This window comes from Phalacrocorax aristotelis, chromosome 8 (genome assembly GCF_949628215.1).
Source record: "Phalacrocorax aristotelis chromosome 8, bGulAri2.1, whole genome shotgun sequence".
Lineage (NCBI taxonomy): Eukaryota > Metazoa > Chordata > Aves > Suliformes > Phalacrocoracidae > Phalacrocorax > Phalacrocorax aristotelis.
Genome location: NC_134283.1, coordinates 32859487 through 33089717, shown reverse-complemented (window position 1 = coordinate 33089717; position 230231 = coordinate 32859487). Strand labels below are relative to the sequence as shown.

At 54.9% G+C, this 230231-nt stretch overlaps 17 protein-coding genes, 1 long non-coding RNA gene and 2 pseudogenes across 28 annotated transcripts; 19 read left to right on the top strand and 1 right to left on the bottom strand.

The window, feature by feature from the left end:
• The first annotated feature begins 1180 nt into the window (after positions 1–1180).
• On the top strand, positions 1181–3574 carry LOC142061295 (protocadherin beta-16-like; annotated as a pseudogene).
• Positions 3575–4046: 472 nt separating this feature from the next.
• Positions 4047–9017, top strand: LOC142061294 (protocadherin beta-8-like; annotated as a pseudogene).
• A 454-nt stretch (positions 9018–9471) lies between these two features.
• On the top strand, positions 9472–13368 carry LOC142061369 (protocadherin beta-15-like). The gene has a single exon (XM_075102314.1). It carries the CDS (start codon positions 9656–9658, stop codon positions 12092–12094), a length of 2439 nt encoding a protein of 812 aa, XP_074958415.1. The 5' UTR covers positions 9472–9655; the 3' UTR covers positions 12095–13368.
• Positions 13369–15585: 2217 nt separating this feature from the next.
• Positions 15586–18278, top strand: LOC142061368 (protocadherin beta-15-like). The gene has a single exon (XM_075102313.1). The coding sequence runs from the start codon at positions 15770–15772 to the stop codon at positions 18206–18208; it is 2439 nt and encodes an 812-aa protein (XP_074958414.1). The 5' UTR covers positions 15586–15769; the 3' UTR covers positions 18209–18278.
• A 3418-nt stretch (positions 18279–21696) lies between these two features.
• Positions 21697–25589, top strand: LOC142061367 (protocadherin beta-15-like). Its single transcript, XM_075102312.1, has one exon. It carries the CDS (start codon positions 21881–21883, stop codon positions 24317–24319), a length of 2439 nt encoding a protein of 812 aa, XP_074958413.1. The 5' UTR covers positions 21697–21880; the 3' UTR covers positions 24320–25589.
• A 2221-nt stretch (positions 25590–27810) lies between these two features.
• LOC142061366 (protocadherin beta-15-like) lies at positions 27811–31707 on the top strand. The gene has a single exon (XM_075102311.1). The coding sequence runs from the start codon at positions 27995–27997 to the stop codon at positions 30431–30433; it is 2439 nt and encodes an 812-aa protein (XP_074958412.1). The 5' UTR covers positions 27811–27994; the 3' UTR covers positions 30434–31707.
• Positions 31708–33826: 2119 nt separating this feature from the next.
• LOC142061365 (protocadherin beta-15-like) lies at positions 33827–37817 on the top strand. The gene has a single exon (XM_075102310.1). The coding sequence runs from the start codon at positions 34104–34106 to the stop codon at positions 36540–36542; it is 2439 nt and encodes an 812-aa protein (XP_074958411.1). The 5' UTR covers positions 33827–34103; the 3' UTR covers positions 36543–37817.
• A 2143-nt stretch (positions 37818–39960) lies between these two features.
• Positions 39961–43932, top strand: LOC142061364 (protocadherin beta-15-like). The gene has a single exon (XM_075102309.1). It carries the CDS (start codon positions 40219–40221, stop codon positions 42655–42657), a length of 2439 nt encoding a protein of 812 aa, XP_074958410.1. The 5' UTR covers positions 39961–40218; the 3' UTR covers positions 42658–43932.
• Positions 43933–48768: 4836 nt separating this feature from the next.
• On the top strand, positions 48769–57707 carry LOC142061293 (uncharacterized). The gene is made up of 3 exons (XM_075102127.1): positions 48769–51457; positions 54314–54369; positions 54775–57707. The coding sequence occupies exons 1-3, from the start codon at positions 49016–49018 to the stop codon at positions 57527–57529; spliced, it is 5253 nt and encodes a 1750-aa protein (XP_074958228.1). The 5' UTR covers positions 48769–49015; the 3' UTR covers positions 57530–57707.
• A 1881-nt stretch (positions 57708–59588) lies between these two features.
• On the top strand, positions 59589–64545 carry LOC142061363 (protocadherin gamma-A12-like). The gene has a single exon (XM_075102308.1). It carries the CDS (start codon positions 59661–59663, stop codon positions 62139–62141), a length of 2481 nt encoding a protein of 826 aa, XP_074958409.1. The 5' UTR covers positions 59589–59660; the 3' UTR covers positions 62142–64545.
• Positions 64546–69519: 4974 nt separating this feature from the next.
• On the top strand, positions 69520–75340 carry LOC142061362 (protocadherin gamma-B5-like). The gene has a single exon (XM_075102306.1). It carries the CDS (start codon positions 70949–70951, stop codon positions 73493–73495), a length of 2547 nt encoding a protein of 848 aa, XP_074958407.1. The 5' UTR covers positions 69520–70948; the 3' UTR covers positions 73496–75340.
• A 385-nt stretch (positions 75341–75725) lies between these two features.
• LOC142061355 (protocadherin gamma-A12-like) lies at positions 75726–78372 on the top strand. Its single transcript, XM_075102288.1, has one exon. The coding sequence runs from the start codon at positions 75865–75867 to the stop codon at positions 78355–78357; it is 2493 nt and encodes an 830-aa protein (XP_074958389.1). The 5' UTR covers positions 75726–75864; the 3' UTR covers positions 78358–78372.
• Positions 78373–86412: 8040 nt separating this feature from the next.
• Positions 86413–89478, top strand: LOC142061292 (protocadherin gamma-B5-like). Its single transcript, XM_075102126.1, has one exon. It carries the CDS (start codon positions 86932–86934, stop codon positions 89476–89478), a length of 2547 nt encoding a protein of 848 aa, XP_074958227.1. The 5' UTR covers positions 86413–86931.
• A 2241-nt stretch (positions 89479–91719) lies between these two features.
• LOC142061361 (protocadherin gamma-A2-like) lies at positions 91720–94687 on the top strand. Its single transcript, XM_075102305.1, has one exon. It carries the CDS (start codon positions 91877–91879, stop codon positions 94541–94543), a length of 2667 nt encoding a protein of 888 aa, XP_074958406.1. The 5' UTR covers positions 91720–91876; the 3' UTR covers positions 94544–94687.
• A 7285-nt stretch (positions 94688–101972) lies between these two features.
• LOC142061354 (protocadherin gamma-B5-like) lies at positions 101973–105490 on the top strand. Its single transcript, XM_075102287.1, has one exon. It carries the CDS (start codon positions 102500–102502, stop codon positions 105056–105058), a length of 2559 nt encoding a protein of 852 aa, XP_074958388.1. The 5' UTR covers positions 101973–102499; the 3' UTR covers positions 105059–105490.
• A 39-nt stretch (positions 105491–105529) lies between these two features.
• Positions 105530–110467, top strand: LOC142061360 (protocadherin gamma-A12-like). The gene has a single exon (XM_075102304.1). The coding sequence runs from the start codon at positions 107210–107212 to the stop codon at positions 109874–109876; it is 2667 nt and encodes an 888-aa protein (XP_074958405.1). The 5' UTR covers positions 105530–107209; the 3' UTR covers positions 109877–110467.
• Positions 110468–116734: 6267 nt separating this feature from the next.
• On the top strand, positions 116735–120400 carry LOC142061359 (protocadherin gamma-B5-like). The gene has a single exon (XM_075102303.1). It carries the CDS (start codon positions 117221–117223, stop codon positions 119777–119779), a length of 2559 nt encoding a protein of 852 aa, XP_074958404.1. The 5' UTR covers positions 116735–117220; the 3' UTR covers positions 119780–120400.
• Positions 120401–120480: 80 nt separating this feature from the next.
• Positions 120481–124651, top strand: LOC142061358 (protocadherin gamma-A12-like). Its single transcript, XM_075102302.1, has one exon. The coding sequence runs from the start codon at positions 121086–121088 to the stop codon at positions 124056–124058; it is 2973 nt and encodes a 990-aa protein (XP_074958403.1). The 5' UTR covers positions 120481–121085; the 3' UTR covers positions 124059–124651.
• A 3824-nt stretch (positions 124652–128475) lies between these two features.
• LOC142061356 (protocadherin gamma-C5-like) lies at positions 128476–185558 on the top strand. Of its 11 annotated transcripts, XM_075102289.1 has the most exons (5): positions 148517–151084; positions 154901–157396; positions 165247–165305; positions 178137–178225; positions 183080–185558. In XM_075102289.1, the coding sequence occupies exons 1-5, from the start codon at positions 148655–148657 to the stop codon at positions 183304–183306; spliced, it is 5301 nt and encodes a 1766-aa protein (XP_074958390.1). In that variant the 5' UTR covers positions 148517–148654; the 3' UTR covers positions 183307–185558. The 11 variants fall into 11 exon arrangements, with proteins under 11 accessions (XP_074958392.1, XP_074958397.1, XP_074958401.1 ...); XM_075102291.1 differs by lacking the exons at positions 148517–151084; positions 154901–157396 and adding an exon at positions 128476–133902; XM_075102296.1 differs by lacking the exons at positions 148517–151084; positions 154901–157396 and adding an exon at positions 136505–138725.
• Positions 185559–194120: 8562 nt separating this feature from the next.
• Positions 194121–215167, bottom strand: LOC142061353 (uncharacterized). The gene is made up of 3 exons (XR_012662121.1): positions 213451–215167; positions 206275–206435; positions 194121–202050 (listed from the first exon to the last, which is right to left on the bottom strand). It is a non-coding gene; the product is annotated as an uncharacterized LOC142061353 (long non-coding RNA).
• Between the last annotated feature and the right edge of the window lie 15064 nt (positions 215168–230231).

Sequence of the window (230231 nt, the reverse complement as noted above, 5' to 3'; positions counted from 1 at the left end):
TTGGAGTTTACACTTGAATGGTTCCTTTAATGGCCCATCGATCTATGGCGTTAGATCCTTGATCTTCGCGATTGTCTCCCTTAGCTCCTGCTTGTTGGCGTTTGTGGATCTGGGGGTTTAATTTATGAGCCCTCCTGTTTGTTCCCTTGCCTTTGTATTACATAGCTGTTGGCCGTGTATACTTACACAGGTACAGGGGTTCAGGTTTGACCCCTGAGTACAGGGACCTTTGAAGTGTTTCTAAGCCTGTGTGGTAACATTAGAGGAGAAAAGACTGTATACCTCCAAAACATGAAAACAGGTTGCAGCATTTCAATGTTTGTGTACGGCTGGGGACATTTTTTCACGAATGTGTTGTACAGTTACTTTATCATGGGTTCAAGGGTCAGCAGGCGGCAGGATAGACGCTCCTGTCAAAGTTGTGTGTCCTTTGGTCGAGGTGTGATATACAATGTGAAGAAAACAGCATCAGGATGCTGTGTCCTAGAACAGCATTATCTTTCTAATGTGATGGTGAGCTAGGGTGACGGTGAAGCATTTGCTTCAGGACCTTCCCCTGGCACCAGCTAATATTCAATAGCGGTGCTTCTCTGAGCCTCCCCACTTGCTCACTGTCCTGTGCTGATTAACAAGTGGAGAACAGAAGGTTTCCTTCCATCCCGCAATGCATCCTATAGAAGTGGCAAATCCGAGAGCTCTGTATGAAAAGTTCGCGGTTGTGAGCTGGGAAGTAATACCCAGAGCGGTTCTCTGTATGCGGGGAGGGAACCTGCTTCTGAGGAGAGAATTTACATTGCGCCTTTTGGCTTCGGTTTGGCACAGAGAGTGCAGATTCAAGCAGCAGACTCCAAACCAGCAGTTCTGCCCGGAACGAGAAGGCAGAGGAAATATTTCCCCCTTGCGACGCTGGGTGGGGATGTTGGCCACGGACCGGCAGGTTCTCTGCCGACACTGGTTTTACAGGCGCAGGGAGAAAAAAAATAAAATAAAATTTAAAAAAACCGTAAACCACAAAACCTGCGTGAGCTGCTCAGGAAGGGCAGTGGGGCACGGAGTCAGTGTGCTCGGGGGCTTTCAAACCCTCTTAACCCGGGATTCCTGACAAACACCGCTCTGCCTCGGACGCTGCTTAGAAATCTCAGGAACCCCAGAGGTCAGTGGATGGCTTTTCTGGCGAGTAATGGCGTGTGGGAGACAGAGCGGAGGCAGCAAGAGGCAAGTGATCTTGTTTATTCTGTGCGTTTGCGTGTGACAGAGCGAGGCCGAAACCCTCTGCTATTCTCTGCTGGAGGATATGAAGAGGGACTCCTTTGTCGCCAATATTGCAAGGGACCTGGGGGTTGCTCTGAGCCAGCTCGTGGCTCGCAAGGCCCGCATTGTGTCCAAGGGGAACGACCAGCTTTTCCACCTCAATCAAAACACCGGAGACCTGACGGCAAAGGAGTCGCTGGACCGAGAGGAGACCTGTCCACAGAGCGATGTTTGCACGCTTTTCTTTAAGATATTCTTTGAAAATCCGTTGCAGCTGATCCGAGGAGAGGTGGAGGTTCATGACATAAATGACAACTCCCCCGTGTTCCCGGAGAAGGAGGTGGTTTTAGAGATTCCTGAAACTACTTCTCCCAGGTCCCGTTTCCCTCTGGAAAGCGCCTGTGACAAGGACGTGGGCAGCAACGGCTTACAGAACTACAGCCTTGAGTCCAATTCATATTTCTTCCTCGCTCTTGGAACAGGGAAAGGAGGAGCAAAATATGCGGAGCTCGTCCTAGAGCGGCAGCTGGACCGCGAAGAGCAGGGAGAGCTGAATTTACTCCTCACCGCCACTGATGGGGGCTTGCCACCCAGGTCGGGCACGGCTCAGGTCCGGATCGTGGTGCTGGATGCCAATGATAACATCCCAGTCTTCAGTTGGGAAGTCTACAAGGTGCACCTGGCTGAAAACAGCCCCCCAGAGCAGCTGGTGATCAGAGTCTCCACTACGGGTCCCGACAAAGGGTCCTACAGGAAAGTGCGGTATGCCTTCACCCAGACATCGGAGCAGTCCCGGCAGCTCTTCGAGCTGAACCCTGCCACTGGGGAGATACGGGTTGCGGGCAACCTGGACTTTGAGGAATTGGAAAACCACGAGATGATGGTGAGAGCCACTGACGGCGGGGGACTGTCTGTGCATTGCAAAGTGCAGGTGGAGGTCCTGGACATGAATGACAATGCCCTGGAGATAGTACTTACCTCCCTCACCGCCTCCATTCCCGAGGACGCCCCGCCCCAGACCGTGGTGGCCCTGTTCAGTGTGTGGGACCGGGACTCTGGGGACAACGGCAGGACAGAGTGCTCGATCCACGGGGACTTGCCCTTCAGTCTCACCCCCATTTTCGATAATTACTACGAGCTGAGGACAAACGCGGTGCTGGGCAGGGAGAGGACGGCAGAATATAACATCACTATCACAGTCATGGGCTGGGGCATGACGCGGCTGAGCTCTTGGGAAAGCGTCTTTGTACAGATATCGGATGTGAACAACAATCCCCCAGAGTTCACTCAAGCAATTTACACCATGTCGGTCATGGAGAACAACAGTGCGATGCTGCGGATCGGCAGCGTGAACGCCACGGACGCTGGCACGGGAACAAACGCCCACGTAATATACACACTGGTGCAGCAGGAGGCCAAGGAGCAGCCCAACGTGACCATCAACTCTGAAAATGGGGACGTTTACATCCTCTGCCCTCTGGACTATGAAGAGGTGCACACCTTCTAGGTGGTGGTGTGTGCTACCAACGGAGGCTTGCCACCACTCATCACCCAGGCTGTGCTGCACATGGTGGTGCAGGACGAGAATGACAATGCACCTGTCGTGCTGCACCCGCCGCCCGAGGGCAGCGTGGTGGTGGGTGAGCTGGTGCCACGCTCGGTGCGGGTGGGCTACCTGGTGGCCAAGGTGGTGGCGCTGGATGCGGACACGGGGCAGAACGCATGGCTGTCATACGAGCTGGCCAAGGTGACGGAGCCGGGGCTGTTCCGCGTGGGGCGGCACAGCGGCACGGTGCGGACAGCATGGGCCATGTCAGAGAGGGACGCACCCCAGCAGAGGCTCATAGTACTGGTGCGAGACTGTGGGCAGCCGCCACGCTCCGCCACCGCCACCCTCGGCATTGCCCTAGTAGATGGCTTTTCTGACGCCCATTTGCAAGTGAGCAAGGAGGTGTCAGCCATTGAGCCTGATGGGCCGCTGACCCTGTACCTCATTATCTGCCTGGCCTGCGTGTCGGTGCTGTTCCTGGCCACTGCAGTGGCCACCATGATGGTGAAGGTGTGGCAGGCCAGGCGGAGACAGGCAGAGGCCTTGCCCATGGTCCCAAAGGCTGCCATGGAGAGCAACGTGGGCTCCCTGCCCCGCAGCTACGTGTACGACGTCTGCTTCGCTGCTGGGACTGTCAACATCGAGTTTCGATTCCTCAGCTTCCTCCTTGTTTCCCCACCGGGCTGCCTCCCGGCCTGGGCAAACAGCAGAGTTCGGTGTGCTTGCAAGAGCTGGCCAGCCTTGGGGAAGAAGGTGACTGGGCTGCACAGGTGAGGGACCTGGCCGGGCCTAGGGGATGGGAGGAGTGGGGAGGGAGCAGCACTGTGGGGAGCAGTGCTCACCCTGGCAGTAGGACTATTGAAGTTGCAGAGTTGGTGGTGGAGGAGCCACGGGGGCACGAGGAGAGGGTAGAGAGGGTCTCAGAGATGTTGGCGGGGGCCTCCGAGGAGGATTTAGTATGGTTCAGCTGCTCCTCAAGTGCTGACTAACTGCGCCTCTCTGAATCCAGCTCTCTGCTCTGAGTATTAGCATAGACCAAGTATTTGGTGTCACTACAAAGGGTGGCAGCTGGACCATGAGAAGATGAGAAGTAGAGGTATAGATGTGTGAGCCTGTCTATGCACTGTGTAGAGCCCCTAGGAACCGAGAGCAGGAATGACACTGCTCTTAGTGACATGTCCTCCTGGACGTCGCAACACCGGGAATATAGTGGTCCTGTCCAGTGTTAACCGGGACAGCAGGGACAATGGTGCAAAGGGGGTATCACATCACTGACGGCGTCCTCTGCACTGCTGTTAGGAGCTGGTGCTTGGTGCTGCCAAGTGCCATTCACCAGGGTGGTGGCAGTGCTGAACTGAAGTTGTCTTACAAGCTGCTGGAAGCCACAGAGGTGAGAACCTCTGCCATTAAATGCCCTTATACTTTTGTGGCTTGGTTGAACAGTATTGGGCAGAAAAAGTTGATACCGGGGCTTTACAATGCACTCTCCCTGACCCAGCCAGGTGATCCCAGACAGTACCAGCACCTCTCTTCCCAGTGCTGCTGTGAATTTAGAGTGAGTCATGTTCGAGATGCCCTCTAAAATTTGGCTGTTTAAAGAGCATGGGGGAGACAAGAGGTGGTCATTGAAACAGTTCCTTCTCTCCTCATTGGGTTACTAGGTTCTGGGGATCCATCTAGCACTTTCACAAGAGTCTGGACAATGAACATATATGAGGCTGAAGACCCACAAATACCATCTTATGGTCACCCCACAACATTTTCGTACTTCATAACCACTGATGACTTGGACTCACTTTACTGCAGGTTCTCAGAACCACCATTGTAGTAGCCTCAGGGGAGACAAGGATGCATCTTGATACATCAACATTAAACCACATTTACTGTTTGTAAGCAAGTGGTTTTATTTTGGGCTCTTACCATCTTAAATGACTCCCTCAGACTCATAAAAGCTTTGCAGTAGTGCCTTTGTGATGTCCACCATGGAGGATGGTTTCTGGCTCTAGATTTTCCCTGTTCAGGTCAGAAACCCACTGCCTGGTCCAACCTCCTTTTTGGCTCTGGGCAGAGAAGAGTGGTTTCACCCGTGCAGTGGTGTAAGACATGCCCTCTAAGCTTCTCACTGATGCCTGCTTACCTTCAATGTCCAAATGACAACCTCCACTCTCTGTTCTTTGCAGGGCAGAGCATCCCTCTCCGAAGATACAGGTCCCAGACCTGCAGAAGCAGCTTGCACTGCAAACAGGGGGACGGAGCTAAATGTCAATTCTGATCAAAACCCTTGGCTCACCCATCAGTAGGTGAGGAGAAAGACAAGCATGTCTGTCCTCACTGACTAACATCCTTACAAGGAAAGAGAATGAACAGACCAAACACCCACCAAAAATGTACCAGGGAATCACAAGGCTTCTCTGTGAGAGAGCAAAACCACCCTGCTCTTGAGGAGTACTTTATTCATGTAGGTATTTTGTAATTGTTGTATGGATGGAGGAGGAGGGATGTGTTGCATGTTGATTACACTAAGACTTGATGTATGATTGTGAGCGTCCTACTGCTTCTAAATATTAAGGAAGTACTGAAAACTGGAAGCAGATTTTCAAGATATCTTTTTCCTACATCACCTTTTCCTGTGTTTTGGTGTTTTGTTGTTGTTGTTGTTGTTTTTTCTTATGAAGAGGGCTCTGTAATAATGTCTTAATTTTCTGCAGTCCGTTCAATACAAGCCAAACAGGCACTAAGCAAAATTAAGTGATGCTTGCAAAGGAATTCCTCAATAACAAGCAGAAGCCGGTTACATTCGAAATGGCTGACATTGGCACACTTCGCATATTTGATCAGGAGCCTACAGGTTCTCCATAGTGCAAAGAGTGGGCTTTGAGCAATGTTTGTTTTTTTTTCTCATAACATAAAGTTGAAATGAACATTTCAGGATTTTTAAGGTAGTAGAGAATTAAAAGTACTGTTTGTGGGTTTACGGTAATATAGGCTAAAAAGTTTACAATAAACTTAAGGCACTGTAGAATACAGAGTGTCAGGAAGCTTTCTGATTTCTTTTCCTTTCATTAACCATTATTGATCTATAAAGTAATGTGATGTTTCCTGTCGCTTACCCATTTTTAAGAGTCAAATGCCTGATGACAGGAAACAATAAAAACTACTTGGAACTCCCTCGGGTGAGTGTGCTGTCTCAAAGATCACTTGTCACAGTCATCGCTGACACTTCTTACTGCCATAGCCGTCCCAAGAGCAGCATTTTGGGAATCAACCCCATGCCCTTCGAGTGGATTTTATGCGGGGGAAATCGGAGCGACCTGGAAGTAGGCTGCTCTCAGAAGCCAGAGCAAGGTGGAGGTGGCTTGTCTGAGCCAAGCTGAGGTCTGAGAGACGTTGCGATCTGCCCCTTTGCGAGGGGTCCCAGCCTGAGAGGTCGTGAATCAGTCCATTCCAGACACCTGCCCGATAATTACGACAGGGAACTACACGGAGATCGCTGCCATAGTTCATGGACCAGCTCACTCGGGATGCTGGACACCTGTAACAATGCACAGCGTTTTTAGCTGAACAGCCTAAAAGTAATTGCTTCACTGTGCATAAGCAGTTCAAACCGTTGCAGGGAGGCACATTAGAAAAAACAGCTTTAAATAATTCTTTTTCAAATAAAAGGCAAACAGAAGCATTGCTCATTCAAGTGGTGGCCATGCTTTGAACAGAGCTGTACGGGCAGTTAAATCTGTATGCCCTGACCTCGGAACAAAGACAGCGGTTTCTCTCTGTTCCGCAGTCTTTGCGATGGGAAATCTCCGCGCCCTTCTGCAGGTCGGCCGCCTGGTGCCGCTGCTGACCGCGGAGGCGCGGAGGTTCCGCGCAGCTCCCAGATCCACCGCCCCAGGGGCTCTGCCGGGCGGGGCGGGGCCGTTGGTGGGGCTGCACCATCCCGGGCTGCTCCGAGCTGCTCGGGGATCGGCAGGCTGGATCAGCAGCTCCATCCAGGTCACAGGGGGAGGAAATCGGTTCACTAAGAGGGAATGGAGCTGATGAAGAGCGAGGAACAGCTTCCAGGGCGAGCGGTGGCTCTGAGCCTGCTCCTCTGCCTGTCGGGGGTGAGAGCACAAACCGCCCGGTAGCCTCTACCCGAAGAGGGGGAGACAGGCTCCTTTGTGACGAATATCGCTATGGATTTGGGTGAGGAATTATCTGCTCGTCAGGCTTGGCTCGTTCCTGAAGGAGAAAAGCAGCATTTGCAGCTGAACCAACACACCAGAGATTTGGTGGTGCGAGAGCAGTTGGACCAAGAGGTGCTGTGCGGGCAGAGCGAGCCCTGCCTGGTGCATTTCGAGGTGCTGCTGGAGAGCCCACTGCAGTCTTTCCGAGCTGAGGTAAGCCTCACCGACATAAACGATCATGCTCCCGTGTTCTTAAATAAAGTTGATAGTTTTAAAGATCCTGGAAACTGCAATGCCGGAAGCTCGATTTTTGTTGGAGCGCGCTCAGGATCCAGATGTGGGGAACAACGGTCTTCAGCATTACAGTATCAGCTCGAACGACTATTTCCATATCTACACACGGAGGCGGAGTGATGGCAGGAGGTACACCAAGCTGGTGTTGAACCGAGCCCTAGACCGGGAGCAGCAGGCAGAAGTGGCTTTCACTGTCACAGCTGTGGATGGTGGTTCTCCACTGTGCTCTAGTACAGCCTTAATCCGCATAGTAGTCCTGGATACAAGTGACAATATCCCGGTATTTACCCGGAGCCTGTATAAAGTCCGGGTATTAGAAAATAGGTCCAAGGATACCTTAGTGGTGGCGGTGTCTGCTAGCGATTTAGATTCAGGAACGAACAGGGAAATAGCCTATTCCATAGTTCAAAATTCAGAAGAAAATCACCTGACGTTTAAAATAAATTCAGAGACAGGAGAGATCCCACTCAAAGACGGTAGATTGTGAAGAAACGAAGACCTATGAGATAGACGTTCAGGCCCGAGACGAAGGGGGCCTGTCCATGCACTGCAAGGTGAAGGTGCAGGTGGAAGACTTGAACAACAACGCCCCCGAGCTGATCATCACGTCCCTCACCAACACCCTCATGGAAGCTGCGCCACTGAACACTGTGGTGGCCCTCTTCAACATATGGGACCAGGACTCGGGAGACAACAGCAGGACGAGCTGCGAGCTCCCGGGCCAGCAGCCATTCAGCATCACACCACTGATGGCTGACGTGTATGCGCTGCTGACATCAGCGGCCCTGGACCGGGAGTAGGTGGCAGAGTACATTGTGACAGTGGGGGCTGGCGACGAGGGCTCCCCTGCGCTTTCGGGGTCCAAGACGCTGCTTGTGCAAATCTTGGCCATGAAGGACAACGCGCCCACCTTCACCCAAGCAATTTACACTATGGCGCTGAGCGAAAACGAGCCCCAGGGGACAAACCGGGGCTGCTTAAGCGCCACAGACGCCAATGTGGGAAAAAACGCCCACGTAATATACACGCTGGGGCCCCGTAGCGGACTTTTACGTATCCGTGGACGCGGAGAGTGGAATCGCGCGTGCCCTGCGCCCACTGGACTATGAAGAGGTGCACACCTTCTAGGTGGTGGTGCGTGCTACCGACGGAGGCTCGCCACCGCTCATCACCCAGGCTGTGCTGCACATGGTGGTGCAGGACGAGAATGACAATGCACCCGTTGTGTTGCACCCGCCGCCCGAGGGCAGCGCGGCGGCGGGTGAGCTGGTGCCGCGCTCGGTGCGGGTGGGCTACCTGGTGGCCAAGGTGGTGGCGCTGGATGCGGACATGGGGCAGAACGCGTGGCTGTCATACGAGCTGGCCAAGGTGACGGAGCCGGGGCTGTTCCGCGTGGGGCTGCACTGCGGCACGGTGCAGACAGCGTGGGCCGTGTCGGAGAGGGACGTGCCCCGGCAGAGGCTCATAGTACTGGTGCGAGACTGTGGGCGGCCGACACGCTCCGCCACAGCCACCCTGTTAGATGGCTTCTCCGGTACCTTCATCCAACTCAACCACGGTCCGGCGGGCGGACAGCAGCATCATCCGCAGGGAGCCGAAGAGGAGCTTGCTGCGAGCCTCCTCCGTTCCCCGTCCTCAGCCTGCGATTCCCGAGCAGGCGGAGTGCCGAGCCGTGCCGTTCGTTACCTGCGTGCTGCCCCCGCAGAGGCTCCTGCCCGTCTGCTCAGGCCGGGGAAGGCGGCGCAGTCCCTCCGGGCTGAGCCTCCGCCCCACGCTGCCGTGGCAAACGCCTTGTGCTTGCCTCGCCGCCGTGCTTCTCGAAGGGCACGGACCGGCCTCCCGGGAGCCAAGCGCGCACGCCTGCCCGCGGGCTGCGGGCGGCGGGGAGCGGTGGAAGATGCGGGGCAGCTGCCGGCGCTGCCCGGGCTCTCGGACTCAAGCGGCGGCCCCGCAGGGCTCTCGGCGCCCCTTCCCTGCGCTTCCCTCCCCGGCGCGGTGTGCGCGCGTCCTGCCGCGGGCCCCCCACGCGGGCGAGCGGCCGGCAGCCGCGCGTGTGCGCGCGGGTCCGTGTGCCGGGGCGAGCCGGCCGCGCGGGCAGCGGGCGGCGGGCGGGCGCAGTCCCTCCGCGGGCCGCAGGGTGGTGCTCCCGGCCAAGGCGGCGCCGAGCGGCTGCGGGCGGGGAGGCGCCCGAGCCCAGCCCAGCCCGGCCCTGCCCAGCCGAGCCCAGCCCAGCCGAGCGGAGCGGAGCGGAGCTCGGAGCTGTGCGGGACGCCAGCCGGACTCGGCGAGAGGGAGGGCGCCCGCCCGCCCGCCGCCCCGCCGCGCTGCTGCCGGGCGCCGCTTTCCGCGGAGGACTGCGCGGCCGATCCGCGAGACGGAGGCTGTCCGCCGCCCCGACATGGCGACCGCAAGGCAAGTGCTTTGTCTCTCTGCTTTCCTCTCCCTGCCGCACGCTCGCTCGCAGCCCATCCGCTACTCCGTAGCCGAGGAGGCGGAGAGCGGCTCCGTGGTAGCCAACGTGGCGGCGGACGCGGGGCTGACCCCGGCGCAGCTCGCGGATCGCCGCGCCCGCCTGGCCTCGGAGGACGGCCGGCAGCACTTTCGCTTAGACCGCGGCACCGGCCGCCTCGTAGTGGCGGACAGGCTGGACCGGGAGGAGCTGTGCGGACAGTCCCGTACCTGCACGCTCCCCTTCGAGCTCCTGCTCGCAAACCCCCTGCAGTTCTTTCGGGTCGAGGTGGCGGTGGAGGACATCAATGACCATTCGCCCGTTTTCCCGGAGGAACGAGTCACTTTTAAGATCCCGGAAACGAGCGACCCGGGCTCGCGTTTCCCGCTGGAGGGAGCTTGGGACCTCGATGTTGGCAGCAACAGCGTCCAGGCTTACAGTATCGCTCCCGAGAACGAATACTTTAGTGTCTCTTTTGGGAGTCGAGTTAAGGGTAAGAAGTATGTTGAGTTGGTCTTGGAAAAGCCCCTAGACAGAGAGGAGCAGGCGGAGGTGTATTTCAGTGTCATCGCCATAGACGGCGGCTCTCCGCCCAGGACTGGGACCACCCAAATCCACATTATCGTTCTAGATGTGAATGACAACGCTCCCGTCTTCACAGAGGAGGTATACATTGGTCAGGTTTTGGAAAATGCCCCAGAGGGCTCTGTGGTTCTCAGCGTGGTGGCAACCGATCAGGATGAGGGAGTTAATGGGGACATCTCCTATCAGTTCAGCCAAGCGGTGGGCCAGAGCGACTCAGCGTTCACAATTGACCCCACAAGTGGTGAAATTAAACTGAGAAAGGCTCTGGACTTTGAGGCAGCAGAGAATCACGAGCTCAGCGTGCGGGCCACAGACGGCGGGGGCCTCTCGGCAATCTGCAAGGTGTTGGTGGAGGTGGTGGATGTGAACGACAACGCACCGGAGCTGGTGGTCAGTTCCTTCAGCAGCCCCCTCCCTGAGGATGCATTACCCGGGACAGTGGTCGCCCTCTTTGCTGTCAGGGACCGGGACGCTGGTGCCAATGGGAAGATCACGTGTGCCCTTGAAGACCAGCTGTCGTTCTCCTTGCGGCCAGCCTATAAGAATTACTACGAGCTGGTGACTGTGAGCACGCTGGACCGGGAGGAGACGGCTCGGTACATCCTCACCGTCACAGCAGCAGATGCGGGGTCACCTCCTCTCACGACCACCCAGACCTTCACGGTGGACATCTCCGACGTCAACGACAACGCCCCTGTCTTCAACCAGACATCGTACACCATGTTTGTGCGTGAGAACAATGTCCCCACAGTGCTCGTTGGAGCCGTCAGTGCCGCCGATGCCGACGTGGGGCCCAATGCCAAGGTGACCTACTCCCTGGCACCAGCCCACCCTGCAGAGCAGGCTCCCTGCTCCTGCATCTCTGTGAACTCTGAGAACGGGCACGTGTTTGTGCTGCAGCCTCTGGACTATGAGCAGGTGAGGCAGATCAAGGTCTTGGTGAGCGCCTCCGATGCGGGGTCTCCTCCTCTCAGTGCCAACGTCACCGTCCGCCTTGTTGTGGTGGATGAGAATGACAACGCGCCGCTGGTGCTGCACCCAGCCCAGGGCAGCAGCCCGCCATCCAGTGAGCTGGTGCCCATGTCGGCCGAGGCGGGGTACCTCATCACCAAAGTGGTGGCCGTCGATGCCGACTCAGGGCAGAACTCGTGGCTCTCGTACCACCTGCTGAGGGCCTCCGACCCCGGGCTCTTTGCAGTGGGCGCCCAAAGCGGGGAGGTGCGGCTGAGGAGGCCGGTGACAGAGAGGGACGCCGTGAAGCAGAAGCTCGTTGTACTCGTGCGCGACAACGGGCAGCCACCTCTGTCGGCCACTGCGGCGCTGAGCGCACTCCTGCTCAAGGACTTCTCTGACATGCGCCTACCACACAGCAGCCTGGCCACAGAGGACGAGAGTGGCTCCCTGACAACCTATCTAATCATTTCATTGGTCTTCGTCTCACTCCTCTTCCTCGCATCCACGGCAGCCTTTGTCGCTCGCAAGCTGTGCAAGAGAAAGGAGCTGAAGGGTGGGCACGTGCTTTATGGTGCCGGCAACTTGCAGAGCAGCCTGGCTGATGCAGCTGCTGCAGGGACCCTGCCCCACGCCTACTGCTATGAGATCAGCCTCACCACGGGCTCGGGCAACAGCGAGTTCAAGTTCCTGAAGCCCGTCCTCCCCAGCCTGCCACCACAGCACTGTGGCATGGGCGGGGGCACTGACGATGAACAGGATTTCCCCCATGGCCCTCTCGCTGTCGACATGGCGCCAGACAACCCCGGAACGCTCTCTGCCGAACAGTTCAACAGTCTTTCCTTTAACTAGCATGAAGTCAGCACAGCCAGAGGCTTCATGCCTCGCGATGGGAAGGGATCCGGGCTACAGCGTGTGGCAACACTTCCTCTACACTAACTCTGCAGTTGCAATTGGTACCACCGATTCCCCTCAAATTCTAAGTCAGAAGAAAGGTTGTCTTCCCCTCCAAAGAAACAAGCCAACAAAAGACACTAAAGGCTCCCTCGCTCAGGCAATAACAGGTTTCAGCTCCGTTACAGCCACTTCTGAAATGCTTTGAGAGTGGGGTTAGTTCCAGGGGCCCCAGCTAAGGTCTTGCCTCACTTGCTGCCAGGCAAGACCGTGGACGGCTTATTCTGTGCTCTAATGCAATGACAAGGTTGGGCTGAAACGCACGCAGCCCTCCTCCCGGAGGAGCAGAAAAAGCAAAGGCAGTTGTGAGTACTGTATTGCAGTGGGGTGCCAGCACAGGGCTCGCTCTTCTCTGGGTTCTGGATGTCTCTGCCTGAGACGTTTGACCTCTGTGTGTTTTGCCTTCTGGTCACTACGTCTGTCCGGGCAGCCGTTGTGTGTCTGCACAGGCCACCACAAAGGCTGCCCACAGAAGCAGGGAGTTGCTCACACCCAGCCGCTGTGATGCACGCAGTTCCAGCTCATCAGGCAAGAAGGCTATTTTGAACCTTGGAGTGAGTACAGAAGTCTCACCTTCTCCAGGGGAGAGCAGCAAAACGCACAACAAGGTCTTCCTTTGGTCTGTAAGGGGCGGGGTGGGGGCTGGGCAGGCTGTCTCCTTGGGATTGCCTTGCAGCTGTGGCAGCGCTAACGATGTTGGGATAGTTGTAACTGTACAGAGTGGTGAAAACATGCCCATCGGCTTTGGGTGCATTGTATGAAAACTCCACGAGTCTCCTCAAAGTGCATTTTCTGAAGTGGAATAGAGATGAACTTGGAAAATGGCCATTGAGTTTGGTCTCATCCTTGTTGTTGCTGAATTGAGAGGCGGCTTCTTGGGGAGAGGGAAGCTGTCGCAATACGGTTTTCTGGGCTTGTGCTAGAGCATTGGCATTCTCCTTTTTGCCCTTTCTCCTTCTACTTTGCAAACTGTCTTTGAGCACTGTCTTACCTATTCCTCTGAAGAAGGACTGTCACCCCGTGTATAAGAATGGATTGTTTGAATGCAGGCAGTGTGGCACGGGATGTTCGGGAACCCTCGCGCTGTGTTGTGCTGCAGTTATAAACTGTACCGTTGTAAACCGGGATACCCTTGTGTGTAAAAGTGAAATAAAGAGAATGCATTGTGTGGAGGCAGTCTTTGTAGAGGCGTTCTTTCTGGGAAGGCTCTGTGAAATTTTTGAAACGACTGGGAGATTTTTTCTTGTTTTGTCCCTTGGCTGAAGGTGAAGTGGAGTGGGTTTAACAGAATGGTATCACAGAATGGTAGGGTTTGGAAGGGACCTCTAGAGATCATCTTGCCCGGCCCCGCTGCTTGAGGAGGTACACCTAGAGCAGGGTGCACATGAGTGCTTCCAGGTGGGTTTTGAATATTTCCAGAGGAGGACACTCCACAACCTTTCTGGGCAGCCTGTTCCACTGTTCTTTCACCCTCCCAGTAAAGAAGTTTTTTCTCATGTTTAGGTGGAACTTCCTGTGTTCCAACTTGTGCCCATTGCCCCTTGGCCTGTCATCAGGCACTATTGGAAAGAGCCTAGTCTCATCGTCCTGACACCTACCCTTTAGACATTTGTAAGTACGGACTAGATCCCCCCTCAGTCTTCTCTTCTCCAGGCTGAACAAACCCAAGTCTTTCAGCCTTTCCTCATAAGGGAGACACTCCAGTCTCCTGATCATCTTTGTAGCGCTCTGCTTGACTTGCTTGCGTAGTTGCCTGTCCTTCTTGAACTGGGGGGCCCAAAACCGGACACAGTACTCCACATGTGGTCTCACTAGGGCAGAGAAGAGGAGGAGGATAACCTCCCTCAACCTGCTGGCCACACTCCTTTTTATGCAACCCAGGATACTGTTGGCCGCCTCAGCCCCAAGGGCACGGTGCTGCCTCATGGTCAGCTTGCTGTCCACCAGCACTGCTAGCTCCTTCTCAACACAGCGGCTTTCCAGCAGGTCAGCCCCCCACTTGTACTGGTGCATGGGGTTGTTCCTCTCCAGGTGCAGGACCTTGCACTTGCTTTTGTTGAACTTCATGGGGTTCCCCTTGGCCCACCTCTCCAGCCTGTCCAGGTCTTGTTGGATGGCAGCACAGCCTTCCGGCATATCAGCCACTCCTCCCAGCTAGGTATCATCAGCAAACTTGCTGAAGGTACACTCTATTGCATCGTCCAGGTCACTGATGAATATATTAAACAGGACTGGACCCAGCACAGACCCCTGGGGAACACCGCTAGTAACTGGCCTCCATCCAGACTCTGCTCCATTGATTACGACCCTCTGAGTTCTGTTGTTGAGCCAGTTCTCTACCCACCTTAGTGTCCACTCATCCAACCCACACTTCCTTAGCTTGTCTATGAAGGTGCTATTGGTAGCTTCCTTGTGCCTGGAGGCGCGGCCGAGAGAGCATTCAGGCAAATTGTGGGGAGCGGGGATTTGCTGGCAGGCCTATATGGGTCTTCTGAGCCCTGAGCTTGTGGCTGCGACAGGGCCCAGTTAGATCGAGCTCAGGGGAAACTGGCCCCTACCCTAACAGGGGCCCTGGGGGTGCAAAGGCCTCTGCAGAGCAGTGCGGTGGGGGGAGTGACGGTTCCAGCTCCCCCTGCAGCTCTAGCTGCGGGGGCGGGCAAGGACGAAGGACCGCTGTGCGGCTCGCAGCCCCCTGGCGAGAGGGAAGCCAAGCCGGGGGGCGCCGCCGCTGCTGCCGCTCAGCCGTTGGAGTGGCCGGCCGGCAGGCGCGCCCACGCCTGAGCCTTGCTGCGAGCCTCCTCCGTCCGTCCTCAGCCTGCGATTCCCGAGCAGGCGGAGTGCCGAGCCGTGCCGTTCGTTACCTGCGTGCTGCCCCCGCAGAGGCTCCTGCCCGTCTGCTCAGGCCGGGGAAGGCGGCGCAGTCCCTCCGGGCTGAGCCTCCGCCCCACGCTGCCGTGGCAAACGCCTTGTGCTTGCCTCGCCGCCGTGCTTCTCGAAGGGCACGGACCGGCCTCCCCGGAGCCAAGCGCGCACGCCTGCCCGCGGGCTGCGGGCGGCGGGGAGCGGTGGAAGATGCGGGGCAGCTGCCGGCGCTGCCCGGGCTCTCGGACTCAAGCGGCGGCCCCGCAGGGCTCTCGGCGCCCCTTCCCTGCGCTTCCCTCCCCGGCGCGGTGTGCGCGCGTCCTGCCGCGGGCCCCCCACGCGGGCGAGCGGCCGGCAGCCGCGCGTGTGCGCGCGGGTCCGTGTGCCGGGGCGAGCCGGCCGCGCGGGCAGCGGGCGGCGGGCGGGCGCAGTCCCTCCGCGGGCCGCAGGGTGGTGCTCCCGGCCAAGGCGGCGCCGAGCGGCTGCGGGCGGGGAGGCGCCCGAGCCCAGCCCAGCCCGGCCCTGCCCAGCCGAGCCCAGCCCAGCCGAGCGGAGCGGAGCGGAGCTCGGAGCTGTGCGGGACGCCAGCCGGACTCGGCGAGAGGGAGGGCGCCCGCCCGCCCGCCGCCCCGCCGCGCTGCTGCCGGGCGCCGCTTTCCGCGGAGGACTGCGCGGCCGATCCGCGAGACGGAGGCTGTCCGCCGCCCCGACATGGCGACCGCAAGGCAAGTGCTTTGTCTCTCTGCTTTCCTCTCCCTGCCGCACGCTCGCTCGCAGCCCATCCGCTACTCCGTAGCCGAGGAGGCGGAGAGCGGCTCCGTGGTAGCCAACGTGGCGGCGGACGCGGGGCTGACCCCGGCGCAGCTCGCGGATCGCCGCGCCCGCCTGGCCTCGGAGGACGGCCGGCAGCACTTTCGCTTAGACCGCGGCACCGGCCGCCTCGTAGTGGCGGACAGGCTGGACCGGGAGGAGCTGTGCGGACAGTCCCGTACCTGCACGCTCCCCTTCGAGCTCCTGCTCGCAAACCCCCTGCAGTTCTTTCGGGTCGAGGTGGCGGTGGAGGACATCAATGACCATTCGCCCGTTTTCCCGGAGGAACGAGTCACTTTTAAGATCCTGGAAACGAGCGACCCGGGCTCGCGTTTCCCGCTGGAGGGAGCTTGGGACCTCGATGTTGGCAGCAACAGCGTCCAGGCTTACAGTATCGCTCCCGAGAACGAATACTTTAGTGTCTCTTTTGGGAGTCGAGTTAAGGGTGACAAATATGTTGAGTTGGTCTTGGAAAAGCCCCTAGACAGAGAGGAGCAGGCGGAGGTGTATTTCAGTGTCATCGCCATAGACGGCGGCTCTCCGCCCAGGACTGGGACCACCCAAATCCACATTATCGTTCTAGATGTAAATGACAACGCTCCCGTCTTCACAGAGGAGCGGTATGTGGGGCAGGTGTTGGAAAATGCCCCAGAGGGCTCTGTGGTTCTCAGCGTGGTGGCAACCGATCAGGACGAGGGAGTTAACGGGGACATCTCCTATCAGTTCAGCCAAGCGGTGGGCCAGAGCGACTCAGCGTTCACAATTGACCCCACAAGTGGTGAAATTAAACTGAGAAAGGCTCTGGACTTTGAGGCAGCAGAGAATCACGAGCTCAGCGTGCGGGCCACAGACGGCGGGGGCCTCTCGGCAATCTGCAAGGTGTTGGTGGAGGTGGTGGATGTGAACGACAACGCACCGGAGCTGGTGGTCAGTTCCTTCAGCAGCCCCCTCCCTGAGGATGCATTACCGGGGACAGTGGTCGCCCTCTTTGCTGTCAGGGACCGGGACGCTGGTGCCAATGGGAAGACCACGTGTGCCCTTGAAGACCAGCTGTCGTTCTCCTTGCGGCCAGCCTATAAGAATTACTACGAGCTGGTGACTGTGAGCACGCTGGACCGGGAGGAGACGGCTCGGTACATCCTCACCGTCACAGCAGCAGATGCGGGGTCACCTCCTCTCACGACCACCCAGACCTTCACGGTGGACATCTCCGACGTCAACGACAACGCCCCTGTCTTCAACCAGACATCGTACACCATGTTTGTGCGTGAGAACAATGTCCCCACAGTGCTCGTTGGAGCCGTCAGTGCCGCCGATGCCGACGTGGGGCCCAATGCCAAGGTGACCTACTCCCTGGCACCAGCCCACCCTGCAGAGCAGGCTCCCTGCTCCTGCATCTCTGTGAACTCTGAGAACGGGCACGTGTTTGTGCTGCAGCCTCTGGACTATGAGCAGGTGAGGCAGATCAAGGTCTTGGTGAGCGCCTCCGATGCGGGGTCTCCTCCTCTCAGTGCCAACGTCACCGTCCGCCTTGTTGTGGTGGATGAGAATGACAACGCGCCGCTGGTGCTGCATCCAGCCCAGGGCAGCAGCCCGCCATCCAGTGAGCTGGTGCCCATGTCGGCCGAGGCGGGGTACCTCATCACCAAAGTGGTGGCCGTCGATGCCGACTCAGGGCAGAACTCGTGGCTCTCGTACCACCTGCTGAGGGCCTCCGACCCCGGGCTCTTTGCAGTGGGCGCCCAAAGCGGGGAGGTGCGGCTGAGGAGGCCGGTGACAGAGAGGGACGCCGTGAAGCAGAAGCTCGTTGTACTCGTGCGCGACAACGGGCAGCCACCTCTGTCGGCCACTGCGGCGCTGAGCGCACTCCTGCTCAAGGACTTCTCTGACATGCGCCTACCACACAGCAGCCTGGCCACAGAGGACGAGAGTGGCTCCCTGACAACCTATCTAATCATTTCATTGGTCTTCGTCTCACTCCTCTTCCTCGCATCCACGGCAGCCTTTGTCGCTCGCAAGCTGTGCAAGAGAAAGGAGCTGAAGGGTGGGCACGTGCTTTATGGTGCCGGCAACTTGCAGAGCAGCCTGGCTGATGCAGCTGCTGCAGGGACCCTGCCCCACGCCTACTGCTATGAGATCAGCCTCACCACGGGCTCGGGCAACAGCGAGTTCAAGTTCCTGAAGCCCGTCCTCCCCAGCCTGCCACCACAGCACTGTGGCATGGGCGGGGGCACTGACGATGAACAGGATTTCCCCCATGGCCCTCTCGCCGTCGACATGGCGCCAGACAACCCCGGAACGCTCTCTGCCGAACAGTTCAACAGTCTTTCCTTTAACTAGCATGAAGTCAGCACAGCCAGAGGCTTCATGCCTCGCGATGGGAAGGGATCCGGGCTACAGCGTGTGGCAACACTTCCTCTACACTAACTCTGCAGTTGCAATTGGTACCACCGATTCCCCTCAAATTCTAAGTCAGAAGAAAGGTTGTCTTCCCCTCCAAAGAAACAAGCCAACAAAAGACACTAAAGGCTCCCTCGCTCAGGCAATAACAGGTTTCAGCTCCGTTACAGCCACTTCTGAAATGCTTTGAGAGTGGGGTTAGTTCCAGGGGCCCCAGCTAAGGTCTTGCCTCACTTGCTGCCAGGCAAGACCGTGGACGGCTTATTCTGTGCTCTAATGCAATGACAAGGTTGGGCTGAAACGCACGCAGCCCTCCTCCCGGAGGAGCAGAAAAAGCAAAGGCAGTTGTGAGTACTGTATTGCAGTGGGGTGCCAGCACAGGGCTCGCTCTTCTCTGGGTTCTGGATGTCTCTGCCTGAGACGTTTGACCTCTGTGTGTTTTGCCTTCTGGTCACTACGTCTGTCCGGGCAGCCGTTGTGTGTCTGCACAGGCCACCACAAAGGCTGCCCACAGAAGCAGGGAGTTGCTCACACCCAGCCGCTGTGATGCACGCAGTTCCAGCTCATCAGGCAAGAAGGCTATTTTGAACCTTGGAGTGAGTACAGAAGTCTCACCTTCTCCAGGGGAGAGCAGCAAAACGCACAACAAGGTCTTCCTTTGGTCTGTAAGGGGGGGGTGGGGGCTGGGCAGGCTGTCTCCTTGGGATTGCCTTGCAGCTGTGGCAGCGCTAACGATGTTGGGATAGTTGTAACTGTACAGAGTGGTGAAAACATGCCCATCGGCTTTGGGTGCATTGTACGAAAACTCCACGAGTCTCCTCAAAGTGCATTTTCTGAAGTGGAATAGAGATGAACTTGGAAAATGGCCATTGAGTTTGGTCTCATCCTTGTTGTTGCTGAATTGAGAGGCGGCTTCTTGGGGAGAGGGAAGCTGTCGCAATACGATTTTCTGGGCTTGTGCTAGAGCATTGGCATTCTCCTTTTTGCCCTTTCTCCTTCTACTTTGCAAACTGTCTTTGAGCACTGTCTTACCTATTCCTCTGAAGAAGGACTGTCACCCCGTGTATAAGAATGGATTGTTTGAATGCAGGCAGTGTGGCACGGGATGTTCGGGAACCCTCGCGCTGTGTTGTGCTGCAGTTATAAACTGTACCGTTGTAAACCGATACCCTTGTGTGTAAAAGTGAAATAAAGAGAATGCATTGTGTGGAGGCAGTCTTTGTAGAGGCGTTCTTTCTGGGAAAGCTCTGTGAAATTTTTGAAACGACTGGGAGATTTTTTCTTGTTTTGTCCCTTGGCTGAAGGTGAAGTGGAGTGGGTTTAACAGAATGGTATCACAGAATGGTAGGGTTTGGAAGGGACCTCTAGAGATCATCTTGCCCGGCCCCGCTGCTTGAGGAGGTACACCTAGAGCAGGGTGCACATGAGTGCTTCCAGGTGGGTTTTGAATATTTCCAGAGGAGGACACTCCACAACCTTTCTGGGCAGCCTGTTCCACTGTTCTTTCACCCTCCCAGTAAAGAAGTTTTTTCTCATGTTTAGGTGGAACTTCCTGTGTTCCAACTTGTGCCCATTGCCCCTTGGCCTGTCATCAGGCACTATTGGAAAGAGCCTAGTCTCATCGTCCTGACACCCACCCTTTAGACATTTGTAAGTACGGACGAGATCCCCCCTCAGTCTTCTCTTCTCCAGGCTGAACAAACCCAAGTCTTTCAGCCTTTCCTCATAAGGGAGACACTCCAGTCTCCTGATCATCTTTGTAGCGCTCTGCTTGACTTGCTTGCGTAGTTGCCTGTCCTTCTTGAACTGGGGGGCCCAAAACCGGACACGGTACTCCACATGTGGTCTCACTAGGGCAGAGAAGAGGAGGAGGATAACCTCCCTCAACCTGCTGGCCACACTCCTTTTTATGCAACCCAGGATACTGTTGGCCGCCTCAGCCCCAACGGCACGGTGCTGCCTCATGGTCAGCTTGCTGTCCACCAGCACTGCTAGCTCCTTCTCAACACAGTGGCTTTCCAGCAGGTCAGCCCCCCACTTGTACTGGTGCATGGGGTTGTTCCTCTCCAGGTGCAGGACCTTGCACTTGCTTTTGTTGAACTTCATGGGGTTCCCCTTGGCCCACCTCTCCAGCCTGTCCAGGTCTTGTTGGATGGCAGCACAGCCTTCCGGCATATCAGCCACTCCTCCCAGCTAGGTATCATCAGCAAACTTGCTGAAGGTACACTCTGTTGCATCGTCCAGGTCACTGATGAATATATTAAACAGGACTGGACCCAGCACAGACCCCTGGGGAACACCGCTAGTAACTGGCCTCCATCCAGACTCTGCTCCATTGATCACGACCCTCTGAGTTCTGTTGTTGAGCCAGTTCTCTACCCACCTTAGTGTCCACTCATCCAACCCACATTTCCTTAGCTTGTCTATGAAGGTGCTATTGGTAGCTTCCTTGTGCCTGGAGGCGCGGCCGAGAGAGCATTCAGGCAAATTGTGGGGAGCGGGGATTTGCTGGCAGGCCTATATGGGTCTTCTGAGCCCTGAGCTTGTGGCTGCGACAGGGCCCAGTTAGATCGAGCTCAGGGGAAACTGGCCCCTACCCTAACAGGGGCCCTGGGGGTGCAAAGGCCTCTGCAGAGCAGTGCGGTGGGGGGAGTGACGGTTCCAGCTCCCCCTGCAGCTCTAGCTGCGGGGGCGGGCAAGGACGAAGGACCGCTGTGCGGCTCGCAGCCCCCTGGCGAGAGGGAAGCCAAGCCGGGGGGCGCCGCCGCTGCTGCCGCTCAGCCGTTGGAGTGGCCGGCCGGCAGGCGCGCCCACGCCTGAGCCTTGCTGCGAGCCTCCTCCGTCCGTCCTCAGCCTGCGATTCCCGAGCAGGCGGAGTGCCGAGCCGTGCCGTTCGTTACCTGCGTGCTGCCCCCGCAGAGGCTCCTGCCCGTCTGCTCAGGCCGGGGAAGGCGGCGCAGTCCCTCCGGGCTGAGCCTCCGCCCCACGCTGCCGTGGCAAACGCCTTGTGCTTGCCTCGCCGCCGTGCTTCTCGAAGGGCACGGACCGGCCTCCCGGGAGCCAAGCGCGCACGCCTGCCCGCGGGCTGCGGGCGGCGGGGAGCGGTGGAAGATGCGGGGCAGCTGCCGGCGCTGCCCGGGCTCTCGGACTCAAGCGGCGGCCCCGCAGGGCTCTCGGCGCCCCTTCCCTGCGCTTCCCTCCCCGGCGCGGTGTGCGCGCGTCCTGCCGCGGGCCCCCCACGCGGGCGAGCGGCCGGCAGCCGCGCGTGTGCGCGCGGGTCCGTGTGCCGGGGCGAGCCGGCCGCGCGGGCAGCGGGCGGCGGGCGGGCGCAGTCCCTCCGCGGGCCGCAGGGTGGTGCTCCCGGCCAAGGCGGCGCCGAGCGGCTGCGGGCGGGGAGGCGCCCGAGCCCAGCCCAGCCCGGCCCTGCCCAGCCGAGCCCAGCCCAGCCGAGCGGAGCGGAGCGGAGCTCGGAGCTGTGCGGGACGCCAGCCGGACTCGGCGAGAGGGAGGGCGCCCGCCCGCCCGCCGCCCCGCCGCGCTGCTGCCGGGCGCCGCTTTCCGCGGAGGACTGCGCGGCCGATCCGCGAGACGGAGGCTGTCCGCCGCCCCGACATGGCGACCGCAAGGCAAGTGCTTTGTCTCTCTGCTTTCCTCTCCCTGCCGCACGCTCGCTCGCAGCCCATCCGCTACTCCGTAGCCGAGGAGGCGGAGAGCGGCTCCGTGGTAGCCAACGTGGCGGCGGACGCGGGGCTGACCCCGGCGCAGCTCGCGGATCGCCGCGCCCGCCTGGCCTCGGAGGACGGCCGGCAGCACTTTCGCTTAGACCGCGGCACCGGCCGCCTCGTAGTGGCGGACAGGCTGGACCGGGAGGAGCTGTGCGGACAGTCCCGTACCTGCACGCTCCCCTTCGAGCTCCTGCTCGCAAACCCCCTGCAGTTCTTTCGGGTCGAGGTGGCGGTGGAGGACATCAATGACCATTCGCCCGTTTTCCCGGAGGAACGAGTCACTTTTAAAATCCCGGAAAGGAGCGACCCGGGCTCACGTTTCCCGCTGGAGGGAGCTTGGGACCTCGATGTTGGCAGCAACAGCGTCCAGGCTTACAGTATCGCTCCCGAGAACGAATACTTTAGTGTCTCTTTTGGGAGTCGAGTTAAGGGTGACAAATATGTTGAGTTGGTCTTGGAAAAGCCCCTAGACAGAGAGGAGCAGGCGGAGGTGTATTTCAGTGTCATCGCCATAGACGGCGGCTCTCCGCCCAGGACTGGGACCACCCAAATCCACATTATCGTTCTAGATGTAAATGACAACGCTCCCATCTTCACAGAGGAGCAGTATGTGGGGCAGGTTTTGGAAAATGCCCCAGAGGGCTCTGTGGTTCTCAGCGTGGTGGCAACCGATCAGGACGAGGGAGTTAACGGGGACATCTCCTATCAGTTCAGCCAAGCGGTGGGCCAGAGCGACTCAGCGTTCACAATTGACCCCACAAGTGGTGAAATTAAACTGAGAAAGGCTCTGGACTTTGAGGCGGCAGAGAATCACGAGCTCAGCGTGCGGGCCACAGACGGCGGGGGCCTCTCGGCAATCTGCAAGGTGTTGGTGGAGGTGGTGGATGTGAACGACAACGCACCGGAGCTGGTGGTCAGTTCCTTCAGCAGCCCCCTCCCTGAGGATGCATTACCCGGGACAGTGGTCGCCCTCTTTGCCGTCAGGGACCGGGACGCTGGTGCCAATGGGAAGATCACGTGTGCCCTTGAAGACCAGCTGTCGTTCTCCTTGCGGCCAGCCTATAAGAATTACTACGAGCTGGTGACTGTGAGCACGCTGGACCGGGAGGAGACGGCTCGGTACATCCTCACCGTCACAGCAGCAGATGCGGGGTCACCTCCTCTCACGACCACCCAGACCTTCACGGTGGACATCTCCGACGTCAACGACAACGCCCCTGTCTTCAACCAGACATCGTACACCATGTTTGTGCGTGAGAACAATGTCCCCACAGTGCTCGTTGGAGCCGTCAGTGCCGCCGATGCCGACGTGGGGCCCAATGCCAAGGTGACCTACTCCCTGGCACCAGCCCACCCTGCAGAGCAGGCTCCCTGCTCCTGCATCTCTGTGAACTCTGAGAACGGGCACGTGTTTGTGCTGCAGCCTCTGGACTATGAGCAGGTGAGGCAGATCAAGGTCTTGGTGAGCGCCTCCGATGCGGGGTCTCCTCCTCTCAGTGCCAATGTCACCGTCCGCCTTGTTGTGGTGGATGAGAATGACAACGCGCCGCTGGTGCTGCACCCAGCCCAGGGCAGCAGCCCGCCATCCAGTGAGCTGGTGCCCATGTCGGCCGAGGCGGGGTACCTCATCACCAAAGTGGTGGCCGTCGATGCCGACTCAGGGCAGAACTCGTGGCTCTCGTACCACCTGCTGAGGGCCTCCGACCCCGGGCTCTTTGCAGTGGGTGCCCAAAGTGGGGAGGTGCGGCTGAGGAGGCCGGTGACAGAGAGGGACGCCGTGAAGCAGAAGCTTGTTGTGCTCGTGCGCGACAACGGGCAGCCACCTCTGTCGGCCACTGCGGCGCTGAGCGCACTCCTGCTCAAGGACTTCTCTGACATGCGCCTGCCACACAGCAGCCTGGCCACAGAGGACGAGAGTGGCTCCCTGACAACCTATCTAATCATTTCATTGGTCTTTGTCTCACTCCTCTTCCTCGCATCCACGGCAGCCTTTGTCGCTCGCAAGCTGTGCAAGAGAAAGGAGCTGAAGGGTGGGCACGTGCTTTATGGTGCCGGCAACTTGCAGAGCAGCCTGGCTGATGCAGCTGCTGCAGGGACCCTGCCCCACGCCTACTGCTATGAGATCAGCCTCACCACGGGCTCGGGCAACAGCGAGTTCAAGTTCCTGAAGCCCGTCCTCCCCAGCCTGCCACCACAGCACTGTGGCATGGGCGGGGGCACTGACGATGAACAGGATTTCCCCCGTGGCCCTCTCGCCGTCGACATGGCGCCAGACAACCCCGGAACGCTCTCTGCCGAACAGTTCAACAGTCTTTCCTTTAACTAGCATGAAGTCAGCACAGCCAGAGGCTTCATGCCTCGCGATGGGAAGGGATCCGGGCTACAGCGTGTGGCAACACTTCCTCTACACTAACTCTGCAGTTGCAATTGGTACCACCGATTCCCCTCAAATTCTAAGTCAGAAGAAAGGTTGTCTTCCCCTCCAAAGAAACAAGCCAACAAAAGACACTAAAGGCTCCCTCGCTCAGGCAATAACAGGTTTCAGCTCCGTTACAGCCACTTCTGAAATGCTTTGAGAGTGGGGTTAGTTCCAGGGGCCCCAGCTAAGGTCTTGCCTCACTTGCTGCCAGGCAAGACCGTGGACGGCTTATTCTGTGCTCTAATGCAATGACAAGGTTGGGCTGAAACGCACGCAGCCCTCCTCCCGGAGGAGCAGAAAAAGCAAAGGCAGTTGTGAGTACTGTATTGCAGTGGGGTGCCAGCACAGGGCTCGCTCTTCTCTGGGTTCTGGATGTCTCTGCCTGAGACGTTTGACCTCTGTGTGTTTTGCCTTCTGGTCACTACGTCTGTCCGGGCAGCCGTTGTGTGTCTGCACAGGCCACCACAAAGGCTGCCCACAGAAGCAGGGAGTTGCTCACACCCAGCCGCTGTGATGCACGCAGTTCCAGCTCATCAGGCAAGAAGGCTATTTTGAACCTTGGAGTGAGTACAGAAGTCTCACCTTCTCCAGGGGAGAGCAGCAAAACGCACAACAAGGTCTTCCTTTGGTCTGTAAGGGGCGGGGTGGGGGCTGGGCAGGCTGTCTCCTTGGGATTGCCTTGCAGCTGTGGCAGCGCTAACGATGTTGGGATAGTTGTAACTGTACAGAGTGGTGAAAACATGCCCATCGGCTTTGGGTGCATTGTACGAAAACTCCACGAGTCTCCTCAAAGTGCATTTTCTGAAGTGGAATAGAGATGAACTTGGAAAATGGCCATTGAGTTTGGTCTCATCCTTGTTGTTGCTGAATTGAGAGGCGGCTTCTTGGGGAGAGGGAAGCTGTCGCAATACGATTTTCTGGGCTTGTGCTAGAGCATTGGCATTCTCCTTTTTGCCCTTTCTCCTTCTACTTTGCAAACTGTCTTTGAGCACTGTCTTACCTATTCCTCTGAAGAAGGACTGTCACCCCGTGTATAAGAATGGATTGTTTGAATGCAGGCAGTGTGGCACGGGATGTTTGGGAACCCTCGCGCTGTGTTGTGCTGCAGTTATAAACTGTACCGTTGTAAACCGGGATACCCTTGTGTGTAAAAGTGAAATAAAGAGAATGCATTGTGTGGAGGCAGTCTTTGTAGAGGCGTTCTTTCTGGGAAGGCTCTGTGAAATTTTTGAAACGACTGGGAGATTTTTTCTTGTTTGTCCCTTGGCTGAAGGTGAAGTGGAGTGGGTTTAACAGAATGGTATCACAGAATGGTAGGGTTTGGAAGGGACCTCTAGAGATCATCTTGCCCGGCCCCGCTGCTTGAGGAGGTACACCTAGAGCAGGGTGCACATGAGTGCTTCCAGGTGGGTTTTGAATATTTCCAGAGGAGGACACTCCACAACCTTTCTGGGCAGCCTGTTCCACTGTTCTTTCACCCTCCCAGTAAAGAAGTTTTTTCTCATGTTTAGGTGGAACTTCCTGTGTTCCAACTTGTGCCCATTGCCCCTTGGCCTGTCATCAGGCACTATTGGAAAGAGCCTAGTCTCATCGTCCTGACACCCACCCTTTAGACATTTGTAAGTACGGACGAGATCCCCCCTCAGTCTTCTCTTCTCCAGGCTGAACAAACCCAAGTCTTTCAGCCTTTCCTCATAAGGGAGACACTCCAGTCTCCTGATCATCTTTGTAGCGCTCTGCTTGACTTGCTTGCGTAGTTGCCTGTCCTTCTTGAACTGGGGGGCCCAAAACCGGACACAGTACTCCACATGTGGTCTCACTAGGGCAGAGAAGAGGAGGAGGATAACCTCCCTCAACCTGCTGGCCACACTCCTTTTTATGCAACCCAGGATACTGTTGGCCGCCTCGGCCCCAACGGCACGGTGCTGCCTCATGGTCAGCTTGCTGTCCACCAGCACTGCTAGCTCCTTCTCAACACAGTGGCTTTCCAGCAGGTCAGCCCCCCACTTGTACTGGTGCATGGGGTTGTTCCTCTCCAGGTGCAGGACCTTGCACTTGCTTTTGTTGAACTTCATGGGGTTCCCCTTGGCCCACCTCTCCAGCCTGTCCAGGTCTTGTTGGATGGCAGCACAGCCTTCCGGCATATCAGCCACTCCTCCCAGCTAGGTATCATCAGCAAACTTGCTGAAGGTACACTCTGTTGCATCGTCCAGGTCACTGATGAATATATTAAACAGGACTGGACCCAGCACAGACCCCTGGGGAACACCGCTAGTAACTGGCCTCCATCCAGACTCTGCTCCATTGATCACGACCCTCTGAGTTCTGTTGTTGAGCCAGTTCTCTACCCACCTTAGTGTCCACTCATCCAACCCACACTTCCTTAGCTTGTCTATGAAGGTGCTATTGGTAGCTTCCTTGTGCCTGGAGGCGCGGCCGAGAGAGCATTCAGGCAAATTGTGGGGAGCGGGGATTTGCTGGCAGGCCTATATGGGTCTTCTGAGCCCTGAGCTTGTGGCTGCGACAGGGCCCAGTTAGATCGAGCTCAGGGGAAACTGGCCCCTACCCTAACAGGGGCCCTGGGGGTGCAAAGGCCTCTGCAGAGCAGTGCGGTGGGGGGGAGTGACGGTTCCAGCTCCCCCTGCAGCTCTAGCTGCGGGGGCGGGCAAGGACGAAGGACCGCTGTGCGGCTCGCAGCCCCCTGGCGAGAGGGAAGCCAAGCCGGGGGGCGCCGCCGCTGCTGCCGCTCAGCCGTTGGAGTGGCCGGCCGGCAGGCGCGCCCACGCCTGAGCCTTGCTGCGAGCCTCCTCCGTCCGTCCTCAGCCTGCGATTCCCGAGCAGGCGGAGTGCCGAGCCGTGCCGTTCGTTACCTGCGTGCTGCCCCCGCAGAGGCTCCTGCCCGTCTGCTCAGGCCGGGGAAGGCGGCGCAGTCCCTCCGGGCTGAGCCTCCGCCCCACGCTGCCGTGGCAAACGCCTTGTGCTTGCCTCGCCGCCGTGCTTCTCGAAGGGCACGGACCGGCCTCCCGGGAGCCAAGCGCGCACGCCTGCCCGCGGGCTGCGGGCGGCGGGGAGCGGTGGAAGATGCGGGGCAGCTGCCGGCGCTGCCCGGGCTCTCGGACTCAAGCGGCGGCCCCGCAGGGCTCTCGGCGCCCCTTCCCTGCGCTTCCCTCCCCGGCGCGGTGTGCGCGCGTCCTGCCGCGGGCCCCCCACGCGGGCGAGCGGCCGGCAGCCGCGCGTGTGCGCGCGGGTCCGTGTGCCGGGGCGAGCCGGCCGCGCGGGCAGCGGGCGGCGGGCGGGCGCAGTCCCTCCGCGGGCCGCAGGGTGGTGCTCCCGGCCAAGGCGGCGCCGAGCGGCTGCGGGCGGGGAGGTGCCCGAGCCCAGCCCAGCCCGGCCCTGCCCAGCCGAGCCCAGCCCAGCCGAGCGGAGCGGAGCGGAGCTCGGAGCTGTGCGGGACGCCAGCCGGACTCGGCGAGAGGGAGGGCGCCCGCCCGCCCGCCGCCCCGCCGCGCTGCTGCCGGGCGCCGCTTTCCGCGGAGGACTGCGCGGCCGATCCGCGAGACGGAGGCTGTCCGCCGCCCCGACATGGCGACCGCAAGGCAAGTGCTTTGTCTCTCTGCTTTCCTCTCCCTGCCGCACGCTCGCTCGCAGCCCATCCGCTACTCCGTAGCCGAGGAGGCGGAGAGCGGCTCCGTGGTAGCCAACGTGGCGGCGGACGCGGGGCTGACCCCGGCGCAGCTCGCGGATCGCCGCGCCCGCCTGGCCTCGGAGGACGGCCGGCAGCACTTTCGCTTAGACCGCGGCACCGGCCGCCTCGTAGTGGCGGACAGGCTGGACCGGGAGGAGCTGTGCGGACAGTCCCGTACCTGCACGCTCCCCTTCGAGCTCCTGCTCGCAAACCCCCTGCAGTTCTTTCGGGTCGAGGTGGCGGTGGAGGACATCAATGACCATTCGCCCGTTTTCCCGGAGGAGCGAGTCACTTTTAAGATCCTGGAAAGGAGCGACCCGGGCTCGCGTTTCCCGCTGGAGGGAGCTTGGGACCTCGATGTTGGCAGCAACAGCGTCCAGGCTTACAGTATCGCTCCCGAGAACGAATACTTTAGTGTCTCTTTTGGGATTCGAGTTAAGGGTGACAAATATGTTGAGTTGGTCTTGGAAAAGCCCCTAGACAGAGAGGAGCAGGCGGAGGTGTATTTCAGTGTCATCGCCATAGACGGCGGCTCTCCGCCCAGGACTGGGACCACCCAAATCCACATTATCGTTCTAGATGTAAATGACAACGCTCCCGTCTTCACAGAGGAGCGGTATGTGGGGCAGGTTTTGGAAAATGCCCCAGAGGGCTCTGTGGTTCTCAGCGTGGTGGCAACCGATCAGGACGAGGGAGTTAACGGGGACATCTCCTATCAGTTCAGCCAAGCGGTGGGCCAGAGCGACTCAGCGTTCACAATTGACCCCACAAGTGGTGAAATTAAACTGAGAAAGGCTCTGGACTTTGAGGCAGCAGAGAATCACGAGCTCAGCGTGCGGGCCACAGACGGCGGGGGCCTCTCGGCAATCTGCAAGGTGTTGGTGGAGGTGGTGGATGTGAACGACAACGCACCGGAGCTGGTGGTCAGTTCCTTCAGCAGCCCCCTCCCTGAGGATGCATTACCCGGGACAGTGGTCGCCCTCTTTGCTGTCAGGGACCGGGACGCTGGTGCCAATGGGAAGATCACGTGTGCCCTTGAAGACCAGCTGTCGTTCTCCTTGCGGCCAGCCTATAAGAATTACTACGAGCTGGTGACTGTGAGCACGCTGGACCGGGAGGAGACGGCTCGGTACATCCTCACCGTCACAGCAGCAGATGCGGGGTCACCTCCTCTCACGACCACCCAGACCTTCACGGTGGACATCTCCGACGTCAACGACAACGCCCCTGTCTTCAACCAGACATCGTACACCATGTTTGTGCGTGAGAACAATGTCCCCACAGTGCTCGTTGGAGCCGTCAGTGCCGCCGATGCCGACGTGGGGCCCAATGCCAAGGTGACCTACTCCCTGGCACCAGCCCACCCTGCAGAGCAGGCTCCCTGCTCCTGCATCTCTGTGAACTCTGAGAACGGGCACGTGTTTGTGCTGCAGCCTCTGGACTATGAGCAGGTGAGGCAGATCAAGGTCTTGGTGAGCGCCTCCGATGCGGGGTCTCCTCCTCTCAGTGCCAACGTCACCGTCCGCCTTGTTGTGGTGGATGAGAATGACAACGCGCCGCTGGTGCTGCACCCAGCCCAGGGCAGCAGCCCGCCATCCAGTGAGCTGGTGCCCATGTCGGCCGAGGCGGGGTACCTCATCACCAAAGTGGTGGCCGTTGATGCCGACTCAGGGCAGAACTCGTGGCTCTCGTACCACCTGCTGAGGGCCTCCGACCCCGGGCTCTTTGCAGTGGGCGCCCAAAGCGGGGAGGTGCGGCTGAGGAGGCCGGTGACAGAGAGGGACGCCGTGAAGCAGAAGCTCGTTGTGCTCGTGCGCGACAACGGGCAGCCACCTCTGTCGGCCACTGCGGCGCTGAGCGCACTCCTGCTCAAGGACTTCTCTGACATGCGCCTACCACACAGCAGCCTGGCCACAGAGGACGAGAGTGGCTCCCTGACAACCTATCTAATCATTTCATTGGTCTTCGTCTCACTCCTCTTCCTTGCATCCACGGCAGCCTTTGTCGCTCGCAAGCTGTGCAAGAGAAAGGAGCTGAAGGGTGGGCACGTGCTTTATGGTGCCGGCAACTTGCAGAGCAGCCTGGCTGATGCAGCTGCTGCAGGGACCCTGCCCCACGCCTACTGCTATGAGATCAGCCTCACCACGGGCTCGGGCAACAGCGAGTTCAAGTTCCTGAAGCCCGTCCTCCCCAGCCTGCCACCACAGCACTGTGGCATGGGCGGGGGCACTGACGATGAACAGGATTTCCCCCGTGGCCCTCTCGCCGTCGACATGGCGCCAGACAACCCCGGAACGCTCTCTGCCGAACAGTTCAACAGTCTTTCCTTTAACTAGCATGAAGTCAGCACAGCCAGAGGCTTCATGCCTCGCGATGGGAAGGGATCCGGGCTACAGCGTGTGGCAACAGTTCCTCTACACTAACTCTGCAGTTGCAATTGGTACCACCGATTCCCCTCAAATTCTAAGTCAGAAGAAAGGTTGTCTTCCCCTCCAAAGAAACAAGCCAACAAAAGACACTAAAGGCTCCCTCGCTCAGGCAATAACAGGTTTCAGCTCCGTTACAGCCACTTCTGAAATGCTTTGAGAGTGGGGTTAGTTCCAGGGGCCCCAGCTAAGGTCTTGCCTCACTTGCTGCCAGGCAAGACCGTGGATGGCTTATTCTGTGCTCTAATGCAATGACAAGGTTGGGCTGAAACGCACGCAGCCCTCCTCCCGGAGGAGCAGAAAAAGCAAAGGCAGTTGTGAGTACTGTATTGCAGTGGGGTGCCAGCACAGGGCTTGCTCTTCTCTGGGTTCTGGATGTCTCTGCCTGAGACGTTTGACCTCTGTGTGTTTTGCCTTCTGGTCACTACGTCTGTCCGGGCAGCCGTTGTGTGTCTGCACAGGCCACCACAAAGGCTGCCCACAGAAGCAGGGAGTTGCTCACACCCAGCCGCTGTGATGCACGCAGTTCCAGCTCATCAGGCAAGAAGGCTATTTTGAACCTTGGAGTGAGTACAGAAGTCTCACCTTCTCCAGGGGAGAGCAGCAAAACGCACAACAAGGTCTTCCTTTGGTCTGTAAGGGGGGGGGTGGGGGCTGGGCAGGCTGTCTCCTTGGGATTGCCTTGCAGCTGTGGCAGCGCTAACGATGTTGGGATAGTTGTAACTGTACAGAGTGGTGAAAACATGCCCATCGGCTTTGGGTGCATTGTACGAAAACTCCACGAGTCTCCTCAAAGTGCATTTTCTGAAGTGGAATAGAGATGAACTTGGAAAATGGCCATTGAGTTTGGTCTCATCCTTGTTGTTGCTGAATTGAGAGGCGGCTTCTTGGGGAGAGGGAAGCTGTCGCAATACGGTTTTCTGGGCTTGTGCTAGAGCATTGGCATTCTCCTTTTTGCCCTTTCTCCTTCTACTTTGCAAACTGTCTTTGAGCACTGTCTTACCTATTCCTCTGAAGAAGGACTGTCACCCCGTGTATAAGAATGGATTGTTTGAATGCAGGCAGTGTGGCACGGGATGTTCGGGAACCCTCGCGCTGTGTTGTGCTGCAGTTATAAACTGTACCGTTGTAAACCGGGATACCCTTGTGTGTAAAAGTGAAATAAAGAGAATGCATTGTGTGGAGGCAGTCTTTGTAGAGGCGTTCTTTCTGGGAAGGCTCTGTGAAATTTTTGAAACGACTGGGAGATTTTTTCTTGTTTTGTCCCTTGGCTGAAGGTGAAGTGGAGTGGGTTTAACAGAATGGTATCACAGAATGGTAGGGTTTGGAAGGGACCTCTAGAGATCATCTTGCCCGGCCCCGCTGCTTGAGGAGGTACACCTAGAGCAGGGTGCACATGAGTGCTTCCAGGTGGGTTTTGAATATTTCCAGAGGAGGACACTCCACAACCTTTCTGGGCAGCCTGTTCCACTGTTCTTTCACCCTCCCAGTAAAGAAGTTTTTTCTCATGTTTAGGTGGAACTTCCTGTGTTCCAACTTGTGCCCATTGCCCCTTGGCCTGTCATCAGGCACTATTGGAAAGAGCCTAGTCTCATCGTCCTGACACCCACCCTTTAGACATTTGTAAGTACGGACGAGATCCCCCCTCAGTCTTCTCTTCTCCAGGCTGAACAAACCCAAGTCTTTCAGCCTTTCCTCATAAGGGAGACACTCCAGTCTCCTGATCATCTTTGTAGCGCTCTGCTTGACTTGCTTGCGTAGTTGCCTGTCCTTCTTGAACTGGGGGGCCCAAAACCGGACACAGTACTCCACATGTGGTCTCACTAGGGCAGAGAAGAGGAGGAGGATAACCTCCCTCAACCTGCTGGCCACACTCCTTTTTATGCAACCCAGGATACTGTTGGCCGCCTCGGCCCCAACGGCACGGTGCTGCCTCATGGTCAGCTTGCTGTCCACCAGCACTGCTAGCTCCTTCTCAACACAGCGGCTTTCCAGCAGGTCAGCCCCCCACTTGTACTGGTGCATGGGGTTGTTCCTCTCCAGGTGCAGGACCTTGCACTTGCTTTTGTTGAACTTCATGGGGTTCCCCTTGGCCCACCTCTCCAGCCTGTCCAGGTCTTGTTGGATGGCAGCACAGCCTTCCGGCATATCAGCCACTCCTCCCAGCTAGGTATCATCAGCAAACTTGCTGAAGGTACACTCTGTTGCATCGTCCAGGTCACTGATGAATATATTAAACAGGACTGGACCCAGCACAGACCCCTGGGGAACACCGCTAGTAACTGGCCTCCATCCAGACTCTGCTCCATTGATCACGACCCTCTGAGTTCTGTTGTTGAGCCAGTTCTCTACCCACCTTAGTGTCCACTCATCCAACCCACACTTCCTTAGCTTGTCTATGAAGGTGCTATTGGTAGCTTCCTTGTGCCTGGAGGCGCGGCCGAGAGAGCATTCAGGCAAATTGTGGGGAGCGGGGATTTGCTGGCAGGCCTATATGGGTCTTCTGAGCCCTGAGCTTGTGGCTGCGACAGGGCCCAGTTAGATCGAGCTCAGGGGAAACTGGCCCCTACCCTAACAGGGGCCCTGGGGGTGCAAAGGCCTCTGCAGAGCAGTGCGGTGGGGGGAGTGACGGTTCCAGCTCCCCCTGCAGCTCTAGCTGCGGGGGCGGGCAAGGACGAAGGACCGCTGTGCGGCTCGCAGCCCCCTGGCGAGAGGGAAGCCAAGCCGGGGGGCGCCGCCGCTGCTGCCGCTCAGCCGTTGGAGTGGCCGGCCGGCAGGCGCGCCCACGCCTGAGCCTTGCTGCGAGCCTCCTCCGTCCGTCCTCAGCCTGCGATTCCCGAGCAGGCGGAGTGCCGAGCCGTGCCGTTCGGTACCTGCGTGCTGCCCCCGCAGAGGCTCCTGCCCGTCTGCTCAGGCCGGGGAAGGCGGCGCAGTCCCTCCGGGCTGAGCCTCCGCCCCACGCTGCCGTGGCAAACGCCTTGTGCTTGCCTCGCCGCCGTGCTTCTCGAAGGGCACGGACCGGCCTCCCGGGAGCCAAGCGCGCACGCCTGCCCGCGGGCTGCGGGCGGCGGGGAGCGGTGGAAGATGCGGGGCAGCTGCCGGCGCTGCCCGGGCTCTCGGACTCAAGCGGCGGCCCCGCAGGGCTCTCGGCGCCCCTTCCCTGCGCTTCCCTCCCCGGCGCGGTGTGCGCGCGTCCTGCCGCGGGCCCCCCACGCGGGCGAGCGGCCGGCAGCCGCGCGTGTGCGCGCGGGTCCGTGTGCCGGGGCGAGCCGGCCGCGCGGGCAGCGGGCGGCGGGCGGGCGCAGTCCCTCCGCGGGCCGCAGGGTGGTGCTCCCGGCCAAGGCGGCGCCGAGCGGCTGCGGGCGGGGAGGCGCCCGAGCCCAGCCCGGCCCTGCCCAGCCGAGCCCAGCCCAGCCGAGCGGAGCGGAGCGGAGCTCGGAGCTGTGCGGGACGCCAGCCGGACTCGGCGAGAGGGAGGGCGCCCGCCCGCCCGCCGCCCCGCCGCGCTGCTGCCGGGCGCCGCTTTCCGCGGAGGACTGCGCGGCCGATCCGCGAGACGGAGGCTGTCCGCCGCCCCGACATGGCGACCGCAAGGCAAGTGCTTTGTCTCTCTGCTTTCCTCTCCCTGCCGCACGCTCGCTCGCAGCCCATCCGCTACTCCGTAGCCGAGGAGGCGGAGAGCGGCTCCGTGGTAGCCAACGTGGCGGCGGACGCGGGGCTGACCCCGGCGCAGCTCGCGGATCGCCGCGCCCGCCTGGCCTCGGAGGACGGCCGGCAGCACTTTCGCTTAGACCGCGGCACCGGCCGCCTCGTAGTGGCGGACAGGCTGGACCGGGAGGAGCTGTGCGGACAGTCCCGTACCTGCACGCTCCCCTTCGAGCTCCTGCTCGCAAACCCCCTGCAGTTCTTTCGGGTCGAGGTGGCGGTGGAGGACATCAATGACCATTCGCCCGTTTTCCCGGAGGAACGAGTCACTTTTAAGATCCTGGAAACGAGCGACCCGGGCTCGCGTTTCCCGCTGGAGGGAGCTTGGGACCTCGATGTTGGCAGCAACAGCGTCCAGGCTTACAGTATCGCTCCCGAGAACGAATACTTTAGTGTCTCTTTTGGGAGTCGAGTTAAGGGTAAGAAGTATGTTGAGTTGGTCTTGGAAAAGCCCCTAGACAGAGAGGAGCAGGCGGAGGTGTATTTCAGTGTCATCGCCATAGACGGCGGCTCTCCGCCCAGGACTGGGACCACCCAAATCCACATTATTGTTCTAGATGTAAATGACAACGCTCCCGTCTTCACAGAGGAGGTGTACATTGGTCAGGTTTTGGAAAATGCCCCAGAGGGCTCTGTGGTTCTCAGCGTGGTGGCAACCGATCAGGATGAGGGAGTTAACGGGGACATCTCCTATCAGTTCAGCCAAGCGGTGGGCCAGAGCGACTCAGCGTTCACAATTGACCCCACAAGTGGTGAAATTAAACTGAGAAAGGCTCTGGACTTTGAGGCGGCAGAGAATCACGAGCTCAGCGTGCGGGCCACAGACGGCGGGGGCCTCTCGGCAATCTGCAAGGTGTTGGTGGAGGTGGTGGATGTGAACGACAACGCACCGGAGCTGGTGGTCAGTTCCTTCAGCAGCCCCCTCCCTGAGGATGCATTACCCGGGACAGTGGTCGCCCTCTTTGCTGTCAGGGACCGGGACGCTGGTGCCAATGGGAGGATCACGTGTGCCCTTGAAGACCAGCTGTCGTTCTCCTTGCGGCCAGCCTATAAGAATTACTACGAGCTGGTGACTGTGAGCACGCTGGACCGGGAGGAGACGGCTCGGTACATCCTCACCGTCACAGCAGCAGATGCGGGGTCACCTCCTCTCACGACCACCCAGACCTTCACGGTGGACATCTCCGACGTCAACGACAACGCCCCTGTCTTCAACCAGACATCGTACACCATGTTTGTGCGTGAGAACAATGTCCCCACAGTGCTCGTTGGAGCCGTCAGTGCTGCCGATGCCGACGTGGGGCCCAATGCCAAGGTGACCTACTCCCTGGCACCAGCCCACCCTGCAGAGCAGGCTCCCTGCTCCTGCATCTCTGTGAACTCTGAGAACGGGCACGTGTTTGTGCTGCAGCCTCTGGACTATGAGCAGGTGAGGCAGATCAAGGTCTTGGTGAGCGCCTCCGATGCGGGGTCTCCTCCTCTCAGTGCCAACGTCACCGTCCGCCTTGTTGTGGTGGATGAGAATGACAACGCGCCGCTGGTGCTGCACCCAGCCCAGGGCAGCAGCCCGCCATCCAGTGAGCTGGTGCCCATGTCGGCCGAGGCGGGGTACCTCATCACCAAAGTGGTGGCCGTCGATGCCGACTCAGGGCAGAACTCGTGGCTCTCGTACCACCTGCTGAGGGCCTCCGATCCCGGGCTCTTTGCAGTGGGCGCCCAAAGCGGGGAGGTGCGGCTGAGGAGGCCGGTGACAGAGAGGGACGCCATGAAGCAGAAGCTTGTTGTGCTCGTGCGCGACAACGGGCAGCCACCTCTGTCGGCCACTGCGGCGCTGAGCGCACTCCTGCTCAAGGACTTCTCTGACATGCGCCTACCACACAGCAGCCTGGCCACAGAGGACGAGAGTGGCTCCCTGACAACCTATCTAATCATTTCATTGGTCTTCGTCTCACTCCTCTTCCTCGCATCCACGGCAGCCTTTGTCGCTCGCAAGCTGTGCAAGAGAAAGGAGCTGAAGGGTGGGCACGTGCTTTATGGTGCCGGCAACTTGCAGAGCAGCCTGGCTGATGCAGCTGCTGCAGGGACCCTGCCCCACGCCTACTGCTATGAGATCAGCCTCACCACGGGCTCGGGCAACAGCGAGTTCAAGTTCCTGAAGCCCGTCCTCCCCAGCCTGCCACCACAGCACTGTGGCATGGGCGGGGGCACTGACGATGAACAGGATTTCCCCCGTGGCCCTCTCGCCGTCGACATGGCGCCAGACAACCCCGGAACGCTCTCTGCCGAACAGTTCAACAGTCTTTCCTTTAACTAGCATGAAGTCAGCACAGCCAGAGGCTTCATGCCTCACGATGGGAAGGGATCCGGGCTACAACGTGTGGCAACACTTCCTCTAGACTAACTCTGCAGTTGCAATTGGTACCACCGATTCCCCTCAAATTCTAAGTCAGAAGAAAGGTTGTCTTCCCCTCCAAAGAAACAAGCCAACAGAAGACACTAAAGGCTCCCTCGCTCAGGCAATAACAGGTTTCAGCTCCGTTACAGCCACTTCTGAAATGCTTTGAGAGTGGGGTTAGTTCCAGGGGCCCCAGCTAAGGTCTTGCCTCACTTGCTGCCAGGCAAGACCGTGGACGGCTTATTCTGTGCTCTAATGCAATGACAAGGTTGGGCTGAAACGCACGCAGCCCTCCTCCCGGAGGAGCAGAAAAAGCAAAGGCAGTTGTGAGTACTGTATTGCAGTGGGGTGCCAGCACAGGGCTCGCTCTTCTCTGGGTTCTGGATGTCTCTGCCTGAGACGTTTGACCTCTGTGTGTTTTGCCTTCTGGTCACTACGTCTGTCCGGGCAGCCGTTGTGTGTCTGCACAGGCCACCACAAAGGCTGCCCACAGAAGCAGGGAGTTGCTCACACCCAGCTGCTGTGATGCACGCAGTTCCAGCTCATCAGGCAAGAAGGCTATTTTGAACCTTGGAGTGAGTACAGAAGTCTCACCTTCTCCAGGGGAGAGCAGCAAAACGCACAACAAGGTCTTCCTTTGGTCTGTAAGGGGGGGGGGGGGGGGCTGGGCAGGCTGTCTCCTTGGGATTGCCTTGCAGCTGTGGCAGCGCTAACGATGTTGGGATAGTTGTAACTGTACAGAGTGGTGAAAACATGCCCATCGGCTTTGGGTGCATTGTACGAAAACTCCACGAGTCTCCTCAAAGTGCATTTTCTGAAGTGGAATAGAGATGAACTTGGAAAATGGCCATTGAGTTTGGTCTCATCCTTGTTGTTGCTGAATTGAGAGGCGGCTTCTTGGGGAGAGGGAAGCTGTCGCAATACGGTTTTCTGGGCTTGTGCTAGAGCATTGGCATTCTCCTTTTTGCCCTTTCTCCTTCTACTTTGCAAACTGTCTTTGAGCACTGTCTTACCTATTCCTCTGAAGAAGGACTGTCACCCCGTGTATAAGAATGGATTGTTTGAATGCAGGCAGTGTGGCACGGGATGTTCGGGAACCCTCGCGCTGTGTTGTGCTGCAGTTATAAACTGTACCGTTGTAAACCGGGATACCCTTGTGTGTAAAAGTGAAATAAAGAGAATGCATTGTGTGGAGGCAGTCTTTGTAGAGGCGTTCTTTCTGGGAAGGCTCTGTGAAATTTTTGAAACGACTGGGAGATTTTTTCTTGTTTTGTCCCTTGGCTGAAGGTGAAGTGGAGTGGGTTTAACAGAATGGTATCACAGAATGGTAGGGTTTGGAAGGGACCTCTAGAGATCATCTTGCCCGGCCCCGCTGCTTGAGGAGGTACACCTAGAGCAGGGTGCACATGAGTGCTTCCAGGTGGGTTTTGAATATTTCCAGAGGAGGACACTCCACAACCTTTCTGGGCAGCCTGTTCCACTGTTCTTTCACCCTCCCAGTAAAGAAGTTTTTTCTCATGTTTAGGTGGAACTTCCTGTGTTCCAACTTGTGCCCATTGCCCCTTGGCCTGTCGTCAGGCACTATTGAAAAGAGCCTAGTCTCATCGTCCTGACACCCACCCTTTAGACATTTGTAAGTACGGACGAGATCCCCCCTCAGTCTTCTCTTCTCCAGGCTGAACAAACCCAAGTCTTTCAGCCTTTCCTCATAAGGGAGACACTCCAGTCTCCTGATCATCTTTGTAGCGCTCTGCTTGACTTGCTTGCGTAGTTGCCTGTCCTTCTTGAACTGGGGGGGCCCAAAACCGGACACAGTACTCCACATGTGGTCTCACTAGGGCAGAGAAGAGGAGGAGGATAACCTCCCTCAACCTGCTGGCCACACCTCCTTTTTATGCAACCCAGGATACTGTTGGCCGCCTCAGCCCCAAGGGCACGGTGCTGCCTCATGGTCAGCTTGCTGTCCACCAGCACTGCTAGCTCCTTCTCACAACAGCGGCTTTCCAGCAGGTCAGCCCCCCCACTTGTACTGGTGCATGGGGGTTGTTCCTCTCCAGGTGCAGGACCTTGCACTTGCTTTTGTTGAACTTCATGGGGTTCCCCTTGGCCCACCTCTCCAGCCTGTCCAGGTCTTGTTGGATGGCAGCACAGCCTTCCGGTATATCAGCCACTCCTCCCAGCTAGGTATCATCAGCAAACTTGCTGAAGGTACACTCTGTTGCATCGTCCAGGTCACTGATGAATATATTAAACAGGACTGGACCCAGCACAGACCCCTGGGGAACACCGCTAGTAACTGGCCTCCATCCAGACTCTGCTCCATTGATCACGACCCTCTGAGTTCTGTTGTTGAGCCAGTTCTCTACCCACCTTAGTGTCCACTCATCCAACCCACACTTCCTTAGCTTGTCTATGAAGGTGCTATTGGTAGCTTCCTTGTGCCTGGAGGCGCGGCCGAGAGAGCATTCAGGCAAATTGTGGGGAGCGGGGATTTGCTGGCAGGCCTATATGGGTCTTCTGAGCCCTGAGCTTGTGGCTGCGACAGGGCCCAGTTAGATCGAGCTCAGGGGAAACTGGCCCCTACCCTAATAGGGGCCCTGGGGGTGCAAAGGCCTCTGCAGAGCAGTGCGGTGGGGGGAGTGACGGTTCCAGCTCCCCCTGCAGCTCTAGCTGCGGGGGCGGGCAAGGACGAAGGACCGCTGTGCGGCTCGCAGCCCCCTGGCGAGAGGGAAGCCAAGCCGGGGGGCGCCGCCGCTGCTGCCGCTCAGCCGTTGGAGTGGCCGGCCGGCAGGCGCGCCCACGCCTGAGCCTTGCTGCGAGCCTCCTCCGTCCGTCCTCAGCCTGCGATTCCCGAGCAGGCGGAGTGCCGAGCCGTACCGTTCGTTACCTGCGTGCTGCCCCCGCAGAGGCTCCTGCCCGTCTGCTCAGGCCGGGGAAGGCGGCGCAGTCCCTCCGGGCTGAGCCTCCGCCCCACGCTGCCGTGGCAAACGCCTTGTGCTTGCCTCGCCGCCGTGCTTCTCGAAGGGCACGGACCGGCCTCCCGGGAGCCAAGCGCGCACGCCTGCCCGCGGGCTGCGGGCGGCGGGGAGCGGTGGAAGATGCGGGGCAGCTGCCGGCGCTGCCCGGGCTCTCGGACTCAAGCGGCGGCCCCGCAGGGCTCTCGGCGCCCCTTCCCTGCGCTTCCCTCCCCGGCGCGGTGTGCGCGCGTCCTGCCGCGGGCCCCCCCACGCGGGCGAGCGGCCGGCAGCCGCGCGTGTGCGCGCGGGTCCGTGTGCCGGGGCGAGCCGGCCGCGCGGGCAGCGGGCGGCGGGCGGGCGCAGTCCCTCCGCGGGCCGCAGGGTGGTGCTCCCGGCCAAGGCGGCGCCGAGCGGCTGCGGGCGGGGAGGCGCCCGAGCCCAGCCCGGCCCTGCCCAGCCGAGCCCAGCCCAGCCGAGCGGAGCGGAGCGGAGCTCGGAGCTGTGCGGGACGCCAGCCGGACTCGGCGAGAGGGAGGGCGCCCGCCCGCCCGCCGCCCCGCCGCGCTGCTGCCGGGCGCCGCTTTCCGCGGAGGACTGCGCGGCCGATCCGCGAGACGGAGGCTGTCCGCCGCCCCGACATGGCGACCGCAAGGCAAGTGCTTTGTCTCTCTGCTTTCCTCTCCCTGCCGCACGCTCGCTCGCAGCCCATCCGCTACTCCGTAGCCGAGGAGGCGGAGAGCGGCTCCGTGGTAGCCAACGTGGCGGCGGACGCGGGGCTGACCCCGGCGCAGCTCGCGGATCGCCGCGCCCGCCTGGCCTCGGAGGACGGCCGGCAGCACTTTCGCTTAGACCGCGGCACCGGCCGCCTCGTAGTGGCGGACAGGCTGGACCGGGAGGAGCTGTGCGGACAGTCCCGTACCTGCACGCTCCCCTTCGAGCTCCTGCTCGCAAACCCCCTGCAGTTCTTTCGGGTCGAGGTGGCGGTGGAGGACATCAATGACCATTCGCCCGTTTTCCCGGAGGAACGAGTCACTTTTAAGATCCTGGAAACGAGCGACCCGGGCTCGCGTTTCCCGCTGGAGGGAGCTTGGGACCTCGATGTTGGCAGCAACAGCGTCCAGGCTTACAGTATCGCTCCCGAGAACGAATACTTTAGTGTCTCTTTTGGCAATGAGAGTGAGGATGCCAAACAATTTGAATTGGTCTTGGAAAAGCCCCTAGACAGAGAGGAGCAGGCGGAGGTGTATTTCAGTGTCATCGCCATAGACGGCGGCTCTCCGCCCAGGACTGGGACCACCCAAATCCACATTATCGTTCTAGATGTAAATGACAACGCTCCCGTCTTCAACCGGAAATTATACATTGGTCAGGTTTTGGAAAATGCCCCAGAGGGCTCTGTGGTTCTCAGCGTGGTGGCAACCGATCAGGATGAGGGAGTTAACGGGGACATCTCCTATCAGTTCAGCCAAGCGGTGGGCCAGAGCGACTCAGCGTTCACAATTGACCCCACAAGTGGTGAAATTAAACTGAGAAAGGCTCTGGACTTTGAGGCGGCAGAGAATCACGAGCTCAGCGTGCGGGCCACAGACGGCGGGGGCCTCTCGGCAATCTGCAAGGTGTTGGTGGAGGTGGTGGATGTGAACGACAACGCACCGGAGCTGGTGGTCAGTTCCTTCAGCAGCCCCCTCCCTGAGGATGCATTACCCGGGACAGTGGTCGCCCTCTTTGCTGTCAGGGACCGGGACGCTGGTGCCAATGGGAAGATCACGTGTGCCCTTGAAGACCAGCTGTCGTTCTCCTTGCGGCCAGCCTATAAGAATTACTACGAGCTGGTGACTGTGAGCACGCTGGACCGGGAGGAGACGGCTCGGTACATCCTCACCGTCACAGCAGCAGATGCGGGGTCACCTCCTCTCACGACCACCCAGACCTTCACGGTGGACATCTCCGACGTCAACGACAACGCCCCTGTCTTCAACCAGACATCGTACACCATGTTTGTGCGTGAGAACAATGTCCCCACAGTGCTCGTTGGAGCCGTCAGTGCCGCCGATGCCGACGTGGGGCCCAATGCCAAGGTGACCTACTCCCTGGCACCAGCCCACCCTGCAGAGCAGGCTCCCTGCTCCTGCATCTCTGTGAACTCTGAGAACGGGCACGTGTTTGTGCTGCAGCCTCTGGACTATGAGCAGGTGAGGCAGATCAAGGTCTTGGTGAGCGCCTCCGATGCGGGGTCTCCTCCTCTCAGTGCCAACGTCACCGTCCGCCTTGTTGTGGTGGATGAGAATGACAACGCGCCGCTGGTGCTGCACCCAGCCCAGGGCAGCAGCCCGCCATCCAGTGAGCTGGTGCCCATGTCGGCCGAGGCGGGGTACCTCATCACCAAAGTGGTGGCCGTCGATGCCGACTCAGGGCAGAACTCGTGGCTCTCGTACCACCTGCTGAGGGCCTCCGACCCCGGGCTCTTTGCAGTGGGCGCCCAAAGCGGGGAGGTGCGGCTGAGGAGGCCGGTGACAGAGAGGGACGCCGTGAAGCAGAAGCTCGTTGTGCTCGTGCGCGACAACGGGCAGCCACCTCTGTCGGCCACTGCGGCGCTGAGCGCACTCCTGCTCAAGGACTTCTCTGACATGCGCCTACCACACAGCAGCCTGGCCACAGAGGACGAGAGTGGCTCCCTGACAACCTATCTAATCATTTCATTGGTCTTCGTCTCACTCCTCTTCCTCGCATCCACGGCAGCCTTTGTCGCTCGCAAGCTGTGCAAGAGAAAGGAGCTGAAGGGTGGGCACGTGCTTTATGGTGCCGGCAACTTGCAGAGCAGCCTGGCTGATGCAGCTGCTGCAGGGACCCTGCCCCACGCCTACTGCTATGAGATCAGCCTCACCACGGGCTCGGGCAACAGCGAGTTCAAGTTCCTGAAGCCCGTCCTCCCCAGCCTGCCACCACAGCACTGTGGCATGGGCGGGGGCACTGACGATGAACAGGATTTCCCCCGTGGCCCTCTCGCCGTCGACATGGCGCCAGACAACCCCGGAACGCTCTCTGCCGAACAGTTCAACAGTCTTTCCTTTAACTAGCATGAAGTCAGCACAGCCAGAGGCTTCATGCCTCACGATGGGAAGGGATCCGGGCTACAACGTGTGGCAACAGTTCCTCTAGACTAACTCTGCAGTTGCAATTGGTACCACCGATTCCCCTCAAATTCTAAGTCAGAAGAAAGGTTGTCTTCCCCTCCAAAGAAACAAGCCAACAAAAGACACTAAAGGCTCCCTCGCTCAGGCAATAACAGGTTTCAGCTCCGTTACAGCCACTTCTGAAATGCTTTGAGAGTGGGGTTAGTTCCAGGGGCCCCAGCTAAGGTCTTGCCTCACTTGCTGCCAGGCAAGACCGTGGACGGCTTATTCTGTGCTCTAATGCAATGACAAGGTTGGGCTGAAACGCACGCAGCCCTCCTCCCGGAGGAGCAGAAAAAGCAAAGGCAGTTGTGAGTACTGTATTGCAGTGGGGTGCCAGCACAGGGCTTGCTCTTCTCTGGGTTCTGGATGTCTCTGCCTGAGACGTTTGACCTCTGTGTGTTTTGCCTTCTGGTCACTACGTCTGTCCGGGCAGCCGTTGTGTGTCTGCACAGGCCACCACAAAGGCTGCCCACAGAAGCAGGGAGTTGCTCACACCCAGCCGCTGTGATGCACGCAGTTCCAGCTCATCAGGCAAGAAGGCTATTTTGAACCTTGGAGTGAGTACAGAAGTCTCACCTTCTCCAGGGGAGAGCAGCAAAACGCACAACAAGGTCTTCCTTTGGTCTGTAAGGGGGGGGGGGGGGGGCTGGGCAGGCTGTCTCCTTGGGATTGCCTTGCAGCTGTGGCAGCGCTAACGATGTTGGGATAGTTGTAACTGTACAGAGTGGTGAAAACATGCCCATCGGCTTTGGGTGCATTGTACGAAAACTCCACGAGTCTCCTCAAAGTGCATTTTCTGAAGTGGAATAGAGATGAACTTGGAAAATGGCCATTGAGTTTGGTCTCATCCTTGTTGTTGCTGAATTGAGAGGCGGCTTCTTGGGGAGAGGGAAGCTGTCGCAATACGGTTTTCTGGGCTTGTGCTAGAGCATTGGCATTCTCCTTTTTGCCCTTTCTCCTTCTACTTTGCAAACTGTCTTTGAGCACTGTCTTACCTATTCCTCTGAAGAAGGACTGTCACCCCGTGTATAAGAATGGATTGTTTGAATGCAGGCAGTGTGGCACGGGATGTTCGGGAACCCTCGCGCTGTGTTGTGCTGCAGTTATAAACTGTACCGTTGTAAACCGGGATACCCTTGTGTGTAAAAGTGAAATAAAGAGAATGCATTGTGTGGAGGCAGTCTTTGTAGAGGCGTTCTTTCTGGGAAAGCTCTGTGAAATTTTTGAAACGACTGGGAGATTTTTTCTTGTTTTGTCCCTTGGCTGAAGGTGAAGTGGAGTGGGTTTAACAGAATGGTATCACAGAATGGTAGGGTTTGGGAGGGACCTCTAGAGATCATCTTGCCCGGCCCCGCTGCTTGAGGAGGTACACCTAGAGCAGGGTGCACATGAGTGCTTCCAGGTGGGTTTTGAATATTTCCAGAGGAGGACACTCCACAACCTTTCTGGGCAGCCTGTTCCACTGTTCTTTCACCCTCCCAGTAAAGAAGTTTTTTCTCATGTTTAGGTGGAACTTCCTGTGTTCCAACTTGTGCCCATTGCCCCTTGGCCTGTCATCAGGCACTATTGGAAAGAGCCTAGTCTCATCGTCCTGACACCCACCCTTTAGACATTTGTAAGTACGGACGAGATCCCCCCTCAGTCTTCTCTTCTCCAGGCTGAACAAACCCAAGTCTTTCAGCCTTTCCTCATAAGGGAGACACTCCAGTCTCCTGATCATCTTTGTAGCGCTCTGCTTGACTTGCTTGCGTAGTTGCCTGTCCTTCTTGAACTGGGGGGCCCAAAACCGGACACAGTACTCCACATGTGGTCTCACTAGGGCAGAGAAGAGGAGGAGGATAACCTCCCTCAACCTGCTGGCCACACTCCTTTTTATGCAACCCAGGATACTGTTGGCCGCCTCAGCCCCAAGGGCACGGTGCTGCCTCATGGTCAGCTTGCTGTCCACCAGCACTGCTAGCTCCTTCTCAACACAGTGGCTTTCCAGCAGGTCAGCCCCCCACTTGTACTGGTGCATGGGGTTGTTCCTCTCCAGGTGCAGGACCTTGCACTTGCTTTTGTTGAACTTCATGGGGTTCCCCTTGGCCCACCTCTCCAGCCTGTCCAGGTCTTGTTGGATGGCAGCACAGCCTTCCGGCATATCAGCCACTCCTCCCAGCTAGGTATCATCAGCAAACTTGCTGAAGGTACACTCTATTGCATCGTCCAGGTCACTGATGAATATATTAAACAGGACTGGACCCAGCACAGACCCCTGGGGAACACCGCTAGTAACTGGCCTCCATCCAGACTCTGCTCCATTGATCACGACCCTCTGAGTTCTGTTGTTGAGCCAGTTCTCTACCCACCTTAGTGTCCACTCATCCAACCCACACTTCCTTAGCTTGTCTATGAAGGTGCTATTGGTAGCTTCCTTGTGCCTGGAGGCGCGGCCGAGAGAGCATTCAGGCAAATTGTGGGGAGCGGGGATTTGCTGGCAAGCCTATATGGGTCTTCTGAGCCCTGAGCTTGTGGCTGCGACAGGGCCCAGTTAGATCGAGCTCAGGGGAAACTGGCCCCTACCCTAACAGGGGCCCTGGGGGTGCAAAGGCCTCTGCAGAGCAGTGCGGTGGGGGGAGTGACGGTTCCAGCTCCCCCTGCAGCTCTAGCTGCGGGGGCGGGCAAGGACGAAGGACCGCTGTGCGGCTCGCAGCCCCCTGGCAAGAGGGAGACACAGGAGATGGGCAATTGGTGGGTGAAGACTACTGCCGGTGAGAGGATTCACTCTTGGGAAATGTAGTGGACTACATCTCTCCCTTCCGCAAAGGCTCCAGTAAAAGATAATTCCTGCGGAGAGGCTGGTTTAGGATTGCTCACCAGAAGACCCTTGTACATCAAGGAGTGAGTGATCCACAATGCAGTTGATCTGGGAAGGCACAGGCCTGTGCTCTGTTGTGCTGTGCTGCATAAGCCCCTGGACAGCAGGATAAACTCATCCACTTCATTGTAACTGAGCAGGTATCTCCCACTTGGGACTGGTGATAATCCGCCTACGAGCAAGAAGTCCGCATGTGAACTTTTACTCTGACACTAGGGATGATGAATAGACTTGCTTTTTTCACCAGAAAGTCCTATAATGGTTTGAATGACAAACTGGGGAACGCTTTATTTTCTTTGACTGGCATCTGCATTGCATGATGTGCACTCCTAGAGTCGTGTTTGAAGCTACTCTGGTCAGGGTTCTCCGTATCTAAAGGGATGTCAGATTATTTATGCTAATGTCTTCCTATAGCGTGAGCTATAAGAAACAGCTGTGAATGACATCTTAGAGAGTTGGCATGTCTCTCTTACTGAGATCACAAGGAACCAGCATCTCCTGGTGTAAGACAGCTGCCTCTTGGGTCATTCCTACTCAAGGGTCCTGGTGTCTGATGCAGTTCATAACTAGATGTTTTATTACAGTTTGTACCCTTATGAGAGGAAGAGGCTGTTTCATGTATTGGAGGGCCTGAACACACTGATAAGCTTTCCTGAGGTGCTAGTGGGAGGTGCCATTTAGTAAGGATAATTTCTTAGGCCAGGTAATAGGCAGCCCTAGCAGAGAGGATGTATTACTGGACTGATTGGTCAAAAACGCAAGTGAGCTAATCAAAGACATCAAGACTGGAGGCAGTCTGGGCTGCAGCAATCATGCAATGTGGAGTTCACAGTCCTGAGGGTTATGGGACAGGTGAAGAGTAAAGACAGACCCTGAATTTTAGGAAAGTGAACTTCCAGTTCTTTAAGGACTTAGTCAATGGGACCGCCTGGGAAACTGCTCTCAGGACAAGGGAGCAGAAGACAGCTGGCAGATCTTTAAGGAGGCCTTCCACAGAGCACAAGACCTCTCGATTCCCACGTGTAAGAAATCAAGAATGGAAGGCAAGAGACTGCCATGGCTGAGTAAAACCTGCTGGTCAAACTAAAGGGCAAGAAGGAAATGCACAGGCAGTGGAAGCAGGGACAGGTATCCTGAGAGGAGCAGAAGGATGTTGTGTGGTTGTGTAGGAATGAAGTCAGGAAGGCCAAGGCACAGCTGCAGCTGAACTTGTCAAGGGACGCAAAGAACAATAAGGTAGCCTTCTGTAGGTATGTCAGACAGAAAAGGAAGGTCAAAGAAAGTGTACCTCCCCTGATGAACCCAACTGGCAAACTGGTAAAAACAAGTGAGAAGGCTGAGGTACTCAACAACTTTTTTACCTCAGTCTTCACTGGCAACCTCTGTTCCCACACCTCTCAAGGCAGGGACTGGGGGAGAAAAGTCCATCCCACTGTAAGAGAAGATCAGGTTCAAGACCACCTGAGGAACCTGAACATACATAAGTCTATGGGAGCTGAGCAGATCCATCCCAGAGTCCTGAGGGAATTGGCTGATGCAGTTGTCAAGCATGGCAAGCTTGCCAAGGCAAGCACCATGTTATTTGAAAAGTCATGGCAGTCAGGTGAAGTCCCTGGTGACTGGGAAAAGGGAAACATTGCACAAATTTTTAAAAAATGGTGGAAAGGGGGACCCTGGGAACTACTGACTTGTCAGCCTCACGTCTGTGCCTGGGAACATCATGGAACAGATCCTCCTAGAACCTATGTTAAGGCTCATGGATGTGATTGGAAGCTTCACCAAGGCCAAGTCTTGCCCAACCAACCTAGTGACCTTCTAAGATGGAGTGACTACATCAGTGGGCAAGGGAAGAGTTACTGTCTTCATTTGTCTGTACTTCTGTAAGGCCTTTGACATGGGAGAGATTAGCGTTGATGGATGGACTATTTGGTGGATAAGGAATTGGCTGAATGGTCGCATGTAGAGAGTGGTGTCAACAGCTCAATGTCTGGATGGAGATCAGTGACAAGTGGTGTCCCTCAGTGGTCCATATGGGGACTAGTACCATGTAATATCTTCAGCAATGACATAGAGAGTGGGATCAAGTGCACCCCCAGTGCATTTGCAGATGACACCTAGCTGAGTGGTGGGGTTGTCATGTCTGAGGGATGGAATGCCATCAGAGGGACAAGCTCAATAACTGGGCCCATGAAAACTTCATGAGGTTCAAGAAGGCCAAGCACAAGGTCCTACACCTGTGTTGGGGCAAACAGGCTGGGGGATGAAGGGATTGAAAGCAACCCTGCAGAGAAAGACTTGGGAGTACCACTGGATAAAAAACTGGACATGAGCTGATAATCTGCACTCACAGCCCAGAAAGCCAATTGTATCCTGGGAGGCATCAAAAGAAGGGTTTCCAGCAGGTTGAGAGAGGTGATTCTGCCCCTCTACTCCATTCTGGTGAGAGCCCAGCTGGAGTTCTGCAGCCAGCTCTGGAACCCTTAGAAAGACATTTGCCTGTTGGACCTGTTGCAGAGGAGAGCCACAAAAATGATCAGAGGGATGGAACACCTCTCCAGTGAGGAAAGGCTGAGAGAGTTGGGGTTGTTTAGCCTGCAGAAGAGAAGGCTTTGGGGAGACCTTACTGTGGCCTTTCAGTACTTAAATGTGGCTTCTAAGAAAGATGGGAACAGACTTTTTAATAGGGCTTGTAGTGATAGGACAAGGGGTAATGGTTTTAATCTAAAAGAGGGTAGATTTAGACTAGACAGAAGGAAGATACGTTTTATGATGCAGGTGGTGAAACACTGGAACAGGTTGCCCAGAGAGGCTGCAGGTGCCTCAACCCTGGAAACGTCCAGGGTCAGGTTGGACGGGGCTCTCAGTCGCCTGATCTAGTTTATATGTCCCTGCTCATTACAGGGGAGCTGGACTAGAAGACCTTTGGAAGTCCTTTCCAACCCAAACCATTCGATGATTCTATGAAGCAATGCGGTGGGCAGGACTTGTCAGAGAGCCTATCCTGAATGCAGGCGTGTTCTGTGAATCTGTAAGCGCTGTTATCAGGGATGTTCGCAAGCGCGGGGCTGCAGCAGGCGCTGCTCGCCGAGCAGGAATGAGAGGCCGGCAAGGCGGAGGGCCGCTTCCCAGCGCTGGAGCGCTGCAGTTGCTGTCTGTGGCTGCGAGTGTCGCTGTTGGCTCACGATGGGCCGAAGGGTGGGCGGCGGCCGGCGGAGCAACGGCGAGCCGGCGAGCTAGCCGCGGGGCTGCAAGGTCCGAGCCCGAAGAGGCGCAGTGTGAGCAAGCCGAGTCGGGCCAGGGTGCTCGGTGGAAGGCTCGACGAGAGCAGCACGGCGGCAGCGGGTACCCATAGGCTGGCTCCAGTGGGCGGAGGGGCGAGCGGGCAGCTTGCCGGGCTTTGCAATGGCGGAGAGAAGAAGGCGGCGGGGCCGGCGGGAGCGAGCCCTGCTGTGGTGCGTGCTGGCGGCGGCGTGGGAGGCGGCGTGGGGGCAGCTGCGCTACTCGGTTCCCGAGGAGGTGCCGAAGGGCTCGTTCGTGGGCGACGTGGGCAAGGACCTGGGGCTGGAGCTGCCGGCGCTCCGACACCGCGGCGTCCGCGTCTTGGACACAGGTAGGACGCAGTACTTTTTTTTGGACTTGCAAAATGGCCACTTATCTACCAAGAAGCGGGTGGACAGAGAAGAGATATGCGCAGCTGTTAGTAAATGCACTTTAAATTTTGAGATTCTTGTAAGAAATCCGATGAAGCTTTACAGAGGGGAGGTAGAAATACTGGATATTAATGACAATTCGCCCACTTTCCCTGTAAGGAACAGCGTCTTAGAAATCAGCGAGTATACTGCACTAGGCACGCGTTTCCCGTTGGAGAAAGCTGAAGATCCCGATATAGGAATGAACTCTTTACAGAATTACGAGTGTAGTGAGAGCAGCTATTTCTCCTTGGACGTGAAAAACGGAGATGATGGTGTGATGTATCCGGAATTAATATTGGTGAAATCTTTAGATCGAGAACAGCAGGCTACTCATAATTTAATCCTGACAGCCACAGACAGAGGGAGTCCTGTAAAATCGGGGTCGACAACAATCCAAATAATTGTGTTAGATGGAAATGACAATGCTCCGGAATTTACTCAACCCGTTTATAGAGTGACTGTGAGAGAAGACTTGGTCGTGGGAAGCAGGGTGTTGCAGGTGACAGCGACTGACAAAGACGAGGGGCCTAACGCCGAGGTGAAGTACTCATTCTTTAAAATCCCGGAGAAATTCGAAAAGACTTTTAAACTGGATCCGGAAAATGGAGAAATTAGAATAACAGAGAAGCTGAATTTCGAGGAACAAGAGTTTTACGAATTGGACATACAAGCCCGGGACGCGGGCGGACTCTCGTCCCATGGCAAGGTTCTCATCAAGGTTTCTGATGTGAACAACCACGTCCCCGAGATTGTCATTATGTCTGTGTTCAGTCCGGTCCCAGAAGATACACCGCTGGGGACAGTCATTGCAATTTTCAACGTCCAAGACAGGGACTCCGGGGAGAACGGGGAGGTGCGGTGCTCGGTGGACGGGGGCGTCCCGTTCCGCCTGGAGAGATCGTTTGATAATTACTACAGCGTGGTGACGGCGAGAGAGCTGGACCGCGAGGAGGTGTCGGAGTACAACGTGACGGTGCGGGCGGCGGACGGCGGGTCGCCGGCGCTGTGGAGCAGCGCGGTGCTGGCGCTGCGGGTGCTGGACGTGAACGACAACGCGCCGGTGTTCGCGGAGGCGCGCTACAGCGCCCGTCTGCCCGAGAACAACGCGGCGGGCGCGCTGGTGCTGACGGTGCGGGCGGCGGACGCGGACTGGGGGCAGAACGCGCGCGTGCGGTACCGGCTGTCGGAGGGGCGGGTGCGGGGCGCGCCGCTCTCGTCGTACGTGTCGGTGCAGGCGGAGACGGGCGCGCTGTACGCGCTGCGCCCGTTCGACTACGAGGAGGTGCGCGAGGTGGGGCTGTGGGTGCGGGCGGAGGACGGCGGCGCGCCGCCGCTGAGCAGCAACGTGTCGGTGCGGCTCGTGATCGTGGACGAGAACGACAACGCGCCGCAGGTGCTGTACCCGCCGCCGGCGGCGGCGCCGGGCGCGGGCTGGGCGGGCGTGGAGCTGGCGCCGCGCTCGGCCGAGCCCGGGGCGCTGGTGGCCAAGGTGGTGGCGGTGGACGCGGACGCGGGGCAGAACGCGTGGCTGTCGTACGAGCTGGCCAAGGCGACGGAGCCGGGGCTGTTCCGCGTGGGGCTGCACAGCGGCGAGGTGCGGACGGCGCGCTTCCCGCTGGCCCGCGACGCGGCGCGGCAGAGCCTGGTGGTGGTGGTGAAGGACCACGGGCGGCCGGCGCTGTCGGCCACGGCCACGCTGACGGTGGTGCTGGCCGAGAGCGTGGCCGAGCTGCTGTCGGAGCTGGGCAGCGCGGCGGCGGCGGCGGCGGCGGCGGGGGAGCCGGCCGGCAGCCTGACGCGGTGGCTGGTGGTGGCCGTGGCGGCCGTGTCCTGCCTCTTCCTCGCCTTCCTGCTGCTGCTGCTGGCGCTGCGCCTGCGGCGCTGGCGCCGCTCGCAGCTGCTGGCGGCGGGCAGCGGCGCCTTGCGCGGCGTCCCGGCCTCGCACTTCGTGGGCATCGACGGCGTCCGCGCCTTCCTGCACTCCTACTCGCACGAGGTGTCGCTCACCGCCGACTCGCGCAAGAGCCAGCTCCGCTTGTCGGGCGGCAGCTGCTGCGACACCCTCCCGGCCCGGCCGCTGGCCGAGTCTTCAGGTGTTCTTGTCCCTGCAGAGGATCACATTGCCGAGAATAATGGCCAAATTTCCTTTCAGGTACGTTAACTTCTTTTAACTTTCCTTTACATACCTGGCACTTTAGGATTCTTGGATTAGCCATGGACATTTTAAAGTGCAGGGTTCGCAGTCTTGGAAGTCACTTTTTGCAACGGTAGCCAGCTCGTGAATGTCACCTCCTCAACGTCTGTTTTGTGTTTTATATGCCCCGTTCTGTACTGGCTGGGCAGAGCTCATCGTATATAGCTCTCTCTAAGGCTGGAAGGACCTGTTGCATGTGCAACCACACAAGGAAATTTTGATCCCTACGTCTCCCTCTGACACTTTCTTGAAATATCTTTAAGTACTGTCTAGCACCCGGTTCCCAGAATTGCATTGCCATCCCCTTATTAGCTTTCAAATGCTGGTAGAATTGGGCAACGTTATAGCCCGAAAGCCAACATCCCTAAAGTCCCAGGTTACTTAGAAATCCAGTTTTAGGAAACGAATTAGTCAATCCCACATAAGGACACTCAAGTTCTGTGAATGGATTCTTATTACATGGTGAAAGATTCCTCTGATATCCTATCGAGATTTTTCCCACTGCTGAGCTTACTCACTTCACTTTTGGATTCGATAATAATGTAATTGTCAAATAGTGTATAGGCATAGACATCGAAATAGAGTATATTTCGTAGAACACAGGTAGGAGATATTTTAAAATTAAGTACGAGTTATCACAGTCTCTTCATTGTGTGTCTAATTTCGGAATGCAAGTTAATCTGAGTATATAAAATATTTTACTCCTTGGTTTCCTTATTACATTAAAAGACTTTTTCCTGCCAAACACGCTATTCTGTTCTGAAAGTACATCTACCAAACAGGCAGTCTAGGAAGCGGCCTGCTTTATTTCCCCCTTTACCAGTCTTTCACCATGGTTTAACAGGGTTTTAGGACTTCAGAAATACAATTAATGAATAATATTACTTTGATCTATTGTTTGTTATTCTGCTATCTAAGCTGGTGATACATTGTATCGTTGCATTTTAAACAAAATAAACTTGTGGCACATAAAAATGGCTGCTTTCAAGTTGAGAGAAAATCATACTCTAAGGTTCATACTAAATGTGGATGAAGGACTGCACAGATTTTTTCTGTGCCAATCCTAGATCGTGCCAAAATCTTGTGACTTTGTACAGGTGCTTTTGTGCGTAGTGGGAATGTAAGCTGAGATACAACCTTATGCTTTACATTAACTAACCTTGTGGTCGTTACTCCTTTCTGCTGCCATCCATCATACCAAACTCACATGCGACATAGATGAGGAAAGAAAATGTTTCCCTCTCTGATGCAGGCTGGTTCTTGGCTGTGTCCTCCTAGGACTTAACTGTGCTGCGGCCCGCAGGCTCAGGTACAAGGGGGAAGAGAAAATCCTGGAACTAGGATTCATCAATATTTCCTTGCCAACAGGGATCTGTGCGTGAAAGCATGTGGGGGTTGCGATTGGCTATTCTCGCCATATAGGAGGCAGCGAATTGACCTCGACATGTTTCACAGAGTCTGCTCGTCCCTAGCTGAATATCCACATCCTTCTCTTGACCTCATATAGAGACGCCCACATGCTTGGTACACTACGAATTCCAACCAACTTCTCGTTCTGATAGGTTATTAATTTGTTACTGTGAGTTGTGTATAGGTGCAGCTGGATGAAAATAAATTGTCCTCCACTGGATGAATGGCCAGAGTTGGCAGGAAAACATATTTTCTAACGACACCTTACTGAGAAGGGGAGGAGGTTTTCACATTGGCATCTACAGTGACTCAGATTTGGTGTATATGCGAGACCAACTAGGTAGCGTGGAGGATTTTCTAGCCATTCTTGTAGTCTGCATAAGGGGCTGTGGTGATACAGCCCTCCTCCTTCGGGTTTTTTTTTTCTTCGCTGTAAGAAAGACGAGATTTTAAGGTATAGGTGAGACACAACTGCTTTTCAGAAGGGTAGGATCTGTCTGTTTCCTCGTGGCTTTGTTGCCCGAAAAGCGCCCGGTGTGCGATAAGCCAATAATCACGGACGCAGGAGAGACATTGCTCATTTATTTCAGGGTTGCGCAAGCCTAGGTGCTCGGTGGTTTCCCACAAATCAAGCACACCGGGTCAAAATAGTAGCAGTAGTAGTAGCAGTAGGTATTTATGCAGTGAAATGTGTTAGTAACATGTAATATCACGCCCCGCAGGTGATTTGTTGGTTTCTTTCTCACTTCATCTTAAAGGTACAGCTCCTTTTAAATTTATTACGCATGCTTAGAGAATAAGGGGCTCATTTGAGTAGCGGGCTTTCTCCTCAGTGGGCGTGATTTTTAGTATTATAATGAGGATGGTTCACCCAAAGGACACTTAGTTCTTACCAAGTTGGCAACATACATAAAACATCCTGATTAGTTATTCTTCTTAAGGTCTAATTGCCCCGGGATGTCCTTGGTTAAAGGATACTGACTTCGTACTTTATCACCCGGCTGAGGTGGGAGCTTTCCCTTTAATGAGTCTCTCAGTCCTTCTCCAAGGATACTGAATGTTTGGTTTTCTAATTAAAGATAGTTTAGTGTCCTTTAGTTTTAACACATATGAATAACATCTTGGCCTAATACAATGTTAGTTAAGTTTCTTCAACAGCTTGTTCAAGCAACAGTAACCGCCGTTGGAATTTACCAGAAAATATTCTTAAAGTTTGAGACCCGCTGCAGTAATGGCCGGCTTAGGAGATGAGGAAGTGATTTGTCAGAGACACAGACAAAAGAAATTCAGGGTTGGGTTGTATGGCACTGATACGGTGATGTCGAGAGATGGGATCCTGTAGGTTTGGTGTGACGGCTGTGGTTTTCTCAGTGCCCGGGATTCTCGGCTGTGCTCGTCCATCAGCGATCGCCGTTCAAAGTGGGAAAGCTGTGTGCTGGCTCGGGATCGCCCAACTATCGGTAAAAAACCCACTATCTACGAGCAGTGCTTCAGCATTCATCCATCCTTCCATTACTCTCACGACGGTGAGGTGATAACAGTGGGGACACGCCCGCTTCCTCACCCTAGAGACCAGCAAGGTCACTGTGGGGCAGAGATAGAGATCCTGCCCCACATCCTCCGAGCAATGGGGTAGGATTTGTCTTGCAGAATACTTGTAAGAAATTCAGAAAATGGGAATTCCTATATGCACCGTTTCAGCACAGATACAATTTTTTGTTTCGCACTACTGACAACGTCTGTAATTTCCCACCTGCGTGTGCGTGCGATTTAAGGACGTGTCCGGCAGGACCTTAGGGGTTGTTCTTTTCCTCTCGGACGCTGCGGTTCTCAGGCACGGACTCAGGGTGTCACTGTTGGCTAAGACGGAGAAGCGGCTCCACCGTCGGCTCCTCCCCGGCCCCGCCGACCGCGCAGTGCAGCTCCGCAAGGAGCAGAGCGAAGAGCAGGAATTGCCCGACACAGCCCGTCCTCCAATCGGCAACCGGGATTTCATATATTTATTTCTCTCCAGTACTCGAAAAGCCTTATTTAAGACGGTCTGCAGAACACGCTTCAGCAAAGCAGAGAATGGAGGTTCGACGGGCAGCGCGGGGCCGGGCAGCCGCCGGGAGGGTCGCGCTGTTGGCAGTGCTGCTGCTGGTGTGCTGCCGGGCGGCGGCGGAGCGGATCCGCTACGCCATCCCCGAGGAGCTGGGCAGAGGCTCGCTGGTGGGGCCGCTGGCGCGGGACCTGGGGCTGAGCCCGGCGGACCTGCCCGCACGCAAGCTGAGGATAGTCTCTGGTGACGAAAAGCAATACTTCTATCTCGGGGAAGATAATACAAATCTGCGGGTAAAGGAGAGGATTGACCGAGAGGGCATTTGCGGGGCCGTGTCGCCCTGTGTCCTCAGTTTGGAGGCAGTCGTGGAAAAGCCTTTCAATTTATTTCATGTAAGCGTTACTATCGAGGATATTAATGACAATTCGCCGCGGTTTGATAGAGATTTTGTTGCCATAGAAATGATCGAATCCACGCCTCCCGGGGCCCGGTTCCCACTGGGCAGTGGCAGAGACCCCGACGTCGGAGTGAACTCATTACAAAACTATCAACTTACCCCGCAACCGCTCTTCTCCCTTGTAGCGAGGGAGAGTCCTGATGGGACGAAACACGTGGAACTGGTACTGGAGAAAAGCTTAGATCGAGAAAAACAGACACAGCACTATTTGACACTGACGGCGGTGGATGGCGGGGATCCAGTCCGATCCGGGACCACCCAGATTAAGATTAACGTGACCGATGCAAATGACAACCCGCCGGTATTCACCAAAGAGGTCTACAAGGTTCGACTGCTGGAAAACCTTCCAGAGGGCTCCTTAGCTTTTCAGGTGAAAGCTACTGACGACGACGAAGGTACAAATGCAGAAATTATCTACTCTTTCAGTGATATAGCAAACAGTGCTCGCCAGCTCTTCACCCTGGACTCCGGGACAGGGGACGTAAAGGTTACAGGCCCCTTAGATTATGAAGAGGGTAAATATTACGAAGCGATTGTTGAAGGCAAGGACGGCGGCGGGCTAAGCACTCACGCCAAAGTGCACATAGACATTGTAGACGAGAACGACAATGCGCCAACACTTTCCCTACTGCCTATCGTGAACCCGATACCAGAAGACTCAGTCCCGAGCACAGCTGTAGCTGTAATCAATGTCCGTGACAGAGACTCAGGGAATAACGGAAAAGTGAGCTGCAACATCGATGGTGATTTGCCTTTCAGACTAGAACCGTCTTCAGAAAACACCTATAAACTAACAATATCTAGTGCCCTTGACAGAGAAAATATCTCCGCTTACAACATCACCATTACTGCCAGGGACCAGGGCAGCCCGGCGCTCTCCAGCCGCGCGGCGCTGGTGCTGGAGGTGTCGGACGTGAACGACAACGCGCCGGTGTTCGAGGAGGCCGCCTACAGCGCCTACGTGGCGGAGAACAACGCGGCGGGCGCGCCGGTGGTGCGGGTGCGCGCGCGGGACGCGGACGCGGGCGCCAACGGGCGCGTGAGCTACCGGCTGGCGGGCGGCAGCGCGGGCGCGTCGCCGTACGTGTCGGTGGAGGCGGAGACGGGCGCGCTGTTCGCGCAGCGCTCCTTCGACTACGAGCAGTGCCGCGAGTTCGCGGTGGCGGTGCGGGCGCAGGACGGCGGGTCGCCGGCGCGGAGCTCGACGGCGACGGTGCGCGTCTTCGTGCTGGACCGCAACGACAACGCGCCGCGGGTGCTGTGGCCGGCGGCGGGCGCGGGGGCGGGCGCGGGGGCGGGCGCGGGGGCGGTGCCGTTCGAGGTGGTGCCGCGGTCGGCCGAGGCCGGGTACCTGGTGGCCAAGGTGGTGGCGGTGGACGCAGACGCGGGGCGCAACGCGTGGCTGTCGTACGAGCTGGTGCAGGCGCCGGAGCCGGCGCTGTTCCGCGTGGGGCTGCACAGCGGCGAGGTGCGGACGGCGCGGGCCGTGTCGGAGAGGGACGCGGCGAAGCAGCGGCTGGTGGCGGTGGTGAAGGACCACGGGCAGCCGGCGCTGTCGGCCACGGCCACGCTGCACGTGGTGCTGGCCGAGAGCTTGCAGGAGGCGCTGCCGGAGCTGAGCGAGCGGGCGGCGGGCGCCGACTCGCCGGCGGAGCTGCAGTTCTACCTGGTGCTGGCGCTGGCGCTCCTCTCCGCCCTGTTCCTGCTGAGCGTGGCGCTGGCCGCCGTGGCGCGGGTGCGCCGGGCCGGGCCGCCCGCCGTCCTGCGCTGCCTGGGCGCGCAGCGCTTCTCCGTGGCCGGCGCCGCCGCCTTCCCTGCCGACTTCTGCGAGGGCACCTTGCCCTACTCCTACAACCTGTGCGTGGCGCCGGGACGCGCCGCCGCCGAGGGCCCTTGGCTGCCGCCGCCGCCGCCGCCGCCGCCGCTGCCCAGCCTGCCGGCGGAGGAGCTTCTCGGCGGGGAGCCCTGCGGGAAGCGGAGCCCGAGCAGCAGCGCCGGCGCGGGAGAGCCGCCCGCGGACCCCGGCGCAACGCAGGTCTGTAAGCCCGCGCTCTCTCGCTGTTCTCCTCGAGCCCCACTGAACCGTCGTTCCTTTCCCCCTGTCTTTCCCCGGGTGGCGTGACTGGGGAGTGCTGATCCGTGTCTCCGTGAAGGAGTGCAAGAAAGATCGGCCTAACTCCCTTCCCCTAAGAGCAGGCAGTTAGCTGCCGCACTCTTTGGTGATCACAGGTTCGGGTTCACCGGAGAGGGTTCTGTCTACAGCTCTCGCGTTGTCTAACCTCACATGCGTTAGTACTGCTGAAAACCATCCTTACTGTGTAGAGATCCGCTGGTGGTGCGTGAACAAATAATCGCGAGTAGTATTTTGGAGCCTGCTTTCTTTTCCTGTCCCCTTTTCCCAGAGAGTCACCTGCATGAGTATTACACAGTTAGAACGATACTTTCTAGCAGGCATGAAACCATCACAGTGATTTCTGGGAAAGGGAAAGTCACTTCCTGGGTCTACGGAATTACTTGATTCTATAAATGTGTATCGGGAAAATGAGCGCACTGTTCTCTGAAAAACAGCTTCATCGCCCGCTGTGCAATGTGTCAATGGTCACACACTCAGGAGAGACATTGCTCATTTATTTCAGGGTTGCACAAGTCTGGGTGCTCGGTGGTTTTCCACAAATCACCCACCCCGGAGCTAGCTCCTTCCTTATATTTATACAATAAATTCATACACTTTCTGCCTATTGATACGTTTTCTGCCTATATATTCATTATAATCTACGTAGGTTATAATCGACATACGTTGCGTAATGGCATTCAGTCACTACTCTTGGCTCTGCTTCAGATCCTTCTGCCCATGTCTTCCTCCCTTCGGGGGTCCTTGATGGTCTTTACAGATGAACTACCCTAACCCTTTTTGTCCATATATGGTCTCGTTTACACGCGCATTGTTGTAAGGACAATTCAAGGCTATTTTCTCTTGCCAACTCTCCTTTATTTTCTTCTAAAAGGAACGTTAGTGCTTGATTAAATGGCCAAGCTTTCCTTTCTCTCACCTTAGGTTAAACATGAAAACATCAAACAATGTTTGATCAAAAACCAAAAGAAAACAGGAATCTGGATTCACGCTAACTAAACATAGACAATACCTCTTCTTTCAAGGGGGTAGTTCTCTTACAGCACAAGAAAAACTTGGTTCAACCCCAGCATGTTGTGTGGTGCCGTCACCCCCATTGTGCTGTTGTGGGACACAGGCCGGGCACTGGAGCACAGGCGGATCTACCTGTTTTTCTTCTTGCTGTACTCGCAAAGGCATTTCCCCCGCAGTTGGCGGGAGCCGAGGAGATGATTCTGGGCAGGTTCACTGCGGGTGCTTCCTGCCTCCCGGGCAGTTGGAGTACAGTCAGTGCGAAGTGATCGAGTGAGCTACAGCATGAAAGCGGATTAAGCCGAGAAGATTTTCGAGTAACAGGGGTGTCTTCCCCACCTCTCCTGTACCGCGTGAGAACAGGAATGTCTCTTACGGAGAAATCCCCGAGCCCATGGTCGTGGTGTACTTAAATTGAGCGTATTCCGTATGGACTGAAGCACCGAGCTCCTTCTGTTAATGACTCTGATATCTTTGTTTTGCCGTGGGGCGGATTTGAATAACACTTTGTATTTCCGAAAGCGTTTTGGTATGCATTGAAGCTAGACAGGTCGTGATAGAGAGTGTGCTTTTGGACTAGGGCAAGACTGACAATATTCTGCACATCATAGTACGAAAAAATATTTTACTTCACATATATGGGCATTAGCAAGTCGTTTTCCCGTGAGATAGAAATACCACGCAAACGGGAGGCGTGTTACTTCTTTGTGGTTGCGATCGCCTCGAGGATCAAAGAAGAGATCGGCTCGAGAGAAGGCAAGGCAGGAGATCACCGATGCCTCCGTGTCCATGAGGGTCTCGCCCCCGCGAGTCGCCCGTGGGAAAGGCGGGGCGGGCGGCGCTGGGCAGCGGTGGGTGCCTGCAGTGCCGGGAGGAGGCTGCGGGCGCCGCTGTTGACCGAGGAGGAGCGAGAGGAAGGCCGGGGCGCTGCAGGCAGCCCCGCCCGCTGCGGCCCGGCTCGCTGGCTGGCTGGCTCGGCGGCCGGGCGGTCTGCGAGCGTCCCAGCGGCGCGGAGCCGTGCTGCAGCGGGGCGGAGGGGCCGGGAGCGGCGAACCGAAGCCGGAGCCGGAGCGGGATCGGCGGGCGGTGCGGCGGCAGTGCGGCGGCGGCGATGTGCGCGGCGGGGAGGCGGCGGGGCCGGCGGGAGCGAGCCCTGCTGTGGTGCGTGCTGGCGGCGGCGTGGGAGGCGGCGTGGGGGCAGCTGCGCTACTCGGTTCCCGAGGAGGTGCCGAAGGGCTCGTTCGTGGGCGACGTGGGCAAGGACCTGGGGCTGGAGCTGCCGGCGCTCCGACACCGCGGCGTCCGCGTCTTGGACAGAGGTAGGACGCAGTATTTCGCTCTGCACGGGAAGACGGGACATTTAGTGACGGCGGAGAGGATAGACAGAGAGCAGCTGTGCCGGCTGGTGGAGAAATGCATTCTGCGCTGTGAGGTGATAGCGGAGGGGGAAATGCAGGTGTATGAAATCGAAGTGGAGATCATGGACATAAACGACAACGCGCCCAGCTTCCGAGAGGCAGAAACGGATCTGCGACTGAGCGAGACGACAGCCCCGGGGTCGCGGTTTCCCCTGCGAGACGCGCAGGATCCGGACGCGGGACCGAATGGCGTGCAGAGGTACGAGCTGAGCGGCGACGAGCACTTCTCGCTGGCCGTGCAGGCGGGCGCCGGCGGGGATGAGCGTCCCGAGCTGGTGCTGGCGAAGGCGCTGGACCGGGAGGCGGCGGCGTTTCACGAGCTGGTGCTGAGGGCGAGCGACGGCGGAGAGCCGGCGCGGACGGGCACGGCGCGGATCCGCGTGGCGGTGCTGGACGCGAACGACAACGCGCCCGCCTTCAGCCAGGCGGAGTACACGGTGCGCGTGCCGGAAGACGTGCCCGTGGGCTCCGCCCTCGTCACCCTCACGGCCACCGATGCCGACGAGGGGACGAACGGGCACGTGAAATACAGTTTTCATAAAGCTTCAGACCAAGCACCCGAAATTTTTCACCTGGACTCTGAGACAGGAGAAATATCCGTTAAGGACAGTCTGGACTTTGAGGAAGGTGGTTCGTACGAAATGGAGGTGCAGGCACGAGACGGCGGGGGCCTTTCCGACACGGCAAAAGTCGTGATCACGGTGACAGACGTGAATGACAACGCGCCCGAACTGACAGTGTCGTCAGCGCTGCGCGAGATCTCTGAGGACGCGCCGTCGGGGACGGTGGTGGCCCTGGTGCACGTGCAGGACCGGGACTCGGGGCCGAACGGGGAGGTGCGGTGCTCGGTGGACGGGGGCGTGCCTTTCCAGCTGAGGAGCTCACGTGGCAGCTACTACAGCGTGGTGACGGCGAGAGAGCTGGACCGCGAGGAGGTGTCGGAGTACAACGTGACGGTGCGGGCGGCGGACGGCGGGTCGCCGGCGCTGTGGAGCAGCGCGGTGCTGGCGCTGCGGGTGCTGGACGTGAACGACAACGCGCCGGTGTTCGCGGAGGCGCGCTACAGCGCCCGTCTGCCCGAGAACAACGCGGCGGGCGCGCTGGTGCTGACGGTGCGGGCGGCGGACGCGGACTGGGGGCAGAACGCGCGCGTGCGGTACCGGCTGTCGGAGGGGCGGGTGCGGGGCGCGCCGCTCTCGTCGTACGTGTCGGTGCAGGCGGAGACGGGCGCGCTGTACGCGCTGCGCCCGTTCGACTACGAGGAGGTGCGCGAGGTGGGGCTGTGGGTGCGGGCGGAGGACGGCGGCGCGCCGCCGCTGAGCAGCAACGTGTCGGTGCGGCTCGTGATCGTGGACGAGAACGACAACGCGCCGCAGGTGCTGTACCCGCCGCCGGCGGCGGCGCCGGGCGCGGGCTGGGCGGGCGTGGAGCTGGCGCCGCGCTCGGCCGAGCCCGGGGCGCTGGTGGCCAAGGTGGTGGCGGTGGACGCGGACGCGGGGCAGAACGCGTGGCTGTCGTACGAGCTGGCCAAGGCGACGGAGCCGGGGCTGTTCCGCGTGGGGCTGCACAGCGGCGAGGTGCGGACGGCGCGCTTCCCGCTGGCCCGCGACGCGGCGCGGCAGAGCCTGGTGGTGGTGGTGAAGGACCACGGGCGGCCGGCGCTGTCGGCCACGGCCACGCTGACGGTGGTGCTGGCCGAGAGCGTGGCCGAGCTGCTGTCGGAGCTGGGCAGCGCGGCGGCGGCGGCGGCGGGGGAGCCGGCCGGCAGCCTGACCCGGTGGCTGGTGGTGGCCGTGGCGGCCGTGTCCTGCCTCTTCCTCGCCTTCCTGCTGCTGCTGCTGGCGCTGCGCCTGCGGCGCTGGCGCCGCTCGCAGCTGCGGGCGGCGGGCAGCGGCGCCTTGCGCGGCGTCCCGGCCTCGCACTTCGTGGGCATCGACGGCGTCCGCGCCTTCCTGCACTCCTACTCGCACGAGGTGTCGCTCACCGCCGACTCACGCAAGAGCCAGCTCCGCTTGTCGGGCGGCAGCTGCTGCGACACCCTCCCGGCCCGGCCGCCGCCCGACGAGCCCGCGCCGCTGCTCGGGGAGGACGCTGCCGGCGCCCGCCTCGCGGACCCCGCCCCTGCCCCGGTGAGTTCCTCTAGCGAGACTTTCCTGCCTTTCCTTTCTTGGTAGGCTGCATTTTTTCTCTTTCCGTTACCTTTTCTCTATGCGCGCAGGGCAGGCGAGGCGTAGCTAAGATGCTCTTTCAGATTGTGAGGGTGAAAGAACACCGGGCAGGTTGTGAAGTGTTGGAGAAGAGAACTGTGGAAGCTCTGCATGCAGAGCTGTTGAATTACAGAAGAGGTACGATTTGCTCCTTTCCCTGTCCAGTGCCCAGCTCTAGTTTCCTGCAATGTGAGTTTCCTTTTCCCAAGCAATCTTGGCCTGAGACACATTATTCTGGCTGTCATGGGAGCTCTGCGAGGTTCTTCCTGTGTGTTTGCGGGTTGATGTGTTGTTCTTAATTAACAGATGAACTATGTACTTATGAGAAGTGCCATAATGGGAGCTTTGGGAGGAGCCAACCGTGTTTTGGTTGCCTACTAAATACCTTAATTATGTGTCTACTCTGAATGCCATCATCTAGAAGAGGATGTTATGATCCTTTCAACTGTGCATGTTTTAACGTCTTGCCTTGCTCGTTTTCATGGGAAAAACATTGTTGGAGGTGTTTGCTTAAAACATCTTTTGTTTCGATGGCATCTACCTGCAACTGATGAAGATCACTGACAACCATGGGAGGTGTGAGGCTTTGAGGAGCGTCTGGTGGGTGCTGTGTGTGAAGTGATGCTGGTAGAGACATGTCATGTGTTTTTTTGGTTCCCGGGGTTTATTGCTGGCTATCTGAAAATTAGTCTGAAGGTGTCTTACTTTTGGATATCACCTTGCTTGGACTCAAACTGGCCAAGCTGTAGGTCCATCAGTTTTCTTTCATATTGCATGGTGTTCCCTGTGAATGATAGTTAAATTCTTGCCTTGCTTTTCCTGATGAGGTAAAGTGGGCCTCCGCGTCTGACCACATGCCTGAAAATGTCTCTGGAAGAAATGCTTTTTCTCGTCACGTACACCTGGCAAGCAGTCAGCGCAACATGGATGGGAGACTGGCCTTGAGGTAGGAGAAGAGCAGGTTGAATGCTCCCTCTGGCTGGCAGTGCTTTAACATCAGGCCTAGTGCCAAGGCCTCTGCCACTTACCTACATCCTGAAAGGGGCGGCAATCCTCTGAGGAGTTTGTCTGCAAGCAATAGCCATGGAAGTGCAAACGTGACACAGGGGTACCCCTCCTAGTATCTGCGGTGTGAAATGTCATTTTCCAGGGATATACCCTTGTAAGTCTGTGATGTAGAGTTTCATCGTGGTTGTAGAAAGCTTTTCCCAGCCTTGACCAACCTTCAGATGTTATTGTTGGCTCTTGCTCGTATGAGGTAACTGCTGATGTTTTGTTGGTATTACAACTGGTATAAATGCATGATGCGGGATGGTGTTTTTGCCAGGATTTTCTGGGTTTGGGGCTTGCTATTTGAGGCACGTGTGAGGAAGTTACCACTATCGTGTCCAATGTGGCTTTTCCTGCGAATGGGAGTTATTGGGCGTAGATGTAAACATTGGATTAACGGTTGCAGTCACAAATATTCCAAAGTGGCCATGAGCAAGATGCTGTCTTTGAGCTGATACTGATGACTGAGTCTTTCACCAAGATGCGTGTCACTTATGCTCTTTAGGACATTCTGTGTTTCTTCAGATGACTGTCATGAGCAGAGATATCTTTATATATGGATTTGTGTTGTGACCCTTGTTCTCCATAAGGAGAAGCTGTGTGCACATCATGTCTTTCAGTGACCCATATGGGTCCCGTAGTTGTGGTCCTGTGCAGTTTCCTTTTATTATTATCCAAAGAAATGACTTTGAGAACTGTGGCTACGGCCTTTGGTGTAAACTCCTGTGTGATCCTCCCCTGTACTTTTACCAACTAGATACTCCTCTTGTGTACATGCTACAACTGACATGATCTGAAATGTTAAGTTATGATTCCATCACTTCTGTGGGTTTCAAATTCCTTCTTTGTTTCTCTCATGTTCTAAGACTGGGCCTCCGTTTCTCTGACAGTCCTTAAAGGTAGAGATCTGTTAAAGTTATCAGGCAGATGGAGCAGTTTCTGTCGATACTTTGCAAGTGTACAGCTACCAAGACAAAGAATTTGATAGACTTCTGTTTCCCTAAAAGGTCTCTGAATTATATGCTCTTTTCCCTGTGGCTGATACATGGCCAAAAGTTGGGTGTTTTCCATGGTTCAACTCTTGGCTGTGAAGGCTGAGCAAGGAGGGTGCGAGGCTGGCTTCCACCCCATGATGATAGGTGGGTCAACGTGCTTTTGGCTGGGCAGTGGTTTGCTTTCATGCCTGGTGCCAAGACCTGTGCCATTTATGTTATGATCCTAGGTTCGCTATCCTGAAAGGCAATGGCAGTCCTTTGATAATAAAGTATTTGAGCGTTACTGTGTACCTGGAATGACGATTCATGTGCAAAATGGCTTATAATTCCTGTGTGAAACCTCCTTTATCCATCTGTATCTCCCTAGAACATTGTGACATAGCGTTTCTTCACCGTTTAAACTACACTTTCTTTTGGGCTTTTTTTCTTGGAAGGTGGCGGTTCCTTTCTCCCATTTCTGGACAGTGATTTTGCAGTTGAAACTGCAGCTGTTGGGTGTTTGTGTTTTTTTGTTTGTTTGTTTGTTTTCAGCAAATACTGCATTGCAGAGTGAGTCGGTATTTGTGATTTATGAAACACCAGGTGATGTCCCATTTTATCTCCTGACGTGTGTAATACTCCTTTCCAGTCAGTATTGGTTCCTTGACTAGATGTATGACGTTGTTAGCAAGTGGAAGTTTGCATTATTAGCAGGGTCTGATGTCTTCCTGATAGCAATTGTGTTTGAGTAGGATGAGAAAGACAATGTTCATGGCCCCGTGTATAACACAGCTGCTCATTGTTTCTACTCTTCTCAGCCTTTATGTTTCTCCATGATAACATGGTGAGCAATGAAATGTCTTTGCATTGGTCCATGCTGCCATCCCTGTGCACCAGGTGGAGGAATGGGCTGGGCAGCAACTGGTGGCTTGATGAAGTCTTTCTGCCTGTTATGAAGTCGAAAGAGAGTCATAAAAGTTGTGGCTCTTTGAGAAAGTCTCTGGGTGGCTGTGTGTGAAGGGCTACCGGAGGGAACAGGAGAGGTGTTTTGCTGATTCCCTGTCTTTAAGGTAGTTTTACTGGCAGAGGACCTCGATGTGCCTTGGCTTGAAAATACATGCTATGGCAATATCACCTCTCAAATGAGGGCAGACTGGGAGAGACTCAAGGTGTGGGGGGAGACGTAAGGACAAGGATATTCCCCCTCTGCAGTAGCTGTTCACTGACCCAGTCTCTCCTGGAGGACCGCTCGTCTCTTGCTTCTCTACCCTTGATGTTTCTTCCCAGAAGAGTAGCGAGCAGAGAAATGTATCTTCCTTCTTTGTATGGAGGTGTAGAGAAACCTCTGTGAAGTCCATGGTGTGATAGTGGTGCCTGTTGAAGAGGAATGGTGTGGGCGACTGGGTGTTTGATGACAACAGCTTGTGAAAAATGAGGGTCAAAGAATACTGTGCAAGTTGTGAAGGGCTGGAGATGCGAGTCATGGGAGCTGTTTGTGAGGGGCTGTTGAAGGACAGAAGAGAGATGATTTTCTCCTTTTCCTGCTCAGCGCCCAGCTGTAGCATTATCCAATGTGAGTTTCACCTTCCCAGAGACATTTGGCTAGAAGACATATTTTTTCACCTGCACTGAGAGCCCTGGGAGGATTTCCCTTGTGTTTGCAGGTTGTCATCAATTCTTAACTAATAGCGTAATTCTGTACTTAATCACAGGTGCCATAATGGGAACTTTGGGAAGAGCACATGTGTGGAAGAACACATCTGTTATGTTTGCCTGACCCTCCTCTGTGTACCCTTTATGTTTACAGCTGTGAAGAGCAAGACATTCATAGATGTTTTTCCTTAAAATGTCACTGGAAGAAATGCTCTTGCTTGTCACATACACATGCTGAGAAGTCAAGTGTTATCTATGGTAAGGAGAAGTTGTTTGTGCATCTTTTGTTTCAGTGGAGTATCTGCAAAGTATGATGATCACTGACAACCATGGGAGCTGTGAAGGGTATGAGAAGAGTCTTGGGCGTGCTGTGTGTGAGGAGGTGCTGGTGGAGACATGGCATGTGTTTTGAAAATTCTCAGCATTCATTGCTGGCCTTCTGAATATGAGCCTGGAGGTGTCCATGTTGCCCATGTGCTGAAGAAGGATGATGGTGTCTTTGACATGAAACTTTTATGACTAAATCTTTATCGGATCTGCATATCGCTTGTGCACTTGAGAACATTTTACGTTTCTTCAAAGTGATGTGAGGAGCACAGAAATCTCTTTGCATGCGTTCGTGTTGTGATCCTTGTTCTCAGTAAGGAGAAGTTGTGTGTGCAAGTTTACTTTCAGTGGTATGTGGCTGCAAAGGTAGCTTTCCTGTTGTGTGATGTTTAGGTGGGGTGAAAGCTTCTGTCTGTCCAGAGATAGGGCAGGTGAAAAAGTGTGCTGTGGTATACTTAGAAATCTCCAAAAGATGTAAAGATGGCGCAAAATTTCCGTTTCTGCTAGTTGTTCTCTGGGGCCCAAGTTGTGGTTCTGTGTATTTTCCTCTTTTCTATTGTCCATAGAATTTACTTTGAGGAACTGTGGCTACGGTCTTTCTTGTGAGCACCTCTGTGAGGCTCCTGTGGGCTTCTTACCACCTAGATACCCTTCCTGGGGACCTTCCTGTGTAACTACTTCCGTTGACATAATCTGAAAAGCTATGTTGCCTTCACTTCATGTTGCCCATTTTTGCCTTGGTTTGTTTTTTGTCCAGGTCTAAAGCTGGTCCTCGTTGTGGCTGGTAACCCTTAAAGCATTACAAGATCTCTTCTAATTGCTGGGCTGGAAACCAGTTTCCATCTGTAACCTGAGGTGCTCAGCTGCCAAGACAAAGACTTGGATATAGCTCTGTTCCCCTGAATGTCACTGAATGAAATGCTCTTTTGCCTGTGGTTGACATATGGCCAAAATATTGGATATTGTCCGTGGTGCAACTAAAGGCTGTGAATGCAGAGCAAGGAGGGTGAGAAGCTGGCTCCCAACCAGGAAAATACATGGACCAATGAGACCTTGGCTGAGCAAGGCTTGCACGTCTCGCCTGGTGCCAAGGCCTGTTGCCATTCATGCTGTGATTGTGGATTCCTTGTTCTACAAGGCAATGGTAGTTCTTCCGTCGTGAAGTATTTGCACAGTAAATGTGCATGTGGAACAATGATGAACGTGCAGAATGGCTCATAATTCCTGCGAGAATCCTCCTTTACCCATCTGTATCCCCCTGTATCATTGGATGTACACTTTCCTCATAGCTGTAATTGCAGGGTTTTTCCAGGCCTTTGTTTCCTGGAAGGTTGTGGTTCCTTTCTCCCATTTCTGGACAGTGCTCTTGCAGTTGAAACTCTGCATCGATTTTTTTTGCAGCAAATCCTTCCTTCAACTCGCTAAGACAGAATTTTAGGTGTGAGGTGAAGGAAGCAGAAGCTAATAGAGAATCTGTTTTAATATCTCAGAAGACTAAGCTTGAGAAAGAGGTCCATGATAAGGTGTTTATACTGATGACTTCCTATTGGTGGGACATGAGCTGATGACTATTTGTCGTGGTTCAGCCTCATTCAGCAACTCAACACCATGCAGCCGCTCACTGCCTCCCCCCCACCCCTGTGGGATGGGGGAGAGAATTGGAAGAACAAAAGCACAAAAAAATTTAAAACAAACCCACAAAAAAACTCCAACCTGTGGGTTGAGATTAGAACAGTTTAATAATTACAATAAAATAATCATCATACTAATAATGATTACGATAACAATAATGATAATATAATAAAAAGGAAAAGGGAAAAGGGGGAAAAAACCAGAAACATGAACGATACAACTGCTCACCACCCGCCGACCGAGTCTGCCCGTCCCCGAGCCACGATTGCTGCCTCCCTCACCCGGCCAGCTCCTCCCAGTTAATATACCGGGCATGACATTACATGATATGGAATATCCCTTTGGCCAGTTTGAATCCACTCTCTTAGCTGTGCCCCCTCCCCTCCCAGCTTCTTGTGCACCCAGCAGAGCACGGGAAGCTAGAAAAGTCATTGACTAGTACTAGTTTTCATATTACGTCCAAAGCACAGCACTATGCCAGGTAGAGTGAAGAAAATTAACTCTATCCCAGCTAAGACCATGACACTATTTAATAAACTGAAACCCCCCACTACCCAGTCCACAGTAAAAGTTTAAAGCTCCACTTGTAGTTCAGACCTCAGTGACTTCCACGTGCTTGTAAGATGTAAACACGATCTTAGTAGTAGTCACATCTCTGTGGAAGAGTGCCTGTGATAAAAGAGGGGAGGGGATTCCCCCTAAACCTGAAAGTTTGATGACTCATTCTCTGTTGGCTGACTACCCCTCTCTTATCCTAGCTGTTTATCCCTTGCGTGCTTTACAATCCTTAGTTTTTTTCTCAGAATGTTGGTGGGGAGACAATGTACCTCCCTTCTTGGTGTGACGCTGTGCATTATCCACTGATGATATGTATTGCCAATTATGAGAAGGTCAGTATCAAACCTGCAGCTTTTGTAGGGTTGGAGAGATGACAGGGAAGCCCTGAGGTGTTGGGGTATAGAAGAATGGACGGCCATTTCCTTGCTTGTCATACTTAATACTGCTGTGTGCCTAATGAAGTAATATGCAATTTGATTTGCTTCTGCTCAATACGTATGTGGAAGGTCACATCTCTTCCAGTTGTCTCAGTGCAGGTGCAGTTTTTGTACATACATTTGGTGTTTACAGCTGTAACGGGAAAGGCTTTCATAGACACGTGGGTGCTCACAATTGGAGAGCCATGGGCTTGACAGACGAACCGTTAGATGGATAAGGAACTGGCTAGATGGCAATCTCCAAAGAGTTCTAGTCAATGGATCAGTGGAAGCCAAGAACATGTGGTGCTCCTCAAGGGTATGTACTTGGACCAGTGTTGTTTAGTACCTTCTTCAGTGACATACACAGTGGGATTGAGCGCACCCTCAGCAAGCTTGCAGGCAACACCAAGCTGAGTGGTGCCTTTGATCTGGTAGAGAGAAGAGATGCCATCCAGGGCAACCTTGAAAGGCTGGAGAAGTGGGACCATGCAAAGCTCATGAAGGTCAACAAGGCCAAGTGCAAGGTCCTGCACCTGGTTTGGGGCAATCCCGAATTTCAACAGAGACTGTGGGATGAATGGATTGAGAGCAGCCTCGCTGAGAAGGACCTGTGTGTACCGGTGCGTGCCAAATGGGACATGAGCTGTCAATGTGCTCTTGCTGCCCAGAAATACAATGGTGTCTTCGGTTGCATCAAAAGGAGTGTGGCCAGCAGGTTGAGGGAGGGCATTTTCCCCCTCTACTCCATTTCATGAGACCCAACCGGGGGTACTGCTATGGGGCCTATACTACAAGAAGGACATGGAGCTGTTGAAGGAGGTCCAGAGGAGAGCCACAAAAATTGTCAAGGGGCTGGAAGACCTCTGCTATGAAGAAGGGCTGAGACAGTTGAGGGTCTTTGGTGTGGAGAAGAGGAGGGTCTGGGGAGACCTTGTTGCACCTTTTCAATATATAAGGGGAACCTATAAGGAAGATGGAGGGAGACTTTCCCAGGGCCTATTGTGACAGGACAAGGGTTAATGGCTTTAAACTGGATGAGGGGAGGTTTAGACCAAGATAAGGATGAAATATTTTATGATGAGACACTAGACCAGGTTGCCCAGAGAAGCTGTGCACGTGCCATCACTTATGGGGTTCAGAGTCAGTTGGGGGGGGGCATTGAGAAACAGGCTGTAGTGAAGGATGCCCCTGCCCGTGGCAGAGTGGTTCAACTAGGTAATCTTTAAAGGTCTGTTCCAACCCGATCCATTCTTTGAAAGACTCAGTGAGGCTTTCCCCCTCGAGTATGGAGACGTAAAAGAAGGAACTTCATCTGTGACTCGGAAACACAATGATGAAGTTATTCTGCTATCTTAGCACAGAGCTACACACAAAGAAACGCAGGTATGATGGAAACCCATTATAGAGACCCAGCATGACAGGATTGAATATCTTTTGCTTCATTCTGTTCCTCATGACGTACTGATTACCCCAAAAGGAATATTTCCTTCTTGGTATTTGTTCCCAGTAAGGAAAGCAGAATCGAAAATAACTGACAGAGTGCTAAAAAGCGCAAAAAGCCTTCCCTAGCTCTAATATAATTTCTTGCTCTTATACTTCTGTCTTGATTTTATTAAGGCCAGCTGAGTTCCTTTCTTTATTGCTCTGCCATGAAGATTTCCTTCTGACATTTGCGACTCAAGGAGATGACCTACCCGAGAGTGTACCTCAGCGTTAAACGCCTCTGGCGTTGCAGGAAGCAAGTGCTTCTGCGCTGCCTGCTTCCAGAGAAGAGAGACCCCCAAGGCTGGACGCAGCCGCTGACCGCCCGTGAAACGCCCGGCCCCCGGTGAGCGCGGCCATCAGCCGGCTGCAGTGGCGTCGCGGCGCCTCCGGGTGCCGCTGTTGGCCGACGCGGAGCGGCGCCGGAGCCGCCGGCGGGGCTGGAGCCGGAGCCGCCGCAGCGACCTGCCCCCGCAGGCTGGTCGCTCGCAGGGCGCCGGCCGTTCTCGGCATCGGCACGGGCAGCAGCGGCGAGCGGCGGCGCGGCGCGGGGAGCAGCGGCGTCCGAGGCGGCGCCGAGATCGCTGCCGTCCGGCGGCCCCTGCGCTCGCTGCGGAGAGTGGCCGGAAGGGCGGGAGGGCAGCGGCAGGAGGGAGGAGCGCGGCGAGCGCTGCCGAGAATGGCGGGCAGGCAGAGGCAGAGCCGGCGGCGAGCGGCCGGGCGAGTGCTGCTGCCCGCTTTGCTGCTGTGCTTGTGGTGCCGGGCGGCGGCGGAGCGGATCCGCTACGCCATCCCCGAGGAGCTGGGCAGAGGCTCGCTGGTGGGGCCGCTGGCGCGGGACCTGGGGCTGAGCCCGGCGGACCTGCCCGCACGCAAGCTGCGGCTCGGCGCCGAGAAGCAATACTTCTCGGTGAGCGGGGAGTCCGGGAACCTCTACGTGAGCGAGAGGCTGGACCGGGAGGAGATGTGCGGCGAGTCGGCGTCCTGCTCCGTCAGCTTCGAGGCGCTCGTGCAGAACCCGCTCAACGTTTTCCACGTCGAGGTGGCCATCCAGGACGTCAACGACAATTCCCCGGCCTTCAGCAAGGCTGCGCTGGACCTCGAGATCACTGAATGGACGCTTCCCGGGGCTCGTTTTCCGCTGGAGATGGCCCGAGACGCGGACGTGGGCAGCAACTCGCTGCTGACTTACCAGCTCACCAGCAACCCGTCCTTCGCTCTGGCCGTGAGGGAGAGCCCGGATGGAAGCAAGCAGCCGGAATTAGTGCTGGAGAGAGCACTGGACCGTGAGAAGCAGAGCTCCTTTGTGCTGGTGCTGACGGCGGTGGATGGGGGGGACCCCGTGAGGTCCGGGACCGTCCAGGTTCGCGTCAACGTGACGGACGCCAACGACAACGCGCCCGTGTTCGGTAAAAGCGTCTACGAGGCGCGAGTGCGGGAGAATCTGCCGGCGGGGTCGCTGGTGCTGCGGGTGCGAGCCACGGACGCGGACGCGGGCTCCAACGGGCGGGTCTCCTACTCCTTCGGCAACGTCGCGGACGGTGTCCGCGCGTTGTTCGCTGTCGACAGCAACAGCGGCGAGGTCAGGACGGCGGGGCCCCTCGATTTCGAGGAGAAGAGCAAATACAGCTTCAGCCTGGAGGCGAGGGACGGCGGCGGACTCACGGGTCACTGCAAGGTGCAGATCGATCTGTTGGACGAGAACGACAACGCACCCGAAATCACGGTGTTGTCGGTGTCGAGCCCGGTGCCCGAGGACGCGCCAACCGGCACGGTGGTGGCCCTGGTGAAAGTGCGCGACCCGGACTCCGGCGAGAACGGTCAGGTGTCGTGCGAGCTGTCGGGCGAGGCGCCCCTGTCGATCGTGGCATCGTCGGGAGGCTCGTATAAGGTGGTGACGGCGAGCGCGCTGGACCGGGAGCTGGCGGCCGAGCACCGCGTGACGGTGGTGGCCAGGGACCGGGGCAGCCCGGCGCTCTCCAGCCGCGCGGCGCTGGTGCTGGAGGTGTCGGACGTGAACGACAACGCGCCGGTGTTCGAGGAGGCCGCCTACAGCGCCTACGTGGCGGAGAACAACGCGGCGGGCGCGCCGGTGGTGCGGGTGCGCGCGCGGGACGCGGACGCGGGCGCCAACGGGCGCGTGAGCTACTGGCTGGCGGGCGGCAGCGCGGGCGCGTCGCCGTACGTGTCGGTGGAGGCGGAGACGGGCGCGCTGTTCGCGCAGCGCTCCTTCGACTACGAGCAGTGCCGCGAGTTCGCGGTGGCGGTGCGGGCGCAGGACGGCGGGTCGCCGGCGCGGAGCTCGACGGCAACGGTGCGCGTCTTCGTGCTGGACCGCAACGACAACGCGCCGCGGGTGCTGTGGCCGGCGGCGGGCGCGGGGGCGGGCGCGGGGGCGGGCGCGGGGGCGGCGCCGTTCGAGGTGGTGCCGCGGTCGGCCGAGGCCGGGTACCTGGTGGCCAAGGTGGTGGCGGTGGACGCGGACGCGGGGCGCAACGCGTGGCTGTCGTACGAGCTGGTGCAGGCGCCGGAGCCGGCGCTGTTCCGCGTGGGGCTGCACAGCGGCGAGGTGCGGACGGCGCGGGCCGTGTCGGAGAGGGACGCGGCGAAGCAGCGGCTGGTGGCGGTGGTGAAGGACCACGGGCAGCCGGCGCTGTCGGCCACGGCCACGCTGCACGTGGTGCTGGCCGAGAGCTTGCAGGAGGCGCTGCCGGAGCTGAGCGAGCGGGCGGCGGGCGCCGACTCGCCGGCGGAGCTGCAGTTCTACCTGGTGCTGGCGCTGGCGCTCCTCTCCGCCCTGTTCCTGCTGAGCGTGGCGCTGGCCGCCGTGGCGCGAGTGCGCCGGGCCGGGCCGCCCGCCGTCCTGCGCTGCCTGGGCGCGCAGCGCTTCTCCGTGGCCGGCGCCGCCGCCTTCCCTGCCGACTTCTGCGAGGGCACCTTGCCCTACTCCTACAACCTGTGCGTGGCGCCGGGACGCGCCGCCGCCGAGGGCCCTTGGCTGCCGCCGCCGCCGCCGCCGCCGCCGCCGCTGCCCAGCCTGCCGGCGGAGGAGCTTCTCGGCGGGGAGCCCTGCGGGAAGCGGAGCCCGAGCAGCAGCGCCGGCGCGGGAGAGCCGCCCGCGGACCCCGGCGCAACGCAGGTCTGTAAGCCCGCGCTCTCTCGCTGTTCTCCTCGAGCCCCACTGAACCGTCGTCCCTTTCCCCCTGTCTTTCCCCGGGTGGCGTGACTGGGGAGTGCTGATCCGTGTCTCCGTGAAGGAGTGCAAGAAAGATCGGCCTAACTCCCTTCCCCTAAGAGCAGGCAGTTAGCTGCCGCACTCTTTGGTGATCACAGGTTCGGGTTCACCGGAGAGGGTTCTGTCTACAGCTCTCGCGTTGTCTAACCTCACATGCGTTAGTACCGCTGAAAACGGATCCGCTGATGGTGCGTGGCGGAGTCTGGAAAATGGGGTTGACGCTTGGTGTTGGAGGTTTTTTCTTCCTTACCGCTTTTTCCCGGAAACGATGTACTTGGATCGGGTTGATAGCTGGGCATAAAGCCGTTGGTGAATGATTTTTGGGTGCTGGACTCCCAAAGGAAACGTGCGTGTGGCGCCATGAATGGAAAAGTGACAGAGGAATTACTTCTCTCAGCAATTTTTTGCAATAGTTGTTGCATCCGTCTGTTTAGAAGGGCAGGTGTCTAGGATCTAGAAAACATATATCAAACGTCAAGGAGATTCCCAAAATGGCAGTGTGGGCACTTGAGTAAAGTCCATTTGCATATTTATCGATGGTCCCCACAGTCTGGGGTGTGCAGCTGCACTTGTCTTCTCCGGCTGCCCTGCAGGATTTTGGTGAAAATATGTCATACCTCCGAGACTATTCCACACTTAGAACAATAATTTGCTAGGGAAAAAAAGGGAAAAAAAAGAAAAAAGTAAAAAAAAAAAGAAACCCCAAGCCTCTAGTATTGCAGTGAAATAGTATTTCAGAGTAAACTGGCTCTCTTTTCCTTTTGTGTCCCTCTTCACCCAAAGGGTTGTATTTTATTTTATTTTATTTTATTTTATTTTATTTTATTTTATTTTATTTTATTTTATTTTATTTTATTTTATTTTATTTTGTAATACCCCGAACAGCGAGTGCATGCGCATTGCTGCCTATTGCTGAGTTACTGTAGAATGGAGCACTAAGCCCTAAGTGTAAGCATGGCCTGTAGTGTAAGGTTGTAATCAAAAACTCCGAGCGGGTGGTTGGAGAAGGGGGAGAGGTGGAGGCTGATTCAGAGCAGCCTCTGATGCCGTGAAAATCCCAAATCAGGACTCAACAGTCTGAAGGACTATTAAGCAGGCATTCTTTATTGCAGCGATGGACTTACAGGGGATAACTCCTCCTACTGTGGGTTCCCGCACAAAGTTAGTTGAATAACTTCTACAAGCTTTACATACATATTCCTTAGTTTTCCGAGAAAAGATATACATAGTCTTTATTTTCTGAGAACTCCTTATCTTATGCAGATGTCCTTTGCGCATGCCTGTTGATGTCTCCGGGTGGTCGTCAGGGGTCTCTGGGTAAAGGATATACTTCTGCTCACTGTGTCCGCTAGTTAACTTTTCCTTTCGCGCAAACTCCGTTCTGAGATCACGTGTGTACTGTCCTTGAGGGATAGTCTGTTCTGGTGTAGTGCTTTGCTCTGCAGTTCCTTATCTTTATGGTTCTGTACATCTGCTTTTCTAAGGTCAAATGTTACCGTCGTAAATTTTTGTTTAGGCGCTTCTTGTCTGGAAGCCTTTCTGACTCCCCCAAAGCAACAAGTTTTAGTCACTGCAGTTCTAGCTCTATCGCCTCCGATGCGCAGGTGAAAAGCCACGAAGTCAAGACTGACGGGCAGTGCCGGTAGTGCGGGACGCGGGGACTGACAGTCCCGACCGTTCGTGAGTAGTTCCCCTACCTCATGACGGTGTTTTGATCTGCAGAAAGGGCGGGGAAAACGTCCCTCAAGCACGACTGCTACAAAAAGGTGTCCAATTCGTGGTGGGGATTGTGCTTTTGGACTAATGGAATACGAGTCATCCTACTCTGCACGGCGCATTAAGAAAAAGTATATCTATATGATACCACCATTGCAAAAGCCTGTTTCATTTGCGGTGGAAATATCACGCAAACGGGAGGCGTGTTACTTCTTTGTGGTTGCGATCGCCTCGAGGATCAAAGAAGAGATCGGCTCGAGAGAAGGCAAGGCAGGAGATCACCGATGCCTCCGTGTCCATGAGGGTCTCGCCCCCGCGAGTCGCCCGTGGGAAAGGCGGGGCGGGCGGCGCTGGGCAGCGGTGGGTGCCTGCAGTGCCGGGAGGAGGCTGCGGGCGCCGCTGTTGACCGAGGAGGAGCGAGAGGAAGGCCGGGGCGCTGCAGGCAGCCCCGCCCGCTGCGGCCCGGCTCGCTGGCTGGCTGGCTCGGCGGCCGGGCGGTCTGCGAGCGTCCCAGCGGCGCGGAGCCGTGCTGCAGCGGGGCGGAGGGGCCGGGAGCGGCGAACCGAAGCCGGAGCCGGAGCCGGAGCCGGAGCTGGAGCGGGATCGGCGGGCGGTGCGGCGGCAGTGCGGCGGCGGCGGCGGCGATGGCGATGTGCGCGGCGGGGAGGCGGCGGGGCCGGCGGGAGCGAGCCCTGCTGTGGTGCGTGCTGGCGGCGGCGTGGGAGGCGGCGTGGGGGCAGCTGCGCTACTCGGTTCCCGAGGAGGTGCCGAAGGGCTCGTTCGTGGGCGACGTGGGCAAGGACCTGGGGCTGGAGCTGCCGGCGCTCCGACACCGCGGCGTCCGCGTCTTGGACAGAGGTAGGACGCAGTATTTCGCTCTGCACGGGAAGACGGGACATTTAGTGACGGCGGAGAGGATAGACAGAGAGCAGCTGTGCCGGCTGGTGGAGAAATGCATTCTGCGCTGTGAGGTGATAGCGGAGGGGGAAATGCAAGTTTACGGAATCGAAGTGGAGATCATGGACATAAACGACAACGCGCCCAGCTTCCGAGAGGCAGAAACGGAGCTGCGAATGAGCGAGACGACAGCCCCGGGGTCGCGGTTTCCTGTTGCCGAGGCTCACGACCCCGACGCGGGACCGAATGGCGTGCAGAGGTACGAGCTGAGCGGTGACGAGCACTTCTCGCTGGCCGTGCAGGCGGGCGCCGGCGGGGATGAGCGTCCCGAGCTGGTGCTGGCGAAGGCGCTGGACCGGGAGGCGGCGGCGTTTCACGAGCTGGTGCTGAGGGCGAGCGACGGCGGAGAGCCGGCGCGGACGGGCACGGCGCGGATCCGCGTGGCGGTGCTGGACGCGAACGACAACGCGCCCGCCTTCAGCCAGGCGGAGTACACGGTGCGCGTGCCGGAAGACGTGCCCGTGGGCTCCGCCCTCGTCACCCTCACGGCCACCGATGCCGACGAGGGGACGAACGGGCACGTGAAATACTCGTTCAAGAGAATCACATACAAAGACTCGCATATTTTCGAGCTGAACAGTGCGACGGGAGCGATCACACCGGTGCGGAGCCTGGACTTTGAGGAAGGTGGTTCGTACGAAATGGAGGTGCAGGCACGAGACGGCGGGGGCCTTTCCGACACGGCGAAAGTCGTGATCACGGTGACAGACGTGAACGACAACGCGCCTGAACTGACAGTGTCGTCAGCGCTGCGCGAGATCTCTGAGGACGCGCCGTCGGGGACGGTGGTGGCCCTGGTGCACGTGCAGGACCGGGACTCGGGGCCGAACGGGGCGGTGCGGTGCTCGGTGGACGGGGGCGTCCCGTTCCGCCTGGAGAGGTCGTTTGATAATTACTACAGCGTGGTGACGGCGAGAGAGCTGGACCGCGAGGAGGTGTCGGAGTACAACGTGACGGTGCGGGCGGCGGACGGCGGGTCGCCGGCGCTGTGGAGCAGCGCGGTGCTGGCGCTGCGGGTGCTGGACGTGAACGACAACGCGCCGGTGTTCGCGGAGGCGCGCTACAGCGCCCGTCTGCCCGAGAACAACGCGGCGGGCGCGCTGGTGCTGACGGTGCGGGCGGCGGACGCGGACTGGGGGCAGAACGCGCGCGTGCGGTACCGGCTGTCGGAGGGGCGGGTGCGGGGCGCGCCGCTCTCGTCGTACGTGTCGGTGCAGGCGGAGACGGGCGCGCTGTACGCGCTGCGCCCGTTCGACTACGAGGAGGTGCGCGAGGTGGGGCTGTGGGTGCGGGCGGAGGACGGCGGCGCGCCGCCGCTGAGCAGCAACGTGTCGGTGCGGCTCGTGATCGTGGACGAGAACGACAACGCGCCGCAGGTGCTGTACCCGCCGCCGGCGGCGGCGCCGGGCGCGGGCTGGGCGGGCGTGGAGCTGGCGCCGCGCTCGGCCGAGCCCGGGGCGCTGGTGGCCAAGGTGGTGGCGGTGGACGCGGACGCGGGGCAGAACGCGTGGCTGTCGTACGAGCTGGCCAAGGCGACGGAGCCGGGGCTGTTCCGCGTGGGGCTGCACAGCGGCGAGGTGCGGACGGCGCGCTTCCCGCTGGCCCGCGACGCGGCGCGGCAGAGCCTGGTGGTGGTGGTGAAGGACCACGGGCGGCCGGCGCTGTCGGCCACGGCCACGCTGACGGTGGTGCTGGCCGAGAGCGTGGCCGAGCTGCTGTCGGAGCTGGGCAGCGCGGCGGCGGCGGCGGCGGCGGCGGGGGAGCCGGCCGGCAGCCTGACGCGGTGGCTGGTGGTGGCCGTGGCGGCCGTGTCCTGCCTCTTCCTCGCCTTCCTGCTGCTGCTGCTGGCGCTGCGCCTGCGGCGCTGGCGCCGCTCGCAGCTGCTGGCGGCGGGCAGCGGCGCCTTGCGCGGCGTCCCGGCCTCGCACTTCGTGGGCATCGACGGCGTCCGCGCCTTCCTGCACTCCTACTCGCACGAGGTGTCGCTCACCGCCGACTCGCGCAAGAGCCAGCTCCGCTTGTCGGGCGGCAGCTGCTGCGACACCCTCCCGGCCCGGCCGCCGCCCGACGAGCCCGCGCCGCTGCTCGGGGAGGACGCTGCCGGCGCCCGCCTCGCGGACCCCGCCCCTGCCCCGGTGAGTTCCTCTAGCGAGACTTTCCTGCCTTTCCTTTCTTGGTAGGCTGCATTTTTTCTCTTTCCGTTACCTTTTCTCTATGCGCGCGGGGCAGGCGAGGCGTAGCTAAGATGCTCTTTCAGATTGTGAGGGTGAAAGAACACCGGGCAGGTTGTGAAGTGTTGGAGAAGAGAACTGTGGAAGCTCTGCATGCAGAGCTGTTGAATTACAGAAGAGGTACGATTTGCTCCTTTCCCTGTCCAGTGCCCAGCTCTAGTTTCCTGCAATGTGAGTTTCCTTTTCCCAAGCAGTTTTGGCCTGAGACACATTATTCTGGCTGTCATGGGAGCCCTGCGAGGTTCTTCCTGTGTGTTTGCGGGTTGATGTGTTGTTCTTAATTAACAGATGAACTATGTACTTATGAGAAGTGCCATAATGGGAGCTTTGGGAGGAGCCAACCGTGTTTTGGTTGCCTACTAAATACCTTAATTATGTGTCTACTCTGAATGCCATCATCTAGAAGAGGATGTTATGATCCTTTCAACTGTGCATGTTTTAACGTCTTGCCTTGCTCGTTTTCATGGGAAAAACATTGTTGGAGGTGTTTGCTTAAAACATCTTTTGTTTCGATGGCATCTACCTGCAACTGATGAAGATCACTGACAACCATGGGAGGTGTGAGGCTTTGAGGAGCGTCTGGTGGGTGCTGTGTGTGAAGTGATGCTGGTAGAGACATGTCATGTGTTTTTTTGGTTCCCGGGGTTTATTGCTGGCTATCTGAAAATTAGTCTGAAGGTGTCTTACTTTTGGATATCACCTTGCTTGGACTCAAACTGGCCAAGCTGTAGGTCCATCAGTTTTCTTTCATATTGCATGGTGTTCCCTGTGAATGATAGTTAAATTCTTGCCTTGCTTTTCCTGATGAGGTAAAGTGGGCCTCCGCGTCTGACCACATGCCTGAAAATGTCTCTGGAAGAAATGCTTTTTCTCGTCACGTACACCTGGCAAGCAGTCAGCGCAACATGGATGGGAGACTGGCCTTGAGGTAGGAGAAGAGCAGGTTGAATGCTCCCTCTGGCTGGCAGTGCTTTAACATCAGGCCTAGTGCCAAGGCCTCTGCCACTTACCTACATCCTGAAAGGGGCGGCAATCCTCTGAGGAGTTTGTCTGCAAGCAATAGCCATGGAAGTGCAAACGTGACACAGGGGTACCCCTCCTAGTATCTGCGGTGTGAAATGTCATTTTCCAGGGATATACCCTTGTAAGTCTGTGATGTAGAGTTTCATCGTGGTTGTAGAAAGCTTTTCCCAGCCTTGACCAACCTTCAGATGTTATTGTTGGCTCTTGCTCGTATGAGGTAACTGCTGATGTTTTGTTGGTATTACAACTGGTATAAATGCATGATGCGGGATGGTGTTTTTGCCAGGATTTTCTGGGTTTGGGGCTTGCTATTTGAGGCACGTGTGAGGAAGTTACCACTATCGTGTCCAATGTGGCTTTTCCTGCGAATGGGAGTTATTGGGCGTAGATGTAAACATTGGATTAACGGTTGCAGTCACAAATATTCCAAAGTGGCCATGAGCAAGATGCTGTCTTTGAGCTGATACTGATGACTGAGTCTTTCACCAAGATGCGTGTCACTTATGCTCTTTAGGACATTCTGTGTTTCTTCAGATGACTGTCATGAGCAGAGATATCTTTATATATGGATTTGTGTTGTGACCCTTGTTCTCCATAAGGAGAAGCTGTGTGCACATCATGTCTTTCAGTGACCCATATGGGTCCCGTAGTTGTGGTCCTGTGCAGTTTCCTTTTATTATTATCCAAAGAAATGACTTTGAGAACTGTGGCTACGGCCTTTGGTGTAAACTCCTGTGTGATCCTCCCCTGTACTTTTACCAACTAGATACTCCTCTTGTGTACATGCTACAACTGACATGATCTGAAATGTTAAGTTATGATTCCATCACTTCTGTGGGTTTCAAATTCCTTCTTTGTTTCTCTCATGTTCTAAGACTGGGCCTCCGTTTCTCTGACAGTCCTTAAAGGTAGAGATCTGTTAAAGTTATCAGGCAGATGGAGCAGTTTCTGTCGATACTTTGCAAGTGTACAGCTACCAAGACAAAGAATTTGATAGACTTCTGTTTCCCTAAAAGGTCTCTGAATTATATGCTCTTTTCCCTGTGGCTGATACATGGCCAAAAGTTGGGTGTTTTCCATGGTTCAACTCTTGGCTGTGAAGGCTGAGCAAGGAGGGTGCGAGGCTGGCTTCCACCCCATGATGATAGGTGGGTCAACGTGCTTTTGGCTGGGCAGTGGTTTGCTTTCATGCCTGGTGCCAAGACCTGTGCCATTTATGTTATGATCCTAGGTTCGCTATCCTGAAAGGCAATGGCAGTCCTTTGATAATAAAGTATTTGAGCGTTACTGTGTACCTGGAATGACGATTCATGTGCAAAATGGCTTATAATTCCTGTGTGAAACCTCCTTTATCCATCTGTATCTCCCTGGAACATTGTGACATAGCGTTTCTTCACCGTTTAAACTACACTTTCTTTTGGGCTTTTTTTCTTGGAAGGTGGCGGTTCCTTTCTCCCATTTCTGGACAGTGATTTTGCAGTTGAAACTGCAACTGTTGGGTGTTTGTGTTTTTTTGTTTGTTTGTTTGTTTTCAGCAAATACTGCATTGCAGAGTGAGTCGGTATTTGTGATTTATGAAACACCAGGTGATGTCCCATTTTATCTCCTGACGTGTGTAATACTCCTTTCCAGTCAGTATTGGTTCCTTGACTAGATGTATGACGTTGTTAGCAAGTGGAAGTTTGCATTATTAGCAGGGTCTGATGTCTTCCTGATAGCAATTGTGTTTGAGTAGGATGAGAAAGACAATGTTCATGGCCCCGTGTATAACACAGCTGCTCATTGTTTCTACTCTTCTCAGCCTTTATGTTTCTCCATGATAACATGGTGAGCAATGAAATGTCTTTGCATTGGTCCATGCTGCCATCCCTGTGCACCAGGTGGAGGAATGGGCTGGGCAGCAACTGGTGGCTTGATGAAGTCTTTCTGCCTGTTATGAAGTCGAAAGAGAGTCATAAAAGTTGTGGCTCTTTGAGAAAGTCTCTGGGTGGCTGTGTGTGAAGGGCTACCGGAGGGAACAGGAGAGGTGTTTTGCTGATTCCCTGTCTTTAAGGTAGTTTTACTGGCAGAGGACCTCGATGTGCCTTGGCTTGAAAATACATGCTATGGCAATATCACCTCTCAAATGAGGGCAGACTGGGAGAGACTCAAGGTGTGGGGGGAGACGTAAGGACAAGGATATTCCCCCTCTGCAGTAGCTGTTCACTGACCCAGTCTCTCCTGGAGGACCGCTCGTCTCTTGCTTCTCTACCCTTGATGTTTCTTCCCAGAAGAGTAGCGAGCAGAGAAATGTATCTTCCTTCTTTGTATGGAGGTGTAGAGAAACCTCTGTGAAGTCCATGGTGTGATAGTGGTGCCTGTTGAAGAGGAATGGTGTGGGCGACTGGGTGTTTGATGACAACAGCTTGTGAAAAATGAGGGTCAAAGAATACTGTGCAAGTTGTGAAGGGCTGGAGATGCGAGTCATGGGAGCTGTTTGTGAGGGGCTGTTGAAGGACAGAAGAGAGATGATTTTCTCCTTTTCCTGCTCAGCGCCCAGCTGTAGCATTATCCAATGTGAGTTTCACCTTCCCAGAGACATTTGGCTAGAAGACATATTTTTTCACCTGCACTGAGAGCCCTGGGAGGATTTCCCTTGTGTTTGCAGGTTGTCATCAATTCTTAACTAATAGCGTAATTCTGTACTTAATCACAGGTGCCATAATGGGAACTTTGGGAAGAGCACATGTGTGGAAGAACACATCTGTTATGTTTGCCTGACCCTCCTCTGTGTACCCTTTATGTTTACAGCTGTGAAGAGCAAGACATTCATAGATGTTTTTCCTTAAAATGTCACTGGAAGAAATGCTCTTGCTTGTCACATACACATGCTGAGAAGTCAAGTGTTATCTATGGTAAGGAGAAGTTGTTTGTGCATCTTTTGTTTCAGTGGAGTATCTGCAAAGTATGATGATCACTGACAACCATGGGAGCTGTGAAGGGTATGAGAAGAGTCTTGGGCGTGCTGTGTGTGAGGAGGTGCTGGTGGAGACATGGCATGTGTTTTGAAAATTCTCAGCATTCATTGCTGGCCTTCTGAATATGAGCCTGGAGGTGTCCATGTTGCCCATGTGCTGAAGAAGGATGATGGTGTCTTTGACATGAAACTTTTATGACTAAATCTTTATCGGATCTGCATATCGCTTGTGCACTTGAGAACATTTTACGTTTCTTCAAAGTGATGTGAGGAGCACAGAAATCTCTTTGCATGCGTTCGTGTTGTGATCCTTGTTCTCAGTAAGGAGAAGTTGTGTGTGCAAGTTTACTTTCAGTGGTATGTGGCTGCAAAGGTAGCTTTCCTGTTGTGTGATGTTTAGGTGGGGTGAAAGCTTCTGTCTGTCCAGAGATAGGGCAGGTGAAAAAGTGTGCTGTGGTATACTTAGAAATCTCCAAAAGATGTAAAGATGGCGCAAAATTTCCGTTTCTGCTAGTTGTTCTCTGGGGCCCAAGTTGTGGTTCTGTGTATTTTCCTCTTTTCTATTGTCCGTAGAATTTACTTTGAGGAACTGTGGCTACGGTCTTTCTTGTGAGCACCTCTGTGAGGCTCCTGTGGGCTTCTTACCACCTAGATACCCTTCCTGGGGACCTTCCTGTGTAACTACTTCCGTTGACATAATCTGAAAAGCTATGTTGCCTTCACTTCATGTTGCCCATTTTTGCCTTGGTTTGTTTTTTGTCCAGGTCTAAAGCTGGTCCTCGTTGTGGCTGGTAACCCTTAAAGCATTACAAGATCTCTTCTAATTGCTGGGCTGGAAACCAGTTTCCATCTGTAACCTGAGGTGCTCAGCTGCCAAGACAAAGACTTGGATACAGCTCTGTTCCCCTGAATGTCACTGAATGAAATGCTCTTTTGCCTGTGGTTGACATATGGCCAAAATATTGGATATTGTCCGTGGTGCAACTAAAGGCTGTGAATGCAGAGCAAGGAGGGTGAGAGGCTGGCTCCCAACCAGGAAAATACATGGACCAATGAGACCTTGGCTGAGCAAGGCTTGCACGTCTCGCCTGGTGCCAAGGCCTGTTGCCATTCATGCTGTGATTGTGGATTCCTTGTTCTACAAGGCGATGGTAGTTCTTCCGTCGTGAAGTATTTGCACAGTAAATGTGCATGTGGAACAATGATGAACGTGCAGAATGGCTCATAATTCCTGCGAGAATCCTCCTTTACCCATCTGTATCCCCCTGTATCATTGGATGTACACCTTCCTCATAGCTGTAATTGCAGGGTTTTTCCAGGCCTTTGTTTCCTGGAAGGTTGTGGTTCCTTTCTCCCATTTCTGGACAGTGCTCTTGCAGTTGAAACTCTGCATCGATTTTTTTTGCAGCAAATCCTTCCTTCAACTCGCTAAGACAGAATTTAAGGTGTGAGGTGAAGGAAGCAGAAGCTAATAGAGAATCTGTTTTAATATCTCAGAAGACTAAGCTTGAGAAAGAGGTCCATGATAAGGTGTTTATACTGATGACTTCCTATTGGTGGGACATGAGCAGCTCACATGAGCTGGTGACTATTTCATAAACTGAAACCACCTACTATGTAGTTCTCAGTAACAGTTTAAAGCTACACTTGTGCTTGAGACGTCAGTGACTTCCAGGTGCTTTCAGGGATGAATTTCAATGCCTGCAGTAGAAGACCAAGATGTCCCTCCAATGAGGTTTTCTGACAACACTTTTCTTCTAATGCTTCCTGGACTCATATGTAGGTTACCTTGTTATTACCAAGATAGCTTTGTTTTGGAGTGTGCCATGAGTTAGTGCTTGGTCAAGCTACAGTGAGTGTGAAAGGCAAGAGGTGCGAGGGTATGACTGTACGCTGCTAATGTCGCGGGCGGGGCGGGGGAAGCATCTCAACAGGACCTTAGTAGTAGTCACATCTCTGTGGAAGAGTGCCTGTGATAAAAGAGGGGAGGGGATTCCCCCTAAACCTGAAAGTTTGATGACTCATTCTCTGTTGGCTGACTACCCCTCTCTTATCCTAGCTGTTTATCCCTTGCGTGCTTTACAATCCTTAGTTTTTTTCTCAGAATGTTGGTGGGGAGACAATGTACCTCCCTTCTTGGTGTGACGCTGTGCATTATCCACTGATGATATGTATTGCCAATTATGAGAAGGTCAGTATCAAACCTGCAGCTTTTGTAGGGTTGGAGAGATGACAGGGAAGCCCTGAGGTGTTGGGGTATAGAAGAATGGACGGCCATTTCCTTGCTTGTCATACTTAATACTGCTGTGTGCCTAATGAAGTAATATGCAATTTGATTTGCTTCTGCTCAATACGTATGTGGAAGGTCACATCTCTTCCAGTTGTCTCAGTGCAGGTGCAGTTTTTGTACATACATTTGATGTTTACAGCTGTAACGGGAAAGGCTTTCATAGACACGTGGGTGCTCACAATTGGAGAGCCATGGGCTTGACAGACGAACCGTTAGATGGATAAGGAACTGGCTAGATGGCAATCTCCAAAGAGTCCTAGTCAATGGATCAGTGGAAGCCAAGAACATGTGGTGCTCCTCAAGGGTATGTACTTGGACCAGTGTTGTTTAGTACCTTCTTCAGTGACATACACAGTGGGATTGAGCGCACCCTCAGCAAGCTTGCAGGCAACACCAAGCTGAGTGGTGCCTTTGATCTGGTAGAGAGAAGAGATGCCATCCAGGGCAACCTTGAAAGGCTGGAGAAGTGGGACCATGCAAAGCTCATGAAGGTCAACAAGGCCAAGTGCAAGGTCCTGCACCTGGTTTGGGGCAATCCCGAATTTCAACAGAGACTGTGGGATGAATGGATTGAGAGCAGCCTCGCTGAGAAGGACCTGTGTGTACCGGTGCGTGCCAAATGGGACATGAGCTGTCAATGTGCTCTTGCTGCCCAGAAATACAATGGTGTCTTCGGTTGCATCAAAAGGAGTGTGGCCAGCAGGTTGAGGGAGGGCATTCTCCCCCTCTACTCCATTTCATGAGACCCAACCGGGAATACTGCTATGGGGCCTATACTACAAGAAGGACATGGAGCTGTTGAAGGAGGTCCAGAGGAGAGCCACAAAAATTGTCAAGGGGCTGGAAGACCTCTGCTATGAAGAAGGGCTGAGACAGTTGAGGGTCTTTGGTGTGGAGAAGAGGAGGGTCTGGGGAGACCTTGTTGCACCTTTTCAATATATAAGGGGAACCTATAAGAAAGATGGAGAGAGACTTCTTCCCAGGGCCTATTGTGACAGGACAAGGGTTAATGGCTTTAAACTGGATGAGGGGAGGTTTAGACCAGAGATAAGGCAGAAGTGTTTTATGATGAGGGAGGTGAAACACTGGAGCACTCTGCCCAGAGAAGTTGTGGATGTGCTGCCGTCACTGGAAGAGTTCAAGGTCAGTTTGGGGGGGGGCATTGAGAAACAGGCTGTAGTGAAGGATGCCCCTGCCCGTGGCAAGTGGTTCAACTAGTTAATCTTTAAAGGTCTGTTCCAACCTGAGCCATTCTATGTTTCTATGTGAGATCTCACATGGCTTTCCCCCTCGAGTATGGAGATGTAAAGAAGGAACTTCATCTGTGACTCAGAAACACAATAACAAAGTTATTCTGCTGTCCTGGCATAGAGCTACACACCTCAACTTTTGGGTGAGGTATTCCTCACTGTAACTGTTCTTCTCCCTACAAGAAAAATAATCCATGGGAGAAACATCAGAGATGCACATGAGGAAAAGGAAGAAATGCAGGGAAGTTGGAAATCCTTTGCACAGACCCATCATGCTTTTCCTTTATTCTGTTTCTGATGACGTACTGAATACTCCAAAAGAGATATTTCCTTCTTGGTATTCGTTCCCGGTAAGGAAAGCAGAATTGAAAATAACTAACAGAGTGCTAAAAAGCGCAAAAAGCCTTCCCTAGCTCTAATATAATTTCTTGCTCTTATACTTCTGTCTTGATTTTATTAAGGCCAGCTGAGTTCCTTTCTTTACTGCTCTGCCATGAAGATTTCCTTCTGACATTTGCGACTCAAGGAGATGACCTACCCGAGAGTGTACCTCAGCGTTAAACGCCTCTGGCGTTGCAGGAAGCAAGTGCTTCTGCGCTGCCTGTTTCCAGAGAAGAGAGACCCCAAGGCTGGACGCAGCCGCTGACCGCCCGTGAAACGCCCGGCCCCCGGTGAGCGCGGCCATCAGCCGGCTGCAGTGGCGTCGCGGCGCCTCCGGGTGCCGCTGTTGGCCGACGCGGAGCGGCGCCGGAGCCGCCGGCGGGGCTGGAGCCGGAGCCGCCGCAGCGACCTGCCCCCGCAGGCTGGTCGCTCGCAGGGCGCCGGCCGTTCTCGGCATCGGCACGGGCAGCAGCGGCGAGCGGCGGCGCGGCGCGGGGAGCAGCGGCGTCCGAGGCGGCGCCGAGATCGCTGCCGTCCGGCGGCCCCTGCGCTCGCTGCGGAGAGTGGCCGGAAGGGCGGGAGGGCAGCGGCAGGAGGGAGGAGCGCGGCGAGCGCTGCCGAGAATGGCGGGCAGGCAGAGGCAGAGCCGGCGGCGAGCGGCCGGGCGAGTGCTGCTGCCCGCTTTGCTGCTGTGCTTGTGGTGCCGGGCGGCGGCGGAGCGGATCCGCTACGCCATCCCCGAGGAGCTGGGCAGAGGCTCGCTGGTGGGGCCGCTGGCGCGGGACCTGGGGCTGAGCCCGGCGGACCTGCCCGCACGCAAGCTGCGGATGGCGTCCGCCGCTAAACGGCAGCTGAAATACTTCTCGGTGAGCGGGGAGTCCGGGAACCTCTACGTGAGCGAGAGGCTGGACCGGGAGGAGATGTGCGGCGAGTCGGCGTCCTGCTCCGTCAGCTTCGAGGCGCTCGTGCAGAACCCGCTCAACGTTTTCCACGTCGAGGTGGCCATCCAGGACGTCAACGACAATTCCCCGGCCTTCAGCAAGGCTGCGCTGGACCTCGAGATCACTGAATGGACGCTTCCCGGGGCTCGTTTTCCGCTGGAGATGGCCCGAGACGCGGACGTGGGCAGCAACTCGCTGCTGACTTACCAGCTCACCAGCAACCCGTCCTTCGCTCTGGCCGTGAGGGAGAGCCCGGATGGAAGCAAGCAGCCGGAATTAGTGCTGGAGAGAGCACTGGACCGTGAGAAGCAGAGCTCCTTTGTGCTGGTGCTGACGGCGGTGGATGGGGGGGACCCCGTGAGGTCCGGGACCGTCCAGGTTCGCGTCAACGTGACGGACGCCAACGACAACGCGCCCGTGTTCGGTAAAAGCGTCTACGAGGCGCGAGTGCGGGAGAATCTGCCGGCGGGGTCGCTGGTGCTGCGGGTGCGAGCCACGGACGCGGACGCGGGCTCCAACGGGCGGGTCTCCTACTCCTTCGGCAACGTCGCGGATGGTGTCCGCGCGTTGTTCGCTGTCGACAGCAACAGCGGCGAGGTCAGGACGGCGGGGCCCCTCGATTTCGAGGAGAAGAGCAAATACAGCTTCAGCCTGGAGGCGAGGGACGGCGGCGGACTCACGGGTCACTGCAAGGTGCAGATCGATCTGTTGGACGAGAACGACAACGCACCCGAAATCACGGTGTTGTCGGTGTCGAGCCCGGTGCCCGAGGACGCGCCGACCGGCACGGTGGTGGCCCTGGTGAACGTAAACGACCCGGACTCCGGCGAGAACGGTCAGGTGTCGTGCGAGCTGTCGGGCGAGGCGCCCCTGTCGATCGTGGCATCGTCGGGAGGCTCGTATAAGGTGGTGACGGCGAGCGCGCTGGACCGGGAGCTGGCGGCCGAGCACCGCGTGACGGTGGTGGCCAGGGACCGGGGCAGCCCGGCGCTCTCCAGCCGCGCGGCGCTGGTGCTGGAGGTGTCGGACGTGAACGACAACGCGCCGGTGTTCGAGGAGGCCGCCTACAGCGCCTACGTGGCGGAGAACAACGCGGCGGGCGCGCCGGTGGCGCGGGTGCGCGCGCGGGACGCGGACGCGGGCGCCAACGGGCGCGTGAGCTACTGGCTGGCGGGCGGCAGCGCGGGCGCGTCGCCGTACGTGTCGGTGGAGGCGGAGACGGGCGCGCTGTTCGCGCAGCGCTCCTTCGACTACGAGCAGTGCCGCGAGTTCGCGGTGGCGGTGCGGGCGCAGGACGGCGGGTCGCCGGCGCGGAGCTCGACGGCAACGGTGCGCGTCTTCGTGCTGGACCGCAACGACAACGCGCCGCGGGTGCTGTGGCCGGCGGCGGGCGCGGGGGCGGGCGCGGGGGCGGCGCCGTTCGAGGTGGTGCCGCGGTCGGCCGAGGCCGGGTACCTGGTGGCCAAGGTGGTGGCGGTGGACGCGGACGCGGGGCGCAACGCGTGGCTGTCGTACGAGCTGGTGCAGGCGCCGGAGCCGGCGCTGTTCCGCGTGGGGCTGCACAGCGGCGAGGTGCGGACGGCGCGGGCCGTGTCGGAGAGGGACGCGGCGAAGCAGCGGCTGGTGGCGGTGGTGAAGGACCACGGGCAGCCGGCGCTGTCGGCCACGGCCACGCTGCACGTGGTGCTGGCCGAGAGCTTGCAGGAGGCGCTGCCGGAGCTGAGCGAGCGGGCGGCGGGCGCCGACTCGCCGGCGGAGCTGCAGTTCTACCTGGTGCTGGCGCTGGCGCTCCTCTCCGCCCTGTTCCTGCTGAGCGTGGCGCTGGCCGCCGTGGCGCGAGTGCGCCGGGCCGGGCCGCCCGCCGTCCTGCGCTGCCTGGGCGCGCAGCGCTTCTCCGTGGCCGGCGCCGCCGCCTTCCCTGCCGACTTCTGCGAGGGCACCTTGCCCTACTCCTACAACCTGTGCGTGGCGCCGGGACGCGCCGCCGCCGAGGGCCCTTGGCTGCCGCCGCCGCCGCCGCCGCCGCCGCCGCTGCCCAGCCTGCCGGCGGAGGAGCTTCTCGGCGGGGAGCCCTGCGGGAAGCGGAGCCCGAGCAGCAGCGCCGGCGCGGGAGAGCCGCCCGCGGACCCCGGCGCAACGCAGGTCTGTAAGCCCGCGCTCTCTCGCTGTTCTCCTCGAGCCCCACTGAACCGTCGTCCCTTTCCCCCTGTCTTTCCCCGGGTGGCGTGACTGGGGAGTGCTGATCCGTGTCTCCGTGAAGGAGTGCAAGAAAGATCGGCCTAACTCCCTTCCCCTAAGAGCAGGCAGTTAGCTGCCGCACTCTTTGGTGATCACAGGTTCGGGTTCACCGGAGAGGGTTCTGTCTACAGCTCTCGCGTTGTCTAACCTCACATGCGTTAGTACCGCTGAAAACGGATCCGCTGATGGTGCGTGGCGGAGTCTGGAAAATGGGGTTGACGCTTGGTGTTGGAGGTTTTTTCTTCCTTACCGCTTTTTCCCGGAAACGATGTACTTGGATCGGGTTGATAGCTGGGCATAAAGCCGTTGGTGAATGATTTTTGGGTGCTGGACTCCCAAAGGAAACGTGCGTGTGGCGCCATGAATGGAAAAGTGACAGAGGAATTACTTCTCTCAGCAATTTTTTGCAATAGTTGTTGCATTCGTCTGTTTAGAAGGGCAGGTGTCTAGGATCTAGAAAACATATATCAAACGTCAAGGAGATTCCCAAAATGGCAGTGTGGGCACTTGAGTAAAGTCCATTTGCATATTTATCGATGGTCCCCACAGTTTGGGGTGTGCAGCTGCACTTGTCTTCTCCGGCTGCCCTGCAGGATTTTGGTGAAAATATGTCATACCTCCGAGACTATTCCACACTTAGAACAATAATTTGCTAGGGAAAAAAAGGAAAAAAAAGAAAAAAGGAAAAAAAAAAGAAACCCCAAACCTCTAGTATTGCAGTGAAATAGTATTTCAGAGTAAACTGGCTCTCTTTTCCTTTTGTATCCCTCTTTACCCAAAGGATTGTATTTTATTTTATTTTATTTTATTTTATTTTATTTTATTTTATTTTATTTTATTTTATTTTATTTTATTTTATTTTATTTTATTTTATTTTATTTTATTTTATTTTATTTTGTAATACCCCGAACAGCGAGTGCATGTGCATTGCTGCCTATTGCTGAGTTACTCTAGAATGGAGCACTAAGCCCTAAGTGTAAGCATGGCCTGTAGTGTAAGGTTGTAATCAAAAACTCCGAGCGGGTGGTTGGAGAAGGGGGAGAGGTGGAGGCTGATTCAGAGCAGCCTCTGATGCCGTGAAAATCCCAAATCAGGACTCAACAGTCTGAAGGACTATTAAGCAGGCATTCTTTATTGCAGCGATGGACTTACAGGGGATAACTCCTCCTACTGTGGGTTCCCGCACAAAGTTAGTTGAATAACTTCTACAAGCTTTACATACATATTCCTTAGTTTTCCGAGAAAAGATATACATAGTCTTTATTTTCTGAGAACTCCTTATCTTATGCAGATGTCCTTTGCGCATGCCTGTTGATGTCTCCGGGTGGTCGTCAGGGGTCTCTGGGTAAAGGATATACTTCTGCTCACTGTGTCCGCTAGTTAACTTTTCCTTTCGCGCAAACTCCGTTCTGAGATCACGTGTGTACTGTCCTTGAGGGATAGTCTGTTCTGGTGTAGTGCTTTGCTCTGCAGTTCCTTATCTTTATGGTTCTGTACATCTGCTTTTCTAAGGTCAAATGTTACCGTCGTAAATTTTTGTTTAGGCGCTTCTTGTCTGGAAGCCTTTCTGACTCCCCCAAAGCAACAAGTTTTAGTCACTGCAGTTCTAGCTCTATCGCCTCCGATGCGCAGGTGAAAAGCCACGAAGTCAAGACTGACGGGCAGTGCCGGTAGTGCGGGACGCGGGGACTGACAGTCCCGACCGTTCGTGAGTAGTTCCCCTACCTCATGACGGTGTTTTGATCTGCAGAAAGGGCGGGGAAAACGTCCCTCAAGCACGACTGCTACAAAAAGGTGTCCAATTCGTGGTGGGGATTGTGCTTTTGGACTAATGGAATACGAGTCATCCTACTCTGCACGGCGCATTAAGAAAACGTATATCTATATGATACCACCATTGCAAAAGCCTGTTTCATTTGCGGTGGAAATACCACGCAAACGGGAGGCGTGTTACTTCTTTGTGGTTGCGATCGCCTCGAGGATCAAAGAAGAGATCGGCTCGAGAGAAGGCAAGGCAGGAGATCACCGATGCCTCCGTGTCCATGAGGGTCTCGCCCCCGCGAGTCGCCCGTGGGAAAGGCGGGGCGGGCGGCGCTGGGCAGCGGTGGGTGCCTGCAGTGCCGGGAGGAGGCTGCGGGCGCCGCTGTTGACCGAGGAGGAGAGAGAGGAAGGCCGGGGCGCTGCAGGCAGCCCCGCCCGCTGCGGCCCGGCTCGCTGGCTGGCTCGGCTCGGCGGCCGGGCGGTCTGCGAGCGTCCCCGCGGCGCGGAGCCGTGCTGCAGCGGGGCGGAGGGGCCGGGAGCGGCGAACCGAAGCCGGAGCCGGAGCCGGAGCCGGAGCTGGAGCGGGATCGGCGGGCGGTGCGGCGGCAGTGCGGCGGCGGCGGCGGCGATGGCGATGTGCGCGGCGGGGAGGCGGCGGGGCCGGCGGGAGCGAGCCCTGCTGTGGTGCGTGCTGGCGGCGGCGTGGGAGGCGGCGTGGGGGCAGCTGCGCTACTCGGTTCCCGAGGAGGTGCCGAAGGGCTCGTTCGTGGGCGACGTGGGCAAGGACCTGGGGCTGGAGCTGCCGGCGCTCCGACACCGCGGCGTCCGCGTCTTGGACAGAGGTAGGACGCAGTATTTCGCTCTGCACGGGAAGACGGGACATTTAGTGACGGCGGAGAGGCTAGACAGAGAGCAGCTGTGCCGGCTGGTGGAGAAATGCATTCTGCGCTGTGAGGTGATAGTGGAGGGGGAAATGCAAGTTTACGGAATCGAAGTGGAGATCACGGACATAAACGACAACGCGCCCAGCTTCCGAGAGGCAGAAACGGATCTGCGACTGAGCGAGACGACAGCCCCGGGGTCGCGGTTTCCCCTGCGAGACGCGCAGGATCCGGACGCGGGACCGAATGGCGTGCAGAGGTACGAGCTGAGCGGCGACGAGCGCTTCTCGCTGGCCGTGCAGGCGGGCGCCGGCGGGGATGAGCGTCCCGAGCTGGTGCTGGCGAAGGCGCTGGACCGGGAGGCGGCGGCGTTTCACGAGCTGGTGCTGAGGGCGAGCGACGGCGGAGAGCCGGCGCGGACGGGCACGGCGCGGATCCGCGTGGCGGTGCTGGACGCGAACGACAACGCGCCCGCCTTCAGCCAGGCGGAGTACACGGTGCGCGTGCCGGAAGACGTGCCCGTGGGCTCCGCCCTCGTCACCCTCACGGCCACCGATGCCGACGAGGGGACGAACGGGCACGTGAAATACAGTTTTCATAAAGCTTCAGACCAAGCATCCGAAATTTTTCACCTGGACTCTGAGACAGGAGAAATATCCGTTAAGGACAGTCTGGACTTTGAGGAAATCTCCTCACATGAATTGGAGGTTGAGGCACGGGACGGAGGAGAGCTTTCCGACACGGCGAAAGTCGTGATCACGGTGACAGACGTGAACGACAACGCGCCTGAACTGACAGTGTCGTCAGCGCTGCGCGAGATCTCTGAGGACGCGCCGTCGGGGACAGTGGTGGCCCTGGTGCACGTGCAGGACCGGGACTCGGGGCCGAACGGGGCGGTGCGGTGCTCGGTGGACGGGGGCGTCCCGTTCCGCCTGGAGAGATCGTTTGATAATTACTACAGCGTGGTGACGGCGAGAGAGCTGGACCGCGAGGAGGTGTCGGAGTACAACGTGACGGTGCGGGCGGCGGACGGCGGGTCGCCGGCGCTGTGGAGCAGCGCGGTGCTGGCGCTGCGGGTGCTGGACGTGAACGACAACGCGCCGGTGTTCGCGGAGGCGCGCTACAGCGCCCGTCTGCCCGAGAACAACGCGGCGGGCGCGCTGGTGCTGACGGTGCGGGCGGCGGACGCGGACTGGGGGCAGAACGCGCGCGTGCGGTACCGGCTGTCGGAGGGGCGGGTGCGGGGCGCGCCGCTCTCGTCGTACGTGTCGGTGCAGGCGGAGACGGGCGCGCTGTACGCGCTGCGCCCGTTCGACTACGAGGAGGTGCGCGAGGTGGGGCTGTGGGTGCGGGCGGAGGACGGCGGCGCGCCGCCGCTGAGCAGCAACGTGTCGGTGCGGCTCGTGATCGTGGACGAGAACGACAACGCGCCGCAGGTGCTGTACCCGCCGCCGGCGGCGGCGCCGGGCGCGGGCTGGGCGGGCGTGGAGCTGGCGCCGCGCTCGGCCGAGCCCGGGGCGCTGGTGGCCAAGGTGGTGGCGGTGGACGCGGACGCGGGGCAGAACGCGTGGCTGTCGTACGAGCTGGCCAAGGCGACGGAGCCGGGGCTGTTCCGCGTGGGGCTGCACAGCGGCGAGGTGCGGACGGCGCGCTTCCCGCTGGCCCGCGACGCGGCGCGGCAGAGCCTGGTGGTGGTGGTGAAGGACCACGGGCGGCCGGCGCTGTCGGCCACGGCCACGCTGACGGTGGTGCTGGCCGAGAGCGTGGCCGAGCTGCTGTCGGAGCTGGGCAGCGCGGCGGCGGCGGCGGCGGCGGCGGGGGAGCCGGCCGGCAGCCTGACGCGGTGGCTGGTGGTGGCCGTGGCGGCCGTGTCCTGCCTCTTCCTCGCCTTCCTGCTGCTGCTGCTGGCGCTGCGCCTGCGGCGCTGGCGCCGCTCGCAGCTGCTGGCGGCGGGCAGCGGCGCCTTGCGCGGCGTCCCGGCCTCGCACTTCGTGGGCATCGACGGCGTCCGCGCCTTCCTGCACTCCTACTCGCACGAGGTGTCGCTCACCGCCGACTCGCGCAAGAGCCAGCTCCGCTTGTCGGGCGGCAGCTGCTGCGACACCCTCCCGGCCCGGCCGCCGCCCGACGAGCCCGCGCCGCTGCTCGGGGAGGACGCTGCCGGCGCCCGCCTCGCGGACCCCGCCCCTGCCCCGGTGAGTTCCTCTGCCGAGACTTCCTCTGCCACGCTTCCCTCTGCTGCTTCTCTGCCCTATCCCCCCGTGCTCTGTGTCCTGCGTAGGGAGGCTTCCTTACAAGGAAGGCAGCGCTTCGGCCAGCGCCGCGCCGTGTGCTGGTGCCTCTTGCTGCCGGGAGGGAAACGCCGTGGGATTGTGGCTCAGCGTTGCCGTTGTTGTGGGAGGCAGGAGAATTGAGGCTCCTGTTGGCTGGCCTTGCGTTTAGAGCGGGTATTTGTGTCACGTCGTTACAGTGTCACACGGTGTTCCCTGACCCAGTCTGTCTTGGAGGACCGCTCCTCATTTACTTTTAGAGCCTTGCTGTTTCTCCTCTGAAGTGTAGTGAGCACGCAAGTGATTCTTCCTTCTCAGTACAGAGTGGTAAAGGTCACAGAATCACAGAACGTTAGGGGTTGGAGGTGAATTTGAGTGGATTTCACAGAATGGTATCGCAGAATGCTAGGGTTTGGAAGGGATCTCTGGAGATCATCTTGTCCATCGTCCCTGCTTGAGCAGGGACACCTCTGTGTGAAGTCCATGCTGTGATCCTGGTGCCTTGTATGGAGAAATGATCTGGGCCACTGAACCTTTGATGTCATGTTGTTGCAAATTATGAGGGTCAAAGAACACGGAGCAAGTTGTGTGAGGGTGGAGAGGAGAGTCGTGGGAACTTAAGACCATTAGTAGAATGCGCTGTTGAAGGACATGAGAGGGATGGTTTGCTCCTTTCCCTGTTCAGTGCCTAGCTGTAGGTTAATGCAATGTGAATTTCTTCTTCCCGAGTAAGTTTGGCCCTGGGAGCCCTGGGAGCCCTGGGAGGTGCTTCCCGTGTGCTTGCATGTTGTCATTGATTCTTAACTAACAGCTTAAATCTGTACTTATGATAAAAGCATAACTGGATCTTTGGAGGTGCCAACCGATTATTCATTCCCCACTAAGTTTCTTTGTTTTGTGCCTACTCTCTAAGTGCCCTAATCTAGAAGTGCATGTGTAAATTAGAAAGATGCAAGTTGTGAAGGGTTTGAGGAGAGTCTCAGGGATCCTGAGTGTGCGGATGTACCAGTCGAGGTAAGGCATGAGTTTTGTCAGGTCCCAGGGTGTGTTCCTGGGCTATGGAAACAGGGCTCGAAGTGTCTTATGTCTGGATACCACCTGGTTTGGACTCCTGACCAAGTTGTGGGTACTTCCATTTTCCTGTTGCTGGAGGTTTCCTGTGAATAGCAGTTTAATTCTTGCCTGGAGGAAATGTTTTTGCTTGTCACATAAGTGTGGTGAAACGTCTGTGCCGCATTGGTGAGAGACTGGCCTTGAAACAGGAGAAAAAGGAGGTTGTATGCCACCTCTGGCAGGGCTGTGGTTTAATTTCACGCCTAGTGCCAAAGCTTCTGCCATTTACACTAAGTCCGCCTTTGTCAATCTCCTAAAAGGGGATGACAGTCCTCTGATGACTTTGTCATTGTTTCTCTCATGTTCTAAAATTGGGGCTCTGTTTGGCTGATGAAAGTCCTTTAAAAGTAGAGATCTGTTAAAATTATCAGGCAGATGGAGCAGTTTCCATTCATACCTTGCAAGTGTACTGCTGCCAAGATAATGACTTTGATAGATATCTGTTTCCCTAAAATGTCTCTGAATCATATGCTCTTTTGGCTGTGGCAGATACATGGCCAAAAGTTGGCACTGTCCATGGTTGAATGAACAGCTGAGAATGCCGAGCAAGGAGGGTGAGAGGCTGGCTTCCACCCCATGAAAATAGGTGGGTCAACGTGCTTTTGGCTGGGCAGTGGTTTGATTTTATACCTGGTGCCAAGACCTGTGCCATTTATGTTATGGCCCTAGCTTCTCCGTACTGAAAGGCCATGGCAGTCCTTTGATAATAAGGTATTTGAGCGTACGTGTATATCTAGAATGATGATGCATGGGATTATAATTCCTGTGTGAAACCTCCATTATCCATCTGTATCTCCCTGGAATGTCGTGATGTAGAGTTTCTTTACGTGGAGGAGATTCCCCTTAAAGCATGAGTTTGATGACCCATTCTTTATTGGATAACTGCTCCTCTCTTATTTTGGATGTTTATCATTCATGTGCTTTAGAATCTTTCTTTATCATCTCAGAATGTTGGTGAGGAGTCAAATGTACCTCCTTTCTTGGTGTGATCGTAGTGCATTATCCTCTGATGATATGCTTTCGCCAATTATGAAAAGGTCACATGCAAACCAGCAGCTTGTGTAGGGTTGGAGAGAAGACAGGGGAGCTCTGTGGTGTTGGGGTATAGAAGAATAGATGGTCATTTCCTTGCTTGTCATTGTTACCACAACCATGTGCCTAATGGAGTACCATGCAATTTGCGTTACTCCTGCTCAACAAATTTGGCCTAAGAAAAATTACGTCACGTGATCCCTTCATTTCTGTGCTTCTAACTCTTGCCTTGTGGTGTTCCTCAAGGGTCCGTACTTGGACCAGTCTATTTAGTATCTTTTACTAAACTTACGTGTTTTCATCACAGGTGAGGTAATTTCTCATTTTGTCTCCTGACATGCGTAATACCGGTTTTCCTGTCAGTATTGGCTCCTCTGAACGGACGTATGACGTTGTTAGCAAGTGGAAGTTTGCATTATTAACAGGGTCTGATATCTTCCTGGTAGCAATTGTGTTTGAGTAGGATGAGAAAGACAATGTTCATGGCCCCGTGTGTAACACAGCTGCTCATTGTTTCTACTCTTCTCAGCCTTTATGTTTCTCCATGATAACATGGTGAGCAATGAAATGTCTTTGCATTGGTCCATGCTGCCATCCTTGTGCACCAAGTGGAGGAATGGGCTGGGCAACAACTGCTCCCTTGACAAAGTCTGTCTGCCTGTTATGAAGTCGAAAGAGAGTCATAAAAGTTGTGGCTTTTTGAGAAAGTCTCTGGGTGGCTGTGTGTGAAGGGCTACTGGAGGGAACGGGAGAGGTGTTTTGCTGATTCCCCAACTTTAAGGTGGACTTATTGGAAAAGGAACTGGATGTGTGAGGGACTGGCTGTTTGATGACAAGTGCTTGCAAATTATGAGGGTCAAAGAGCACCGTGCAAGTTGTGAAGGGCTGGAGATGCAAGTCGTGGGAGCTGTTTGTGAGGGGCTGTTGAAGGACAGAAGAGAGATGGTTTTCTCCTTTCCCTGCTCAGCGCCCAGCATTGTGAGTTTCATCATCCCATAAAGTTTGGCAGAAGACTTTTTTTTTCTGGCTAAGGCAGCTTTTTGGCTGTGAGCCCTGAGAGGTTTTTCCTGTGTGTTTGCAGGTTGTCATCAGCTCTTAACTACCAGCTTAATTCTGTACTTATGACAAATGCCATAATGGGAGCTTTGGGAAGAGCAAACTGTCTGCTCACTATCTACTAAATATCTTAATTATGTATCTTCTCTAAGTGCCATAACCTAGAAGTGTATGTGCTGTTCCCTTCCATTCTGCATGTGTTAATTTTGCCTTGCTCCTTGTGTTTCCTTAAAATGCCACTGGAAGAAATGTTCTTCCTTGTCACATACACATGGTGAGCAGTCAAACATTATCCATGGTAAGGGGAAGTTATCTGTGCATCTGTTGTTTCGATGGAGTCTATCTGCAGCTGATGATGATCATTGACAACCATGGGAGGTGTGAAGGGTTTGAGGAGAGTCTTGGGGGTGCTGCGTGTGAGGAGCTGCCGGTAGAGACATGGCATGTGTTTTGTTAATTCTCAGGGTTCGTTGCCAGCCTTCTGAAAAAGAGCCTGAAGGTGTCTTATTTTTGGGATCACCTTACTTGGACTCAAACTGGATGAGTTGTGGTTCCCTCAGTTTGCTTTTGTGTTGCATGGTGTTTCCCATGAATGGTATTTCTTGAGCATAGACGTTCATTTTAGGTTAAGATTTAAGCATCATGTATCTTCCATGTTGCCCATGTGCTGAAGAAGAATGATAGTGTTTGAGTTGATACCTCTATGGCTGAGTCTTTATTGGAGCGGCATATCGCTTAAGCACTTGGGAACATTTTACATTCCCTCAAATTGCTGTGAGGAGCAGAGAAATCTCTTTTTCTGGAAAAAAAAACCCTAATTTCAGAGCTGTTTCTCACACACGCATCCATGATGTGATCCTTGTTCTCAGTAAGGCCTGAGGCTAAGTTGTGTATGCAAGTTTTCTTTCCATGTTTTCTGGATGTAAAGATGGTATAAAAGTCCAGTTTCTGCTAGTTGTTCTATGGGGCCCACAGTTGTGGTTCCATGTATTTCCTTTGTTTATTGTCCAAAGAATTGAACTTGAGGAACTGTGGCTATGGTCCACCTATGCTGTGAGCACCTCTGTGGGCTTCCTGTGGACTTTTTAGCATCTAAATACCCTTCTTGTGTAAGTACTACAGCTGACTGAATGTTAAGCTATGATTTCTTCACTTCTGCAGTGTTTCCCATTTTGCCTTGGTTTGTTTTTTGTCCAGGTCTAAAGCTGGTCCTCATTGTGGCTGCTAAGACAAAGACTTTGATATAGCTCTGTTTCCCTAAAATGTCACTGAACGAAATGCTCTTTTGCCTGTGGTTGACATATGGCCAAAATATTGGATATTGTCCGTGGTGCAACTAAAGGCTGTGAATGCAGAGCAAGGAGGGTGAGAGGCTGGCTCCCAACCAGGAAAATACATGGACCAATGAGACCTTGGCTGAGCAAGGCTTGCACGTCTCGCCTGGTGCCAAGGCCTGTTGCCATTCATGCTGTGATTGTGGATTCCTTGTTCTACAAGGCGATGGTAGTTCTTCCGTCGTGAAGTATTTGCACAGTAAATGTGCATGTGGAACAATGATGAACGTGCAGAATGGCTCATAATTCCTGCGAGAATCCTCCTTTACCCATCTGTATCCCCCTGTATCATTGGATGTACACCTTCCTCATAGCTGTAATTGCAGGGTTTTTCCAGGCCTTTGTTTCCTGGAAGGTTGTGGTTCCTTTCTCCCATTTCTGGACAGTGCTCTTGCAGTTGAAACTCTGCATCGATTTTTTTTGCAGCAAATCCTTCCTTCAACTCGCTAAGACAGAATTTAAGGTGTGAGGTGAAGGAAGCAGAAGCTAATAGAGAATCTGTTTTAATATCTCAGAAGACTAAGCTTGAGAAAGAGGTCCATGATAAGGTGTTTATACTGATGACTTCCTATTGGTGGGACATGAGCAGCTCACATGAGCTGGTGACTATTTCATAAACTGAAACCACCTACTATGTAGTTCTCAGTAACAGTTTAAAGCTACACTTGTGCTTGAGACGTCAGTGACTTCCAGGTGCTTTCAGGGATGAATTTCAATGCCTGCAGTAGAAGACCAAGATGTCCCTCCAATGAGGTTTTCTGACAACACTTTTCTTCTAATGCTTCCTGGACTCATATGTAGGTTACCTTGTTATTACCAAGATAGCTTTGTTTTGGAGTGTGCCATGAGTTAGTGCTTGGTCAAGCTACAGTGAGTGTGAAAGGCAAGAGGTGCGAGGGTATGACTGTACGCTGCTAATGTCGCGGGCGGGGCGGGGGAAGCATCTCAACAGGACCTTAGTAGTAGTCACATCTCTGTGGAAGAGTGCCTGTGATAAAAGAGGGGAGGGGATTCCCCCTAAACCTGAAAGTTTGATGACTCATTCTCTGTTGGCTGACTACCCCTCTCTTATCCTAGCTGTTTATCCCTTGCGTGCTTTACAATCCTTAGTTTTTTTCTCAGAATGTTGGTGGGGAGACAATGTACCTCCCTTCTTGGTGTGACGCTGTGCATTATCCACTGATGATATGTATTGCCAATTATGAGAAGGTCAGTATCAAACCTGCAGCTTTTGTAGGGTTGGAGAGATGACAGGGAAGCCCTGAGGTGTTGGGGTATAGAAGAATGGACGGCCATTTCCTTGCTTGTCATACTTAATACTGCTGTGTGCCTAATGAAGTAATATGCAATTTGATTTGCTTCTGCTCAATACGTATGTGGAAGGTCACATCTCTTCCAGTTGTCTCAATGCAGGTGCAGTTTTTGTACATACATTTGGTGTTTACAGCTGTAACGGGAAAGGCTTTCATAGACACGTGGGTGCTCACAATTGGAGAGCCATGGGCTTGACAGACGAACCGTTAGATGGATAAGGAACTGGCTAGATGGCAATCTCCAAAGAGTTCTAGTCAATGGATCAGTGGAAGCCAAGAACATGTGGTGCTCCTCAAGGGTATGTACTTGGACCAGTGTTGTTTAGTACCTTCTTCAGTGACATACACAGTGGGATTGAGCGCACCCTCAGCAAGCTTGCAGGCAACACCAAGCTGAGTGGTGCCTTTGATCTGGTAGAGAGAAGAGATGCCATCCAGGGCAACCTTGAAAGGCTGGAGAAGTGGGACCATGCAAAGCTCATGAAGGTCAACAAGGCCAAGTGCAAGGTCCTGCACCTGGTTTGGGGCAATCCCGAATTTCAACAGAGACTGTGGGATGAATGGATTGAGAGCAGCCTCGCTGAGAAGGACCTGTGTGTACCGGTGCGTGCCAAATGGGACATGAGCTGTCAATGTGCTCTTGCTGCCCAGAAATACAATGGTGTCTTCGGTTGCATCAAAAGGAGTGTGGCCAGCAGGTTGAGGGAGGGCATTCTCCCCCTCTACTCCATTTCATGAGACCCAACCGGGAATACTGCTATGGGGCCTATACTACAAGAAGGACATGGAGCTGTTGAAGGAGGTCCAGAGGAGAGCCACAAAAATTGTCAAGGGGCTGGAAGACCTCTGCTATGAAGAAGGGCTGAGACAGTTGAGGGTCTTTGGTGTGGAGAAGAGGAGGGTCTGGGGAGACCTTGTTGCACCTTTTCAATATATAAGGGGAACCTATAAGAAAGATGGAGAGAGACTTCTTCCCAGGGCCTATTGTGACAGGACAAGGGTTAATGGCTTTAAACTGGATGAGGGGAGGTTTAGACCAGAGATAAGGCAGAAGTGTTTTATGATGAGGGAGGTGAAACACTGGAGCACTCTGCCCAGAGAAGTTGTGGATGTGCTGCCGTCACTGGAAGAGTTCAAGGTCAGTTTGGGGGGCGGGGCATTGAGAAACAGGCTGTAGTGAAGGATGCCCCTGCCCGTGGCAGAGTGGTTCAACTAGTTAATCTTTAAAGGTCTGTTCCAACCTGAGCCATTCTATGTTTCTATGTGAGATCTCACATGGCTTTCCCCCTCGAGTATGGAGATGTAAAGAAGGAACTTCATCTGTGACTCAGAAACACAATAACAAAGTTATTCTGCTGTCCTGGCATAGAGCTACACACCTCAACTTTTGGGTGAGGTATTCCTCACTGTAACTGTTCTTCTCCCTACAAGAAAAATAATCCATGGGAGAAACATCAGAGATGCACATGAGGAAAAGGAAGAAATGCAGGGAAGTTGGAAATCCTTTGCACAGACCCATCATGCTTTTCCTTTATTCTGTTTCTGATGACGTACTGATTACTCCAAAAGAGATATTTCCTTCTTGGTATTCGTTCCCGGTAAGGAAAGCAGAATTGAAAATAACTAACAGAGTGCTAAAAAGCGCAAAAAGCCTTCCCTAGCTCTAATATAATTTCTTGCTCTTATACTTCTGTCTTGATTTTATTAAGGCCAGCTGAGTTCCTTTCTTTACTGCTCTGCCATGAAGATTTCCTTCTGACATTTGCGACTCAAGGAGATGACCTACCCGAGAGTGTACCTCAGCGTTAAACGCCTCTGGCGTTGCAGGAAGCAAGTGCTTCTGCGCTGCCTGTTTCCAGAGAAGAGAGACCCCAAGGCTGGACGCAGCCGCTGACCGCCCGTGAAACGCCCGGCCCCCGGTGAGCGCGGCCATCAGCCGGCTGCAGTGGCGTCGCGGCGCCTCCGGGTGCCGCTGTTGGCCGACGCGGAGCGGCGCCGGAGCCGCCGGCGGGGCTGGAGCCGGAGCCGCCGCAGCGACCTGCCCCCGCAGGCTGGTCGCTCGCAGGGCGCCGGCCGTTCTCGGCATCGGCACGGGCAGCAGCGGCGAGCGGCGGCGCGGCGCGGGGAGCAGCGGCGTCCGAGGCGGCGCCGAGATCGCTGCCGTCCGGCGGCCCCTGCGCTCGCTGCGGAGAGTGGCCGGAAGGGCGGGAGGGCAGCGGCAGGAGGGAGGAGCGCGGCGAGCGCTGCCGAGAATGGCGGGCAGGCAGAGGCAGAGCCGGCGGCGAGCGGCCGGGCGAGTGCTGCTGCCCGCTTTGCTGCTGTGCTTGTGGTGCCGGGCGGCGGCGGAGCGGATCCGCTACGCCATCCCCGAGGAGCTGGGCAGAGGCTCGCTGGTGGGGCCGCTGGCGCGGGACCTGGGGCTGAGCCCGGCGGACCTGCCCGCACGCAAGCTGCGGCTCGGCGCCGAGAAGCAATACTTCTCGGTGAGCGGGGAGTCCGGGAACCTCTACGTGAGCGAGAGGCTGGACCGGGAGGAGATGTGCGGCGAGTCGGCGTCCTGCTCCGTCAGCTTCGAGGCGCTCGTGCAGAACCCGCTCAATGTTTTCCACGTCGAGGTGGCCATCCAGGACGTCAACGACAATTCCCCGGCCTTCAGCAAGGCTGCGCTGGACCTCGAGATCACTGAATGGACGCTTCCCGGGGCTCGTTTTCCGCTGGAGATGGCCCGAGACGCGGACGTGGGCAGCAACTCGCTGCTGACTTACCAGCTCACCAGCAACCCGTCCTTCGCTCTGGCCGTGAGGGAGAACCCGGGTGGAAGCAAGCAGCCGGAATTAGTGCTGGAGAGAGCACTGGACCGTGAGAAGCAGAGCTCCTTTGTGCTGGTGCTGACGGCGGTGGATGGGGGGGACCCCGTGAGGTCCGGGACCGTCCAGGTTCGCGTCAACGTGACAGACGCCAACGACAACGCGCCCGTGTTCGGTAAAAGCGTCTACGAGGCGCGAGTGCGGGAGAATCTGCCGGCGGGGTCGCTGGTGCTGCGGGTGCGAGCCACGGACGCGGACGCGGGCTCCAACGGGCGGGTCTCCTACTCCTTCGGCAACGTCGCGGATGGTGTCCGCGCGTTGTTCGCTGTCGACAGCAACAGCGGCGAGGTCAGGACGGCGGGGCCCCTCGATTTCGAGGAGAAGAGCAAATACAGCTTCAGCCTGGAGGCGAGGGACGGCGGCGGACTCACGGGTCACTGCGAAGTGCAGATCGACCTGTCGGACGAGAACGACAACGCACCCGAAATCACGGTGTTGTCGGTGTCGAGCCCGGTGCCTGAGGACGCGCCGACCGGCACGGTGGTGGCCCTGGTGAAAGTGCGCGACCCGGACTCCGGCGAGAACGGTCAGGTGTCGTGCGAGCTGTCGGGCGAGGCGCCCCTGTCGATCGTGGCATCGTCGGGAGGCTCGTATAAGGTGGTGACGGCGAGCGCGCTGGACCGGGAGCTGGCGGCCGAGCACCGCGTGACGGTGGTGGCCAGGGACCGGGGCAGCCCGGCGCTCTCCAGCCGCGCGGCGCTGGTGCTGGAGGTGTCGGACGTGAACGACAACGCGCCGGTGTTCGAGGAGGCCGCCTACAGCGCCTACGTGGCGGAGAACAACGCGGCGGGCGCGCCGGTGGTGCGGGTGCGCGCGCGGGACGCGGACGCGGGCGCCAACGGGCGCGTGAGCTACCGGCTGGCGGGCGGCAGCGCGGGCGCGTCGCCGTACGTGTCGGTGGAGGCGGAGACGGGCGCGCTGTTCGCGCAGCGCTCCTTCGACTACGAGCAGTGCCGCGAGTTCGCGGTGGCGGTGCGGGCGCAGGACGGCGGGTCGCCGGCGCGGAGCTCGACGGCAACAGTGCGCGTCTTCGTGCTGGACCGCAACGACAACGCGCCGCGGGTGCTGTGGCCGGTGGCGGGCGCGGGGGCGGGCGCGGGGGCGGGCGCGGGGGCGGGCGCGGGGGCGGTGCCGTTCGAGGTGGTGCCGCGGTCGGCCGAGGCCGGGTACCTGGTGGCCAAGGTGGTGGCGGTGGACGCGGACGCGGGGCGCAACGCGTGGCTGTCGTACGAGCTGGTGCAGGCGCCGGAGCCGGCGCTGTTCCGCGTGGGGCTGCACAGCGGCGAGGTGCGGACGGCGCGGGCCGTGTCGGAGAGGGACGCGGCGAAGCAGCGGCTGGTGGCGGTGGTGAAGGACCACGGGCAGCCGGCGCTGTCGGCCACGGCCACGCTGCACGTGGTGCTGGCCGAGAGCTTGCAGGAGGCGCTGCCGGAGCTGAGCGAGCGGGCGGCGGGCGCCGACTCGCCGGCGGAGCTGCAGTTCTACCTGGTGCTGGCGCTGGCGCTCCTCTCCGCCCTGTTCCTGCTGAGCGTGGCGCTGGCCGCCGTGGCGCGGGTGCGCCGGGCCGGGCCGCCCGCCGTCCTGCGCTGCCTGGGCGCGCAGCGCTTCTCCGTGGCCGGCGCCGCCGCCTTCCCTGCCGACTTCTGCGAGGGCACCTTGCCCTACTCCTACAACCTGTGCGTGGCGCCGGGACGCGCCGCCGCCGAGGGCCCTTGGCTGCCGCCGCCGCCGCCGCCGCCGCCGCCGCTGCCCAGCCTGCCGGCGGAGGAGCTTCTCGGCGGGGAGCCCTGCGGGAAGCGGAGCCCGAGCAGCAGCGCCGGCGCGGGAGAGCCGCCCGCGGACCCCGGCGCAACGCAGGTCTGTAAGCCCGCGCTCTCTCGCTGTTCTCCTCGAGCCCCACTGAACCGTCGTCCCTTTCCCCCTGTCTTTCCCCGGGTGGCGTGACTGGGGAGTGCTGATCCGTGTCTCCGTGAAGGAGTGCAAGAAAGATCGGCCTAACTCCCTTCCCCTAAGAGCAGGCAGTTAGCTGCCGCACTCCTTGGTGATCACAGGTTCGGGTTCACCGGAGAGGGTTCTGTCTACAGCTCTCGCGTTGTCCAACCTCACATGCGTTAGTACTGCTGAAAACGGATCCTTACTGTGTAGAATGAGATCCGCTGGTGGTGCGTGAACAAATAATCGCGAGTAGTATTTTGGAGCCTACTTTCTTTTCCTATCCCCTTTTCCCAGAGAGTCACCTGCATGAGTATTACACAGAACGATACTTTCTAGCAGGCATGAAACCATCACAGTGATTTCTGGGAAAGGGAAAGTCACTTCCTGGGTCTACGGAATTACTTGATTCTATAAATGTGTATCGGGAAAATGAGCGCACTGTTCTCTGAAAAACAGCTTCATTGCCCGCTGTGCAATGTGTCAATGGTCACACACTCAGGAGAGACATTGCTCATTTATTTCAGGGTTGCACAAGTCTGGGTGCTCGGTGGTTTTCCACAAATCACCCACCCCGGAGCTAGCTCCTTCCTTATATTTATACAATAAATTCATACACTTTCTGCCTATTGATACGTTTTCTGCCTATATATTCATTATAATCTACGTAGGTTATAATCGACATACGTTGCGTAATGGCATTCAGTCACTACTCTTGGCTCTGCTTCAGATCCTTCTGCCCACGTCTTCCTCCCTTCGGGGGTCCTTGATGGTCTTTACAGATGAACTACCCTAACCCTTTTTGTCCATATATGGTCTCGTTTACACGCGCATTGTTGTAAGGACAATTCAAGGCTATTTTCTCTTGCCAACTCTCCTTTATTTTCTTCTAAAAGGAACGTTAGTGCTTGATTAAATGGCCAAGCTTTCCTTTCTCTCACCTTAGGTTAAACATGAAAACATCAAACAATGTTTGATCAAAAACCAAAAGAAAACAGGAATCTGGATTCACGCTAACTAAACATAGACAATGCCTCTTCTTTCAAGGGGGTAGTTCTCTTACAGCACAAGAAAAACTTGGTTCAACGCCAGCATGTTGTGTGGTGCCGTCACCCCCATTGTGCTGTTGTGGGACACAGGCCGGGCACTGGAGCACAGGCAGATCTACCTGTTTTTCTTCTTGCTGTACTCGCAAAGGCATTTCCCCCGCAGTTGGCGGGAGCCGAGGAGATGATTCTGGGCAGGTTCACTGCGGGTGCTTCCTGCCTCCCGGGCAGTTGGAGTACAGTCAGTGCGAAGTGATCGAGTGAGCTACAGCATGAAAGCGGATTAAGCCGAGAAGATTTTCGAGTAACAGGGGTGTCTTCCCCACCTCTCCTGTACCGCGTGAGAACAGGAATGTCTCTTACGGAGAAATCCCCGAGCCCATGGTCGTGGTGTACTTAAATTGAGCGTATTCCGTATGGACTGAAGCACCGAGCTCCTTCTGTTAATGACTCTGATATCTTTGTTTTGCCGTGGGGCGGATTTGAATAACACTTTGTATTTCCGAAAGCGTTTTGGTATGCATTGAAGCTAGACAGGTCGTGATAGAGAGTGTGCTTTTGGACTAGGGGCAAGATTGACAATATTCTGCGCATCATAGTACGAAAAAATATTTTACTTCACATATATGGGCATTAGCAAGTCGTTTTCCCGTGAGATAGAAATACCACGCAAACGGGAGGCGTGTTACTTCTTTGTGGTTGCGATCGCCTCGAGGATCAAAGAAGAGATCGGCTCGAGAGAAGGCAAGGCAGGAGATCACCGATGCCTCCGTGTCCATGAGGGTCTCGCCCCCGCGAGTCGCCCGTGGGAAAGGCGGGGCGGGCGGCGCTGGGCAGCGGTGGGTGCCTGCAGTGCCGGGAGGAGGCTGCGGGCGCCGCTGTTGACCGAGGAGGAGCGAGAGGAAGGCCGGGGCGCTGCAGGCAGCCCCGCCCGCTGCGGCCCGGCTCGCTGGCTGGCTGGCTCGGCGGCCGGGCGGTCTGCGAGCGTCCCCGCGGCGCGGAGCCGTGCTGCAGCGGGGCGGAGGGGCCGGGAGCGGCGAACCGAAGCCGGAGCCGGAGCCGGATCGGGAGCGGGATCGGCGGGCGGTGCGGCGGCAGTGCGGCGGCGGCGGCGGCGATGGCGATGTGCGCGGCGGGGAGGCGGCGGGGCCGGCGGGAGCGAGCCCTGCTGTGGTGCGTGCTGGCGGCGGCGTGGGAGGCGGCGTGGGGGCAGCTGCGCTACTCGGTTCCCGAGGAGGTGCCGAAGGGCTCGTTCGTGGGCGACGTGGGCAAGGACCTGGGGCTGGAGCTGCCGGCGCTCCGACACCGCGGCGTCCGCGTCTTGGACAGAGGTAGGACACAGTATTTCGCTCTACACGGGAAGACGGGACATTTAGTGACGGCGGAGAGGCTAGACAGAGAGCAGCTGTGCCGGCTGGTGGAGAAATGCATTCTGCGCTGTGAGGTGATAGTGGAGGGGGAAATGCAAGTTTACGGAATCGAAGTGGAGATCACGGACATAAACGACAACGCGCCCAGCTTCCGAGAGGCAGAAACGGAGCTGCGAATGAGCGAGACGACAGCCCCGGGGTCGCGGTTTCCCCTGCGAGACGCGCAGGATCCGGACGCGGGACCGAATGGCGTGCAGAGGTACGAGCTGAGCGGCGACGAGCACTTCTCGCTGGCCGTGCAGGCGGGCGCCGGCGGGGATGAGCGTCCCGAGCTGGTGCTGGCGAAGGCGCTGGACCGGGAGGCGGCGGCGTTTCACGAGCTGGTGCTGAGGGCGAGCGACGGCGGAGAGCCGGCGCGGACGGGCACGGCGCGGATCCGCGTGGCGGTGCTGGACGCGAACGACAACGCGCCCGCCTTCAGCCAGGCGGAGTACACGGTGCGCGTGCCTGAAGACGTGCCCGTGGGCTCCGCCCTCGTCACCCTCACGGCCACCGATGCCGACGAGGGGACGAACGGGCACGTGAAATACAGTTTTCATAAAGCTTCAGACCAAGCATCCGAAATTTTTCACCTGGACTCTGAGACAGGAGAAATATCCGTTAAGGACAGTCTGGACTTTGAGGAAATCTCCTCACATGAATTGGAGGTTGAGGCTCGGGACGGCGGGGGCCTTTCCGACACGGCGAAAGTCGTGATCACGGTGACAGACGTGAACGACAACGCGCCTGAACTGACAGTGTCGTCAGCGCTGCGCGAGATCTCTGAGGACGCGCCGTCGGGGACAGTGGTGGCCCTGGTGCACGTGCAGGACCGGGACTCGGGGCCGAACGGGGAGGTGCGGTGCTCGGTGGACGGGGGCGTCCCGTTCCGCCTGGAGAGATCGTTTGATAATTACTACAGCGTGGTGACGGCGAGAGAGCTGGACCGCGAGGAGGTGTCGGAGTACAACGTGACGGTGCGGGCGGCGGACGGCGGGTCGCCGGCGCTGTGGAGCAGCGCGGTGCTGGCGCTGCGGGTGCTGGACGTGAACGACAACGCGCCGGTGTTCGCGGAGGCGCGCTACAGCGCCCGTCTGCCCGAGAACAACGCGGCGGGCGCGCTGGTGCTGACGGTGCGGGCGGCGGACGCGGACTGGGGGCAGAACGCGCGCGTGCGGTACCGGCTGTCGGAGGGGCGGGTGCGGGGCGCGCCGCTCTCGTCGTACGTGTCGGTGCAGGCGGAGACGGGCGCGCTGTACGCGCTGCGCCCGTTCGACTACGAGGAGGTGCGCGAGGTGGGGCTGTGGGTGCGGGCGGAGGACGGCGGCGCGCCGCCGCTGAGCAGCAACGTGTCGGTGCGGCTCGTGATCGTGGACGAGAACGACAACGCGCCGCAGGTGCTGTACCCGCCGCCGGCGGCGGCGCCGGGCGCGGGCTGGGCGGGCGTGGAGCTGGCGCCGCGCTCGGCCGAGCCCGGGGCGCTGGTGGCCAAGGTGGTGGCGGTGGACGCGGACGCGGGGCAGAACGCGTGGCTGTCGTACGAGCTGGCCAAGGCGACGGAGCCGGGGCTGTTCCGCGTGGGGCTGCACAGCGGCGAGGTGCGGACGGCGCGCTTCCCGCTGGCCCGCGACGCGGCGCGGCAGAGCCTGGTGGTGGTGGTGAAGGACCACGGGCGGCCGGCGCTGTCGGCCACGGCCACGCTGACGGTGGTGCTGGCCGAGAGCGTGGCCGAGCTGCTGTCGGAGCTGGGCAGCGCGGCGGCGGCGGCGGCGGCGGCGGGGGAGCCGGCCGGCAGCCTGACGCGGTGGCTGGTGGTGGCCGTGGCGGCCGTGTCCTGCCTCTTCCTCGCCTTCCTGCTGCTGCTGCTGGCGCTGCGCCTGCGGCGCTGGCGCCGCTCGCAGCTGCTGGCGGCGGGCAGCGGCGCCTTGCGCGGCGTCCCGGCCTCGCACTTCGTGGGCATCGACGGCGTCCGCGCCTTCCTGCACTCCTACTCGCACGAGGTGTCGCTCACCGCCGACTCGCGCAAGAGCCAGCTCCGCTTGTCGGGCGGCAGCTGCTGCGACACCCTCCCGGCCCGGCCGCCGCCCGACGAGCCCGCGCCGCTGCTCGGGGAGGACGCTGCCGGCGCCCGCCTCGCGGACCCCGCCCCTGCCCCGGTGAGTTCCTCTGCCGAGACTTCCTCTGCCACGCTTCCCTCTGCTGCTTCTCTGCCCTATCCCCCCGTGCTCTGTGTCCTGCGTAGGGAGGCTTCCTTACAAGGAAGGCAGCGCTTCGGCCAGCGCCGCGCCGTGTGCTGGTGCCTCTTGCTGCCGGGAGGGAAACGCCGTGGGATTGTGGCTCAGCGTTGCCGTTGTTGTGGGAGGCAGGAGAATTGAGGCTCCTGTTGGCTGGCCTTGCGTTTAGAGCGGGTATTTGTGTCACGTCGTTACAGTGTCACACGGTGTTCCCTGACCCAGTCTGTCTTGGAGGACCGCTCCTCATTTACTTTTAGAGCCTTGCTGTTTCTCCTCTGAAGTGTAGTGAGCACACAAGTGATTCTTCCTTCTCAGTACAGAGTGGTAAAGGTCACAGAATCACAGAACGTTAGGGGTTGGAGGTGAATTTGAGTGGATTTCACAGAATGGTATCGCAGAATGCTAGGGTTTGGAAGGGATCTCTGGAGATCATCTTGTCCATCGTCCCTGCTTGAGCAGGGACACCTCTGTGTGAAGTCCATGCTGTGATCCTGGTGCCTTGTATGGAGAAATGATCTGGGCCACTGAACCTTTGATGTCATGTTGTTGCAAATTATGAGGGTCAAAGAACACGGAGCAAGTTGTGTGAGGGTGGAGAGGAGAGTCGTGGGAACTTAAGACCATTAGTAGAATGCGCTGTTGAAGGACATGAGAGGGATGGTTTGCTCCTTTCCCTGTTCAGTGCCTAGCTGTAGGTTAATGCAATGTGAATTTCTTCTTCCCGAGTAAGTTTGGCCCTGGGAGCCCTGGGAGCCCTGGGAGGTGCTTCCCGTGTGCTTGCATGTTGTCATTGATTCTTAACTAACAGCTTAAATCTGTACTTATGATAAAAGCATAACTGGATCTTTGGAGGTGCCAACCGATTATTCATTCCCCACTAAGTTTCTTTGTTTTGTGCCTACTCTCTAAGTGCCCTAATCTAGAAGTGCATGTGTAAATTAGAAAGATGCAAGTTGTGAAGGGTTTGAGGAGAGTCTCAGGGATCCTGAGTGTGCGGATGTACCAGTCGAGGTAAGGCATGAGTTTTGTCAGGTCCCAGGGTGTGTTCCTGGGCTATGGAAACAGGGCTCGAAGTGTCTTATGTCTGGATACCACCTGGTTTGGACTCCTGACCAAGTTGTGGGTACTTCCATTTTCCTGTTGCTGGAGGTTTCCTGTGAATAGCAGTTTAATTCTTGCCTGGAGGAAATGTTTTTGCTTGTCACATAAGTGTGGTGAAACGTCTGTGCCGCATTGGTGAGAGACTGGCCTTGAAACAGGAGAAAAAGGAGGTTGTATGCCACCTCTGGCAGGGCTGTGGTTTAATTTCACGCCTAGTGCCAAAGCTTCTGCCATTTACACTAAGTCCGCCTTTGTCAATCTCCTAAAAGGGGATGACAGTCCTCTGATGACTTTGTCATTGTTTCTCTCATGTTCTAAAATTGGGGCTCTGTTTGGCTGATGAAAGTCCTTTAAAAGTAGAGATCTGTTAAAATTATCAGGCAGATGGAGCAGTTTCCATTCATACCTTGCAAGTGTACTGCTGCCAAGATAATGACTTTGATAGATATCTGTTTCCCTAAAATGTCTCTGAATCATATGCTCTTTTGGCTGTGGCAGATACATGGCCAAAAGTTGGCACTGTCCATGGTTGAATGAACAGCTGAGAATGCCGAGCAAGGAGGGTGAGAGGCTGGCTTCCACCCCATGAAAATAGGTGGGTCAACGTGCTTTTGGCTGGGCAGTGGTTTGATTTTATACCTGGTGCCAAGACCTGTGCCATTTATGTTATGGCCCTAGCTTCTCCGTACTGAAAGGCCATGGCAGTCCTTTGATAATAAGGTATTTGAGCGTACGTGTATATCTAGAATGATGATGCATGGGATTATAATTCCTGTGTGAAACCTCCATTATCCATCTGTATCTCCCTGGAATGTCGTGATGTAGAGTTTCTTTACGTGGAGGAGATTCCCCTTAAAGCATGAGTTTGATGACCCATTCTTTATTGGATAACTGCTCCTCTCTTATTTTGGATGTTTATCATTCATGTGCTTTAGAATCTTTCTTTATCATCTCAGAATGTTGGTGAGGAGTCAAATGTACCTCCTTTCTTGGTGTGATCGTAGTGCATTATCCTCTGATGATATGCTTTCGCCAATTATGAAAAGGTCACATGCAAACCAGCAGCTTGTGTAGGGTTGGAGAGAAGACAGGGGAGCTCTGTGGTGTTGGGGTATAGAAGAATAGATGGTCATTTCCTTGCTTGTCATTGTTACCACAACCATGTGCCTAATGGAGTACCATGCAATTTGCGTTACTCCTGCTCAACAAATTTGGCCTAAGAAAAATTATGTCACGTGATCCCTTCATTTCTGTGCTTCTAACTCTTGCCGTGCTTGTTGTCATGGGCTACAGCTTGACCTCCAGTTGTCTGACTGTATGTGGAAGGTCAATCTCTTCCTATTGTCTGAGTGCAGGTGTAGTTTTTGTACACATGTTTGCACCTGTAAAGGGGAAGGCTTTCATAGACCTACGAGTGCTCACAGAGGCACAGTTGTCTATAGCAATAGAAAGCAAAACCGTCTCTACTGCAGGCCTCAAAGTGCAGAGTGACAACCCAGCGCAGCCGAGGTTTCCATGAACAGACTGAGGGACAGTGGAAGAACGCGTGCAGGGTGTCCCCCATGTGGTCCCCCATAACAGGATGGCCACTCAGTTGGAGAGAAACTGGTTGGAGAGGTGGACAGTTAGATGGACAAGGAACTGGTCTAGATGATCACAAAGAGTTCTTATCAATGGCTCAGTGTCCAAGTGGAAACCAGAACCTTTGTGGTGTTCCTCAAGGGTCCGTACTTGGACCAGTCTATTTAGTATCTTTTACTAAACTTACGTGTTTTCATCACAGGTGAGGTAATTTCTCGTTTTGTCTCCTGACATGCGTAATACCGGTTTTCCTGTCAGTATTGGCTCCTCTGAACGGACGTATGACGTTGTTAGCAAGTGGAAGTTTGCATTATTAACAGGGTCTGATATCTTCCTGGTAGCAATTGTGTTTGAGTAGGATGAGAAAGACAATGTTCATGGCCCCGTGTGTAACACAGCTGCTCATTGTTTCTACTCTTCTCAGCCTTTATGTTTCTCCATGATAACATGGTGAGCAATGAAATGTCTTTGCATTGGTCCATGCTGCCATCCTTGTGCACCAAGTGGAGGAATGGGCTGGGCAACAACTGCTCCCTTGACAAAGTCTGTCTGCCTGTTATGAAGTCGAAAGAGAGTCATAGAAGTTGTGGCTTTTTGAGAAAGTCTCTGGGTGGCTGTGTGTGAAGGGCTACTGGAGGGAACGGGAGAGGTGTTTTGCTGATTCCCCAACTTTAAGGTGGGCTTATTGGAAAAGGAACTGGATGTGTGAGGGACTGGCTGTTTGATGACAAGTGCTTGCAAATTATGAGGGTCAAAGAGCACCGTGCAAGTTGTGAAGGGCTGGAGATGCGAGTCGTGGGAGCTGTTTGTGAGGGGCTGTTGAAGGACAGAAGAGAGATGGTTTTCTCCTTTCCCTGCTCAGCGCCCAGCAGTGTGAGTTTCATCATCCCATAAAGTTTGGCAGAAGACTTTTTTTTTCTGGCTAAGGCAGCTTTTTGGCTGTGAGCCCTGAGGGGTTTTTCCTGTGTGTTTGCAGGTTGTCATCAGCTCTTAACTACCAGCTTAATTCTGTACTTATGACAAATGCCTTAATGGGAGCTTTGGGAAGAGCAAACTGTCTGCTCACTATCTACTAAATATCTTAATTATGTATCTTCTCTAAGTGCCATAACCTAGAAGTGTATGTGCTGTTCCCTTCCATTCTGCATGTGTTAATTTTGCCTTGCTCCTTGTGTTTCCTTAAAATGCCACTGGAAGAAATGTTCTTCCTTGTCACATACACATGGTGAGCAGTCAAACATTATCCATGGTAAGGGGAAGTTATCTGTGCATCTGTTGTTTCGATGGAGTCTATCTGCAGCTGATGATGATCATTGACAACCATGGGAGGTGTGAAGGGTTTGAGGAGAGTCTTGGGGGTGCTGCGTGTGAGGAGCTGCCGGTAGAGACATGGCATGTGTTTTGTTAATTCTCAGGGTTCGTTGCCAGCCTTCTGAAAAAGAGCCTGAAGGTGTCTTATTTTTGGGATCACCTTACTTGGACTCAAACTGGATGAGTTGTGGTTCCCTCAGTTTGCTTTTGTGTTGCATGGTGTTTCCCATGAATGGTATTTCTTGAGCATAGACGTTCATTTTAGGTTAAGATTTAAGCATCATGTATCTTCCATGTTGCCCATGTGCTGAAGAAGAATGATAGTGTTTGAGTTGATACCTCTATGGCTGAGTCTTTATTGGAGCGGCATATCGCTTAAGCACTTGGGAACATTTTACATTCCCTCAAATTGCTGTGAGGAGCAGAGAAATCTCTTTTTCTGGAAAAAAAAAACCCTAATTTCAGAGCTGTTTCTCACACACGCATCCATGATGTGATCCTTGTTCTCAGTAAGGCCTGAGGCTAAGTTGTGTATGCAAGTTTTCTTTCCATGTTTTCTGGATGTAAAGATGGTATAAAAGTCCAGTTTCTGCTAGTTGTTCTATGGGGCCCACAGTTGTGGTTCCATGTATTTCCTTTGTTTATTGTCCAAAGAATTGAACTTGAGGAACTGTGGCTATGGTCCACCTATGCTGTGAGCACCTCTGTGGGCTTCCTGTGGACTTTTTAGCATCTAAATACCCTTCTTGTGTAAGTACTACAGCTGACTGAATGTTAAGCTATGATTTCTTCACTTCTGCAGTGTTTCCCATTTTGCCTTGGTTTGTTTTTTGTCCAGGTCTAAAGCTGGTCCTCATTGTGGCTGCTAAGACAAAGACTTTGATATAGCTCTGTTTCCCTAAAATGTCACTGAACGAAATGCTCTTTTGCCTGTGGTTGACATATGGCCAAAATATTGGATATTGTCCGTGGTGCAACTAAAGGCTGTGAATGCAGAGCAAGGAGGGTGAGAGGCTGGCTCCCAACCAGGAAAATACATGGACCAATGAGACCTTGGCTGAGCAAGGCTTGCACGTCTCGCCTGGTGCCAAGGCCTGTTGCCATTCATGCTGTGATTGTGGATTCCTTGTTCTACAAGGCGATGGTAGTTCTTCCGTCGTGAAGTATTTGCACAGTAAATGTGCATGTGGAACAATGATGAACGTGCAGAATGGCTCATAATTCCTGTGACAATCCTTCTTTACACGTCTGTATCCCCCTGTATCATTGGATGTACACTTTCTTCATACATTGCATACATTGCAGGTATTTTTCCTGGCCTTTTTCTCTTTGTATTGCCTGAGTGCAGGTGCACTTTTTTCACATACATTTGGTGTTGACAGCTGTAAAGGGAAGGCTTTCATGGGCATTTGTGTGCTCACAATTGGAGAGATATGGGCTTGAAAGATGGGCTGTTAGATGGATAGGGAACTGGCTGGATGGCCACATCCAAATAGTTCTATTCCATGGCTCAATGTCTAGGTGTAAACTAGTAACATGTGTTGTCCCACATGGCTCCGTTCTTGGACCAGTACTATGTAGTATCTTCATACACGGTGGGATTGAGCGCACCCTCAGCAAGCTTGCAGGCAACACCAAGCTGAGTGGTGCCTTTGATCTGGTAGAGAGAAGAGATGCCATCCAGGGCAACCTTGAAAGGCTGGAGAAGTGGGACCATGCAAAGCTCATGAAGGTCAACAAGGCCAAGTGCAAGGTCCTGCACCTGGTTTGGGGCAATCCCGAATTTCAACAGAGACTGTGGGATGAATGGATTGAGAGCAGCCTCGCTGAGAAGGACCTGTTGTGTACCAGTGCGTGCCAAATGGGACATGAGCTGTCAATGTGCTCTTGCTGCCCAGAAATACAATGGTGTCTTCGGTTGCATCAAAAGGAGTGTGGCCAGCAGGTTGAGGGAGGGCATTCTCCCCCTCTACTCCATTTCATGAGACCCAACCGGGAATACTGCTATGGGGCCTATACTACAAGAAGGACATGGAGCTGTTGAAGGAGGTCCAGAGGAGAGCCACAAAAATTGTCAAGGGGCTGGAAGACCTCTGCTATGAAGAAGGGCTGAGACAGTTGAGGGTCTTTGGTGTGGAGAAGAGGAGGGTCTGGGGAGACCTTGTTGCACCTTTTCAATATATAAGGGGAACCTATAAGAAAGATGGAGAGAGACTTCTTCCCAGGGCCTATTGTGACAGGACAAGGGTTAATGGCTTTAAACTGGATGAGGGGAGGTTTAGACCAGAGATAAGGCAGAAGTGTTTTATGATGAGGGAGGTGAAACACTGGAGCACTCTGCCCAGAGAAGTTGTGGATGTGCTGCCGTCACTGGAAGAGTTCAAGGTCAGTTTGGGGGGGGGCATTGAGAAACAGGCTGTAGTGAAGGATGCCCCTGCCCGTGGCAGAGTGGTTCAACTAGTTAATCTTTAAAGGTCTGTTCCAACCTGAGCCATTCTATGTTTCTATGTGAGATCTCACATGGCTTTCCCCCTCGAGTATGGAGATGTAAAGAAGGAACTTCATCTGTGACTCAGAAACACAATAACAAAGTTATTCTGCTGTCCTGGCATAGAGCTACACACCTCAACTTTTGGGTGAGGTATTCCTCACTGTAACTGTTCTTCTCCCTACAAGAAAAATAATCCATGGGAGAAACATCAGAGATGCACATGAGGAAAAGGAAGAAATGCAGGGAAGTTGGAAATCCTTTGCACAGACCCATCATGCTTTTCCTTTATTCTGTTTCTGATGACGTACTGAATACTCCAAAAGAGATATTTCCTTCTTGGTATTCGTTCCCGGTAAGCAGAATTGAAAATAACTAACAGAGTGCTAAAAAGTGCAAAAAGCCTTCCCTAGCTCTAATATAATTTCTTGCTCTTATACTTCTGTCTTGATTTTATTAAGGCCAGCTGAGTTCCTTTCTTTATTGCTCTGCCATGAAGATTTCCTTCTGACATTTGCGACTCGAGGAGATGACCTACCCGAGAGTGTACCTCAGCGTTAAACGCCTCTGGCGTTGCAGGAAGCAAGTGCTTCTGCGCTGCCTGTTTCCAGAGAAGAGAGACCCCAAGGCTGGACGCAGCCGCTGACCGCCCGTGAAACGCCCGGCCCCCGGTGAGCGCGGCCATCAGCCGGCTGCAGTGGCGTCGCGGCGCCTCCGGGTGCCGCTGTTGGCCGACGCGGAGCGGCGCCGGAGCCGCCGGCGGGGCTGGAGCCGGAGCCGCCGCAGCGACCTGCCCCCGCAGGCTGGTCGCTCGCAGGGCGCCGGCCGTTCTCGGCATCGGCACGGGCAGCAGCGGCGAGCGGCGGCGCGGCGCGGGGAGCAGCGGCGTCCGAGGCGGCGCCGAGATCGCTGCCGTCCGGCGGCCCCTGCGCTCGCTGCGGAGAGTGGCCGGAAGGGCGGGAGGGCAGCGGCAGGAGGGAGGAGCGCGGCGAGCGCTGCCGAGAATGGCGGGCAGGCAGAGGCAGAGCCGGCGGCGAGCGGCCGGGCGAGTGCTGCTGCCCGCTTTGCTGCTGTGCTTGTGGTGCCGGGCGGCGGCGGAGCGGATCCGCTACGCCATCCCCGAGGAGCTGGGCAGAGGCTCGCTGGTGGGGCCGCTGACGCGGGACCTGGGGCTGAGCCCGGCGGACCTGCCCGCACGCAAGCTGCGGCTCGGCGCCGAGAAGCAATACTTCTCGGTGAGCGGGGAGACCGGGAACCTCTACGTGAGCGGGAGGCTGGACAGGGAGGAGATGTGCGGCGAGTCGGCGTCCTGCTCCGTCAGCTTCGAGGCGCTCGTGCAGAACCCGCTCAACATTTTCCACGTCGAGGTGGCCATCCAGGACGTCAACGACAATTCCCCGGCCTTCAGCAAGGCTGCTCTGGACCTCGAGATCGGCGAATGGACGCTTCCCGGGGCTCGTTTTCCGCTGGAGATGGCCCGAGACGCGGACGTGGGCAGCAACTCGCTGCTGACTTACCAGCTCACCAGCAACCCGTCCTTCGCTCTGGCCGTGAGGGAGAGCCCGGATGGAAGCAAGCAGCCGGAATTAGTGCTGGAGAGAGCACTGGACCGTGAGAAGCAGAGCTCCTTTGTGCTGGTGCTGACGGCGGTGGATGGGGGGGACCCCGTGAGGTCCGGGACCGTCCAGGTTCGCGTCAACGTGACGGACGCCAACGACAACGCGCCCGTGTTCGGTAAAAGCGTCTACGAGGCGCGAGTGCGGGAGAATCTGCCGGCGGGGTCGCTGGTGCTGCGGGTGCGAGCCACGGACGCGGACGCGGGCTCCAACGGGCGGGTCTCCTACTCCTTCGGCAACGTCGCGGACGGTGTCCGCGCGTTGTTCGCTGTCGACAGCAACAGCGGCGAGGTCAGGACGGCGGGGCCCCTCGATTTCGAGGAGAAGAGCAAATACAGCTTCAGCCTGGAGGCGAGGGACGGCGGCGGACTCACGGGTCACTGCAAGGTGCAGATCGATCTGTTGGACGAGAACGACAACGCACCCGAAATCACGGTGTTGTCGGTGTCGAGCCCGGTGCCCGAGGACGCGCCGACCGGCACGGTGGTGGCCCTGGTGAAAGTGCGCGACCCAGACTCCGGCGAGAACGGTCAGGTGTCGTGCGAGCTGTCGGGCGAGGCGCCCCTGTCGATCGTGGCATCGTCGGGAGGCTCGTATAAGGTGGTGACGGCGAGCGCGCTGGACCGGGAGCTGGCGGCCGAGCACCGCGTGACGGTGGTGGCCAGGGACCGGGGCAGCCCGGCGCTCTCCAGCCGTGCGGCGCTGGTGCTGGAGGTGTCGGACGTGAACGACAACGCGCCGGTGTTCGAGGAGGCCGCCTACAGCGCCTACGTGGCGGAGAACAACGCGGCGGGCGCGCCGGTGGTGCGGGTGCGCGCGCGGGACGCGGACGCGGGCGCCAACGGGCGCGTGAGCTACCGGCTGGCGGGCGGCAGCGCGGGCGCGTCGCCGTACGTGTCGGTGGAGGCGGAGACGGGCGCGCTGTTCGCGCAGCGCTCCTTCGACTACGAGCAGTGCCGCGAGTTCGCGGTGGCGGTGCGGGCGCAGGACGGCGGGTCGCCGGCGCGGAGCTCGACGGCGACGGTGCGCGTCTTCGTGCTGGACCGCAACGACAACGCGCCGCGGGTGCTGTGGCCGGCGGCGGGCGCGGGGGCGGGCGCGGGGGCGGGCGCGGGGGCGGGCGCGGGGGCGGCGCCGTTCGAGGTGGTGCCGCGGTCGGCCGAGGCCGGGTACCTGGTGGCCAAGGTGGTGGCGGTGGACGCGGACGCGGGGCGCAACGCGTGGCTGTCGTACGAGCTGGTGCAGGCGCCGGAGCCGGCGCTGTTCCGCGTGGGGCTGCACAGCGGCGAGGTGCGGACGGCGCGGGCCGTGTCGGAGAGGGACGCGGCGAAGCAGCGGCTGGTGGCGGTGGTGAAGGACCACGGGCAGCCGGCGCTGTCGGCCACGGCCACGCTGCACGTGGTGCTGGCCGAGAGCTTGCAGGAGGCGCTGCCGGAGCTGAGCGAGCGGGCGGCGGGCGCCGACTCGCCGGCGGAGCTGCAGTTCTACCTGGTGCTGGCGCTGGCGCTCCTCTCCGCCCTGTTCCTGCTGAGCGTGGCGCTGGCCGCCGTGGCGCGGGTGCGCCGGGCCGGGCCGCCCGCCGTCCTGCGCTGCCTGGGCGCGCAGCGCTTCTCCGTGGCCGGCGCCGCCGCCTTCCCTGCCGACTTCTGCGAGGGCACCTTGCCCTACTCCTACAACCTGTGCGTGGCGCCGGGACGCGCCGCCGCCGAGGGCCCTTGGCTGCCGCCGCCGCCGCCGCCGCCGCCGCCGCTGCCCAGCCTGCCGGCGGAGGAGCTTCTCGGCGGGGAGCCCTGCGGGAAGCGGAGCCCGAGCAGCAGCGCCGGCGCGGGAGAGCCGCCCGCGGACCCCGGCGCAACGCAGGTCTGTAAGCCCGCGCTCTCTCGCTGTTCTCCTCGAGCCCCACTGAACCGTCGTCCCTTTCCCCCTGTCTTTCCCCGGGTGGCGTGACTGGGGAGTGCTGATCCGTGTCTCCGTGAAGGAGTGCAAGAAAGATCGGCCTAACTCCCTTCCCCTAAGAGCAGGCAGTTAGCTGCCGCACTCCTTGGTGATCACAGGTTCGGGTTCACCGGAGAGGGTTCTGTCTACAGCTCTCGCGTTGTCCAACCTCACATGCGTTAGTACTGCTGAAAACGGATCCTTACTGTGTAGAATGAGATCCGCTGGTGGTGCGTGAACAAATAATCGCGAGTAGTATTTTGGAGCCTACTTTCTTTTCCTATCCCCTTTTCCCAGAGAGTCACCTGCATGAGTATTACACAGAACGATACTTTCTAGCAGGCATGAAACCATCACAGTGATTTCTGGGAAAGGGAAAGTCACTTCCTGGGTCTACGGAATTACTTGATTCTATAAATGTGTATCGGGAAAATGAGCGCACTGTTCTCTGAAAAACAGCTTCATCGCCCGCTGTGCAATGTGTCAATGGTCACACACTCAGGAGAGACATTGCTCATTTATTTCAGGGTTGCACAAGTCTGGGTGCTCGGTGGTTTTCCACAAATCACCCACCCCGGAGCTAGCTCCTTCCTTATATTTATACAATAAATTCATACACTTTCTGCCTATTGATACGTTTTCTGCCTATATATTCATTATAATCTACGTAGGTTATAATCGACATACGTTGCGTAATGGCATTCAGTCACTACTCTTGGCTCTGCTTCAGATCCTTCTGCCCACGTCTTCCTCCCTTCGGGGGTCCTTGATGGTCTTTACAGATGAACTACCCTAACCCTTTTTGTCCATATATGGTCTCGTTTACACGCGCATTGTTGTAAGGACAATTCAAGGCTATTTTCTCTTGCCAACTCTCCTTTATTTTCTTCTAAAAGGAACGTTAGTGCTTGATTAAATGGCCAAGCTTTCCTTTCTCTCACCTTAGGTTAAACATGAAAACATCAAACAATGTTTGATCAAAAACCAAAAGAAAACAGGAATCTGGATTCACGCTAACTAAACATAGACAATGCCTCTTCTTTCAAGGGGGTAGTTCTCTTACAGCACAAGAAAAACTTGGTTCAACGCCAGCATGTTGTGTGGTGCCGTCACCCCCATTGTGCTGTTGTGGGACACAGGCCGGGCACTGGAGCACAGGCAGATCTACCTGTTTTTCTTCTTGCTGTACTCGCAAAGGCATTTCCCCCGCAGTTGGCGGGAGCCGAGGAGATGATTCTGGGCAGGTTCACTGCGGGTGCTTCCTGCCTCCCGGGCAGTTGGAGTACAGTCAGTGCGAAGTGATCGAGTGAGCTACAGCATGAAAGCGGCGCTGGGCAGCGGTGGGTGCCTGCAGTGCCGGGAGGAGGCTGCGGGCGCCGCTGTTGACCGAGGAGGAGCGAGAGGAAGGCCGGGGCGCTGCAGGCAGCCCCGCCCGCTGCGGCCCGGCTCGCTGGCTGGCTGGCTCGGCGGCCGGGCGGTCTGCGAGCGTCCCCGCGGCGCGGAGCCGTGCTGCAGCGGGGCGGAGGGGCCGGGAGCGGCGAACCGAAGCCGGAGCCGGAGCCGGAGCCGGAGCTGGAGCGGGATCGGCGGGCGGTGCGGCGGCAGTGCGGCGGCGGCGGCGGCGATGGCGATGTGCGCGGCGGGGAGGCGGCGGGGCCGGCGGGAGCGAGCCCTGCTGTGGTGCGTGCTGGCGGCGGCGTGGGAGGCGGCGTGGGGGCAGCTGCGCTACTCGGTTCCCGAGGAGGTGCCGAAGGGCTCGTTCGTGGGCGACGTGGGCAAGGACCTGGGGCTGGAGCTGCCGGCGCTCCGACACCGCGGCATCCAGGTTGTCTCCGAAGGTAGGACGCAGTATTTCGCTCTGCACGGGAAGACGGGACATTTAGTGACGGCGGAGAGGCTAGACAGAGAGCAGCTGTGCCGGCTGGTGGAGAAATGCATTCTGCGCTGTGAGGTGATAGTGGAGGGGGAAATGCAAGTTTACGAAATCGAAGTGCAGATCATGGACATAAACGACAACGCGCCCAGCTTCCGAGAGGCAGAAACGGATCTGCGAATGAGCGAGACGACAGCCCCGGGGTCGCGGTTTCCCCTGCGAGACGCGCAGGATCCGGACGCGGGACCGAATGGCGTGCAGAGGTACGAGCTGAGCGGCGACGAGCACTTCTCGCTGGCCGTGCAGGCGGGCGCCGGCGGGGATGAGCGTCCCGAGCTGGTGCTGGCGAAGGCGCTGGACCGGGAGGCGGCGGCGTTTCACGAGCTGGTGCTGAGGGCGAGCGACGGCGGAGAGCCGGCGCGGACGGGCACGGCGCGGATCCGCGTGGCGGTGCTGGACGCGAACGACAACGCGCCCGCCTTCAGCCAGGCGGAGTACACGGTGCGCGTGCCGGAAGACGTGCCCGTGGGCTCCGCCCTCGTCACCCTCACGGCCACCGATGCCGACGAGGGGACGAACGGGCACGTGAAATACAGTTTTCATAAAGCTTCAGACCAAGCACCCGAAATTTTTCACCTGGACTCTGAGACAGGAGAAATATCCGTTAAGGACAGTCTGGACTTTGAGGAAGGTGGTTCGTACGAAATGGAGGTGCAGGCACGAGACGGCGGGGGCCTTTCCGACACGGCGAAAGTCGTGATCACGGTGACAGACGTGAACGACAACGTGCCCCAGATTACGGTGCGGTCGGCACTGCGCGAGATCTCTGAGGACGCGCCGTCGGGGACGGTGGTGGCCCTGGTGCACGTGCAGGACCGGGACTCGGGGCCGAACGGGGAGGTGCGGTGCTCGGTGGACGGGGGCGTGCCTTTCCAGCTGAGGAGCTCACGTGGCAGCTACTACAGCGTGGTGACGGCGAGAGAGCTGGACCGCGAGGAGGTGTCGGAGTACAACGTGACGGTGCGGGCGGCGGACGGCGGGTCGCCGGCGCTGTGGAGCAGCGCGGTGCTGGCGCTGCGGGTGCTGGACGTGAACGACAACGCGCCGGTGTTCGCGGAGGCGCGCTACAGCGCCCGTCTGCCCGAGAACAACGCGGCGGGCGCGCTGGTGCTGACGGTGCGGGCGGCGGACGCGGACTGGGGGCAGAACGCGCGCGTGCGGTACCGGCTGTCGGAGGGGCGGGTGCGGGGCGCGCCGCTCTCGTCGTACGTGTCGGTGCAGGCGGAGACGGGCGCGCTGTACGCGCTGCGCCCGTTCGACTACGAGGAGGTGCGCGAGGTGGGGCTGTGGGTGCGGGCGGAGGACGGCGGCGCGCCGCCGCTGAGCAGCAACGTGTCGGTGCGGCTCGTGATCGTGGACGAGAACGACAACGCGCCGCAGGTGCTGTACCCGCCGCCGGCGGCGGCGCCGGGCGCGGGCTGGGCGGGCGTGGAGCTGGCGCCGCGCTCGGCCGAGCCCGGGGCGCTGGTGGCCAAGGTGGTGGCGGTGGACGCGGACGCGGGGCAGAACGCGTGGCTGTCGTACGAGCTGGCCAAGGCGACGGAGCCGGGGCTGTTCCGCGTGGGGCTGCACAGCGGCGAGGTGCGGACGGCGCGCTTCCCGCTGGCCCGCGACGCGGCGCGGCAGAGCCTGGTGGTGGTGGTGAAGGACCACGGGCGGCCGGCGCTGTCGGCCACGGCCACGCTGACGGTGGTGCTGGCCGAGAGCGTGGCCGAGCTGCTGTCGGAGCTGGGCAGCGCGGCGGCGGCGGCGGCGGCGGCGGGGGAGCCGGCCGGCAGCCTGACGCGGTGGCTGGTGGTGGCCGTGGCGGCCGTGTCCTGCCTCTTCCTCGCCTTCCTGCTGCTGCTGCTGGCGCTGCGCCTGCGGCGCTGGCGCCGCTCGCAGCTGCTGGCGGCGGGCAGCGGCGCCTTGCGCGGCGTCCCGGCCTCGCACTTCGTGGGCATCGACGGCGTCCGCGCCTTCCTGCACTCCTACTCGCACGAGGTGTCGCTCACCGCCGACTCGCGCAAGAGCCAGCTCCGCTTGTCGGGCGGCAGCTGCTGCGACACCCTCCCGGCCCGGCCGCCGCCCGACGAGCCCGCGCCGCTGCTCGGGGAGGACGCTGCCGGCGCCCGCCTCGCGGACCCCGCCCCTGCCCCGGTGAGTTCCTCTGCCGAGACTTCCTCTGCCACGCTTCCCTCTGCTGCTTCTCTGCCCTATCCCCCCGTGCTCTGTGTCCTGCGTAGGGAGGCTTCCTTACAAGGAAGGCAGCGCTTCGGCCAGCGCCGCGCCGTGTGCTGGTGCCTCTTGCTGCCGGGAGGGAAACGCCGTGGGATTGTGGCTCAGCGTTGCCGTTGTTGTGGGAGGCAGGAGAATTGAGGCTCCTGTTGGCTGGCCTTGCGTTTAGAGCGGGTATTTGTGTCACGTCGTTACAGTGTCACACGGTGTTCCCTGACCCAGTCTGTCTTGGAGGACCGCTCCTCATTTACTTTTAGAGCCTTGCTGTTTCTCCTCTGAAGTGTAGTGAGCACACAAGTGATTCTTCCTTCTCAGTACAGAGTGGTAAAGGTCACAGAATCACAGAACGTTAGGGGTTGGAGGTGAATTTGAGTGGATTTCACAGAATGGTATCGCAGAATGCTAGGGTTTGGAAGGGATCTCTGGAGATCATCTTGTCCATCGTCCCTGCTTGAGCAGGGACACCTCTGTGTGAAGTCCATGCTGTGATCCTGGTGCCTTGTATGGAGAAATGATCTGGGCCACTGAACCTTTGATGTCATGTTGTTGCAAATTATGAGGGTCAAAGAACACGGAGCAAGTTGTGTGAGGGTGGAGAGGAGAGTCGTGGGAACTTAAGACCATTAGTAGAATGCGCTGTTGAAGGACATGAGAGGGATGGTTTGCTCCTTTCCCTGTTCAGTGCCTAGCTGTAGGTTAATGCAATGTGAATTTCTTCTTCCCGAGTAAGTTTGGCCCTGGGAGCCCTGGGAGCCCTGGGAGGTGCTTCCCGTGTGCTTGCATGTTGTCATTGATTCTTAACTAACAGCTTAAATCTGTACTTATGATAAAAGCATAACTGGATCTTTGGAGGTGCCAACCGATTATTCATTCCCCACTAAGTTTCTTTGTTTTGTGCCTACTCTCTAAGTGCCCTAATCTAGAAGTGCATGTGTAAATTAGAAAGATGCAAGTTGTGAAGGGTTTGAGGAGAGTCTCAGGGATCCTGAGTGTGCGGATGTACCAGTCGAGGTAAGGCATGAGTTTTGTCAGGTCCCAGGGTGTGTTCCTGGGCTATGGAAACAGGGCTCGAAGTGTCTTATGTCTGGATACCACCTGGTTTGGACTCCTGACCAAGTTGTGGGTACTTCCATTTTCCTGTTGCTGGAGGTTTCCTGTGAATAGCAGTTTAATTCTTGCCTGGAGGAAATGTTTTTGCTTGTCACATAAGTGTGGTGAAACGTCTGTGCCGCATTGGTGAGAGACTGGCCTTGAAACAGGAGAAAAAGGAGGTTGTATGCCACCTCTGGCAGGGCTGTGGTTTAATTTCACGCCTAGTGCCAAAGCTTCTGCCATTTACACTAAGTCCGCCTTTGTCAATCTCCTAAAAGGGGATGACAGTCCTCTGATGACTTTGTCATTGTTTCTCTCATGTTCTAAAATTGGGGCTCTGTTTGGCTGATGAAAGTCCTTTAAAAGTAGAGATCTGTTAAAATTATCAGGCAGATGGAGCAGTTTCCATTCATACCTTGCAAGTGTACTGCTGCCAAGATAATGACTTTGATAGATATCTGTTTCCCTAAAATGTCTCTGAATCATATGCTCTTTTGGCTGTGGCAGATACATGGCCAAAAGTTGGCACTGTCCATGGTTGAATGAACAGCTGAGAATGCCGAGCAAGGAGGGTGAGAGGCTGGCTTCCACCCCATGAAAATAGGTGGGTCAACGTGCTTTTGGCTGGGCAGTGGTTTGATTTTATACCTGGTGCCAAGACCTGTGCCATTTATGTTATGGCCCTAGCTTCTCCGTACTGAAAGGCCATGGCAGTCCTTTGATAATAAGGTATTTGAGCGTACGTGTATATCTAGAATGATGATGCATGGGATTATAATTCCTGTGTGAAACCTCCATTATCCATCTGTATCTCCCTGGAATGTCGTGATGTAGAGTTTCTTTACGTGGAGGAGATTCCCCTTAAAGCATGAGTTTGATGACCCATTCTTTATTGGATAACTGCTCCTCTCTTATTTTGGATGTTTATCATTCATGTGCTTTAGAATCTTTCTTTATCATCTCAGAATGTTGGTGAGGAGTCAAATGTACCTCCTTTCTTGGTGTGATCGTAGTGCATTATCCTCTGATGATATGCTTTCGCCAATTATGAAAAGGTCACATGCAAACCAGCAGCTTGTGTAGGGTTGGAGAGAAGACAGGGGAGCTCTGTGGTGTTGGGGTATAGAAGAATAGATGGTCATTTCCTTGCTTGTCATTGTTACCACAACCATGTGCCTAATGGAGTACCATGCAATTTGCGTTACTCCTGCTCAACAAATTTGGCCTAAGAAAAATTATGTCACGTGATCCCTTCATTTCTGTGCTTCTAACTCTTGCCGTGCTTGTTGTCATGGGCTACAGCTTGACCTCCAGTTGTCTGACTGTATGTGGAAGGTCAATCTCTTCCTATTGTCTGAGTGCAGGTGTAGTTTTTGTACACATGTTTGCACCTGTAAAGGGGAAGGCTTTCATAGACCTACGAGTGCTCACAGAGGCACAGTTGTCTATAGCAATAGAAAGCAAAACCGTCTCTACTGCAGGCCTCAAAGTGCAGAGTGACAACCCAGCGCAGCCGAGGTTTCCATGAACAGACTGAGGGACAGTGGAAGAACGCGTGCAGGGTGTCCCCCATGTGGTCCCCCATAACAGGATGGCCACTCAGTTGGAGAGAAACTGGTTGGAGAGGTGGACAGTTAGATGGACAAGGAACTGGTCTAGATGATCACAAAGAGTTCTTATCAATGGCTCAGTGTCCAAGTGGAAACCAGAACCTTTGTGGTGTTCCTCAAGGGTCCGTACTTGGACCAGTCTATTTAGTATCTTTTACTAAACTTACGTGTTTTCATCACAGGTGAGGTAATTTCTCGTTTTGTCTCCTGACATGCGTAATACCGGTTTTCCTGTCAGTATTGGCTCCTCTGAACGGACGTATGACGTTGTTAGCAAGTGGAAGTTTGCATTATTAACAGGGTCTGATATCTTCCTGGTAGCAATTGTGTTTGAGTAGGATGAGAAAGACAATGTTCATGGCCCCGTGTGTAACACAGCTGCTCATTGTTTCTACTCTTCTCAGCCTTTATGTTTCTCCATGATAACATGGTGAGCAATGAAATGTCTTTGCATTGGTCCATGCTGCCATCCTTGTGCACCAAGTGGAGGAATGGGCTGGGCAACAACTGCTCCCTTGACAAAGTCTGTCTGCCTGTTATGAAGTCGAAAGAGAGTCATAGAAGTTGTGGCTTTTTGAGAAAGTCTCTGGGTGGCTGTGTGTGAAGGGCTACTGGAGGGAACGGGAGAGGTGTTTTGCTGATTCCCCAACTTTAAGGTGGGCTTATTGGAAAAGGAACTGGATGTGTGAGGGACTGGCTGTTTGATGACAAGTGCTTGCAAATTATGAGGGTCAAAGAGCACCGTGCAAGTTGTGAAGGGCTGGAGATGCGAGTCGTGGGAGCTGTTTGTGAGGGGCTGTTGAAGGACAGAAGAGAGATGGTTTTCTCCTTTCCCTGCTCAGCGCCCAGCATTGTGAGTTTCATCATCCCATAAAGTTTGGCAGAAGACTTTTTTTTTCTGGCTAAGGCAGCTTTTTGGCTGTGAGCCCTGAGGGGTTTTTCCTGTGTGTTTGCAGGTTGTCATCAGCTCTTAACTACCAGCTTAATTCTGTACTTATGACAAATGCCTTAATGGGAGCTTTGGGAAGAGCAAACTGTCTGCTCACTATCTACTAAATATCTTAATTATGTATCTTCTCTAAGTGCCATAACCTAGAAGTGTATGTGCTGTTCCCTTCCATTCTGCATGTGTTAATTTTGCCTTGCTCCTTGTGTTTCCTTAAAATGCCACTGGAAGAAATGTTCTTCCTTGTCACATACACATGGTGAGCAGTCAAACATTATCCATGGTAAGGGGAAGTTATCTGTGCATCTGTTGTTTCGATGGAGTCTATCTGCAGCTGATGATGATCATTGACAACCATGGGAGGTGTGAAGGGTTTGAGGAGAGTCTTGGGGGTGCTGCGTGTGAGGAGCTGCCGGTAGAGACATGGCATGTGTTTTGTTAATTCTCAGGGTTCGTTGCCAGCCTTCTGAAAAAGAGCCTGAAGGTGTCTTATTTTTGGGATCACCTTACTTGGACTCAAACTGGATGAGTTGTGGTTCCCTCAGTTTGCTTTTGTGTTGCATGGTGTTTCCCATGAATGGTATTTCTTGAGCATAGACGTTCATTTTAGGTTAAGATTTAAGCATCATGTATCTTCCATGTTGCCCATGTGCTGAAGAAGAATGATAGTGTTTGAGTTGATACCTCTATGGCTGAGTCTTTATTGGAGTGGCATATCGCTTAAGCACTTGGGAACATTTTACATTCCCTCAAATTGCTGTGAGGAGCAGAGAAATCTCTTTTTCTGGAAAAAAAAACCCCTAATTTCAGAGCTGTTTCTCACACACGCATCCATGATGTGATCCTTGTTCTCAGTAAGGCCTGAGGCTAAGTTGTGTATGCAAGTTTTCTTTCCATGTTTTCTGGATGTAAAGATGGTATAAAAGTCCAGTTTCTGCTAGTTGTTCTATGGGGCCCACAGTTGTGGTTCCATGTATTTCCTTTGTTTATTGTCCAAAGAATTGAACTTGAGGAACTGTGGCTATGGTCCACCTATGCTGTGAGCACCTCTGTGGGCTTCCTGTGGACTTTTTAGCATCTAAATACCCTTCTTGTGTAAGTACTACAGCTGACTGAATGTTAAGCTATGATTTCTTCACTTCTGCAGTGTTTCCCATTTTGCCTTGGTTTGTTTTTTGTCCAGGTCTAAAGCTGGTCCTCATTGTGGCTGCTAAGACAAAGACTTTGATATAGCTCTGTTTCCCTAAAATGTCACTGAACGAAATGCTCTTTTGCCTGTGGTTGACATATGGCCAAAATATTGGATATTGTCCGTGGTGCAACTAAAGGCTGTGAATGCAGAGCAAGGAGGGTGAGAGGCTGGCTCCCAACCAGGAAAATACATGGACCAATGAGACCTTGGCTGAGCAAGGCTTGCACGTCTCGCCTGGTGCCAAGGCCTGTTGCCATTCATGCTGTGATTGTGGATTCCTTGTTCTACAAGGCGATGGTAGTTCTTCCGTCGTGAAGTATTTGCACAGTAAATGTGCATGTGGAACAATGATGAACGTGCAGAATGGCTCATAATTCCTGTGACAATCCTTCTTTACACGTCTGTATCCCCCTGTATCATTGGATGTACACTTTCTTCATACATTGCATACATTGCAGGTATTTTTCCTGGCCTTTTTCTCTTTGTATTGCCTGAGTGCAGGTGCACTTTTTTCACATACATTTGGTGTTGACAGCTGTAAAGGGAAGGCTTTCATGGGCATTTGTGTGCTCACAATTGGAGAGATATGGGCTTGAAAGATGGGCTGTTAGATGGATAGGGAACTGGCTGGATGGCCACATCCAAATAGTTCTATTCCATGGCTCAATGTCTAGGTGTAAACTAGTAACATGTGTTGTCCCACATGGCTCCGTTCTTGGACCAGTACTATGTAGTATCTTCATACACGGTGGGATTGAGCGCACCCTCAGCAAGCTTGCAGGCAACACCAAGCTGAGTGGTGCCTTTGATCTGGTAGAGAGAAGAGATGCCATCCAGGGCAACCTTGAAAGGCTGGAGAAGTGGGACCATGCAAAGCTCATGAAGGTCAACAAGGCCAAGTGCAAGGTCCTGCACCTGGTTTGGGGCAATCCCGAATTTCAACAGAGACTGTGGGATGAATGGATTGAGAGCAGCCTCGCTGAGAAGGACCTGTTGTGTACCAGTGCGTGCCAAATGGGACATGAGCTGTCAATGTGCTCTTGCTGCCCAGAAATACAATGGTGTCTTCGGTTGCATCACAAGGAGTGTGGCCAGCAGGTTGAGGGAGGGCATTCTCCCCCTCTACTCCATTTCATGAGACCCAACCGGGAATACTGCTATGGGGCCTATACTACAAGAAGGACATGGAGCTGTTGAAGGAGGTCCAGAGGAGAGCCACAAAAATTGTCAAGGGGCTGGAAGACCTCTGCTATGAAGAAGGGCTGAGACAGTTGAGGGTCTTTGGTGTAGAGAAGAGGAGGGTCTGGGGAGACCTTGTTGCACCTTTTCAATATATAAGGGGAACCTATAAGAAAGATGGAGGGAGACTTTCCCAGGGCCTATTTTGACAGGACAAGGGTTAATGGCTTTAAACTGGATGAGGGGAGGTTTAGACCAGAGATAATGCAGAAGTGTTTTATGATGAGGGAGGTGAAACACTGGAGCACTCTGCCCAGAGAAGTTGTGGATGTGCTGCCGTCACTGGAAGAGTTCAAGGTCAGTTTGGGGGGGGGCATTGAGAAACAGGCTGTAGTGAAGGATGCCCCTGCCCGTGGCAGAGTGGTTCAACTAGTTAATCTTTAAAGGTCTGTTCCAACCTGAGCCATTCTATGTTTCTATGTGAGATCTCACACGGCTTTCCCCCTCGAGTATGGAGACGTAAAAGAAGGAACTTCATCTGTGACTCAGAAACACAATAACAAAGTTATTCTGCTGTCCTGGCATAGAGCTATACACTTCAACTTTTGGGTGAGATATTCCTCACTGTAACTGTTCTTCTCCCTACAAGAAAAATAATCCATGGGAGAAACATCAGAGATGCACATGAGGAAAAGGAAGAAATGCAGGGAAGTTGGAAATCCTTTGCACAGACCCATCATGCTTTTCCTTTATTCTGTTTCTGATGACATACTGATTACTCCAAAAGAGATATTTCCTTCTTGGTATTCGTTCCCGGTAAGGAAAGCAGAATTGAAAATAACTAACAGAGTGCTAAAAAGCGCAAAAAGCCTTCCCTAGCTCTAATATAATTTCTTGCTCTTATACTTCTGTCTTGATTTTATTAAGGCCAGCTGAGTTCCTTTCTTTATTGCTCTGCCATGAAGATTTCCTTCTGACATTTGCGACTCGAGGAGATGACCTACCCGAGAGTGTACCTCAGCGTTAAACGCCTCTGGCGTTGCAGGAAGCAAGTGCTCCTGCGCTGCCTGCTTCCAGAGAAGAGAGACCCCAAGGCTGGACGCAGCCGCTGACCGCCCGTGAAACGCCCGGCCCCCGGTGAGCGCGGCCATCAGCCGGCTGCAGTGGCGTCGCGGCGCCTCCGGGTGCCGCTGTTGGCCGACGCGGAGCGGCGCCGGAGCCGCCGGCGGGGCTGGAGCCGGAGCCGCCGCAGCGACCTGCCCCCGCAGGCTGGTCGCTCGCAGGGCGCCGGCCGTTCTCGGCATCGGCACGGGCAGCAGCGGCGAGCGGCGGCGCGGCGCGGGGAGCAGCGGCGTCCGAGGCGGCGCCGAGATCGCTGCCGTCCGGCGGCCCCTGCGCTCGCTGCGGAGAGTGGCCGGAAGGGCGGGAGGGCAGCGGCAGGAGGGAGGAGCGCGGCGAGCGCTGCCGAGAATGGCGGGCAGGCAGAGGCAGAGCCGGCGGCGAGCGGCCGGGCGAGTGCTGCTGCCCGCTTTGCTGCTGTGCTTGTGGTGCCGGGCGGCGGCGGAGCGGATCCGCTACGCCATCCCCGAGGAGCTGGGCAGAGGCTCGCTGGTGGGGCCGCTGGCGCGGGACCTGGGGCTGAGCCCGGCGGACCTGCCCGCACGCAAGCTGCGGCTCGGCGCCGAGAAGCAATACTTCTCGGTGAGCGGGGAGACCGGGAACCTCTATGTGAGCGAGAGGCTGGACCGGGAGGAGATGTGCGGCGAGTCGGCGTCCTGCTCCGTCAGCTTCGAGGCGCTCGTGCAGAACCCGCTCAACGTTTTCCACGTCGAGGTGGCCATCCAGGACGTCAACGACAATTCCCCGGCCTTCAGCAAGGCTGCTCTGGACCTCGAGATCACTGAATTGACGCTTCCCGGGGCTCGTTTTCCGCTGGAGATGGCCCGAGACGCGGACGTGGGCAGCAACTCGCTGCTGACTTACCAGCTCACCAGCAACCCGTCCTTCGCTCTGGCCGTGAGGGAGAGCCCGGATGGAAGCAAGCAGCCGGAATTAGTGCTGGAGAGAGCACTGGACCGTGAGAAGCAGAGCTCCTTTGTGCTGGTGCTGACGGCGGTGGATGGGGGGGACCCCGTGAGGTCCGGGACCGTCCAGGTTCGCGTCAACGTGACGGACGCCAACGACAACGCGCCCGTGTTCGGTAAAAGCGTCTACGAGGCGCGAGTGCGGGAGAATCTGCCGGCGGGGTCGCTGGTGCTGCGGGTGCGAGCCACGGACGCGGACGCGGGCTCCAACGGGCGGGTCTCCTACTCCTTCGGCAACGTCGCGGATGGTGTCCGCGCGTTGTTCGCTGTCGACAGCAACAGCGGCGAGGTCAGGACGGCGGGGCCCCTCGATTTTGAGGAGAAGAGCAAATACAGCTTCAGCCTGGAGGCGAGGGACGGCGGCGGACTCACGGGTCACTGCAAGGTGCAGATCGATCTGTTGGACGAGAACGACAACGCACCCGAAATCACGGTGTTGTCGGTGTCGAGCCCGGTGCCCGAGGACGCGCCGACCGGCACGGTGGTGGCCCTGGTGAAAGTGCGCGACCCGGACTCCGGCGAGAACGGTCAGGTGTCGTGCGAGCTGTCGGGCGAGGCGCCCCTGTCGATCGTGGCATCGTCGGGAGGCTCGTATAAGGTGGTGACGGCGAGCGCGCTGGACCGGGAGCTGGCGGCCGAGCACCGCGTGACGGTGGTGGCCAGGGACCGGGGCAGCCCGGCGCTCTCCAGCCGCGCGGCGCTGGTGCTGGAGGTGTCGGACGTGAACGACAACGCGCCGGTGTTCGAGGAGGCCGCCTACAGCGCCTACGTGGCGGAGAACAACGCGGCGGGCGCGCCGGTGGTGCGGGTGCGCGCGCGGGACGCGGACGCGGGCGCCAACGGGCGCGTGAGCTACCGGCTGGCGGGCGGCAGCGCGGGCGCGTCGCCGTACGTGTCGGTGGAGGCGGAGACGGGCGCGCTGTTCGCGCAGCGCTCCTTCGACTACGAGCAGTGCCGCGAGTTCGCGGTGGCGGTGCGGGCGCAGGACGGCGGGTCGCCGGCGCGGAGCTCGACGGCGACGGTGCGCGTCTTCGTGCTGGACCGCAACGACAACGCGCCGCGGGTGCTGTGGCCGGCGGCGGGCGCGGGGGCGGGCGCGGGGGCGGGCGCGGGGGCGGGCGCGGGGGCGGGCGCGGGGGCGGGCGCGGGGGCGGCGCCGTTCGAGGTGGTGCCGCGGTCGGCCGAGGCCGGGTACCTGGTGGCCAAGGTGGTGGCGGTGGACGCGGACGCGGGGCGCAACGCGTGGCTGTCGTACGAGCTGGTGCAGGCGCCGGAGCCGGCGCTGTTCCGCGTGGGGCTGCACAGCGGCGAGGTGCGGACGGCGCGGGCCGTGTCGGAGAGGGACGCGGCGAAGCAGCGGCTGGTGGCGGTGGTGAAGGACCACGGGCAGCCGGCGCTGTCGGCCACGGCCACGCTGCACGTGGTGCTGGCCGAGAGCTTGCAGGAGGCGCTGCCGGAGCTGAGCGAGCGGGCGGCGGGCGCCGACTCGCCGGCGGAGCTGCAGTTCTACCTGGTGCTGGCGCTGGCGCTCCTCTCCGCCCTGTTCCTGCTGAGCGTGGCGCTGGCCGCCGTGGCGCGAGTGCGCCGGGCCGGGCCGCCCGCCGTCCTGCGCTGCCTGGGCGCGCAGCGCTTCTCCGTGGCCGGCGCCGCCGCCTTCCCTGCCGACTTCTGCGAGGGCACCTTGCCCTACTCCTACAACCTGTGCGTGGCGCCGGGACGCGCCGCCGCCGAGGGCCCTTGGCTGCCGCCGCCGCCGCCGCCGCCGCCGCCGCTGCCCAGCCTGCCGGCGGAGGAGCTTCTCGGCGGGGAGCCCTGCGGGAAGCGGAGCCCGAGCAGCAGCGCCGGCGCGGGAGAGCCGCCCGCGGACCCCGGCGCAACGCAGGTCTGTAAGCCCGCGCTCTCTCGCTGTTCTCCTCGAGCCCCACTGAACCGTCGTTCCTTTCCCCCTGTCTTTCCCCGGGTGGCGTGACTGGGGAGTGCTGATCCGTGTCTCCGTGAAGGAGTGCAAGAAAGATCGGCCTAACTCCCTTCCCCTAAGAGCAGGCAGTTAGCTGCCGCACTCTTTGGTGATCACAGGTTCGGGTTCACCGGAGAGGGTTCTGTCTACAGCTCTCGCGTTGTCTAACCTCACATGCGTTAGTACCGCTGAAAACGGATCCGCTGATGGTGCGTGGCGGAGTCTGGAAAATGGGGTTGACGCTTGGTGTTGGAGGTTTTTTCTTCCTTACCGCTTTTTCCCGGAAACGATGTACTTGGATCGGGTTGATAGCTGGGCATAAAGCCGTTGGTGAATGATTTTTGGGTGCTGGACTCCCAAAGGAAACGTGCGTGTGGCGCCATGAATGGAAAAGTGACAGAGGAATTACTTCTCTCAGCAATTTTTTGCAATAGTTGTTGCATCCGTCTGTTTAGAAGGGCAGGTGTCTAGGATCTAGAAAACATATATCAAACGTCAAGGAGATTCCCAAAATGGCAGTGTGGGCACTTGAGTAAAGTCCATTTGCATATTTATCGATGGTCCCCACAGTCTGGGGTGTGCAGCTGCACTTGTCTTCTCCGGCTGCCCTGCAGGATTTTGGTGAAAATATGTCATACCTCCGAGACTATTCCACACTTAGAACAATAATTTGCTAGGGAAAAAAAGGAAAAAAAAGAAAAAAAGTAAAAAAAAAGAAACCCCAAACCTCTAGTATTGCAGTGAAATAGTATTTCAGAGTAAACTGGCTCTCTTTTCCTTTTGTATCCCTCTTTACCCAAAGGATTGTATTTTATTTTATTTTATTTTATTTGGTAATACCCCGAACAGCGAGTGCATGTGCATTGCTGCCTATTGCTGAGTTACTCTAGAATGGAGCACTAAGCCCTAAGTGTAAGCATGGCCTGTAGTGTAAGGTTGTAATCAAAAACTCCGAGCGGGTGGTTGGAGAAGGGGGAGAGGTGGAGGCTGATTCAGAGCAGCCTCTGATGCCGTGAAAATCCCAAATCAGGACTCAACAGTCTGAAGGACTATTAAGCAGGCATTCTTTATTGCAGCGATGGACTTACAGGGGATAACTCCTCCTACTGTGGGTTCCCGCACAAAGTTAGTTGAATAACTTCTACAAGCTTTACATACATATTCCTTAGTTTTCCGAGAAAAGATATACATAGTCTTTATTTTCTGAGAACTCCTTATCTTATGCAGATGTCCTTTGCGCATGCCTGTTGATGTCTCCGGGTGGTCGTCAGGGGTCTCTGGGTAAAGGATATACTTCTGCTCACTGTGTCCGCTAGTTAACTTTTCCTTTCGCGCAAACTCCGTTCTGAGATCACGTGTGTACTGTCCTTGAGGGATAGTCTGTTCTGGTGTAGTGCTTTGCTCTGCAGTTCCTTATCTTTATGGTTCTGTACATCTGCTTTTCTAAGGTCAAATGTTACCGTCGTAGATTTTTGTTTAGGCGCTTCTTGTCTGGAAGCCTTTCTGACTCCCCCAAAGCAACAAGTTTTAGTCACTGCAGTTCTAGCTCTATCGCCTCCGATGCGCAGGTGAAAAGCCACGAAGTCAAGACTGACGGGCAGTGCCGGTAGTGCGGGACGCGGGGACTGACAGTCCCGACCGTTCGTGAGTAGTTCCTCTACCTCATGACGGTGTTTTGATCTGCAGAAAGGGCGGGGAAAACGTCCCTCAAGCACGACTGCTACAAAAAGGTGTCCAATTCGTGGTGGGGATTGTGCTTTTGGACTAATGGAATACGAGTCATCCTACTCTGCACGGCGCATTAAGAAAATGTATATCTATATGATACCACCATTGCAAAAGCCTGTTTCATTTGCGGTGGAAATACCACGCAAACGGGAGGCGTGTTACTTCTTTGTGGTTGCGATCGCCTCGAGGATCAAAGAAGAGATCGGCTCGAGAGAAGGCAAGGCAGGAGATCACCGATGCCTCCGTGTCCATGAGGGTCTCGCCCCCGCGAGTTGCCCGTGGGAAAGGCGGGGCGGGCGGCGCTGGGCAGCGGTGGGTGCCTGCAGTGCCGGGAGGAGGCTGCGGGCGCCGCTGTTGACCGAGGAGGAGCGAGAGGAAGGCCGGGGCGCTGCAGGCAGCCCCGCCCGCTGCGGCCCGGCTCGCTGGCTGGCTGGCTCGGCGGCCGGGCGGTCTGCGAGCGTCCCCGCGGCGCGGAGCCGTGCTGCAGCGGGGCGGAGGGGCCGGGAGCGGCGAACCGAAGCCGGAGCCGGAGCCGGAGCGGGATCGGCGGGCGGTGCGGCGGCAGTGCGGCGGCGGCGATGTGCGCGGCGGGGAGGCGGCGGGGCCGGCGGGAGCGAGCCCTGCTGTGGTGCGTGCTGGCGGCGGCGTGGGAGGCGGCGTGGGGGCAGCTGCGCTACTCGGTTCCCGAGGAGGTGCCGAAGGGCTCGTTCGTGGGCGACGTGGGCAAGGACCTGGGGCTGGAGCTGCCGGCGCTCCGACACCGCGGCATCCAGGTTGTCTCCGAAGGTAGGACGCAGTATTTCGCTCTGCACGGGAAGACGGGACATTTAGTGACGGCGGAGAGGCTAGACAGAGAGCAGCTGTGCCGGCTGGTGGAGAAATGCATTTTGCGCTGTGAGGTGATAGCGGAGGGGGAAATGCAAGTTTACGGAATCGAAGTGGAGATCATGGACATAAACGACAACGCGCCCAGCTTCCGAGAGGCAGAAACGGATCTGCGAATGAGCGAGACGACAGCCCCGGGGTCGCGGTTTCCCCTGCGAGACGCGCAGGATCCGGACGCGGGACCGAATGGCGTGCAGAGGTACGAGCTGAGCGGCGACGAGCACTTCTCGCTGGCCGTGCAGGCGGGCGCCGGCGGGGATGAGCGTCCCGAGCTGGTGCTGGCGAAGGCGCTGGACCGGGAGGCGGCGGCGTTTCACGAGCTGGTGCTGAGGGCGAGCGACGGCGGAGAGCCGGCGCGGACGGGCACGGCGCGGATCCGCGTGGCGGTGCTGGACGCGAACGACAACGCGCCCGCCTTCAGCCAGGCGGAGTACACGGTGCGCGTGCCGGAAGACGTGCCCGTGGGCTCCGCCCTCGTCACCCTCACGGCCACCGATGCCGACGAGGGGACGAACGGGCACGTGAAATACAGTTTTCATAAAGCTTCAGACCAAGCATCCGAAATTTTTCACCTGGACTCTGAGACAGGAGAAATATCCGTTAAGGACAGTCTGGACTTTGAGGAAATCTCCTCACATGAATTGGAGGTTGAGGCTCGGGACGGCGGGGGCCTTTCCGACACGGCGAAAGTCGTGATCACGGTGACAGACGTGAATGACAACGTGCCCCAGATTACGGTGCGGTCGGCACTGCGCGAGATCTCTGAGGACGCGCCGTCGGGGACAGTGGTGGCCCTGGTGCACGTGCAGGACCGGGACTCGGGGCCGAACGGGGAGGTGCGGTGCTCGGTGGACGGGGGCGTCCCGTTCCGCCTGGAGAGGTCGTTTGATAATTACTACAGCGTGGTGACGGCGAGAGAGCTGGACCGCGAGGAGGTGTCGGAGTACAACGTGACGGTGCGGGCGGCGGACGGCGGGTCGCCGGCGCTGTGGAGCAGCGCGGTGCTGGCGCTGCGGGTGCTGGACGTGAACGACAACGCGCCGGTGTTCGCGGAGGCGCGCTACAGCGCCCGTCTGCCCGAGAACAACGCGGCGGGCGCGCTGGTGCTGACGGTGCGGGCGGCGGACGCGGACTGGGGGCAGAACGCGCGCGTGCGGTACCGGCTGTCGGAGGGGCGGGTGCGGGGCGCGCCGCTCTCGTCGTACGTGTCGGTGCAGGCGGAGACGGGCGCGCTGTACGCGCTGCGCCCGTTCGACTACGAGGAGGTGCGCGAGGTGGGGCTGTGGGTGCGGGCGGAGGACGGCGGCGCGCCGCCGCTGAGCAGCAACGTGTCGGTGCGGCTCGTGATCGTGGACGAGAACGACAACGCGCCGCAGGTGCTGTACCCGCCGCCGGCGGCGGCGCCGGGCGCGGGCTGGGCGGGCGTGGAGCTGGCGCCGCGCTCGGCCGAGCCCGGGGCGCTGGTGGCCAAGGTGGTGGCGGTGGACGCGGACGCGGGGCAGAACGCGTGGCTGTCGTACGAGCTGGCCAAGGCGACGGAGCCGGGGCTGTTCCGCGTGGGGCTGCACAGCGGCGAGGTGCGGACGGCGCGCTTCCCGCTGGCCCGCGACGCGGCGCGGCAGAGCCTGGTGGTGGTGGTGAAGGACCACGGGCGGCCGGCGCTGTCGGCCACGGCCACGCTGACGGTGGTGCTGGCCGAGAGCGTGGCCGAGCTGCTGTCGGAGCTGGGCAGCGCGGCGGCGGCGGCGGCGGCGGCGGGGGAGCCGGCCGGCAGCCTGACGCGGTGGCTGGTGGTGGCCGTGGCGGCCGTGTCCTGCCTCTTCCTCGCCTTCCTGCTGCTGCTGCTGGCGCTGCGCCTGCGGCGCTGGCGCCGCTCGCAGCTGCTGGCGGCGGGCAGCGGCGCCTTGCGCGGCGTCCCGGCCTCGCACTTCGTGGGCATCGACGGCGTCCGCGCCTTCCTGCACTCCTACTCGCACGAGGTGTCGCTCACCGCCGACTCGCGCAAGAGCCAGCTCCGCTTGTCGGGCGGCAGCTGCTGCGACACCCTCCCGGCCCGGCCGCCGCCCGACGAGCCCGCGCCGCTGCTCGGGGAGGACGCTGCCGGCGCCCGCCTCGCGGACCCCGCCCCTGCCCCGGTGAGTTCCTCTGCCGAGACTTCCTCTGCCACGCTTCCCTCTGCTGCTTCTCTGCCCTATCCCCCCGTGCTCTGTGTCCTGCGTAGGGAGGCTTCCTTACAAGGAAGGCAGCGCTTCGGCCAGCGCCGCGCCGTGTGCTGGTGCCTCTTGCTGCCGGGAGGGAAACGCCGTGGGATTGTGGCTCAGCGTTGCCGTTGTTGTGGGAGGCAGGAGAATTGAGGCTCCTGTTGGCTGGCCTTGCGTTTAGAGCGGGTATTTGTGTCACGTCGTTACAGTGTCACACGGTGTTCCCTGACCCAGTCTGTCTTGGAGGACCGCTCCTCATTTACTTTTAGAGCCTTGCTGTTTCTCCTCTGAAGTGTAGTGAGCACACAAGTGATTCTTCCTTCTCAGTACAGAGTGGTAAAGGTCACAGAATCACAGAACGTTAGGGGTTGGAGGTGAATTTGAGTGGATTTCACAGAATGGTATCGCAGAATGCTAGGGTTTGGAAGGGATCTCTGGAGATCATCTTGTCCATTGTCCCTGCTTGAGCAGGGACACCTAGAGCAGGGGGCATAGGTGACCTTGGGTTACAGAGGGCTTTTGTGTTTCAATCACACACCAGGTCGTTTCCAGTTTTGTCCCCTGTCGATGATACCGTTTTTCCTGTCAGTATTGGCTCCGCTTAATGGACTTGTTGCATTATTAGTAATCGGAAGTTTGCGTTATTAGCAGGGTCAGGTATCTTCCCGATATCAATGTGTGCTAGTAGGATGAGATTCACTTGAAACGGAATGTTAATGGCCCCGTGTATAGCTTGCCTTGACGGATTAATCATTTGTCCTTTTTATGCGGTCTTGTTGCTTGATTCGTATCAATGCCTGACTGAGCGCATAGGATCACTTTATCTTTTAATGTTCATCTCTTATTATCGTTTAAAGCTGTGTGTGAGGAACAGGGTACTATGTATTCTTAACAGCGGTACTTTTTAGTAAGTTTCTCTCCTCTTTCTGTACTCTTTACCAGCTAGTAAGCTATCACTTACCAGATGGGAATATTACAAATACGGAATTGGTTTTATCGTGACCGGCGTGTTAGTTGAGGAATTTTTCTCAAGGCCATCTTTGCTTCTGTTAATTGTCACTCTTCCATTGTAACAGAGCTTTTTCATTTAACAGTCCTTATTTAGGATGAACGTAAGCCACTGTTGGAAAAGAATGTGGAGCCGTCTGTGCCTGCGTTGGGGCAGGTCTTTTATTTGTCTCATGTGTGAAAATTTCTCACACAGTGTGTTTCTCAGCCTGTAGTGAAAAAGCAGCATCAATTTAGTGTACCAGCAGCAATGTGTGTTTTCCACACTGGAGGTACTTCTTCCTCAACTGGGAGACCGTTCCCAGGTGTTCCTGTGATTCCTTGTTGCATGCGGAATATTTCTTGGTTGTGTCAAAACAGAGCTCCACCCTCTGAATTGAGGAAGTGTATGGAAAAGGAGCAATACATGTGCATAGTACACAAGCACTGGTTGGTCACCTTGGTGGTGATCCACTGCTGTGCCCTCCCAAAGATGGAGTTGAAGAACTCGATGTTCCAAACTGAATGTTGTGCTTATAGACTCTATAAGCCTCTTCTTAGGCCTTCAAACTATGGATGAAATGCTAGACAGTAGAAGGTATTGTCGCAGTTACTGCTGGAGTGTGTTACAGACAGCATGGCACTTCAAGAAATGTCAAGATACTCTTGTTGTGAAGGGTTATTAATCTATGCTCTGTTTTTTGTCACCTTACAGCTTGTTTTGTGTCATTACCCCTTATGTAGCAGTGCTTGATCTTTCGATGCTAATTGTTTGAAGTTGATGCAAACGGTGTGTGAGGAAGAGAGTAAAATGCATTCTGAATAAAGTTACTGCTTAGAAAGATTTTTTTTTTCTCTTTCTGTGCCCCTTATCAGCCGGTGAGCACAGTCTTACTGCACATGGAATGATTTTGTGAGAATGACCTTCTTGTCCATGAGAAGCCAGTTCACACAGCAACCTTGTGGCTTCTTCTGTCAAATGTGGGCTAATCGAGGGATCATTACTGTCCTATGGGCACTTTTCATCTGCTTTACTGTTCGTCATCGTGTGTTTTACAGAAAGGTGTAGAGGTAGCGGTGTAGCTGAGGGTGTAGCAACAGCATGTCCTAATGTGCCTAATGCCAATACAATTTTCATTTCTTCCTTGGCATTGTTACTCATAGGATTGGACTATTAGACGTGCACAGGTATTTTCATAGTGAACAGCTTATTAGTTGAAGGCTTTTCTAAAAGTCTATCGTTTGTTGCTTTATTTATCAGTATTGTCTTACCACAGGGAGTTTTGATTTCATGTTGATTATTTTAAATGCAACCACAAACGTTGAGGAAGGATGAGATTCTGTGCAAAAAACTGCTCTGTATGGCTAGGTGACCTTCTCGTATGTGTCCCTCTATGTGAAGTAGAATGTGGTTACTTCTTTGTGAAATTGGTCTTGTTGGCGAGGAAGAGTCTGTTCTCACAGCAATATTGTGGCCGAGCAATTGTTTGCTAATGACTGCTACAGTGGAAGACGCTTGTGAAGGAGAAACTGAGTCCTGTAGTCTGCATTTTTGTATCTTTTAAGGGAGTGGCAAGAGTGGCATAACTGGGGACTGAGTTATCACCAGGATCCTGTGAACGGGCACAGCAGTGATCCATGGAAGCATCACTTGTTTGGAGCAATAGAAGATTTGTTGGTTGCAGAGAGCCTTGCATTCTGTGATTTCCTTTGATTGTTGCTGAGAGATGGCGTTATCACACAAACAGGCACTGAGGAGGATCAAGCATTTTTTCATAGGTGTTGTACTCAAGGTGATTTTATAATTTCCATTTTCAGACCACCCAATGACTGGAGTGTTCTGTGTATTATTGGTGCAAAATATATGTTGCTGTCTTTGTGCTGTGGGTAAATTGCCTTCTCTAGTATTGCCCTTCTGACTTTTCTTCTTGTGATTTCTTTTCCTGTCTTTTTTTCTACAAGTCTCTTGACTGTCCTGGGAGAAACAGCTGACATGTTGCACACACCTCGGGCATCATCACGGAGGAGTATAGCACTCCTTTTTACAATTATCAGAATAGCGCACTGGTAATTGAAGAATCCTGGGATCATGGGTACCTTTTTTGATGCCCATCCACGTTCTCCTATCTGCTTACTTACCCCGTTCACTGAAAGAAGCAATTTTTAAGAAATGTTTAACAGGTCTGGAGCTGGAAGTAGCGATGATCTCTATGATTTGTAAAACTAGGAGCATATATTGATACTGCTGTTGTAGAGAACAAGGCTTGCCATTTTCTCCCAGTCTCAGTCACTCAGAGAGGTATATAAAATAAAACATTATAATCAAGAATCTCCTCAAGGAAAATGGTGGGTCTGGTGCTTCGTTTCTATAATAGCATCTCCTCTGAAATGCTTTGTAGGCACTGCTTCTCAGGGCTCGTAGAAACGACATGAAAGAGTTGAGGAAAGACAACCTGCAACAATAGCAGAAGATGCTGGAATATGTCAGACATCTGTACTGTTTGTACTTACCTGTACTCACCTGTGCTCCCCTCTACGAAGTCTGCGTGCTCCACCACTCCTCGGCAACACGTTCCTCAGCCAGACTGTTCATATCCATTACTGAACAGAGCTGCTTGTTTGCCGTGGGGGGTGTGAGAAAACTCGCCGATCTGAAACGTGAATTGCGCTTTTAATCGCTGTTTACAGTAGCCGATGGCGCCGACTCCCGGCGGCTGCTGAAAGTGCGACTCGGAGCGGAGAGACAGAAACACCGCCCGCCATCAGCTGGCTGCAGTGGCGTCGCGGCGCCTCCGGGTGCCGCTGTTGGCCGACGCGGAGCGGCGCCGGAGCCGCCGGCGGGGCTGGAGCCGGAGCCGCCGCAGCGACCTGCCCCCGCAGGCTGGTCGCTCGCAGGGCGCCGGCCGTTCTCGGCATCGGCACGGGCAGCAGCGGCGAGCGGCGGCGCGGCGCGGGGAGCAGCGGCGTCCGAGGCGGCGCCGAGATCGCTGCCGTCCGGCGGCCCCTGCGCTCGCTGCGGAGAGTGGCCGGAAGGGCGGGAGGGCAGCGGCAGGAGGGAGGAGCGCGGCGAGCGCTGCCGAGAATGGCGGGCAGGCAGAGGCAGAGCCGGCGGCGAGCGGCCGGGCGAGTGCTGCTGCCCGCTTTGCTGCTGTGCTTGTGGTGCCGGGCGGCGGCGGAGCGGATCCGCTACGCCATCCCCGAGGAGCTGGGCAGAGGCTCGCTGGTGGGGCCGCTGGCGCGGGACCTGGGGCTGAGCCCGGCGGACCTGCCCGCACGCAAGCTGCGGCTCGGCGCCGAGAAGCAATACTTCTCGGTGAGCGGGGAGACCGGGAACCTCTATGTGAGCGAGAGGCTGGACCGGGAGGAGATGTGCGGCGAGTCGGCGTCCTGCTCCGTCAGCTTCGAGGCGCTCGTGCAGAACCCGCTCAACGTTTTCCACGTCGAGGTGGCCATCCAGGACGTCAACGACAATTCCCCGGCCTTCAGCAAGGCTGCTCTGGACCTCGAGATCACTGAATTGACGCTTCCCGGGGCTCGTTTTCCGCTGGAGATGGCCCGAGACGCGGACGTGGGCAGCAACTCGCTGCTGACTTACCAGCTCACCAGCAACCCGTCCTTCGCTCTGGCCGTGAGGGAGAACCCGGGTGGAAGCAAGCAGCCGGAATTAGTGCTGGAGAGAGCACTGGACCGTGAGAAGCAGAGCTCCTTTGTGCTGGTGCTGACGGCGGTGGATGGGGGGGACCCCGTGAGGTCCGGGACCGTCCGGGTTCGCGTCAACGTGACGGACGCCAACGACAACGCGCCCGTGTTCGGTAAAAGCGTCTACGAGGCGCGAGTGCGGGAGAATCTGCCGGCGGGGTCGCTGGTGCTGCGGGTGCGAGCCACGGACGCGGACGCGGGCTCCAACGGGCGGGTCTCCTACTCCTTCGGCAACGTCGCGGATGGTGTCCGCGCGTTGTTCGCTGTCGACAGCAACAGCGGCGAGGTCAGGACGGCGGGGCCCCTCGATTTTGAGGAGAAGAGCAAATACAGCTTCAGCCTGGAGGCGAGGGACGGCGGCGGACTCACGGGTCACTGCGAAGTGCAGATCGACCTGTCGGACGAGAACGACAACGCGCCCGAAATCACGGTGTTGTCGGTGTCGAGCCCGGTGCCCGAGGACGCGCCGACCGGCACGGTGGTGGCCCTGGTGAAAGTGCGCGACCCAGACTCCGGCGAGAACGGTCAGGTGTCGTGCGAGCTGTCGGGCGAGGCGCCCCTGTCGATCGTGGCATCGTCGGGAGGCTCGTATAAGGTGGTGACGGCGAGCGCGCTGGACCGGGAGCTGGCGGCCGAGCACCGCGTGACGGTGGTGGCCAGGGACCGGGGCAGCCCGGCGCTCTCCAGCCGTGCGGCGCTGGTGCTGGAGGTGTCGGACGTGAACGACAACGCGCCGGTGTTCGAGGAGGCCGCCTACAGCGCCTACGTGGCGGAGAACAACGCGGCGGGCGCGCCGGTGGTGCGGGTGCGCGCGCGGGACGCGGACGCGGGCGCCAACGGGCGCGTGAGCTACCGGCTGGCGGGCGGCAGCGCGGGCGCGTCGCCGTACGTGTCGGTGGAGGCGGAGACGGGCGCGCTGTTCGCGCAGCGCTCCTTCGACTACGAGCAGTGCCGCGAGTTCGCGGTGGCGGTGCGGGCGCAGGACGGCGGGTCGCCGGCGCGGAGCTCGACGGCGACGGTGCGCGTCTTCGTGCTGGACCGCAACGACAACGCGCCGCGGGTGCTGTGGCCGGTGGCGGGCGCGGGGGCGGGCGCGGGGGCGGCGCCGTTCGAGGTGGTGCCGCGGTCGGCCGAGGCCGGGTACCTGGTGGCCAAGGTGGTGGCGGTGGACGCGGACGCGGGGCGCAACGCGTGGCTGTCGTACGAGCTGGTGCAGGCGCCGGAGCCGGCGCTGTTCCGCGTGGGGCTGCACAGCGGCGAGGTGCGGACGGCGCGGGCCGTGTCGGAGAGGGACGCGGCGAAGCAGCGGCTGGTGGCGGTAGTGAAGGACCACGGGCAGCCGGCGCTGTCGGCCACGGCCACGCTGCACGTGGTGCTGGCCGAGAGCTTGCAGGAGGCGCTGCCGGAGCTGAGAGACAGAGAAGCTGTGTCTGAGCTGACGTCTGATCTAAACGTGATTCTTGTAGTGGCTCTCACTGTCGTGTCCTTGTTATTCGTTTTGACAGTCATTTTGATATTGTTCTTTAAGTGTCGACGGTCGAGGAGATCTCCCGTTTTTATAACTTCTGAGAAGGAACTGTATTCCAGCCTGGGCTCAAAAGCACCGTATCACTACTGCAGCAGCACGCTGCCCTTGCCCTATTCCTACGAGGTGTGTTTAGCCTCCGAGTCGGCCCATAAGGACTTCACATTTCTGAGACCAGGGGCGGCAGCGTTGTCTGACCGTCTCCTGGCCGGGGAACCCGGCTTAGGCATTGACTCCGGGAAGGACGCTCCCAGCACAGAGAGCTCGGCACAGGTGAGCCGCTGTCCTCGGGCTCCGCCTTGTGGACTTGCGTGAATTTTCTTCTTCCCCTGTTCTGCTGTCGGGAATCGTTGGGCACCTGGCAGAGCTCAACGTCGCCCACCGGCGCACTGCTCAGTAGCTCGAGGGTAGGGGTGCGTGAGGGTAGGGGTGCGTGTGTGTGATCTTGACTCTTCCTTTCTACTGCCCAGTCTCATCCGCGAATTGTCGGTTGTGCCCCGAGGAGCGACGCTGTGTTTTCCGTATTGACTGTCTGCCCTGCTCCAGCTGCGAGTTTCACCGAGCCAGGGTGGTAGTGTGGATATGGGTTGGAGCAGGGGCAAAAGTGTCGTGGGGTCTGCAGCTGAGACAATAATTTTGTCCTGGTTAATGACTGCATCATTCAGTGTTTCTGCCAGATTTAAGTGCTTTCCTATGGTAATAATATGTGATCTGTCCCGGCCTATTCACTCAGTGATGGCAGCGACTCTGTAGACCTCTGTTTTCCCTTCCAGCTCCATTCTTTTCATACTCTGAACCCCTCAAAAGGAAGATATTGCATACATCCATGACTTAACATATCTCCTCCGTGTGGGGAGCTGGGGCTGGTGCTTCATTTAGCTCCGAGCCTGGAGCCGAGCAGAGAGCGCACAGGGCCCACTGCTGCCACAGACTCCTCTGGAGCACCGGTGGAGCCGGGAATAGTGTCAGAGTGAGTGGCTCTGGCTGGGGTTTGGCTTGAACCCATCCCCGAAGGAATTCTCGGTGCAAGGGAAAGGCGCCTTTCCCCATTGCTGTTGCACATTTCTACTCTTCTCCCTGCAACTAATGCTTTCAGGAGTTCCGATGTGTCACCTTCAATATTCGGTCTTCCCACCAAAGTGAAGGAGACATAATGTCTCCAGATCAGTCAAAATATGGGAGATGGAAATGTTCGGTCTTCCATGCCTTTCCCAGGATCTCTTTGCTGTACTTGCCTTTCCTCTGCTTGTCAGTCCTAATACTGCTGGGATTAAGTGGACAAGGTACTCTGAATACGGGTTGCGTGTGTACTCATATGAAAAGAAACACCTTAAGAATTGCAATGTGCATGTTAGAGAAATTGTTCAGTAAACAGAGTTTAGGAAAGACACGAAATAGGCAGTGGCTGGGAAAAAGACACAGAGCTTATTTCAGAGAAAATAAGTGACTGAAGACTGTTTCAAGATTTATCTCCAAGAAAGCCATGGATATTTTTGTTTTTAAGATTATATGTAAGAAAGAAAGGTAATTGGGATTTGGTTGCATAAAGGCGTATGAGAAAATAAATCTGTTCCCAGAACTGTGAGCCTGTAGACACGGTCTGTTACAGAAATGCTCCACAATGGACACAGAGGCATAACATGTACTTACGTGCAGGATGCAGCTATGGTGGGTAAAGCATATCGTTTTCCTTCTCCAGTCTTTAAATTACTCCAGAATTAAATTCTATTAAAATACAAACAGATGACTAACATTGGATCTTATCGGTGTGAAGCCTATACTTTTATCACATTCTGTGGGCTTGTGATAATAATGGTAAGTAGTGCTGATACGGTTTATCTTTTGGCAACGATTATTCGGTAGGAAATAGCTGAGCATGTAGAGAGGAGAGACTGTGCCCGTCTGATATTGTTGACTCTCCATATAAACGCAGAAATACTGCTTCTCTGGGTGGATCCCTTGTGCTCACGGCAGTTAACAGGACTGTGCAGAGCGAGGACACTAGCCAGAGTCTGGGTCCCTGTCGCTCTGGGGGGTGTCGTGTGTCCCACGTTGGTGCGGGTGATTTGCAGCCCTTCCACAACGCCCTCACCCACCAAACGCAGCGGGATAACAGATAATCAGCCGCAACATTTCCGAGCCAGTTCTGCAGGGCATGTCGAGCCTTGTTTCTCTTGATAAGCGAATGAATGCTAATCCGGAATTTCCATTCCGGTTTCTTTCCCAGACATTGTGTCCCTTCGTTATCAGTCTCGGCTGTGGGAAGACACCTGGACGCTCTGTTTCTCCGCCACAGCCGGGTTTTAACAGGGCTCCTGGCGCTCAGTTCTCAAGCTTCCTTTGTCCTTTCCCGTTGCACCGTGAGAGCTGAGCAGTTGCGTAGGTGGCGGATAACGAATGCTGAATAAAATGCGGTAGTTTTATCCGTACGGGCACTCAAAACGTCGGAAACCGACGTATCACGAGTTGTTGACAGGAACAACCCCAAACGCAGGCAGGCAGTCCGGGAGCTGGTTCTTTCTCGCGCAGGCACTGCCGGTGCCGTCGTCTACGTGGTCCCGTGACCAGCCAGGCTGTTGCTGCACAAGAACGGGAGCCGCTCCTGCGCCCGGTGAACCAGCACATCACAGACCGTGATTTCCCTGCGTCTGGCTGGTGGAAACAGGTACTGGACAGCAAGCTGGGAGGTGGCAAGAGCAGGAGGAAGTATTAAAACAATATTTCTACGATTTGTCGGGGAAGATGCGTGTCGTGACAGCGGGGGCGGTGGGGATCAGGAGGGCCGATGCTCGTGGGAACCCTGCGGCAGGAGCTGCTCGGAACTCGGCAGCACGAAATCCGTGTGGTTTTGCCGACGACACTGCTCTGGTGGCACACAGAGGCACGACGTCGTGGGATGTCAGGAAGGGGCTGACCAAGCAGTTGGGTGGGAGGATCGGCATCCCGAAGGTTCCGAGGAAAAGTCAGAGCTGGTGCGTCGGGCCGGGGCTGGCTCTCCCCTCCACCCTGCGTGCCCAGCAGAACCTCCCTACCCCTCCTCCCGCCCGCTCCGCCTCCCCTTCTTGCTCCTGCTGCCTCTTCCGGACGAGGTTTTCCCGGGACCCCCGTTTCCCCATCGCCCCGTTGGACATCATCCTCTCCGCCAAGCCCTGCACCTTCCGGCCCGCACACGCAGTATCCGTGCTCGATCTACCCTGGCTCTTCCCGCGCTCTCCCAACCCGGCTGTCCCTGTTAGCTGGGTTTCTCACAGGGTTGTGCTCTCCCTTCGGGGTCAGCCGGCTTGAGCCCAGCTGCCCTCGGGCCAGGGCCCCCACGCTCCCTCCCGTCTGTGTTCGGCGGGCGGCTGCCCTGCGGCGGGGCTCCGGCAGCCCTGCTCTCCGTGCAGTTATTGACCGGGACTGTGTGTGCCGCTGTCGGCCAATGATGGAGCGGGGGGGAATCTGGCGGCCCGGCCCCGCTCGGAGCCGGAATGAGGCGCAGACGGGCTCAGAGGGAGCCTGGGAGTGAGTCACCGCGGAGCCCGCAGAGCAATGCCCGTCTCCCGGCCGGTCTCCGCTTTCCGGGCCACGCTGGGCAGCGGCATGACGGGGCGAGCTGAGGATTTCTAGCCGGGGCGGGGGGGCGAAGCGGAGAGCGCGGCCGTCCTGTGCGATGAACGGCGTTGCTGTAAGGAGCCGCGGGGTGACGACGGGGCAGATACTGAGCCTCCTGCTTTTGTTCGGCGTTTCCGACTGGGTTTCCGCCGCGATTCGCTATGCGATTCCCGAGGAGGCGCGGAGAGGCTCCGCGGTGGGGAACGTGGTAGCCGACCTGGCGCTGGACCTCGGGCGACTGCCGGAACGCCGGCTGCGGGTGGTGTCCGGCGGCAACAAGAAGTACTTCGGGGTGGATCTGAAGAGCGGCGCACTGCTGGTGAGCGAGCGGATAGATCGGGAGGAGCTCTGCGGCGCTCTCTCTCCCTGCTCCCTCAGCTTTGAGATCGTGGTGGAAAACCCGCTGGAGCTGTACAGCGGCGCCGTGGAGATCCAGGACATCAATGACAACGACCCGGTTTTTCCCAGCAGCCAGGCGAGGCTGGAAATCAGTGAGTCGGTGTCGGCCGGGGCGCGCTTCCCGCTAGAGAGCGCGCAAGACCCCGATGTGGGGATTAACTCTTTGCAGACCTACCAGCTCAGTGCCAACCCGCACTTTGCGCTCGATGTGCAGACGAGGGTGGATGGCAGCAAGTACGCGGAGCTGGTGCTAGAGAAGGAGCTGGACAGGGAGGAGCAACGGGAGCTGCACTTGGTCTTGACTGCGCTGGATGGAGGCAGCCCGCCACGGTCAGCACACGTGCAGATCCGCATTGACGTTGTGGATGCCAACGATAACGCCCCAGTCTTTAACCAATCCACCTACAAGGCAAGTGTGAGGGAGAACACACCCAGTGGTACCCTGGTCGCCAGGATCAGTGCATATGATCTGGATGAGGGGCCCAATGGAGACATCGTCTATTCCTTCAGCAGCCACACACCTGCCAAGGTACGAGAACTCTTTGCTCTGGATTCAGCCACGGGGGAGTTGAGGATCAAGGGGCGGTTGGACTATGAGGAAACAAAGCTGTATGAGATTTACTTACAGGCTAAAGACAAGGGTGCCGTTCCTGGTGTCGCTCATTGCAAAGTGCTGGTGGAAATTGTGGATGTGAATGACAATGCTCCAGAGGTGACAGTGACCTCTGTGTACAGCCCTGTGCCTGAAGATGCAGCCCCAGGGACAGTTGTAGCTCTGCTGAGTGTAACAGACTTGGACTCCCATGATAACGGTCTGGTGAACTGCTTCATTTCCCCTGGGATACCGTTCATGCTCAGTTCCTCCCTCAAAAGTTACTACACTTTGAAAACAAAAGCAGCTCTGGACCGGGAAAAAGCATCAGAATATAACATCACTATCACAGCCAGGGACTCGGGCTCACCACCCTTGTCTGCAGTAAAACAGATCCTGGTGCAGGTGTCAGATGTCAATGACAATGTGCCCAAGTCTTCCCAGGACTCCTACGATGTCTACGTGCTGGAGAACAACGTGCCTGGCATCCCCATCCTTAATGTGAGTGCCACAGACCCAGACCTTGGGCGCAACGCCCATCTCTCCTATACCATCTTGCAGGCTGACCCTATTGTAGGCCACCTCTTCTCCATCAACCGGGAGAATGGCACCCTCTACCTGCTCATCTCCCTGGACCATGAGGACCAGGTGGAGTTCAGGATGATGGTGCAGGTCCAGGACAGTGGCTCTCCGCCTTTGGCCACTAATGTCTCAGTCAGTGTGTTTGTCACTGACCTCAATGACAATGTCCCAACTGTGCTGTACCCTCACGCCAATACCACTGCCACCTATACTGATGTGGTGGCACCAGGCACTCCTGCGGGACACATGGTCACCAAGGTGGTGGCTGTAGATGCGGATGCAGGGTACAATGCCTGGATCTCCTATACCCTGTTGCAGGCCACTGACCCCAGCCTCTTCTCAGTTGGGCTGCACAGCGGGGAGATCTTCACAGCCCGCCAGCTCCGGGAGGATGATGCTCCCCAACACACACTAGTCATCCTGCTGAAAGACCATGGGGAGCCTGTACTGTCTGCCAGTGCCACTGTGTCCATCTCTGTGGCTGAGATGGTCAAGGAGATGCTCACTGACCTCTCTGATGTGGCACCCGCCAGTGATCCCACGAGGCATGTGACTTTCTATCTCATCCTGGCTGTGATTTTGGTGTCTGCAGCTTTCTTCATCACCATAGTGTCAGTGGGCGTATTCAAGTGTTACAAGTGGAAGCATTCAAAGGAGCTCTTCAACAGCTCCAGAAGCACCCTATACAGGGCACCAGGGCCATTCCACCACATTGATGCTGTGCGGGGCGGCTTCACACCACCCAACTTCTACCACCAGGTCTATCTCACCACGGACTCTCGCCAGAGTGATCTGTGTAAAAAGTCCTTCACTTCCAGCCCCCTGGGCAGCCGCCAGAGCACCATGAGGAATGGTGAACCAGGGCTGTACCACCAGATTGTGGGCATGGCTAGCCGGCTTCCCACCCCTGCTGAGGTAATGTAGCTCCTTCTTGGCATGTCCCAGTGCGGGACAGAGTCATGGTTCATTTGTGCCATATGCATATGGTAACGGATTGGGATTGGGGGGAATATCCAGTCATGCCATGCCTCTAAAGAATGGTCAGCTTTAGCTGAACAGGTCTTCTTCAGAGTCAAATATGCTATCCTGAATGTTGATGATGTTTGCACTGTGGTGAGCAGGATCAAGTGAGTCAGTTTGTCTGGTTAGCGAACACATGTCTTTTGGATGCAGTTTTGGATACACCTTGCATGAGTAACTGGCAGAGGCTGAGATGAGCTCACAGTTACTTGCAAATCTTTGGCAAAAAGTTTGCTGCTAATGGTATTTCCTTCCCTTTGCAAAATGAGAGCTGAGGGGAGCACTGGTGGGGGAACACAGCCTGTCTGCATCGTGCCCCAGTGTGGGCTGGGGAGGTAGTGGTGCAAGTGGGGCTGGGAGCTACCAGCTGCCAGTGGGGGATTGGGGCACTGCTTCCCACAGTGTAGTATGCAAAGCTGAAGGATGATGCTGGTTCCTCTGTTTGACAGACTGTGGCCACAGAGCAGTCCCTCCCATCCGTGTCTCACTTAATGTTTGACTCCTGATGGCTCTGGTTTTGTTTCCGTGGAAGTTTCGTGGTGATGTTTCTTTGGGGTGGGGGTGGGTTGGGATTGCAGTCTACCGCAGTTGCTTGCAGGGCTCTGCTGAGCTGGACCATGGCTCTGTGCAGGATGATGAATCCTCCACTCAGGTGTTGTTTTAACAACTCTATTACAAACCTTGCATGATTTGTAATGTGCTATCTCCAGGTGATGTCTAATGTCCTGATGGAACAAATTGCAGCCAGGGAGGCGTTTGTGCATGGCAGGCAGCTTCTGTGCTTCTTCCCTAGTGGGAATTGTGCAGCTTAATTTGAGAGCTTTCAATTACAGAAACGCTTCAATCCTCAGAGTTGAGGCTGGGTAGTGGATCCAGCAGAGGCAGTGTGGGAGGATCTGATGGGTTTCCAAGGTGATTGGTGCCACTAATGTGTCCCTTCCTGGGAGGCTGTGAGTAGGAGCAACTGGCAGGTTCCTTGGAGCAGAAGGAAGTGAGGTGCAGCGGAAGCTGCGCATGGGTGTGGGGCTGTGTGTACCGCCTGCTCACTGTGGCTGAATCACAGACAGAGGCGGAAACCTCTCAGAATTATTTTATGCATTTTTTTTTCCTTCTTGTGTCACTGCTCAGACTCAGCACTTCTGATTTGTGGCAGCTGGGAATGGCTGCAGCAGCTGCAGGAGCAAGTGTTCCTCTGCATTGTGTGTACTGTGCTACAGCTGGGGAACAAGGATGTCCCCTCCACCAAAGGGTCCTGGCAAGATGCCTCTGGGGGTGAGGGCAGTAAATGATTTGAGTGTGGGAATGGAAGGAGGTGATAACAGGCAGGCGGTAAGCCTGAGTCCTAGCCATGGCTCCCACCTACTCCCCAGTGCTACACTAGAAAGGAACTGGCAGTGATAAATCAGCTGGGCTGTCTCTGGGTCCTGGATTTTCAGTCTTTGTGGTCAAAGAAGATCCAGCCCAATGTCAAGGACTGTGCAAGCCTGCAAAGGCTTCACACCTCTTTGCTCTGCAGGGCAACAGCCAGAGCCCAAAACCAGTGTGGGGGGGTGATGCTGGCCCCACCTGTGGCAGGTGGCATGTCCTACCATGAGGGATCCTGCCCTGCAGGATCTCCAGTGATCCCTCAGCTACCTGGGTCATCTGGGTCAGAGCCTTACCACAGTGTGAGCTCTGGTCCTCTGGAACGGTGGAATATCCTTCCCTATCCTAGACACCTCGTACCCTTCCTGCCTTTCCACCATCCCCATCCTGGGTTTTGGCAGATCCAAACAACAGCAGGATCCCCCATGTGGAGCTTTGCTCCTGCCCCTTGGTGACTGAGCCACCCCAGGACACTGAAAGTATTCTCCCAGAATATGTGGTCTTCACAGGGGGCTTCTGCTGAGACAGCTCCAAACCCATTCCCAGGGGTGCAGCACCCCATGTTGCCAGCAGCAATGTATGTCACCCAGCTGTTCTGTCCAGGGCCCTGCCTAGGATGGGGACAGGGCACATCCCAGAGTCAAGGTTATTGCAACAGCTTCCTGCTGGTGGCACCGTCAGAAGCCCTCGGGGAATGACTACATCCAAGCAGGTATCCATCTCTGAATGCTGGGGAACCCACTTGTCCATTGTTTTGCTGCGTTAGCCCTTTAAGAATGCCTTCTCCCCTGCCCTAGAGCAGTCAGTAGGTGGGACCCAGGCGGTGTTCTCCACCAGTCGCGAGGTTTCTTGCTCCATCACTCCCTGGCTGGCAGCAGGGTGGTCCCACCCCGTGGCTCTTGGAATGAGCAGGCAGGGGCTGCAGAGGGGAGGGAGGACCCTCAACCGCAGCACCTCCACGGCCTCTGTCCTCACCCAGGAGGATGGTGTCCTTGTCACTGTCCACTGTGCCGGGTATGGGTGTCCCTCTTGCCTGTTCCCCCAGATCCCCTTGGTGCCCAGGTGGTGGGTATGGGTAGGGTCCCAGGCAGGAGCTGGCTCCCCTGCCTGCTGCACCGCTGTGGATCCCAGCCCCTCCCCAGGGTCTGTGTGCGCCCAAGGGAAGTCAGGGTGGCCTTGAGTGTGCCAAGGACAGAACTCCAGGGCATGACTGCACAAGGCTTCTGCAGGGATGTGAACTGAGCTAACACTCTGCAGCTTGCCACCATCCTCTGGGACAGGGAGAGGGATAAATTACTGCTCTGCTCCCCTCTGGGGAGGCTGAGTCCCCTGCTTTTGCCCTCTGGGAGATTGCTTGGCTGCAAAGCTGTGTCTGCCACAGAGTTTCGGTACGTGTGTCTGCCAGGTGGGAGGCTTGGGCCTCCTTCCCAGTCTGATGTCCTGACCTGATGTTGTGATCTGGTGGTGGTCTAGTGGGCTTGTTGGCTGGCTCCGTGCATTTTCAGTGACTCAGGTACTATGAAGGTTGACCCTTTCTTTGCCCCAGGGTGAGGAAGGGGCATCCAGCCGGGTGTACATGGGGAGGAACTGTGTTCTGGCTTTAGATGGCTCACCCATCTCTGCCTTCCCACCTTCTGCCTCCAACACCGAAGGGGGGCTGGCAGGGGTGGGCACCCCTGTCTCAGTGCGAGGTCTCCTGTCTGGTGGTGGTACTGGTGACAGTGATGCCTCACTAACAGAAGCAATCATGGGGTGTGGGCAGTGGCCAAAGCATTAGCTGGGGGGGGGGGGAGAAAAGGGGTGGGAGAAGAGCCCCTGGCACCTAAGGGCTCTAACAAGCACCTTTTCATTGGGCATGAAAAGTCCTTTGGCCTGCATTCATGACAGCTGCCCTTTGTCTGTGGGCGTGATGTAAAGCCACCCTTGTGGAAGGGGGAGCACACAGGGAGGACTTGTACCTAGCTTCCAGGCTGCCAGGACGTGCATTTTCCCTGTGAACGGGAAGGGAGCTGTTGGAACAAGTGACTCAGGCTGTTGGAGGGGAGGCCAGGAGTGGCAGCCCCACTGGTGCCGGCTCAGGGCCCCGCTTCCCGCACCTCCGGGGAGCCACGGCTGGCCGAGAGGGGATGGAACTCTCGGCCAATTGGGCGCTGATCTGAAGCGGGGGGGTAGAGGGGTGGAAACTGCTTCTCCCCCCTCTTCCACCTCCCCGCTGGGGCTGTGATTCAGTTCCCCTCCCCCAGCCCACCCCCTCTGCTCGGAGGCTGACAGCCGGAGCTGCAGCCTGCCGGAGCCCCGGAGCTGTTTTCCAAGCTGTGGAAGAAAGACCCAGGGATTTTTTCGCAGCTCCCGAGCGCCTGCTGTGTCCCGGGCCAGACGCATACGGACATGGAAAGCGTCAGCCTCCAGCGACCCGCCTGGAAATGGCAAGTACTGAGTTTGTTTTTGCTCTGCGGCTGGGGCTGGGTCTCCGGGCAGATCCGCTACTCAGTGGTTGAGGAGTCAGAGGTGGGAACTGTGGTGGGGAACGTGGCCCGGGACCTGGGCTTGAAGGTGGAGGAGCTGCCAGGTCGCAGGCTACGCCTGGGCTCAGAGGAGAGCCTGCGCCACTTTGCCGTGCACCTGGACAGTGGCGCACTGGTGGTGAGCCAGCAGCTGGACCGGGAACATCTGTGTGGAGCAGCTGCGAGCTGCCTGCTGTCTGTGCAGGTGGTGACAGAGAACCCCCTGCAGCTCTTCCGCCTGGAAGTAGAGATCCTGGACCTGAATGACAACTCCCCAAGCTTCCCCACCGCCCACCGCACCCTGCGTGTTGCTGAGTCTGCCTCAATGGCTGCGCGCTTCCCCCTGGAGAGCGCACAGGACCCTGATGTGGGCACCAATACTGTGGGCTCCTACTGGCTGAGCCCCAACTCCCACTTCTCCCTGGAGGTCAAGCAGCAGCAGGATGGCAAACTCTTCCCAGAGCTGGTGCTGGAGCATGCCCTGGACCGGGAAGAACAGCCAGAATTGCAGCTGGTACTAACAGCTGTGGATGGGGGAAGCCCAGCCCGCTCGGGTACGGCACAAATAACTGTCCTGGTCCTGGACGTCAATGACAATGCACCCACCTTTGACCGCACCACGTACAAGGTGCAAGTGCCAGAAAACATGCCTGTGGGTGCCCTGCTCCTCCAGCTCAATGCGTCTGACCCTGATGAGGGCCCCAATGGGGAGACGCAGTACTCCTTTGGGGTTCACACCTCTGACTCCGTTCAGAGGCTCTTCACCCTGGATCCCCACAGTGGTGAGGTCCGGGTGAGTGGGGCCCTGGACTTTGAGGAATCACCTTCCTATGAGATTTATGTGCGAGCCCATGATGGAGGGATCCCAGAGATGGAGGGCCACTGTGTACTGCAGGTGGAAGTGGAGGACGCCAATGACAACCCCCCAGAGGTGCTGCTCACCTCCCTGCTGAACCCGGTGCCAGAAGACACCCCACTGGAGACTGTTGTGGGGCTCTTCAATGTACGTGACCGAGACTCAGGAGCCAACGGGGATGTGAGCTTGGAGATCTCTCCTGATGTGCTGCCTTTCACCATCAGGTCCCTTCAGAACCACTTTTCCCTGGTCACCCGGGACACCCTGGACCGAGAGTCCATCTCACAGTATGTAGTGGAGCTGGTCGCCCAGGATGGTGGGTCGCCTGCCCTCACCACAATGCTCACACTGCTCCTCAACATATCTGACGTGAATGACAACCCCCCGCGCTTCTTGCAGCCCTCCTACAATGCCTTCCTCCCAGAGAACAACCCACCTGGCTCCCTGCTGTGCACTGTCTCTGCCTCGGACCCCGATGAAGGGGATAATTCCCGTCTTGTTTACTCTATAGAAAGTGGCCAAGTGCAGGGTGCCCCGACCTCTTCCTTCATCCACATCAACCCTGAGAATGGCAACCTCTACACTCAGCGCACCTTTGACTTTGAGCTGCTGCAGGTTCTGCCGGTCTCTGTGGCTGTGTGGGACTCAGGGTACCCCCCACTCCATGCCAATGTTACTGTCTACATCTTTGTGCTGGACCAGAATGACCATGCCCCTACCATCCTGCAACCTGCCAGTGATAGCAATGACCAGACACCCCAGAGGGTCCCACTGTCTGCCCCACCAGGCTACCTGGTCACCAAGGTGACAGCAGTGGACGCAGATGCCGGACACAATGCCTGGCTCTCATACCGACTGCTACCGCAGTCCACTGACCCCTCTTTGTTTCGTGTGTCTCTGTACACTGGGGAGGTGCGGACAGTGCGTGCCCTCCAGGACACTGATGCGGCAACACATCAACTCATTGTCCAGGTGACGGACAACGGTGACCCACCGCTCTCCACCACTGTCACCATCACCGTGGCCCTGGAGGAGGCAGCCCTGGAGGAGATTTACAAGCCTCGGGATTTCCTGGCTGGTGTCAGGGAGAAGCCGGACCTGACCCTCTACCTGATCATCGCCCTGGCAGCCATTAGCACTGTGGCGCTCGCCACTGTCACCCTCCTGGCCGCCCAGTGCCTTCGGCGCAGAGGCCGTGCCACCTCTTCGCACTGCAGCTGCTGCTGGCTCAGCGAGTCGCCCTCCCGGGACTTCAAACACTCCAGCCCCAAGCTCCAGCTCAGTTCCGACGGCACCCTTAAGTACATGGAGGTCACCTTGCGACCCACCGACTCCCAGTCCCAGTACTACAGCACCTGCTTCTCCCCCGGCTCCGACCGGAGCGACTTCACCTTCCTGCGGCCTTGCCCGCCCCCTGCAACCCCACCGAGGGAAACCGGAGCTTTCCTCTCCGCAACCGGTACGCTGCGGGACCGCGGCCAGGTGAGAGCCGAGGGGCAGGGGAAGGCGGCGCGGTGCCCCGGGGCCGCGCCGGCTCCCCCGCCCCGACGCGGGGGGCGCGGGGCCGCTGGCGCTCGGGGAAGTGCCGCAGGTTCACGCCGCGCGGCAACGGCCCGCGGGTTGCGATTGGCGCCGGTGTTGCTGTCCTGAGAAAGGAAAGAGGCGATTGGTGGAATGAGCGGCGCTCGGAGCCAATGGCGAGGCGGCTGCGCGGAGCCCCGGCGCCCCCCACTCGCGTCGAACGGCGCCCGCCCCAAACAATGAATGGGAGCGGCGAGCGCTGAGCGCGGCCCCGGAGCGCGGAGGGCACCGCTCCCCGGCCGCCCAACCGACAAGGATGCCGAGGGCAGGCAAGGTGGGCCGGTCCCTGGGACTGCCGCGCGTCTTCTCTTTCTGTTTGTTCTTGCACAGCTCCTCTGCTCAGATCCGGTACAGCATTCCCGAGGAGCTCACCCGGGGCGCCGTTGTGGGCAATATTGCGAAGGACCTGGGCACCGATGTGGCGAAACTGGCGGCAGCTAATCTGCAGGTACTGTCCGACTCGGATTCCCAGTACTTCTCGGTCAATGTGAACACTGGTGTTATAATGGTCAGTGAGCGGATAGACCGGGAGCAGCTCTGCGGCCAGAATCCCCGCTGCTTCCTCCACCTGAAGCTTGCCATCGAGAACCCAGTGGAGTTTTACCGCATCGAGGTGGAGATCCTGGATATCAATGACAACCCCCCGGAGTTCCCCAGTGATGAGGTTTACTTGCGCATCTACGAGCTGGCATCCCTGGGTGCCCGCTTCCCCATTCAGCCAGCCCAGGACCCCGACGTGGGTACCAACACCTTGCAGACCTATCACCTGAGTGCCAATGAGAACTTCAACCTCAATGTGAAGGCACGCACAGATGGTGGGAAGTTCCCTGAGCTGGTGCTGGAGAGGGCCCTGGATCGGGAACTCAGAGCTTTCCACCACCTGGTCCTGACTGCTGAAGATGGGGGCTCTCCCCCCAAGTCCAGCAAGACGCACATCACTATTCAGGTCCTGGATGCCAACGACAACCATCCTGTCTTTGACAGACCATTGTATGGAGCCCGCTTGGTGGAGAACTCACCACTGGGCACTCTAGTGGTGAAGTTAAATGCCACCGATGTAGATGAGGGGCCCAACGGAGACATCCGCTACTCCCTCAGCAGCCACAACTCTGCTGCCTTATGCCAGATCTTTGCCATCGATGAGCAAACTGGGGAGATTCGTGTCCAGGGCAACCTGGACTTTGAGGAAGCGACAGTGTATGAGATTGAAGTGGAGGCCAAGGACATGGGATCGCCCACGATGGAGGAGCACTGCAGCGTGGTGGTGGAAATCACTGATGTGAACGACAATGCCCCAGAGGTCATTGTTACCTCCTTCTCCAGCTCCCTGAGTGAGGACGCACCCCCGGGCACAGTCGTGGCTATGATACACATCAGAGACAGGGACTCTGGTGAGCAGGGCAAGGTCCAGTGTCACGTGTCTCCAGATCTTCCCTTCCATCTGCATAAGGACTATGAGCACCAGTACTCGCTGCTAACCAGCACCCGTTTGGACCGGGAGCATGTTGCCTACTACAATGTCACCGTCTCTGCCTCAGACCTGGGCAGTCCCCCACTCTCCTGCCACACCGTCTTGCCAATTGCCCTTGCAGATGTCAATGACAATGCACCCCAGTTTGAGCAAGCGTCCTACGAAGTGCTGGTGGCAGAAAACAACCCAGTGGGCAGTGTGCTGGTTACGGTCTCTGCTGCCGACCCTGACTCGGAGCAGAATTCCCACCTCTCCTACTCCATCCTGCGAGCAGGTGGGACAGATCCAGGCCTGGATCCAACTCGCTACCTCTCCATACATCCCACAAGTGGGCAGGTCTCTGCCAAACTCCCCTTTGACTATGAGCAAACCACCTATCTCCAGTTCCATGTGGAGGTCTCTGATGGTGGCTCCCCAGCCCTGAGGAATAGGACACTGGTTCACATTTTTATAGTGGACCAGAACGACAATGCCCCATGGGTGCATTTCCCCAGGGCTGGGGAGGACTCTGCTACCCAGTTCCGAATCTCCCCCTCCACCGCCCCTCCTGCTCTCATCACCAAGGTGGTGGCAATAGATGCGGACTCGGGGCGCAATGCCTGGCTCTCCTACCACCTTGTGGAAGCCACTGACCTGGGGCTTTTCAGCGTGGCCCTGCACTCTGGGGAGATCTGGATCACGCGGGCCCTGCAGGAGACAGATGCCTCTGCACACGAACTTCTGGTGGTGGTCCGGGACGCTGGGGAGCCCCCACTCTCCACAGCTGTCACGCTAGTGGTGTTGGTGGAGGATAAGGGCCCAGAGGCCTTGCAGGGCTCCGAGGATCGGGCCATCAATGGTGGGGGCTTACCCACGATTACACTTTATCTGATTGTGTCCCTAGTGCTCATCTCCACCGTCTCGCTGGTGGGACTGGCAGCATTGGGTGTGCGGTACCTCCGGCAGGGCTCTGCACCTGCCAACAAGGGCTGCTGTGTGGAAAGCGTGAACACACTTCAGCCCCCTCCCAGTCACATTTTTGGGCACTTGAACTACGAGCCTAAGCAAGGGGACATAGTGATGGGCGTCCAGGTGACAGCCACGGCACCCCCCGCCCCGCGTTACCGCTCCTGCTTTTCGCCGGTCTCAGACATCAGCGAGTTCATGTTTGTGAAACCCTCCGCGGGTCCAGCTGGTGCCAACCTGCCAGATCCTACCCTGTGCAGCGAGGTGAGCTCGGGAGCGTGTCCCCCAGCCTGACCGCAGCCCCGGCGTCTGCAGGGCTTGGGGGACAGGAGCGGCTCGGGACGCGCCACCTCCGGCCGGCTTTGGGGAGGGGGTGCCCGCTGGTGCCCGCTCCCAGCAGCCAGGCAGGGCGGAGCGGGGGTGCGCGCTGCCGGGAGTCCCCGGCGCTCTCCAGGCGCTGCGGAGGCGGAGTGCTGGGGGCGGGGCGGGGGGGAGCTACGCCGTGCGTAGTTTGGGAAAGGCGGTGGAGGAGGGAGAGGAAGAGGGAGAGAAAAAGAAGGAGGAGAAGGAGGAGGAGGAGGGGGAGGAGGGAGCTGTGGAGAGACGTAAAACTGTCATTCGGTCCATCCCCTCCGCTCGCCGACTTTCTGTGCCTTTGCGTGCCGAGGAGCGGCTCAGCCGGCCGGGCTGTGATCGCCCCCCGCCCCCGTCCCCTCCATCCCTCCCTGCCGGGCTCCGGCGGCTGCTTCCTCCCTGCACAACCCGCTCAGACCCTTCGGGGCGCGGGGCTTCCGGCGCGGCGGCGGCTCCCGGGGCCGGCAGCGGGAGCGGGGAGGCGGGGGAGGCTGCACAAAGCCGCCGCTCCGCTCCGCGCTGCTCCGCTCGCACACTCCGCACGGGATGCTCGGGGGACGGAGTTTGCCATGGCAGCTCCCGCTGCTGCTCGCAGCCCTCTCCTGCCTCCCGGCCCCCAGCAGCGCCCAGCTCCACTACTCTGTGCCCGAGGACCGAGAGCCAGGGTCCTCGGTGGGCGACCTGGCCAAGGACCTGGGGCTGGAGGTGTGGAGCCTGGCTGCCCGCAACCTGCGCTTGGTGAGCGAGGGTGGGCAGTGGCACTTCCAGGTGAACCTGGCATCGGGTGTGCTGCTCCTCGACAGCAGGCTGGACAGGGAGGCGCTGTGCAGGCAGAGCCCCACGTGCTCCCTGCACCTCCAACTCGTCATGGAGAATCCCCTCCAGCTCCACCGCATTGAGGTGGACATCCTCGACGTGAATGACAACGCACCCCAGTTCCCCAAGCTGGAGGTGGTCTTGGAGATCACCGAGGTAGCCAACCCTGGGACTCGGCTACCCTTGGAGGTAGCAGAAGACCCGGATATGGGCTCCAACTCCATCTCCACATATGAGCTCAGCCCCAGTGAGCATTTCGCCCTGAGTATCAATGTGAGAGGAGATGGTGTTAAAATGCCTGAGATTGTACTTGAAAAAGCACTGGATAGAGAGAAAGTGGCTGTTCATCACTTAACATTGACAGCCCTGGATGGAGGGAATCCGGTGAAATCTGGCACTGCCAAGGTTACTATCCATGTGCTGGATGCAAATGACAACCCTCCTGTCTGTGACCCACCCGTATCCACGGTACATCTGGAGGAGAACATGCCAGTGGGCACTCTGGTCACCAAGTTGAATGTCACTGACCTGGATGAAGGTCCTAATGGGATCGTGGAATATTCTTTCAAAACTAGCAATAATGCGCCCAGTAAATTCACCAACCTGTTCTCCTTAGACGCCCGGACAGGGGAGATCAGAACCAAAGGCCCACTGGATTATGAGGAATCCAGTGCTTATGAGATTGCAGTTCGAGCCAGGGACAAGGGATCTCCAGCCATGGAAGGACACTGTCACCTGCGAGTGGAAATAATCGATGTCAATGATAACAGCCCAGAGATTGTGCTGACATCTCTCTCCAGCCCAGTGCAGGAGGACGCAATCCCGGGCACTGTGATTGCCCTCATTGGTGTGAAGGACAGCGATTCTGATGACAATGGGCAGGTCCATTTGCAGATAGCGAAAGAACTCCCATTTAAACTGGTGTCATCTTTTAAAGAACATTTCTCGCTGGTCACAAATGGTCCCCTTGATCGGGAGAAGGACATTGGATACAACATCACGGTGAGAGCTGTGGATTCAGGGTCCCCACAGAGGGCCACGCAAAAAACCTTTTACCTCCAAATTGCTGATGTGAATGATAATGCACCAAATTTCTCCAGACCTTTTGATATAGCGCACGTTCAGGAAAACTCCCTTCCTGGAACTTCTGTTTTTCAAGTGTCAGCATCTGATCCTGATGAGGGTAGCAATGCCAAGCTGTCTTACTCCATCCTACACAATGGGATGCAGGATATACCCATCTCAACCTACTTTCGAATAGACCAGGACAATGGCACTATCTACACTGTGAGAGCTCTGGACTATGAGCAGGATAAGGTGTTCCAGGTGCCTGTGGAGGTGAAGGATGCTGGGTCTCCTGCGCTGAGTAGTACTGCTGTGGTCCATGTGTTCGTCCTCGATGAGAATGACAATGCCCCAACCATTGTCTATCCGTCTGTCCCCAAGGGCTCCGCCTTCCACCAAACCATCCCGGCCTTGGCAGAACCTGGCTATCTGGTCACCAAAATTGTAGCTGTTGATGCTGATAGTGGCCATAATGCCTGGCTGTCCTACCAGCTGCAGGAGACTGCAGAAAATTTGCCTTTCCAAGTGGAACGCCGCTCTGGAGAGCTAAGGGTTGCACAGGCTTTCAGGGAGTCAGAAGGTCCCCACAGGCTGGTGGTTGAAGTGAGGGACAATGGGACACCGTCCCTTTCAGCCTCCGTGGTAATAGTCATTTCTCTGGAGGAAAACAGTGTGCAGGACTTTGCCAAATCCTTGGACCTCCCCGAATCTTATCCCAAGGATACCAACCTAACCCTTTACCTCATCATCTCCTTGGTGTCCATTTCCCTTGTCTCCTGTGTGATGTTTGCTGTGGTGGCTGTCCGGTGTCTCAAAGCTGGCACTGCTAGCTGGACCTTCACATGTTGCTGCCGAGGGACTGGCCGCAAGCCCACCTCACATTTCCGTGGGCAAATGAAGCCAGATGGCTTCATCAAGTACCTGGATGTGGGAGGAGTGGGCTTGACCTCCCAGGCACAGAATTACACCTCTTGTTTCTCACCCATGTCTGATCAGAGCGATTTCCTCTTTGTAAAACCTTTCAGTCATTCTAGCACTGCGGAGACTGTGGCTGCCTACGAGCAGGTGACAAGCACCTTAGTGAGTCCCTGCGATGGGGTAAGAGATGGGTCTTTCTTACTGTCCTGTCTGCTAAATGCAATGATTCATAACATCCAAGCCAGTTGGCTGTTCTCTCTCTGTCCTTCTACCTAAGAAGGTGGCTGCAAGGAACATGTGTCACCATCACCTCCTGTGAGGTGGCAGGTGAAGTCTTTGGCTCGGCTTGATGGAATTGGGGGAAGGGGCTGGGTGGCACTATAAAATCAAAGACTGTGTGTTTGTAGAAGTAGAGGGTTTTCCCTTGGCCCCGTTCATACTCTTTTCTTTTTAAAATGATTCTTAGCATGGTCAGGAACATGGTTTTGGGGTGTTTAACTTATTGATTCTGTTTAATCCCTTTATTCTGAATGGCATACAAACTGCAACATAGGAGAAGGTTATCTGAAAGCAAAGTTTGTTGGTGTTTCTTCTGCTGTTTTAGAGGTGCATTGTAGAAATTTCTCATTCTTTAACTCCCAAGTGTTATTAATTACTGATTGTGCGCCAGCAAGGGATCATTTTCCAGCTTGGTGATTTTGAGTGAGGGACTGATTTTACTGTTCAGCACTGAACACAGTGACATTTTTCACAAAGATCCTAGTGACCTTATGTGCCCTTGGACTTGCAGAGACATAGGCATCGGTGAGCTTTGAAAAGTTTAGCCACTGGTATTCAGATGTCTAAATATGGATGTAGGTGACTGTGTTTAGCTGCAGCTTTCATAACTTTTGGTTACAAAAAGTAAAGTAATTTTGTGTCATAAATGCCTGCCCTAAATTTGAAAGTGGTAATTACAACAGGAATTCAAAATATAGATTGGGAAGGGCTTATCTAGTGCAGGATTGTGTATCAGCTTGTGCAAAAATGTGTATCTGAAATCTGCAGGGCAATTATTTAAACAGCTTAATTTGTATGCAGCATAGGTACCAGTGGGGCCTCTATTTTAGGGGAGTAATTTATTCTAATATAGTCTTTCATAAGAATCATCAAAGCTGTGGAGAAATTAGTGAAATCACATCTACTAAATAAAAATCTAGGTCAGCTGTACCCATCTTTACTTTTCCTTAGTAATTATACATACAAGCAGAATAATCCTATAATATTGATGTTCCACTGTATGGATTATGAACTGCACATTCCTAAGGGAACTGAGAGAAATGTTGTTCTTTCCAGGTAGCATGTTATCATTCTGGGGTTCATTAAGAAGATTACAATTTTTAGAAGTATGCGTCTTCCACACAGGAAACAGTCCTGCTGTTTAGTGTTCTTCCTCAAAGGCGTGATTCAAACAGGAGTATGCAAGCCTGCTTTGTGTCTTTCCGTATTTACAAAATGTCCATTGTCTGATGGTAAAATAGCACAGGCAGAAAGCAATATGGGGGCTTACTAATGAAGTTACAAAGTGTGCTGATCTGTCCAAAGTTTATTGTGTCTCCTTAAACAAATAATGCTTTTTTCTTTTCCTGTCAGAAGTTCATTCTTTTATCAGTGGACAGAAAAATATTGTAATGCTCTGAGGCAACAGCATCTAGGAAAAGTCATTCAAATATAATTTGTGAAATCAAGATCTCAGGCAGGCTTTTTTAAGGACAGAAGAAGGGCAGATTAGGAAGGTCAGTTACCATTTTACCTTCTGGCATTAAAAGCATCTTTGTCTGTATCAATTAACTCTGCCACCCCAACCCCCACAGTCCTCCAAGCTCATTACTTTGGTACTATTGCTCCTGCTGAACTGATGCCCTTATCAGTTTATTTCATGCTTCATTTCTTTCACAGCCTGGTTTCCTGAGTTGCTTTGGAAGATTATTTGCTGAATAGTGTTTGTCATGCTTTTTAGTATTCATACTGCTTCAGAAATACTCGGGAAGGGGGCTGGGAGGGGCTTTCTTTTTGTTCTAACTGATTTGCTTTACTTGGAAAGAACACGCTTATATTCCAGACTGAAATAACCCAGGATCAGTTCGCTTTCATTTTCAAAGGCAAGAATGGAGGTATTAAAACTCTTCTATTTTCTCTGCAGCAAGCTCAGCCTAACACAGACTGGCGCTTCTCTCAGACCCAGAGACCTGGAACAAGTGGGTAAGTGCCTCTTCATGTATGTGTCTGGTGAAGGTTTCTTTCCCCTGTGTGCCAGTTTCAGTGCTGGAAAGTCTTCGTCTGGCAGCTCTGAAGAAGAGCGTTCCCTGACATTGGTAGAATTTTCCAACCAAAGAGTCAGAAATAGGCCTGTTTCTGTGTCAGCTCTGTTTGATGGTGATATGACAGTTGTTGTTTACAACGGTGTGTGTGGTTTTGTTGTCCACAGCCTCTGTGCTTTGTCGTTCCTGGTAGCTACTCAGGCAGCTCCTGTGAAGGTTTAAACGGTGCCACAGGGAGCACTGGGTCCTGGATTTCAGTGTTGAAGCTTGCAGTTAAACATCTGCAGGAACTGGTGGTGTCTGAGTCTTTCCCTGGGTCTGGCTCGATAATTTAGCTTAACAGAAAATTAAAAGACTGCTATAGCTAAGTTGTTGCAGCAATTAAACTTTGCTACTAGGGTCTTCTAGCTGGAAAAGACAAAATGGAGTGAGGTTTTGATGTAAAGTGTATAAAGCATTCCCACTAGAAACCAGGCATGGACTTTAAAACACAGCTATCACTGGAACAGTTTTCTCAGAGTTCTGTTGAATTCCCCATCACTGACATTTTAATCAAGAAAAACCTTTCTAACCATTTATGCTCTAGTTCAAATGACAATTAACTGGAAAGCCCTGTTAAAACAGAAGTGTGCCAGAGCAGCTGTAATAGTTTTGCTACAAGAAGTGAGTAAATGAGCCCCATCAGAACAAGCTCTGTTGCTCCCTCTTCTAGCATCATGCTGGAGCTCTTCAAGGCACAGTGCTGATGCAGTGCAGACCTACTTAACTCATTGACGGGGACATTTTCTCAGGTCATGGGCCAGTGGCGCTCACCCCAGCCCCCAGGCTCTGCTTATAGCTCTTTACAAGCTCCAGTCCCTTCCCAGTGCCTAAGCTGGAGCAGCAGCACATGGAGTGGGAAGAGAGAGGGCAAGAGGAAAGGCAGCCTCAGACACTGTTCATGGGGATCTGAACTAGCATGACATGCTGGTTCTGGTGCATGGGCCAGGATGTTACCCCTGATGATCTGTGATCTGGGTGCCCACGGTAGTCCCTGAAACAGCCACCAGCAGCTCATGTCAGTGCTGGTTGTGGCATAAGTTCCCATAGGACAGGCTGCCCAGGCTGGCCCCCAGGTTTGAAGAGGGACTTTGCTCAAGCACAGGCTGGTACTGAAAAAACTCAGTGGATTTTAATTCCTGCTGGTTTTCCCCACCTGCTTGTGTGCAGATTCCACATTTGCAATGAAACAGCTCTTGCTGATGTTTTTTCTGTTTCTTTTATCCTGCTTTAAATTAAATCAAGGGAGATGTTTTTATTATAAACCTGTGTTACAATACTAAAGGATGGAAGTAGAAAGTGCTGTCATATGTTCAGTGCCCAGCCTTCACATCTCTCTGGTGACCAGGCAAATCCTGGAGAGCAGTCAGCTCCCCATTGTGCTCTTTCCGTGCTGTTCCCAGCATCTCAATGTCTGCTGTGTGAATTCCCCAGGCACTGGTTGGTAGTACAGGTATTAAAGAGGGTGCAGGGACAGCTGCCTGAGCCCTGCCCACTCTTACTATCTCTGATGTTAGCTCATATACAACTGTGTCTCCTGCTGACAGGTGAACTTCTCTAGCACCATGAGCCCTTGGAACTTCAGGGCTCTGCTTGGTGCTTGGGGAGCACAGGCCACCTCTTAGCTGAAAAGAAAAAAAAAAAAGGGATGTGCTCTTAACTGCATTTGTGTGACCCAAATGAAATAGCAACAAAGACAAGGCAGCTTAGGCTGGTGGTTTGAACAGATCCCAGAGGGATTTTGGCACTGACCCTAAGCCAGAAAGCAGCCTTAAACCCATGTTGCGATTTCTCCTTTGCTGTCTTCATGGGAGCTGGAGGAGGGAACAATCCTGCCTTTTCTTAGAGTAGCCCTGCCCACTGAAACAAATCCCACATGCCTCTGAGCACCTGGAACCAGGCAAAACTCAGGGTAAGCTCAATAAGGCAGGGACCATCTCTTGATCTTGTACATTGCTGCATTCAGAGAGCTGTTACAGGGCAAGAAACAGAATTGGTTCTTTGTTCTGAAACACAGGAGAGCTCTGGCACACGTGCTCAGAAAATAAGAGCTCAGACTATATCCCTTGAAAATGTGGTAGGGAGTCAGACCTGAGTAGAGTGATTCTCAATTAATCTTGTTTGAGAGAAACAGAAAGATAGTTTAATTAATTTTATGATATTTGTATTTTGTTTTATTTTTTAAAAAAATCACCAGTGCTGTCTCTGCGCAAATACAAATGAATACAGAATGATACTGAGCAGCAGATGCAGTTCCCAGATAAATCAGATCTGTGGCTGTAGTGGAGATTACAGAATTGTCCAAAGTGGAGTAGAAGTACAGTGCAGCAGCATTGTAGGACATCTCTGTGGGATAGTCAGCATGGGGTTTCCCTGGGGGTGGTGGTGTATTGGGGGAAAAATGCAGAGACTGGGACTGGTACAAGGGACCCATCTTGTTGCTTTTTTCACTAGTCACCAAAGGAAGAGACCATGCTTTTGCCCTGCATGTTCATAGTACTTGCCTGACCCCTGTAGCTCTTTCGTTTTGTAGCTCTGTGTGATGGTTTATTCAGGAAAACATTGGGCTCAAGTCAGGATTTCCTACCTGGAGGAGTGGGGAGGGTTCTGTGTTGCTCACAGGTTGGCATGGGAGCATAATGCATGCTGGGCTGGGAAGAGCCGGTATGTCCTGGGCAGCTTGTGGGAGGAGTGGGGACAATCTCAGGCTGTGTGGGTAGGCTAGAAGGAGATCCCAGGCAGGAGGCACCCCAGAGACCATAGTGGGAGACTCACAAAGAGGTGGGGAGCTGTGTGGAAATCCCCAGCCACTCTGGGGGAGGGAGGAGGAAAGTATGCAAAGAAAATATAGAGTGTCATTTCACACACCCCCTCCATTTATTTTCTCTAAGCCCAAATCTCCCTCTGCTGCTAGTTTCCAGTGCTGTTTTGAGCCAGACTCCCTCTCCCAGGACAAACACAGTCAATAGTAATGTTCGCTTCACTTGCCTGTTAAAGAGCATCACAGCCACCCTGCCTGACCCCAGCCATCATCATGCAGGCTGTGCAGAGGGAGGAAGGATAGTGCAGCAAAAGGGGTTTGCAGCTGACAGTGGAGGTGCCCATAGGAGAGTTATGAAGGGAGGCAGGGTTTTCATTCTTTGTTCCATTTTCACACCTAAGCTCCAAGAGCTGGGCTTGTAGGACTAATGACAGCCTGCCTGTGCATGGTGGGAGACAGGGAGGGGAAAAAAGGTGTTCCAAGGATAATCCTTAAAGTTTTCAGGAGCATTCTTGGCATTCAGAGCATGGTGGTACTGCTAAAGGGTGGTTGCAGCTTGGGGGGCTTCTAGTGTGTGATTGGGTGGTCAGGAGGTCCCACATGACAGCAGCACCCCAGTGTACGAGGACACACTCCTGCCAAGGGAACCCCATATGTGCATGTCTGGGTGGGACATCTCGGAGCACGCAGCGGCTGGGGCCAGAGGCCAGAGGCAGAGGGAGGCATGGACGTTCATGGGCTTATACAGCATGGGGGTGGATACACAGCGGAAAGACAACTGGCCACAGATGCAGGCTTTAGCACATCCTTCCTAAAAAAAAATACTTGCTAATCCAGCAGCCACAGGGGTGTCTGCAGGTGTTGTAGCCCTGTAGAAATTTATGTTGCAACTTTGTGTAACATTATAGTGGATACACTAGCAAGTGCTATAAAGCATATGCACGCCTGCACCAGTGGGGATGTCTGGGTAAACACTGATGGATTTACCTTGTGCCTACTCTTCGACTGAAAAAGTTGTGAAAACCAGCATGTGCTGGGCAGAGGCACTGGCTAAGCTGTAGCCTGCAGTAGCCTTCTCCCTCCCTTCCAGCACTACTGCTGGGTTGCAGAGACTGGTCCCTGTGACTGTGGCCCCTCCATCCCTCTCATGCCCCACCATGGCTCTTCCAGCATCTTTTCATAGAAACACAGAAAGGTTTGGGCTGGAAGGCACATGCAGAGATCATCCACTCAAATGCCTCTGCCATAGGTAGGGACACCTTCCACTAGATGAAGCTGCTGAAAGCCCTGTCTAACCTGACCTTGAATGCCTCCAGGAATGGGACGTCCACAGCTTTCCTCGGCAACCTGTTCCAGTGTCTCACCACCCTCATTATAAAACATTTCTTCCTTATGTCCCACCCCAACTCTGCCCTCTTTCTGTTTAAAACTGTTGCCTTTTGTCCTGTCATGACAGGCCCTGGTCCTTCTCTAACTTCTAAGCTCCCTTTAAGTATTAAAAGGCCACAATAAGGTCTCCCTAGAGCCTTTTCTTCTCCAGGCTGAACAGCCCCACTCTCCCAGCTTTTCTCTATAGCAGAGCTGTTCCAGCCCTTGGACCATTTCTGTGGCCTCCTCTGGACCTGCTCTCACAGGTCCATGTCTGCCTTGTGCTGGGGACTCCAGAGCTGGCTATAGTGTTCCAGGTGGAGTCTCAGAAGAGTGGAGCAGAGCGGGAGAATCACCTCCCTCGACCTGCCGGCTACATTGTTGATGATGCAGCCCACGATATGGTTGGCTTTCTGGGCTGCGAGTGGACATTGCTTGCTCATGTCCCATTTGCCACTCACCAGTAACCCCAGTCCTTCCCCGCAGGGCTGCTTTTGATCCCTTCTTCCTCCAGTCTGTACTGATGTTGGTGATTGCCCCAGCCGATGTGCAGCACCTTACACTTGGCCTTGTTGAACTTCATGAGGTTCACATGTGCTCACTCCTCCAGCCTGTCAAGGTCCCCGATGTTTCCCACCACAATATCTGCTCTTGCTGCCCTCCGGTGGATCATGCAGCAAGGATCTCCCTATGTTCCTCTTCTCCATTCCCCATGGCATCTTCAGCTTCCTGCTCTCTCTGAGCCACTCCCCAGCACCCCATCACCCCACATAGCATCCCAGGCTGTGTCCAGCTCCCTACCAGCAGCAGAACAAGCAGCTTTTGCAATTTCCAGCCACCTGTATGATGATATGCAGTGACAGGTGAGCTAGTGGGCCAAGCATGGCTGGTAACTGAGCCTTTCCCTAGTAGAAGACACAAATGAGGGTCTATCTCTGTTGATTTTCATGCAAATGGTAGAAAAGTAGCATATTGGAAACTTCCACCTGGCTGTCAGATCTGGTTGGAACCACTCAGGAGCTTCCAGAAGCCAGGGTAATTGAACCTGATACACCTGATGGGCAGCATGGGGAAAACAAGTTGAAAAAGGGAAAAGGAGACAGTTGTCAGGACAGGTGTCACCTGGAGAACATGCAGCTAGTGGGATGTACACTGTAGCTGGTGTGACCACAGTTCCTGGGGAAGGCCAGGAGCCCTGGCAGCAACTGCTGGCACTTCTGAGCTGTGCAGGCTTCCCACTCTCAGCTCTTCATTGACAGGGGCAAGAGGAGCAGCAAAAATAACTGCCACCCTGGGAAGTTTAGGAAATAATTGTAATTCTCAGGTTTCCATCCCAAATGCACACAAGGGGTTGAAGCCAGCAGTGGTGTTTGCTTTGCCAGGTGAGGTTCCACATGTTTTGCAGGTGAATCAAAAGAGGTGCAACTGCCTTTGGGCTAAAATTACTGCTGCTTCTGACTGGTTTGCATTTGTCTGCCTGTTTAGGTGTTTGAGTATTGAGTGATTACTCCACAGCTCCTGCAGCACGCAGAGCATGTAGCTTCCCTCAGCTGCTACCCTGGGGCCATGAGAAGGTGTGAGTAGAGCCCAGCAGCCTGAAAAATCACAGCACCCTCTGGAAATCCCTTTGGGGTCATTGTTTTGCAGGAACAGCCATAATCTAAGTGGCACAGTGCTCTCCTAAGATTGAGAGCGGCTGTGCTTTAGTGTGGGCTACATTGCCTTGGGCAATGGAGGAGTTGTGCTAGTAAAGGAGCTCTGCTCTGAAGGGACAGTTTTCCTGACAAAGCCTCTGGGGCTGCAGAGCCAAATGCCACCAGCTCATTCCAGGTCCTGGGGAGTCTGGAAAAGAAGTTGCCTTTTTGGGGAGTATTTGAGGTTTTTCCTGCCTAATGATGCAGCCCATGCCAGCCCCCTGCCTGTTTGTGTGCCTTTTGCTCAGCAAACACCTCAGAGGAAACCACGGAAGACCAGCAAGGGCCAGATGGTTGCATCTGCCAGGTTTGGGGGTATCCTGGTGGGTCTTGAAACAAGAAAGGTTGAAGACCACTTAGAAGCTCACAGCTTTATATGGGACTGTGGTTTCCTATCAAATGCTGCAGAGAAAATGGTGCTTTAAAACATTATGAAGCTGCTCAGAGCCTGGCTTTGCTGTGATCATGGGCTGCAGCCCCATGGTTCAATTTTGGAGTGGATTTGGGGCACTGGGACAGGCAGGAGCTGTTTTGACGCTGGGAGAAGGAGTTGTCTCTGGATAACTGCTTTCCTTTCCCCCTCTTCCTCTGGAGTTGAGCCAGTCCTGGGGCTGGAAGCTAAAGTTTTGTAGCAATGTGTTCTGGTCCCACATCGCTTCGCCTTCCATAGCCAAGAGACCACAGAGCTGGTGCCCTGCGCTGTGCAAGATGCCAGTGAACACTCCTGGTCGCAGCGTTCACCCTTTTGTCTATTAGCAGCCCAAATCTCAGCAGATTAAGCATATGGGCTTCTTTCTAGATCATGTAGCCCTCTTCATCTGAGTGTTTCCTTCCCTTATTGACCATCTTGGGCCAATAAACTCTTTATATGCATTTCTCATGGACCTTGAAGTCTAAGTCACCCAGACCCTGCCAGGCAGGACAAAAGCTGGAGAGTCTTATGGATAAAGGAAAATATCCTAGTGATGGGATGCGTTTCTCATTCTGGACAGCCCCCAGAATACCAGAAGTTTCATCATCACGTGTTATGTATAGAAATGCTATTTTAGGTAATTTAGCAGGTGCTATGTATATTAGTTTAATTTTTCTGTCTCCATCTGCTTCCTGTGCAGCTGAGCACATGCCACAGCAGCTGCAGTGGTGCAGCAATCTGACAAATAGGCACAATAACCTTCCCAAAGAATTTCTCAATATATCCTTCCCGGCATGTTTGGGACATGGATGGCAGCAGGATGGGCTGGGTGAAATAATACTGGTCTCAGCTCCAGCTCATCCAGGAGGGCTGGAAGAGTCTCCGGGAGGGGGGACTGCCACAGTCCCCATTTTAGACACATTGTGGCCTTGTGTTCTGCCTCTGCCTGGCAGAGCAGCATCTCAGCAGATCCACTGGCTGGAAATAACGACTGACCAGTTCTTTGGGAGGCTGCAAATCTTCCCCTCCTTGCCTGCTAACATTTTTAAATCCCATCTTTGCAAAGTCATGATCTTAAAGCTGGGCCTCATCCAGGTTCTCTCTAGCCCTTGTATTTGCATTACAGAAGTGGCAGGGAATGTGTGGAGCTGGGGGAGCATGGGGGAAGGGCTGGCATCATTCTCTGTTAAGGAAGGGAGAAGGGCAGGAAATTGTGGTAATTTTGGAGCTGGTTCTGGTTTTTTAGAGGCTGGGGGAGGTGGGAAGATAGTAGGCTGTGGGCTGGGGCTGTGGGAGGCTGGGGTGGGTAGTGGGAGAAAGGGATGCTGTCCCTAGGGCTGCATTCCCACCCATGGGGCTGTGTTGCCAGCACGCCTTGAACATGGCGGAGGCTCAGCACTGGTAGAGGCAGATCCATTCCCTCTTGCTTGTCACTTTGCCAGCCTGGAAGCACGCAGGCTGAAATTTAACTTCTGCTGCTGCCTCCGGCTGGAACTGTGTGTGGGAGGCAGGAGGGGGAGTGGGAAGGGCTTGGAGGAAGCTGGAAGAGAGGAAATAGCAGTGCAGGGACGTTTAGGCAGAGGGAGCAGCCTGGGGCAACCAGGGGCTGCCTGGGAACAGGGCTGGAGAAATGGACTTGAAGATACCCCCTGACCCTGGGAGCTGGGTAAGGGTGGGGGGCAGAGTGCTGCCCCAGACAGGCTGCTGGGAGAGGTGAAGAGAGGGTGGTGGGAGTAGCAGCCAGAGCTGGGAAGCAAATGGAAGTGAAAGGGGAAGAGTCTGGGAGGAGAAACGAACCCCAGCCATATCTTTCTCCCTGGAGTGGGGAAGCCTGGGAGCAGCTGGGGCTGTGGGGTGGGAGTGGTGCTGGCTGGGGGGCCGCTGCAGTAGGAGCCAGAAAGCCCCAAAAGAGAGAGGATGATGAGAGTGTCCCGGGAAAATCCCCAGGCCGAGAGCTCCCCACAGCCCTGCCAGGCATCCCAGGGGTGCTGTGTTCTTGTCCACAGGGTGCTGGGCTGACCTTTCCAGCCCCTGGGGCTCTGACAGCATTACTCTGGCATGAATAAACTTCTTCAGTTTGTTGTGGCACTGCTACATCTTGTGTTTCCAGATGCAGAGCAAGGAAAACAATTTTTCAGGAATCCTCCAGGCAGTTGTGCAAATAAATGTTTTCAAGGCCTTTGGCTGCCATGGTGACAAGCTCCATAGCAACCCTGCAAGGAAGTGAATAATTCTGTGCTTGATATGGAAGTTAAAAGGGGAAGTGGTGGCCAGGTGCACAAAATAACTGTTCAGCAAAACACCCAGGTCTACCCTGTGCTGCTTGGGCAGATGCTTGTGGAAGCCCTAGGTAATGGGGCAGCCTTGCGATGCAGCACACTTTGGGGATGTGTCAAGGCTGCAGGGCAAACTTTTTGTTTTGGCATTCCCTGATTTCTGTGTAGCCAGGTTTAATGAAGACGTTTGCAGGTTGTACACTGGCTGTACCTGCCTCTGCTAGCACAGCCCCTGTCCCGTGCTCCATGTTCACCATGCCCTGAGCCCCCTAAGATGCTGCATCCCTGGGTTTGTCTCAAACATGGGTTTACTTCCTTCCCTCGAGTCCTGGTTGTGCTGGAAACATTCCCAAAAATGAAAGCCAGCTCTTTTCTGAGCTTCGAAGTGTGCATTAGAACTGAACAGAGAAAAATAATCTGTCCTATGGGGGATGGGTTTTTAGAGAAAAACCTACAGCATTTGTATTAAAACCAGCAAGTCCTTGCAGTAATTTCCATAGGAACCAGCCCTCCTGTTCCAGGCAGCCTCCCTGCAGCAGCACCCACGGCTGCAGCTGAGTGGGGACCAGATCTGCAAGGGGGGGCTCTGAGGTCTGCCTGCCCCAGGCAGGAGGAGCAGGGCAGGGCAGCCTGCTTGCTGTTCAATCAGTGATTCACAGCTCTGATTCACAACTCCATCCTATAGCCATGGAAGACGGCCAGATCTGGTCATCAACTGTGTGCCTTTTTCCAATGTGAGAAGTTATTTTTGGGCGGTTTCAGATTACAGCACTTGTCTTTTTTCTGTGCCTCTGAATTCTGGATGATTGCACTGCACGTAATTGAGACTCTTGAATTTCCTGCTTAGAGAAGTGAGCTCAACAACGTTTCTTTTTTTGCAGCTGTAAGGCATTTCTGAAGTATCTTTTCTGTATGTTGTCATGGGGAGCAGGCATACAGCTTTGGGGCTGGTTGTCCAAAATCTGGGAACAGTGCGTGCAGTAGATTTGCAGAAAAGGACCTGGGGGCCATCAGGTTGAACATGAGTCACCAGTGTACCCTTGCTGTGGTGGAGACCCACTGTATACTGTGTTTTACTGGTAAGATTGTAGTCAAAAGGTCAAGAGAAGAGATGGTTGCCCTCAATTTGACACTTGTACGACCACACCTGGAGCACAGTGCCCAGTTTTTGGGCTGCCCACTGCAACAGAGACATGGCCATATGGGAGCCACCAAAATGATTAGGGATCTGGAGCCTGCCACAGGGAAGGAGAGGCTGAGAGAGCTCCTTCATCTTGGAGGCGAGAGAGCTAGGAGAAGGGTCTCATTGCTGTCTTCAGAGGTGCACAGAGGGTCAATGGGCACATGTCGCAACAAGATAATTTGGAGTAGGTGTTAGGAAAGGTTTTTCAGCCATGGGTGATCAAACACTGGAACAGCAGGCCAGAGAGATGGAGAAATCTCATACTCAAAATGTGGCTGCTCTGAGCCCTGAGCATCTACTATAAAGTTGGATCCAGCTGAAAGCTTGGTCCTGTTTTGAGTGGGGTGTTGGTCCAGAAATGTTCCCACCTTCATTAAGCTGGGTGCTTCGTGTCCCTCTCTATCTGAATCAGACTATGATTTTGTGATCCTACAGGGCATTAAGGGGGTATAGGGGTTGGCTGTCCCCCTGGCACTGGGGGTATAACTGTAACACAGGGGCCTGTAAAGTCCACCATGTGAGTTCACATGTGTTCACTCCCTCTCTAAGACCAGAAGGAAAAGGGTCTGAAACACTGCCCGCCTCCCCATCCTCTGGGGATGAACCTCTCTCTGCTCACTGGTGATGCAGGGTCACCATTCTCTGGGGGCACACACCTCTAAAACATGAGGTCAAAACAACCTGAAGACCCACATGTTTCTTGGTATAGCTGCTCCCCTTATGCTGTGCACTGGAGGCATTTGGCTGTGTCGCTCAATCCCCTCCCAGGCTGCAGGGACAAACCACAGCCCTTCTTCCCTCCCTTTCCAATGAGCCCTGGGCAAGTCTGGTGCTCAGTGGTAGCTGGCTCTCCTGTCTGTGCCTGCATGCAGCTGTGGGGCCAAGGGTCATTGGGGTGAAGGGTGAGGACCACCTGTTTAGGGAGCTCAGTGAGGTTGGGGGACCTGGTGCTACCTGCCAGGTGAATGCCCTGATCACCGGGTGAGCCTTTCCTTCCATGCACTCCTGCTGTCCTACGGCATGGAGGCACGGCTTTGACAGGAGGCAGAAAGAGCTTCTGTCCAGTGCAGCCTGTTGCTTGAAGGAGAGGTGGGAGGGGAAGAAAGAGTCTTTCAGGAGGTGGAAAATGTGATGCTGGCACTGCTGCGTCAAAAAGGAAGTTGAACCTGGGCCTCCAATTTCAAAACAGAGTTCAAACCACTGGACTATTACAATTTAAAATAAAAAAATTGATTTGGCACTTCCTTATGCTTTTCCTTTCCCCATCCCTGGATTCCATCGGTGTACTGAGGCAGCCTGCAGAGACAGGAGAAGCAGCTGGGAGGCATGGGGGTGTTTCTGGGCAGCTTTCCTGCAGCCCTGAAAAACCTGGAAACCTCAGCTGCCAGTCAGTGGGGCAGCTGGTGGGACAGGAGCTGCTGGGGTTAACTGGTGGCTGAATGGGTGGTGGTTTGCAATGGGCTTTAGGTTCCTAAGTCCTTTATTGGATCTAGCCCAGGGCTCTATTCCCAGCCCTGCTCATGACATTAACAGGTCACTGCAGCCCCAGGGCTGTCCCAACCTTGTCCTTGCTGCCTGCACTGCCTGCACGCTGCTTGCTGGCACAATCCTGAGTGGAGGACAGCAGTACCCGCGTCTGAGGAGTCTCAGTACAACCATCATGCAAGCACTGAAATCAGTTTGTGAGGTAGGCAAACCTCGCTTCTGGCCTGTTGAAACTGTGCTACCACACGCATTGTGGAGGAGCAATATAAATAGTTTTCCGGATGCCCTGGGTTGCAGCATATGGCTGGTATTTCAGAAGCGATGCTGTTGGCAGTGTTGTGCCAGGGCAGCCTCTGGTACATTAGTGATTGTTTGCATCCTCCACAGATAAAATGGTATGAGATAAGTGACCTGCACCTAGCTGAGGATGGATCAGGCAGGTAGTACAGAAGGGTAAGGGATGGATGGTCATGTAGTCCTGGCACAGGTCCTGTGTGTCTTTGGGCAAGTTGCTTAAGACCAGATTTTCAGCAGGTGTGGTCACTTAGGGTCAGAGCAGAGGAGGACCCAGGAAGCTGGTGTGATGTTTAGGTCTCTCTGGTGGAAGCAGGGAGGCTCTGGGGGGCTCTGGAAGCACAGCCCTGACCTCTCCAGAGGGGAAGTGCCATCACTAGTGAGCTGTGGCCAAGCACATCTGGCACTTGGCAAACATGGATGATGGGCTTGTTAGACTGCCCACAGACTACTGATAGTAACCTTGGTCACAAACCCTCCTTAATCAAAGCCTGGTAGCATATCCAAAGGTTTCCCAGGTGGATCTGTGGTGCTCAGCCCCTCTATCAGCCAGCCCTGGGGAAGCAAGGTGGGTCCCCACCTCCCTTTTCTCCTCTCCCAGTTGCTCCAGCCTCCCCAGGACTGTTTGCTGCTGGCTCTGCAGAGCTGGCAGCTGCTCTTGACCTCCCTTCAGAGCAGGGTTTGCAGCGCCAAGCAGCTGGCTCCATGCTGATCCCAAAGCCCATCATGCCATAGGATTTTCTCACCCTCTGCCTTTCAGAAGAAGCTATAGAATGGAGTTGTAACTTGAAATAGCTTGAAAGGTGCATCCACTCACATGGCCTACAAAAGGACCAGAGGAACTGGTCGTACAAGGGTGCATGCACCTCTGGGACTTTAGGACCAGCACTTTCTGTGGTATTACATTATATTGGTGGGAAGGCATTACATTATATTGGTGGGATTTTGAGGTGATGAGGTGCTGGCTGTCTGTGATGTCAGCAGCAGTTAGGTAGGTGTTGTGGAAAGGACCACTGAGCCTCAAAGTGCTTTTGCTATTGGTGGTTATCCTTCAAAAGCCTGGGGAGGGTTGGAGGCCTTTGAAAGTGTCTTGGCTCTTCAGTGTTATTCAATAGAAGGATTTAAAGACTGCAATCTCCTCTTTGCCAGTGAACAAGCTACAGCCTTGTCTTCTCATGCTCTATGACAAGCCCACTCCTCCTGACTAAGCTGCAGTAACTTGCTGTTTTTGTTTGTTTTTTTTTTCCTCTTTTCCTGTAGCTCCCAGAATGGAGAGGAAGGTGGAGCCTGGCCGAACAACCAGTTTGACACAGAGGTGCTCCAAGCCATGATCCTGGCTTCAGCAAATGGTTGGTCTCTGTCATGTGTGTGAAAACCTTGGCACTTGCTCTCACACAGACACCTCCGATGCATGCCATTAGATAAGATGCTGGTGGGACTTACATATTTGGATTAAAAAGTGTGACTTCAAAAGTCCTTCTTCAACAGTTGCTGGTGGAAGAGCACTGCTGTCTATGTTACCCTGCAGAGGAGAGGGGTCAGGAAGGATTCAGGCAGATGAGATGCTAGGTAGTCATTAACACCAGGTGTGCTCTAGGCAGGGGTACCTCTTCAACCCAAATCTGTGTACTGGACAGAATGTTATCTGGCTCATGATGTGGTTGTGTTACATGAAAGACCTGGTCTTGAGATGATGTTTTATAAACTACTTGGTTCCAGAAGGTCACAGTAAATGAAATGTCTGCTGTGTTGCAACTTGCTGTAAGGCAAGGAGGTAGGAAGCCTGGAAGATTTACTTGTGGCTAGAGGCTGGTCCAGCAGTACAGTAAACGACTGACTCAGTATCCCCAATAAGCCTCGTGCGAAGAGCTTCCTGCTCATGCTGGATCCCTTGGCCAAGTTGTCAACTCACCAAAGTTTGCCCCAGTGGCTGCTGCTGGCTCTTTGCAGTTGTAGTCACAGGGGTTTGGTTTGGGGTCGTTTTGAACTGGTTTTTTTTTCTGGTTTATGGCTGTGCTGTGTAGAAGCAGTGGGCAGGGAGGGGTGTTCCCAAGCAACCAAGGTCTTCATGGCTTTACACAAAATAAGTGCAATTATCACTCTGCACAGCGCTCTGGATAAACAGGCTGGTTTTAATACAGTCTTTACTTATAAATACCTCCAAGTCTTTTCCCCCTTGATTTAAAAATAGAAGCAACAGCACAGCCATAAAACCCTGTGCAAAATGCTTAGGATGTTTCCTTTGAGCTATTGGGAGGGAAGGAATCTGGGGGAGGAGGGATGGCTTTGGAGTTGCTTTCTTGGAAAGCTGCTGCAGCTGAACTTTGCTACTCTGCAGACACCAGGCAGCCTGGAGACACAGCTGCCGTAGCTGGGGAAGGGGACAAAGGTCTTGGGCAAGGGGATTGTTTACACTCAAGGGAAAGAAACAATGCAAAAACGTGTCTCTGCTCTGAAAAAACGACCAGGGAAAAAACAGCCCCTGGGGTAGCAGCATGTGGTTATCATCACCCAGTACCTCCAGATTTGGTTTCCTTGCTCACAGATAAAGCTGTTTTTCTGACAGCCACTCCAGCAGTCCCCAGGATCAGAGGGCTGAGCAGGTCCCTTCTAGGTTAAGCACTGACTTCCATGTAGCTGTGGGCCCTATTGCAGCACATTTCCCTCAATCCACAGGTCTCAAATAGTCCTAACCTCTCCCACGGCTTCTGTCCACCCAGGGGGTTAATTTAAATCAGATCCATCCACTAGATAAGGGCTTCCCTTGCTGCAGCCTCAGGGAGAGGATGGCTCTGTGCACTCTATCCTTTTCTTGCCCGTGCTGGTTCCTGGTTCCTTGTTCCTTGCTGCCCGAGGCTGGGTGGGGACACAGCACAAGCTTTTTCCACCAGCACTGTGTTTTCACATCTCCCCTGCTCTCTATCCCCCCCCCCCTTTTCTGCCCTCACTCATTAAGCTAATAGTGTTTATCAGAGCAGGCTTCGATTAGGGGCAGTGCTAATTTCCTCTTAAGCTTTGTGCTGCGCATCCTTGGGTAATGTTTCCTGGCTATTTAAATGATCTTTATCTCTTACTGTCACCTGCTGAGCCCTGTTCGAACTCCAGGGTGGCAGGTAGTACACACTGATACGGCTGATGGTACTGCGTGCCCTTTGCTCACCCGCACCTCCAAGTGTGAGCTGCTCCCGCACAGACCTGACGATGCTGATGATGCTGACTTCCACCACACCTTCTCAAGTTATCACCAAGCAGAGATCACCCGGGAGGCAGAAAGTCCTCTGATGCAGCTCTGTTCCATGAGCTAGGAATGCCCCCTAAAAGGGGCTGGTGCATCCTTACCCTGTGCCAGGGGTTATTCTTCACTTCAGCAAGAAGCAGAGCTCGCCCTGCTGTGCCAAGCCTGTGTGATCCAGTTGCTCTGAGGATTAAATTGCTTGCCCATGCAATCATCACCCTCCCAAGCCAGAGTGCCTGGGGAGCTGGTTCCCCGCAGGGCTGCAACCCTGCTGTAGGACTTCTTTTCCCTCCCTGGTTTCCCTTCCTCTAGATCTTCCTCCCTTGCAGCTGGGAACAACATAAAAAGGCAATGTTTTGAGCCATCTGAAGGGGTAGAGGCAGCTGGTAAGACAGACGAGTGAACACAGATGCTCCAGGACACTAGTCACTAAAGGGCACACATGCTGTCCTTAAAATACTCTTTCAGTGAGAATTTGTAGGGGTGCCATGAGGTGGTGGGAGAGCAGACGGAAAGGCAGCCTGAGGAGGTCCTTTTCCCCGGCACTGCTGCCTGCAGGCAGGGGCAGATGCGCTATATTGGGTTCTCCTGAAAGCCTCACCAGCAGCTGCAGCAGCACGTGCTCCAGGGCTGTCTCTGGCAGGCGTCTCCTCCCCTCTGCCCACAAAAGTGATGGAGTTGCTAGCTGATTATTTTTCCTGAAGCCCAAATTCTTGTTTTCCTCCTCAGGACAGTTTGAGATAATGGTTGGCTGCTGGTAGAGGCTGAGCATAACCTTTCCAGCAACAAGAGCTGAAGTGCCCTGCTTGACAAATGCAGCTCTGTGCCCGTTTATAAACCTCTATTGTCCCTGTTCTCTCTTCTTTTCAGCCTTAATGTCAATGTTACCTAGAAACAGCCCTTTGCTCTTACTGGGGACCAACTGGCAGGCTGGGAACTTCACAGGCAGCTTTTTCTCCCCTGTGAAAGCTGTGCTGTGACTGCAAACTAGTTCATGGGGCCCAGTTGTCCTGGATGGTGCTGGCAGCCCCCAGCCCCTTCATTGCTCAGAGCCCTGGTGCATCTGGGATGGCCTGGGGGGAAGCAGGGCAGCAGCATCCAGGGCAGAGGAGAAGGTGCCAAGTGCACCAAGCCCCCAGCTGGGCTGTCTCCAGCTGGGAGAGTCCAGAAAAAAAAAAATCTCCTCTGCTGCCAGAGGCCATAGTCCACCTGTGAACTGGTCCCTGCCTGCAGCCTGGCCTGACAGCACATCTCCAGCTGGCCTGTCCACATTCATAAAACCCTGATGGGTGTGGAGTTGGTTGTTAATGAAACAAACTGCTGATGAGGTGAGGATTAGTGATAAATATCGCTAATTGTATATGCACATTTCCTCCAGTCCTCCTCCAGCCCACCAGGTCTGGGATCCATTTAATGGGGACTTTAGAAAAATTCTCCTCACAGTGAATGCTTCCGTAGCAGAAAGCAAAATAGCATTTCCCTACACTGGTTCGTTTTGTTCATTCACCATCCTGTGCATCCTCCAGCCTCAGTGCACAATATCCCTCCTGTTTTCAGACTTGCTGTGTGTTTCCCTCTGCCTGCTCCAGCCGAGCAGCTGTAACTTTTCAAACTGCAGTTGCTTCATACTTCCGAACTCTGTGAGGGGATGTGTACACGGCAATATTTCAGGGGGTTGGTGGGATGTGGCCCAGCTTTTTGTTTAGCTTTCTGGCTGGCTTAGCCACCTCCATCTGCTCAGGGGAAAGCAAAAGCAACACAGAGGCATGCACAGATCTGGTGTGGAGTGAGGAAAAAATATGAGGGGATGAGCCCACATTCTCTGCTAGTTGTTTATTCCCACAGTCTCTCTGCCTGTGAAAGTAGGGAGTAGCAGCCCCAGACTCTGGCTTGGGCCCTTCACGTGCCATTGCTGGGTTTCTCCAGCCTTGCAGGAAAGTGTGTCCATAGCCACATGCATGAAGCAGCTAAAAGGCTGAGATGGAATCCACAGTATCCAATGCAAAGACAAGGTTTTGTCGAATAAATTCTGAGCAGTGCTAGGCACAGGCGGTCATGCTGGAGTAGAGTTGCGCAGCAGCTCATGGCAACAGCATTGCTTGTGCCTTGCCGTTCCCCTGTGCTCATTTCTCCCCCTGCTTCTGTGCATCCCCCTGTCTCCATCTGGTCTCTACTTTCCAGCAATGCCACAGCATCCTGGGGAGGTCCTCCACCCTTCCCCCACTCTGTGGTTGCTCTTTCTCTGCTGGGGCTTTGCAGCATGGCAGGAATGAATTTGCCTTCCCCTCCCCCTGCTCCCAGACCTGGACCATTGGATGCGCTTCTGCATTGATTTGCTTAGTGCTCAGCTTCCTAGAGCCATTTTGTGGTACTGCAGGGGAGGGATTTTCTTTCTCATCTCATGTGCTCCGCTCCCTGAATAAACCTGGCTGAAGGAATACTGGGGGCAGGGTTTTAAATGCAGCAGAAAAAAAAAAAGTTGGATTTCCCTTAATGCATTACTAGTAGTTGTGGCTGTACAATATGTTTGCAGTGGGCTGCTTTCAGGGTGTGTGTGTGTGTGTGTGTGTGTGCGTTTTTCTGCAGAGGCAACAGCCGGGGAGGTGGGCAGAGAAGAGAGTGGCAGGCAGGGAGGGGCTGGCAGCTCCATCGCTGCTGAGGCCAGAGCAGGGGAGGTTGCCCTTCCCTGGCCAGTCTCCAGCCCCAAATCCCAAACCTTTAGCAACGATGTGAGATGGAGACAATGGATTTTGGTGCTGGCTGTGCCATGCTCCCCAGCACACGTTACAGCCATCCTGCAGAACAATAGTGCTGAGGGATACTGAGGGGTGGAGCGATGGCTGATGGCACTGATGTTTGGGTTTGCCACCCAGTGAGAGCCTTTTGGGGCTGCTGGGGCTTGGGGTGGGCTCTGGCTGGCATTAACAACCTGTCCCTCTTTCCCCCCACCCTCTGGTATCCCCTACAGAAGCTGCTGACGGCAACTCGACCCTGGGTGGTGGAACGGGCACCATGGGGTTGAGCGCCCGCTACGGCCCCCAGTTCACCCTGCAGCACGTCCCTGATTACCGGCAGAATGTCTACATCCCGGGCAGCACTGCCACCCTCACCAATGCTGCTGGCAAACGCGACGCCAAGAGTGCTAGCTCCTCGGGAGGCAACAAGAAAAAATCCGGGAAGAAAGAGAAGAAGTAGAGAAGAAGAAGGAGACCTTAGAGCTACAGGGCAGCTGGCTTTAGCACTCCCCCCAAACCACAGCCCAGGCCAGAGGACGAATGTGAATTTTTTGTGATGTAAAAAGCAGGAAATGCTGCGAATGTATCTCATCATCATCAGAGCTAGGAGCAGAGTCTTGCTGCTGTTAGATTTCATGATGAAAACCAATCCAGAAGCTAAACTGTACACAAAGAAGTGCCCTGTGAATACTTGCTAATGTTTTATACATCCCTTGGGTATTAGAATATGCAAGGGTAGAAGGTCTTCTGCCACATCTTTGTATCTGATTTGCTCCCAGACAATCTGAGAAAGGCACAAGGCTTGTGCTCATCTTTGCCCAGTGTAAATAATTTTAAAGCAGATCTTTCAATTTATAGACCTTCGACCATTATTTGGAAAGGAAAAGGAAGTTCCTGGCTTAGAGCCCATGCTCCAGATCTTTGCTCTTAAACTTTCCATTAGTAAAATTCACCCCCAGTTAATGATAGTGATGGATTTGTTGCTGAGAAGTTGGTAGAGTGTGCTTCAGTTCCTGCTTACCTGTTACCTGGGAAAAAAAAAAGTGTTTATATTGCATGAGTCAAAGGGAATATGACAAAACTGCATCATAAACATTTTTTTAAAGTGCAACCACTGATGGCCTGAAATATGAGAGGAAAAAAAAAACAAAAAAAAAATCAATCCACACCAAAACCCCTTCTGATGTCTGAGAGGTAGAGAATTCAATGAGGAGTGTGCCAGGTGTGCGGCAGCTGCCCCAGCAGTTCTAGGGGTCTCCGAAGAGCAGACACATCTCATCCTTTCTTTGCAGTAAATATTTATATGTACAGTCAATGTTCTTCTGGAATTAAAGCTAAGAGAGTCTCACTCTCCTGCAGCCAGGCTCCTTCAGGCAGCTGTCTGGCCGAGTCCCGGCCAAGGGGACCAGGGAGGGAGATGATGCTTCATGTTTCTGCACACCGCATCTGCATGCATGTCCTTCACCCCACACCTGCACTAGCACAGTTAGCTTCACGGACCCAGAGAAGTCTTGCATGCCCATGCAGCATGGTGTGAACACACCGGCAGCCACCCCAGCCTCCGTGCTGGGGCTGCTTTGGGGGAGGGGGGAGAATCAGTCAAGTGGGATGGGGAGACTCATCTCTTCTTATTTGGGGTGTGGACCCCAGATAAGGGGGTTACTTGAGGTGTCACCCAAAGGGGTGAGATCTGTGGAGCTGCTGGCACATGACTTTGGTGCAGAATTGGTGAGCAAGTAAGTGGCAATTGGTTTGGTGGAGCTTGGGGACCAGACCCAGAGGAGGGACCCGAGGGCTGGGGGGTATGAAGTGATGCTGCAAAGCCAGTGAGCCGGGGTGACAAGGCAGGGATGTCTCAAGGGACCATGCTGGGCCAGACCAGAGAAGGTGATGTTCCTGCTGGCTTTGGGCTTTCCACCCCATGGAGGGAATTGAAGGATGAGGAATAGGGTTTCTCCATGTGCCCATCTCCCTTGCATCAGGCCAGCTTCCCATATCAAAGCATCTCTGAGTCCCCCCAGGGAGGCAGAGGGGGACTTTAGGTAAACAGATGGAGGAGAGAGACTGTGGGGTGGCCAGGAAGGGGCCATGCCAGGTATCCCAGGGGGTGTGCGTAGTTTTTTCCCTTTTTAATCACTAACTTGCAACTCACCCGAGCAGATCCAGCCCTCTTGGCCAGGCTCTGGCATGGCAGCAGTCACCCCATCGCTTCCCCCTCCCCAAACCCAGGGCAGCAGCAGCATCCGCCATGTTTCTTCTGGATCTCGCCACCTCCGGTGCTGGCTGCACTGGGAGCAGTTCCCACCATGTCCCCTGCAGCTGCCACTTGTCCCCCTCTAGAAATGTTGTAGTTGAATTGTAGTCTTTATATTTCTTTTTAATCTGCAATCTGAGGTAGCATAGTGAGTGTTGTGTATTTAGTGGTGTGTTATTTTTAATCTCGGTAACTAATTTGTGGACACCAGTATTTTCAATTTTCTCTGTATCTTCTTTCCGTGTGGTCTGTGCTCCAAGTGTATGTGAGATGAAACATGTTTGCCCTTTCAATGTGTCTAATATTGAATTATACTTATATATTATATATATGCTTATATCCTTCTTATACCCATATAGACCAATGTCGATGTGCTACATGCAAGTTTTATACTCTAATATTTATATTGCTTTTTTTCTTTGGGAAAAAAAATAATAAAATGGTTTCTTCTGAATAAACGATATTTATTCCAATGGGAAGAAGGGGGCACAGATGGGCCCTGTCCATCCCGTTGCTGCCTCTGTGCCAAGGCTGCCAGTGGGGGATGGTTCAACTGAAGCCTGGCTTGGGCAGTGAGGATGGTCTTGGAGCACCCCTGTCCTTGGGTCCCCCAGGCCTTTGGGCTGAGTGTGACATGGCCGTGGGTGGCACCGTTGTGCTCCCAGCTGACATTTTTGGGGAAAGGCAGGGCAGACCCTAGCACACCCCACTGAGGAGACAATGCTGTCCACAGCTACAGCCCCTTCCCCACCACTGGCAGGGATCCAGTCACCCTTTCCCAGCCCTGGGAGGATCTGGCCACCCTTGCCCATCACCAGCAGGGATACACTCTCCCTTCTCCAACCCTGGGATGATCTGCTTTTCACGGTGCCTAGGCTCCCCTCTCTGCTCTTGCTGGGGGGGTGGTTAGGCTCTGCAGCTGGGATCCCCTAGCCATGACAAGCCCTCCACCCTCTTCCTGTGAGATGAATGTCCCATGACTTGGGGTGTCACAACTGCAGAGGAAAAAATAAGCTGCTGCTGCGCAGATGTGAGGGGGAGAGTGGGGGGGGTGGGGGGCAGAGCAACTCCGGCAGGCAGGCAGATAGACATAGCCCCATCTGGGGAGGGATGTGGGTCTGGTGTCGTCCCCTCCATTAGCAGCGTGCAGGAGGCTCCAGGAGCCCAGGGCACTGGCCTCCCCTTCCTGTGTCCCATCCAGCCCCCTGCCAGTGCCTCCGTCCGGATTGCACCTCCATGGCCTCCACCCCCCTGCCACCCAGCACCTCCGAGACTGCCCTCACACAGAGACCGCCCCTTGAACCCCCTTGCAGACTGACAGATGGTCCCCAAATTCCCCTGCATCCCACAGAGACACACACCACCCCCCACGCCCACCCCCCAAATTCTGCTGCACTCTACCAGAGACCTCTGGAAATCCCCATAGGGACCACCCCTCCCCCAAAATTCCCCTGCACCCCACAGAGCCAACCCTCCTTTCCTCCTTGTGCACATGTGGATAGCCCTGGTCTCTCACACACGCACATGCATGTGCACACACGCACACCCACGTGTACTGACATGGGAGGGGGTTCCAACCACATCATCCTCTTTTGGGACAGGTGGTCGCAGACCACAGGGGAGTGCACAGGGGTCAGGGTGGCGACAGGACAGGGACCTGGTGCAGTGGGGCCCCTGTCACACTGTGCTCTCTGCCCCAGGCCAAAGGCCACCATCCCTCCCACGCTGGAGCACCTGGAGCACATTAGGGACAGCTCCGGGGGGGCAGTGATGGGGACCCGCCATTAATGGGGAGTGGGGCTGAGCATGTCCAGGTGCCATCTGTGGGCTGTCTCCAGCACCTGCACCTGCCAGGGTGACATCAACCCAGGGCACCCAGCATTGCCACCTCCTTTGCCAGTGACGTCACCAGGCACCTGGAGCTGAGTGATGGGGGCTGAGGGTAGAGGAGGAGGGGCGAGTCAGGCCTATGGGTCCCTGACTGGGTGACAGCCGTCACCAGTGTGGAGCAAAAAGGCTTTGCAGAGCTGCAGGTATGCATCTGGCTTCAGGAGCCCAAAGCCTCCCTGATGTCCTGAGCCCTGCGATGTCCCTGTGTCCCAGGCTGCTGGTGTCAGTGTAAGGATGTGTGCAATGTGAGAGAGCTCATTTAGTTTCATTTTATTTCTCCTCTCTGTTGCACTAAAATCACCCAAGGGTGCTGCGAAAACTCGGAAGGGAAAGGCACAGCAACACAAACCTGGCCAACAGGTGCTCATGAAGGGAAGCCAGTCAGCTGCGCTTATTAAAAGGGACACACTGGAGTGGGAAGGTGTTCACTGCAGCATGGTTAGCTGATGGAGGACTTTCTGAGCTAAGGTGATGAGAAAAGGGAGGCCAACAGAAACACAGCCTGAGTCACAGCCCTGACAAAAGGGGTGCAAAGAGGGTGACGAGACAGAGACCTCAGCAGCCACTTGGGCTGAGTGGCCACTGGGGGATTAGAGGCATAGCTCCCAGGAAGGGCGACTTAACCTTGGAAAGGAAGGCACAATCCTGTATGCAAGCTGGGAGCAGGTGGGGGGTATCTCAAGCCATGGTGGGGACTGAGGGACTCTGGCTGGAGTGGGACCACCGGTTACAGCCCATGTACCTGGTGCCGGCTGCTGGGGGGTTGTAGTGGCTATACCACCCCGCAAATCAGGTGTGTTTGGGGTGTGCATGTCTATTCACTGGCAAACTTTGAGGTGGCACAGCCAGCAAGCAGAGGGGTCCTTCGGTCCAGGCTGGGGTATCAGGCAGGTGAGGTTTCATTCTGGGATGCTCTGAACATCCTTCAGCAGACAGGAGTATCCTCCTCCACCCTGGTTCCCTCCTGCTTCTGCTTCACTCTGCTTCTAATCTTCCTCCGTCTCCTTCTTTCCCCCCTCACTGAGAACAGCTCGGCACCTCTTCCCTGTCTCCTGCTGTCTGTTGTTACCCTTCCAGGTACATCCATAGTATGGGACCAGGGGAACCTTGGGCTTCTTTGCAGGCATTTGAGCTGGAAGCCTTTGGTGGTGCGGGTACAGGTTACACTGGGGCTAGAGCTCCCATTGTTGTTCCTCCAGGGATTGTTCCCAACTCACTGCCAGCTCCTGGTGGGGCTGGAGCCTGCAGGAGCTGCAGGCAGTGATGGCCCCATGTCATCAGTTTGTGGGGCTCTTGTTCACAGCAGTCACTTTTTTCAGCCAGTTGACCTTGAAAATCAAACCAAAACAACAACAACAACAACAACAAAAAGGGAATTGAGCAAACCCAGTTTTCCATTGGATTTGTAAGCTAAGCTGACCTGTGGTTGCTTGGCCCCAGAGAGGGCTTGATGGGGAGCTGGCATCCAGCCTGCTGATGTGCTCCTTGACATCAGGCTGCCATCACAGGCTGAGTACCATCAGGCAGCTCCTCCAGCCATGACCTCACCCAGCAAAGAGTGTGTGTGGGGAAATCACAAAAAAAAAATTGCATTTTCATGCAGCTGCCTCTTGCCCACTCCTTTGGGGTCCCCAAAGACAGCCAGGAGGTTTTCCTGGGTCTGACACAGACACTGGGAGCTGCAGGGTTAAGCAGGGCTTTGTGCATTCCCATGCCAAGAGCCTGCAGCTGGATTTTTGAGCCTGACTTGAGTAGAAGAAACCCCAGGGAGCTGGTGGCAGCAGAGGCTTCTCTTCCCATAAAGCTGGCACCGGCAAGGAAGGCAGCCAGTGCTGTCAAAAACCAGTTAGAAATCTTGGTGTTTGGGATAGAAGAGGTCTAAAAGGGACTCGCTGGGGCAGTGGGTACAACTGGGCCGGGGAGGAGAGTGAGTGCCTGCAGAAAGGTGGTGCGGTGGAAGCCCTTCCTGCAGCCCGTGGTGCCTGGCTCCCTGCCGGCCCCTTGCCATAACATGCCCTGGGATTTTATTTCCGCCAACACAGTCGACTCCTCTCTCAGCCTGATGTTCCTGGGTGGGAACAAGAGGTGTTTCACCATTCTCTGCGCCCCTTCTTGCTCCATAAATCTACTTCCTGATGCTTTGATCTTGGTGGTGTTTTTTTTTTAAATAAAACTTCTTAAGCCTAGCATGTGGAGACAGAATGTAATTTGCCTTTTGCTGGCTGAAACCTTGTGACTGTGGTGAAGGAGAGGGTGGAGGGAGGGTACTGCCTGCCCTTTGCTGGCCTTGCCAGGGCTCAGTGGCTGTCAAGACCTCATGCATCATGTGGAGGAGCAGGGCCAGCCCTCAGCCACGCTGCGGGCTGCAGAAGACCAGGCAAACTACAACGTGGTGGGATTTTTGCCCTTTCACAGCTTGCATGACTTCATGGGGGCCTCTGCCATGCAGCTGCATGAGCTGCTTGGAGCCTGCTCTCTCTGCCTGTCCATCCTCCCTCACGGGGAAGAGGTGGAAGAGCCCTTGCCCTGGCCATACTGGCAGCTGCAGCCAAGACCTGAGAACATGGAGTGGGAGAGGGGAGGGCAGGAAGGCCATGCAGGGGAAGGAGAAAGATGCCAGACAGGACAAAAGCAAACTGAGTGGAGGTGGGGAGATGCTGTGGGCACTGCTGTTGGGCCATGGTTCAGCTGGAGGAGCTCAGCTCCAAGGGGAAACTGCTGTCCTGCCCCAGTAGCCTGCATACTCCACTGGAACTTGCTGGGGCCCCTGCGATGCCATGGGTAGGGCCTGCCAGGGTCACTATCACCGAGCTGCTGGTGGAGGACCCAGCCATGCACTTGGCCACCGCGTCTGACATGGCCTCAGCAGTCAGGAACACCCCTCCACTTCCCCAGAGCCCAGTGCTGGCCCCACAAATCCATTCTGGGGAGTCCCAGGAGCCCACATAGCCAGGCAGGGTGAATTCCCTTGTGGATGCACCTGGACCACATTGGTCCCCAGGGAATTTGGGCAGAGGCAGTGATTTGGGAAACCCCCAGCAAAAAAACAGAAGTCATCCAGGAAAAACACTTGTGGCCAGAATGTTCCTCCAGTGACACACACAGCAATGGGCAGGGGCTTCCTGTGCCCAACGCTGCCTGCCCAATCCTTCTCCCTTTGGCACATGCCAAAAGTGACTGTGCCCATCATGGGGAGGGGGTTTTTGGCACCGTCTCTACTTGAATGAGCAGTGATGCTGAGCCAAACCACCCAGGGCTTTGTGAGGGCAGCTGGGAGCAGGAAGGGGACTAAAGATGGCTGTGCTGCGGCATGTCCCCCTTTCAGAGGACAGGGACATGGATGTCACAGTGCTGGACACATGCCCCTGCCTGAGGTTTGGAGGCCACTGCCAGTTTTGGATTGGGGAGCAGAGACATGTCCCAGGGACCTCCCCTCCTCTCCCACAGGGCTCATGACACATGCGATTTTTTGGGGGGGGCCCTCTCCAGCGAACCCTGAGCGACACAGTGCTGCTGGCACAGGGAAGGGAAAGCAGCTGGTGAAGCTGTGCTGGAGGGACAGGACACTCCAATCTTGCCACTCCAAACTTCAGAAAGGACAAGAAGGAGGACCTGGGAAACTACAGGCCAGTCAGCCTCACCTCCACCCCTGGAAAGGTGATGGAGCAGTTCATCCTGGAGGTCATCTCCAGGCATGTAGGGGACAAGAAGGTTATCAGAAATACTCAACATGGAGTCACCAAGGGAAGATCATGCTTGACCAACCTGATAGCCTTCTATGATGGCGTGACTGGCTGGGTCGACAAAGGGAGAGCAGTGGATATTGTCTATTTTGAATTCAGTAAGGCATTCGACACTGTCTCCCATAGCATCCTCATAGACAGTCTAAGAAAGTGTGGGTTGGATGAGTGGCTAGTAAGGTGGATAGACAACTGGCTCAACAACAGAACTCAGAGGACCATGGTCAATAGGGCAGAGTTTGGATGGAGGCCTGTAACTAGTGGTGTTCCCCAGGGGTCTGTGCTGAGTCCAGTTCTGTTCAATATATTAATCAGTGACCTGGACGATGCAATAGAGTGTACCTTCAGCAAGTTTGCTGATGATACCTGGCTGGGAGGAGTGGCTGATATGCCGGAAGGCTGTGCTGCCATCCAACAAGACCTGGACAGGCTGGAGAGGTGGGCCAAGGGGAACCCCATGAAATTCAACAAAAGCAAGTGCAAGGTCCTGCACCTGGAGAGGAACAACCCCATGCACCAGTACAGGTTGGGGGCTGACCTGCTGGAAGGCGGCTCTGTTGAGAAGGACCTGGGAGTGCTGGTGGACAGCAGGTTGGCCATGAGCCAGCAATGTGCCCTTGTGGCCAAGGCAGCCAACAGTATCCTGGGCTGCATTAAAAGGAGTGTGGCCAGCAGGTTGAGGGAGGTTATCCTCCTCCTCTTCTCTGCCCTAGTGAGACCACATTTGGAGTACTGTGTCCAGTTCTGGGTCCCCCCAGTTTAAGAAGGATGTAGAACTGCTTGAGCAAGTCCAGCAGAGAGCTACCAAGATGATCAGGAGACTGGAGTATCTCTGTTATGAGGAAAGGCTGAAAGACTTGGGTTTGTTCAGGCTGGAGAAGAAAAGACTGAGGGGGGACTTCATCAGTACCTGTAAATATCTAAAGGGTGTGTGTTAGGGCGATGGGGCTAAGCGTTTTTCGGTAGTGCCTGATGACAGGCCAAGGGTCAATGGGCACAAGTTGGAACACAGGAAGTTCCACCTAAACATGAGAAAAAACTTCTTTCCTGTGAGGGTGACAAAGCAGTGGCACAGGCTGCCCAGAGGGCTTGTGGTGTCTCCTTCCCTGGAGACATTCAAAACCCACCTGGACGTGTTCCTGTGCCCCTGCTCTAGGTGTGCCTGCTCAAGCAGGGGGGTGTGTGTGTGTGTGGACAAGATGATCTCCAGAGGTCCCTTCTAACTGCTACCATTCTGTGATTCTGTGACACTTCCTGTGCTGCCCCAGCTCCTGAGGGCTTCAGGAAGCAGTGTCCACCACTTGTCCAGTGGCAGCTGCACAACTACTCCCCAGGATGTGGACAGGTGCCAGGGCTGGTGGGGTGGGGACCCTGCCATCATCCCCATCACCTCCAGACCAGGGCAGAGCCAGGGGGGGTCCCTGAAAGCTGCAATGGGGCAACAGGGTGGCTTGGACCCCCTCCTCAAAGATAATTAGAGAAGGAGGGTCCCTGCACTGCAGAGGGAGGCAGGAATGGTGCCAGGGAGGGAGAGCAGTCAGATAGGAGGAGAGGAAGAGGAAGAGGCAGGCAAAGCTGCATTGTACGGGGCAGCGTTGAGGGTGGGGAGGGAGGGGGAATGAGAAGGGGGAGCATGGGGAAGGGACCCACAAGTGCCAGACAGCAGGGCTGGGCCGGCTCCCTCTGACGCCATGGTCCCCAGAGTGGGGTACATGAGGTAGTTCACTGGGGTGTGGGAAGAAAATATTTTTTGTGCTGTTAATAAATAAAAAAGTACTTTTAGAAATAGTGCTTATTTTATCTCTACCCCATCCTTTCTTAATTTCTATTTTAGTTTCAGCTTTACAATGTACATGTTAGCCCAGTAGTACATGTAGGTAATTTATAAATCAATAAATATATTGGGGGGGGCAATAAAAAATTTGGAGCCCACTGCTCTACACGATGGTGGTGGGTGCCTCATGTTGTTAGAAACCAGAAATCCCTCACCACCACTTCAGCACCCTGGGGTAACAGCGCCTCTCCCAGCTGAAGCCCATGAGGTCTCCAGTAGCCCCTACAGAGCTTTGGGGTGGCCTCTGCAGAGCATTGGGATGTCCTCAAACCCCTAACCGAGCATCAGTCCCATGCCCCTCTGAGGCCTACCCAGCCTGGCTTTCCTGCATCTCCCTCGCCCCTCTGGTCAGGCCCAGCACCAGGTTTAGACAATTATTTATCATGACTCTTTTTGCCCTTTTTCACAGGACAAACCAGGTGCATTGAGCCATGGGGTGCCCTGGGAGACCCTGCTCCCTGCCCCACAACCCCAATTCAGGGCCGCCTTCTCTCCAATTAGCAACTCGTCATTGATGAACTCCTCAAAAGTCTCCTAAAAGAAAAAAGAAGTAAGGAGATTTGACACAAACTAGGGCAATAATCAGGTCTCTGTCCTCATTTTTAAATTATCCCTGCAGTCCTCAGCATCCATGCCAGCAGGGACCCGCTCCCAAAAGCACTGTGGGGCAAGCACTGGCTGGCCAGCCCCATCCCACACTCACTGCAGCAACGGGGATGCCTTGAAGCAGAAAGGGGGCTGGGGAAGAGGCAGGGACATTTTGGGGCACAGGCCTGGCTAATGGCCATGTACCCCTGAAGACTGTACCTGTGGGGGGATGGGGAAGACTCCAGCCACCCCCCCCCGAACGGGTCATAAGGACAAACTCTTCCTGGACTAAGCCAGGGCCACCACCACATGGCAAAGCATTTGTCCCTCCAAAGTGGCCATCTGGAAGAAAGCATCCTTCATCACAGCAGAGCAGCAGGGACCTGCAACTTGGCTGATTTCTGTCTGGGTCGACTTCTAAACTCAGCCGGCAGCCAGGCTGGTGGTTCTTACGTGAGAGAAAGGGCAGAAGGAACTCTCCATGGGGGTCACCAGGAGGGCCACTGCTGGCACAGAGCTGCCACATGGGTATGTACACCTCTGGGGACAAAAATGGTTTGAGCAGTGTGACCAGGGTTCTGCTTACACTTTTATCCCCAGGGACTATCCATCACGGCAAGTATTTGGATAGTGGGGGTGGCTCCTGTCCTCACCAGCTTCCCACCTGCCTGGCTTTCAGCCTAGGTTATGTTTGGGTAGGGGGGAACACCTCCATTGCGCAGACCCCACTCCACCTCTGGGCTCTCAGGCACCAGACCAGGTCTGCCAAGCTGGGTTTTCTATGCAGGGAACAGGACTTCCAGCCTCCTCCTGGGATGTGGTGGAAGCAGCCAGCCCACTGCAGACAGCTGTGATGCTGCTCCTGCTCCCCAGCAGCCCAACCCAGCCTGGACAAGGTCCCTGCAGCTTAGTGCCACAAGGCTCCAGGTGCATCTCTGCACCAGCAAAGTTATGATATGGAGGCAAGATCACATTTTTGTACCAAAAATAATGTTTATTTAGCCATCTTTCGTACATACAAACTGTCATGACAACACAGTGCTACCAGAGCATCGCTTGCTCACAGCTGCAAAGCCATGAAAAAAGGTTTTATATTAATGGAACTGTTACAAGAAAATAAAAGCTCTCAGGCAAGGCTCCAGGCTAGCCCGGGTACAGATCATGTATCCTGATTTCTCGTTCATTTTGCATCTTTCTGGGGCTGCTAAATTCAGCCATGGGCATTTGGCTGTGCAAAGGCAAATTCTGCTGGCATTTACCAGCCTGGCAGAACCCACCACCACCCTGACATGAGGGTGGCACAGCTCTTGGCCCTGCAAGGAGCCCTCTGATTCCCCAGGCACCAAAAAGGCAGAGGGACCGATGCTGTAATTGCCTTACCTGCCATTTTTGACTCCCTCATCACTTCCTGGGGGGGGGGGGTGCATGGGAAGAGATCAAGCATTGCTTCCAATGGGTTCTTAGTTCACCTAGGTTTGAGTGTGGGGAATCCCTGGACCATGGCCAGCACCATCCTGCCCGACCAGTTGCTTGAGGCTGAACTGAAGCAACTCTTTTCCCCAATACACTTAGTGTTTTTCTCTTTCAAGCACAAATCTCTTGCATGCAGGCATACACCTACTTCTTCCCAAGGGCCCATCTGCAGCTGCTCACTCACTCTTATTCTCTCCGGTTCATGCACCGCTGGGTTTGCTTGCCAGAGCTGAGCACCTGGGACGGGAGTAAGATAATAGACGCGATGTGCATTTGAAGCAGGAAGCAGGCATTGTGCCCTGAACAAAGAGCCATGCTGAGTACAGCTGCAGCTGCAAGGGGACTGGTGCTGTGCCATGTGCCACATGGGACTGCTGGGCTGACCCAGCACAGAGGCACACACTCTCCTTGGCTCGCCCAGCTTTTCATTAGCGCTTCCAACCCGTGATGTGATAACAAGCCCCAGGAACATCTGAAATACTATGAAAAATAGAATTGAATTATTATTGAGTATGAAAGTGCATTACAACCAAAAGCTGCAAAGACTCAGTGTGATCCCAGGAAGCACCTGTGCTCCCAGTGGCACTTGGGCAGCACAAGCTCCAACAGGAAAGAGCCTGCCCTGTGCTGGGTGACCTCAGCCATGCTGAAAGGTCCCCAGACCCTGGTGCCACACCCGTGCTGGCTCACCCCTCCCTGCGTGGCTTTCCTAGATCAGAGGCTGCCAAACTGCCTTCTTTCCAAGAGCATTCCCAGTCACCCTATTTGGTTCTCCATCCTCCTGGTACCCCAGCTCCAACCTGGGGTACTATCAGCCTGCATCCTCCTGCAGGGATGTGACAGCAGCCAAGCTGTGTGCTGGTCCCAGATGATGCTGGCCTGTTATGGATCGCACCATTACTTCAATGTTACAAATATGTTAATTTAGAACAAGAAAACGATTCAACTCCTGGAAGTCACAAGCTGGGGCAGAGCTGTTTCCGCTGTAAAGTAGTGCATCAAGAGCCAGCACCCTGCAAGACAACCTGAAGTCCCTGCTTTGGCACTCCAGCACTGAGCTATGTGTAGGGAGGGCTGTGGCTTTACCCTCCATCCCTGCCTTTCTGCCCAGTCTGCTCCAACATGAGAGCTGCAGATGATGTTTCTCCACTTGGCTAAAGCCTTTGACCCTTCAGTTGTCTACAGGGGCAGACCAAAGATTGGACAGGAGAGCTAAAAACAACACAAAAACTGGCACAAATGGCCCCAAGAGCAAGAAGGAAAATAAATTACCTTTCATAGCCATGTACAGATCCCAGAGGAAAACTTTATTTTACATACTGAAAGCTCTCACAGGTCTAGCAGTTTTCTGCCTTTGTCCAGGGGCAACATCTAGATTGAGCAGGTGATGATCTCCATAGTCTCCTCAAGGATGTCTCCCATCTCTTGTCATCTCATGGGCTTTGCTGGTCTTGCTTGATTCTGAAAACAAGGCATTGTTAAAAACAGAGGGGAGGACCACCTTCCTCAGGGGCAGCAGCTGGCTGGGCTGGAGGAGCTACCTGACATCAGGGCACTGGGGAATCGAGAAGTTCCCACCACAGGGTCCAGGGCTGCAAAATGTACCATGTTAAGGGTTCAGGCCTCTAACTGTCTTCACCCCAACTCCAGAGAGCATGCGTAGCTCCCAGACAGGCAACACCGTGACCCAAATGGGACTCCACACCCCAGGGCACAAACTCCTTAGGGGACCCCTGCACACCCTATGGGAGAGGACAGTGGCGCTGTCACAGTGGATACTGCCTGCCAGGCTCTCATGGGGTTGTGCCAGCAGATTACAGCCCCCCGCCCCGAATCCCGCCATGGTCTGTGCTTTGGCCTTATCCATATAAGCCCAGTGTTGCCTTCCAGACACAGCCAAGCACTGGCAACCCAATAACGAGGCGCAGACAGCACCTACCCTTAAGAAGCCTTTATAGCTTAAGGCCTGAGATCAGCCAGCTCATGACGCCATGCTCAAGTCAGCAGCCCTGAATTAGAGCAGCTGCTGAGTGCTGACTGGAAGGCATAGGGCACAGAGCGAGCATGCCCGGCTGAGCACTGCTGCCAGCACAGCCATGGGGCAGGCACCAGCACAGTCATACAGCACTGCCTGCACAAGCTCCTGCCTTCAGTGTCTCAGAAGATGTATTTTTTTAATTGGGAGGGGATGGTAGAAAGGAGGACACCAGCTCATAAATATAAAGCAGCAGCTGAATTACTGCCCAGATGCTGCAGGCATGGGAAATTAACTCTTTCAGGACTAGAAACCTTTCATGCTGTCACCCTAGCTCCTGAAATACCAAGGGCCAGCACATGAAACTGCACAGACGAGACAAGCTGTAGGCTCCTGTACAGGATTTAAAAGCCTTTCGGAGACTCTGCTAAATAACGGTGGCAAACCCAGCACCCCTCTCTCACCCTCTGCATGTCCTGGAGCATGCCTGAAACTACCCTTCACCTCTCCTTGCCACATATGCCTCTCCCTGACCTGGTTCCCAACTGCAGCCCCACAGCAGACTCCCTTTCACCAGCAGCGCAGTGGGCAGGAGACATCACTTATGGGTCTGTCCCTCAACCCCAAAACCAGAAAAGCAAGAGAATCATGGAATGTGCATGGCATATGGCTAGGACAGCGCTTCTGCCCTGTGCACAGCAGGTCTGATGCGTGCAGGTCACATGCAGAGCCTGGCTGGGGAGGCACAGCCTCCAAATCCAGACATTGACCATCTCCCTTCCCCTTCCAGGTCTGCTGACAAGATGTCCCCTGTGCAGGGTGGGCATTTTCTGATGCTGGACCCTGGTGTATGGGTGCTGCTAATACCCATTAGCACCCTCTGGGTGGCCTCGGGTTCCTGTTGCTGGATTGTGTGAGAGCTGCCTGAGAGCTGCTTCCCAGCAGCGAGGCAGGATGAAGCATTTGGTTTGTGCAGACAACACAGGGAGCATTCAGAGCTGCCAGGCTTTGTGCAATGATCCCCTAGGGGGCTACAGCAGAAAGGAGCGGGAGGGTGAAAGATGTACCCTCAGCTGCCAGCTGGATTGTAGCGTAGCTAGAGAGAGCTGAAAGAAAGCAGGAGCCTGTACTCAATGCAATTCTTGTTGTCTTCATCCCTCAGCAAAACCTCCTCTCCCCAGCAGCCTCACTCTGATCCAGCAGCCCCTTCTTCCCCCAGGCTTTTCCACGTCCCCAACCCCTCTCCTAAGCCCCAACCCACAGAAGCTTCTCGCTTCTCTGGGCAGAGCCGTCCTTCTCCTGCTGCCCAGCTCTCCCCCAGGCCAAACCCCTTCCCGATACACAGCATGAACCCAGCAGACTGCTCGCTGCCTCCACCTTCGCTCCTTGCAGGTCCTAAATATTCCCTCACACTCCCACTGACACTCTCATCTTTCTCAGCCAGTTAATTTTCTCACATCCTCCCACCTTTTTCTTCCATAAATGTATTCATTTGCTTTATTTAACCCATGTAAACTGTAAGCATCTGCAACATCCTGTGAAGAGGAGGGCTGTGAAACTACAGCTTGGCATTTAAGCCTGCCCCTCCCAGCTTCATTCAAGCTCTTGCAGAAGAGACACAAACCTCTCCAGTTTATAATTTCATACACCCCCTTCATGCCCCTTTTGTGGATTAAGCAGCCCCAGGTCTACCCTGTCATCCTTGCTGCCTGCTTCTGCACCTTATCTAGATTATGATGTCCCTCTTCAGGCAGGGGAAACAACTGCAGGCAGCACAGCCCATTTAAAACAAACAAAAAAAGGCTACTGCTGTGGCTGCTTTTCCTTCCTCGCCTTCCTTTTCCCGGGATTCCTAGATCTTGGATGGGGATTTTAGGTTTTAGCTAGTGCACAGAACTGGGCTGACATTGCCATGGACACCCTGTAAACCGCATGTTTTGCTCCAAGTGGCAATGGTCATCTTGGAGCTTCCCCTGCTCACAGAGTTAAAGGGAAAGGCACACATGGCAAGACACCCCCTTTGAGATGCTAAAAGCCACTAGTCACTGAGGTGAGGTACTTCTGCAGCCCCTCAGTCTTTTGTTTTTTTCCTACTGAAATATTGTCAGAAATAGTCCTACTATTCAGAGTCTTCCGGATGTATTTTGTTTCCTGCCTTTTAGCCTGTTAAATAATGTGTTAGCAGTCAGGTAGGAACCTCCTCTCTCATCCCATGGGAGCTTAGCTTCTTTAAGAAACTGCAAGAGACCCCTTTGGCAGTCTAGGTGGGTTTTATCACCTGTCTTCTCATGCCATCATCATCAGTAGCAGAACAACAGGAAAACTTTAGAGCTACTGAACAAAAATAGTATTTTGGGCAATGAGCATTTATGGCTTGACCAAGGGATCGCCAGGCTGGAAACCCATGCCCAGAGATGCTATTTTTGGTCATGCCCAGCAGATCTGATCCGAGATTGCAGTGGCTCTGCAGAGGACTGGCAAAACATTTCAGACAGACTTGGACATAATTTCCTCCTCCCACAGCATACACAAATTTTTGCTGTGGCATGATTGCACCCACTGGCAAAGGCTGCAACCTGCCCAGCTCACCTGGCTCAGTTTCTGGTTAGCATCACCTGGGTTGAAGATAAGCATATTCCTCCCTCCCACAAACCAGGTGACAGACTGAGCAATGGGGCAAAGGGTAACATGTCTGCTCTATACATGACAGTTCTATCCTGTTTGAGGAAGAAGAGTCCCCTGTATCCAGCCTGGCTCAACTCTTGCTCTCTTTCCTTTGGATACCCAGGCCAGCAGGGATGGAGTCACAATTGATTTTCTGCCTTCACTTGGCTGTGTGGTGGGAAGCAGAAGGCATATGTGTACGTTGAAGTGACAGAAAAGGACACTGGTTGAGTCACTTCAACCACAAACCAATTCTGAATCATCTGGCTGAAGCTCTGAAGGTAGGACAAGTGCTGGCCAGATTGGAGGAGGACACCGAGCTACTGTGTGCATGCCCTGCCATGGTCCGCATGCTTTTCTCAATGAGCTGGCTGCAGCATTTCCCTTTCACTGACCTCGGTTCCCCACAACAGGTCCTTTAAGCTATTAAGCAGAAGCCTGGTGGCTTTTCCCATTCCTTTATAGTCTAGGGATGGAGCTGCTTGTGGCTGAATAGACACAGCTGTCTGGGCAGGACAAGAGTCGGAGATCAGAACTGACAAGGCTCACACACTGAGCTCCTGTCTTCCTTGGCAGCTGTGATAGGAGATGGAGAAATGTCCTGACAACTGGTAGCAGGGTGATGGAGAAGCACAGTACTTCCTGCTGAGAGAGCTCCTGGGGACTGCAAAGCATCAGGCAGGAAGCTCACAGGGAGGAAGACTCAGAGAAGCACCAGCTCCAGCAGGATCCTCTGCAAACACATGCTCTTGGAGCACCATGCAGCAATGTCAAAACCAGCACAGGCTTGGGACCTGGTGTGGGTTAACCCCAGTGGGCAGCTCAGTCTCACACAGCTGCTCGCTCACTTCCCCCAAAGGCATGGGGGACAGAATCAGAAGGGTAAGGGTTGAAATAAAGGCGGTTTAATAGGTAAAGCAAAAGCTGCACACGCAAGCAAAGCAAAAAAAGGAATTAATTCACCACTTCCCATCAGCAGGCAGGTATTCAGCCATTTAATGGCTGATGGTGTTTAGCTGCCCACTGGGGTTAAACCATAATAGGACCACACGGATACTCCACTGTACTGAAATTGCCTTCTGAGAAGAGCAAAAAAGGGGCATCCCCAGAGGACAGGGCAAGGAAATCCCTCAGTGACAGGCAGCATTCAGGCTCATGTGCCTGGTACCCCTCCCTGGCTCCTACTCCCATGAGCATGGTGTAAGGGGAGCCCTCTTAGCCCTTGCACCCTGTAGGCAGTGAGTCAGGGCCCCTTGTTTTTGTAGACGTGGAAAGGCAAATCCTCCCCCTCCACGGGAAACTGGGTCTGAAACAGCTCCGAAGGCAGCAAGTGATCCACCCCCCACAAAATGTCCATGGCTTTGATTACAGCAGGAGAGCTTCCTCTAATCAGAGCACACAGTGCTCCTCTGGGAAAGAGCCAGAGGGGTGTAACCAAGTTGGGGATATGTCAATGGGACACAGGGCATGCTGTCACCAACAGCCAAGGTGGTGTATGGGAGCACACGTGGTGCCGTGATTGAACATATCTACAGGTTTTGGGCTGCTGCCACTCACAGTCATGGTCCTGTCACGAGTGAAGGACCACAGGTGCCCTGCACATCCAACAGCACCAGGACATTCTGGCACACAGGCACCAAGCTGAACAGGGTCTAATGGGGCAGCAAGGCTATGCTAACCATGGATTAGCCTTGGACCCCACTGAGGCCAAAAGGCAGAACAGCCTGTTACTTTAAATCCCTGTCCTTTTCTGCATGCAAAAGATGAGCAAACATCCCACTGCTACTGTAGGCTGCTGAAACTGAGTTAGAGATTTATCTCTGTACTTCTGACCCTCCTCCTCCTATATTTGAGACAGAAAAGTTGTAGCTTTGTCTCTTCTACATCTCTACTCTAGTTTTCTTTTTCCAAATGTTTGGTTGAGAGATCTTCCTTCCCTGCTCTTCTGGTGTGGTCACTGGCTTGCGGCCACTTCTGTGGCACAGATCTAGAACCACGTGTTCTCACTCGCACTTTGCGTCCTGTTTTATTCTGCTTTATTTTCCACCCTGAGCACATCACATCCCCTCTACCCAGAATCTCTCATACAAGAACCACTTTCAGCAGCACATAAGCTGCTCTAACATTTCTTCACACTGTTCTCCTAAAGGACGAAATTTTTTATGATGAGGGTGGTGAAACACTGGGGCAGGTTGCCCAGAGAGGATGTAGATGCCCCATCCCTGGAAATATTCAAGAGTCAGGTGGGATGGGGCTTTAAGCAACCTCATCTGGCTGAAGGTGTCCTTGCTCATTGTTGGGGGTGTTGGACTAGATGACCTTTAAAAGGTCCCTTCCAACCCAAATTATTCTATGATTCTATAATTCTAAGAAAGTCTGGTGTCCTAATCCACACCACTGGGTGGGAGAACAGATGATGGCAGGTGGGAGGGCACAGTGAAAGGTGCTGTGTAAGCCAGCACGAATGGAGCCGTGGAGAAGCTATTTTGGATATGGATTAAAAGGATGTAACACGTCAGCAACTGCAGCAATACCAGCTGGGTATGTGAACCGTGCCATGGTGTCCTTGACAGCTGAGTGGAAGGAACAAACATCAAGTAGTAATAGGAGGCACCATTTTTTTTCCTTCCCTTACTAGCCCTGGAGCTCCTGGTGGGAGGAAGCGCAGAGGCGGCACAGTCCATCAAAAGGCATTTGTCCTGCCACGCTCCCCTGCTTCGGTGGGATAGGCTGCCAGACTGCAAAGCTTCCTGTAAAACATCCATCACTCCAGCCCTGCTAGACACCTGCAAAGAAAACACAGGACCCCATGACACCCATGTGGCAGGAGTAGGGAATGGAGCCCAAAATCTGGACTCCTGCACAGAGGCTTTGTGACCAACAGTCTCACACCCTACTCTGCTACAGGAAATAGTATCTTTTGCCTCTTGTATCATGGGAAGGGACAATAAATATTCCACATCCTGTTCCTCTGTGTATCTCAGGTATGGGGTAAAATCCAGTAGGTTTTCACCCTGTATATGTTTTGAGGGAATGTTTTCATGCCCTACGGGTATGGTGGGGGGTGGAAAGGCATCCAGCTCTCCACATCTGGATGAGAGGGAATGGATTAGGACCCAGACTGCCTGGCAACACCTTCCCCCCTGGGGAGGACAGGGTGGGATCAGCTCCACCAGGATTTTTGGGCATATTATCTAAAGCCCTTCACTTCCTCAGAGATCCCAGCTGTTGGGCTATTTGCTGCTGACGGAGGCCTCTCTGGCTCCTCCACTGATCTCTCCTGGGGTCTTCTCCCTCTCTGCTTGCATCAGTTGTCTCCTTGCTCCTCTCCAATGAGCGTCCTGGGTTGCTAATGCCACTCTGCCCTCTAATCTCCCTTTCACCCTCGTGATGGTGCTCAGGCCACTAAGGAGATTAGCCTGGCCTCAGCTGCTCACCCTCCCTAGCAACAGGGATGTCACCCCTCAGGGAGCCATGTGCAGGGGTGACACATGTGCTGCCACCACCCCAGTGCCAGTGCAGCTCTGGTGCCCTCTCTTGTCCAGCCACAGACCCAGAGGAGGTGCCTGAGCCATAGCATAGGATGAGATGTGCTGGGATCAGGCACTGGTAGGATATTTTTCCTCCCTCAAGCTGGGAACCTGGGAGACCTGCTCCCATCCTTGCCTGCTGTCCCACCTTGTTTGTGTGGGAATCTATCGAGCTTGAAAACAAGAGGGTCACAACACCCAGGCTGAAGATGGAGTCCTCCTGCACCCCACCCAGGGCACAGTCTTGTGCTCCAACAGCACAGGAGCAGATTTTAAAAGGCAATTAAAACCCCAGTCCTAAACTAAACAGCACATTCCCGCTGCCTCTGCAAAGCCAGGTGGAGGCTGTAAGCTCCAGGCACAAATCAGTCATGACATGCCTTTAAAAGGAGCCTCCCAGGGCTGCTTGCTACCCTGTGCATCCTCCCTCAGCCACTGGCACAGCATCGAGGCGGTTAATGCTAAATGCACAGGCTCTCTGCAGATCTCCGTTTCCATGACAACAGCTCCCCGATGAAACCCTGAGCTATAAAATCCCATTAAACATCTGCAGAGCCTGCCTGTGCTGCCTTCGCAGGCTGCCACCTGCCGGCAAACCTCCCCACCAGGGTGACCCACACTGCCCACACCAGGGCAGAGCTGCTAGCACCCAGCACCCCAGAAATATGTTTGAGGGGAGCAGGGACAGCATCAGCATGCTGGGGGGAACCCTGGGCCATGAAACCTGGCTGCTAGACCTGGCTTTTGGGCTAGTGAAGGGAGCCTGTGAGGATTGAGGGTGCAGGTATACACCCCACAAGTCACTAGAGCCTTGAGGGGCTCCTAGGAGGAACACAACACCATCACTGTGACTTTGGCTAGCGGAGATGCTCCTCCGAGAACAAGCCAGTCCAAATTCACCTATGGGAGCTCTCAAAGTTTTGCGGGCAGGCTTGAGTGACAACAGTAAGCCACTGGTATCTATTAAGGCTTCCTAGTTTCTTATACTTACCCACCTATCTAGACACACAGTGTCCAGGCTTATTATAATATGGCTTATTATACAATATATCATAATATATAAGCCATATATATAACAATATGTAAGACTTATTATACAATAAGGCTCCTGCATCTGAAGCTGACTGCAGGACTGCTCAGCCACAGGTATTTATTATTTGTTGGATCTTTCCCCAAGCTGCACCCTAAGTTACCCTCCTGCGCTTCAAAGGTGCAGAAGCTGCAGCTTTTCCTTCCATCTGTAATTGCTGCTGAGTCACTTGGACTGTTGGAAAAAGCCTCTCCTCTGTTTGGGGAAGGATGGGGCAGGAAGGAAGCAGGGAGCAAACAGTGCGTTCTTCATCCCTCTCCATCATTTAACTCCATTGCTAGGTATGGGAGGGAAAACAGTCACAGAGACTTGCAGCAGCAGGAGCCCTGGAAACTCTGGCATCTTTGAGAGCCAGGGAATTCCAAAGGGGCCATGGATGAAAGCTGACACAGAAAGTAAATACTCTTCTTGAGCTACAGTTGCTGGTACAGCTGCTGGCCAGACCCCCTTCTGAAACTGAAACATGCCAGCAAGGGGATGGGAATCATTAACTTATTCGTTTGTGTGATTTAACCATTTCCATCTACCGCTGCCCCTTCAATAAGCTCAGATTTCTTAAGATTTCCAGCAACCTGATGCTGCAGTGCTTGGGGCTCCCCCAGAGCAGCAGGCAGAGCTCTCTCTCCCCTCCTCCTCAAATGCTTTTAAAGGCAGAAGCCGTGGCACAAGACTTTTACGCAGGAGTAGATATCCAGGAAAGAAGCCAAACAGCACCCATGAGAAACCTGGGACAGTATGAGGCTCCTTTCAAAGCACAAAGGCTTATAAAGCCCATGGCCATAGAAGGGAATGGCAAAAAAGTCTCAAGTCTTGCAAATGAAGCAGTTGGCTGAAAACTACAGGGTGATCTAAGGAACGATACTGAGGCAGGGTGGGGAACTCCGTCAGGAGGAGCTGGGACACAGCCCTGCACGTCACTGAACGTGCATTTAGTGGGCTGGCTAGTTTTGCTGTGGATGGCCAAGCCTTTGAGGTTCCTGTGCTCAACTATAGTGACAGTGTGGGTCTGCAGCCTTATCTATGCGTGCTCTGGATCAGGAACACCTTGTTAGAAGCCACAAAGCAGAGGGAGAGAGGGAGGGAGGAATGTGAGAGCTTGCAAAGCATCTCACTGCAGGAGTTCAAGCTGCCAGGAGGAGGGGATGCATTTCAGGAAACCCAAAGAGGCAGGAAATCAAGGGAGAGGGATGGTAATTGAGTCCATGTGTTGGAAGCAAAGAACGCATCTGGTATCAGGGAGCAGACTAAGGGAGAAAGCCCATGCTGTGGGAAAGCACAGGACACTCACAGAGTCATGCTAACCTCCTGGACCAAGCAGAAGGCTGAATTCAAGCTGAGAGAGGTCTTTTGTCAGTTGTGTTGGCTTTCAGGGTCTGCGCCTGTAGTAGCTGCAGGTCAGAAGGCTTCTAACCTTAAATCATTAGCAGTTAGTGTTGCAAAAAAGTGAAGGAAGTGGCTGTTTTATTACAAAGTGACAGTGCTAGATCTACAGCCCTGTTGCTAAGCATGTACTGAGCTAAGAAGGAAAGCGGACAGCAGTAACAGCAGAACATGATTTTGCCATTGCTCCAGCAAAGGCAGGTATGTCAGGTCCACTCTGCTCTGAGAAAGCAGTACAGCTTTGGTGCAGGAGTACCTGCTATTGTAGGATTCACTCACTTGGAGATAAGGGCACAAATGGGGTGATGAATGAGGAACCCAGGTCTGCACAATCATCACAAGGCTATCCCACGGAGCTGCGCCTGGTTTCGGTGCTCCCAGGTTCAGGCTACAACACTAGGAAAGCTCATAAGGCTGTTTATGGCCTCTCTCCTCTCCCCTTTTCAAACACATTTGCAAAGAAATTTGAAACATATGTGGCTGAAATAGAGTAGCCTTACGCCAGACTCCCACACTAATAGAGCACAGCATAACAGTGTCGGAAGGGGGGAGAAGAGCTCTGACACTAATATCCACTGGGCCTCCCGAGAAAATGAGGGAGGAGATGGAGTGCAGGATTACAGCACTGAATGACTGTACAGGTTTTTGGTGTGCCATGCTAATTGTTGCATTTTATATATGTAAAAAGCTTCTCAAGAAGGCCCTCAGGTTTGGCAAGGTTCTCTGCTCCTTAGCAGGCTTTGTACATCACTGAAGATGGGTTTATTGTGATTTGTCCAACATCTCTGTTTAAAGCTCTGCAGGCAAACCTGCAAATTGCTGCTCTCAGGACTTGCCCTCTCAGTAAAGAAGAGAGTAATACCACTCATACTGTCCCAAGCCTCCATCTCTGAGAATCCAGCTCCAGAACATTTCTCTCTTCACCTGTAGAGCTCTGCACACGTTATTAGTAGGGCTTTGCAGCCAGTCCACAACTTCTGCTCTCCCAAACACCCAATTGCACCTCATACCTGCATTCATGTCTACCAGCTGTCTTCTCTGCTGCTGTCTCTCCTGACATGTCTTCTCTGCCTCCTTCTTTGCCAGCTTTGCACAGCTTATCATCTGTTTCATGCCATTCTGATTCTCCTTGACAGCTTGCTGCAGAACAGGAGAAACAGCTGCTTACGGGCTGCATGATGGAGAGGGTGGGAGGAAAAATGCATAAAAGCAATTAACATCCCTCTTTGGAAGAGGGGAGTAAGGAGCATGGCAGATCTCAGGAGTGAAGGAAACAGTTAAGAATAAGAGGAAAGGGCATCTTGCTCACCAGAAACGTATTTCTAAAGTTACTCAGTTCTATGAAGGAGCTATCAACAGTCATTTTCTGGGGGTCAAACAGAAAGCATTGGCCCAGTTCCATATAGACATCCTCCATGCTTGAATACATCACTTACAACTTGTCATCCTGTGACTTGGCATCCTTAAGAAAGCTGCAAAACCCAGAACTCAAGGACCATAAACCAAACATCAGGTGGAAAAAATCAGAGTAAGCAGCAGACCACAGAGTACTGCAACATTCAACTTTATCTGTGGTTCCTCTCCATTCAAAGACACGGTCACCACCATCACCAGACTGTGATGCTGAGGTGAATCCAGCCTAGTCTGCTCAGTGTTTGAGTGAGGCTTACACCTCCTATGTCAAAGGCAAAATGAAGGAACATGAAGCTGGCAAATAAGTGGCATCTTGCTCATGCTCCACCTCACAGGCAGGACGGCAGCCCCATGGCACACATCTGCAAGCACCTCCTGCAAAAGCAAGATTTTGTTGTATAGCCCCAACTGCTCAAAGTCCATCACAGCACCACAAACACACAGTAACTTGGGGTATCCCTTGGCAAGCACACAGCACTCCCAGCAAACCATCAACCTCTAATCGGCCCAGAAACTCCAGGAATGCATCAGGTGACTCACTTTTAGACAACACCTGAAAGAAGCATCAATCCCTTTGCCCAAAGATGTCAAGGAGGCTCAGACTGACAGAGGTGGCCTGCTGACAGCAAAAAGCATCCCTGCAGCACTGCAAGATACCTCCACAGTTGTAGAGGAACACTCTGTGGTCCACACCATGACAAAATGCTTTTTCCCACAATGGACCCTTCTGCTCCCCTCCTCTCTTAAAACTTTGCTGAGATCCATGAATCCCTTCTTCCTTAGCTCACATCCACTTTGAAACATTTTTCTTCCTAAAACCAAAAGGATATTGTAATTTTTTTCCACAAATTTGTCACTCTCATCTGTCTTGTCTGGAAAGTTCTGAATATTACATTGCACATTCAAAATCTGTCCTTTTGTCATGTTTAAGCTTTTCTTCCAAGTTCTTAGCAGACACATGCAAAAAAAGACAACATAAAAATAGAGAAGGACATTCCTAAAATATTTGCTTTAACCAGGAGCATAGTTTCTACCCTGCAACTGTCATCAGGACTCCAGATGTACCCCCTGAAAACGCCTTTGACCTCACTGCCAGAAGTGTGGCTCACTGCCCGTCCTGTTTAGATCCAGGCAAATCACCCCACATGCACTGACAATTAACTGCTTCAGGCAACACCCCAGTGCTCCCTCAAGCAGCAGATCTCCCAGGGTATATGGTGCTTTCTGCTCCTGGATGGCGTGTGTTCACACCAGAGGCAAAACTTGCTCATACATCATACTCTCATATGCATTTCACAGGCAGATGGGAGAGCTCTGTGGTGTAAATACAAACCAAGTTATACCAAGCCATCACCTTTTTTTTTTTTTTTTTTTTTTCCCAGTATTTTGGTAAGGGGCGGGACACAGCAGGAAAGGTCAATAATGCTTCAATAATCTCCAGTCTCTAAAATAAGATAAAAAGGTCACTTTGGACCTGTCATTTAAAGCTGTTTAAAGACTGACAGCCCCAGAGAAGGGTGAAAAGACAGTGTGAAGGAAGGGATGTGCCCAACTCTAGTGCAGCACAGCAGGGTTGGCTCAGCAGCCAACTGAGGGGACAAGGGATGGGACTGACTTATACTGGAGATGTTACTGTGTGTTAGGAGGAGGCTTATTAGCTGAAAGTAAATATTAGGCCAGGTAAGACAAAGAGCAGAGGACTGGGGGTGCATGGAGGGGCAGCAGTCAGGCACTCAGCAGAGAGCTTTCATCCTCTGTTGGAGGGACGGATACATCTGCAGTCTGCGTCCTGCCGCTGCCTCTTGCTTTCCTTCCTCCCTGGACACTGACTCAGCACCACTAGCCTTTTATCACAGGACAAAACAATAGGTATCCTTCCTTCCAGACATCACATCCGCTTGTTTCATCAATGTTTCTTTCCTTTGCCACCCTGTGCAGTACAGCACAGCTGTAGCACTAATAGGAAAAGGCTTCTACTATAACACAAGAACAAGGCATCTTTGGGATGAGGCCTCAGGCTTTTCAGCCACAGCAATGAGCCAAAATTTTCTTTGTTCAGAGCAGCCTACATCCGACCCTCTGTCCCCAAGCCACAGCAAACATCTCACCTTCACTGGGATCACTTCTGATCCCAGGACCTTGTGTCTCAGGACTGGTCATGAGAGAAACTGGTCAGGAAAACAGGACTGTACAGAAGGTGTTGAAAGCCTAGCCAGTGGGTATTTCCAGGTATTGGTAATCCTCTGGGTGTATTTCCTAGCCACCCACACGCAGGTTGCTTGGAAATAAACCCAGAGGGTACCAACCAGTTCCCTGAGCTGCCATAGGAAAGTCCTCACCTTGCAGAGAGCTGACTTCTCTAGTTCTGTACAGACCCACTCTAGAGCCCTCAAGCTATCCCAGAGCAATCCCCACTCAGAGACCCACATGTTAGGTCCTGCTTTTAGCTGGAGAGGGTGAGTCCACACACGGTATCATGCTCAGGCCCACTCTACCAAGCAAAAAAAAAAAAGTCTTACTGCCAAAGGCAACAGGTAAGCAAGTAGGTGCAGGGTGTGTGCAGGCACTAGGACTGGCAGGCAGCAATCATCATCTTTGCCATCGCCAGCTCCCACTTGTAAGATCAAATGCAGAAAGCATTAAAGTGATGCCTACAGTCCTGCAGACTTCAGACCTATCAACCACTTGTCTCCTGCTGACCTGAGCCAGAGTCCAACACAGCAACAAACACAGAAATCAGCAGGAGAATAACACAGAAAGACACGTTTAAACAAATGAAGAGATGAGCTTCCCGAGATGAGCGCTGATCAACTGAGTCTCAAGGGTTCATCACCGAGCACGTCTGTGCCACAGGGTCCTGCAGCAGCATAGGCACATCTCTGAAGCAGCTCACTAGGCAGGACATTCTTCTTTTCGGACTCCCATGTGACTGAATACAAGCAGTTACTGAAAAACAACTGCTCATTACTTGTGCTGCTTCCCAACCTGTTACAGCAACCAGAACGACTCTCTGAACAGGCCAGCTCTGTATCCAGAGCAGTTTTGCAGTCAGATCCTATCCTCCGGCAAGCTATTGGGAAAGAGCATCATGAAATCACAGAATGGTTTGGGTTGGAAGGAACATGCAAAGATCACTTAATTCCAACCCCTGTGCCATGGGCAGGGACACCTTCCACAAGATGAGATTGCTCACTCATCTAATCTGGCCTTGAACACCTCCAGAGAGAGGGCATCTACAATTCTTCTGGGCAACCTTTTCCACTGCCTAAGCAACCATACAGTAGAGAATTCCTTCCAAATATCTAATGTAAATCAACCCTCTTTAGAAGACATCAGACCTAATGTATGTTATCATGGCCAGGAATGGGCTTATAAGGTTATCCAGGAGTTGAGGAGGAAGGAGGCACTATGCTCAGGCTGCGACACTAGGCAGTTTACACACAGCTGGGCACAGGAGATGCTTCCAGAAGGAGCACTGACAAGGGCTGAGCAATGGCAGAATCATTATCCTTCCCAGAGAGGGTCCTTCTAAGTCCCAAGTGCATCTTAACTGTAAAAATGGTAATCTGATCAATAAAAGTAAAAAAATTACAGGAACTGGCATTTCTAAGGTATTTCATCCTTCCTGTCCTTCTCAAACTTTATAAAGGTCCCAGCATCAGCAACAAGATCAGATTTATCTTCCACTCCCCTGTTACTGACAAGCAGCAGTGCTCTCATTTGAGGTCACAATCTTAAATCCTGAGAGCCTGTCCTCCTTCCTGCAGGATTCATCAGACTTGGAGTTCTGCTCTTCCCATTCCAAATATCATTCTCTTCTTGCCCTTTATCCTACAGTAAGGCTAAATAGGACAGTGAAAACTTAACAGTTCTGCTAAAGAAGGCTTTTTAGATCTGACAATTTGAAGACTTCTTGCACTGAAGAAAGGGGGGAAAAATCGTGTTGGGAGTTTCCTACTGGCATTGCACAACCAAATTTTTTTTTTTTAATTAAATGTGGCAGGAGAAAATGACTTATTCTGTTGGAGTTTTACCAGATGATTTTGCATTTCAAATATCAGATTACTCCTATGTGGACAATCCAGAGTTCCGTGTCTTAAAAAATAGGACAGCTGAGACCCTCTCAAAATGTTCTGGGAAGACAAATAAGGAGCCCTTAACTCCTTTTTCCCCCCCCCCCTTTAAAAAAAGCAGGGTGGGGGTGTGAAGACAAGCAACCACACACTTTATGAAAGCTTTTACACAGGGAACAAGGATAGGAAGCATCGCTTTTCTAGAACACATACACAAGGACAGATATTGTTTCGATCTTAAAAATCCATCAGGTCCGAAATTTACTCATCTAGACTCTCCCCACATCAAAGTGAGATGATAAAGCTGCTTTCTCTAGAGGAAGAGACAGTCTATTTTGAAATTTATATAATAAAGCTGGTACTGATTAAACAGCCCAAAGAGAATTACTGCTGCCCAGCACAGAACTTAAATTCATCACTGGTTAGTCCTAAGGATACTAAAAAAAAAAAAACATTATCAGGAAGCAGGATGGGGAAGAAAAGGAGACTAGAGAAATAAAGTCCCTACTGTAAGATAGGGTGTGTAGCAGACAGACTGGGCAGAAGAGACTTTCCAGAGTTATTTGCCTTGAGACTAACCCTGAGCCCACACAGTGCCATAACCTGTATAACTCTGAAGCCTCTCCTCAGGCTCCCCCCTAAGTCATCCTCTTACTTAAAGCCCCGCAGCCCCGGTCTGTTGTGCTGTGTTGCGGTGGGAAGCAATTAGGATTAGAATAGTTAATTACCACTGCTGGGAGACCTGATCTTCCTTTTCCTGCCCTTGCTTTGTGCTGTAAGCTGTAACCTCATACCAGTAGACGGCAATAGGAGACAAGGGTCATTAAAGCAATCACTAAACATCACCCAAGGCTGGGCAGCACTAAGCTTAATGGGCAATTAGCGCTGCAACACCTGCACCTAATCAAAGCCTGCTCCATTCAACACTCTCAGCCTAAGGATTGACAATGGAGAGACTGAGCAAGACCTGAAGAGCCCGAAGAGTTACTGTAGGAAAAGTATTTGGGGGACTCCTTGATGTTCTGGAGAAAATGCTTATTCAGGGAGTCTCCTGCTGTTTCTTGTCCCAGGTGGCCACTGGAGAGAGGTTTTACTTTCCCTTTTCTCTCTTCTTCCTTCTATTACCCCCCCCTTACCCCCAAAAAATAAACTTTTACTGCTGTAGTTGATGTTTACCACTAGCACCAGATCCTGAGAATGAATCTGCGTTGCACATCAGCCTGTCTCGTCATCTCTTGTGCAACAGTAGACAGAGAAAATGCAGAGACACTGCAAGGAGCATGAAGCAGGAGGTGTGGCGGGGCATCACAAAGGAACAAAAAAAAGTTAAAAATGCAATGTTTCTGTTAGGGGAAGATGCTGGTCTGATCTCTATTTGTCTGACTAGAGGAAAAGTCACACACCAGAACCCCATACTCTGCCAGATCTGCATTTTTCTGAGCTTCACCAGCTGTGGCGGTGGCTTTGGCACATTCTGCAAGAGCACAAACCAGGGGCACAGAGCTGCCTGGACCAGCACCAGGGCAAAGTCCAAGAGATGCAGAATAAAAATAGCTCCCTGACTATATGTCTCTCCCATCCTTACACGGAAGGGCAGGCACAGAAACTCACCTGCACCACGCTAGCACTCAGCACAGTCTGCTCGAGGACTGCAGTCTTAATCTTTTCATAAGGCAAGTGGAGAAACCCCAGGAAAACATCTGCCAGGGCCCAAGAAGAAGCATGGGTCAGGCTTTGGGAACAACCCCCTGATGAGCATCAAAGAGAAGTGGTTTCTGACTTGATCCTACTGGCAGGGGATTGTCCAAATTCAACAAGTGCAGCTCCTTTCCTTTTCTTCTTTGGAGGTTCTTTCTTCTCTCACCCTCTTCGTCTTTCTTTTCTGAGTACAGCAAACCTGGGTAAGCCAGGAGCTGTTGAAGGACTTATCCCTTGGGTAACCGCACAGCTTTTCTTCACACAACAGCTGATCATAACTGCCCCCCTAATACGTATCAAAGCTCTGGCTGCTCCATGCAACAAACATCTTTACAAAGGGGTAGGGAAAGACGAGACTGCTGCTCTCCCTGGTGTTCACAGATACGGACACAGGTGACCCTCCCACAAAGAGCAAGAGAACCTTGCCAAAGACGTCTGTTGCCTTAAATTAATGCAGACACTTCAGGCCTGACAATATTCACCTGCACATCAAAGCTGAGTTCGAGACACTGAACAACAAAGGATCTGTGTAGCAGCATGAGGGGAAGCATTTCAGGAGATGTGTTTGCAGGCTTTGTGATGAAAGAGTGACTGAAAGATGCCCAACATCACCACAGTCCCTTTCTTGCCTCTTGTTAATGGCCCCCTCCTCTATGTTGCACCAGAGTCAGGCTGTCACAGACACTCCCTCCTCCAGGAGCACGAACAATCCCACCAACACAGCTGGGACTCAGAGGAGCACCTGTGTGACAGGTTTGCACCCTGTCCTGTGACTCCAGCTGCCTCTGCCAGCACCATACCAGAAGAGGGATGATTGAGGCATGCCACTGCTTGGATACCTAAAAACACATTGCTTCACAGTGGGCTGGAAGAAGCAGGGGGTCTGTGCCTGTCCCGGGGTGACGACAAAAGCCAAGACACCCCTTCCTGCTGTACCCAAACCATGGGGAGGGGGAGAAGCAGCACAGAAACCCAGCCCGACCAGCTACACCGGGTGCTTACCCTTTGATACTTTGCGCAAGGGGGCTGCAGGAGCCTGTAGCAACTCCAGCCCTGTCCCCCACCCCACTCGCCGGTCCCCAAAGCAGCACACTGCCCAGCAACAAGGCAGGGGAGGATAAGCATCCCTCCCTCGGAGCTGACCTATGGCTGTGCTGCTCCTCTGTGCCTCCTCCCGCAGACGCGCTGACGCCCTGGGCCAGCAAGCAGACAGCACGGCTGCTGCTGGCACAGAATCACTGACCTATTTTTGTATATGCAGGCATGCACAAGATCACAAACAAAGGGTGCTTTAGTTTAGGATACTTAAAGGAAAAGATACTCATCTAACTATCCACAGACACCACAGTGGCTCTTATGATGTTTATTATCTTCCTGAGAATCATCCTTGTGCGTGGCTGTGGGAAGGCAAAAAAAAACCAAGAAAAAGCACAGAGCGGTTGGGTAAAAGCAAAACAAAAAGCTCCATTAAGCTGCAACATCACATTTCTAGGAAAGCAACAAAAAGGGATGTAAGAACTTGGAAACAAACTTGGCCCAGGACTTGATAAGCACAAGATTGACCCAGACTCACCTATGTGGAAGGAATAAATTTCTATAACAAGGAGTGACTGAACAGTCACTGCAGGGATATCCCCCACCTCCCTGTCACTGATGGATGAGCTGGTTGTGCAGACTCATCTAAACAGACTTTAAACAAGTCAGCTTTCCCAGGGATTTTTGTTCAAGTTTGCTGAGGGACTTGGGCCAAATTGCAAAGTATTTATCCACACCTCCAGCAGGTTTTGGAGCTGGCTACTTCAGCTGGTTTGAAGTTAGTTGGATGCATTTATGCCAGCTACTATGTCTGTGCACATACCTGTAAGGGTGAGGACCTAGCAATGTTGTTCTCAGGTACTGGAACAACAGATGCCACAAAAGAAAACCCTTAAACTGCGCTCCTTAGACTGCAAAAACAACCCCCAAACAAACCCAGGAGCACTATAGACAAAACTCTCTCCTGCCAACCACCTCTCATGGAAGGCAGAGATGTGCTGTGCTCACCGCAGAGCAAGAGCCAGCAAAGGGGCAGTGACCAGCAGTGGACCACAGATGCGTGAGTCCACCTCTGAGCCCGCAGCATCCTTGTTTGGTTGGTTCAGTGAAGCTGACTGTTGGAGAAGCCTCCAGCAGTTTGGATTACCAGCTTGCTTCATATCCTGGATTGGGAAATGCCTGCTCGCCCCCAAGCGCTCCACTGCACAACGTGAAGGATGCAGTGACAAATAATATAAAAATAGTTACTACAAATAGAGATGCTGACAATAGTTACTCAATATCACATGCTGACAGTTTTCCTGGGGCTCTCCACACAGCTGGAAAAGGTGCCGGTGCCAGGATTTGCCGGTAAGGAACCTGGGGCAACAGCCCACCTCCCACAACATGCACAGGCAGGAAGGAAAAAACCAAGAATAGATCTCAGTGCCCTGAACAATGAAAACAGGAAAGTCCCTCTTGTCTGGGGAGCCCGGACAAAAGCAGCTCTGCAGCAAAGGCTCAGCTCCATCCCACTTCCAGGCAGTCTGTGGGGTCTGCTCAGCCTCCTATGGAGATGTGGGTTGAAAAAAAAAGCAATATTGCAGTCAGAGCATCCTGCGACATCAAGGGAGGGATGGAGGGAGGGCACCATGGAGCCTCAGGGGGCTGTCAGGGGTGGGGGGGCTCCAAACAGTATTTAATCTGAAACACCAGCTCTCTCTGCAAACCACCCCCCCCAATTCTGGCACCCCCCCACAGAGACCCCCTTGCTCCGCAGCTCCCTGGGTACAAGTTGGGGCTCACTGCCTCCCTGCACCAAGCCCTGGCACCAAGAAAGCCACTGCCAAGCTTTGCCTCGGCATGTCTCGCTCTCCCACATCCTCCCACCCTTTGCTGACCTTTTTATTTTCTGTGTCAGAAACATAAAATGGAGACTGCAGGGAAAGAAAACACTTTGCCTAAAATGGCTGAGGGAAAAGAAGGATTTGCACGATGGTGCATGAGCACCCTCTGCCGCTGGACGAGCCACTCAGGGAGAGGAGCAGCTCTCCAGTCCTGCTCCAGTCCCACAGGCTCCAGGCAGAAAAAGAGACTCCAACCAGCCAGTAGGTCATTTAAATTGTCATTATAGCCAAAATATTTGCTTAAAAAACTTACACAGCCTTGTCAATTCCTGAGGTCTCCTGGTTGCCTCTCCCCACCACCCCATTTATATCCCCATTTATATTCTGCTTTTCCTCACGGTGTTACATTCACAATCCTTCAGAAAAGAAGAGTATTTTGTATTAAAACCAGCGTGTTTCACATACACAACCCCCAACAATTAATGTGGCCACCCACCATATTTACATATTTTTCAGGTTTGAGAGAAACCCACCAAATTTCATCTGTATTATGTTCCACATCAGGGTAAGTGCCTGAAGCCTGGCGTTACCTCTCATGGGAACACTCCCAGACGCAGGGATGGAATAAAGGGCTGAAGACAGACACGGGGGGAGAACTAGCACCCACCTGAATCAAGGGGACCAGATGCTGTCCCTAGGAAAGGTTCAGAGACCAAAGGGTCCATGCAAAACTAGCACAAGGATACCTTGCAAGCTGCTCCCTGAGCACCCAACTTTCAACCCAGCAGTATGTTAGTGTAGAGCCAAATCCAGCTGAATCTGAGGCTTAAATTCCCATGTGAATCTCGCAGGAAGTTTTCCCACAATCAGTCCAAAAAGGACCAAAGCACATCATTCAGCTATGAGACAACAACCACAAATAGATCCAAGATCCCAAGTCCTTTGTAGTAACTTAAACACTGAGGAGGATGAGGAAGAAAAGCAAGGATTTTTAAGAAAATGAAAGGAAAAAACAGACAGAAATAAAGCACTTATATAGGTGACAGTAGTTAGTATCCTAACACTAAAGGATTAAACTCAGCAAGAAGCAGGGTGTGCAGCACATATTTTGGCCCCATAGCTGCACCCATCCAGCCTGCAAGGGCAGAGCCTGGCAAGCGCCAGTTCTGGGGTACCAGTACTTACACACCACAAAGCCGCACATAGGAAGTCCCGCTGGCTATTTAACTAACTACAAAAACACATTCAAGGGCCTTTTCTGGGAGAGGACAGTCGTTTTTGTGGGATCAGATGAAGCTGACCTGGAGCAGGATGCCTGGGTGCAGACAGAGCATGAGACACCCAGGGAGCCTTGATTTTATTAGTGACATTTTTGCAGCTGCAGAAACTACAGGCATGTACCCCTGCATGGCAGGAGACAAGCGAGCCTGGCACTGGGACAATAGGGAGCTTGGCAAGTCAGAACTGGCTGCCAGGGCATGGGGATCAGCATCACAGGTGCACTGAGGAGTGGGCATTTTTACAGCATTGCCACATAGGAAGGGGTATCAAAAGATGAGGTGCCAGAACACCTCATGCCGCAAGCAATAGGGGACTGAAAAAATTGCAAAGCATTGCTTTGGGGTTACTAAACACGGGTGTATTCCCAGCACACCCTGGGTGACTCAGTCTGGGAGTGCTGGGAAAGCACAAGTGAGATATCAGGGTGGACCCCAGCCTGTTAAGATGGTGCCACAGGGCAGGAGCAATGGAGATGGGCAGAGCTCTGGGGGAGCCCAGGACTGGGGTATGCTGGCACTGCTGGGCAGCCACCTAAGCCTGTAATGTCAGCAGGGAAGGGGATCTGAGGGGGTGCAGGAACAGAAGAGCACTACACCGGCACAACAGCAATGGCTCAGAGCACAGGTCAGGAATGGGGTGCATTGGATAGACATGGAAAGCCCCACAATGAGGGATGTAGAGAGGGGCTTGCACAATGCTCCAGAGGTCCTGGTTTCATTTAATGGCACAAAACACTGCTAATCACTGCTTCTGCTCTCAAACTGCCTAATAACTAAGCACCCAAAAGGCTGGTGATGCTGGCTGGGGGGACAAGTACTTCCTTTGTGTGCCAGGGCAGGTGATTTCTCTTTGACTCCCTCCCCCATTCCCCCCAGGAGCAGATGGAGACCCCCTCCCAGTTATGGTCTCGTCACAGTCAGAAAATAGAAAGACAAATCACCCAAAGAAGGCTGTCTGACAGGACAAAGGCTCCTTGAAATGGGAGCTGAGCTGTTCTTTCCAGGTTCAGAGTGGGGACAGACGGAGGAGGGCACAGCACAAGGAGGGGGGTGGGGGCTGGGGCTGCTAGCAGCGCAGGGCAGGATGCGCACGCAGCCGACACTTCCCCTCTTTGTCTGGAAAAGGAGGTCACGGGCGGGGGGGGGACATGGGGGATGCAGGGGAGGATGCAGGGCTGCGTCAGTCCCTCGTCAGGAAAGCAGCTGATCCCTTCTCCCAATCCCAGTCCTCTGACCTCATCCCCAGGAACCGAGCCAACATGGCTCAACTGCGCACATCTGGTGGATGAAAACAGCACTACAATGGACCTGGAAATATTAATACACTGCAAGGGGATCCCAGAGAAAACCTGCCAGTTTTCATGGCCAGACAAGCCCCAAGACCCACATTAAGCCAAAATCCACTAGTGTATCCCTGGCTGTAACCTGGGGTTCACGTAGGAGCCTCTCAAAGCTCCCACTGCAAATAAAATCACTGCTTGGTGCTGACACCCCACTGCGAACACCATGGATGTACACTGTGGGCACTACAGGCACAGCTCAGCTCCCAGTATCTCCCAGTAAGCATCACACACCTGCAGAGAGCCCAGCAGTAATATCCCAGGTGTTTCTCGCAGCAGCAGCCTGGCAGAAGCCCCGGACAGGCAGAAGCTACACCCTAGAGCTAGGCACACCTGTCACTCGCAGCACCTCAAAAAGTGAGGGTCCACAGCCAACTTCCACGCTAGCAGTGCCAGCACCAATGAGGACAGCAGCAGCTCCTCGCTCCCAAGGAGGCAGCCCTGGGTCACAGCCTGACCTTGCTCCCACCGACATTTCTAAATGTCCTTTGTTAGAAACACCACCTCCATCTCACAAAACATCTGCACCAGGATGCCCGCTGCAGCTGAACCAGTGCCTGGTCAAGGGCCAGGTGGCCCAGGGATGGCACTGCAATGGCAGGAAAAGTGCTGCTTGCCCAAAAGTATAAGGAAAGGTCAGTCCAAGATATACAGGCAACACCATCACCTACTGCAAGATGAGAACATTGACTGCTAATACACACGGCTGTGCTACAGAAAGTTCACGAGTTCGTTGTGGTTCTTTCCTCCAGACTCTGACACAGGCGGGTGGGAAACAGTGGGAATGTACAAACACCTCCCACACCAGCCACCACTGTACCTGTACTTATAGATTGCATACATGCGATGAGGAGTGACTTCAGTTTCTAAAGACTCCAGGGTACACACTCAAAACCCTCTCCTCGGGCACGATACAGGGAACGGATATCCCATGTATTCTGCAGAGATGAAACACCTAAAACATCTAGGGAGAAAGCTCTACAAACAGGTTCTGCCTCCTTCGAAAGGCAAATGAACGTTCAGTTTCCCACCAGCACTGCTCCCAGAGCCCCATCAAAGTACACTGATGCTGTTAGTGTGTGTTCCCCAATACCACTCCAGGAGAAATAAGGAAGTGAAAGCAGGGAAACCGTTAAGACATGATAACCACCAACTCCAACAAGGCAAATCCTGACTTGATATAAGGAGAATTATTATCACAAGGGTGGTTAAACACTGGAGAAGGGAGCCCAGTTATGACTAGAGAGCTGGGGCAATTTCTGTCCTCAAAGAGACTCAAAAACACAACTACAAAATATCCTGAGCAATCTCCAACTTCTGGGTTAGCCCTGTTGGAGCCAAGACCTCCAGAGAAGCCTTTCAATCTGACTAATTCTGCAGTGCTGGAAAGATACCTGGTGAGTTCCCCCATTCATTCTCCTTAGCAGACACTTTTGAACCAGTGTTTACCAGCTTCCACGTTTGTGGACAGACTCTTGGACATTTTGTCCAAGAATATTCTTGAGCAACAGAGGAAGAGAGAAGTCTCTGTCCATGTTCACTGCCACTTCTCAGTGAGTGTTGGCACAACATGTGTGGATGCTTAAGGAAGAGAGAAGCTACAGCCACAGAATCCTGAAGGCCTCTGCCTCACCAGAGAGTTGGTGGAGCTGGGGACACTGGGCTGGAAAAGTAAAAGAGAGGGAGGTATTGGCTATAGGAGACACTTATGCCAGGGATCCCTGCAGCAAGACATCTTTCATCAAGAGGAAGCGATGCCTTCCAGCATCATAAAAATCTGAGGACACATGAACAGCATGTGGGGATGCTTTATATGCATTTGAGAGGATCTGGAGGGCCCAGCAAACCAGCAACAGACATTTTGTGAGCTAGTCACAGTGCTGGACAGCATTTTCAGAAACCCCCCAAATTTCACTCTCAAGAGAAATTTTAGTTTGAGTTCACACAAGGTGTTCAGGGCCCTGAGCCCAAGCTGGGTGTACAAAGTCCTACTATGTGTTAATGGTATCTTACATTTCCATGCATTAGGAGCTAAACAGTTTCTGGATCTGGCCTTCTGGAGCTAAGGAGTCACTGATTTCCAACAAAGCTCTGGATCTTACTAGACGGATAAGGAAATGGCTGGATAGCTGCATCCAAAGAGTTAGTCAGCAGCTCAATATTCAAATGGAAACCAGTAATGAGTGGTATCACATAAAGGTCTGTTCTGGGACAATATTTAATATCGTAACTAATGACATAAAGAGTGAGACTGAGTGCACCCTCATCAAGTTAGCAGACAATAACAAGCTAAGTGGTGCTGTTGATTTGCTAGAGAGAAAGGGATGTCATCCAGAGGGACCTGGACATGCTGGAGGAGTGGGCACATGGGAACATCATGAAGTTCAACAAGTCCAAGTACAAGGTCCTGCACATCAGTTGGACCAATCCTGAATATCAGTAGAGCTGGGGGGATAAGTGGATGGAGAGCGCCCCGCGAAAAAGGACTTGGGAGAACTGGTGCATGAAAAACAGGATATGAACCGACAACATGGGCTTGCAGCCCAGAAAGCCTATCATATCCTGGGCTGCACAATAAGCAGCATGGCCAGGAGGTTGAGGGAGGTGATTCCCCCTCTCTGCTCTGCACTTACGAGACTCCACCTGGACCACTGCATGCAGCACAAGGCAGACGTGGACCTGTCGAGTGGGTCCAGAGGAGGCCATGGAAACCTTCTGAGGACTGGAACAGCTCTGCTATGGAGAAAGGCTGAGAGAGTGGAGTTGTTCTGCCTGGAAAAAAGAAGGCTTCAGGGAATCCTTCTTGTGGCCTCCTAATACGTAAAGGGAGCTTGTAAGAAAGGTAGAGAAAGACTTTTTACCAGGGCTTGTTGTGACAGAAAAAAGCAATGCACTGGTACCCCCTGGCCTCCCCAAGAGCACAGCCAGGACTCTGCTCCCCCTAAAAATCCACACCCAGGACTGGAAATTGACTCGGAGAATCCCTGGAGTAGGGCTGTAAACACAGGCCGCAGCAGGGACACAAGCCTCCATGCAAAACCAAGAGATCCATGTGCCACCTGGTGTCCAAAAGCAGGTCTGCACCGTGACCCGAATTGCAGAGAGATTTTGAGATTTTAAGCTGTCTAAAATGTAAATAATATCATCATCGGGACAAGCAGCACCCTACTCCACTGCAGAAACACCGAGTGCCACCCTGCCTGTCCTAAACACCTGCAGGTTAGAGTACGGCAACACAGATCTTCAGAAAACACCTGAATATTTTCCTTCATGTCGGTTAACTGTGTCCCAGTAGGAAACTGTTTGCCAGGCTCCCAAGTCCTACGGACACCTCAAACCATGAAACTTATGTAAAAAGAAAAAAACAAAACATATCAGGACACCGAGAAAAACGGCCTTCAACTTACAAATCAAAAGAAGAGGGGAAACACAAAGCAGATGTTTCCAGTACCAGCAGCTGCTGCGGCTGGAAGTTTGGAGACACCACACAGCAACAGAGCAAGGGGCTGCTGAGGAGAGAAAAAAAATTAAAAGGAAAACAAAACAAACAAAAAAAACCAAACCCCATGGCGTAAAATGGTCTTAAAGTGAAATCTTGCTTTCCCTGCAGCTGGTGCCTCCACCGAGGCAGGTCCTGGGCCATGCCCTTCAGCAGCCAGAAGAGTCAGGGCTGGCCCTGGGGCAAAGCACTGAGCAACTACGCTTCTGTGTTTCCATAACTCCAGGTGCTGCAGAGGTGACCCAGAGCACATGGGTGTCAGGGCATCTCCCGAAACTTCAGCCTCCGGCAGGCCAGCCTTGCTTCTTGGGGGCAGTTTGACAACAGAGGACAATCAAGATGTGCCACTGCTCCCTCTCTACCCTTGATCTGTTCCCAGAACACCCACAGGGCATGCACAGCCCTTACTGGTCCTACAGCCACCCTGCTCCTGAGAAGTTCTCCAGGGAGACCTTCTGCTCCCGTCACCTCCTTCTTATGCTGCCCAGACCTCAAGGAAGAAACTGAACATGCTCCATGGTCTCTGCCTGCTAAAGGCAAAACCCCAGAAGTTTAAAGGAAGGAGGCAAAAGCAGTTTTAAAGCAGAATTATCTGCACAAAATGAGACAACCGGAGAAAGCATCCTACCAGGTCAAACCCAAGCTCTTTCTCCTGAGGGCTCTGCCTGCAGCAGAAGCGGGACAGAGCCCAGGGCACCTCTGGAGAACAAACAGCTCTCCCAGACCCACCACCGAAGCAGGTAATGATACTTTGCTCGGTGGGTCGTTACCTGCCGAAGTTGTCCCTTCGCTCAGCCCAAAAGGAGGGAGATTGCTTTAAACCACTTTTCTACTCCCCAAACTCTCAGGCCCTAGAAGATCGGAGAAGGGGAGAAGACGATACCACTGTGGCTATGCTGCACCTTAGCCCGGGAGCAGGACACCCAGCCTGGGCTGTGTTAGTGCCTGAAGATGCAGATAGATATGTGCTGGGGAAGCAATGAATTTAGGGCAGCAAGCATGAGGATGAGGACTGCACCGAGACCACAAGCATCACCTGCTGGCAACTGCAAGGCAGCCTGTTCTCAGCTGTGATCTGTCCTGCAGCCCTCACCTTGCACTTTTGGGGAAGAACAGATTTCTCTGATGAACACACTGTTTTCTTTCCCTGATCAAGAAGTAAAGCTCAAAGGCACAAGCCTTTTTTCCCTTTCCACCCTTTTAAGGACCATAAGGTTGGGGACGTCTGCGTTAATCACTTTTCATGCCCTCCTATTTATACATCCCCTTTACTGCACAGCCACAGGGCTTGCCCTAAGTGCTAAGACATAACAGTTCCAAACCATGGCCTCAGTGCAGGGGCAAGTTCCCTCCCAAAGAGCATGGTCTGGAGCTGCAGGCAGAGTGCATGCAGGCAGGAGTACTCCCTGTCCTGAGGTGATCCACACACACAGTACATGGGTCCTGCTGATCTCCTGCCTTGAATGCAAGGGTGAGGAATTAGCTCCATAAATATTTAAGTGAGAGAGATATTACAGAAAGTGCTCAGAGATGGGTGGTGAGAGCCCTAGCATCTACCTGGTAATGCAGGAAGAAGAAGAGGGGAGAAAACCAGCGAGAAGAGCCCTAACTGGCTGTACACGGTGCCAAGCAGCACCATGTAGCTGCTGCCTGGCAGCCTACTCTTAACACAGCTTTGGGACAGGTAACCAATCAGAAGCAAGAGGGATGGTACAGAAAGAAAGCACAATATCCATACTCTAGAGGATGCAAGGCACAGACGCTGCGGCAGTGCACCATGTGCCACAAATGTCCCATCCCTGCCACAAACCCTCCCTGCAGCCAACGCAGCTCTTCCTCGCAGGCTGCTCGCAAGTCACCCTGAGATGCAGGCACTGTGCAGCTGTGGCTTAGCCAGGAGATCCCTAACCTCCTTCACAGCTAAAGAGGACCACATAATCTGGAAGGGCCTCCAGGTCTTCATGAGATCTTACTAAGGACTGTCAGCTTATTAAGCCAACTTACACAAGAGACACCTCAGATCAATGACAAAGACGTTTCAGTCCACCAGAGCCTTCAAAGGTAGCAGAGGAAAGCACATGCCAGCATGCTGCAAGCTGGGCCTCCCGCACAGTTTCAGGAAGACCAAACACTTCAGGACCCTGTGCGCTCTTCCCTGTCCTCTCTGCACACAGAGACAAAGAAGAAATCACCTCCTTCTTCAGAAAATTGTTTTTTTCTGTAGAGTACAGAAAGCAGGGCCATGAAACCCCTTAGCCAGGGTGATGTGAGATGACACAAGTGAAAGGATGAGCTTGCGGGGGTAAAAGAACAAGGTGTAAGGTGGCCTTTAAAACGTAGGTCCTACCTTAGTCCAAAGTGGTCTCCACTGCTGCATGGCTGGCTGAGAATCTTCTTTGCAGACGATCCCCATAGAAGCAGTCAAGGTGCACAGGTTCCCCCGAATCCAAAGGCAAGTGCAGGAGGGGGAATACCAAATCCTTATGTCGGTAGTGGGATGCCAGAACAACCTAGGAGCAGAGGAGCTGCTGGGATGTCTCCAGAAACAGTCCCTGGTAGTGGATGGGTGGTGGTAGTTGGATGTTCCCTGCAGTGCCTAGAAGTGAAGCTGCAGGCAGGGAAGAAGAGCCTGAAGCAATTTCTTTCTTGGTGCCTTCAAGATCTTTCATCCTCTCCATCTGAAGCAGAAACAAGAACATTGCAGTGGTCAGCTCACACTCAGTTGCCCAGAGCAAACAGGGTACCACCCTTAAGCATGCTCCAAATCATAGAATATCTCCAGTTGGAAGGATCATTGAGTCCAACTGCCATTGTGCAAAGCAGTGAGAAAGTTCTCCTGGCCTTAAAATGATCAAGTCTATCTCAAATCCCCATCCTTCTCCTCACAAGATGCTGCCAACATCCCTTGTCAATGAAAAAACAAGCTGAAGGCAGCATAACAGGTGACCCATACCATCACTTGGGGACTTGACATCCTCCTCCCATGAGGTGACAGAGGGAAAGATGCATTCCTGCAGCCTCAGAAGAGGTCTGGCGAACAAGCTACAGCTGGAAGCACAATAGTGAAGTAGAGTCTGCTCCCAACCCCAAAAGTCAGTGGTTGAAACAGGCCTCAGAAACATGTGGTGGTTTATTAGGTTCATCTCAACTGTTAGGAAGCTGACATATATAAAAGTGTCCAAGCAATCTATATCCATGAAGATCAAACAGGGTGCTAGATGCACTGTGTAGCATAGAAAGAAAACCCCAATTCTCTGCACCATCCTAGTCTCAGTGAGTATAAACAGGAAAGAAAGTCTATGGATCTGCAGGACATCCAGAACGTGTGCTCTTATGGTGGTGTGTCTACACCACGGTCAGCCTGTAGCCCTGCTGTTTGACACCTTGGAGACTCTGACAGACCCTCTCTTGTGCTGCACAACCCCCCTTCACTACATGCCCTTCTCTCTCAGCTTCTGACCTGACCCTGGCATCAGGCACTACAAGCCTAGTGAGATGAAACCTCTTGCCCACATCACCCTATATCTCAGAAAGGAAAGTCATCCCATGATCTGCTCACTCTGCCTCTCCCCATCATGAGGCAGGAACAGGAGCTGCCACAATGAACTGCCCAGACTCAAGCCCAAGAACTGCAGCAAAATTATTCCAATGTTTTCCTCCCTCTAGTCTGTGCTTTCCAAACGTGTCAAAAGTGAACAGCCAGAGGGAAAAGGCTCAATAATGGAGACGTTTTTCTTCCTCTCCTCCCTCAGAGGAGCTGCTTACAAAAGTATGTAATCACCAAGAAGGGGATTTCTACAGAACTTTGATTTCAAGACCATTTGTTTTATATAAACAATTGCAAGAAGCTTTATCTTGCTTTCTGCTATTTTTTCTTAGGGGTAAAGTACTCAATGCATTTCCCAAAAAAAAAAAAACAACCAAAACCAAAACCCAAACCAGTGTGCATTTTCTATTCTATCAGAAAAGGGACTTAGGAGCAGAAATATCCACATGCAAAACCAAGTTTCCTGAACTGCTTTCCAGAGGTGCTCTCCAGAGAGCAAATCCAAGTATGCACAGACTGCCTGGGCTCCGGGCAGAGCACGGCACTCGGTGCAGCAATAGCAGACTGCTTGAACTGAGGATGCCAGCTAACACTGGGCATCCTGAAAAACACTATCATAACATTTCTGCTTTTTCGTCCCCCATGCTTTTGTTAATACAAAAGAAACAACTCTGAGAATACACTTATCAACTTCTGAGGGAAGTCTATGTGTTCAGGGAAAAGGCAATACACTCTAGGGTCAGTCCTATATAAGCTAGGTCTCACCAGGGAAGATCTGGGTGATGCTGAGCTGAAAGAAGCATGCGAGGGGAATGCTGGACAAAGTACAGGAGAAAAGATTCAAGGCAGACAACTCTATTCATGTTAAATCTAAGATTCAAACCTCTTTAGAGCACAAGATCAGAGTTGCCTGCAAAGCAGAAGAGCAGGACAAGAATCAGCCCAAGGAAAGCTGACCCAGAGACTACTTTTGGGCTGAAGAGATATTAAAGTAGTCATTTGTGGACTGATCCCACTGGCCTCAGGTCTATGGATACCAGTAAGAGAATAAGAAAGCAGGGAGCAGTCAGAGCAGCACCAGTGTCACTCAGCTTCTTCATCCTTCTCCTGTCTCCACCTGTTTAAGCAAAAGTGTCTCACAGCCTCCTGAAGGCACTCCCCAAATCTCTGACCAGGGGAGACTCTCATCATTTCTCCTTCTAATGTCATTTCTCCCCATAACAGGACAGAGCTCTTTGAGGAGAACAGTCTCTGGCCTGCTGTAAGCCATCCCCAACTCATCAGCCCATGCCTCAGCCTGAGAAGGACCTCCTCACTCAGAGGGGAGACTGCTTGCCAGCTCCTGCTTCTCCGCAGTCATCTGCTGCTTCTCCAAGTCCAGCATCTCCTTCCCACCATCGGCATCAAGTAGCTTCTCCTCAAAGTCCCTTTCTGTCTTCTTAATTTCAATCTGCATCTCTTCTGTGCAATCAGTTCAGAGTCCAGCTGCAGAGGCAACAAATAGACCTTAGCAAGGACAAGGAGTATGGTGGGGAGCTTCCTTGCTTTTCCTAAAAACGGCTCAAAACCTTGACCGCCCAGCCCTCATACAGTACTCCAGTCACAATCAGAGATAAAGATTCATGGCCTCTGCCTAATCCAAGAGGCAAAAAACCTTCTAACAGCTCATCTCCATTCCAGCAGTTTTGGCCCAAAGTTACCCAAGGGACACACTCACAGTGAAACACAGGCAGTGACACGTTTCTTGCTGGGAAGGATTCACTACAGATCTGGCACAGGCTGGAGGCAGCTGCTTGAACTGCAGTGACAGGAATGGCATTTTTCAATTCCACCCCATCACGGCTTCCATTAGTTCCTACCAGAGAGAAACTGCAGGGGACTGCCTGTGAGTTCAAGAGGTAGAGGAGAGCCATGCCCACAGCTCAGATGTTGTTCTCCCTCACTAACCTTTATCCTAAGCACCTAACATCCTAAGTACATGTTCCCTCTCTGCTCACACAGGCAGCACCAAGCTCACCCCTCTCCTGCTGGCAGCAACTTTTACTGCCATTCACCCAGGAACAACTCCTGAATGAGTTCAGAAAACAACTTTCAGAGCTCAGCAGTTGTTAGAAAGTGACAATTACCTCAGCTGTTCTTAGACCTTCCAACAAACTCCTTCCTTCATCTTTGTATTACATGGGAGTTTTAGTTGCTTTATTTTCTTCTCTTCCATCTAACGATTCATTCTGTTTTGATTTGGTACAGTACCGTTCCTTTTCTGAAAGTCAACTTCTTTCGAAATGAAGAGCATAAACTATAAATGTAAAAAAATCCTCAACAGTCATCTGACTACAGAAAGTTGTGTACTCTGCAACTATTTGCAAGGAATCACACAAATAACAATTTAAAAGGAGCTTGCTTTACACAAACTTGCCGGATTATATCCTTTGTGTATTTAAGCACAGTGGCAGACATATGGAGGGGGTATGTGCAGAGATATGGAAAACAAAGGGTTGAAGACTACTTAACTTTTTTTTTTTTTAACTAATTTCAAGTAACTTTAACCTTTCAGTAACCCTTTAAGTGAGCACCACCTTTTGCATGAGGATTTCCCTGGGTATCCTCTGCATAATATGCCTTTTCTCTCCCTCTTCCCTGTAAAAATACTAATCTTACAAGTCTTCCTCACAACTGAAAAGAACAAAGCCACTTTAACAAAAAAGGAAAACAGAACAGCTGTAAAAAACAGAAATTATTAATTTTCTCTTTTCTGCTCTTTGCAGGCAAAGGCACAAGAAGAATCATGGCAATTTTTTAAGTTTTTAAGAATAATTTGGAGCACGAACAGCAGCAAATTGGCTGCAGACCACAGCCAAGCAGCACTAGACACACATGCCATCACCAAAGCACTTAGAAGGGGGCCACCCTCAGCTCTTGGGCTGCACGTCCCAGACAACGCCAGAGACTTGCATGCAAGCAGACTCCTGCCACCTTCTCCCTAAAGCCTCTCACTTTCCTGTCAAAAAACAACACTAAAATTCCCATTCTGCTTTCTGATGAGGTGATTTAGTGCCCCAAGGAATGATACCAGAACTGATCTTTGAGGTGAAAGAGTGCAGGGGCTACTTCTGGGGGCGGGGATGGAAAGGTTTTGTTGAGTCTCTTGCCCATGAGGAAGACTCGGGCGTTAGTGGGCAAGAGGGGGTCTTGACTCACCTTTTTACTCTTGCTCACCCCATCTCCAAGCCAAGCCTGAAACACCAGCTGCCTCCTCCACTTTCCAGATGAAGTTGAGAAGTGAGCTGCTCCTCACTGTAAAGAGGTGTTGAAACTCAGGATGCATCATGTCCCTACCAACTCTGAAGTCCAGCTCATGAGAAGCTTTGATCCTGGCATTGATTAGCTGCACACAGGCCACCTAAAGAACAATGAAACAAACAAACAAACAAACAAAAAAAATCGAGAGACAACTTCTGACCATGAGATGGAATTCAGTGGTTCAGAACTTACAAGGAGGCCAGAAGACCATGCAAAGTCACAGTAGAAAAAAAGCAGTAAAGTCAAAGGCATTTTTTCATCCATAAAAATCCACCCTGCTACAAGCTCTCCAGCTCCTGCATTAGGCTCCAAGTGCCATGTCCACAACAACCTGAGGAATTAAGTACCTTCAGGGCCTCCAGGTCACCACCCTACAGGCCACCAAACAGAGGCTGGAGTCGCTCCACCTCACCTAATCGTAATCCTTCAGTCAATGCCTTCAGAGCCTGCTTATCTCTGTCATGATACAGGATCAGCTGCCATCCTACAGAGCTGGACAAAGAGTGGGAAAGTATTTTATAAGTCCCAGGATAAGTACAAAATTGAGATGATGGTACCAGAAAATGTACAGCAGGGGAAAAAGCAAAACAAAGCAGTGTGAGTATAGTAAAGATTTATTAAAGAGGAAGAAACTTCCACCACTGTTTTCCCTGTTTGTTACAGCAACTGCCCTGAAGTACCTGGGCAGACACCACATGGCAGAAGCTGTGGCTTGGGATGGTTGTCTCCAGGTACGGGCAAGGCCTTAAGGCCTTCAGGCATAGGATGATCTCACGTCTGCTCCATGTCCCATAGGAGCTGTGAGGAAGACAATCAGCCAGCTGACAAACTTATGGAACAAGATATATCCCCTCTCCCCTTCAGAGCTTCTCAACAATGCTTGAATGAGGCTGTTAGCAGCCACACCAAGATCCCACCTTAATTGCATCTTTCAGAGAAAAGACAGGTAGAAAAGATTGTTGATGCAGGAAACCACTAGACTGAGCTCTAATATAGCTAATATCAGATATATGTATGTCAATATTTGGGGGTTAGACCAGATGATCTTTAAAGGTCCCTTCCAACCCAAACCATTCTAGGATTCTATGATAACATTCATATTGCTATGAAGTGCCTCCCTCTATGCACAGGAAACCCTCAGCTCCATCACAAAGATGGATCTCAGCCCAGATTTAAGTACCTGAGATGCCACAAAAAGACATGGTGGGGGAAGAAGAAAAAGTACTTTTTTTGTTTTTCTTCCCATGAACAGAGTAGCACATTGGCATTGTGAACCCTAGCACTTCCTAGAAATCTCATGGAGGAAAAGATAATAAGATCCCCCACCAGCAAGTCAACCCCAAGAACTGCAGGAGAAACATGTGAGTGTTATCAGCTGCCACAAAAAACCAAACCCCACAAGTGCTGCAGCAGAAGGAGCAGCAAGAGGAAACAAGGGCAGGCACTGCCAAGTATGAGCGTATGCCAAGCTGAGCTACAACCTGTTTAGACAGTGTTCACAGAGGATGAGGGTGAGAGATGGGGTAATGAGGGATCAGAGTTGAAAACAGTCAAGTAGAGAAGTTCAGGAAAGCAGGTATAGAAACACTCAGCTTGCAAAAGCAACGTCTCAGTGTAAACTGCTCAGAGAGAATTTTAAAAAAAAAAAGCATCAAGTCAACTTCAGAGACAATATGGACACATAACTTAGTCCCCAGCCTCAGAAATTACTGGGAAATGTCACTGAAAATCCTGCTCCAAGGCACCTTTTTTCTCTCCCCCAATAAAAGTTCCCTCTGGCCAAGGTTCTGAAAGGATATCAAAGCAATAAAGGCTTATTCAGATTTAGGACAGAAGATATATGCATGCAAATAGCAGGGGGCTTCATCCCAAACTGAACAAGTGCAAGTGGGCCCTTCATTGGACTACTTTTTTTAATACATAAAAGCTACATATTTCTGAAACTGGAGTTTCTTT

Bases quoted from the DNA above. Each gene is read 5' to 3' on its own strand.
- LOC142061369 (XM_075102314.1), top strand. From the start codon at position 9,656: ATGGCGACCGCAAGGCAAGTGCTTTGTCTCTCTGCTTTCCTCTCCCTG.
- LOC142061368 (XM_075102313.1), top strand. From the start codon at position 15,770: ATGGCGACCGCAAGGCAAGTGCTTTGTCTCTCTGCTTTCCTCTCCCTG.
- LOC142061367 (XM_075102312.1), top strand. From the start codon at position 21,881: ATGGCGACCGCAAGGCAAGTGCTTTGTCTCTCTGCTTTCCTCTCCCTG.
- LOC142061366 (XM_075102311.1), top strand. From the start codon at position 27,995: ATGGCGACCGCAAGGCAAGTGCTTTGTCTCTCTGCTTTCCTCTCCCTG.
- LOC142061365 (XM_075102310.1), top strand. From the start codon at position 34,104: ATGGCGACCGCAAGGCAAGTGCTTTGTCTCTCTGCTTTCCTCTCCCTG.
- LOC142061364 (XM_075102309.1), top strand. From the start codon at position 40,219: ATGGCGACCGCAAGGCAAGTGCTTTGTCTCTCTGCTTTCCTCTCCCTG.
- LOC142061293 (XM_075102127.1), top strand. From the start codon at position 49,016: ATGGCGGAGAGAAGAAGGCGGCGGGGCCGGCGGGAGCGAGCCCTGCTG. The intron at 51,458-54,313 runs GTACGTTAACTT...CTCGTCCATCAG, and splicing joins ATGGCCAAATTTCCTTTCAG to CGATCGCCGTTCAAAGTGGG. The intron at 54,370-54,774 runs GTAAAAAACCCA...CTGTTGGCTAAG, and splicing joins TCGGGATCGCCCAACTATCG to ACGGAGAAGCGGCTCCACCG.
- LOC142061363 (XM_075102308.1), top strand. From the start codon at position 59,661: ATGTGCGCGGCGGGGAGGCGGCGGGGCCGGCGGGAGCGAGCCCTGCTG.
- LOC142061362 (XM_075102306.1), top strand. From the start codon at position 70,949: ATGGCGGGCAGGCAGAGGCAGAGCCGGCGGCGAGCGGCCGGGCGAGTG.
- LOC142061355 (XM_075102288.1), top strand. From the start codon at position 75,865: ATGGCGATGTGCGCGGCGGGGAGGCGGCGGGGCCGGCGGGAGCGAGCC.
- LOC142061292 (XM_075102126.1), top strand. From the start codon at position 86,932: ATGGCGGGCAGGCAGAGGCAGAGCCGGCGGCGAGCGGCCGGGCGAGTG.
- LOC142061361 (XM_075102305.1), top strand. From the start codon at position 91,877: ATGGCGATGTGCGCGGCGGGGAGGCGGCGGGGCCGGCGGGAGCGAGCC.
- LOC142061354 (XM_075102287.1), top strand. From the start codon at position 102,500: ATGGCGGGCAGGCAGAGGCAGAGCCGGCGGCGAGCGGCCGGGCGAGTG.
- LOC142061360 (XM_075102304.1), top strand. From the start codon at position 107,210: ATGGCGATGTGCGCGGCGGGGAGGCGGCGGGGCCGGCGGGAGCGAGCC.
- LOC142061359 (XM_075102303.1), top strand. From the start codon at position 117,221: ATGGCGGGCAGGCAGAGGCAGAGCCGGCGGCGAGCGGCCGGGCGAGTG.
- LOC142061358 (XM_075102302.1), top strand. From the start codon at position 121,086: ATGAAAGCGGCGCTGGGCAGCGGTGGGTGCCTGCAGTGCCGGGAGGAG.
- LOC142061356 (XM_075102289.1), top strand. From the start codon at position 148,655: ATGAACGGCGTTGCTGTAAGGAGCCGCGGGGTGACGACGGGGCAGATA. The intron at 165,306-178,136 runs GTAAGTGCCTCT...CTTTTCCTGTAG, and splicing joins CAGAGACCTGGAACAAGTGG to CTCCCAGAATGGAGAGGAAG. The intron at 178,226-183,079 runs GTTGGTCTCTGT...TATCCCCTACAG, and splicing joins GATCCTGGCTTCAGCAAATG to AAGCTGCTGACGGCAACTCG.